Genomic DNA, 218,668 nt, shown 5'->3' with positions numbered 1-218,668 from the left:
AATGAACATCTTTTGATGATCATCTGATGGAGCTATTTTCATGTAAACAGTGAGAAGGGGGAGTGGCCAACAGCCCAGATATTTTGCATATTCTTTCTCTTTTTTTGAGATAGAGAGACAGAGACCAAAAAAGGGCAAATTTGTGCTGGAAAGGCGGCGGGGGGTGGGGAGTGGGGAGGAGAGAAATTCCTAGATAGGCTCTACACTCAACGCCGAGCCTGACTTGGGGCTCGATCACAGAACCCTGAGATCATGACCTGAGCAGAAATCAAGAGTCCGATGCTTAATCGACTGAGCCACCCAGGGGCCCCTGCAGATTCTTTATGTACTTCAACTCCTATTCTTCTAATGACCTCAGAATCCGACAGGCTCCCCTTTCACAGATAACAAAGCTGAGGCTCTGAGTAGGCCCCACGGAGAGCTGGCATTCGGGCAGGAACACAGGTAAATCCGCAGGATACTGTGACCAAAGTTCAGGGAGATGCAAAGTGCAGGCAGAGCGGTGACTCAGAGGCAGAAGCGTAGTGACAGGGATCCAGCGAGGGTGGCTCCTGGTCAATCCTGAATTCCCCACCAAGAGTCTGACTCGGGCTGAAGGCCAAGGCAGCCACTCTGCTGATCTTGGTCCCGTCTTCACTTTTTCTCACTGGGGCCCACAAACTCAGGCAGACAAGAATCCCCAAAGGAACCAAGTTCAATTTCCCAAGTCTCCACCACATTCTTTCACCCAGTTCAGAACCTTCAGAAATTCAGAGGAAACAATCCTTATAGATTAGGAACGAACAGCTTTATGGCAACAATGACGTTCTGATACAAATAACTGCATTATCCACGCTGTGTGACGGACACAGGCAGCAACCCAGTGTGGATCTCACGGTGTCCTCACACTCACTGCTCAAGCTGCTGGCCTGCAGGAACGGCCTCCGCTCTACCCGAGAGAGGCCCATCCACTCCCCTGAGCACCTCCATCCTTCTCATCCACAGCCTCCTGTTTCTAGTGACTCATGGCTCCCTCTCTTGTCCTTCAGATCCATCGCTGGTGCTTCCCTTATACGGAACACAACATCTATGTCGTTTAATGAATGTGTCCCTCGCTGCTCTCAGACACCTGAAATTCCCTCCTCATCCCTCCCAGAGCACAGAATATGGTCTCTGTACAGTGTGCATGCGCATACCTGCTGTGCCCAGCTTTTGGAGAAGAGCGGCTCTCCTTCACCACAAAGGGCCCTGCCGACCACCTCAGTGTGAGTGAAAGACAAAGTCCATCAAAGGCGTCTCCTGAGCAACCTGAAGAAAGTGATCCTGTCCTTAGCAACATTCACTCTCCCATAACATGAGAGGCCTGCATGCAGGACTGCTCTTCCTTATGGAGGATGCCCCAGCGTCTGCATCTGACCCACGTCAGAGAAAAGACGGAAGACCATCCCACTGGAAGTGACTGAGCAACATTCCAACAAACCGTCTACACCTGCCTCCAGCATCTGCCACTGTTTCTCATTCTCACCTCCCTTACCGGACAAGAGGCTTTCCCACAAGTATCCACTGACTGCCGAGGACAAGGGACAGACCCCTACCCTGATGATTAATCAAGGGACCATAGCCCTGCTTCAGGTGTTTCTATAACTAAGGAAATGAGAGCTCAAACTCAACACGCTGAAAACAAAGTGAGAGGTGTGTTTCATCCCACCCAGAACAACAACTGTGGACTCTGGACGTGCCCAACGGTAAGAAATATATGTCTGCCACTGTGCGATAGAGACGCTTCCTTCCCAACGACGGCACCTCCCCGCCCCCCCCCCCCCCCCCCCCCCCCCGCTCAGTGTGTGCAAATAGCCAAGCACAACACCTGTATGTCCTGAGAAACCTCAGGATGTTACAGCGCCCCCAGGCGGTTTTCCCCTCGCAATGTCAAGGCCTCAGCACAAACTCAGCCTTTGCCCCACCAACTCAATAAGAAAGAAGACAATACACATTGTAAGTCAATTCATACGATTCATATCATCCCACCCTGTGCTGTAGGTTCGGGTGCAGGGTAAGGACGCAGAGACCACTGGGTGGGTGGAGGGAGATGTGCCCCAGGGCCCCAGGATGGTGATGAAGGGGGATCCGTGGGGTACGGTGGACCCAGTGGGCCGGGTACAGGAGGGGGTCCTCTTGCATCCACAGGGTTCTGCAGAACAGAAACCAAAGGAATGTTGCTATGACAGACAGAAGCAGAACCCCCACCAACCTGAAACCCAAAGAAGCAGGGGTCAGCACCTGGCCCTCTCTTCACCCTGAGCTTCCAGGGAGCAGAGCACCAGTGCCACTAAACCCTAGTCCCCCTCTTGGTGCCACCACACACTCAGGGACCAGGGAAGGAAAGAACGTAGTGTCCCCACACATCACCATCCATGTCTGAGAAGGTGGGACGTCAAGTCGTCTTCTCCTACCAGGTGACCAGAGGCCACAAGAAACGGCCCATAAGCAGCATATGCCAGACAGGCAGGCATCTGCGTCCAGGCCCACTCTGATCCCCTCGTCCAGTGTGGCCCCAGAGGCTTGCCATGTGACTCAGTGAGAACAAAAACACGCTGAGAAGTCCGGAGAAGCCCAGTGTCCACACGTGGAATCACAGCCCCTCGTGGGTCCAACTGCTTCCCACCAGCACCCGCCTGACCCTGCTCCGCTTCCCTCCCTGACAAAGGGGTCTTCTTCTACTCTCCCAAGTGCTGTCCATGGCCACAGACACCGCTCAGGAGACAGGAGTTTCTGGAGTCCTGCAGCGGACCGGGAAAAGTGCTGAGAAGAACACGATCCCGAGGAGTTCGTGAGACCCAGCTCTGTGGATCTGCGTCACCGGCATTCCGATGCTCCTCAGCTCAGGCACAGAGCAAATGCGTAGTCGTAGTCCTTGGTGCCGAGAACCACTGAGGGGCCGATTCTGCATCCCCGGATGCAAACCAATGTGTCTGGAGAGCAGGCGTCACCCTCCCAGGATGGATCAGGAGAGACGCTATCAGTTGGCACAGCCACCAAAGCGCATCAGAACCCGCTCACGGGAGCACGACTGAAACGTGTGTGAGCCGTGGGCCCTGCAGGGAGTCACCGGGATTCCCTCTTCACGGCTGTGCTCCGGGGGGCCTTTTCTACCACACACCTGGCCCCTGGCAGAGTTCACCTTCATCTCACCCAGGGTGCAACTGGAGGGATTCCGGGTCGCGTCTTCACCCACACAGATGGAACGCACGTGAGGTCGCAGCTCACCTTCTCCACCAACACTCACAGCTGCCCAAAGCACGTGGCACAAAGTGTGAGGCAGGGCATGGCTTTCCCGTTTCCAGCTGTGAGGATTACCGCAGACATTCTCCCAGCTTAGTCTCCTGACCCGAAAACCAACACCACTACCGCTCTCGCGGGAAAGCAAACTGCAAGGAGTCAGCGGGACTGGCCGACTTCAGTGTGGAGTGACATATTGCTCTCCTCCGGAGTTTACACACACACACACACATGCACACATACACACACACACACAAGGGCAGGGTCCTGCTCTCCTTCATTTCTAAGCACCTGGAGCTTCAGGACGCCCCGCGGAAGGTGATGATTTGGAAACAGAGAAGTCTGTAGGCTCCGAATGAAGACTTGGCATATTGAAAGGTCAATGACACCACACACAGATCCCAGGACATACCCAATAGACACAGGTCAGGACAGGGTGCTGCCCAGACAGGAACAGGATTCCAGAAATGGTTACAATTGAGGAAAGACACAGTATTTACCTGGTCCTTCTGTGGGACCTTCTTGGGCGGGGTGCCGCTGTTGTCCCCTTGTGTGCCACAGGTTTCTGAATACGGCCGAAGCCCTACAAGGGAGGGAGGTGGATTCAGACTGGCCTTGACCATGCAGGATGGAAGCCAACCCTCTACACCTGCCCCACCCTGTTCCACTCTCTCCCACTCCCACATCCCTTCCAGATTCAGAGCGTTTCTCACAGGTCTCCTCTCACCCCTGTGGACAAAGGAGACACAAGTCCCCCACACCTGAGGATGTGATCAGTCCACCCAGTGACAGATGTTTTCAGAGCTAATGAATAACACTGGACAACTGGGGCCTCCACAAGTCACAGTGACTTGAGGTTGTGCTTCATCCATCCCAGGGCCCAAAACATTGTGTCTGGGCAGTGCCCATGGGCAAAGCTTTTATGTCTGTCTTTTGCAAACTGTCACTTTTCTTCTCGATGGCGGACACCTGCTGCCCATTTCTGTAGGGTGAAACAAGACAGTCCATGAAATGGATGTCCACAGAAAGGTGAGGAATGCTACTATGTCCTCACTCAGGTCGATCCTTGCATTGCAAAGCCTTCTGGTACCTCCTCTACATCTTCCCCACCAACTGAAGTACTTAAACTATGAATAGGCTTTACGATTCAGGTCATCCAATTCAGATCATCTTACCATGTGTAGCAGGAACGAGCTGTGCTTGAGGCCCCCATGTCCACCCATGTGGAGGAGGTGCAGGTGGCCCATAGCCAGTGAAGCCTGGTAAACCCTGCCCCATGTGGTAGGGCATATGGGGGGGCCTTGGGGCATGAGGAAACCCTCTCACATCTGTACCGACCTGCAGAACAGAGGAGAAAATATTTGGGCAAGACACACAAAAGTTGCAACACCAAGAGCTGAAACCCAAGAGAGCTCTCAGCATCCTGCTCCTTCTCCAATACCATGTTCCAGGAGAGCCACATCGTGCTAGAAAACTTTATCCCTCCCAATAGCTGCCTTCTATAATAAGGGGGGTGGGGTGAGGAAGGAGAATGGATGTTACAGGAATAACCTACTGTCACCAAACATCACTACCCATGTCTGCCAACGTTCACTACCAAGAAGTAGTGTCTTAAAGGGTGAAAAGGGATCACTGGAAACGAGTAAAGCAGCCCACACTCCAGACACGGAGGCATTGACATCGTGGACAACACTTCATCGTTCCTCTTCAACCACCGCAGAAGATTTGGGTTTGTTAAGAATAGACAGAATGTGGGGCGCCTGGGTGGCTCAGTCGGTTAAGCGTCTGCCTTCGGCTCAGGTCATGGTCCCAGGGTCCTGGGATCGAGCCCCGCATCGGGCTCCCTGCTCAGCGGGCAGCCTGCTTCTCCCTCTCCCACTCCCCCTGCTTGTGTTCCCTCCTCGCTCTGTCTCTCTCTGTCAAATTAATATTTAAAAAAAAAAAAGAATAGGCAGAATGTGGTGAAACTGAATGCCCTTTCTCCACAAGGAATCTGAGCCACTCGAGGTGAATCCCTTGCCCGCAAAGCCCCTGACTGTCCCCACCTGCCTCACTTCCTGACAAAGCGGTCTTCTACTCTCTGCAGTTTCTGTCCAGGCCACAAAGACCCTTGAGGAATTAGGGGCCTGTGGTCTGATAGTGGACCTGGAAAAGGGTTTTCCCAGAGGAACATGATACCAATGGCCCTTATTTACGTGCAGCGGCTGTGTTTATCTTAAAACACAGTCTTCGGAATTTTCCGCACACTGAGTTCCAGAGCAATTTTGTCCAGTGGGAAATTAAGATGGGAAGGCTAAATAACAGAATTCACAAAAATGTTTATGTTTTCTCATGGACAACTCCAGAACGTGTGATGAGAGAAGAAACCAGCTCTCACAGTGACATAAGACCAAAAAGACCTGCTCCTAGAAGCCCAACTGAAGGGCTTGTGAGGCCCGGGTCATGCAGCTAATCACCGACATCCCCCCTTCAGATGGTGTGGGCCAGTACACCCAACAGCTTTGGAAATTCACAACAGTCGTCGAAAGGGTACAAGTAGAGGGATTCTGTACAGCATTTTTACCAGCAGAAGTCAAACAGGGATGACTTACGAAACTTGCCCTATCTAAGAACATGCCAAACTGCAAAACAGGCAATATAAAATGGAGAGAGAGTTTCCCCTAGTTTCCAGTTGTGAGGATTACCACAGACCTTGTCCCAGGTAAATCATCTAACCCCAACATGAACACTACACCAATCGCACCTGATCGTAACCTACTGACTGGCAGTCAGGCCGGCCAGAGACTTCACTGTGGAGTGACGTGTCATCCTCCTCGAGCTAAGTCCCCGCCCGGGCACTGTGGGTGGGCAGGGGTCGACTCACACACACACTCACACACACACAAACACACACACACACACACACACACAGTGAGCGCCCTGCCATCCTTCACCTCTAAGCACCTGTGGCTTCAGGAGGTGCCACCGAAGGTGAGGATCTGTAATGGAGAAGCCTGTCAGCCCCTGGGTGAACTGCTTGTATTTTGAAAGGTGAACGACACCACAGACAAACCCTAACCCACCCAACAGACACAAGGCCAGGACAGGGTGCTGCTCAGAAAGGGAGAAGTTTCCGGAACACCTGGTAGAGGCCACAGTAGTTACCTTGCTCATCCCTGGGTCTCTAGGAGGCTCGGTGCCCCTGTTCCCCATGGGAGACCCACCAGTTTCAGCATCAGACCAAAGCCCTAGAACAGATGGAGGTGGATTCAGACCAGCACCGACTGTGCAGAATTCAAACCCACCCTCCAAACCCGCCCCTAACACGTTCCCCTCTGTCCCACTCTTGGGTCCCTTCTCAGACACACAGCATTTCTCAAATGTCTCTGCTGACCCCTGAGGACAAGGGGGAGACCTCTGCCTCTCCCCCTCGAGGATGGGACCACCATCGCCCAGCTTGCTTCAGGTGTTTTCATAGCTAAGGGAACGGCAGTAGACTGCTCTGGGCTCAACCAGCTAAAAATGGAGAAACCCTCAACATGAACGGCATGCATTCTTTTCTCAGGCCGCCAGTTGACGGTTCAATCCTTCAGTCTATAGATGAGGCCTAGCATGTGTGACTGGCTTTTACGTAAATATTTAAGAGAAGAATTGGAGTAGACTAATCGTACAGTCAGGAGCAAAGTAAAAATAGGCAGATTGAGAAGTAAAGCTGTGGCTTTATACCGATAACATTAGAGGAGTAAAATGCATGACTTTCACGGATTAATAGATTACTGTCGATGACAAATAAAACAAAAATCAAGGAACCTCCATAAAGAGTAAATAAATGCCATTTTTCTCAATTTTTGTTTTTTTCCAAAAAGTCTTCACCGTTGCGTCAAAGTGGGAAGGGAGCTCGGGCTCACAACTCCTCCAGGCTCAGCTCTGCAGTAGGTGGGTGGTAGAGGGGGTGGGGGAGGGTCTGCAGTCAGGGGAGGGGCATGAGCTCCACCTGTCACAGGGACAGGTGCCCTGCTGCCGGTGGGCACCTGAGGAAAGCACCCTCCTGTCACCCCTTCAGACGACCTGCTGTCCTTAGGGAGTGCTCGTGATTCTCTCCAGGACACACAGTGATCACCCACAGGAACGGGAAGGACATCGTGTGCTTTCCCAGCAGAGATCAGGCTGCTGCATTTCACAGCACGCTCCCTACCTCTCCGCACACGGTTCTGTGTCTCAGGTCTTCCCGGCATCGGTTCCTGCCTCATGGATCCCTCAGGCAGCGTCCCTCTCCTCATCATGTGCAATCTTGAATACAGAGAAAGAATGGACGTCTAGAAGAATTACAACACCATGTCCTCTACTAGACACTAAACAGCTTAGCCTTGACCCCTCAAGACACCCAGAAAAGGGCACGTCAAACTCGCACACCTGTGTCTCACGTAGGCGTTCTCCCTGCTCTGCTGCACTATCTTCCTCTCCCAAACCCGAGCCTTAGTCTGGGGGAGAAAAACACATCCGCCTTCAGCTGTGCCGGACTGTGCCCCAAACGAAGAGGAGGAAAAAGAAAACACTTACCCAGTTATCTAGAGCACTTCTCTCATGAGCTGCGATCTGAAAAAGTCAACACACCAAGAGCCCATGTTCAGGGATCTAAGGGCCACTTCCATCACCTGCAGGAGGCGCGAAGGGGCCAGGATGTTGGGGCACAACTCAGGTTACCTTGTGTTTGAAGGTGAGCTCTGCCTCCCGCAGCTGATCTTGCAACGCTCCGACTTCTCGCCTGTGAGTTATAATTGCTTTCGTCAGATAACACCCAATATTGGCTGTGATTTTAAATCATCTGCCCACGTGGCCATTCTCCTCTTATCTGTCCGCTCATACAATTGATCCTGACACAGGAAACACTTTTCACATGGTTATAATGCACAGTAGGATCAAAGCTATTGCTACCTCTTTTCCGTAATCGTTTTTCTTCCCCTGCAGGGTTCAGAGTTGACATAATTTCCTTACCCATTTTCAATCTTTCCCTAATTTATCACATGACAAGTGTGCCATCAAGTGTACTGGGAAACTTCTATCCTCGCCATGGTTGCCAGGGTTGCAAAGACCAGCGCCATCAGATGGCACTACCGGCTTTATGGGTAGGATTCATCCTACGACAAACTGCTTTCCTCAAGATTAGGACAACTGACACCACCCCCAGGGACGATGGCGTGGAAGAAGTTTCCACAGAATCAGGCCAGCGCTGGGGATCAGGACATGTTTAGTAATGAAATGGTTTTGTTCTTTCTAGAGCTTCACTTTTTGTGTCTGGTAATTCTCTCTGGATATGCCTCTGAATTTTTGTTTCTATTACATGGGAATTGAGTCTAAACAATGAAGAAAAGTGAAAAATACGAAGTGAACAGGGATGTCAGGAGCCGCTAATATTCAGTGTCTGAACTCACTTGTACTTGTCCGTTTCTTCTTTGATTCCTTTCAGATTTTCCACGGCAGCTGACAGCTGACTCTCTGTTGCCTCCAGGTCACGGCGGGTCTTTGCGACCTTCCTAAGACAGGAAAGGTATAGACATGGTCCAGTAGCCAAGGTCCAGAAGTTCTACCGTCATTCCTCCCAGCACACTGGATGGCCTAGATTCCAGTGTCCCTCATAAATGCACAGACTGACAACACAAGGAGGGAAATGAACTGAAGGTCCCATTTAGGGTTCAAGAAAAATCAAACTCCGGATGCTGCCAAGTCATTGCAATCTGAGCTGTCTTTACACTTCTCTACTTCATTATCAAGTCCTCAAGTAACATTGCAGTTTGTGTCCTCTCAGAGTTGGTCTTTTGTCGGAGACGGTGAAGGCTCCTTTCAGTTCAAAGTGAAAAACCAAGCCTGACCAACTATAGGATGAGGCGGGGGACCATCGTTAGTCGTACACCTCCACGGGGAGCCCTGATCCTCAGACCAAGGCTGTGCCTGACACAATGAACCCGAAAGGAAGCCTTCCAGAATATGGCTTCATCAGCATGGCAACTCACTCCCAGACATCTCTGGGTCTACAACTACAACCCCCGCCTCCTCCTTTGAAGAGGCCAATCTTAGTGCCGGCAATATGTCCTCAAGTGTAAAAGGCTGTGAACTGTCACATAGTCAGTGTGTTCTCTCCACGCAACAGATTTCAGATGGAAAACTATCAACTGCATGGAGTCAACCGACTTGAACAAGACTGAGTTCACTGATAGTGAAGGCAGCAACGTGCGATGCTTAGAAAGGCTGGTTTGCTGTGTTGCCCTCAGACTCTTTTGTTCATGGTGTTGATTGAAAGGGTTTCAACAGGACACCTGATTTACTCAAGATCACATGCAAAAAGACTCTTAGAAACGGAGTCAAAAGCTCCAGACAGAGAAAGACACATGCATTTGCTTCTGGTCTCTCAGGCAATCCTTCAGCAAATGCTTTCTGGAGCGGCTGTAATGGAGTGGCTCAGTTGTAAAGTGTAGAAGACAGAAAGGTGGTCAGGACACTGTACCCACCCCCAAAAGAAATTTCCAATGAACAGAACCAGGATGCCAATGACACAGAGCAGCCCCCACCCCCGCTGTGGGAAGGAATAACACAAAGCTGAGTGTCCAGGGAAGACAGGGAACAGTTTTGCTTTTCAACGTGAATGAGGGACTCGAAGGTCCTGATCTCCTCCTGAGAAAATCAAGGAAACACTGGACAAAAGAGCAAACTCGTGAGTGAATGCACCCAATTTCTAAAGAGTACATGAAGAAACACGAGAACCAGATGGAGAAGAAGGAAGCCTAGGAGAAGGCCAGCCTGGCAGTGGGAGCCAATCTCCCCAGGACACATCAATACATTCTGGAACAGGCAAGTGAACTGGAAAGAAGCTGAACAACTTTATGGGCATGGGCTTAGAAGGAAACGAGTCAAGTTCAGGGTCAGCCAGCAAAGGTGAGCCCTAGTGAAACCGCAGGCTTTGGCTGGGACCCAGGAGAGTTCCACCTAAAAAAATCAGCTGGATGGGAAATACCCTGGCCTTCTTAGGGACTGGGCTACAGTGAGTGATGTCAGTCGTACACTGGATGAAGGGATCCAGGACTGCTGGAGCCCCAACCCACTTTCCACAAAGAAACTCCCAGTGTCTCTGCAGCAGGACAATTCCATTTTTCTATCCACATTATTGACCCAAGTCTCGTACTGAACCAAAAGTGACTGAATTCAGGGCTAATAAGAACATGGGATGACACGGAAACCAAAAGGACAATGCAGACAGACCCAGAGGGGATCCAGGTATCAAAGTTTTTAATGATGGTACCTTCCCTCTTCTACTCCAAGGAGTCACACAACAAGCGTGACAAGCAGTTAGAACACACAGGGAAATGCAGGTCACACACATCAAGGCAGGAAGGGCAGGCACTATCCTACAGAATGCATTTGGCAAAAACACTCTAGAGCCAATTCTAAAAGAAATACAATTATCTAGACTGGCCGTCACAGAAATTCATACAATAGTATCTGTGGCAATTCACACAAGAATAGCTTACTCTTCGGCAGCCACTCGTCTCTGTTCAGAGAAATCCACCACGATACCCACTTTCCTCCTCAGGAGTTTCAATTCGGCTTCTTGAGTGGTTTTCAAAGAACTCAGGGCATTGCAATGGTCTTCCATCCATCGTTGATATTCTGGAAAGGATGAGTTTTCTTTTGTGTGTGTATGTGCACATGACCTGAGAACTTCGGTTTGATAGGGAAAGGAGAAGGGCAAGACCTTGAAGGCAGGAAGGCATTCTTTCCCTTCCCAATGCAAACTCATTGCCACCATATGGGGATTTCTTCCCCCAAAATAACATACCCTGCAGTTCTCGTTTTTTGGCCCTAAAGGCTCTCTGCTCTCCATCCTCGGATGCATCCTGGGCCTTTAAGACAGATACGAGAAAAGACATTCAGGAAATCATGATCACACAACAACGTGAGGGCGCCTAACAGGACGGGATCATGCAGTGCAACAAAGAAAGCCCTTAAGGCATAATAGAAGAAGGAGAAAGTAAGCAAAGTGGAAAAGAGTTCAAGTCAAAGAACTCACAAATGACTTTCTTAGTGGCTTTCATTCATATATATATCCACATACATACATATATACACGTCTTCCCCTATTCACATTGAAAATGCTCCGTTTGGCATTAAGAGAGGAAGGGACTGTACAGTCGGGCCAGCCATCGCCCTTCATCGCTCAAGTATCTTGTGGGGATCTGCTACATATCTTGGAGGGCAGGGCTGAATGATGTGATCATTACCTCGCTGTGAAATCAACCATACTTCCCAGTCCTTATAAGAGCAAACCTCATCATGGTGGTTCTAAGTGAAATCCCAGCTCCCTGCTCCGTAGGAGTTTCAGTTCCCAGATGCCCACTCTCTACTGTGCTAAACAGCAAGCGAGGATGCTGCACTCACCTCACCCAGTGAACCAAAAGCCTGCCGGAGCCACATTAAGCTAAAACTCAACAGCCAGCTCTTACCATACCCTGATTCTTGACCTTCTTCTCTCTCTCAATTTGCAAGTGAGCCCGTGCCCGACGAAGGGTGTCATTTAAATTTTCATTAACTTCCTCAACCTTTTTTGATGTTCTCCTTCAACAAAACATTTTGAATGAGTAATAATAATCCATTCCTTGGGGCACCTGGGTGGCATCCGGGTGGCACAGTCGGTGGAGTGTCTGACTCCTGCTTTCGTTTTGGCTCAAGGCCTGATCTCAGGGTTATGGGATTGACCCCTGCATCAGGATACACACTCAGCATGGAGTCAGCTTGGGATTCTCTCTCTCCTTCTGTCCCCTACCACTCACTCTTTCTCTCTCTCTCAAATCAGTCAATCAAGCAATGTTTAAAATAATAATAATCATCATGATAATGATGATAATTCATTACTTTGATTTCTGTTGGTAGGACACAATTCAGGCAAAGAAGGGATTCTTACCTTCCATTGAAGCACTTCCTCAGAGAGAAACTTATGTTCACTCTTGGTTTCTGCAAGGTGTTTCTTGCCTTCCTGGATCTATAAAACATATGAAGAAGGAAACAGAATTCCAAAATAGCATCGTGTTACACAAACCTATCTACTCATGTGTGACTCCTTTCAAAATAGAGAGGCAGTGCTCTACATTTGTGAAACTTCTCTTGAATCAGGACCATTTCTGGATCACATGAAATAGGTCAATAGGATGAACTACAAGAGGTGGAAGTAACCAAAATGAAATCACAAAAAGTATTTGAAAAGGCACTGATACCTTCAGCTCCCAAAGGGATATTTCCTGAGCAAGCTCCCTGTTTTCTGTTCTAAGTCGATGGATCTTCTCCTTTATTTGTTGTAAGGTTACTAAAAGGAGAAAAAAGAATCTCAAAGATAACTAGCAAAACCAGTGACATTGAATAATCCCAGTGTATGAGCACCAGAGACACATTCTCTGACACTTGGGTGTAACTAACTTGTTAGCATTCCCATTGTGCCCTAAGGAAGCAAGTTTTAGCAGCATTGGAAACCTAAGACAACCTATTTCGGGGAGATTCCTACTGAAATTTTTTTCAAAAATAGAGAAACGCCCTCAAATGTCTTCTAAGTTTGCTCCCATGCGGAAGCACCAATCTTGGAAAATGCAATCACTGCAAATGCTGATGTCATCCCCAGATACCTAACAGAAAAACCAAGCATCCTGTCAACTAACATTTCTCTCCTCCGATGATTAAGGTACAAAAATAAGTCCCTGCAAACAACCCAAAATGAACAAAACCATCCTTTGCTCCTGCTCAGCGCCATGTCCGTTTCCAGATCCTCCTTGGAATTCCACACAAGGAAAGCTCAAAGTGGCAATTGAGTGACACCTCCAAGGCCTTCAGTGACTTTCTGCTGCTCACAGATTGCCTGTCATGAACCCTAGGCAGGGGCTCTGGAGGACAAGATCTTTGGAATCAAACACACTCGGGTACAAACTCCACATTACAGTCTCTGGAGGGCCTGGATAACTCACACTCCCTGGGACACAAGCTTTTCTCATCCCAACATGAGAAGTTTACCCTCTACCCTGACAGGAAAACAACACTCATGAAGCGCCCTATCACTGATGGATAACACATCGAAGGTCAAGAACACAGACTCCTCTAACTGGCACTTAATTCTCTCATCTCGGGGTACTTGCGTGGCTCAGTCGCTTAAGTGTCTGCCTTCAGCTTGGGTCATGATCCCACATCGGATCATGATTCCACCCTGGGTCCTGGGATCCCACATCTGGGTCTGGGCTCAGTGGGGTGCATGCTTCTCCCCCTCCCTCTGCCAGCCACTCGGTCTGCTTGTGCCCTCTCTGTCAAGTGAATAAACAGAATCTTCTAAAAAATCATAATTCTCTCATCTTACCTCAAAGTGCAAACTTCTCTTCTATTGGCCCAATGTGAGCGCTCTCGTGCCCTGAGATCTCTCTTCTCACCACCCCCACTGCTGCACTCACAGGGACGAACACCAGCATTCGAGGGTTTGCTATGTGCCAGGCAGCCACCCTGGCCGTCAGCAGACAGCACCACGGAATCACCACAATCCATGAGGCCCGACACAGTACATCACCCCCACTGGCACCCGTTCCTTTCCACTCATTCTCCCCTGGCAGGAAAGGCTCCCTCCACTTCAGACTCAAAACCACGCTTTAAACCTCTCTTGTGACACACGCTCTGTCTGGCAACATGTGGCTCCTTCTCTAAGTGTAGCCTGCTTGTTAGACTCAAAGAGTGTTTTCTCATCTCGACATTTCACCAAGAGCCAGGTCATGGCAAAGTACTCACTCCAGACCTCAGGCTCCTATCATCGCATGCCTCCTAAACATGTCTCTGCAAAATGACTCTTCCTATTCTCCCTACTCCCATGAGGTATACCTCCTCCTGGTCTCCTAAGAGATGGCAACACCCTCCACATTGTCACTTAGACTCCACATGGGAAAGAGAACGATTTTCAGGAGTTAACAAGTCAATTAGACATCAGGAGTCACCATATTTATCCCTAGTCCTATTATACCCACATCAAACACCAGTACCGAGAATTTACGACAATGAAAACTAAAGCCAAAAAACTTACCTTGATATTGTCGAGGCTTTATCTAAGAGAGGAAGAAACAAAATGAAGTTTGATGTCAAAACATATTACTAGTCAAAATCTCTAGTTCAGGTCAATACGGAAACAGTCATCCAATAAAATTACAATAATCATTTTGTTTAGCAGAATGACTTCACAGGATGAAAAAAGAAGACAAAATTGGAATTTCCTGATTAAGTCACCATAGTTCACAATCCATTTCTGATAAAGAGCACAAAGGTATATAACTTAGTTTTGACCCCAAAATCTAGTCACATTCTGTGAAATGAACGTTCAACCTGTTCAATTTTGACAGCGGACCATGCAGACATTTTAAAACACATTCATGAATTCATCATTTCCGTAACTTTAATGCAACCCAATATCCACACTGAGTTCAGAAACGGATTATTCTAAGATCCTGAAAGAAAGAAAATGGAAGGAAGGGAGGAAGGAATGTAGGAAGGGAGGCTGGCAGGTGAGCAAAGCGCTGACAAAATTATGCCGTTTTCCTTGTCCAGAAAGCTTCTCTGAACTATTACTAAGGGTTGGCTGTTTGCTGAATTCACACACAGTTATGGCACATCAGGTGCTATGAAGTTTCCCAGATTGCTACAGAGGGTCATCAAAAAGAAAGAAAAGCCATCGAAGGAGAAAAAGAGTGGCACGTGGCGAGAGATGAAGCATAAGCAACAAGAGAAATGACATCGGATGTTTCAAAAGAGGGGAACCCGGCTATCCAGATCGAGTCACCGTGATAAATTATAGCTTAGTAAACTCTAGGCAAGACCCCATTTTGACACCATTAACATATTTCCCCATTCAAAAGTTTTACAGGATGAGGAGAGGCTGAGGCCAGCCCCCAAATCTTGCCAGGATATTGGAATCTCACCACGCTATCAACAAGCCAGTTGTTAGGGGAAAGTCCATCAGTGGAGGGCAAACAGAAAACCATGGTGATTCCTGTAACTTCACATGTTGCTTAGGAATCTCTGAGTTGCTCTGGCCCTTGTCACCCAGCCCCACAGGAAGGGGAAGTGAAGAGACAGATGAGCACAGCAAAGACGTCAAAGTTTTGTTTTCCTTTTTTAAAAAATTTTTATTGTTATGTTAATCACCATACATGACATCATTCGTTTTTGATGTAGTGACCCATGATTCATTGTGCATAACACCCAGTGCTCCATGCAGAACGTGCCCTCTTTAATACCCATCACCTGGCTAACCCATCCTCCCACCCCTCTCCCCTCTAGAACCCTCAGTTTGTTTTTCAGAGTCCATCGTCTCTCATGGTTCATCTCCCCCTCCGACTACCCCCCCTTCATTCTTCCCCTCCTGCTATCTTCTTCTTCTTTTTTTCTTAACATATATTGCATTATTTGTTTCAGAGCTACAGATCTGTGATTCAACAGTCTTGCACAATTCACAGCGCTCACCGTAGCACATACTTGTTTTCCTTTTGAAGGGAAGGTTTCTCCATTGGCAGGGAAGGGGGGAGGTTCCATTTAGAAATAACCTCAGAAGTTTTCTGTTCTTCTTAGAAAGGTCTGCCTTCAAGTGAAACTATGTCCCCAGAGCCTAACTGGGCCTTTCCCAAAGACTGCAATAGAGGTGAGGGGGAAAGTCTCCACTCCAATGCAATCTCCTCCCTGTCTCACCTGGGAGTAAACTCAGTCTAACCCCACACAGATGAGTAGACAACCTCACCCTAACGTCCTATTTACCTCAGTTCCTTTACCAGAACAGGAGATCTAGCTTTCAACACAACCTCACAAGGCATACTAGAGGTAAAAACCACGCCAGCAAGCACTAGAATCACACTACCTGAGGCATCTAAGGCAGAGACGATGGCATCGGCAGGCTGGGAATTTCAAGTCCCTTCCATACCTGATCTTGGATCTAAGCAAAAAGGGGGCAGTAGGAAGAAGAGATGATGAATGTAAGCAGAGATATGAAACTCTAAGATTTTACCGGGATGCTGGACAACACCATAACAGAAATCAAGAATGCCTTTGATGGCTTCATTAAGAGACTCAACATACCAGAGGAAAGAATCATTGTGCCTAAAGAATTTCCGGCAGAAACTTCCAAAAAGAAAAACAAAGACAAAAATTAAAAAGACAGCACAGAAAATCCAAGACCAGTGGGACAATTACAAATCGTGTAACACACACATAATAGGAAAACAGCAGGAGAATGGACAGAGAGACAGTTGGAGCAATAATGACTGAGGATTTTCCTAAATTAATATAGCCACCAAATCGCAGATCCAGGAAGCTCAAGACAAGGAAAGCAGGATAAATACCAAAAGAAACACACAAACAACTAACACCAACGATGCCTAACCCAGAATGTTCAGTCACAGGTCCTTAAAGACAAAGAAACAATTCTGGAAATCTGGAGCAGGGCTTGGGTGTGGGTGGTGGAAGGGGGAAGGAGAGCAGTAACCCTTACCCAAGAGGAATAAGGATAAGGACTACATCACACTTCAGAAACCTTGCCACCAAGAAGGATGAAATGTTTAAAGTGTTCAAAGAAACATCCAACTAGAAACCTGTGGCCAGTGAAATGATCCTGCAAAACACACTACAGAGGAAGGAAAACCGTCGGGGATAATGATGGGAATGACGTCAACGGTAAAGGTGTCAATTCTCCAAAAGACATAATAATTTCTCATGTGCATGCATTAACAACAGAGTGTCCAAGTACATCAGGCAGAAACTGAAAGAATTGCTGATGGAAACAGACGAATCCCTATTATCGCTGGGGAATTCAGAATCCTCTATCAGTCATTGACAGATCCAACAGATACAGAAATTCCATGAGAACACAGGTGAACTGAAAAGCATCACCGATCAGCTGGATCCATTAACATCTGCAGAATAATCCATTCAACAACCCAAGGAAAGACATTCTTCTCAAGTTCCCATGGAACATTCACTAAGAGAGGCCATATTCGGGGCCATAAGATACATCTGAACAACCAAAGGAAAAGAAATCACAGGAAGTATGTTCTCAGACCACAGACGACTCAAACTAGACATCAAGCACCGAAAGATAGCTAGAGAATGACCCAAAAATGGAGATGAAACAACACACTTCTAAAGAACACATGGGTTGGAGGGCAGGTGGGTGGAGGGATGGAGGAAAGAGGTGAAGGGGATTAAGAGTACACTTATTGTGATGAGCACTGAGAAATGTATAGACTTGCTGAATCATGTTGTACACCTGAAACGAATACTACACTGTTGGCCAATTATGCTTGAACTTTAAAAAAAAAAAAGAACATATGGATCACAGAAGGCACTGCAACACAAATTTAAATCTATTTCAATCTAGGTGATCATCAAAATTGATGTATTAGAGGGATATTTCTATTACTGAATGGATACAAAAGGTCCAATGACTATAAAATTTTCTGCTTATGTATGAAGAACAGTATATATAAGCTACTTTAGTATACTTACAGCGAGGATGGTTCTCCAGATATAAATGAGAAGGACACAAACTCCCAAGGGGGCAGTGATAATGGGAAGTTTCCATAGAACTCCAACCCCATCAGGGCCAAGAGGGAAACGGCCAGGCACAACATGGACAAGCTGAAATAACACGTGAGACAATGAGGAATCTCAAAGATTTACAATGTCTCTGTCCCAAACCATCAACTTTACAAACCCTCAACCAGCCTCCCCCAGGTAAGCACAGCTCTCAAGTGCCTCCCCACGGAGGAGAAGGAGCACAGAGGAATTCCAAAGGAGCAGGGGCAAACTTTTGGGAGTGATGAGTGTGTTTACTATCTTACTGTGCTGATGGGTTTCACTGTGTTTACCTATGTAAATATCAACAAACTCTATTCTTGAAAAAGGTGTTGTGATCATATATACATTATAGAACACTGAAGCTGTAGGAAAAATCTAATAGGCAAATCTGAAGAGATTTGATTTTGCCTACAAACACATTGCAAATAAATTTTCTATAGCTAACAGAACTTAAGAATTTATAAGCCCACATAAAATAGACAAGAGAAGTAAATGTAAACTTACAGTAGGTAAGAAGTCACTGACTTCTATTGTACATCCATGAAGGACCTGGATAAACTCCTCTGGAACCTTTCCAAAAATATGCCCGAAATTTATGGAAGAATGAGAGAAAGCAAGAATAAAAAATGTACTAGAGATATAAATGAGAATGTTCTATGGACAGATGTTTATCGATAAGGACATGAGTGAGAGAGAGACAGGAGGCTTCTATTAGAATAATATGGGATGAGTATTTCAACAAAAATAAATTACAATTATTGCTTAGTTTCTGAAAACAGTGATGTTTTCTTTCAATGCCCACTTTGCTTCAGAATCACAGCCCAAAATGTCAGATTTCAGGGGTACATGAAGATTTTCATGATCAGGTGATCTTGTTTCTTTTGATGATATCTGTGACATTTTAAATTACTTGAACACCTATCTCCAAAAGCCAGTGAAAGGCATTCATGTTCCTATTTCTCAGTATTGTAACTAAATCAGTCAAGACCAACTCTAAAATTTAATTTTTTAAAAGATTTTATTTATTGATGTGAAAGAGAGAGAGAGCATGAGCAGGGGAAGGGGTAGAGGGGGACAGAAAAGAAGACTGCCGGCTGAGCAGGGAGCCCAAGCAGGGCTCAATCCCAGGACCCTGGGATCATGACCCAAGGCTAAGGCAGAAGCTCAACTGACTGAGCCACCCAGGTGACCATGAAATTTCATTTCTAAAAGAATACAAAATTCCTGGATATGGACACCAAAAAAAAGAACACATCTCATTTTACAAAAACTGGACTTCCAAGTATTTTAGGAGACGAGACGCTCACAATGCAATTCATACTCATTCACACCAAGCTTGAATTGCGTGCAAACACAACTCTCTAGAAAGTACCCCTGAAATCTATAACATTCTCATCTTCAGCCCTCACAGCTGAGGTCACAAACATGTGTGCTGGTGGGAAACATACACGGTCTTTGAACAGCCGCTGTCTGAAAGAGAACATTAGCTATCTGCACAATGGTTGATCATGGGGATCAAATGCACAAAAGACAGAGGCCATCTTGTCACAAATGGAAAACACCCCCAGTTGTGGCCACGTGGTACGTCTGGCAGCTGTCGGGATGCTGACCAGTAGCTGATTCTTAACTAGATGACATCCAATGGGGCCAATAACACTGGCTTCTAACAGACAATGGCCATGAGCAGGTGGAGGAGGGAAATGCAAGACCAGGTAGTTTATGCAAGAGCTCAGAGATGAGGGAGGGTGAGAAAGTCCAAGTGATCTATGAGATGCAGCCTCGGTAGAGGGGGATATTTCCAATAAAGACTACCAAGAAATTCCCTCCTTTGAAGACTCAAAAGAAACAGAATCGAGTCTCTTTTGACTGGAGGTATTCATGTGGGATGAGTCTGCCTCAACACTAGGGTCCTTCCTGACTACTCCCACTTTGCAGAGCCCTGTCTAAGAATCTGGTGTAGGCCGGATCTAAAGAAGTCTGCTTATTTCTAGGGTGTTCCCTGTCTGTCTCTCTCTCCTGACGGTAAGGGTTTTATTTTTTAAGGAGTGAAATATCACACTAGGAACCAGGTATTTCTTTATATTGGGACAATCCTAAGGACATTCAGGAGCTTTTGACTTTGGGGAAATCAACACTCTGTACATACTGGGCCAAAGAATGGATAACAACTCATTCGCTTCCTGATGACATCAATCCATCAGATTTTCCTGGGACAGACGTCCCAGCAAGATGCGGTCACTTAGTCTCTGCTGGGCTTCTCAGGGCTCCCATGGACCTGGTGGGACACAGAGTCCCTGGGGACAGCCTCCGAGCCCAGAAGGAAAGGGCTGACTCAGAAGTTGTTACAAGTCAACCAACCAGGAAGCACAGAGCACAAAGGACACTTCACTGTTTAACACTTGAGTCCCAACACCAATGCTTAAGATACCACTGTTCCCAGGGCTGCCAAACTTCACAAATATGAACAATGTGCTGATATGAAATCAAAGTATGTAGAAGATGGACCCTAAACATACAAGGCTTGCAGCAGGATCTTCACTGGGCTTCCAGGAGCTAGTCTAATACCCGTAGCTCCTAGACATTAGCATTCCTGACATTTTCAAAGACAAGTTGAATGAGATCTAATGTACATATCATACAAGCCCCCTATTGAAGACAAAGAGCTCAATGGCTTTTCATATCTTCTCAAATCCTTCCTTCTTGACACCATAAGCCTAGTATTTTCAGGTTTCCATCCTGCCAGAGCTGCTCTTTTTGGACCAAGCACACAGACAGGACCCAGAACTTGATGTGGACGGCTGTGGCCCCAGCCCCTTCAGGCTGACCGAGAAACCTGCCCTGCGGTCCTCGGTCTTCAGGAAGAACTGCAGTTCTTCTCAAGTTCCCACCAAGGACCCCATGAAAAAACTATTATTTCACCACCATGTGAAAGAACCCAGGAGGAACGAAGACACCACTAGCAGCTTTGAGTCACCGGGTGGCTCAGTCAGTTAAGTGACGACGTCTTGGTTTGGATCAAGTCATGATTTCATGGTCCTGAGGCTGAGCCCCTCTTCAGGCTCTGGACTCACTGCACAGCTGGCTTGGGATTCTCTCTCTCCCTCCCCCTCTGCCCTTCCCCCCCACACCTGTGAAGATACCAGTGAAGTGCCATGTTTACTCACATTTGGGTTTGGGGAACCGGGACAGCGGAGCAAGAGCACCAGGAACAACAGCCTCTGCACCTTCATGTCTTGGTCCTTCCAAGGGGTGCTGGGGCGTCAGGGAGGAGGTGGAGATGGGGGGTGGAGTGGAGGTAGGGGTGGGTGGGGTAGGGAGGGGTGGGCAGGGGTGGGAAGGGGACAGGGTTTTAAGGAGGGTTGGGAGCAGGGTAGAAGTAAAGGGTGGGATTGGGGAAGGCGTTTGTCAGGAGAAGAAGGGGTCAGCGACGGTGTCAGGGTCAGAGTAAGTACTCGAGGGGAGGTTCAGAAAGGGTAGTAGGTCAGCAGGTTAGGAAATCACTAGGTCAGCAGGAAACAGTAGCAGGTGAAGGGATTGGAGGACGATACACTTTTCTCCAAGCCTTGCCCTGGTTGAACCGTTCCTTAGCAACCCAGAGGCTTTATACTCTCTCTCAGCCAGTCATCTGCCTTTGCCCCTGCTAGATCATAATGGACACCCCGCGTGACCTCATACTTAAAGAGCCCCTTCCCAACTGGCGCCCCACCATGTGCCATCCCAATAACAGGTCCTCTCTGGAACTTTGGCCATCCTTCTTGTTTCTGCTCCCTCCCAACCCGGGTCCCTGTTCCCCTCTTCTGGGCGCTATCTCCTTCCTTCCAGAACTCCCATCCTAGAGCCATTGGCTGAACAACATATAAAGCAAAGGAGGACAGAACTGCAACAACAAGCAAATACACACGCAGAGTGGGAGGTTTCAACCCTCTCTCAGTGACTCAAAGCACACAGAACATCCATAACATGTAGACCTTGATAGCAAACCATCTGAATCCCACAGCTATCTCCGTATGTCTGTCCACATCCATATACCACTGTGGAGGACACATTAACTTTGGGCATATAGGATACACTTACAAAAATGCACCCGATCTATTTTGGCCATAAGGGACATTTCAGTACGTTTCAGAGGCATGAAATCACACAGAGCATGTTGTGGTAATATAATGTGCTAGAAATCATGGCTAAAAAGCTCACTAGAATTTCCCATATGTTTAGAAATGGAGAAGTACCTCTATAAATAAAATAGGAGTAAAGAAATCCCAAAGAAAAAGCTACCTTGGAACCGAATGAAATAAGCATGAGAAAATTGTAATCAAGTATGTCTTCTGGGCTGGTATATCCTGGGATATTAGTATGAGAAGACTGTATGGCCTCAAAATCATCCCTAGTTGACGGAGACATTTTAACACCTCAAACAGCGGTAGATCTGTCACTTACCTATGTGACCCTGCTACACACTAGCTTGGGCTTTACGTTATGAACCTCACAGGGGAAACAATCCAAGCTGACTCTCATGGGATCTCTTGGGACCTCCAGGAATGAGAGTATTTTAAGAGAAAACATTCACCAGCTTCTCTCCTGGGGAATCCAAGACAACACCCAGAGAGCTGGCAGCTCCAGGTGTGCTGGGCGGGGAGAGCCAAGCAGGTGGGCAGGGCCAGGGACCCAGGTGACTAGACAAACCCCCTGTGATCATCTCTCTTGGGCCCTGTCCTGAGCCGAACTTCCTAAACTGTTTCTCTCTAGGACTAACACAATGTTTCCCCAACTCATTCAGGCCCAAGGCAGCTGAAAATCAATGCTCTACAAACCACCACTTATTGTGTCAATTTCTTGTCAACAGGAACCATTTTAGCACTGCTAAAATAGGAACGCAGTATCTTGAACATAAATATAAAGAAACCATAAAAAACAAGCAAACAAAAACAAAACAAGGAGAGCAAAACATTTGTATGAAATTCTGTTTAGATGCTGCTGCCCGCCTCCAGAGCCCCAGAGTTGCGCGGTCCTGGTTATAGAAGGAGAGACCAGCTACAGAAGGGGTGGAGTCAGACTAGCCCAAAAGTGAACGGGAGAGAGGCCCAGCCTCTAAGGGGGACTAGGGAATTCCAGGAAGGATGGCCGGGGTCACCCTGATTATAAGTGGAACAGGGAGCAGGGAAAGAAGAAGCAGTGAACAGAGTTTGGGGGCCTCGAATAGGTGAGATCACTCGTGGAGGTGAGGAAGTGTCCCCAAAGCCAGCGTCAGCCTCCCGTCTACGAAGCCCTTCGTGGCCCCTGGAAACAGGGCCGGGAGCCTAGAGTGTGACATCCAGCTGTGCTGCTTACCAGCTGTGTGACCCTGGGCTGGTTTCCTTCAGTGAGCTGGGGGCGTCCAAGCCTGTGTCCATAACTGTGCTGAGGACAAGAGGAAGCCACGTGCTGAGCACCTATGGACATGAGCAGCAGCATCTCCATGGGGCAAGTGCCTTCCCAGATGCGGTGCCTCACGTCTCACAGCTGTTAAAGGCGACACTGGTGACAAGCACAGGTCCCTCCTGTTTCAGGCCTGTGCTAAGCCCTGCCCTTTGCACACATCATCTCTCAGTCTCCAGATGGCAGGAGGACCTCCTAAAGTGCGGGGAGAGCTCCGGGCCCCTGGGGAGGCTGAGGGATTCCTGGGCCCTGGGGAAGGGTGAGTGATTGGGGGACCCTACGGAGGGCTGGGGAACGGAGCTCCTGGGCTCCATGGAAGGAATGGGGGATCGGGCACCCCGGAAAGGGCTGGAGGAGTCTTGCAGGATTCCTGGGTCCCCACAGGGCAGATCCCTCCCACACCTAAGCTGGTGCAGGCTGGGACCTGGAAGCAGCAGCATACAGAGGCAGCAGGTCCATGGGATGCTGGATGGAACGGAGAGGAATGGTCTGGCAGGCAAGTGGAATCACCAGGCTGGGCTGCCCTCGGCGCCTTCCCCCTTCCCCAGCCACCTCACTAGCTCTGGCCCTGACCTCACTCTCCAGCAGGGCATGGGCAAGCCAGGCAGAGGTGGACACCTGGGCCCAAGGAAGGGTCCCTCCTCAGACCTCTGTGTTGTGCTTGTTGAACAGACAAAAGGAGTCACCCAGGGCCCCTGGAACCAGGGGGGAGAATCTGGCCCCAGAGTCCTCTCCAATGGGGCTTGGGGAGAATCATGGAGGGACAGCATTTAGCACTGGTTCATTCACAGAATAAAAGCACAACACAAGTCCCCTTGGATGCTGATGTCAGTTCATTACCCCAGCCACATACTGGGCGCTCACTCGGGGACTTGGAAGCAGGAGAGTAACGGATAGTAATTTAAAAGAACAAAAATGCTGGAATGTGAGCATTCCTGATGCTCTTAAAATCAATGTCCAACACTCCCCTCCTCACCCTCCCCATAGTGAGGAAACTGAGGCAGCCAGGGATGTGGCGAAGAAGACACAGTGGTTTCTGAGGCTTTTGCTGATTCCATCTGACCAAACTCCTTGTTCCGAAGGTCACTTCTTTTAATCTTGCCCGTGACGGTTTTGGGCAGCTCTGAGACAAATTCCACCTGGTCAAGGATAAAGCAAACCCATCCCAACTTAGTCCTGCTGTCATTTCTTACCAATGCCCCAGGCTCCTCCTCTGCCCCTGCACAGTCCCCCAGACAGGCTGGCACCATGTGGTGGCCCCAATAGGCTCCACCAAGGCATGTCAGGGTGTCCCCTGACCCGGGAAGTTGGATGCAGCCCTGTGACGTGCTCTGACCAGTGAGATGTGAGTGGGAGTGAGGCGTGCCACCTCGAACAGAACACTTGGGACAACTGGGTCTGGCATCCACTCTGGCCATCTCTTCTAGCACCTGGCAGTTACCTATGGTGGGTGCTCCTTTATCCTGGTCCCAGGAAGACCATGCGGACATGTGGCAGGAGCAAGAAAGATACTTCCCTAGTAGGAGCCACTAAGACGAGGGGCTCCTAGTTCCTCACAGTAACATCAGCCCATCCTAACTGGCATGCAGCCTCCAGTCTACTCTCTAGGAGGCAGCAGAGCCTTACATGTGAAGGACGAACTCTGTTTTCAGATACACTGGCTTTGAGTTCAGCTCTGCCCTTTTCTTCAGTCCAACCTCCGGCCATTTACTGTGAGTCTCTCAGCCTCCCCCATTTCCAGTCTGTCAAATGGATGCTTATGCCATCTCAGGTTTGGGGGGATTAAATGAAATAATACATGTAGAGCTTTGAGTCCAGCCCCTGGCACACATGTTCAATAAATATTAGCTATCTACCTTTGGGTAAACACTCAGAAAGCACAGCAATGTATTATTACAAAAGAAAGACACGTTAAGTTTTTCACCCATGTATCCTTGCAAACGTGGTTTTTCAACAAGTCAGATAACATGTATATTTATTCACAGCCTGCTTTTTTTCTCTTAATAATATATTTTTGTGATGTTTTTTATGTTACAAATAAGAGATCTGCATCATCTTTTTAAATTATAGGACAGCATTAATTACCACGAATAATTTAATCATTTCTCTATTGTTGGACATTTTCATAGTTCGCACATGGCACTGAAAACAAATGAGGTAGAAAAAAAACCTCTCAGAATGTATTTTATGCTACAATAAATATTATTTTGTTAACTTTTGTTTGTTATGTATCTATATATGTACTGGGCTTCAATTTAGAATATATTTCTTACTACAAATAATGTTTTTTACAAGTGTGGCAGTTGTTGACTTGAATGTCTTTTTCACATTGTGAAAGATTTCAAATAACCTTCTTGGATATTTCTAGGCTCTTGGCTGATTTTTTTCTGTAGGTTTTTTGTCAGCCTTTTTGTTTTCTGACACAGGATAGAGGTTTCCAGGATTAAGATGGATCTCCCCTAAACCCCTAAGTTGAATGCTTCTTCGGTAGAGAAAAATGCTCATTCCATGGGCTACATCAGCTTCACCTCAGCGACCCTAGGAGATTTGGGGCAGCAGAGCCCAGGGCCCACTGGAGGGGACCAGACCCCATCCCTCTGCCCTCACTCACCTTCCTGGGGTACTTCTACGGGGCTGTCACTGACTTCACATGCTGCTGCAGCTCCTTGGTGAGCTGGTCCCGGCCATGGGAGAGGAATTCCGGGGTCAGGACAATAAATGCCTTCCCCACCTGCAGCACAGAACCAGAGTGGAGGCTCAGGGGGAGTGGCAACCAAGTGTAGAGTCTAAAAAGTCAATGTGTATTAAGTAAATGGAAAAACAAGTTGACAGTTGAGCCCCTGGAAAAGAACAGGACCAGTGTCCATACTTCCAATTTCTACTCTCTGCCTTGGAAAATTACTTCACCTCCCTCAGCCTCCATGTCCTTCTCTGATGTGGGGACAGCACGGCTTCATTCCTCAGGGCATGGCTCTCAAGATTCATCGAGATCATTCATATAAACCACGAAGCTCGTTTCAACTGATTTTTATTCCTATCATTATCATCACCATTTTCACTATTATTGTAGGTAGAGTTCTGTGGGCATTAAATCAATGGTGGTGATTAACTACGTTCCTATTATTCATGTCGCTTCTACAGGGCACAGGGCCTTGTCCAGAGTAGGTGCTCAGCACACAGTGAATCAATGAATGCTTGCTCTGGAGCCAGACTGCTCAGATTCCCATTCTGGCTCCACCACTTAACAGCTTTGTGATCAGGCAACTTATTTAATCTCCTTATGCTTGTTTCTTTCCCTGTAAAAAAGGGTCTCAGAGTCCTTAATTAATGAGGTTGCTGTGAGGGGGGTGAAATGAGCCGGCAGGTAGGAAGGGCTCAGAAATTAGGAGATGGGCAGCAGTAGCCCCAGCTGCAAGCCACACTCACAAGCATCATGTTCTGTCACACATGGTTGAGGCCACACTGCTCTCTGGTGGCCACACAGTGTAAATGCACATGCACACCCCGGGGGGGCCCCCCTCCACCCTAGGTCCAAGGTTGGAGAGACAGGACCGGGAGGAAGGTTTCCCCGCACCTGCCTTGGTGCCCACACACAGACACGATGACCTCTGTGTCCTCCTCCTTACCTCCCTTCGAATTGGGTCCAGGCTGCTCACCACAGCTGATTCAGCCACAGCCGGGTGTTCGGCCAGGGCATTCTCCACCTCTGCGGGCCCGATGCGGTACCTGCAGGATCAATGGCTCCTTGGTTTCTGAGTGGCTGCCAGGGCCGGGTGACCCAGGCCCTCAAGTCTCATGTTTTGGAGGGTCACCTCGTCCCTTGTCACATAGGATAACTGTCACAGGAAGCCAGATACCTGTGCCCTGGCTCTGTCATGGGCCCCAAACGTGAAGAATGGGCACTCCGTGCTGAGAAATACAACACTCACATGCTCCCCAGAGTTTCTCACCTCACTGTCTCTGCTCAGGGAGGAGGGTGAATGTTTAGTCCTCCCCGAGCTCTGGGGCTGGGCTCAAGCAGCTTCCCTTGGCATGAAACCTAGTAGAAGCCTCGGCCTTTATCTTAAACATTCATGCAAATTCTGCATACTCTTCCCCATTATATTAGCATGTTTTAGAAATTTAAAAGGTAAACACACTCAACTTCCCTGAAATATCCAAGAGAACTTGTTACTCTGGTACAATGTGTCATTTTTTTTTTCTTCCAAATCACGTTAAGGTTTAGGGACGACTGACTTGGAGCCAGACAGCTTTGGTAAATCTTGGTTGTACCCAGCACTCTTTGAAACTTTAAGGAACTTTATTCACTAGTCAGTAACCCAGTTCCTTCATCTGTAAAATGGCAAAATTGCATCTACCTTCTAGCATTGAGAGCTGGGTTATATAAAGCACTGCAGAGTGTGCGTCCCCATAGTAAGTGCCTCATAAAGGTTTATGTTGTTGTTATCTATTATTAAAATTTTCAGTGATTGTTGTGTCCCATTAGAGGAGCCAAACATAGAGGAAGCTTCCTCAACCAAAAAGGGCCTAAGTAACGTCTTCCTTCCAAATTCCTTAAATTGCATAATGTCTCATTATGGTTCGCCTTGCAGACCTCTTGAACTACATTTTGATAGACTTTTCTGGATGCAGGGCTTGGGGGAGGTACACAGGTATCCCCAGAAAAGGGCCCCACGGACAGAGCTCTGCTCAGAGTTAGACTGAGCTAACCATCACCAAGCTTGGATGAATGTCAGAACAAGCTAGATCCCATGAGGCATGTGAGGGTGATGCCTCCCGGCTCAGGTCAGCCATACCTACCCAGAGGCATTGATGATGTCATCGTTCCTCCCCAGGAACCAGATGTAGCCCTCTTCATCCATAGTTGCTCTATCTCCAGAGTTGTAAAAGTCCCCACACGCCACTTCGGCTGTCTTTACTGGGTTGTCCTGCAAAGACAACAATACCCCTTTGTTGAAGGCAATGAGTTTAGAGATGATGAGCCACAACCTGGTGCTCAGATCTGGGTCTGGATCCCGCTCCTGGCTCTACTTGGCACCTGGGCAAGTTTTGTAATCTCTCTGAGTCTATTTTCATTATATCCAAGTACTCAATGAACACTACTTGTCAATTAGTGAACAATATTGAGCCAATTTTAAGGATAATTTCTTAAAGTAACAACTCACTTTTGTGTGGCACTCTAGTATAACAAAATTTCCACTAGAACATGGACCCTGTGTATTTTATTTACTTGTTCTCAGCTTAGCATTCACATAGCGCCTGGACAAATGAGAGGTGTCAATAAACTTTTGTTAAATGAATTTCCTTCCCAAAATACTACATCATCTGATCCTCCCAGAAAACCTACAAGGCTTTTATTTTTCTAATTAAACTGTTTATTTTAAGATCATTGTATATTTGCAGGGTACCTGGGTGGCTCATTCGGTTGGGCGGATAACTCTTGATTTCTGCTCAGGTCATAATCTCAGGGTTGTGAGATCGAGCCCTGTGTAGGGCTCTGCACTCAGCATGGAGCCTGCTTGAGATTCTCTGTCTCCCTCCACCCCTTCCCTAACTAATGCACACATGCATGAATACATGTTCTCTCTCTCTCTCTCAAATAAATAAATAAATAAATCTTTTTTAAAAAGACAATTATATATTTGCATGCAGTTATAAGAAATAACACAGAGAGATCCTGTGTGCCACTTACTCAGTTTTCTCCAATGGTAGCATCTTGCAAAACTACAGTTCAATATCACAACCAGGATATTGACATTGCTACAGTCCACCAATCTCACTTAGATCTCCCAGTTTACTTTTACTTTTTTGTGTGTGTCTACGTGTATTTTATCAAATGTGCATCCCCCACCAGAGTCAAGTTACAGAAGACTCCCGTCATCCTGAGGATCTCCTGTGTTGCTCTTTTATATCTACACCCATCTCCCTCATCTTTTCCCTCCCTCCAAATCCCTAAGCCCTTGACAGGGACTGATCTATTCCCTAGTTTTATAATTTTGTCACTTTAAGAATGTTACATAAATGGAATCCTATAGTATGTAATCTTTTGGGACTAGCTCTGTTTTTATTTTTTTCACTCAGTATAATTTTCTGGAAATTCATCCAGCTTCTTATGTTCATCAATACTTTGTTCTATTTACTGCTAAATGGTACTTCATGTTATGGATGAACCACAGTTTGGGTGTCAACCCATTGAAGGGCATCTGGGTTGTTTCCAGTTTGGGGCTATTGTGAATAAAGCTGCTCTCAACATTCATGTGCAGGTTTTATGTGAGGCTAGATTTTTATAGGCCATAACAGAAGAAATGAATGCTCAGAGAAGCACAATAACTCACTCAAAGTCACTCAGCTGGTCAGTGGTAGGGTTGGTATTTGAATTTAATTCTTGCTCCACAGCCTTTGTACTCAACCACTAAGCAATGTGTTGAGATCATCCCTCTCATGAAACACGAAATGATTTGAAAAGGGTCCAGGAAAAAAAAAAAAAAAAAAACATTGAATGACATCCCATTTTAGGTTCCCTTCCAATTGTTCTGATTGTATTAAGGAGACTGTCTGACATGTTTTTAAAAGCTCTGGAACTACCAAGAGTAAGTTTCAGGACTGGAGCTTTTAGTGGGAACAGGGTTTAGCTAGAATTCAAGAAAAATTGTTTTGTTTGCATTGTAGTTATAGTTTAATTGCCTTCTGTTTTTGGCAAATCATACTGTTTTCCATTTGTGATACCGATTAACTTTTTAAAAAACATATGTTTTATTTTTTTTAAAGATTTTATTTATTTATTTGACAGAGAGAGACACAGCGAGAGAGGGAACACAAGCAAGGGGAGTGGGAGAGGGAGAAGCAGGCTTCCCGCGGAGCAGGGAGCCCGATGCGGGGCTCTATCCCAGGACCCTGGGATCATGACCTGAACCGAAGGCAGATGCTTAACGACTGAGCCACTCAGGTGCCCCCAAAAAACAGATGTTTTAAAGTAAAATAATGATTATTGTGTGCATCTTTTCTAACCTATCTGGGGGGCTGCCTGAAGGACAGGTGCAAGGAACTCACTTTATGTAACTCAGAAAAAAGCAGCAAGCACGGCTCATAGAAGCTACCAGGCAAACTACAAAAGTGAAGTTGCCTGAAGTAAGAGATTATGGGTGGAGATATACAATAGGCCATCAAGGTCTGGGGGAGATGCTGGAGTGAGTTTTGGGGGGGTTTTTGTTTTTTGTCTTTGAAATTAGGATGTTCAAGACAGCTATATGCATGGGGGAATTAAGACAGCCATGAACATGCCTGGGCAAGATGCATGCTCAGCAAAGTCCTGAGAAAACCTTAAGCTTTCATCTCAGGCTGATCCCTAGGCTCAGAGCAAGTCCAGCTAAGTGGTGAAGGAGTATCCCAGCACAGAGCCAATCTGCACAGTGGTTGTTCTCTCTTCTTTTTTGGTTGGTGATGTTTTTCTTTGTTCATTTGAGCTCCTGTCCCTCAAGGAAATCTCTGTCAAAACATTAACTGAACACGAGCTAAAGGATCAGAAACCTCAGTAATCACACATGACAAACAATAGTCTTTAAAGAATCTGCAAAAGTACCACAACAAAGGACTACGATAGCCTTCAACAGTCCAAAATCAAAAACAAAACAATGAAACCCCAGCAACCTCAACCCCCAGGGAAGTGGGAGAATCTGATTTCTAGAGTTCACTCATATGTGGAATTTAAGAAACAAAACAAATGAACATTGGGGAAAAAAGAGGGGAAAGCTAAGAAACTGACTCTTAACTGTAGAGAACAAAGTGATGGTAACCAGAGGGGGGGGGGGCAGGGGGATGGGTGAAATAGGTGATGGGGATTAAGGAGTGCACTCCTTAGGATGAGCACTGGCTGATGTATGTAAGTGATGAATCACTAAATTCTGTACCTGAAACTAATATTGCACTGTATGTTGACTAAGTGGAATTTAAATAAAAACTTGGAAGAAATAATAAGTCAAACGTGTTAAATGATCAAAAACTAAGAGAAAAAATGAACAAAGAACTAAAAAACAGAAAAAATTATATATGGACAAAAGAAATTAAAAAATGATTCTATTTAGAATAGCAACAAAATGAATATAATACTAAGAATAAATTTAGTCAAGAAAGTGAAAGACTTGTACACTGAAAAATAAAAATTTTTGCTGAAAGAAATGAAAGAAGGTATCAATAAATGGAAAGACATACTGTATTAATTGGAGACTTAATATTAAGATGACAATACTACCCAAAGCCATCTTCAGGTTCAATGCACTCCCTATCAAAATCTCAGTGGTATAGAAATATTCATCCTAAAATTCATATGAGATCTTGACGGATCCCAAATAGCCAAGACAATCTTTTAAAGGGAGAAGAAAGTTCTTCTTTTCAGGGAGAAGAGCTTACACTACTGATTTTTAAACTTACTGCAAAACTATAGATTTCATATGAAATCTTGACAGATCCCAGATAGCCAAGACAAACTTTTAAAGGGAGAAGAAAGTTCTTCTTTCCAGGGAGAAGAGCTTACACTACTGATTTTTAAACTTACTGCAAAACTATAGATTTCATATGAAATCTTGACAGATCCCAGATAGCCAAGACAATCTTTTAAAGGGAGAAGAAAGTTCTTCTTTCCAGGGAGAAGAGCTTACACTACTGATTTTTAAACTTACTGCAAAACTATACTGGAAATAATCTAAATGTCTATTAAGAAATTGATGGATATACAAAATATGGTACACCCATACAAAACTGGCATAAAAAAAAAAAAAGACACATAGATGATTGGAATAAAATAGAGAACCCAGAAAGAAATCCTCACATATATTGTCAATGGCTTTTAGGCAAAAATGCCAAGACCATTCAGTGGGAAGAGTCAATCTTTTCAACAAATGGCACTGAGAAACTTAGATGTTCAGATGCAAATGAATGCAGTTACCTTATACACCATATACACAAATTAACTCAAAATGGATCAAAAACCTAAACACAAGAGCTAAAATTCTGAAACTCTTAGAAGAAAACATAGGGGGAAGTCTTCATGATTTTGGATTTGACAATTATTTATTGACTATGACACCGAAAGCACAGGAAACAAAAGAAAAAAATAGATAAAATGTTCCTCATCAAATTTTTAGAATTTTACTTGAAAGGACACTATCAAAAGAGTGAAAAGACAATGCACTGAATGGGAGAAAATATTTGCAAAGCATATATCTTATGAGGGGTTCATATTCAGAATATATAAAGAGCTCTTACAAATCAACAACAAAACAAACAACCCAATTTTAAAAATAGGCAAAGGACTTGAATAGACAATTCTCCAGAGAAGGTACACAAATGGCCAATAAGCACATGAAAAGATGCTCAACATCACTAGTCATTAGGGAGATGAAAATCAAAACCACAATGAGATACCACATCACATGCGGTAGAATGACTATTATACACACAAAACAAACAAACAAACCTGAAAATAACAAGGTTTAGCAAGGATATGGAGAAACCGGAACACTTGTACGTTGCTGATAGAAATATAAAATGGTGCAGCCACTGTGGAAAACATTTTGGCAGTTCCTCAAAAAGTTAAATACAGGGGCGCCAGGGTGGCTCAGTCATTGGGCGTCTGCCTTTGGCTCGGGTCATGATCCCAGGGTCCTGGCATCAAGCCCCACATCAGGCTCCCTGCTCAGCGTGGAGTCTGCTTCTCCCTCTCCCACTCCCCCCTGCTTATATTCCCTCTTTCACTGTCTCGCTGTCTCTCTCTCTCTGTCAAATAAATAAATAAAATCTTTTAAAAAAAAGTTAAATATAGAATTACCATATGATGCAGCAATTCCACTTTCAGGTATATATCCAAAAGAAGTGAAAGCAGGAACTCAAAACGGATACTTGCACACCAATGTTCATTGCAGCATTATTCACAGTAGCCAAAAGATGGAAATAATCTAAATGTCTATTAAGAAATTGATGGATATACAAAATATGGTACACCCATACAATACCATTCAGCCTGAAAAAAAATGACATTTGGTCACACGCTACAACATGGATGAACCTTGAAAACATGTGCTAGGTGAGATAAGCCAGACACAAAAGGGCAAATGTTGTAAAATTCCACTTAATAGAGGTAACTAAAATAGGCAAATTCTTAAAGCCAAAAAGTGTATTAAAGGTTACCAAATGCTGGGGATATGAGGAGGAGGGGGGAGTTATTATTTAATGGGAACAGAGTCTCCATTTGGGATGGAAAAAATTTCTGGAGATGCATGGTGGTAACTGTACAATGTTGTGATTTACTCAGTGCTGCTGAATTGTATGCTTAAAAATGGTGAAAAGGGTAAATTTTATATATTTTACCTCAGTAAAGAAAAGAAAGGAAAAAAGCAAACAAATCTCAGTGGAGGAGTGACAACATATAGTCAAGAGAGCATGTGAAATGGGGTATATATCTACATAGGTGTGGGCATAGAGGAGGACATCTTTGTAAAATAAAATATGTTATTTCCAACTAAAAAAAAAAACTGATGTTGCTCTGGACCATCCCAGTTTAATTTAACCAGAATCTCTATGGTTGGATCCAAGAATTATTTTTTTAAATCTTCTCAACTGATTCTAACATACAGGCAGGGTTGAGAACCACTGATCTATATATCTGTTACTCTGTTTATTTTCTCTTTTATCCAAGCCTAAAATCGTACTACTGTGAATTAAGGCTAGGGCCTGCATTATTTGCTTTTGGTCAGTAATGGCACAAAAGGAGCAGCACCACCCACCCCCAAGGCATAGAGTGAGGCCAACAGGGACACCAACGGTTGTTCCTGTGGAGAAAGGAGACGGGTCTGAGATCAACTTCAAGGTCTGTCCACTCTCCCCTGACAATCTTGGAAGCTGAGAATTTGGTCAAGAGTTTCAGGTTTCCTTAGAGCCTGTCACAGTTTTATGTAATCCCTGGATTTCTTACGTAGGGTTTGGGAACCAAAAAGATGTGGGCTTGAATCCTAGACCTGCCATTTATTTGACGTGGGGAAAACATACAAAGCTTCCAATCTGCAGTTTCTTCCTCTGTGAAGTGGGGGCACCACTGTCCTCTCTGGAGGCTCAGCAAGGTTAACAGATTTGTGCACAGCCTGTTGGTAAGTGGGACTGTAGGATCTGAACTCAGTCAAAGCTTCCTGCATACTCAACCTCAAGAGATCATTGGACGGGCGCCTGGGTGGCTCAGTCGTTAGGCTTCTGCCTTCGGCTCAGGTCATGATCCCAGGGTCCCGGGATCAAGTCCCACATCGGGCTCCCTGCTCAGCGGGAAGCCTGCTTCTCCCTCTCCCACGCCCCCTGCTTGTGTTCCTTCTCTCACTGTGTCTTTCTCTGTCAAATAAATAAATAAAATCTTTAAAAAAAAAAAAAGAGATCATTGGAACCCAAGTCTAGGGTGCTTCTTTCTACCCTGTCAACACTTAAGTGTCAGACGGTTTCGGACAGGAAAGGATGTGAGAACACACTAGGAGCTTAGAGATTAGTTAGAAGAGGCTTCATTGAGTTGGAGTGACTGAAGGGAGGTGTGAAGAAGGCTCGTGTTGCGGAGTTGTATCCACCCCCTTAGCACCCACACTGCTCCCTGAAGGGGTTTTGGGGGCCTGGAAGTGGGCAGGTGAGGATCACCACTTACTTCGTAGCCCATGAAGAGGCCAATGGGCTTGGTGGGCTTCATCCTGATGCCAGTGTTGCCTTCAGTGTTGAACGGCAGGCTGTTGCCCTTGTCGTCAATGATCTGGAGCAACAGGCGTGTGAATCCCACCCTGCAGGGTCACCCCAACACGCCTGCCCCACCCACACAGTACCGGACTATTTGTGTGACACTGGTGAGAATAAATGGGGGGAGGAGCCCTGTTGGGAAATAGATTACAGCTGTCAGAAGAGTTTGAAGTCAGGAAGTGGTGAAACCCAAGTTATGGGTCTACTGGTCTCATGGACATGCAGACGTGGCAAACGTGTCTTCAAGCTAGAAAACACAGATCAGGGAAAACTAGAAGCACCAGCTGATGGAGAGAGCTGCCAGGGCTCCCTCCAGGTGCTCTGGTCCCATCTGTTGTGTATGAGGCTTCCGGCTGCCAGGCTGAGCAGCATTCATGCCCAGGATACTGCAGTTCTCAACTGAAGCCTCCCCAGGAAATCGGCGGGAAAACAGGAGGAGAGGAAGAAGGACAACAACTGGGGTGGGGGTGGGGTGGAGTGGGCACAGCTGGTTCTGTCACCTGGTGTCCCACAATTGTCCAATCCCAGCTGAGCCCTAACTGCACCCAGCAAATGCCTTTAGGACCAGACCTGGACGTCGAAGGCGGGGGATGCCTTCCCCGATGGAACCCGGCTTGATCTTCATTCCACGGAGAGTGCCACAACTTACTCCCTATTCATAAAAGAAAGAAAATGGGGTTGGTCAAAGAGTCCAGGCTGATTACAAAGCATTAAGAACCACACACAGCATCCTCACTCATCCATGTCATTCGATGCTATGCAAAGAACCCTTATGGGGAAGCTAGAAGGCCCAGATTCTAGGTGCAAGGCATTGACCCAATTCTGGTCAGCAGATATTCACCACACCTGACATGGACTGGGCCTGTGCTAGCTCCTGGGGCTACCCGGTCCAGTGGGAGGGGCCAAAAAAGAAGCAAAGGGGTGAGCCCGGGGCTGTGGGCATGTAATGTGAGGTGTGGAGTACGCACTGTATGTCAGACATGTGTCCGTTTGTTAGAGGAAGGCCATGACATCATTTAACATTGACTCAGGCTGTTAAACAGTGATAGGAACACTGTCTCAACGACTCAGAGCTGTGCTGAGAATATTCAGATTGTGTTGTCCCCTCTGCTAGGCAACTGCCCCACCCCCATTTATCTTCCTGATGAACTTTATTCCTCCTTTATGGTACTCTAAAATATCTTTCTAAAGCTAAGCCAGACCAGGATTTGAATCTTTTTTTTTTTTCTTTTTAAGATTTTGTGTGTTTATTTGAGAGAGAGAAAAACGAGAGACAGAGTAGGGGTGGAGGGGGAGGGGCAGAGGGAGAGGGAGAAGCAGACTCCCCAGCTGAGCAGGGAGCCCAATGCGGGGCTCGATCCCAGGACCCCAGGACCACCACCCAAGCCAAAGGCAAATGCTTAACCGACTGAGCCACCCAAGGATTTGAATCTTGACTCCAGCTATGTGCCAATTAATCCCCTTTCATCTTCTCCTCTGTAAAGGGGGGTAATTACAACACTTAGCTCTCATAGTACCTGTGAGTGTGTGGAAAACTCTTCACACAGTGCCTGGCACACCAAGTTAGTTCCATAAACAGTTACAACTAGCTATTATCCTGGCCCCAAGAAAAGTCAGTTGGGAGATTCTCCTTCTGTAGTATTTCTTCCCACACTTCCATTGTAGCCAACAGAGCATTATACTTCTTTTTTTTAAAAATATTTATCCATTTATTTTAGAGAGAGAGAAAGAGCTCAAGAGTGCTTGAATGGGGTTTGGGGGGCAGAGGGAGAGAGAGTCTTAAGCAGACTCCCTGCTGAGCATGGAGCTCTATGCGGGGGCTCAATCCCACGACCCATGAGATCACCACCTAAGCTGAAACCAAGAGTCGGAAGCTCAACCCACTGAGCCAACCAGGAGCTCCCAATTATACTTATTTTTGCTTGTCTGTTTCCCTCAGTGGATAACAAGCATCCTGAGAATAGAGATTGCCCCATTCATCTCTACTATCCTAGCATCTAGGGCAACACTTACTTAAAAACAAGAGTAACGGCAAGGTGAGCATGTACAAGAGGTTGGACATTGTAGCCAGAGCTTTATATACTTCCTTTCATTTCCCTTATCACAACCCAGCGAGACTGGCTTATATTTCCATTTTGGAGACAGAGAAGCAGAGACTCTGGAAGGTTCAATGCTATGCCAATGGTCTTGAAGCCTGTAATTGGCAAGCTGAGATTTGAACTGGGGTCTGAGTTCCTGAGAGGGAAAGCTCTTTCTCCTTTGCTATGTTGCTGCTCACAGTACAGGCATGTGGAAAATGTTCCACAGATGAGTCAGTGGCTATGAAAATACTTTGTGAAATACAGCACCACCTGGGTATAAGGCAGTATTCTGTTGTTGCAAATAGTTGATACAAAGGAACCTGGATCATGGGTATATTGTAGTTCTCATCCCACCCTCCTCCTTGTCCAAATATAAACTATGAACCATACAAGAACTAACCTAGAGTCTTAATATTTCTTAGGCCTGGAAGCAGACCAATTAACTGATGATTTAAAAGCATATTTTTTTGCAAAAAAGTCAGACAAGTATGTGAATTGAGGCTAAAATAGTCATTTTGCTCCAGCTCCTGAGGTGGTAGTCATCTGTCTGTCAGTTACAGGGATAACAAGGAGGCTGGGCAAAGTGGCCCAGCAACAGAAATGACTTGAGAATTGTGTTGGAAGAAAGATACCTGCCCCTGCCCCTACTATCATTAATAACGTTTTTGTGGTTCAAGACATGCCTGATACTCTGAATGCCCTGTCACCTGGCTAGTCAGTGATGCCTTTGGGAGTCACACTGTGTGTGTGTGTGTGTGTGTGTGTGTGTGTGTGTGTGTTGGTATATACAGGAAGTTTCTGCTCCCTCCCCCACTCTAGCTAGTGTCCCACAATCAAACCTGTGTGCTGTCCACGTGAACACCAGAAATGAACTGCTGGGGCCAGCTCCTGGCTGCCTGTGGTTGCCACCCTAGGAAGGGATGAAGTAGGCAGGACTTGCAGATGGTGGGCTCCATGTAACTGGAGAGAACCTCCCATCCCGCCACCCTTCCTGGGCTCCCTAGAGCTAATGATCACAAGGATGGTAGCACCATGTCCTTACACCCCTTTTCAAAGTTTTGTCCAATAGTTTTCAGTACATTGGCCTCTTGACAAACTGATGAGCTGTGAATTGTCTTTGTGCAAATTGATTTGGGGCAAATTAGCCTAGAATTCTGAAGCCTCCCATTGGCTTCAAGCAATGCTGTGAGCAGAGTGGGGCCTCTGCACATACATGGTTCAGCTCGTCTGCTGGGCTCAGTGGCTCAGCACATCCTGACTGACCAAGAAAGTACCATCTACCTACTGTTTCTGACTGTCCGTAGACCTCGTAGAGCAGAAGACCTGTCCATTTTCTCCACTGCTCTTGATCCTCCGGCAGCAGAGCCTCCCCGCCAGCACTGCAGTGCTCCAGGGTAGGGAACCTGAGACTTAGGGGAAGGCAAAGTGACAAGAGAACTTGCAATCAGGCCTTGGATGTTCTGCCCCAGGCCCAGAGTGTTAAGAGCTCAGAGCCTCGTCATCTGGATCATTCATGCTTCTGCTTCCTCATGTTCTTACTTGCCTTTTGGGCAATTTGCTGGTGGTCAAAGCCAACTGGAAGTCACTCACTTCCTGTCAGTTCATGTTAACTCTTCTGGCAAGGGCTGGGTGGTGGTGGTGAGGCTAATGGGTTTGGATCAAAGGTTTGGATCAACTTTGGAAGTTGACATAAAAAGATGGCAAAGATGTATTTATCAGACCTTGTCTTCACATTCTCCGTGGCTATGAGGGGTATTTTATAAACTGTAATGTGATGGGGGATAAAATCCCAAGAGCATGTTAGGATGCTAACAGAACTGCATTGCCTTCTCTGAAGGGTAGGGTCATGTGAATTGAAGGGCTTTTGTATTTCTGAGCAGAGAATGCAAGTTAGAGGGTAGAAATGAATTGCCCAGGACATCAAGGAAGACTGGGATGCGTGTAAGAAAGGAGAGAAGGGTTATGGTAGCAGCCCTGAGAGAAAGAATTTCAGGGAGCCAAAAAGTTGGCTGTGAACATCTGTGGTAGGTACATTGCATGATGTAAATCCTCTTCTTCATTTTTCCCCATAAAATTTTCTGCTTATAAAAAAACAACCACAAAATAATGATGGATTCCCTGAAGGACGTGCGGAGAAGTGATTGAGGTCTGAGTACCAGGTGGCCTGGGGCTGAGCCGGGTCAGCTCTTGGGGATGAGAGAGGTAGCAGACATCTGGTTCACCTTCTCATCCTCATCACGCTGTCCTGGTACATCAGAGTCAGAGTCAGGGACAGGAGGGCTGAGTTCACTGAGGGTGTCTTCTTCATTCTTCTGTAGCTTTATCCAAAGTAGGTAAAATGGGCAGATTCTCTCATGCAGTCATTAGCTATGCTTTGGTTGTATTTTTACTGGGTTTGGACAAAGATCATCGACTGAGGAATGTTCAAAAAGTAGCTTAATATGAGCTTTGAAATACAGATGGAAACAGGATCCAAATCGCTTGAGGCTTCATGAATAAAATCAAACCTGTGTTTCAGAGTTAGCTTCATAAGGGTAGCCATAGAACACCTTAATATTTTAATTCTATATTTAAGACATGTTACTCTGATTTTTGAAGTAGCCGTTTTAATCTCAGACTCTTTAAAAGATACATAAATGCCCATAAGTTTCAAAGAGCAGATTTCAGTTTAGCTGAAATTAACCTGCAAACATGGGGAAATGCAAAAATAAAACTCTACAGTAAGATAACACTATATATCCATCAGATTGACAAAAATTAAAAACTCTGACAATAACAAATAATGCCAATGTTATGGAACAATGGGAATTCTCCTCTCCTGTTAATGGGAGCATTTCAATACTTTGGAAAATCGCATGGTAAAATGTCATGTCAGTGTGAACTAGCAATTCGTCTTCCAGAAAAATGCTACAGAAATGCATGCTTATACGCACCAGCGTACATGTACAAGAATCCAATGCAGCATGAATCACTAATAGCCCCAAAATGAAAACTACCCAGTGTCCATTAATGGTAGAACAGATAAAAAACACATGATGTTTTTATACAATGGGATATTATACAGCAATGAAAATTAACTACAGCAACCTGCAGCAACGTCGACACATCTTAAAAACATAATGCTGAGAAAAGAAGCCAAATATTACAGAGTAATATCTGATTACACACATAAAGGTCAAAAGCAAGTAAAATATGATAATTTGTTTAGGGGTATTTCCTTAGGAGGTAAACTATAAGGGAAAACAAGGAAATGAACACCATAAAAGTCAAGATAGTAAATTCCTTTAGGGAAGAAAGAGAACCATGAAGAGATCTCTGGGGTGTGGGCAATATTCTGTTTTTCTGATTCAGTGAGTGGTGACACACGCATCCTCGCCAACATTTGTTATTTCCCGTCTTGTTAATTTTAAGCATTCTGACTGGTATGAGGTGGTATCTCGTTGTGGTTTTGATTTGTATTTCCCTGATGCCGAATGAAGTGGAGCAGTTTTTCATGTGTTTGTTGGCCATTTGTATGTGTTCTTTGGAGAAATGTCTGTGCATGTCTTCTGCCCATTTCTTGACTGGACTAATTGTTTTTTGAGTGTTGAGTTTGATAAGTTCTTTATAGATCCTGGATACTAGCCCTTTATTTGATAAGACATTTGCAAATATCTTCTTCCATTCCATAGGTTGCCTTTTCTAGTTTTGCTGAGCTTTTCCTTTGCTGTGCAGAAGCTCTTTATCTTGATGAAGTTGCAATAGTTCATGTTTGCTTTTGCTCCCTTGCCTTTGTAGATGTATCTAGCAAGTAGTCGCTGCGGTTGAGGTCGAAGAACCTCCTGCCTGTGTTCTCCCCTAGGATTTTGATGGATTCCTGTCTCACAGTAAGGTCTTCCATCCATCTTGAGTTTATCTTTGTGTATGGTGCCAAAAAATGGTCCGGTTTTATTCTTCTACATGTGGCTGTCCAGTTTTCCCAGTACCATTTATTGAAGAGACTGTCCTTTTTCCACTGGATATTCTTTCCTGCTTTGTCGAAGATTAGTTGACCATAGAGTTGAGGGTCCATTTCTGGGTTCTGTCTTCTGTTCCATTGATCCATGTGTCTGTTTTTGTGCCAGAACCATAGTGTCTTGATGATTACAGCTTTGTACAATAGCTTGAAGTCTGGCATTGTGATGCCACTAGCTTTGGTTTTCGTTTTCAACATTCCTCTGGCGATGCGGGGTCTTTTCTGGTTCCATACCAATTTTAGGATTATTTGTTACACTCTGTGAAAAAAGTTGATGGTATTTTGATGGGGATTTCATCGAATGGTTAGATTACTCTGTGTAGACATTTTAACAATGTTTTTCCAATCCATGAGCATGGAACGTTTTTTCATTTCTTTGTGTCTTCCTCAATTTCTTTCCTAAGTGTTGTGTAGTTTTTGGAGTACAGATCCTTTACCTCTTTGGTTAGGTTTATTCTTAGGTATCTTATGGGTTTCAGTGCACTTGTAAATGGGATCGATTCCTTCATTTCTCTTTCTTCTGTCTCATTGTTAGTGTATGGAAATGCAACTCATTTCTGTGCATTGATTTTATATCCTGCTGAATTCTTGTATGAGTTCTAGCAATTTTGGGGCGGTCTTTTGGGTTTTCCACATAAAGTATCATGTCATCTGCAAAGAGTGAGAGTTTGACTTCTTTGCTCAGTCGGATGCCTTTTATTTCTTTTTTGTTGTTGTCTGATTGCTGAGGCTAGGACTTCTCTAGTTGAAAAACTGTGGTGAGAGTGGGCATCCCTGTCATGTTCCTGACCTTACAGGAAAAGGTCTCAGTGTTTCCCCATTGAGAATGATATTCGCTGTGGGCTTTTCATAGATGGCTTTTATGTTATTGAGGTATATCCCCTCTACCCCTATACCGTGGAGAGTTTTAATCAAGAAAGGATGCTGCATTTTGTCCAGTGCTTTTTCTGCATCAATTGAGAGGATCATATGGATCTTGACCTTTCTTTTATTAATGTGAAGTATCACATGGATTTGATTTGCGAATGTTGAACCACCCTTACAGCCCAGGAATAAATCCCACTTCGTCACGGTGAATACTCCTTTTAACGTGCTGTTGGATCCTGTGCGCTAGTATTGTGCTGAGAATTTTTGCATCCATGGGGTCTTTGTCTGTTTTTGGGATCAAGGTCATGCTGGCCTTATAGAACAAGTTTGGAAGTTTTCCTTCCATTTCTATTTTTTGAAACAGCCTCAGAAGAATAGGTATTAGTTTTTCTTTGAATGTTTGGTGGAATTCCCCTGGGAAGCCATCTGGCCCTGGACTCTTGTGTGTTGGTAGATTTTTTGATCACTGCTTCAATTTCCTTGCTGGTTATGGGTCTGTTCAGGTTTTCTATTTCTTCCTGATTCAGTTTTGGTGGTTTCTAAGTTTCCAGGAATGCATCCATTTCTTTCAGATGGCCTAATTTGTTGTCATATAGTTGCTGTGTGTGTTCTTAAGATTGTTTGTATTTCTTTGGTGTTGGTTGTGATCTGTCCTCTTTCATTCATGACATTATTATTTTGGGTCCTTTCCCCTTTCTTTTGGATAAGTGTGGCTTGAGGTTCATCAAGCTTATTAATAATTTCAAAGAACCAGCTCCTGGTTTCATTGATTGTTCTACTGTTCTTCTGGTTTCTATTTCATTGTTTTCTGCTCTAATCTCTATAATTTCTCTTCTCCTGCTTGGTTTAGGCTTTATTTGCTGTTCATTCTCCGGCTCCTTTGGGCATAAGGTTAGCTTGTGTATTGGAGACTTTCTGATTTTTTGAGGAAAGCTTGTATTGCTATGTACTTTCCTCTTAGGACCGCCTTTGCTGTCTCCCAAAGGTTTTGAACAGCTGTGTTTTCATTTTCATTCATCTCCATGAAATCTTCAATTCTTCTTTAATTTCCCGGTTGATGCATTCATTCTTTAGTAGGATGCTCTTTAGCCTCCGAGTGTTTGAGTTCCTTCCCTATTTCCTGTTGTGATTGAGTTCCTGTTTCAAAGCATAGTGGTCTGAAAATATGCAGGGAATAATCCCAATCTTTTGGTATGGGTTGAGACCTGATTTGTGCCCCGGTATGGGATCTCTTCTGGAGAATGTTCCATGTGCCCTGTAGAAGAATGTGTATTCTGTTGCTTTAGGATGGCATTCTGTGATATATCTGTGAAGTCCATCTGGTCCAGTGTGTCATTCAGAGCCCTTGTTTCCTTGTTGATCATCTGCTTAGATGATCTGTGCATTGCTGTGAGTGGGGTGTTGAAGTCCCCTACGGTTATTGTATTATTCTCGTTGTGTTTCCTTCATTTGGTTATTAATTGGTTTATGTAATTGGCTGCTCAAGTTAGGAGCATATATATTTATAATTGTTAGATCTTCTTGTCGGGTAGGCCCTTTAAGTATGATACAGCGTCCTTCTTCATCCCTTACTACAGTCTTTGGTTTAAAATCTAATTTGTCTGATAGGAGGATTGCTACCCCAGCTTTCGTTTGAGGTCCATTAGCATGATAAATGGATCTCTACCCCCTCACTTTCGATCTGGAGGTGTCTTTAGTTCTAAAATGAGTCTCTTGTAGATAGCATATGGATGGGTCTTGCTTTTTTATCCAATCGGATACCCTGTGTCTTTTTTTTTTTAATGATGTTTTTTTTTTTTTTTAAGATTTTGTTTATTCATTTGAGACACAGAGATACAGGGAGAGACAGAGAGAGAGAGAGAGCATGAGCAGGGAGAGAGGCAGAGGGAGAAGGAGAAGCAGGCTCCCCGCTGAGCCAGGAGCCCGATGCGGGGCTCGATCCCAGGACCCTGGGATCATGACCTGAGCCGAAGGCAGACGCTTAACCATCTGAGCCACCCAGGCACCCCTACCCTGTGTCTTTTGATTGGAGCATTTAGCCCATTTACATTCAGAGTAACTATTGAGAGATATGAATTTAGTACCGTCGTATTACCTGTATAGTCCCTGTTTCTGTAGATCTTTTTCTTTCTGGTCCAGTGTTACTTTTGGGCTCTCTCTTGGCGTAGAGGATCCCTTTTAGTATTTCTTTCTTTTTTTTTTTTTTTAAGATTTTATTTATTTGACAGAGAGAGACACAGCGAGAGAGGGAACACAAGCAGGGGGAGTAGGAGACGAAGAAGCAGGCTTCCCGCGGAGCAGGGAGCCCAATGCGGGGCTCGATCCCAGGACCCTGGGATCATGACCTGAGCCAAAGGCAGAGGCTTAACGACTGAGCCACCCGGGTGCCCCAGTAATTTTATTTTATATTCCTCTTCTTTTGGGGGTGAAGTTGAAGATCGTTTTTATATGTTTAAGAGCCATTTATATTATCTTTTACTGTGAACTGTCTGGTCAAGTAAGGAATTACTTTCTTGACCTTAGTAAAATGATAGTAACACTGTTAGGCTCTGAAGTCCTTTCTATCAAGGCAGTGAAGGGATTTGAGATGGGAGGGTGACTTAGTCAGATTGAGAAATTGACCAAATGACCACAGTCCTTGGGCATGCAGGGGAATCCTCACCCTAAAGATGGAGCCTATGGGTAGATTGTATAAGAAATGTAAAGAAAGTGTAAAGTGGTGGTTCCTGAGAATAAGGCCATGGACCTTACTTGGAGCTGAGGGTGAACCCAGGCATCAGGGAGATGGGGCCAGGCCTGGCTAAGAGGCCTGAAATCCTGTCTCCCAGGCTCCTGAGGCAGCTTTCCTAACCAGTGCTACAGAGGTGGGAACCCACCTTGGGGCCCTGGGAGCTGGACGCCCCAGGCAGGGTGTCAGCCGGCCTTCCTTCCTTCTTCCTCTGCATGGGCTGGCATCTCCAGACCGGACCCACTAGGAGAGGGCTTCCCAGGCAACATGTGGTGAGCATCTTTAAAGTTTTGTTCCAATAATCTATCTGTTGTGGACGATATTCTATGACATACATGAAAAATGATTTCCTAGAAAAATAAAATGCAAGAGACACATAAAATAGAAGCTCAACTTATTTATTAGGAGAATCAACAGACATAGAATTCCTATGTCCCATTGCAGTAAGTTTCTAAATGCTACTGAGATTTGGTTCTTAAAGTAGTTATACTTTAAGCAACAGGGCTTTAGAACAGATATTATCTTCCATTTCCCCCTCTTAGAACAGATACTATTTTCCATTTTCCCCTCTTTTATTTCTCATCGTCTTCACTCCAGCTCCCCACCCCACAGCTGAACCAGTCCATTTATTTGGCAACGTTTGCTCATGCCTTCCCCTCCCGCAGACGGTCTATGAGGCCACTTTATAAACAGGGGCTCTTACCCACACAGGATGGAGAGGAAGGGAACGTGGTGGCAAACCGGCTTTTATTTTATTTTATTTTTTTTTGCTTTGACATTTATCTGCCCCGTTTCCTGACCCCAGAATCTTATTTTCGTCATGATCTCGCATTGTTGAGTTTTCACAGAGTCCTGAGAGGCTTACACCTAACCAAGAGAAAGTATATTTCCAAGAGGAACATTTAGATCTGATTTTTTATGTAAAACCCTTGGCTTTCTTATGTAAAATTATGGGACTTTTTTTTTAAGATGGTTAATTCCACCATCAAGTAGATTGTACTTACTTGAGTTCAAACAGCTTTAAAAAAAAAACTGGGTGTTGCACGCAAATAATGAATCATGGAACGCTATATCAAAAACTACTGAAGTACTATATGGTGATTAACATAACATAAAACAAAAAACAAGAGAATGTGAAAGTCACTCTTTGTCCCATGAAGTCCACAGATAAACCGCTGACCCCAAAGAAGAGCAGAAGGGTCCTCATTTGCTCTTCTCCTGGGGTGGGCTCTGCAGGGATGATTTCCCACCTCACTGAGCGATAGCTTGTCTCTGTCTCTCAGGATATTTTGCTCGAGTCCAAGGCATCAGCCAGCTGCTAAAGGCATTTCTGCGGAAGACAGGATGTCATTATCAAATTCTAAATCTTGGCGCTGGGATAGATACCACCTTCTGGAGATTAAAGGTAAATGAAAATTCCCCTTTTTCTTTCCCGAATTGTTTCATTTGTGAAGGTGCCCGCCTGGTTCAAAAATGTTAAAAATATATTCAGAAGGAATGCAGTGACTGCCTGTCTCGCGCCCCTGTCCCCAGCTGCTTGCACCTGCTGCCACCCTCAGCCACATATGTGATGTCACCAGGGCCTCGGTGAAGGATAGGTGCCTGGCTTCCCATCCTTTGCTGTTGCAACAGGGGTTATGAAAAAAATCCTTGTAGACATGTCCTCAGCACGTTTGGAAGAGCCCTGCCAGTGGAATTGTGAGAACCAGAGCCCCTGCATCTGCCATATTGACGATAAGGAAGAGGTTTCCTTTTTTATTATGTTATGTTAATCACCATTCATTACATCATTAGTTTTTTTTTTTTAAAGATTTTATTTATTTATTTGACAGAGAGATTGACAGCGAGAGAGGAACACAAGCAGGGGGAAGTGGGAGAGGGAGAAGCAGGCTTCCCGCTGAGCGGGGAGCCCGATGCGGGGCTCGAACCCAGGATCCTGGGATCATGACCTGAGCCGAAGGCAGACGCTTAACGACTGAGCCACCCAGGCGCCCCTCATCATTAGTTTTTGATGTAGTGTTCCGTGATTCGTTGTTTGTGCATAACACCCAGGGCTCCATGCAGAACGTGCCTTCCCCAATACCCATCACCAGGCTAACCCATCCTCCCACCTCGCTCCCCTAGAACCCTCAGTTTGTTTTTCAGAGTCCATAGTCTCTCGTGGTTCATCTCCCCCTCCAATTTCCCCCCCTTCATTCTTCCCCTCCTGCTATCTTCTTCTTTTTTTTTCTTAACATATAATGTATTATTTGTTTCAGAGGTACGGATCTGTGATTCAACAGTCTTCCACAATTCACAGCGCTCACCATAGCACATACCCTCCCCAATGTCTTACCACCCAGCCACCCCATCCCTCCCACCCCCCACGACTCCAGCAACCCTCAGTTTGTTTCCTGAGATGAAGAATTCTTCATATCAGTGAGGTCATATGATACATGTCTTTCTCTGATTGACTTATTTCGCTCAGCATAACACCCTCCAGTTCCATCCATGTCTGATAACGATGATTTTATTGTCATCATGACAGCGTCCTCGGTACGGTTTGGGGATGTGCAAGGCTGGGTGATGGTGATATGAAACAAAGGCCTTTTGTAGCTATTCCCTGATTTGGTCCCTCACCTGCTCTGTTAGGGGGCAAGAACAGGTGTATGTAACTACGCTCATTCACAGGAAAGGCGATGGGTCTGGTTAGTGGCAGAACCAGGACAATATGGACTGCAGCTCCTGCAAGTCCGGGTTCCTTCCCTGTTCTCTACACAGGGCCTTGTGCTTGTTCAGGGGGTTCTTTGCGGTCTGTCGATTCACGGTGTGTCTGTACCTCAGGCCCCACGTCTGTGTCCCGTGTCATAAGTCATAAAGGCACAGCCACGGCGCTTACTAGGGCAGGTCCTGCTGGGAGAGTCTCTCGTGTATTTATTTCCTCAGGAATCCTCACAACCCCGTGAGGTGCTGTCCCTTTCTCTACTGTGCAGACGAGGAACGCTTGGCCCGGGGAGGTTAGTGACTTCCAGCGCCTCACAGCAGACACGTGGTGGAACTGGGATCGGAAGCCCATTCCCCGGCTCCAGAGTGCCGGCCCTTTCCCCCCACCGTGCTCTCCTCTCACAGAAAAAGTAGTAGTACCACAAGACAGTGCTCACCCTCACCATGCGGGGTGCTTTGTGATATTTGCTCTTGTATCCTATTTGATCCCCTAAATGCTGGCCCCACTCCACCCCCCCCCACATTGGTTTCCTGACCCTCCCTAATCTGTCTCAGTCTGGGTTTTGGAAAACTCTGTTAGGTCCTACTTCCCCAGCACCTCTCAGTGCCTCCCCACGTCCATCCCAGTGGCGGCTCCCCCAGTTCAGGCTCCCCTTGACTTCTTCCCTGGACCTTCTTCCTGGATGGCTGTGAGATCCTCCTAACTTTTGTCCTCCATCCGTTCTCCATGCGGAGACCAAAGTCACCTCAAAATACATTTCTGACCATAGTGTTCCTAATTTAAGGCGCTAAGTACACCTTTGCTGTTTGGGGCCTAGTGTTCAGTCCATGAAGATGGTCGGTCAATGTATGAGGGAATACAGAATTAGAAAACTTACTGTGTGTTCGTCCTCAGGATGAAGATCTTCTCCCAAGTAAGTATTCTGAGGTCGACTTTCCAATGATAGTCACGAGAAAGCTGCACGGCACCACGGAACCTCACTGTGGGGTTGCTCACAAGGTCCTCGATCTTGGGACGAGAACGTGGCCTCGCAATGCTCTATGAATGGATAACACACAGGATGCACATGCCATTCACACACGTGCTTTGGTCAAACTAAACTCCCCTTTTGACCCCACTACTGGGGAAAAAAAGAAGCAAAAGCTGTGGAAAACTCACACTTTCCTATTTCTCCCAGCATAAACAGTAGGTCCAGTACAGCCAACTGCCCCAAAGACGTTGAAAGATGTGCCCCCGATAACGGGGCACATGACAGTCACCTGCAGGAGCTCTCAACACCACCAACGGTTCCTGTTGCAACAGCCTGATGCTCTACAAATTCCGGTCTGTTCTGTCATTTCATAATGGATCATGTTTCCTGTCAAGCATTAAAGCAGTCCCAAAGAAACCTGGAGAAGACTCGGCTTCCAAATCCAAAGGGAGAAAGGCTTTTTAAAAAGCTCTTCAAAATTAAACTAAAAGTCGTCCCAAGGCGTTTCCACAGTTCTTTCCTCCCAGTTCCCAATTTCTCAATGTCAAGATCTTGGGCAGTCTGGTCATAGGGGCCCGGGTTTGGAGAGAGCGGCACCTCTACAGTCCCTGGATGGACGCCCGAACGTCCTGGGCGGATCCGATGGGCTCTGATGGCCCCTTCCTTATTTAGTGCCGTCAGGCACTGGGAGGTGGAGGGTCTGCAGCGGCGGGGCGACCGGGAACGCCTGAGACCATGGCCCGCAGAGCACAGCGTCCGCTCGGCCTGGGGCTCACTGGTTAGCGGAGTTTTCACCCAGGGCAAACCCCGGGGGAGGGCAGGGGAAGGCTCGGGTGCAGTCCGCCCAGGGCGATGCTGGGTGGGGCCTGGACAGAGGGCGACGGGGACGGCCGACCCACCCCGCTGCTCCCCAGGCGCTCGGGCAGCGGCACCGAGCCGGGCTCCAGGTCTTGGCGTGGCGCAGTCCCAGGCCCGGACCCCGAGGCCTGATGTGGGGCGGCGGCAAGGGACCAGAGCTCGCGACCAGGAGAGCAGCCGGCCCTCCCGCGCCGGAGCCTGGTACGGGCTCCTGCCGACCGGGACCGACGCACTCGCCTTCCCACGGTCTGGTGGGTCAGCTGCTTCATGCAGCTGCATTGCTTCTTCCTGGTGGCGGCGGCGGCCGGCACGGCCAGGGCGGGGCAGCTCGAGGAATCGCCCGGGGGGAGGGGGGCCGACATCGCTTCATGTCCACCCGAGGCGGCAGTGGAAGCGGCTCTGGGGCCGGCGCCCCGCCCTCGCCGCCTCTCATCCAGTGGCGCGGCGGGTCGGGGCCTTGGGAGGCCAGACCCCGGACGCGGTACCCAGCCCCTCCTCCACCCATGGCGGGAACCCCGGGGCCGCCCTGTGCAGGGCCCGGAGGCCCCCTATCCGGCACCGCCACCACCGCCGCCCGCGACCCCCTGCCGGGTCAAGCCGCACGCCTCCGCGAGGCAGCGGATGCGCCCAGCGCACGGAGCCTGCAGTGAACCGCCAAACCCCGGTGTGGGACGCACTGTCCGCGTAGAGCTGGCAGGGCACAGAGGGACAGAACACTCTGGAGCCTCTGGAGGCTGGAAATGCCCAAAGTCTCCTTGAGGGCCGTGCCTCTGCGCAGGTGTAGATATCTGTCAAATGCACCTGCGATCTGCTCTCCTAGGTGAATGGATGCGTGTGCCTGTGTACTAGTCACCTCGATTAAGAAGATACTGTTGTGTGGAAAGCACAAGCCGCAGGAGTTGTGTACCGAGATACCACTTAGGGGGAAAGTCCAGGGCCACATGCATTTTCTGTGGGCAGGCACCTGGGGGCAGTCAGGCAGGAGCACTCACTAGGGGCCCACCCAGGAGAGCCAGGAAGCAGGGGCAGAAGGGGAAGGGGCCCAGCCCTGCATGGGAAGTCGTGGGGCTGAGCGGCTGGGACCGGGACCAGTGGCCAGAGTCGGCCCTGGGAAGGCCCGAGGCCTCGGCCTTTCCTAGCAACGTGGCCTGCGCAGGGGAGGCGGGTGCCGGGCCCACGCCGGCGTTGCCTAGAAACGCCTATTGTCTTCTGATTCTTAGCCTGGCGCAAGCAGGGGTTCTGGGACACTTGGCGGGGTAGTCCGACTGCGCTGGACGCTTTTCCACAGCGGACCACGACAGTTATATGACCCGCGGAGATGTGCTCTTGGGTTGGTGGCCTGGGCTCTGGCCTAGGCCATTCCCAGGGGGGAGTGGATGGCCGTGAGACTTCCTTGACCGGCTACAACTCGGATCTCACGATGGACTTTGCTGATGTCATATCATCTCAGACAGAAATCAACAGACTCCTCAACGAGATCAAAACACTGGAGGCTGATCTTACACTTTGGAAACGTTTGTCCAAGGGACCAAATAGCTCAGACTCCAATGCCATCTGGAAACTGAAGAGCACCATCAGGGACCTAGAAGAGAGGCGCATGAGGGAGATGGAGGAACATCAACTCGGAGTTGCGATACTGCACAGTGTCCATCAAGAAAAACTGGCCGACATCATTGACAGGCACTGCAAACAACTCCTCGAGTATGAAAAACGGATAGAAGACCTGCAACATCAAGAGTCTGCCGGTCATGGGAAAGATGACTTACTTCAAGAAAGGGAAACTGAGCTTCGAAGGTTGAAGCAACAGCTTGCAGAAATGGAGCGGCTGAATGACAGTTTAAACAACGTTGCTTCTGATCTCAGAGCAGAAAACCAAAAGTTGGTTTTGGCGCTCCAGGATGTAAGACATCAGCTGGAAGAATCGATTCTCCGGAACAACGAGGATTCTCTGGAAAACAACACTGCTGTGAGGGCTTTAAAAATAGAAAAAGGACGGTTAATAGCAAAATTGGCTCGGGCGGAAAAGAAGCTGTTGGAGGAAACAAACAAGTGTGAGCAAACTATCAAAGAATTGTCCCCTTTAGAGCATGTGCATTTCATTCAACACAGTCAAGAGAAAGACCTGGAAATAGTACACCTCAAAAAGAGGATCGAGCAGATGGACGCTGACCGTAAAGAAACGAAGGAAATGCTGTCCTCTGCTCTGGAGGAGCAGAAGCAATTGACACAACTCATTAAAGAGAAAGAGATGTATATTGAAGAACTTACAGGAAGTCCAGAGCTTCAGGAGGAATTCGGCCAGTCTACCCAAACCTTCAGAAGCAGTGACATTTTCCAGCCATCCGTGGAGGACAAAGACAGGTGTCTCCCATCCGTGACAGGCGAAAATCATCATGTGAGAGAAGAACTGGAGAGCCTAAGACAACAGAGTCGCTCTGTTCCTGCGGTCGACCCTAAAATCCTAGACGAGATCATAGAACTAGAGTGTGAGGTGTTTCAACTGCAGGAGTTAAAGGATGATCTCGAGGAGGAAATCAGAGAGCAACAGAAGATCATTCACAACCAGCAGCAGGGCAAGATAGGACTGCTTCATTCTTTACAAGAGCAGAAGCAGAAAGTGGAGCATCTCCAATACCGGCAGGAGCAGATGAATACTGAACACGCTCAGCTCCTTTCAGCGAAAGACGAGGAGATTCAGCATTTGCAGGACACGATAGAACAAATGAAAGCCCGGTTGCCTGACAAAAGCCAGCACATTCCAACAGAAGACTGTGATGATGTGGAAGTCACAACCAGTCAGCCTCTTCCTAGAGAAAACGGAAGCGAAAAGCTTGATTCACGTGAAGCCGAAACTCAAAGATTAGTCCTAGGAATCAAAGAAGACGAACTGGAGATGAAGCTTCTAACTGAACAGAACATCCGACTGACGGAACAGATCGATCGGCTCTCCAAAGAGGAGATTGGTAAACTAACTCAGATTATCCAGCAGAAAGACTTGGAGATTCAGGGTCTTTCCAGCAGGATCTCTGCGGCTTCTCACAGCCAGAACGGGGACGTGGAGCGACTTCAGCGGCAATTGCAAGAGCATGCTTGGAAAAGCGAACAGGTCTTGGCTGTCTTAAATGAGAAAACGAGGGAGAACAGCAATCTGAAGACAGAGTATGACAAAATGGCAGATAGAATGGCTGCCACAGAAGCAGAGCTCCGGCGGATGCAAGAGGAAAATCAAAAACTGTCCACTAGAATTGACAGTAGTGGTCAGGAGCTGTTTAGAGAAACGATTCAGAATTTATCACACATTGTTCGAGAGAAAGACCTCGAAGTGGATGCGTTAAGTCAGAAATGTCAGACTTTATTGACACTCCTGCAACCATCCAGCACTGGTAATGAGGTTCGAGGCGTTAATATGGATCAGTTCAAGCAGCTTCTACAGGAACGGGACACATTAAAACAGCGAGTGAAGATCATGGAAGAGTGGAAACAGCAGGTGATGACCACAGTCCAAAATATGAAGCGTGAGTCACCCCAGCTTCAGAGAGCTCTGGCACAACTCCAGGCGGGGGCTTTCGCCAGCAGCGAAAAGGATTCTGAACTAGAGACGACCTCTAGTGACCTGATCCAAACGTACAAAGGCAATGAAATAAAATTACAACATTTAGAGAAGGAACTGGCACAAATTCAGCTCAGCATCGGGGAGCTTTGCAATGCCAAGGATCTCCTTCTAGGGAAACTGGACGTGATTTTCCTCCAGCCCTCCCCCGACTCCTCAGAGTCAGCGGACTCTCTGGAGGCCATGAAATCTGACAGAGTGAGTGAGGCTTCTCACTTGCTCCAAGCGGAGGTAGAAGAGCTGAGAAAATCCATGCAAGAAAAAGATACAATGATTCGAGCCCTCCAGGAAGATAAGCAGAGATGGATTGATTCAGTGGCTGCCACGTGGGAAGGAGAAGGCCAAGAACAGGAACACAGGGATTCTGACATCGAGCAGCTGAAGGAGAAACAGGTCGTTCTACAAAACTTCATTCAGGATCAGGAGCTCCGAATCCAAGCGAAAAGTGAGGACTTGCTTTCTTTACAGGAGAACTTCCGTAGCCAAGGGAGTGAAAATGAACTTTTGAGGCAGACGGTCACCAATCTGAAGGAGAGAATAGCAGAGCTGGAAATGGATGTGTGTCAACTGAAAGAGGAAAATGCAAAAGTCGAGGAAAACTCTAGAGAAAAGGAAGTGGGAAATGAGGCATTGCAAGAGACAGATAGGCTGCTTTCAGTGATGCGGAGAGAGGAGGAATCCCAGGGTGCTGCGATGAAAGAGAAGGCACTTGCTTTGGAGCAACTATTGCAAGAGAAAGAAGAGCACGAGACCGGGGTATTGAACCGGCTGGTCAGTGCAGTTACATCCATGCAGGGAAAGACAGTTCTGTGCCAACAGGGGAGAGAGGAAGTCCTGTTGGCCCTGAAACAGAAACAAACGGAAACCTGTGCCCTCCAGAAGGAGGTTCACCATTTACGTGAGAGCGAATTACGCCTAACCCAGGAGCTGGAGAGACGGCGACACCTCGCTCTAGAAGCCGAAGACGCTCATCGCCGGGAAGCTCTGGCCTCAGAAGACAAAGTGGCTCAACTGAGGAAGGAAGTGACGGTCTTGCAGGGAAAACTCGTTTTGTCTTCCACTGCCATGGAAAATGCCAGCCGAGGAGCCAGTGTGCAGGTGGAGTCGCTGCAGGAGCAGCTGCACGTGGTGACCCAGCAGAGAGAGGACACCGCGCTGCAGCTTGCTGCCTCCCAGGAAGAAGGAAAGCGGTATGGTCACATCCTAGCTGACCTCAAGTTGGAGCTCGCCGAATGGATGGAAAAGGCAGACAGCCTAGAAGGAAAACTGAAGTCATTGCAGGGACGATTACATAAAACAAATGCTGACTTGGAGCTGAAGGAAGACCAACTCCAAGAATTCCAGAAACAGAATGAGGTCCAGCAGGAAATCCTGGAGGACACACAGAAGAAACTGATGAACTTAGTCAGTAAGTCCGAGGGAATGGTGGACAAAAGCCTACTAAGGAGCCTCTTCCTGGGATCTTTCCAAGCACCTGATGCTGAACGGCAGGAAGCCTTAAGGTTGATGGGAAGCATGCTGGGGATCCGAGAAGACCAGATGCGGCAGCTGTTCAATGAAGGGCCAGGTGGTGTTACCAGCTGGATGACTCGGGGGCCTGGATCCAAAAGCGCCCCCAACACACGTGTGAAGCCAAATCACCGACCTATGGCCAAGAATTCTTTTTCAGGACTTTTCGTCCAGTTTCTAGAAGCGGAATCTCATTCAGCTTTGCCACCACCAAAGCCCTCTGCTCATGACGCGAAGCCCCCAGATTCCGGAGGAAGGGGAAAACTGGCTATGAAACAGGGCCCGCCACGTCTGAACGCTACCCTAGGATCCACATCCCGGAAAAAAGATGCGAAGCCCCGCACCACAACTGTGTCTCTTATTACCCCACCTGGACCGGAAACGGATGGATCGGAGCACCTTCTTCTAAATGCCGTCACGGATGCTTTGCCCACGTACACACCCCAAATACTGTCACCTGCCAAGAAGGTTGGAATGGCGGCCAAAGGCCTCTCAAAGGAATAGAGGATTCTCAAGCCAGAGATGAGACAGCGCTCGAAAGACCCCAAGTCGCTCTGTGTGTTTACCTTATCCCAAAATGTCCTTTTGCAAAACGTAATATTTTTGCAGTCTTGCTTTCAGCTTAATAAAAATATTCTTTTATGAGTTAACAAAAACAGGCATCTTTTCATGACTGCAGAGGTATTCACCAAACTGAAAATGGTGGTTATTTCTTATGAGAGTAGACACTGGTGGGGTTGGGGGCTGTGGTCAATGGTACTTCCAGTATTGTTTGTAATGCTTTGATGTTTTCATAAGGAGCACCTATCTACATATACCTTTGGTAAGGAAAACATCAACTTGTTTTAATGTTCCAAACTTATCAAATACACGAGCACATACGCTTTGTTTGAGAAACTAGGTGTATAGCATGAAAGTTTAAGATGAATACATTTTTTTTAAAAATGCAAGTTTGATTTTCCCATCTATGTCCCATTTCTCTTTCTCCTTTTTTATTTTTAATTGTTTTTTCCATTTCGCTTTATGTTGCCTGGGAATCTACTTCATGGGTAACCTGATTTATCTCAGGCCTTTAGAAATATATGTATATTTGTCTATTTGGGCGTATAGTATTCTATGACTTGCTTTTTAAAAAAAAAATCACTCTGCCTTGGAGATCTTTACAAATGTGAATGAATTCCAATTCATTCTTTAAAAGGAAATGCAGGCATTTATGGATATACCCTAAATTACTTAACTAGCTCCTATTGATCAGTATTTAATCGGTTTTTACTTCAAATGTCCATGGTCAACTCCCTTCTTCATTTCCTCAAAAGCCACTGCAAATCTTCATTTGCAGTTCCAGGCTAATTACTCCACTATACTCTGGAAACCATCCATTCAGACTTCTTTTCTTCTTCTTCTTCTTTTTTTTTTTTTTTTTTAAAGATTTTATTTATTTATTTGACAGAGAGAGCAGGAGAGCACAGGCAGGGCGGGTGGCAGAGGGCGAAGGAGAAGCAGGCCCCTTGCTGAGCAGGGAGCCTGATGTGGTGCTTGATTCCCGGGTCACCGAGATCATGACCTGAACCAAAGGCAGACGCTAAACTGACTGAGCCACCCAAGCGCCTCCCATTCAGACTTCTTTAAAGATCTCATTCCATTAATTTTCCATTCTGCTGTATCTTCCGCCTGCCAAATATCTTAACTCCTTCCCTCCCTTTCTGTTGCCAGTGCTCTGGTTCACCCATTCCTGTCTCTTGCACAGACTAGTGCAGTAGACTGCCTACTGATCTTGCTGGTTCCACTCTCGGCCTCCTTTGAATCCATTCTCCATGCTGCTGTCAGGGCGAACTGAGATGAAAATCTGATGTGACTTCCCTGCTGTCATTATTTGTGGGTTCCCTCATTGCTTGGAGTTCGACCTTTAAGAGACCATCCAAGCCCTTGCTTTTGCAGCCTTCCCTCCTGCTCATCATTCACATACAGGCCGCCCTTTAGCCCCAGGGAATTCTTACAAGCCCCAAATAGATTTTTATCCAAATAACTTCAAGTGCATGAGCCTCATCATTGTGCCTTGACAAAGGTACAAAGCAGAAGGATTTCATTTTTCTCCTCTTCACCCATTGGTAAAGGGAGTGATTCCCACCCTAAAGTTATGGGATGTCCGGATGCTGAACAGATGAGCTCGACAGTAATTTATTACCCATGTATACTCCTGGCGCACACCGTGCAGGGCCACAAGGGGGTTTTACCTGGGAGCAGAATGAAGAAGGGCTTTGGGGCGGGGGCAGACCTTGTAGTAACAGGAGAGTGACGGTGAGCCCTTCTTCCTGCAGGAGGGCATGACTGGCTTGCTGGATAATTCCACACGCTGTCAGGGAAATGGACCTTACTCCTTGGGGAGAAACTGTGCCTGGTCCCTGGGATAAAGAAGGTCGTTTGGCCAGGAGACCTGATCTGTGGGAGCAGAGGGGGAAGGGAACTTTGAGTGAGGCCGAGGCCATTGGAGGCCCTCTGATGTTCCCTGCTACCAAGACAACACTGCCTATTGAATCTTAATCTCAGGCTTTCCATCACAGTGGACTCTGATATCTAGACATCAATTTCAACCTGGGACTGAGACTTTTAAGGATTAGGACAGGTGCTTCTCTAGGAAGTGAAATTGTCACGTGACCAAGAGGGGGAGTTGGTCTTCAAAACCAAAATGTATCAACTGTCATTGATGGTCACTCAGTTGATCCCAAGGGAATCCTGAGGTAGCCAAGGGGTAGAAGGAAAGGCTGACGTCCTCCAGCACCATGGAATCTGGCAATGGACTGTGGATAGAAGCAGCCACCCCCACCTGCAGGTTGGATATGCAGACTTTGGCTTCAGCCTGTAGCAAGAAGGCCTTGGTAACTACATTGAGCTGGTGGGGGTATCATGACCCGAGGAACAGCAGACAGCGGGATATGAAGGCTCAGAGTCTGTGAGAGACTCCGTTTCCAGGAGAGCCCAGTGCATGGCCAGCAATTGCTTCTTTCCTGGTCTATAACCCAGGGCCAAGGAGGGCCATTACTTGCATTGGGAGTCCATGGACAATTCCAGGGACTCCAGGGAACCTGGAGAGGTAGTTGCTAAAGCCTTTTTACTTGGAGCACTAACGGGTGATTTTTTCTTTTTTAAGATTTTATTTATGTATTTGAGAGACAGTTGGAGCTGGAGGAGGAGGTCAAAGGGAGTGGGAGAAGAAGCAGGCTCCCCACTGAACAGGGAGTCCCCTGCCAGGCTGGATCTCAGGACCCTGCGATCATGACCTGAGCCAAAGGCAGACGCTTGACCAACTGAGCCAGCCAGTCGCCCCCTCACAGGTGTTTTGGACAGATCCTAGAGCCTTTTGTTGAGGGGAGCCCCACCCAGCATGGGCTCATTGACAAGTAACAGCCTAAATGGGCTTATGTAAAATTTATAAACAAGGAATATGTTGCCTCCAGAACCAAAAAAAAAATACTGACAGACTTTGAACTTGTACGTCCTTCTTTGTTTCTAAGGATTTTATTTGGTTACTTGAAAGAGCCCGAGAGTGAGAGTACAAGGGGCTGGTAGGGGCAGAGGGAGAGGGAGAAGCAGGCTTCCCAGGGAGCGGGGAGCCTGATGCGGGGCTTGTTCCCAGGACGCTGGGTTCGTGACCTGAGCCGAAGGCAGACGCTTAATGGACTGAGCCACCCAGTCGCCCCTGCACCTGTATGTCCTTAACAAGTGTGTCAAACAGATGTCCTCACGTAGGTAGTCGTAGATGTGATGTCATACCTATGTTCCTGGAGAAAGACGGGTGCAGGAAGATCCTGCCCACAAAGATGCCTGTGATAGCAGAGAGGTTTGGGTGCCCTGTGCTTAACAAGGTAAAATGTGTCCCCTTCAAAGTCAAGGCACATTTGACTGAGAGGATGTTGAAATACGCATGGAACAGAACATACTGACCAAATCTATATTAGCAAAATATTCCCCATCGTTAAATTTGTTGGGCTCCCTTGTGTTTTTTTAAAGATTTTATTTCTTTCTTTGAAAGAGAGAGACACTTAGTGCACGAGCCCAGTGGGGGGGGGGGAGGGGGGACGGAAGGGCCGAGTGAGAGAATCCCAAGCTGACTCTACCCTGAGCACGGAGCCTAACATGGAGCTGGATCCTATGACTCTGAGATCATGACCTGAGCAGAAAGCATAGCCCACTGACCCACCCAGGTGCCCCTAGGGGTCTCAAGGTTTTAAGGGGACCAGGATTTATTTTAATCAGGTATGATAAGTCAGGAAGATATAGAAGTAGCTGTCACAATGGAAGAAGTTTTGTAGATTTACAGATCCCAAGAAAGGAGGTTCTGAGAGCCATGGAGGGCCACCTGGGGAAGCACCAGGATTGGTCAGGAGAAAGAGGGAGTGAAGGGAAAATGTGGGCAAGACCCTTTATTGTGGTTTCCATGGGAAGGGACAGGTGAGGCAGGATAAGCACATTTAAGACTGGCTAGTTTGAATAATTTCAGTGGGCTCCAGGGCATAGTGGTGTCTGCAGTAGTCTGTCCCTGCCCTTGGGGTGATCAGGGCAGGGCATAGTGGCCCAGAGCTTCTTAAGAGGAGGTGGTTGGGGGGTAAGGGTTCTGTACTGGTTGGTTTAGATGTGAAAGGTATGCTCACAGGCAAGTTGTTGACTTTTTCTAAGAATTAAGTAAGCCTGCCAGGGACAGTCCCTCCAAAGTCAGCAAGGCCTGATGTCAAAGCATTAAATACAGAAGCTAGAAAATATGGTTATTTTACTAGGTATAACGATAATTGGAGCCCTGGTATTGAGTCCATGAAGGTTACCCAACTGGTACATCTTAGCAGACATTAAAGTTAATTCAGAACCCATGTTTTAGAGGGCCAAAAGCCAATTGACCTCCTTTTATCTTTTGCCATATACATTATCTTAGTAAATTTTGGATTTCTTTTCTTTCTTTTTTTTTTTTTTTTTAAGGTTTATTCCTTCATTTGAGAGAGAGACAGCAAGCAAGTGTGAAAGAGCAGGAACCAGGGGGAGCTGCAGGCAGAGGCAGAGGGAGAAGCCGACTGACTCCCCTCCAAGCAGGGAGCCTCTCATGGGGCTCAATCCCAGGACTCTGGGATCACGGCTGGAGCCGAAGTCAGACGCCTAACCATCCGAACCACCCAGGCGCCCCTGTAAATTTTGGATTTCCAATTGGGCCCAATTGTGAACCTATGTTGAATTAATTTGGGGGGTTCCTCTTCCTGTATCCAGTTTTCTTTCTTCCATTCCTCCTTTTCTTGGGTTTGTTTGGTCCTTGATATATGGTTGGGTTAGGGAGTGTCTTTTTACCCTGTTCATCTTTCTCCGTTTTTTCTTCCAGAGAGTCTCAAATCAGCATCATCAGGGTTGGAGCCTCTGTCGTGGCAATGGTCGTATGGTCTCAAGTCTCCTGGCGTAAGTCAGGGTGTGAATTGATACCCTCACTGTGCCACAGGGGTGCCACGGATGTTTCCCCCATAACCCTGAGGATGGCGATCTTGTGCCAAAGAGGTTTAGGCAGTGGAGTGGTAAGTGAAAGAGCACAGGACCCACAGCGCAGACGTTGATAAAGCCAAACCACCTTCTGCTACAGCCCTACCTTCTCTCAGTGTGGACTGCTTCCCCTCCCCCCTTTTCCCACTCTACAGATTCCCTCAGGAGACTATTTCATTTCTAGCCCCATAAAGTCATGGGTTTTTGTTTCTGTCTCCAGCTATTCAGACATGGTGCACATGTCCTGGGTGTTTATGGGGAAAGGGAGCCGGGTGGGTCGGCCCCACAGATGACTGTCCTCTTCCTGCGGGCATGCCAGTCCATCTCCCCAGTGTTGGAGTCCACAGCCAGGAAGACCATTTTGTCCATGGCCAGAGTGGGAGCCTCAAGCCCCTGGATCCAGAGATGAGTCCCTGGACGCGCTGGGAAGCAACAACACTAAGAGAAAGCAAGTGTGTGGAGGAGGGGTTTTGCACTGGGAGAGAAGTGGAGCACCAAACGGCCGACCCTCCACTTTTGTGTTTCTCATCAGCTCCTGGGCCCTGGGCTGCCATGGATGTGCGCCTCAAAAGCCTGAGGGCTCCGGAGGACACACGGTAACAGGGAGAGGAGCGGCAGCTGGGGAGATGGGCAAGGCCACTCGCGTTGCCTGAACCACAGTGACTCAGGAGAGAGTCTGTTTCTGAAATGTCCCAGAAGTATTCCTATTCTTGCAACAAGTTCTCTAACTATTGCTTCATGTTCTTCAGTGTACTCTAGGTTCCCTAATGTGCTCAGTGATTTCATTCAGTGCATTCCTGCAGTATTGGTCTCTTTTGTTCCTAGCCACTGGGGGAGGACACTTCCAGGAGGCATACAGGACTCCGGGTTTGCCTTCAGTCCAAACAAGTGCCAATAAATATTTTCAGTTGGCTCCTTTCAGACCTAGGGTCCTGGATTAAAACCAACCTATGGTTTGGAATTGTCATCTTGTTTTGGATTCTGTACTTGCTGTCTCTCAATCCTCTGTAGAAACACTGTCTCCAATGAAGTGATGCTGGCTCACTGGTCTCAATCTTGAGCAGATACAGACTTCACAGGGGAAGTTCGTGAGAGTTTCTCCCATCTAACCCTCCCTGTTCCTCAAGTGTCACTTGAGTAGTTTACAACTGCGATGCACATTCCCTCCAACGTGAGACATGCTGATCTGAAAAAGCTTTGCTGCCACTCAAACACAAAACCACTAAATACAAAGAACTTGACTGTTGATCAGGAAGCCTTCCGGGGACACCTGGGCGGCTCAGTCGATTAAGCGTCTGCCTTTGGCTCAGGTCATGGTCCCAGAGTCCTGGGATTGAGTCCCACATTGGGATCCTTGCTCAGCGGGGGCCTGTTTCTCCCTCTGCCTCTCTGTCTCTCTGTCTCTCTCTCTCTCATACATACATACAAATAAATAAAATCCTAAAAAGAAAAAGAAATTCTCCCAAGGAAACTTTTTTAAAGTTTTTATGTACAATTAGTCCACATACACTATGATAGTCATTTCAGGTGTACAATCTAGCGCTTCAACACTTCCAGGCAACACCTGGTGCTCATCACAAGTGCATGACCTAATCCCTATCACCTATTCAACCCATTCCCCCAAACACCTCCCCTCGGTAACAACAGCTTGTTCTCTATACTTAAGAGTGTTTCTTGCTTTGACTTTTTTCTTCTCTTTGCTCATTTGTTTTTTTTTTCTTTAGAAACTCCACAGATGAGTAAAATCATACAGTATTTATCTTTCTCTGATGTATTTTGCTCATCAAAGCAAATCTTGATCAGAAGCAGGAAGGGTGTTACACAAATACAATGAATCGTGGAACACTACATCAAAAACTAACGTACTGTATGGCGACTAACATAACATAATAAAATTTTTTAAAAAGCGTCATTTTGAAAACTCATAACGGGAAACGTCACAAAACACAGGCAGGAGGTTTGGGCAGGGGGAGCCCTCACACACTACCACTCCAGATCCAGTGGGGACCCAACAGGAAGACATGGACTTGACCGCGCACACGGATACGCCACTATTCCAGCCAGCAGAACTCGATTCTCATCTCTCTATGCCCCCCCCACCTCCTCCAACAGGACTCACCCATGAGAAGCTACAACACTTGGAACTACCAGATGCCGCCAATGGACCTTTGGTCCTTAACAGCCTTCCAAATTGCCCCCTTTCCTCCTGAAAACAGTGAGCCTCTCTGATAGTCCCCAGTGTGCCTGAGGTTTCATCACAGCTTCTCTGTCCTACATTCAAGTCTCTTTCCTCCCAAAGAAACCCGACAGTGGCTGATAATTCCCTGAGAGTTTCTCCCTTTAAGGTTACACACTGGACGGGACTTTGTTTTTACCTGGGGCTCTGGTCGGTTCCAGCAGAAATCAGACAGTGGGATCCCAGCTCATTCTTCTAGAAGGTCCTGAGAGTCAGCAGTGAGTGTGTTCACCTCCCAACTAAATGCTGCTCCCCTTCCTCTTCATTGGAGTCAGGATTTCTCCCCAGAAACCAGCCTGCATCTGTAACAAAACCACCACAGCATCTCTGACGTGGCGTCGCGGGAGCCCTCAATCCACGGACCCCTGAGGAAAATACCTCTGGTTCAAATACCCTCAGGGAACATAAGGACCAAACCAGGGGAACAGCCCCCAAAATGCAAGCGACTGTGCTGCTCACCTACCAGCAGGTCCTGGGAAGCCGCCCACAGCCCCCTCCTCAGCACTCAGCCAACAAGGCTGCTTCTCCGTCGCTCCTCAGGAGGCACCAAGTTGCTGCAAAGGCCCCAGGTTCTCCCCAGGGCGGCGGCAGAACTTGCTGGTAAACGCAGCTCTGGCTCTCGGAGGGCTAGTGGGTCCTCAGGGGGCAGCAGCAACCTCTCCTGCCCTGAGCTACCCTGGCTCGGATAACGCCATGACGTCTTCTGACAGCAGGCAGTTGCTGCGCGCGCGGGGACACCGCCCCCTCCCGGTGGAGGTGCGCGCGCGCCCTCTGCTGGCCGCACTGGGAATCCCTACAATGCTCAAAGCCAGGGCCCCTCAGCTGCAGGCACAGAGCATGCTCAGGTCCAGCCAAGCCATCTCTCTCCATGACAGATCCTGAGGCTCGGCCTCACAACCCCATGCAAAAGGGGGTGTGCCCATCTTCCCAAGTGAAACGGCCTCTGCAAAGCTCAGCCCTAGGAAGGTTGGAGCTTTGGGCTCAGGGAAATCTGATCACCGGCTTTCCCACCTTCTCTGGTCCCAATGCTCAAAGCACCTACATCGACCTCCTCCACCCTGGTCCATGGTCCACTTCCATACACCTAGACCAGCAACCTCTTGTCATCCTTGAAATTCCTCTTCGTCTCTGCTTCTCTCTACCCTGTGTCTCTCTCTTGGTTCCTCTCGCTTTCTAGGACTTGCCCAATCCCCCCACCACTCACTCAGCGTCTCTCTCCCTGACAGTCTCTTTCCCTCTCTCCCCAGGCCCTCGGGCCTTCTGCTCTGTGCAGCCCTGTCCAAGACCACAGGGAACCACCTCTCCTGTCTCCCCCTCTCTCCTGCCATCATTCGGCCCAGACCCTGCTCACAGGGCATGGCAATCCCATTTTCAAAGGCTGCTCAGGCTGACCTTGACCACAGCAGTGCACTTCCCAGCCACTCCTGGAAAGCATGTGGACAGACAGACCTGGACACCTCGGTGGCCCAGCCACGACCCCAAAGCTACTGGGGGATGGCTGCTTCCACAAGCCGGGAAGAAGGAGGGCTTTGCAAGACCCAGGAGTTCTGGTGCAGAATGGATTGGAGTACAGGACCTAAACAGTGACAGAAGCATACACCCAACTCCTCCTGTGTGGTGAGGGAGGAATGGGTCCCCTGTCATTGGCCTCTGCCCTGCCCATCCCTCAACAAGGAAACTGGGGGAGGATTATGGGGCATCGTGGGTCTTACCAAGAAAACTGTCACCATCAGCCCCGCTCAGAGCCCACCTGCTGTTGGGGGGCAGCTGGTGAGGTGAAACCAGTGCACACAATCTGGATTAATGCAGGGCCTCCTCACCGGTCTCCCAGGGCCACTAGGGATGCTTCATTCATTCCTCACCATCACAACAGACCACTGCCTGGGGACAGACACCTGTCCTGCTCATCACCACACACCCCCTAAACGAGCAGGCGCCATGTGCTCGAGAGTATCTAGCACCAGAGTTAATACAACCACCAACAGACTTAAATACATGTTGTGTCCGCCTCCCCAGAAGGATTTCTTACGCCCCTTGCAGTGAAGATACCACAAAGGGGAATCTTGCTACTCTCCTCCATCACCACCATTGCTGCCGGTTTGTTTTCTGTGTGTACGGGCCTCACACTGTGCACTGGAAGGGGAGCGACTGCAGGGCCTCCTGATGGCAGACGCTGACACAGAGACAGAGCCGTGAAAGGTTTATTTGGGGGATCCCAGGAGAGACAGAGCACAGGGGACAGGATGGGCAGGGACAACACTCAGGACATTAGGCTGATCTGACAATTTTCTAAATATATGCACACACAGCCTGGTTGTTACTGCTCAGGGACGTCTTCAAATATCAAATGTACTGTCCTGTAAGGCAGATAGATTTGGGTTAGTACACTGTGACCTTATGTTTTCCTAAATGCATTTGCTTCCTCTGGTATATCTGAGGCCTTGAATGAACACCTGAGTGTGTGGCTGCTTCCGTGAGTCTGTATGTAATAGAAAATAATTGTCTTCACATCTCAGATATAAATCTCTGCATGGACATGTTCTCAGAATGATCTTTTACTTCATTCTCGGCTAGGACCTAAAATTTAATAGAAAAAAAAAGGGGGTCTTTGCCTTATTTTTGAAATGAGGATGCCAATCTCTGGGCTGAGGTGTTATACTCTCAGTGTAATGTTGTGGACTTAAATGAACATCTTTTGATGATCATCTGATGGAGCTATTTTCATGTAAACAGTGAGAAGGGGGAGTGGCCAACAGCCCAGATATTTTGCATATTCTTTCTCTTTTTTTGAGATAGAGAGACAGAGACCAAAAAAGGGCAAATTTGTGCTGGAAAGGCGGCGGGGGGTGGGGAGTGGGGAGGAGAGAAATTCCTAGATAGGCTCTACACTCAACGCCGAGCCTGACTTGGGGCTCGATCACAGAACCCTGAGATCATGACCTGAGCAGAAATCAAGAGTCCGATGCTTAATCGACTGAGCCACCCAGGGGCCCCTGCAGATTCTTTATGTACTTCAACTCCTATTCTTCTAATGACCTCAGAATCCGACAGGCTCCCCTTTCACAGATAACAAAGCTGAGGCTCTGAGTAGGCCCCACGGAGAGCTGGCATTCGGGCAGGAACACAGGTAAATCCGCAGGATACTGTGACCAAAGTTCAGGGAGATGCAAAGTGCAGGCAGAGCGGTGACTCAGAGGCAGAGGCGTAGTGACAGGGATCCAGCGAGGGTGGCTCCTGGTCAATCCTGAATTCCCCACCAAGAGTCTGACTCGGGCTGAAGGCCAAGGCAGCCACTCTGCTGATCTTGGTCCCGTCTTCACTTTTTCTCACTGGGGCCCACAAACTCAGGCAGACAAGAATCCCCAAAGGAACCAAGTTCAATTTCCCAAGTCTCCACCACATTCTTTCACCCAGTTCAGAACCTTCAGAAATTCAGAGGAAACAATCCTTATAGATTAGGAACGAACAGCTTTATGGCAACAATGACGTTCTGATACAAATAACTGCATTATCCACGCCGTGTGACGGACACAGGCAGCAACCCGGTGTGGATCTCACGGTGTCCTCACACTCACTGCTCAAGCTGCTGGCCTGCAGGAACAGCCTCTGCTCTACCCGAGAGAGGCCCATCCACTCCCCTGAGCACCTCCATCCTTCTCATCCACAGCCTCCTGTTTCTAGTGACTCATGGCTCCCTCTCTTGTCCTTCAGATGCATCGCTGGTGCTTCCCTTATACGGAACACAACATCTATGTCGTTTAATGAGTGTGTCCCTCGCTGCTCTCAGACACCTGAAATTCCCTCCTCATCCCTCCCAGAGCACAGAATATGGTCTCTGTACAGTGTGCATGCGCATACCTGCTGTGCCCAGCTTTTGGAGAAGAGCGGCTCTCCTTCACCACAAAGGGCCCTGCCGACCACCTCAGTGTGAGTGAAAGACAAAGTCCATCAAAGGCGTCTCCTGAGCAACCTGAAGAAAGTGATCCTGTCCTTAGCAACATTCACTCTCCCATAACATGAGAGGCCTGCATGCAGGACTGCTCTTCCTTATGGAGGATGCCCCAGCGTCTGCATCTGACCCATGTCAGAGAAAAGACGGAAGACCATCCCACTGGAAGTGACTGAGCAACATTCCAACAAACCGTCTACACCTGCCTCCAGCATCTGCCACTGTTTCTCATTCTCACCTCCCTTACCGGACAAGAGGCTTTCCCACAAGTATCCACTGACTGCCGAGGACAAGGGACAGACCCCTACCCTGATGATTAATCAAGGCACCATAGCCCTGCTTCAGGTGTTTCTATAACTAAGGAAATGAGAGCTCAAACTCAACACGCTGAAAACAAAGTGAGAGGTGTGTTTCATCCCACCCAGAACAACAACTGTGGACTCTGGACGTGCCCAACGGTAAGAAATATATGTCTGCCATTGTGCGATAGAGAGCTTCCTTCCCAACGACGGCACCTCCCCGCCCCCCCCCCCCCCCCCCCCCCGCTCAGTGTGTGCAAATAGCCAAGCACAACACCTGTATGTCCTGAGAAACCTCAGGATGTTACAGCGCCCCCTGGCGGTTTTCCCCTCGCAATGTCAAGGCCTCAGCACAAACTCAGCCTTTGCCCCACCAACTCAATAAGAAAGAAGACAATACACATTGTAAGTCAATTCATACGATTCATATCATCCCACCCTGTGCTGTAGGTTCGGGTGCAGGGTAAGGACGCAGAGACCACTGGGTGGGTGGAGGGAGATGTGCCCCAGGGCCCCAGGATGGTGATGAAGGGGGATCCGTGGGGTACGGTGGACCCAGTGGGCCGGGTACAGGAGCGGGTCCTCTTGCATCCACAGGGTTCTGCAGAACAGAAACCAAAGGAATGTTGCTATGACAGACAGAAGCAGAACCCCCACCAACCTGAAACCCAAAGAAGCAGGGGTCAGCACCTGGCCCTCTCTTCACCCTGAGCTTCCAGGGAGCAGAGCACCAGTGCCACTAAACCCTAGTCCCCCTCTTGGTGCCACCACACACTCAGGGACCAAGGAAGGAAAGAACGTAGTGTCCCCACACATCACCATCCATGTCTGAGAAGGTGGGACGTCAAGTCGTCTTCGCCTACCAGGTGACCAGAGGCCACAAGAAAGGGCCCATAAGCAGCATATGCCAGACAGGCACGCATCTGCGTCCAGGCCCACTCTGATCCCCTCGTCCAGTGTGGCCCCAGAGGCTTGCCATGTGACTCAGAACAAAAACACGCTGAGAAGTCCGGAGAAGCCCAGTGTCCACACATGGAATCACAGCCCCTCGTGGGTCCAACTGCTTCCCACCAGCACCCGCCTGACCCTGCTCCGCTTCCCTCCCTGACAAAGGGGTCTTCTTCTACTCTCCCAAGTGCTGTCCATGGCCACAGACACCGCTCAGGAGACAGGAGTTTCTGGAGTCCTGCAGCGGACCGGGAAAAGTGCTGAGAAGAACACGATCCCGAGGAGTTCGTAAGACCCAGCTCTGTGGATCTGCGTCACCGGCATTCCGATGCTCCTCAGCTCAGGCACAGAGCAAATGCGTAGTCGTAGTCCTTGGTGCCGAGAACCACTGAGGGGCCGATTCTGCATCCCCGGATGCAAACCAATGTGTCTGGAGAGCAGGCGTCACCCTCCCAGGATGGATCAGGAGAGACGCTATCAGTTGGCACAGCCACCAAAGCGCATCAGAACCCGCTCACGGGAGCACGACTGAAACGTGTGTGAGCCGTGGGCCCTGCAGGGAGTCACCGGGATTCCCTCTTCACGGCTGTGCTCCGGGGGGCGTTTTCTACCACACACCTGGCCCCTGGCAGAGTTCACCTTCATCTCACCCAGGGTGCAACTGGAGGGATTCCGGGTCGCGTCTTCACCCACACAGATGGAACGCACGTGAGGTCGCAGCTCACCTTCTCCACCAACACTCACAGCTGCCCAAAGCACGTGGCACAAAGTGTGAGGCAGGGCATGGCTTTCCCGTTTCCAGCTGTGAGGATTACGCAGACATTCTCCCAGCTTAGTCTCCTGACCCGAAAACCAACACCACTACCGCTCTCGCGGGAAAGCAAACTGCAAGGAGTCAGCGGGACTGGCCGACTTCAGTGTGGAGTGACATATTGCTCTCCTCCGGAGTTTACACACACACACACACATGCACACACACACACACACACACACACAAGGGCAGGGTCCTGCTCTCCTTCATTTCTAAGCACCTGGAGCTTCAGGACGCCCCGCGGAAGGTGATGATTTGGAAACAGAGAAGTCTGTAGGCTCCGAATGAAGACTTGGCATATTGAAAGGTCAATGACACCACACACAGATCCCAGGACATACCCAATAGACACAGGTCAGGACAGGGTGCTGCCCAGACAGGAACAGGATTCCAGAAATGGTTACAATTGAGGAAAGACACAGTATTTACCTGGTCCTTCTGTGGGACCTTCTTGGGCGGGGTGCCGCTGTTGTCCCCTTGAGTGCCACAGGTTTCTGAATACGGCCGAAGCCCTACAAGGGACGGAGGTGGATTCAGACTGGCCTTGACCATGCAGGATGGAAGCCAACCCTCTACACCTGCCCCACCCTGTTCCACTCTCTCCCACTCCCACATCCCTTCCAGATTCAGAGCGTTTCTCACAGGTCTCCTCTCACCCCTGTGGACAAAGGAGACACAAGTCCCCCACACCTGAGGATGTGATCAGTCCACCCAGTGACAGATGTTTTCAGAGCTAATGAATAACACTGGACAACTGGGGCCTCCACAAGTCACAGTGACTTGAGGTTGTGCTTCATCCATCCCAGGGCCCAAAACATTGTGTCTGGGCAGTGCCCATGGGCAAAGCTTTTATGTCTGTCTTTTGCAAACTGTCACTTTTCTTCTCGATGGCGGACACCTGCTGCCCATTTCTGTAGGGTGAAACAAGACAGTCCATGAAATGGATGTCCACAGAAAGGTGAGGAATGCTACTATGTCCTCACTCAGGTCGATCCTTGCATTGCAAAGCCTTCTGGTACCTCCTCTACATCTTCTCCACCAACTGAAGTACTTAAACTATGAATAGGCTTTACGATTCAGGTCATCCAATTCAGATCATCTTACCATGTGTAGCAGGAACGAGCTGTGCTTGAGGCCCCCATGTCCACCCATGTGGAGGAGGTGCAGGTGGCCCATAGCCAGTGAAGCCTGGTAAACCCTGCCCCATGTGGTAGGGCATATGGGGGGGCCTTGGGGCATGAGGAAACCCTCTCACATCTGTACCGACCTGCAGAACAGAGGAGAAAATATTTGGGCAAGACACACAAAAGTTGCAACACCAAGAGCTGAAACCCAAGAGAGCTCTCAGCATCCTGCTCCTTCTCCAATACCATGTTCCAGGAGAGCCACATCGTGCTAGAAAACTTTATCCCTCCCAATAGCTGCCTACTATAATAAGGGGGGTGGGGTGAGGAAGGAGAATGGATGTTACAGGAATAACCTACTGTCACCAAACATCACTACCCATGTCTGCCAACGTTCACTACCAAGAAGTAGTGTCTTAAAGGGTGAAAAGGGATCACTGGAAACGAGTAAAGCAGCCCACACTCCAGACACGGAGGCATTGACATCGTGGACAACACTTCATCGTTCCTCTTCAACCACCGCAGAAGATTTGGGTTTGTTAAGAATAGACAGAATGTGGGGCGCCTGGGTGGCTCAGTTGGTTAAGCGTCTGCCTTCGGCTCAGGTCATGGTCCCAGGGTCCTGGGATCGAGCCCCGCATCGGGCTCCCTGCTCAGCGGGCAGCCTGCTTCTCCCTCTCCCACTCCCCCTGCTTGTGTTCCCTCCTCGCTCTGTCTCTCTCTGTCAAATTAATATTTAAAAAAAAAAAAGAATAGGCAGAATGTGGTGAAACTGAATGCCCTTTCTCCACAAGGAATCTGAGCCACTCGAGGTGAATCCCTTGCCCGCAAAGCCCCTGACTGTCCCCACCTGCCTCACTTCCTGACAAAGCGGTCTTCTACTCTCTGCAGTTTCTGTCCAGGCCACAAAGACCCTTGAGGAATTAGGGGCCTGTGGTCTGATAGTGGACCTGGAAAAGGGTTTTCCCAGAGGAACATGATACCAATGGCCCTTATTTACGTGCAGCGGCTGTGTTTATCTTAAAACACAGTCTTCGGAATTTTCCGCACACTGAGTTCCAGAGCAATTTTGTCCAGTGGGAAATTAAGATGGGAAGGCTAAATAACAGAATTCACAAAAATGTTTATGTTTTCTCATGGACAACTCCAGAACGTGTGATGAGAGAAGAAACCAGCTCTCACAGTGACATAAGACCAAAAAGACCTGCTCCTAGAAGCCCAACTGAAGGGCTTGTGAGGCCCGGGTCATGCAGCTAATCACCGACATCCCCCCTTCAGATCGTGTGGGCCAGTACACCCAACAGCTTTGGAAATTCACAACAGTCGTCGAAAGGGTACAAGTAGAGGGATTCTGTACAGCATTTTTACCAGCAGAAGTCAAACAGGGATGACTTACGAAACTTGCCCTATCTAAGAACATGCCAAACTGCAAAACAGGCAATATAAAATGGAGAGAGAGTTTCCCCTAGTTTCCAGTTGTGAGGATTACCACAGACCTTGTCCCAGGTAAATCATCTAACCCCAACATGAACACTACACCAATCGCACCTGATCGTAACCTACTGACTGGCAGTCAGGCCGGCCAGAGACTTCACTGTGGAGTGACGTGTCATCCTCCTCGAGCTAAGTCCCCGCCCGGGCACTGTGGGTGGGCAGGGGTCGACTCACACACACACTCACACACACACACACACACACACACACACACAGTGAGCGCCCTGCCATCCTTCACCTCTAAGCACCTGTGGCTTCAGGAGGTGCCACCGAAGGTGAGGATCTGTAATGGAGAAGCCTGTCAGCCCCTGGGTGAACTGCTTGTATTTTGAAAGGTGAACGACACCACAGACAAACCCTAACCCACCCAACAGACACAAGGCCAGGACAGGGCGCTGCTCAGAAAGGGAGAAGTTTCCGGAACACCTGGTAGAGGCCACGGTAGTTACCTTGCTCATCCCTGGGTCTCTAGGAGGCTCGGTGCCCCTGTTCCCCATGGGAGACGCACCAGTTTCAGCATCAGACCAAAGCCCTAGAACAGATGGAGGTGGATTCAGACCAGCACCGACTGTGCAGAATTCAAACCCACCCTCCAAACCCGCCCCTAACACGTTCCCCTCTGTCCCACTCTTGGGTCCCTTCTCAGACACACAGCATTTCTCAAATGTCTCTGCTGACCCCTGAGGACAAGGGGGAGACCTCTGCCTCTCCCCCTCGAGGATGGGACCACCATCGCCCAGCTTGCTTCAGGTGTTTTCATAGCTAAGGGAACGGCAGTAGACTGCTCTGGGCTCAACCAGCTAAAAATGGAGAAACCCTCAACATGAACGGCATGCATTCTTTTCTCAGGCCGCCAGTTGACGGTTCAATCCTTCAGTCTATAGATGAGGCCTAGCATGTGTGACTGGCTATTACGTAAATATTTAAGAGAAGAATTGGAGTAGACTAATCGTACAGTCAGGAGCAAAGTAAAAATAGGCAGATTGAGAAGTAAAGCTGTGGCTTTATACCGATAACATTAGAGGAGTAAAATGCATGACTTTCACGGATTAATAGATTACTGTCGATGACAAATAAAACAAAAATCAAGGAACCTCCATAAAGAGTAAATAAATGCCATTTTTCTCAATTTTTGTTTTTTTCCAAAAAGTCTTCACCGTTGCGTCAAAGTGGGAAGGGAGCTCGGGCTCACAACTCCTCCAGGCTCAGCTCTGCAGTAGGTGGGTGGTAGAGGGGGTGGGGGAGGGTCTGCAGTCAGGGGAGGGGCATGAGCTCCACCTGTCACAGGGACAGGTGCCCTGCTGCCGGTGGGCACCTGAGGAAAGCACCCTCCTGTCACCCCTTCAGACGACCTGCTGTCCTTAGGGAGTGCTCGTGATTCTCTCCAGGACACACAGTGATCACCCACAGGAACGGGAAGGACATCGTGTGCTTTCCCAGCAGAGATCAGGCTGCTGCATTTCACAGCACGCTCCCTACCTCTCCACACACGGTTCTGTGTCTCAGGTCTTCCCGGCATCGGTTCCTGCCTCATGGATCCCTCAGGCAGCGTCCCTCTCCTCATCATGTGCAATCTTGAATACAGAAAAAGAATGGACGTCTAGAAGAATTACAACACCATGTCCTCTACTAGACACTAAACAGCTTAGCCTTGACCCCTCAAGACACCCAGAAAAGGGCACGTCAAACTCGCACACCTGTGTCTCACGTAGGCGTTCTCCCTGCTCTGCTGCACTATCTTCCTCTCCCAAACCCGAGCCTTAGTCTGGGGGAGAAAAACACATCCGCCTTCAGCTGTGCCGGACTGTGCCCCAAACGAAGAGGAGGAAAAAGAAAACACTTACCCAGTTATCTAGAGCACTTCTCTCATGAGCTGCGATCTGAAAAAGTCAACGCACCAAGAGCCCATGTTCAGGGATCTAAGGGCCACTTCCATCACCTGCAGGAGGCGCGAAGGGGCCAGGATGTTGGGGCACAACTCAGGTTACCTTGTGTTTGAAGGTGAGCTCTGCCTCCCGCAGCTGATCTTGCAACGCTCCGACTTCTCGCCTGTGAGTTATAATTGCTTTCGTCAGATAACACCCAATATTGGCTGTGATTTTAAATCATCTGCCCACGTGGCCATTCTCCTCTTATCTGTCCCCTCATACAATTGATCCTGACACAGGAAACACTTTTCACATGGTTATAATGCACAGTAGGATCAAAGCTATTGCTACCTCTTTTCCGTAATCGTTTTTCTTCCCCTGCAGGGTTCAGAGTTGACATAATTTCCTTACCCATTTTCAATCTTTCCCTAATTTATCACATGACAAGTGTGCCATCAAGTGTACTGGGAAACTTCTATCCTCGCCATGGTTCCCAGGGTTGCAGAGACCAGCGCCATCAGATGGCACTACCGGCTTTATGGGTAGGATTCATCCTACGACAAACTGCTTTCCTCAAGATTAGGACAACTGACACCACCCCCAGGGACGATGGCGTGGAAGAAGTTTCCACAGAATCAGGCCAGCGCTGGGGATCAGGACATGTTTAGTAATGAAATGGTTTTGTTCTTTCTAGAGCTTCACTTTTTGTGTCTGGTAATTCTCTCTGGATATGCCTTTGAATTTTTGTTTCTATTACATGGGAATTGAGTCTAAACAATGAAGAAAAGTGAAAAATACGAAGTCAACAGGGATGTCAGGAGCCGCTAATATTTAGTTTCTGAACTCACTTGTACTTGTCCGTTTCTTCTTTGATTCCTTTCAGATTTTCCACGGCAGCTGACAGCTGACTCTCTGTTGCCTCCAGGTCACGGCGGGTCTTTGCGACCTTCCTAAGACAGGAAAGGTATAGACATGGTCCAGTAGCCAAGGTCCAGAAGTTCTACCGTCATTCCTCCCAGCACACTGGATGGCCTAGATTCCAGTGTCCCTCATAAATGCACAGACTGACAACACAAGGAGGGAAATGAACTGAAGGTCCCATTTAGGGTTCAAGAAAAATCAAACTCCGGATGCTGCCAAGTCGTTGCAATCAGAGCTGTCTTTACACTTCTCTACTTCATTATCAAGTCCTCAAGTAACATTGCAGTTTGTGTCCTCTCAGAGTTGGTCTTTTGTCGGAGACGGTGAAGGCTCCTTTCAGTTCAAAGTGAAAAACCAAGCCTGACCAACTATAGGATGAGGCGGGGGACCATCGTTAGTCGTACACCTCCACGGGGAGCCCTGATCCTCAGACCAAGGCTGTGCCTGACACAATGAACCCGAAAGGAAGCCTTCCAGAATATGGCTTCATCAGCATGGCAACTCACTCCCAGACATCTCTGGGTCTACAACTACAACCCCCGCCTCCTCCTTTGAAGAGGCCAATCTTAGTGCCGGCAATATGTCCTCAAGTGTAAAAGGCTGTGAACTGTCACATAGTCAGTGTGTTCTCTCCACGCAACAGATTTCAGATGGAAAACTATCAACTGCATGGAGTCAACCGACTTGAACAAGACTGAGTTCACTGATAGTGAAGGCAGCAACGTGCGATGCTTAGAAAGGCTGGTTTGCTGTGTTGCCCTCAGACTCTTTTGTTCATCGTGTTGATTGAAAGGGTTTCAACAGGACACCTGATTTACTCAAGATCACATGCAAAAAGACTCTTAGAAACGGAGTCAAAAGCTCCAGACAGAGAAAGACACATGCATTTGCTTCTGGTCTCTCAGGCAATCCTTCAGCAAATGCTTTCTGGAGCGGCTGTAATGGAGTGGCTCAGTTGTAAAGTGTAGAAGACAGAAAGGTGGTCAGGACACTGTACCCACCCCCAAAAGAAATTTCCAATGAACAGAACCAGGATGCCAATGACACAGAGCAGCCCCCACCCCCGCTGTGGGAAGGAATAACACAAAGCTGAGTGTCCAGGGAAGACAGGGAACAGTTTTGCTTTTCAACGTGAATGAGGGACTCGAAGGTCCTGATCTCCTCCTGAGAAAATCAAGGAAACACTGGACAAAAGAGCAAACTCGTGAGTGAATGCACCCAATTTCTAAAGAGTACATGAAGAAACACGAGAACCAGATGGAGAAGAAGGAAGCCTAGGAGAAGGCCAGCCTGGCAGTGGGAGCCAATCTCGCCAGGACACATCAATACATTCTGGAACAGGCAAGTGAACTGGAAAGAAGCTGAACAACTTTATGGGCATGGGCTTAGAAGGAAACGAGTCAAGTTCAGGGTCAGCCAGCAAAGGTGAGCCCTAGTGAAACCGCAGGCTTTGGCTGGGACCCAGGAGAGTTCCACCTAAAAAAATCAGCTGGATGGGAAATACCCTGGCCTTCTTAGGGACTGGGCTACAGTGAGTGATGTCAGTCGTACACTGGATGAAGGGATCCAGGACTGCTGGAGCCCCAACCCACTTTCCACAAAGAAACTCCCAGTGTCTCTGCAGCAGGACAATTCCATTTTTCTATCCACATTATTGACCCAAGTCTCGTACTGAACCAAAAGTGACTGAATTCAGGGCTAATAAGAACATGGGATGACACGGAAACCAAAAGGACAATGCAGACAGACCCAGAGGGGATCCAGGTATCAAAGTTTTTAATGATGGTACCTTCCCTCTTCTACTCCAAGGAGTCACACAACAAGCGTGACAAGCAGTTAGAACACACAGGGAAATGCAGGTCACACACATCAAGGCAGGAAGGGCAGGCACTATCCTACAGAATGCATTTGGCAAAAATACTCTAGAGCCAATTCTAAAAGAAATACAATTATCTAGACTGGCCGTCACAGAAATTCATACAATAGTATCTGTGGCAATTCACACAAGAATAGCTTACTCTTCGGCAGCCACTCGTCTCTGTTCAGAGAAATCCACCACGATACCCACTTTCCTCCTCAGGAGTTTCAATTCGGCTTCTTGAGTGGTTTTCAAAGAACTCAGGGCATTGCAATGGTCTTCCATCCATCGTTGATATTCTGGAAAGGATGAGTTTTCTTTTGTGTGTGTATGTGCACATGACCTGAGAACTTCGGTTTGATAGGGAAAGGAGAAGGGCAAGACCTTGAAGGCAGGAAGGCATTCTTTCCCTTCCCAATGCAAACTCATTGCCACCATATGGGGATTTCTTCCCCCAAAATAACATACCCTGCAGTTCTCGTTTTTTGGCCCTAAAGGCTCTCTGCTCTCCATCCTCGGATGCATCCTGGGCCTTTAAGACAGATATGAGAAAAGACATTCAGGAAATCATGATCACACAACAACGTGAGGGCGCCTAACAGGACAGGATCATGCAGTGCAACAAAGAAAGCCGTTAAGGCATAATAGAAGAAGGAGAAAGTAAGCAAAGTGGAAAAGAGTTCAAGTCAAAGAACTCACAAATGACTTTCTTAGTGGCTTTCATTCATATATATATCCACATACATACATATATACACGTCTTCCCCTATTCACATTGAAAATGCTCCGTTTGGCATTAAGAGAGGAAGGGACTGTACAGTCGGGCCAGCCATCGCCCTTCATCGCTCAAGTATCTTGTGGGGATCTGCTACATATCTTGGAGGGCAGGGCTGAATGATGTGATCATTACCTCGCTGTGAAATCAACCATACTTCCCAGTCCTTATAAGAGCAAACCTCATCATGGTGGTTCTAAGTGAAATCCCAGCTCACTGCTCCGTAGGAGTTTCAGTTCCCAGATGCCCACTCTCTACTGTGCTAAACAGCAAGTGAGGATGCTGCACTCACCTCACCCAGTGAACCAAAAGCCTGCCGGAGCCACATTAAGCTAAAACTCAACAGCCAGCTCTTACCACACCCTGATTCTTGACCTTCTTCTCTCTCTCAATTTGCAAGTGAGCCCGTGCCCGACGAAGGGTGTCATTTAAATTTTCATTAACTTCCTCAACCTTTTTGATGTTCTCCTTCAACAAAACATTTTGAATGAGTAATAATAATCCATTCCTTGGGGCACCTGGGTGGCATCCGGGTGGCACAGTCGGTGGAGTGTCTGACTCCTGCTTTCGTTTTGGCTCAAGGCCTGATCTCAGGGTTATGGGATTGACCCCTGCATCAGGATACACACTCAGCATGGAGTCAGCTTGGGATTCTCTCTCTCCTTCTGTCCCCTACCACTCACTCTTTCTCTCTCTCTCAAATCAATCAATCAATCAGTGTTTAAAATAATAATAATAATCATGATAATGATGATAATTCATTACTTTGATTTCTGTTGGTAGGACACAATTCAGGCAAAGAAGGGATTCTTACCTTCCATTGAAGCACTTCCTCAGAGAGAAACTTATGTTCACTCTTGGTTTCTGCAAGGTGTTTCTTGCCTTCCTGGATCTATAAAACATATGAAGAAGGAAACAGAATTCCAAAATAGCATCGTGTTACACAAACCTATCTACTCATGTGTGACTCCTTTCAAAATAGAGAGGCAGTGCTCTACATTTGTGAAACTTCTCTTGAATCAGGACCATTTCTGGATCACATGAAATAGGTCAATAGGATGAACTACAAGAGGTGGAAGTAACCAAAATGAAATCACAAAAAGTATTTGAAAAGGCACTGATACCTTCAGCTCCCAAAGGGATATTTCCTGAGCAAGCTCCCTGTTTTCTGTTCTAAGTCGATGGATCTTCTCCTTTATTTGTTGTAAGGTTACTAAAAGGAGAAAAAAGCATCTCAAAGATAACTAGCAAAACCAGTGACATTGAATAATCCCAGTGTATGAGCACCAGAGACACATTCTCTGACACTTGGGTGTAACTAACTTGTTAGCATTCCCATTGTGCCCTAAGGAAGCAAGTTTTAGCAGCATTGGAAACCTAAGACAACCTATTTCGGGGAGATTCCTACTGAAATTTTTTTCAAAAATAGAGAAACGCCCTCAAATGTCTTCTAAGTTTGCTCCCATGCGGAAGCACCAATCTTGGAAAATGCAATCACTGCAAATGCTGATGTCATCCCCAGATACCTAACAGAAAAACCAAGCATCCTGTCAACTAACATTTCTCTCCTCCAATGATTAAGGTACAAAAATAAGTCCCTGCAAACAACCCAAAATGAACAAAACCATCCTTTGCTCCTGCTCAGCGCCATGTCCGTTTCCAGATCCTCCTTGGAATTCCACACAAGGAAAGCTCAAAGTGGCAATTGAGTGACACCTCCAAGGCCTTCAGTGACTTTCTGCTGCTCACAGATTGCCTGTCATGAACCCTAGGCAGGGGCTCTGGAGGACAAGATCTTTGGAATCAAACACACTCGGGTACAAACTCCACATTACAGTCTCTGGAGGGCCTGGATAACTCACACTCCCTGGGACACAAGCTTTTCTCATCCCAACATGAGAAGTTTACCCTCTACCCTGACAGGAAAACAACACTCATGAAGCGCCCTATCACTGATGGATAACACATCGAAGGTCAAGAACACAGACTCCTCTAATTGGCACTTAATTCTCTCATCTCGGGGTACTTGCGTGGCTCAGTCGCTTAAGTGTCTGCCTTCAGCTTGGGTCATGATCCCACATCGGATCATGATTCCACCCTGGGTCCTGGGATCCCACATCTGGGTCTGGGCTCAGTGGGGTGCATGCTTCTCCCCCTCCCTCTGCCAGCCACTCGGTCTGCTTGTGCCCTCTCTGTCAAGTGAATAAACAGAATCTTCTAAAAAATCATAATTCTCTCATCTTACCTCAAAGTGCAAACTTCTCTTCTATTGGCCCAATGTGAGCGCTCTCGTGCCCTGAGATCTCTCTTCTCACCACCCCCACTGCTGCACTCACAGGGACGAACACCAGCATTCGAGGGTTTGCTATGTGCCAGGCAGCCACCCTGGCCGTCAACAGACAGCACCACGGAATCACCACAATCCATGAGGCCCGACACAGTACATCACCCCCACTGGCACCCGTTCCTTTCCACTCATTCTCCCCTGGCAGGAAAGGCTCCCTCCACTTCAGACTCAAAACCACGCTTTAAACCTCTCTTGTGACACACGCTCTGTCTGGCAACATGTGGCTCCTTCTCTAAGTGTAGCCCGCTTGTTAGACTCAAAGAGTGTTTTCTCATCTCGACATTTCACCAAGAGCCAGGTCATGGCAAAGTACTCACTCCAGACCTCAGGCTCCTATCATCGCATGCCTCCTAAACATGTCTCTGCAAAATGACTCTTCCTATTCTCCCTACTCCCATGAGGTATACCTCCTCCTGGTCTCCTAAGAGATGGCAACACCCTCCACATTGTCACTTAGACTCCACATGGGAAAGAGAACGATTTTCAGGAGTTAACAAGTCAATTAGACATCAGGAGTCACCATATTTATCCCTAGTCCTATTATACCCACATCAAACACCAGTACCGAGAATTTACGACAATGAAAACTAAAGCCAAAAAACTTACCTTGATATTGTGGAGGCTTTATCTAAGAGAGGAAGAAAGAAAATGAAGTTTGATGTCAAAACATATTACTAGTCAAAATCTCTAGTTCAGGTCAATACGGAAACAGTCATCCAATAAAATTACAATAATCATTTTGTTTAGCAGAATGACTTCACAGGATGAAAAAAGAAGACAAAATTGGAATTTCCTGATTAAGTCACCATAGTTCACAATCCATTTCTGATAAAGAGCACAAAGGTATATAACTTAGTTTTGACCCCAAAATCTAGTCACATTCTGTGAAATGAATGTTCAACCTGTTCAATTTTGACAGCAGACCATGCAGACATTTTAAAACACATTCATGAATTCATCATTTCCGTAACTTTAATGCAACCCAATATCCACACTGAGTTCAGAAACGGATTATTCTAAGATCCTGAAAGAAAGAAAATGGAAGGAAGGGAGGAAGGAATGTAGGAAGGGAGGCTGGCAGGTGAGCAAAGCGCTGACAAAATTATGCCGTTTTCCTTGTCCAGAAAGCTTCTCTGAACTATTACTAAGGGTTGGCTGTTTGCTGAATTCACACACAGTTATGGCACATCAGGTGCTATGAAGTTTCCCAGATTGCTACAGAGGGTCATCAAAAAGAAAGAAAAGCCATCGAATGAGAAAAAGAGTGGCACGTGGCGAGAGATGAAGCATAAGCAACAAGAGAAATGACAGCGGATGTTTCAAAAGAGGGGAACCCGGCTATCCAGATCGAGTCACCGTGATAAATTATAGCTTAGTAAACTCTAGGCAAGACCCCATTTTGACACCATTAACATATTTCCCCATTCAAAAGTTTTACAGGATGAGGAGAGGCTGAGGCCAGCCCCCAAATCTTGCCAGGATATTGGAATATCAGCACGCTATCAACAAGCCAGTTGTTAGGGGAAAGTCCATCAGTGGAGGGCAAACAGAAAACCATGGTGATTCCTGTAACTTCACATGTTGCTTAGGAATCTCTGAGTTGCTCTGGCCCTTGTCACCCAGCCCCACAGGAAGGGGAAGTGAAGAGACAGATGAGCACAGCAAAGACGTCAAAGTTTTGTTTTCCTTTTTTTAAAAATTTTTTATTGTTATGTTAATCACCATACATGACATCATTCGTTTTTGATGTAGTGACCCATGATTCATTGTGCATAACACCCAGTGCTCCATGCAGAACGTGCCCTCTTTACCTGGCTAACCCATCCTCCCACCCCTCTCCCCTCTAGAACCCTCAGTTTGTTTTCAGAGTCCATCGTCTCTCATGGTTCATCTCCCCCTCCGACTACCCCCCCTTCATTCTTCCCCTCCTGCTATCTTCTTCTTCTTTTTTTCTTAACATATATTGCATTATTTGTTTCAGAGCTACAGATCTGTGATTCAACAGTCTTGCACAATTCACAGCGCTCACCGTAGCACATACTTGTTTTCCTTTTGAAGGGAAGGTTTCTCCATTGGCAGGGAGAGGGGGGAGGTTCCATTTAGAAATAACCTCAGAAGTTTTCTGTTCTTCTTAGAAAGGTCTGCCTTCAAGTGAAACTATGTCCCCAGAGCCTAACTGGGCCTTTCCCAAAGACTGCAATAGAGGTGAGGGGGAAAGTCTCAACTCCAATGCAATCTCCTCCCTGTCTCACCTGGGAGTAAACTCAGTCTAACCCCACACAGATGAGTAGACAACCTCACCCTAACGTCCTATTTACCTCAGTTCCTTTACCAGAACAGGAGATCTAGCTTTCAACACAACCTCACAAGGCATACTAGAGGTAAAAACCACGCCAGCAAGCACTAGAATCACACTACCTGAGGCATCTAAGGCAGAGACGATGGCATCGGCAGGCTGGGAATTTCAAGTCCCTTCCATACCTGATCTTGGATCTAAGCAAAAAGGGGGCAGTAGGAAGAAGAGATGATGAATGTAAGCAGAGATATGAAACTCTAAGATTTTACCGGGATGCTGGACAACACCATAACAGAAATGAAGAATGCCTTTGATGGCTTCATTAAGAGACTCAACATACCAGAGGAAAGAATCATTGTGCCTAAAGAATTTCCGGCAGAAACTTCCAAAAAGAAAAACAAAGACAAAAATTAAAAAGACAGCACAGAAAATCCAAGACCAGTGGGACAATTACAAATCGTGTAACACACACATAATAGGAAAACAGCAGGAGAATGGACAGAGAGACAGTTGGAGCAATAATGACTGAGGATTTTCCTAAATTAATATAGCCACCAAATCGCAGATCCAGGAAGCTCAAGACAAGGAAAGCAGGATAAATACCAAAAGAAACACACAAACAACTAACACCAACGATGCCTAACCCAGAATGTTCAGTCACAGGTCCTTAAAGACAAAGAAACAATTCTGGAAATCTGGAGCAGGGCTTGGGTGTGGGTGGTGGAAGGGGGAAGGAGAGCAGTAACCCTTACCCAAGAGGAATAAGGATAAGGACTACATCACACTTCAGAAACCTTGCCATCAAGAAGGATGAAATGTTTAAAGTGTTCAAAGAAACATCCAACTAGAAACCTGTGGCCAGTGAAATGATCCTGCAAAACACACTACAGAGGAAGGAAAACCGTCGGGGATAATGATGGGAATGACGTCAACGGTAAAGGTGTCAATTCTCCAAAAGACATAATAATTTCTCATGTGCATGCATTAACAACAGAGTGTCCAAGTACATCAGGCAGAAACTGAAAGAATTGCTGATGGAAACAGACGAATCCCTATTATAGCTGGGGAATTCAGAATCCTCTATCAGTCATTGACAGATCCAACAGATACAGAAATTCCATGAGAACACAGGTGAACTGAAAAGCATCACCGATCAGCTGGATCCATTAACATCTGCAGAATAATCCATTCAACAACCCAAGGAAAGACATTCTTCTCAAGTTCCCATGGAACATTCACTAAGAGAGGCCATATTCGGGGCCATAAGATACATCTGAACAACCAAAGGAAAAGAAATCACAGGAAGTATGTTCTCAGACCACAGACGACTCAAACTAGACATCAAGCACCGAAAGATAGCTAGAGAATGACCCAAAAATGGAGATGAAACAACACACTTCTAAAGAACACATGGGTTGGAGGGCAGGTGGGTGGAGGGATGGATGAAAGAGGTGAAGGGGATTAAGAGTACACTTATTGTGATGAGCACTGAGAAATGTATAGACTTGCTGAATCATGTTGTACACCTGAAACGAATACTACACTGTTGGCCAATTATGCTTGAACTTTAAAAAAAAAAAGAACATATGGATCACAGAAGGCACTGCAACACAAATTTAAATCTATTTCAATCTAGGTGATCATCAAAATTGATGTATTAGAGGGATATTTCTATTACTGAATGGATACAAAAGGTCCAATGACTATAAAATTTTCTGCTTATGTATGAAGAACAGTATATATAAGCTACTTTAGTATACTTACAGCGAGGATGGTTCTCCAGATATAAATGAGAAGGACACAAACTCCCAAGGGGGCAGTGATAATGGGAAGTTTCCATAGAACTCCAACCCCATCAGGGCCAAGAGGGAAACGGCCAGGCACAACATGGACAAGCTGAAATAACACGTGAGACAATGAGGAATCTCAAAGATTTACAATGTCTCTGTCCCAAACCATCAACTTTACAAACCCTCAACCAGCCTCCCCCAGGTAAGCACAGCTCTCAAGTGCCTCCCCACGGAGGAGAAGGAGCACAGAGGAATTCCAAAGGAGCAGGGGCAAACTTTTGGGAGTGATGAGTGTGTTTACTATCTTACTGTGCTGATGGGTTTCACTGTGTTTACCTATGTAAATATCAACAAACTCTATTCTTGAAAAAGGTGTTGTGATCATATATACATTATAGAACACTGAAGCTGTAGGAAAAATCTAATAGGCAAATCTGAAGAGATTTGATTTTGCCTACAAACACATTGCAAATAAATTTTCTATAGCTAACAGAACTTAAGAATTTATAAGCCCACATAAAATAGACAAGAGAAGTAAATGTAAACTTACAGTAGGTAAGAAGTCACTGACTTCTATTGTACATCCATGAAGGACCTGGATAAACTCCTCTGGAACCTTTCCAAAAATATGCCCCAAATTTATGGAAGAATGAGAGAAAGCAAGAATAAAAAATGTACTAGAGATATAAATGAGAATGTTCTATGGACAGATGTTTATCGATAAGGACATGAGTGAGAGAGAGACAGGAGGCTTCTATTAGAATAATATGGGATGAGTATTTCAACAAAAATAAAGTACAATTATTGCTTAGTTTCTGAAAACAGTGATGTTTTCTTTCAATGCCCACTTTGCTTCAGAATCACAGCCCAAAATGTCAGATTTCAGGGGTACATGAAGATTTTCATGATCAGGTGATCTTGTTTCTTTTGATGATATCTGTGACATTTTAGATTACTTGAACACCTATCTCCAAAAGCCAGTGAAAGGCATTCATGTTCCTATTTCTCAGTATTGTAACTAAATCAGTCAAGACCAACTCTAAAATTTAATTTTTTAAAAGATTTTATTTATTGATGTGAAAGAGAGAGAGAGCATGAGCAGGGGAAGGGGTAGAGGGGGACAGAAAAGAAGACTGCCGGCTGAGCAGGGAGCCCAAGCAGGGCTCAATCCCAGGACCCTGGGATCATGACCCAAGGCTAAGGCAGAAGCTCAACTGACTGAGCCACCCAGGTGACCATGAAATTTCATTTCTAAAAGAATACAAAATTCCTGGATATGGACACCAAAAAAAAGAACACATCTCATTTTACAAAAACTGGACTTCCAAGTATTTTAGGAGACGAGACGCTCACAATGCAATTCATACTCATTCACACCAAGCTTGAATTGCGTGCAAACACAACTCTCTAGAAAGTACCCCTGAAATCTATAACATTTTCATCTTCAGCCCTCACAGCTGAGGTCACAAACATGTGTGCTGGTGGGAAACATACACGGTCTTTGAACAGCCGCTGTCTGAAAGAGAACATTAGCTATCTGCACAATGGTTGATCATGGGGATCAAATGCACAAAAGACAGAGGCCATCTTGTCACAAATGGAAAACACCCCCAGTTGTGGCCACGTGGTACGTCTGGCAGCTGTCGGGATGCTGACCAGTAGCTGATTCTTAACTAGATGACATCCAATGGGGCCAATAACACTGGCTTCTAACAGACAATGGCCATGAGCAGGTGGAGGAGGGAAATGCAAGACCAGGTAGTTTATGCAAGAGCTCAGAGATGAGGGAGGGTGAGAAAGTCCAAGTGATCTATGAGATGCAGCCTCGGTAGAGGGGACTATTTCCAATAAAGACTACCAAGAAATTCCCTCCTTTGAAGACTCAAAAGAAACAGAATCGAGTCTCTTTTGACTGGAGGTATTCATGTGGGATGAGTCTGCCTCAACACTAGGGTCCTTCCTGACTACTCCCACTTTGCAGAGCCCTCTCTAAGAATCTGGTGTAGGCCGGATCTAAAGAAGTCTGCTTATTTGTAGGGTGTTCCCTGTCTGTCTCTCTCTCCTGACGGTAAGGGTTTTATTTTTTAAGGAGTGAAATATCACACTAGGAACCAGGTATTTCTTTATATTGGGACAATCCTAAGGACATTCAGGAGCTTTTGACTTTGGGGAAATCAACACTCTGTACATACTGGGCCAAAGAATGGATAACAACTCATTCGCTTCCTGATGACATCAATCCATCAGATTTTCCTGGGACAGACGTCCCAGCAAGATGCGGTCACTTAGTCTCTGCTGGGCTTCTCAGGGCTCCCATGGACCTGGTGGGACACAGAGTCCCTGGGGACAGCCTCCGAGCCCAGAAGGAAAGGGCTGACTCAGAAGTTGTTACAAGTCAACCAACCAGGAAGCACAGAGCACAAAGGACACTTCACTGTTTAACACTTGAGTCCCAACACCAATGCTTAAGATACCACTGTTCCCAGGGCTGCCAAACTTCACAAATATGAACAATGTGCTGATATGAAATCAAAGTATGTAGAAGATGGACCCTAAACATACAAGGCTTGCAGCAGGATCTTCACTGGGCTTCCAGGAGCTAGTCTAATACCCGTAGCTCCTAGACATTAGCATTCCTGACATTTTCAAAGACAAGTTGAATGAGATCTAATGTACATATCATACAAGCCCCCTATTGAAGACAAAGAGCTCAATGGCTTTTCATATCTTCTCAAATCCTTCCTTCTTGACACCATAAGCCTAGTATTTTCAGGTTTCCATCCTGCCAGAGCTGCTCTTTTTGGACCAAGCACACAGACAGGACCCAGAACTTGATGTGGACGGCTGTGGCCCCAGCCCCTTCAGGCTAACCAAGAAACCTACCCTGCGGTCCTCGGTCTTCAGGAAGAACTGCAGTTCTTCTCAAGTTCCCACCAAGGACCCCATGAAAAAACTATTATTTCACCACCATGTGAAAGAACCCAGGAGGAACGAAGACACCACTAGCAGCTTTGAGTCACCGGGTGGCTCAGTCAGTTAAGTGACGACGTCTTGGTTTGGATCAAGTCACGATTTCATGGTCCTGAGGCTGAGCCCCTCTTCAGGCTCTGGACTCACTGCACAGCTGGCTTGGGATTCTCTCTCTCCCTCCCCCTCTGCCCTTCCCCCCCACACCTGTGAAGATACCAGTGAAGTGCCATGTTTACTCACATTTGGGTTTGGGGAACCGGGACAGCGGAGCAAGAGCACCAGGAACAACAGCCTCTGCACCTTCATGTCTTGGTCCTTCCAAGGGGTGCTGGGGCGTCAGGGAGGAGGTGGAGATGGGGGGTGGAGTGGAGGTAGGGGTGGGTGGGGTAGGGAGGGGTGGGCAGGGGTGGGAAGGGGACAGGGTTTTAAGGAGGGTTGGGAGCAGGGTAGAAGTAAAGGGTGGGATTGGGGAAGGCGTTTGTCAGGAGAAGAAGGGGTCAGCGACGGTGTCAGGGTCAGAGTAAGTACTCGAGGGGAGGTTCAGAAAGGGTAGTAGGTCAGCAGGTTAGGAAATCACTAGGTCAGCAGGAAACAGTAGCAGGTGAAGGGATTGGAGGACGATACACTTTTCTCCAAGCCTTGCCCTGGTTGAACCGTTCCTTAGCAACCCAGAGGCTTTATACTCTCTCTCAGCCAGTCATCTGCCTTTGCCCCTGCTAGATCATAATGGACACCCCGCGTGACCTCATACTTAAAGAGCCCCTTCCCAACTGGCGCCCCACCACGTGCCATCCCAATAACAGGTCCTCTCTGGAACTTTGGCCATCCTTCTTGTTTCTGCTCCCTCCCAACCCGGGTCCCTGTTCCCCTCTTCTGGGCGCTATCTCCTTCCTTCCAGAACTCCCATCCTAGAGCCATTGGCTGAACAACATATAAAGCAAAGGAGGACAGAACTGCAACAACAAGCAAATACACAAGCAGAGTGGGAGGTTTCAACCCTCTCTCAGTGACTCAAAGCACACAGAACATCCATAACATGTAGACCTTGATAGCAAACCATCTGAATCCCACAGCTATCTCCGTATGTCTGTCCACATCCATATACCACTGTGGAGGACACATTAACTTTGGGCATATAGGATACACTTACAAAAATGCACCCGATCTATTTTGGCCATAAGGGACATTTCAGTACGTTTCAGAGGCATGAAATCACACAGAGCATGTTGTGGTAATAGAATGTGCTAGAAATCATGGCTAAAAAGCTCACTAGAATTTCCCATATGTTTAGAAATTGAGAAGTACCTCTATAAATAAAATAGGAGTAAAGAAATCCCAAAGAAAAAGCTACCTTGGAACCGAATGAAATAAGCATGAGAAAATTGTAATCAAGTATGTCTTCTGGGCTGGTATATCCTGGGATATTAGTATGAGAAGACTGTATGGCCTCAAAATCATCCCTAGTTGACGGAGACATTTTAACACCTCAAACAGCGGTAGATCTGTCACTTACCTATGTGACCCTGCTACACACTAGCTTGGGCTTTACGTTATGAACCTCACAGGGGAAACAATCCAAGCTGACTCTCATGGGATCTCTTGGGACCTCCAGGAATGAGAGTATTTTAAGAGAAAACATTCACCAGCTTCTCTCCTGGGGAATCCAAGACAACACCCAGAGAGCTGGCAGCTCCAGGTGTGCTGGGCGGGGAGAGCCAAGCAGGTGGGCAGGGCCAGGGACCCAGGTGACTAGACAAACCCCCTGTGATCATCTCTCTTGGGCCCTGTCCTGAGCCGAACTTCCTAAACTGTTTCTCTCTAGGACTAACACAATGTTTCCCCAACTCATTCAGGCCCAAGGCAGCTGAAAATCAATGCTCTACAAACCACCACTTATTGTGTCAATTTCTTGTCAACAGGAACCATTTTAGCACTGCTAAAATAGGAACGCAGTATCTTGAACATAAATATAAAGAAACCATAAAAAACAAGCAAACAAAAACAAAACAAGGAGAGCAAAACATTTGTATGAAATTCTGTTTAGATGCTGCTGCCCGCCTCCAGAGCCCCAGAGTTGCGCGGTCCTGGTTATAGAAGGAGAGACCAGCTACAGAAGGGGTGGAGTCAGACTAGCCCAAAAGTGAACGGGAGAGAGGCCCAGCCTCTAAGGGAGACTAGGGAATTCCAGGAAGGATGGCCGGGGTCACCCTGATTATAAGTGGAACAGGGAGCAGGGAAAGAAGAAGCAGTGAACAGAGTTTGGGGGCCTCGAATAGGTGAGATCACTCGTGGAGGTGAGGAAGTGTCCCCAAAGCCAGCGTCAGCCTCCCGTCTACGAAGCCCTTCGTGGCCCCTGGAAACAGGGCCGGGAGCCTAGAGTGTGACATCCAGCTGTGCTGCTTACCAGCTGTGTGACCCTGGGCTGGTTTCCTTCAGTGAGCTGGGGGCGTCCAAGCCTGTGTCCATAACTGTGCTGAGGACAAGAGGAAGCCACGTGCTGAGCACCTATGGACATGAGCAGCAGCATCTCCATGGGGCAAGTGCCTTCCCAGATGCGGTGCCTCACGTCTCACAGCTGTTAAAGGCGACACTGGTGACAAGCACAGGTCCCTCCTGTTTCAGGCCTGTGCTAAGCCCTGCCCTTTGCACACATCATCTCTCGGTCTCCAGATGGCAGGAGGACCTCCTAAAGTGCGGGGAGAGCTCCGGGCCCCTGGGGAGGCTGAGAGATTCCTGGGCCCTGGGGAAGGGTGAGTGATTGGGGGACCCTACGGAGGGCTGGGGAACGGAGCTCCTGGGCTCCATGGAAGGAATGGGGGATCGGGCACCCCGGAAAGGGCTGGAGGAGTCTTGCAGGATTCCTGGGTCCCCACAGGGCAGATCCCTCCCACACCTAAGCTGGTGTAGGCTGGGACCTGGAAGCAGCAGCATACAGAGGCAGCAGGTCCATGGGATGCTGGATGGAACGGAGAGGAATGGTCTGGCAGGCAAGTGGAATCACCAGGCTGGGCTGCCCTCGGCGCCTTCCCCCTTCCCCAGCCACCTCACTAGCTCTGGCCCTGACCTCACCCTCCAGCAGGGCATGGGCAAGCCAGGCAGAGGTGGACACCTGGGCGCAAGGAAGGGTCCCTCCTCAGACCTCTGTGTTGTGCTTGTTGAACAGACAAAAGGAGTCACCCAGGGCCCCTGGAACCAGGGGGGAGAATCTGGCCCCAGAGTCCTCTCCAATGGGGCTTGGGGAGAATCATGGAGGGACAGCATTTAGCACTGGTTCATTCACAGAATAAAAGCACAACACAAGTCCCCTTGGATGCTGATGTCAGTTCATTACCCCAGCCACATACTGGGCGCTCACTCGGGGACTTGGAAGCAGGAGAGTAACGGATAGTAATTTAAAAGAACAAAAATGCTGGAATGTGAGCACTCCTGATGCTCTTAAAATCAATGTCCAACACTCCCCTCCTCACCCTCCCCATAGTGAGGAAACTGAGGCAGCCAGGGATGTGGCGAAGAAGACACAGTGGTTTCTGAGGCTTTTGCTGATTCCATCTGACCAAACTCCTTGTTCCGAAGGTCACTTCTTTTAATCTTGCCCGTGACGGTTTTGGGCAGCTCTGAGACAAATTCCACCTGGTCAAGGATAAAGCAAACCCATCCCAACTTAGTCCTGCTGTCATTTCTTACCAATGCCCCAGGCTCCTCCTCTGCCCCTGCACAGTCCCCCAGACGGGCTGGCACCATGTGGTGGCCCCAATAGGCTCCACCAAGGCATGTCAGGGTGTCCCCTGACCCGGGAAGTTGGATGCAGCCCTGTGACGTGCTCTGACCAGTGAGATGTGAGTGGGAGTGAGGCGTGCCACCTCGAACAGAACACTTGGGACAACTGGGTCTGGCATCCACTCTGGCCATCTCTTCTAGCACCTGGCAGTTACCTATGGTGGGTGCTCCTTTATCCTGGTCCCAGGAAGACCATGCGGACATGTGGCAGGAGCAAGAAAGATACTTCCCTAGTAGGAGCCACTAAGACGAGGGGCTCCTAGTTCCTCACAGTAACATCAGCCCATCCTAACTGGCATGCAGCCTCCAGTCTACTCTCTAGGAGGCAGCAGAGCCTTACATGTGAAGGACGAACTCTGTTTTCAGATACACTGGCTTTGAGTTCAGCTCTGCCCTTTTCTTCAGTCCAACCTCCGGCAATTTACTGTGAGTCTCTCAGCCTCCCCCATTTCCAGTCTGTCAAATGGATGCTTATGCCATCTCAGGTTTGGGGGGATTAAATGAAATAATACATGTAGAGCTTTGAGTCCAGCCCCTGGCACACATGTTCAATAAATATTAGCTATCTACCTTTGGGTAAACACTCAGAAAGCACAGCAATGTATTATTACAAAAGAAAGACACGTTAAATTTTTCACCCATGTATCCTTGCAAACGTGGTTTTTCAACAAGTCAGATAACATGTATATTTATTCACAGCCTGCTTTTTTCTCTTAATAATATATTTTTGTGATGTTTTTTATGTTACAAATAAGAGATCTGCATCATCTTTTTAAATTATAGGACAGCATTAATTACCACGAATAATTTAATCATTTCTCTATTGTTGGACATTTTCATAGTTCGCACATGGCACTGAAAACAAATGAGGTAGAAAAAAAACCTCTCAGAATGTATTTTATGCTACAATAAATATTATTTTGTTAACTTTTGTTTGTTATGTATCTATATATGTACTGGGCTTCAATTTAGAATATATTTCTTACTACAAATAATGTTTTTTACAAGTGTGGCAGTTGTTGACTTGAATGTCTTTTTCACATTGTGAAAGATTTCAAATAACCTTCTTGGATATTTCTAGGCTCTTGGCTGATTTTTTTCTGTAGGTTTTTTGTCAGCCTTTTTGTTTTCTGACACAGGATAGAGGTTTCCAGGATTAAGATGGATCTCCCCTAAACCCCTAAGTTGAATGCTTCTTCGGTAGAGAAAAATGCTCATTCCATGGGCTACATCAGCTTCACCTCAGCGACCCTAGGAGATTTGGGGCAGCAGAGCCCAGGGCCCACTGGAGGGGACCAGACCCCATCCCTCTGCCCTCACTCACCTTCCTGGGGTACTTCTACGGGGCTGTCACTGACTTCACATGCTGCTGCAGCTCCTTGGTGAGCTGGTCCCGGCCATGGGAGAGGAATTCCGGGGTCAGGACAATAAATGCCTTCCCCACCTGCAGCACAGAACCAGAGTGGAGGCTCAGGGGGAGTGGCAACCAAGTGTAGAGTCTAAAAAGTCAATGTGTATTAAGTAAATGGAAAAACAAGTTGACAGTTGAGCCCCTGGAAAAGAACAGGACCAGTGTCCATACTTCCAATTTCTACTCTCTGCCTTGGAAAATTACTTCACCTCCCTCAGCCTCCATGTCCTTCTCTGATGTGGGGACAGCACGGCTTCATTCCTCAGGGCATGGCTCTCAAGATTCATCGAGATCATTCATATAAACCACGAAGCTCGTTTCAACTGATTTTTATTCCTATCATTATCATCACCATTTTCACTATTATTGTAGGTAGAGTTCTGTGGGCATTAAATCAATGGTGGTGATTAACTACGTTCCTATTATTCATGTCGCTTCTACAGGGCACAGGGCCTTGTCCAGAGTAGGTGCTCAGCACACAGTGAATCAATGAATGCTTGCTCTGGAGCCAGACTGCTCAGATTCCCATTCTGGCTCCACCACTTAACAGCTTTGTGATCAGGCAACTTATTTAATCTCCTTATGCTTGTTTCTTTCCCTGTAAAAAAGGGTCTCAGAGTCCTTAATTAATGAGGTTGCTGTGAGGGGGGTGAAATGAGCCGGCAGGTAGGAAGGGCTCAGAAATTAGGAGATGGGCAGCAGTAGCCCCAGCTGCAAGCCACACTCACAAGCATCATGTTCTGTCACACATGGTTGAGGCCACACTGCTCTCTGGTGGCCACACAGTGTAAATGCACATGCACACCCCGGGGGGGCCCCCCTCCACCCTAGGTCCAAGGTTGGAGAGACAGGACCGGGAGGAAGGTTTCCCCGCACCTGCCTTGGTGCCCACACACAGACACGATGACCTCTGTGTCCTCCTCCTTACCTCCCTTCGAATTGGGTCCAGGCTGCTCACCACAGCTGATTCAGCCACAGCCGGGTGTTCGGCCAGGGCATTCTCCACCTCTGCGGGCCCGATGCGGTACCTGCAGGATCAATGGCTCCTTGGTTTCTGAGTGGCTGCCAGGGCCGGGTGACCCAGGCCCTCAAGTCTCATGTTTTGGAGGGTCACCTCGTCCCTTGTCACATAGGATAACTGTCACAGGAAGCCAGATACCTGTGCCCTGGCTCTGTCATGGGCCCCAAACGTGAAGAATGGGCACTCCGTGCTGAGAAATACAACACTCACATGCTCCCCAGAGTTTCTCACCTCACTGTCTCTGCTCAGGGAGGAGGGTGAATGTTTAGTCCTCCCCGAGCTCTGGGGCTGGGCTCAAGCAGCTTCCCTTGGCATGAAACCTAGTAGAAGCCTCGGCCTTTATCTTAAACATTCATGCAAATTCTGCATACTCTTCCCCATTATATTAGCATGTTTTAGAAATTTAAAAGGTAAACACACTCAACTTCCCTGAAATATCCAAGAGAACTTGTTACTCTGGTACAATGTGTCATTTTTTTTTTCTTCCAAATCACGTTAAGGTTTAGGGACGACTGACTTGGAGCCAGACAGCTTTGGTAAATCTTGGTTGTACCCAGCACTCTTTGAAACTTTAAGGAACTTTATTCACTAGTCAGTAACCCAGTTCCTTCATCTGTAAAATGGCAAAATTGCATCTACCTTCTAGCATTGAGAGCTGGGTTATATAAAGCACTGCAGAGTGTGCGTCCCCATAGTAAGTGCCTCATAAAGGTTTATGTTGTTGTTATCTATTATTAAAATTTTCAGTGATTGTTGTGTCCCATTAGAGGAGCCAAACATAGAGGAAGCTTCCTCAACCAAAAAGGGCCTAAGTAACGTCTTCCTTCCAAATTCCTTAAATTGCATAATGTCTCATTATGGTTCGCCTTGCAGACCTCTTGAACTACATTTTGATAGACTTTTCTGGATGCAGGGCTTGGGGGAGGTACACAGGTATCCCCAGAAAAGGGCCCCACGGACAGAGCTCTGCTCAGAGTTAGACTGAGCTAACCATCACCAAGCTTGGATGAATGTCAGAACAAGCTAGATCCCATGAGGCATGTGAGGGTGATGCCTCCCGGCTCAGGTCAGCCATACCTACCCAGAGGCATTGATGATGTCATCGTTCCTCCCCAGGAACCAGATGTAGCCCTCTTCATCCATAGTTGCTCTATCTCCAGAGTTGTAAAAGTCCCCACACGCCACTTCGGCTGTCTTTACTGGGTTGTCCTGCAAAGACAACAATACCCCTTTGTTGAAGGCAATGAGTTTAGAGATGATGAGCCACAACCTGGTGCTCAGATCTGGGTCTGGATCCCGCTCCTGGCTCTACTTGGCACCTGGGCAAGTTTTGTAATCTCTCTGAGTCTATTTTCATTATATCCAAGTACTCAATGAACACTACTTGTCAATTAGTGAACAATATTGAGCCAATTTTAAGGATAATTTCTTAAAGTAACAACTCACTTTTGTGTGGCACTCTAGTATAACAAAATTTCCACTAGAACATGGACCCTGTGTATTTTATTTACTTGTTCTCAGCTTAGCATTCACATAGTGCCTGGACAAATGAGAGGTGTCAATAAACTTTTGTTAAATGAATTTCCTTCCCAAAATACTACATCATCTGATCCTCCCAGAAAACCTACAAGGCTTTTATTTTTCTAATTAAACTGTTTATTTTAAGATCATTGTATATTTGCAGGGTACCTGGGTGGCTCATTCGGTTGGGCGGATAACTCTTGATTTCTGCTCAGGTCATAATCTCAGGGTTGTGAGATCGAGCCCTGTGTAGGGCTCTGCACTCAGCATGGAGCCTGCTTGAGATTCTCTGTCTCCCTCCACCCCTTCCCTAACTAATGCACACATGCATGAATACATGTTCTCTCTCTCTCTCTCAAATAAATAAATAAATAAATCTTTTTTAAAAAGACAATTATATATTTGCATGCAGTTATAAGAAATAACACAGAGAGATCCTGTGTGCCACTTACTCAGTTTTCTCCAATGGTAGCATCTTGCAAAACTACAGTTCAATATCACAACCAGGATATTGACATTGCTACAGTCCACCAATCTCACTTAGATCTCCCAGTTTACTTTTACTTTTTTGTGTGTGTCTACGTGTATTTTATCAAATGTGCATCCCCCACCAGAGTCAAGTTACAGAAGACTCCCGTCATCCTGAGGATCTCCTGTGTTGCTCTTTTATATCTACACCCATCTCCCTCATCTTTTCCCTCCCTCCAAATCCCTAAGCCCTTGACAGGGACTGATCTATTCCCTAGTTTTATAATTTTGTCACTTTAAGAATGTTACATAAATGGAATCCTATAGTATGTAATCTTTTGGGACTAGCTCTGTTTTTATTTTTTTCACTCAGTATAATTTTCTGGAAATTCATCCAGCTTCTTATGTTCATCAATACTTTGTTCTATTTACTGCTAAATGGTACTTCATGTTATGGATGAACCACAGTTTGGGTGTCAACCCATTGAAGGGCATCTGGGTTGTTTCCAGTTTGGGGCTATTGTGAATAAAGCTGCTCTCAACATTCATGTGCAGGTTTTATGTGAGGCTAGATTTTTATAGGCCATAACAGAAGAAATGAATGCTCAGAGAAGCACAATAACTCACTCAAAGTCACTCAGCTGGTCAGTGGTAGGGTTGGTATTTGAATTTAATTCTTGCTCCACAGCCTTTGTACTCAACCACTAAGCAATGTGTTGAGATCATCCCTCTCATGAAACACGAAATGATTTGAAAAGGGTCCAGGAAAAAAAAAAAAAAAAAAAACATTGAATGACATCCCATTTTAGGTTCCCTTCCAATTGTTCTGATTGTATTAAGGAGACTGTCTGACATGTTTTTAAAAGCTCTGGAACTACCAAGAGTAAGTTTCAGGACTGGAGCTTTTAGTGGGAACAGGGTTTAGCTAGAATTCAAGAAAAATTGTTTTGTTTGCATTGTAGTTATAGTTTAATTGCCTTCTGTTTTTGGCAAATCATACTGTTTTCCATTTGTGATACCGATTAACTTTTTAAAAAACATATGTTTTATTTTTTTTAAAAGATTTTATTTATTTATTTGACAGAGAGAGACACAGCGAGAGAGGGAACACAAGCAAGGGGAGTGGGAGAGGGAGAAGCAGGCTTCCCGCGGAGCAGGGAGCCCGATGCGGGGCTCTATCCCAGGACCCTGGGATCATGACCTGAACCGAAGGCAGATGCTTAACGACTGAGCCACTCAGGTGCCCCCAAAAAACAGATGTTTTAAAGTAAAATAATGATTATTGTGTGCATCTTTTCTAACCTATCTGGGGGGCTGCCTGAAGGACAGGTGCAAGGAACTCACTTTATGTAACTCAGAAAAAAGCAGCAAGCACGGCTCATAGAAGCTACCAGGCAAACTACAAAAGTGAAGTTGCCTGAAGTAAGAGATTATGGGTGGAGATATACAATAGACCATCAAGGTCTGGGGGAGATGCTGGAGTGAGTTTTGGGGGGTTTTTTGTTTTTTGTCTTTGAAATTAGGATGTTCAAGACAGCTATATGCATGGGGGAATTAAGACAGCCATGAACATGCCTGGGCAAGATGCATGCTCAGCAAAGTCCTGAGAAAACCTTAAGCTTTCATCTCAGGCTGATCCCTAGGCTCAGAGCAAGTCCAGCTAAGTGGTGAAGGAGTATCCCAGCACAGAGCCAATCTGCACAGTGGTTGTTCTCTCTTCTTTTTTGGTTGGTGATGTTTTTCTTTGTTCATTTGAGCTCCTGCCCCTCAAGGAAATCTCTGTCAAAACATTAACTGAACACGAGCTAAAGGATCAGAAACCTCAGTAATCACACATGACAAACAATAGTCTTTAAAGAATCTGCAAAAGTACCACAACAAAGGACTACGATAGCCTTCAACAGTCCAAAATCAAAAACAAAACAATGAAACCCCAGCAACCTCAACCCCCAGGGAAGTGGGAGAATCTGATTTCTAGAGTTCACTCATATGTGGAATTTAAGAAACAAAACAAATGAACATTGGGGAAAAAAGAGGGGAAAGCTAAGAAACTGACTCTTAACTGTAGAGAACAAAGTGATGGTAACCAGAGGGGGGGGGGCAGGGGGATGGGTGAAATAGGTGATGGGGATTAAGGAGTGCACTCCTTAGGATGAGCACTGGCTGATGTATGTAAGTGATGAATCACTAAATTCTGTACCTGAAACTAATATTGCACTGTATGTTGACCAAGTGGAATTTAAATAAAAACTTGGAAGAAATAATAAGTCAAACGTGTTAAATGATCAAAAACTAAGAGAAAAAATGAACAAAGAACTAAAAAACAGAAAAAATTATATATGGACAAAAGAAATTAAAAAATGATTCTATTTAGAATAGCAACAAAATGAATATAATACTAAGAATAAATTTAGTCAAGAAAGTGAAAGACTTGTACACTGAAAAATAAAAATTTTTGCTGAAAGAAATGAAAGAAGGTATCAATAAATGGAAAGACATACTGTATTAATTGGAGACTTAATATTAAGATGACAATACTACCCAAAGCCATCTTCAGGTTCAATGCACTCCCTATCAAAATCTCAGTGGTATAGAAATATTCATCCTAAAATTCATATGAGATCTTGACGGATCCCAAATAGCCAAGACAATCTTTTAAAGGGAGAAGAAAGTTCTTCTTTTCAGGGAGAAGAGCTTACACTACTGATTTTTAAACTTACTGCAAAACTATAGATTTCATATGAAATCTTGACGGATCCCAGATAGCCAAGACAAACTTTTAAAGGGAGAAGAAAGTTCTTCTTTCCAGGGAGAAGAGCTTACACTACTGATTTTTAAACTTACTGCAAAACTATAGATTTCATATGAAATCTTGACAGATCCCAGATAGCCAAGACAATCTTTTAAAGGGAGAAGAAAGTTCTTCTTTCCAGGGAGAAGAGCTTACACTACTGATTTTTAAACTTACTGCAAAACTATACTGGAAATAATCTAAATGTCTATTAAGAAATTGATGGATATACAAAATATGGTACACCCATACAAAACTGGCATAAAAAAAAAAAAAGACACATAGATGATTGGAATAAAATAGAGAACCCAGAAAGAAATCCTCACATATATTGTCAATGGCTTTTAGGCAAAAATGCCAAGACCATTCAGTGGGAAGAGTCAATCTTTTCAACAAATGGCACTGAGAAACTTAGATGTTCAGATGCAAATGAATGCAGTTACCTTATACACCATATACACAAATTAACTCAAAATGGATCAAAAACCTAAACACAAGAGCTAAAATTCTGAAACTCTTAGAAGAAAACATAGGGGGAAGTCTTCATGATTTTGGATTTGACAATTATTTATTGACTATGACACCGAAAGCACAGGAAACAAAAGAAAAAAATAGATAAAATGTTCCTCATCAAATTTTTAGAATTTTACTTGAAAGGACACTATCAAAAGAGTGAAAAGACAATGCACTGAATGGGAGAAAATATTTGCAAAGCATATATCTTATGAGGGGTTCATATTCAGAATATATAAAGAGCTCTTACAAATCAACAACAAAACAAACAACCCAATTTTAAAAATAGGCAAAGGACTTGAATAGACAATTCTCCAGAGAAGGTACACAAATGGCCAATAAGCACATGAAAAGATGCTCAACATCACTAGTCATTAGGGAGATGAAAATCAAAACCACAATGAGATACCACATCACATGCGGTAGAATGACTATTATACACACAAAACAAACAAACAAACCTGAAAATAACAAGGTTTAGCAAGGATATGGAGAAACCGGAACACTTGTACATTGCTGATAGAAATATAAAATGGTGCAGCCACTGTGGAAAACATTTTGGCAGTTCCTCAAAAAGTTAAATATAGGGGCGCCAGGGTGGCTCAGTCATTGGGCGTCTGCCTTTGGCTCGGGTCATGATCCCAGGGTCCTGGCATCAAGCCCCACATCAGGCTCCCTGCTCAGCGTGGAGTCTGCTTCTCCCTCTCCCACTCCCCCCTGCTTATATTCCCTCTTTCACTGTCTCGCTGTCTCTCTCTCTGTGTCAAATAAATAAATAAAATCTTTTAAAAAAAAGTTAAATATAGAATTACCATATGATGCAGCAATTCCACTTTCAGGTATATATCCAAAAGAAGTGAAAGCAGGAACTCAAAACGGATACTTGTACACCAATGTTCATTGCAGCATTATTCACAGTAGCCAAAAGATGGAAATAATCTAAATGTCTATTAAGAAATTGATGGATATACAAAATATGGTACACCCATACAATACCATTCAGCCTGAAAAAAAATGACATTTGGTCACACGCTACAACATGGATGAACCTTGAAAACATGTGCTAGGTGAGATAAGCCAGACACAAAAGGGCAAATGTTGTAAAATTCCACTTAATAGAGGTAACTAAAATAGGCAAATTCTTAAAGCCAAAAAGTGTATTAAAGGTTACCAAATGCTGGGGATATGAGGAGGAGGGGGGAGTTATTATTTAATGGGAACAGAGTCTCCATTTGGGATGGAAAAAATTTCTGGAGATGCATGGTGGTAACTGTACAATGTTGTGATTTACTCAGTGCTGCTGAATTGTATGCTTAAAAATGGTGAAAAGGGTAAATTTTATATATTTTACCTCAGTAAAGAAAAGAAAGGAAAAAAGCAAACAAATCTCAGTGGAGGAGTGACAACATATAGTCAAGAGAGCATGTGAAATGGGGTATATATCTACATAGGTGTGGGCATAGAGGAGGACATCTTTGTAAAATAAAATATGTTATTTCCAACTAAAAAAAAAACTGATGTTGCTCTGGACCATCCCAGTTTAATTTAACCAGAATCTCTATGGTTGGATCCAAGAATTATTTTTTTAAATCTTCTCAACTGATTCTAACATACAGGCAGGGTTGAGAACCACTGATCTATATATCTGTTACTCTGTTTATTTTCTCTTTTATCCAAGCCTAAAATCGTACTACTGTGAATTAAGGCTAGGGCCTGCATTATTTGCTTTTGGTCAATAATGGCACAAAAGGAGCAGCACCACCCACCCCCAAGGCATAGAGTGAGGCCAACAGGGACACCAACGGTTGTTCCTGTGGAGAAAGGAGACGGGTCTGAGATCAACTTCAAGGTCTGTCCACTCTCCCCTGACAATCTTGGAAGCTGAGAATTTGGTCAAGAGTTTCAGGTTTCCTTAGAGCCTGTCACAGTTTTATGTAATCCCTGGATTTCTTACGTAGGGTTTGGGAACCAAAAAGATGTGGGCTTGAATCCTAGACCTGCCATTTATTTGACGTGGGGAAAACATACAAAGCTTCCAATCTGCAGTTTCTTCCTCTGTGAAGTGGGGGCACCACTGTCCTCTCTGGAGGCTCAGCAAGGTTAACAGATTTGTGCACAGCCTGTTGGTAAGTGGGACTGTAGGATCTGAACTCAGTCAAAGCTTCCTGCATACTCAACCTCAAGAGATCATTGGACGGGCGCCTGGGTGGCTCAGTCGTTAGGCTTCTGCCTTCGGCTCAGGTCATGATCCCAGGGTCCCGGGATCAAGTCCCACATCGGGCTCCCTGCTCAGCGGGAAGCCTGCTTCTCCCTCTCCCACGCCCCCTGCTTGTGTTCCTTCTCTCACTGTGTCTTTCTCTGTCAAATAAATAAATAAAATCTTTAAAAAAAAAAAAAAAGAGATCATTGGAACCCAAGTCTGGGGTGCTTCTTTCTACCCTGTCAGCACTTAAGTGTCAGACGGTTTCGGACAGGAAAGGATGTGAGAACACACTAGGAGCTTAGAGATTAGTTAGAAGAGGCTTCATTGAGTTGGAGTGACTGAAGGGAGGTGTGAAGAAGGCTCGTGTTGCGGAGTTGTATCCACCCCCTTAGCACCCACACTGCTCCCTGAAGGGGTTTTGGGGGCCTGGAAGTGGGCAGGTGAGGATCACCACTTACTTCGTAGCCCATGAAGAGGCCAATGGGCTTGGTGGGCTTCATCCTGATGCCAGTGTTGCCTTCAGTGTTGAACGGCAGGCTGTTGCCCTTGTCGTCAATGATCTGGAGCAACAGGCGTGTGAATCCCACCCTGCAGGGTCACCCCAACATGCCTGCCCCACCCACACAGTACCGGACTATTTGTGTGACACTGGTGAGAATAAATGGGGGGAGGAGCCCTGTTGGGAAATAGATTACAGCTGTCAGAAGAGTTTGAAGTCAGGAAGTGGTGAAACCCAAGTTATGGGTCTACTGGTCTCATGGACATGCAGACGTGGCAAACGTGTCTTCAAGCTAGAAAACACAGATCAGGGAAAACTAGAAGCACCAGCTGATGGAGAGAGCTGCCAGGGCTCCCTCCAGGTGCTCTGGTCCCATCTGTTGTGTATGAGGCTTCCGGCTGCCAGGCTGAGCAGCATTCATGCCCAGGATACTGCAGTTCTCAACTGAAGCCTCCCCAGGAAATCGGCGGGAAAACAGGAGGAGAGGAAGAAGGACAACAACTGGGGTGGGGGTGGGGTGGAGTGGGCACAGCTGGTTCTGTCACCTGGTGTCCCACAATTGTCCAATCCCAGCTGAGCCCTAACTGCACCCAGCAAATGCCTTTAGGACCAGACCTGGACGTCGAAGGCGGGGGATGCCTTCCCCGATGGAACCCGGCTTGATCTTCATTCCACGGAGAGTGCCACAACTTACTCCCTATTCATAAAAGAAAGAAAATGGGGTTGGTCAAAGAGTCCAGGCTGATTACAAAGCATTAAGAACCACACACAGCATCCTCACTCATCCATGTCATTCGATGCTATGCAAAGAACCCTTATGGGGAAGCTAGAAGGCCCAGATTCTAGGTGCAAGGCATTGACCCAATTCTGGTCAGCAGATATTCACCACACCTGACATGGACTGGGCCTGTGCTAGCTCCTGGGGCTACCCGGTCCAGTGGGAGGGGCCAAAAAAGAAGCAAAGGGGTGAGCCCGGGGCTGTGGGCATGTAATGTGAGGTGTGGAGTACGCACTGTATGTCAGACATGTGTCCGTTTGTTAGAGGAAGGCCATGACATCATTTAACATTGACTCAGGCTGTTAAACAGTGATAGGAACACTGTCTCAACGACTCAGAGCTGTGCTGAGAATATTCAGATTGTGTTGTCCCCTCTGCTAGGCAACTGCCCCACCCCCATTTATCTTCCTGATGAACTTTATTCCTCCTTTATGGTACTCTAAAATATCTTTCTAAAGCTAAGCCAGACCAGGATTTGAATCTTTTTTTTTTTTCTTTTTAAGATTTTGTGTGTTTATTTGAGAGAGAGAAAAACGAGAGACAGAGTAGGGGTGGAGGGGGAGGGGCAGAGGGAGAGGGAGAAGCAGACTCCCCAGCTGAGCAGGGAGCCCAATGCGGGGCTCGATCCCAGGACCCCAGGACCACCACCCAAGCCAAAGGCAAATGCTTAACCGACTGAGCCACCCAAGGATTTGAATCTTGACTCCAGCTATGTGCCAATTAATCCCCTTTCATCTTCTCCTCTGTAAAGGGGGGTAATTACAACACTTAGCTCTCATAGTACCTGTGAGTGTGTGGAAAACTCTTCACACAGTGCCTGGCACACCAAGTTAGTTCCATAAACAGTTACAACTAGCTATTATCCTGGCCCCAAGAAAAGTCAGTTGGGAGATTCTCCTTCTGTAGTATTTCTTCCCACACTTCCATTGTAGCCAACAGAGCATTATACTTCTTTTTTTTAAAAATATTTATCCATTTATTTTAGAGAGAGAGAAAGAGCTCAAGAGTGCTTGAATGGGGTTTGGGGGGCAGAGGGAGAGAGAGTCTTAAGCAGACTCCCTGCTGAGCATGGAGCTCTATGCGGGGGCTCAATCCCACGACCCATGAGATCACCACCTAAGCTGAAACCAAGAGTCGGAAGCTCAACCCACTGAGCCAACCAGGAGCTCCCAATTATACTTATTTTTGCTTGTCTGTTTCCCTCAGTGGATAACAAGCATCCTGAGAATAGAGATTGCCCCATTCATCTCTACTATCCTAGCATCTAGGGCAACACTTACTTAAAAACAAGAGTAACGGCAAGGTGAGCATGTACAAGAGGTTGGACATTGTAGCCAGAGCTTTATATACTTCCTTTCATTTCCCTTATCACAACCCAGCGAGACTGGCTTATATTTCCATTTTGGAGACAGAGAAGCAGAGACTCTGGAAGGTTCAATGCTATGCCAATGGTCTTGAAGCCTGTAATTGGCAAGCTGAGATTTGAACTGGGGTCTGAGTTCCTGAGAGGGAAAGCTCTTTCTCCTTTGCTATGTTGCTGCTCACAGTACAGGCATGTGGAAAATGTTCCACAGATGAGTCAGTGGCTATGAAAATACTTTGTGAAATACAGCACCACCTGGGTATAAGGCAGTATTCTGTTGTTGCAAATAGTTGATACAAAGGAACCTGGATCATGGGTATATTGTAGTTCTCATCCCACCCTCCTCCTTGTCCAAATATAAACTATGAACCATACAAGAACTAACCTAGAGTCTTAATATTTCTTAGGCCTGGAAGCAGACCAATTAACTGATGATTTAAAAGCATATTTTTTTTGCAAAAAAGTCAGACAAGTATGTGAATTGAGGCTAAAATAGTCATTTTGCTCCAGCTCCTGAGATGGTAGTCATCTGTCTGTCAGTTACAGGGATAACAAGGAGGCTGGGCAAAGTGGCCCAGCAACAGAAATGACTTGAGAATTGTGTTGGAAGAAAGATACCTGCCCCTGCCCCTACTATCATTAATAACGTTTTTGTGGTTCAAGACATGCCTGATACTCTGAGTGCCCTGTCACCTGGCTAGTCAGTGATGCCTTTGGGAGTCACACTGTGTGTGTGTGTGTGTGTGTGTGTGTGTGTGTCTGTGTGTGTGTGTGTGTCTGTGTGTGTGTGTGTCTGTGTGTGTGTGTTGGTATATACAGGAAGTTTCTGCTCCCTCCCCCACTCTAGCTAGTGTCCCACAATCAAACCTGTGTGCTGTCCACGTGAACACCAGAAATGAACTGCTGGGGCCAGCTCCTGGCTGCCTGTGGTTGCCACCCTAGGAAGGGATGAAGTAGGCAGGACTTGCAGATGGTGGGCTCCATGTAACTGGAGAGAACCTCCCATCCCGCCACCCTTCCTGGGCTCCCTAGAGCTAATGATCACAAGGATGGTAGCACCATGTCCTTACACCCCTTTTCAAAGTTTTGTCCAATAGTTTTCAGTACATTGGCCTCTTGACAAACTGATGAGCTGTGAATTGTCTTTGTGCAAATTGATTTGGGGCAAATTAGCCTAGAATTCTGAAGCCTCCCATTGGCTTCAAGCAATGCTGTGAGCAGAGTGGGGCCTCTGCACATACATGGTTCAGCTCGTCTGCTGGGCTCAGTGGCTCAGCACATCCTGACTGACCAAGAAAGTACCATCTACCTACTGTTTCTGACTGTCCGTAGACCTCGTAGAGCAGAAGACCTGTCCATTTTCTCCACTGCTCTTGATCCTCCGGCAGCAGAGCCTCCCCGCCAGCACTGCAGTGCTCCAGGGTAGGGAACCTGAGACTTAGGGGAAGGCAAAGTGACAAGAGAACTTGCAATCAGGCCTTGGATGTTCTGCCCCAGGCCCAGAGTGTTAAGAGCTCAGAGCCTCGTCATCTGGATCATTCATGCTTCTGCTTCCTCATGTTCTTACTTGCCTTTTGGGCAATTTGCTGGTGGTCAAAGCCAACTGGAAGTCACTCACTTCCTGTCAGTTCATGTTAACTCTTCTGGCAAGGGCTGGGTGGTGGTGGTGAGGCTAATGGGTTTGGATCAAAGGTTTGGATCAACTTTGGAAGTTGACATAAAAAGATGGCAAAGATGTATTTATCAGACCTTGTCTTCACATTCTCCGTGGCTATGAGGGGTATTTTATAAACTGTAATGTGATGGGGGATAAAATCCCAAGAGCATGTTAGGATGCTAACAGAACTGCATTGCCTTCTCTGAAGGGTAGGGTCATGTGAATTGAAGGGCTTTTGTATTTCTGAGCAGAGAATGCAAGTTAGAGGGTAGAAATGAATTGCCCAGGACATCAAGGAAGACTGGGATGCGTGTAAGAAAGGAGAGAAGGGTTATGGTAGCAGCCCTGAGAGAAAGAATTTCAGGGAGCCAAAAAGTTGGCTGTGAACATCTGTGGTAGGTACATTGCATGATGTAAATCCTCTTCTTCATTTTTCCCCATAAAATTTTCTGCTTATAAAAAAACAACCACAAAATAATGATGGATTCCCTGAAGGACGTGCGGAGAAGTGATTGAGGTCTGAGTACCAGGTGGCCTGGGGCTGAGCCGGGTCAGCTCTTGGGGATGAGAGAGGTAGCAGACATCTGGTTCACCTTCTCATCCTCATCACGCTGTCCTGGTACATCAGAGTCAGAGTCAGGGACAGGAGGGCTGAGTTCACTGAGGGTGTCTTCTTCATTCTTCTGTAGCTTTATCCAAAGTAGGTAAAATGGGCAGATTCTCTCATGCAGTCATTAGCTATGCTTTGGTTGTATTTTTACTGGGTTTGGACAAAGATCATCGACTGAGGAATGTTCAAAAAGTAGCTTAATATGAGCTTTGAAATACAGATGGAAACAGGATCCAAATCGCTTGAGGCTTCATGAATAAAATCAAACCTGTGTTTCAGAGTTAGCTTCATAAGGGTAGCCATAGAACACCTTAATATTTTAATTCTATATTTAAGACATGTTACTCTGATTTTTGAAGTAGCCGTTTTAATCTCAGACTCTTTAAAAGATACATAAATGCCCATAAGTTTCAAAGAGCAGATTTCAGTTTAGCTGAAATTAACCTGCAAACATGGGGAAATGCAAAAATAAAACTCTACAGTAAGATAACACTATATATCCATCAGATTGACAAAAATTAAAAACTCTGACAATAACAAATAATGCCAATGTTATGGAACAATGGGAATTCTCCTCTCCTGTTAATGGGAGCATTTCAATACTTTGGAAAATCGCATGGTAAAATGTCATGTCAGTGTGAACTAGCAATTCGTCTTCCAGAAAAATGCTACAGAAATGCATGCTTATACGCACCAGCGTACATGTACAAGAATCCAATGCAGCATGAATCACTAATAGCCCCAAAATGAAAACTACCCAGTGTCCATTAATGGTAGAACAGATAAAAAACACATGATGTTTTTATACAATGGGATATTATACAGCAATGAAAATTAACTACAGCAACCTGCAGCAACGTCGACACATCTTAAAAACATAATGCTGAGAAAAGAAGCCAAATATTACAGAGTAATATCTGATTACACACATAAAGGTCAAAAGCAAGTAAAATATGATAATTTGTTTAGGGGTATTTCCTTAGGAGGTAAACTATAAGGGAAAACAAGGAAATGAACACCATAAAAGTCAAGATAGTAAATTCCTTTAGGGAAGAAAGAGAACCATGAAGAGATCTCTGGGGTGTGGGCAATATTCTGTTTTTCTGATTCAGTGAGTGGTGACACACGCATCCTCGCCAACATTTGTTATTTCCCGTCTTGTTAATTTTAAGCATTCTGACTGGTATGAGGTGGTATCTCGTTGTGGTTTTGATTTGTATTTCCCTGATGCCGAATGAAGTGGAGCAGTTTTTCATGTGTTTGTTGGCCATTTGTATGTGTTCTTTGGAGAAATGTCTGTGCATGTCTTCTGCCCATTTCTTGACTGGACTAATTGTTTTTTGAGTGTTGAGTTTGATAAGTTCTTTATAGATCCTGGATACTAGCCCTTTATTTGATAAGACATTTGCAAATATCTTCTTCCATTCCATAGGTTGCCTTTTCTAGTTTTGCTGAGCTTTTCCTTTGCTGTGCAGAAGCTCTTTATCTTGATGAAGTTGCAATAGTTCATGTTTGCTTTTGCTCCCTTGCCTTTGTAGATGTATCTAGCAAGTAGTCGCTGCGGTTGAGGTCGAAGAACCTCCTGCCTGTGTTCTCCCCTAGGATTTTGATGGATTCCTGTCTCACAGTAAGGTCTTCCATCCATCTTGAGTTTATCTTTGTGTATGGTGCCAAAAAATGGTCCGGTTTTATTCTTCTACATGTGGCTGTCCAGTTTTCCCAGTACCATTTATTGAAGAGACTGTCCTTTTTCCACTGGATATTCTTTCCTGCTTTGTCGAAGATTAGTTGACCATAGAGTTGAGGGTCCATTTCTGGGTTCTGTCTTCTGTTCCATTGATCCATGTGTCTGTTTTTGTGCCAGAACCATAGTGTCTTGATGATTACAGCTTTGTACAATAGCTTGAAGTCTGGCATTGTGATGCCACTAGCTTTGGTTTTCGTTTTCAACATTCCTCTGGCGATGCGGGGTCTTTTCTGGTTCCATACCAATTTTAGGATTATTTGTTACACTCTGTGAAAAAAGTTGATGGTATTTTGATGGGGATTTCATCGAATGGTTAGATTACTCTGTGTAGACATTTTAACAATGTTTTTCCAATCCATGAGCATGGAACGTTTTTTCATTTCTTTGTGTCTTCCTCAATTTCTTTCCTAAGTGTTGTGTAGTTTTTGGAGTACAGATCCTTTACCTCTTTGGTTAGGTTTATTCTTAGGTATCTTATGGGTTTCAGTGCACTTGTAAATGGGATCGATTCCTTCATTTCTCTTTCTTCTGTCTCATTGTTAGTGTATGGAAATGCAACTCATTTCTGTGCATTGATTTTATATCCTGCTGAATTCTTGTATGAGTTCTAGCAATTTTGGGGCGGTCTTTTGGGTTTTCCACATAAAGTATCATGTCATCTGCAAAGAGTGAGAGTTTGACTTCTTTGCTCAGTCGGATGCCTTTTATTTCTTTTTTGTTGTTGTCTGATTGCTGAGGCTAGGACTTCTCTAGTTGAAAAACTGTGGTGAGAGTGGGCATCCCTGTCATGTTCCTGACCTTACAGGAAAAGGTCTCAGTGTTTCCCCATTGAGAATGATATTCGCTGTGGGCTTTTCATAGATGGCTTTTATGTTATTGAGGTATATCCCCTCTACCCCTATACCGTGGAGAGTTTTAATCAAGAAAGGATGCTGCATTTTGTCCAGTGCTTTTTCTGCATCAATTGAGAGGATCATATGGATCTTGACCTTTCTTTTATTAATGTGAAGTATCACATGGATTTGATTTGCGAATGTTGAACCACCCTTACAGCCCAGGAATAAATCCCACTTCGTCACGGTGAATACTCCTTTTAACGTGCTGTTGGATCCTGTGCGCTAGTATTGTGCTGAGAATTTTTGCATCCATGGGGTCTTTGTCTGTTTTTGGGATCAAGGTCATGCTGGCCTTATAGAACAAGTTTGGAAGTTTTCCTTCCATTTCTATTTTTTGAAACAGCCTCAGAAGAATAGGTATTAGTTTTTCTTTGAATGTTTGGTGGAATTCCCCTGGGAAGCCATCTGGCCCTGGACTCTTGTGTGTTGGTAGATTTTTTGATCACTGCTTCAATTTCCTTGCTGGTTATGGGTCTGTTCAGGTTTTCTATTTCTTCCTGATTCAGTTTTGGTGGTTTCTAAGTTTCCAGGAATGCATCCATTTCTTTCAGATGGCCTAATTTGTTGTCATATAGTTGCTGTGTGTGTTCTTAAGATTGTTTGTATTTCTTTGGTGTTGGTTGTGATCTGTCCTCTTTCATTCATGACATTATTATTTTGGGTCCTTTCCCCTTTCTTTTGGATAAGTGTGGCTTGAGGTTCATCAAGCTTATTAATAATTTCAAAGAACCAGCTCCTGGTTTCATTGATTGTTCTACTGTTCTTCTGGTTTCTATTTCATTGTTTTCTGCTCTAATCTCTATAATTTCTCTTCTCCTGCTTGGTTTAGGCTTTATTTGCTGTTCATTCTCCGGCTCCTTTGGGCATAAGGTTAGCTTGTGTATTGGAGACTTTCTGATTTTTTGAGGAAAGCTTGTATTGCTATGTACTTTCCTCTTAGGACCGCCTTTGCTGTCTCCCAAAGGTTTTGAACAGCTGTGTTTTCATTTTCATTCATCTCCATGAAATCTTCAATTCTTCTTTAATTTCCCGGTTGATGCATTCATTCTTTAGTAGGATGCTCTTTAGCCTCCGAGTGTTTGAGTTCCTTCCCTATTTCCTGTTGTGATTGAGTTCCTGTTTCAAAGCATAGTGGTCTGAAAATATGCAGGGAATAATCCCAATCTTTTGGTATGGGTTGAGACCTGATTTGTGCCCCGGTATGGGATCTCTTCTGGAGAATGTTCCATGTGCCCTGTAGAAGAATGTGTATTCTGTTGCTTTAGGATGGCATTCTGTGATATATCTGTGAAGTCCATCTGGTCCAGTGTGTCATTCAGAGCCCTTGTTTCCTTGTTGATCATCTGCTTAGATGATCTGTGCATTGCTGTGAGTGGGGTGTTGAAGTCCCCTACGGTTATTGTATTATTCTCGTTGTGTTTCCTTCATTTGGTTATTAATTGGTTTATGTAATTGGCTGCTCAAGTTAGGAGCATATATATTTATAATTGTTAGATCTTCTTGTCGGGTAGGCCCTTTAAGTATGATACAGCGTCCTTCTTCATCCCTTACTACAGTCTTTGGTTTAAAATCTAATTTGTCTGATAGGAGGATTGCTACCCCAGCTTTCGTTTGAGGTCCATTAGCATGATAAATGGATCTCTACCCCCTCACTTTCGATCTGGAGGTGTCTTTAGTTCTAAAATGAGTCTCTTGTAGATAGCATATGGATGGGTCTTGCTTTTTTATCCAATCGGATACCCTGTGTCTTTTTTTTTTAAATGATGTTTTTGTTTTTTTTTAAGATTTTGTTTATTCATTTGAGACACAGAGATACAGGGAGAGACAGAGAGAGAGAGAGAGCATGAGCAGGGAGAGAGGCAGAGGGAGAAGGAGAAGCAGGCTCCCCGCTGAGCCAGGAGCCCGATGCGGGGCTCGATCCCAGGACCCTGGGATCATGACCTGAGCCGAAGGCAGACGCTTAACCATCTGAGCCACCCAGGCACCCCTACCCTGTGTCTTTTGATTGGAGCATTTAGCCCATTTACATTCAGAGTAACTATTGAGAGATATGAATTTAGTACCGTCGTATTACCTGTATAGTCCCTGTTTCTGTAGATCTTTTTCTTTCTGGTCCAGTGTTACTTTTGGGCTCTCTCTTGGCGTAGAGGATCCCTTTTAGTATTTCTTTCTTTTTTTTTTTTTTTAAGATTTTATTTATTTGACAGAGAGAGACACAGCGAGAGAGGGAACACAAGCAGGGGGAGTAGGAGACGAAGAAGCAGGCTTCCCGCGGAGCAGGGAGCCCAATGCGGGGCTCGATCCCAGGACCCTGGGATCATGACCTGAGCCAAAGGCAGAGGCTTAACGACTGAGCCACCCGGGTGCCCCAGTAATTTTATTTTATATTCCTCTTCTTTTGGGGGTGAAGTTGAAGATCGTTTTTATATGTTTAAGAGCCATTTATATTATCTTTTACTGTGAACTGTCTGGTCAAGTAAGGAATTACTTTCTTGACCTTAGTAAAATGATAGTAACACTGTTAGGCTCTGAAGTCCTTTCTATCAAGGCAGTGAAGGGATTTGAGATGGGAGGGTGACTTAGTCAGATTGAGAAATTGACCAAATGACCACAGTCCTTGGGCATGCAGGGGAATCCTCACCCTAAAGATGGAGCCTATGGGTAGATTGTATAAGAAATGTAAAGAAAGTGTAAAGTGGTGGTTCCTGAGAATAAGGCCATGGACCTTACTTGGAGCTGAGGGTGAACCCAGGCATCAGGGAGATGGGGCCAGGCCTGGCTAAGAGGCCTGAAATCCTGTCTCCCAGGCTCCTGAGGCAGCTTTCCTAACCAGTGCTACAGAGGTGGGAACCCACCTTGGGGCCCTGGGAGCTGGACGCCCCAGGCAGGGTGTCAGCCGGCCTTCCTTCCTTCTTCCTCTGCATGGGCTGGCATCTCCAGACCGGACCCACTAGGAGAGGGCTTCCCAGGCAACATGTGGTGAGCATCTTTAAAGTTTTGTTCCAATAATCTATCTGTTGTGGACGATATTCTATGACATACATGAAAAATGATTTCCTAGAAAAATAAAATGCAAGAGACACATAAAATAGAAGCTCAACTTATTTATTAGGAGAATCAACAGACATAGAATTCCTATGTCCCATTGCAGTAAGTTTCTAAATGCTACTGAGATTTGGTTCTTAAAGTAGTTATACTTTAAGCAACAGGGCTTTAGAACAGATATTATCTTCCATTTCCCCCTCTTAGAACAGATACTATTTTCCATTTTCCCCTCTTTTATTTCTCATCGTCTTCACTCCAGCTCCCCACCCCACAGCTGAACCAGTCCATTTATTTGGCAACGTTTGCTCATGCCTTCCCCTCCCGCAGACGGTCTATGAGGCCACTTTATAAACAGGGGCTCTTACCCACACAGGATGGAGAGGAAGGGAACGTGGTGGCAAACCGGCTTTTATTTTATTTTATTTTTTTTTGCTTTGACATTTATCTGCCCCGTTTCCTGACCCCAGAATCTTATTTTCGTCATGATCTCGCATTGTTGAGTTTTCACAGAGTCCTGAGAGGCTTACACCTAACCAAGAGAAAGTATATTTCCAAGAGGAACATTTAGATCTGATTTTTTATGTAAAACCCTTGGCTTTCTTATGTAAAATTATGGGACTTTTTTTTTAAGATGGTTAATTCCACCATCAAGTAGATTGTACTTACTTGAGTTCAAACAGCTTTAAAAAAAAAACTGGGTGTTGCACGCAAATAATGAATCATGGAACGCTATATCAAAAACTACTGAAGTACTATATGGTGATTAACATAACATAAAACAAAAAACAAGAGAATGTGAAAGTCACTCTTTGTCCCATGAAGTCCACAGATAAACCGCTGACCCCAAAGAAGAGCAGAAGGGTCCTCATTTGCTCTTCTCCTGGGGTGGGCTCTGCAGGGATGATTTCCCACCTCACTGAGCGATAGCTTGTCTCTGTCTCTCAGGATATTTTGCTCGAGTCCAAGGCATCAGCCAGCTGCTAAAGGCATTTCTGCGGAAGACAGGATGTCATTATCAAATTCTAAATCTTGGCGCTGGGATAGATACCACCTTCTGGAGATTAAAGGTAAATGAAAATTCCCCTTTTTCTTTCCCGAATTGTTTCATTTGTGAAGGTGCCCGCCTGGTTCAAAAATGTTAAAAATATATTCAGAAGGAATGCAGTGACTGCCTGTCTCGCGCCCCTGTCCCCAGCTGCTTGCACCTGCTGCCACCCTCAGCCACATATGTGATGTCACCAGGGCCTCGGTGAAGGATAGGTGCCTGGCTTCCCATCCTTTGCTGTTGCAACAGGGGTTATGAAAAAAATCCTTGTAGACATGTCCTCAGCACGTTTGGAAGAGCCCTGCCAGTGGAATTGTGAGAACCAGAGCCCCTGCATCTGCCATATTGACGATAAGGAAGAGGTTTCCTTTTTTATTATGTTATGTTAATCACCATTCATTACATCATTAGTTTTTTTTTTTTAAAGATTTTATTTATTTATTTGACAGAGAGATTGACAGCGAGAGAGGAACACAAGCAGGGGGAAGTGGGAGAGGGAGAAGCAGGCTTCCCGCTGAGCGGGGAGCCCGATGCGGGGCTCGAACCCAGGATCCTGGGATCATGACCTGAGCCGAAGGCAGACGCTTAACGACTGAGCCACCCAGGCGCCCCTCATCATTAGTTTTTGATGTAGTGTTCCGTGATTCGTTGTTTGTGCATAACACCCAGGGCTCCATGCAGAACGTGCCTTCCCCAATACCCATCACCAGGCTAACCCATCCTCCCACCTCGCTCCCCTAGAACCCTCAGTTTGTTTTTCAGAGTCCATAGTCTCTCGTGGTTCATCTCCCCCTCCAATTTCCCCCCCTTCATTCTTCCCCTCCTGCTATCTTCTTCTTTTTTTTTCTTAACATATAATGTATTATTTGTTTCAGAGGTACGGATCTGTGATTCAACAGTCTTCCACAATTCACAGCGCTCACCATAGCACATACCCTCCCCAATGTCTTACCACCCAGCCACCCCATCCCTCCCACCCCCCACGACTCCAGCAACCCTCAGTTTGTTTCCTGAGATGAAGAATTCTTCATATCAGTGAGGTCATATGATACATGTCTTTCTCTGATTGACTTATTTCGCTCAGCATAACACCCTCCAGTTCCATCCATGTCTGATAACGATGATTTTATTGTCATCATGACAGCGTCCTCGGTACGGTTTGGGGATGTGCAAGGCTGGGTGATGGTGATATGAAACAAAGGCCTTTTGTAGCTATTCCCTGATTTGGTCCCTCACCTGCTCTGTTAGGGGGCAAGAACAGGTGTATGTAACTACGCTCATTCACAGGAAAGGCGATGGGTCTGGTTAGTGGCAGAACCAGGACAATATGGACTGCAGCTCCTGCAAGTCCGGGTTCCTTCCCTGTTCTCTACACAGGGCCTTGTGCTTGTTCAGGGGGTTCTTTGCGGTCTGTCGATTCACGGTGTGTCTGTACCTCAGGCCCCACGTCTGTGTCCCGTGTCATAAGTCATAAAGGCACAGCCACGGCGCTTACTAGGGCAGGTCCTGCTGGGAGAGTCTCTCGTGTATTTATTTCCTCAGGAATCCTCACAACCCCGTGAGGTGCTGTCCCTTTCTCTACTGTGCAGACGAGGAACGCTTGGCCCAGGGAGGTTAGTGACTTCCAGCGCCTCACAGCAGACACGTGGTGGAACTGGGATCGGAAGCCCATTCCCCGGCTCCAGAGTGCCGGCCCTTTCCCCCCACCGTGCTCTCCTCTCACAGAAAAAGTAGTAGTACCACAAGACAGTGCTCACCCTCACCATGCGGGGTGCTTTGTGATATTTGCTCTTGTATCCTATTTGATCCCCTAAATGCTGGCCCCACTCCACCCCCCCCCCCCACATTGGTTTCCTGACCCTCCCTAATCTGTCTCAGTCTGGGTTTTGGAAAACTCTGTTAGGTCCTACTTCCCCAGCACCTCTCAGTGCCTCCCCACGTCCATCCCAGTGGCGGCTCCCCCAGTTCAGGCTCCCCTTGACTTCTTCCCTGGACCTTCTTCCTGGATGGCTGTGAGATCCTCCTAACTTTTGTCCTCCATCCGTTCTCCATGCGGAGACCAAAGTCACCTCAAAATACATTTCTGACCATAGTGTTCCTAATTTAAGGCGCTAAGTACACCTTTGCTGTTTGGGGCCTAGTGTTCAGTCCATGAAGATGGTCGGTCAATGTATGAGGGAATACAGAATTAGAAAACTTACTGTGTGTTCGTCCTCAGGATGAAGATCTTCTCCCAAGTAAGTATTCTGAGGTCGACTTTCCAATGATAGTCACGAGAAAGCTGCACAGCACCACGGAACCTCACTGTGGGGTTGCTCACAAGGTCCTCGATCTTGGGACGAGAACGTGGCCTCGCAATGCTCTATGAATGGATAACACACAGGATGCACGTGCCATTCACACACGTGCTTTGGTCAAACTAAACTCCCCTTTTGACCCCACTACTGGGGAAAAAAAGAAGCAAAAGCTGTGGAAAACTCACACTTTCCTATTTCTCCCAGCATAAACAGTAGGTCCAGTACAGCCAACTGCCCCAAAGACGTTGAAAGATGTGCCCCCGATAACGGGGCACATGACAGTCACCTGCAGGAGCTCTCAACACCACCAACGGTTCCTGTTGCAACAGCCTGATGCTCTACAAATTCCGGTCTGTTCTGTCATTTCATAATGGATCATGTTTCCTGTCAAGCATTAAAGCAGTCCCAAAGAAACCTGGAGAAGACTCGGCTTCCAAATCCAAAGGGAGAAAGGCTTTTTAAAAAGCTCTTCAAAATTAAACTAAAAGTCGTCCCAAGGCGTTTCCACAGTTCTTTCCTCCCAGTTCCCAATTTCTCAATGTCAAGATCTTGGGCAGTCTGGTCATAGGGGCCCGGGTTTGGAGAGAGCGGCACCTCTACAGTCCCTGGATGGACGCCCGAACGTCCTGGGCGGATCCGATGGGCTCTGATGGCCCCTTCCTTATTTAGTGCCGTCAGGCACTGGGAGGTGGAGGGTCTGCAGCGGCGGGGCGACCGGGAACGCCTGAGACCATGGCCCGCAGAGCACAGCGTCCGCTCGGCCTGGGGCTCACTGGTTAGCGGAGTTTTCACCCAGGGCAAACCCCGGGGGAGGGCAGGGGAAGGCTCGGGTGCAGTCCGCCCAGGGCGATGCTGGGTGGGGCCTGGACAGAGGGCGACGGGGACGGCCGACCCACCCCGCTGCTCCCCAGGCGCTCGGGCAGCGGCACCGAGCCGGGCTCCAGGTCTTGGCGTGGCGCAGTCCCAGGCCCGGACCCCGAGGCCTGATGTGGGGCGGCGGCAAGGGACCAGAGCTCGCGACCAGGAGAGCAGCCGGCCCTCCCGCGCCGGAGCCTGGTACGGGCTCCTGCCGACCGGGACCGACGCACTCGCCTTCCCACGGTCTGGTGGGTCAGCTGCTTCATGCAGCTGCATTGCTTCTTCCTGGTGGCGGCGGCGGCCGGCACGGCCAGGGCGGGGCAGCTCGAGGAATCGCCCGGGGGGAGGGGGGCCGACATCGCTTCATGTCCACCCGAGGCGGCAGTGGAAGCGGCTCTGGGGCCGGCGCCCCGCCCTCGCCGCCTCTCATCCAGTGGCGCGGCGGGTCGGGGCCTTGGGAGGCCAGACCCCGGACGCGGTACCCAGCCCCTCCTCCACCCATGGCGGGAACCCCGGGGCCGCCCTGTGCAGGGCCCGGAGGCCCCCTATCCGGCACCGCCACCACCGCCGCCCGCGACCCCCTGCCGGGTCAAGCCGCACGCCTCCGCGAGGCAGCGGATGCGCCCAGCGCACGGAGCCTGCAGTGAACCGCCAAACCCCGGTGTGGGACGCACTGTCCGCGTAGAGCTGGCAGGGCACAGAGGGACAGAACACTCTGGAGCCTCTGGAGGCTGGAAATGCCCAAAGTCTCCTTGAGGGCCGTGCCTCTGCGCAGGTGTAGATATCTGTCAAATGCACCTGCGATCTGCTCTCCTAGGTGAATGGATGCGTGTGCCTGTGTACTAGTCACCTCGATTAAGAAGATACTGTTGTGTGGAAAGCACAAGCCGCAGGAGTTGTGTACCGAGATACCACTTAGGGGGAAAGTCCAGGGCCACATGCATTTTCTGTGGGCAGGCACCTGGGGGCAGTCAGGCAGGAGCACTCACTAGGGGCCCACCCAGGAGAGCCAGGAAGCAGGGGCAGAAGGGGAAGGGGCCCAGCCCTGCATGGGAAGTCGTGGGGCTGAGCGGCTGGGACCGGGACCAGTGGCCAGAGTCGGCCCTGGGAAGGCCCGAGGCCTCGGCCTTTCCTAGCAACGTGGCCTGCGCAGGGGAGGCGGGTGCCGGGCCCACGCAGGCGTTGCCTAGAAACGCCTACTGTCTTCTGATTCTTAGCCTGGCGCAAGCAGGGGTTCTGGGACACTTGGCGGGGTAGTCCGACTGCGCTGGACGCTTTTCCACAGCGGACCACGACAGTTATATGACCCGCGGAGATGTGCTCTTGGGTTGGTGGCCTGGGCTCTGGCCTAGGCCATTCCCAGGGGGGAGTGGATGGCCGTGAGACTTCCTTGACCGGCTACAACTCGGATCTCACGATGGACTTTGCTGATGTCATATCATCTCAGACAGAAATCAACAGACTCCTCAACGAGATCAAAACACTGGAGGCTGATCTTACACTTTGGAAACGTTTGTCCAAGGGACCAAATAGCTCAGACTCCAATGCCATCTGGAAACTGAAGAGCACCATCAGGGACCTAGAAGAGAGGCGCATGAGGGAGATGGAGGAACATCAACTCGGAGTTGCGATACTGCACAGTGTCCATCAAGAAAAACTGGCCGACATCATTGACAGGCACTGCAAACAACTCCTCGAGTATGAAAAACGGATAGAAGACCTGCAACATCAAGAGTCTGCCGGTCATGGGAAAGATGACTTACTTCAAGAAAGGGAAACTGAGCTTCGAAGGTTGAAGCAACAGCTTGCAGAAATGGAGCGGCTGAATGACAGTTTAAACAACGTTGCTTCTGATCTCAGAGCAGAAAACCAAAAGTTGGTTTTGGCGCTCCAGGATGTAAGACATCAGCTGGAAGAATCGATTCTCCGGAACAACGAGGATTCTCTGGAAAACAACACTGCTGTGAGGGCTTTAAAAATAGAAAAAGGACGGTTAATAGCAAAATTGGCTCGGGCGGAAAAGAAGCTGTTGGAGGAAACAAACAAGTGTGAGCAAACTATCAAAGAATTGTCCCCTTTAGAGCATGTGCATTTCATTCAACACAGTCAAGAGAAAGACCTGGAAATAGTACACCTCAAAAAGAGGATCGAGCAGATGGACGCTGACCGTAAAGAAACGAAGGAAATGCTGTCCTCTGCTCTGGAGGAGCAGAAGCAATTGACACAACTCATTAAAGAGAAAGAGATGTATATTGAAGAACTTACAGGAAGTCCAGAGCTTCAGGAGGAATTCGGCCAGTCTACCCAAACCTTCAGAAGCAGTGACATTTTCCAGCCATCCGTGGAGGACAAAGACAGGTGTCTCCCATCCGTGACAGGCGAAAATCATCATGTGAGAGAAGAACTGGAGAGCCTAAGACAACAGAGTCGCTCTGTTCCTGCGGTCGACCCTAAAATCCTAGACGAGATCATAGAACTAGAGTGTGAGGTGTTTCAACTGCAGGAGTTAAAGGATGATCTCGAGGAGGAAATCAGAGAGCAACAGAAGATCATTCACAACCAGCAGCAGGGCAAGATAGGACTGCTTCATTCTTTACAAGAGCAGAAGCAGAAAGTGGAGCATCTCCAATACCGGCAGGAGCAGATGAATACTGAACACGCTCAGCTCCTTTCAGCGAAAGACGAGGAGATTCAGCATTTGCAGGACACGATAGAACAAATGAAAGCCCGGTTGCCTGACAAAAGCCAGCACATTCCAACAGAAGACTGTGATGATGTGGAAGTCACAACCAGTCAGCCTCTTCCTAGAGAAAACGGAAGCGAAAAGCTTGATTCACGTGAAGCCGAAACTCAAAGATTAGTCCTAGGAATCAAAGAAGACGAACTGGAGATGAAGCTTCTAACTGAACAGAACATCCGACTGACGGAACAGATCGATCGGCTCTCCAAAGAGGAGATTGGTAAACTAACTCAGATTATCCAGCAGAAAGACTTGGAGATTCAGGGTCTTTCCAGCAGGATCTCTGCGGCTTCTCACAGCCAGAACGGGGACGTGGAGCGACTTCAGCGGCAATTGCAAGAGCATGCTTGGAAAAGCGAACAGGTCTTGGCTGTCTTAAATGAGAAAACGAGGGAGAACAGCAATCTGAAGACAGAGTATGACAAAATGGCAGATAGAATGGCTGCCACAGAAGCAGAGCTCCGGCGGATGCAAGAGGAAAATCAAAAACTGTCCACTAGAATTGACAGTAGTGGTCAGGAGCTGTTTAGAGAAACGATTCAGAATTTATCACACATTGTTCGAGAGAAAGACCTCGAAGTGGATGCGTTAAGTCAGAAATGTCAGACTTTATTGACACTCCTGCAACCATCCAGCACTGGTAATGAGGTTCGAGGCGTTAATATGGATCAGTTCAAGCAGCTTCTACAGGAACGGGACACATTAAAACAGCGAGTGAAGATCATGGAAGAGTGGAAACAGCAGGTGATGACCACAGTCCAAAATATGAAGCGTGAGTCACCCCAGCTTCAGAGAGCTCTGGCACAACTCCAGGCGGGGGCTTTCGCCAGCAGCGAAAAGGATTCTGAACTAGAGACGACCTCTAGTGACCTGATCCAAACGTACAAAGGCAATGAAATAAAATTACAACATTTAGAGAAGGAACTGGCACAAATTCAGCTCAGCATCGGGGAGCTTTGCAATGCCAAGGATCTCCTTCTAGGGAAACTGGACGTGATTTTCCTCCAGCCCTCCCCCGACTCCTCAGAGTCAGCGGACTCTCTGGAGGCCATGAAATCTGACAGAGTGAGTGAGGCTTCTCACTTGCTCCAAGCGGAGGTAGAAGAGCTGAGAAAATCCATGCAAGAAAAAGATACAATGATTCGAGCCCTCCAGGAAGATAAGCAGAGATGGATTGATTCAGTGGCTGCCACGTGGGAAGGAGAAGGCCAAGAACAGGAACACAGGGATTCTGACATCGAGCAGCTGAAGGAGAAACAGGTCGTTCTACAAAACTTCATTCAGGATCAGGAGCTCCGAATCCAAGCGAAAAGTGAGGACTTGCTTTCTTTACAGGAGAACTTCCGTAGCCAAGGGAGTGAAAATGAACTTTTGAGGCAGACGGTCACCAATCTGAAGGAGAGAATAGCAGAGCTGGAAATGGATGTGTGTCAACTGAAAGAGGAAAATGCAAAAGTCGAGGAAAACTCTAGAGAAAAGGAAGTGGGAAATGAGGCATTGCAAGAGACAGATAGGCTGCTTTCAGTGATGCGGAGAGAGGAGGAATCCCAGGGTGCTGCGATGAAAGAGAAGGCACTTGCTTTGGAGCAACTATTGCAAGAGAAAGAAGAGCACGAGACCGGGGTATTGAACCGGCTGGTCAGTGCAGTTACATCCATGCAGGGAAAGACAGTTCTGTGCCAACAGGGGAGAGAGGAAGTCCTGTTGGCCCTGAAACAGAAACAAACGGAAACCTGTGCCCTCCAGAAGGAGGTTCACCATTTACGTGAGAGCGAATTACGCCTAACCCAGGAGCTGGAGAGACGGCGACACCTCGCTCTAGAAGCCGAAGACGCTCATCGCCGGGAAGCTCTGGCCTCAGAAGACAAAGTGGCTCAACTGAGGAAGGAAGTGACGGTCTTGCAGGGAAAACTCGTTTTGTCTTCCACTGCCATGGAAAATGCCAGCCGAGGAGCCAGTGTGCAGGTGGAGTCGCTGCAGGAGCAGCTGCACGTGGTGACCCAGCAGAGAGAGGACACCGCGCTGCAGCTTGCTGCCTCCCAGGAAGAAGGAAAGCGGTATGGTCACATCCTAGCTGACCTCAAGTTGGAGCTCGCCGAATGGATGGAAAAGGCAGACAGCCTAGAAGGAAAACTGAAGTCATTGCAGGGACGATTACATAAAACAAATGCTGACTTGGAGCTGAAGGAAGACCAACTCCAAGAATTCCAGAAACAGAATGAGGTCCAGCAGGAAATCCTGGAGGACACACAGAAGAAACTGATGAACTTAGTCAGTAAGTCCGAGGGAATGGTGGACAAAAGCCTACTAAGGAGCCTCTTCCTGGGATCTTTCCAAGCACCTGATGCTGAACGGCAGGAAGCCTTAAGGTTGATGGGAAGCATGCTGGGGATCCGAGAAGACCAGATGCGGCAGCTGTTCAATGAAGGGCCAGGTGGTGTTACCAGCTGGATGACTCGGGGGCCTGGATCCAAAAGCGCCCCCAACACACGTGTGAAGCCAAATCACCGACCTATGGCCAAGAATTCTTTTTCAGGACTTTTCGTCCAGTTTCTAGAAGCGGAATCTCATTCAGCTTTGCCACCACCAAAGCCCTCTGCTCATGACGCGAAGCCCCCAGATTCCGGAGGAAGGGGAAAACTGGCTATGAAACAGGGCCCGCCACGTCTGAACGCTACCCTAGGATCCACATCCCGGAAAAAAGATGCGAAGCCCTGCACCACAACTGTGTCTCTTATTACCCCACCTGGACCGGAAACGGATGGATCGGAGCACCTTCTTCTAAATGCCGTCACGGATGCTTTGCCCACGTACACACCCCAAATACTGTCACCTGCCAAGAAGGTTGGAATGGCGGCCAAAGGCCTCTCAAAGGAATAGAGGATTCTCAAGCCAGAGATGAGACAGCGCTCGAAAGACCCCAAGTCGCTCTGTGTGTTTACCTTATCCCAAAATGTCCTTTTGCAAAACGTAATATTTTTGCAGTCTTGCTTTCAGCTTAATAAAAATATTCTTTTATGAGTTAACAAAAACAGGCATCTTTTCATGACTGCAGAGGTATTCACCAAACTGAAAATGGTGGTTATTTCTTATGAGAGTAGACACTGGTGGGGTTGGGGGCTGTGGTCAATGGTACTTCCAGTATTGTTTGTAATGCTTTGATGTTTTCATAAGGAGCACCTATCTACATATACCTTTGGTAAGGAAAACATCAACTTGTTTTAATGTTCCAAACTTATCAAATACACGAGCACATACGCTTTGTTTGAGAAACTAGGTGTATAGCATGAAAGTTTAAGATGAATACATTTTTTTTAAAAATGCAAGTTTGATTTTCCCATCTATGTCCCATTTCTCTTTCTCCTTTTTTATTTTTAATTGTTTTTTCCATTTCACTTTATGTTGCCTGGGAATCTACTTCATGGGTAACCTGATTTATCTCAGGCCTTTAGAAATATATGTATATTTGTCTATTTGGGCGTATAGTATTCTATGACTTGCTTTTTAAAAAAAAAATCACTCTGCCTTGGAGATCTTTACAAATGTGAATGAATTCCAATTCATTCTTTAAAAGGAAATGCAGGCATTTATGGATATACCCTAAATTACTTAACTAGCTCCTATTGATCAGTATTTAATCGGTTTTTACTTCAAATGTCCATGGTCAACTCCCTTCTTCATTTCCTCAAAAGCCACTGCAAATCTTCATTTGCAGTTCCAGGCTAATTACTCCACTATACTCTGGAAACCATCCATTCAGACTTCTTTTCTTCTTCTTCTTCTTTTTTTTTTTTTTTTTAAAGATTTTATTTATTTATTTGACAGAGAGAGCAGGAGAGCACAGGCAGGGCGGGTGGCAGAGGGCGAAGGAGAAGCAGGCCCCTTGCTGAGCAGGGAGCCTGATGTGGTGCTTGATTCCCGGGTCACCGAGATCATGACCTGAACCAAAGGCAGACGCTAAACTGACTGAGCCACCCAAGCGCCTCCCATTCAGACTTCTTTAAAGATCTCATTCCATTAATTTTCCATTCTGCTGTATCTTCCGCCTGCCAAATATCTTAACTCCTTCCCTCCCTTTCTGTTGCCAGTGCTCTGGTTCACCCATTCCTGTCTCTTGCACAGACTAGTGCAGTAGACTGCCTACTGATCTTGCTGGTTCCACTCTCGGCCTCCTTTGAATCCATTCTCCATGCTGCTGTCAGGGCGAACTGAGATGAAAATCTGATGTGACTTCCCTGCTGTCATTATTTGTGGGTTCCCTCATTGCTTGGAGTTCGACCTTTAAGAGACCATCCAAGCCCTTGCTTTTGCAGCCTTCCCTCCTGCTCATCATTCACATACAGGCCGCCCTTTAGCCCCAGGGAATTCTTACAAGCCCCAAATAGATTTTTATCCAAATAACTTCAAGTGCATGAGCCTCATCATTGTGCCTTGACAAAGGTACAAAGCAGAAGGATTTCATTTTTCTCCTCTTCACCCATTGGTAAAGGGAGTGATTCCCACCCTAAAGTTATGGGATGTCCGGATGCTGAACAGATGAGCTCGACAGTAATTTATTACCCATGTATACTCCTGGCGCACACCGTGCAGGGCCACAAGGGGGTTTTACCTGGGAGCAGAATGAAGAAGGGCTTTGGGGCGGGGGCAGACCTTGTAGTAACAGGAGAGTGACGGTGAGCCCTTCTTCCTGCAGGAGGGCATGACTGGCTTGCTGGATAATTCCACACGCTGTCAGGGAAATGGACCTTACTCCTTGGGGAGAAACTGTGCCTGGTCCCTGGGATAAAGAAGGTCGTTTGGCCAGGAGACCTGATCTGTGGGAGCAGAGGGGGAAGGGAACTTTGAGTGAGGCCGAGGCCATTGGAGGCCCTCTGATGTTCCCTGCTACCAAGACAACACTGCCTATTGAATCTTAATCTCAGGCTTTCCATCACAGTGGACTCTGATATCTAGACATCAATTTCAACCTGGGACTGAGACTTTTAAGGATTAGGACAGGTGCTTCTCTAGGAAGTGAAATTGTCACGTGACCAAGAGGGGGAGTTGGTCTTCAAAACCAAAATGTATCAACTGTCATTGATGGTCACTCAGTTGATCCCAAGGGAATCCTGAGGTAGCCAAGGGGTAGAAGGAAAGGCTGACGTCCTCCAGCACCATGGAATCTGGCAATGGACTGTGGATAGAAGCAGCCACCCCCACCTGCAGGTTGGATATGCAGACTTTGGCTTCAGCCTGTAGCAAGAAGGCCTTGGTAACTACATTGAGCTGGTGGGGGTATCATGACCCGAGGAACAGCAGACAGCGGGATATGAAGGCTCAGAGTCTGTGAGAGACTCCGTTTCCAGGAGAGCCCAGTGCATGGCCAGCAATTGCTTCTTTCCTGGTCTATAACCCAGGGCCAAGGAGGGCCATTACTTGCATTGGGAGTCCATGGACAATTCCAGGGACTCCAGGAACCTGGAGAGGTAGTTGCTAAAGCCTTTTTACTTGGAGCACTAACGGGTGATTTTTTCTTTTTTAAGATTTTATTTATGTATTTGAGAGACAGTTGGAGCTGGAGGAGGAGGTCAAAGGGAGTGGGAGAAGAAGCAGGCTCCCCACTGAACAGGGAGTCCCCTGCCAGGCTGGATCTCAGGACCCTGCGATCATGACCTGAGCCAAAGGCAGACGCTTGACCAACTGAGCCAGCCAGTCGCCCCCTCACAGGTGTTTTGGACAGATCCTAGAGCCTTTTGTTGAGGGGAGCCCCACCCAGCATGGGCTCATTGACAAGTAACAGCCTAAATGGGCTTCTGTAAAATTTATAAACAAGGAATATGTTGCCTCCAGAACCAAAAAAAAAATACTGACAGACTTTGAACTTGTACGTCCTTCTTTGTTTCTAAGGATTTTATTTGGTTACTTGAAAGAGCCCGAGAGTGAGAGTACAAGGGGCTGGTAGGGGCAGAGGGAGAGGGAGAAGCAGGCTTCCCAGGGAGCGGGGAGCCTGATGCGGGGCTTGTTCCCAGGACGCTGGGTTCGTGACCTGAGCCGAAGGCAGACGCTTAATGGACTGAGCCACCCAGTCGCCCCTGCACCTGTATGTCCTTAACAAGTGTGTCAAACAGATGTCCTCACGTAGGTAGTCGTAGATGTGATGTCATACCTATGTTCCTGGAGAAAGACGGGTGCAGGAAGATCCTGCCCACAAAGATGCTTGTGATAGCAGAGAGGTTTGGGTGCCCTGTGCTTAACAAGGTAAAATGTGTCCCCTTCAAAGTCAAGGCACATTTGACTGAGAGGATGTTGAAATACGCATGGAACAGAACATACTGACCAAATCTATATTAGCAAAATATTCCCCATCGTTAAATTTGTTGGGCTCCCTTGTGTTTTTTTAAAGATTTTATTTCTTTCTTTGAAAGAGAGAGACACTTAGTGCACGAGCCCAGTGGGGGGGGGGAGGGGGGACGGAAGGGCCGAGTGAGAGAATCCCAAGCTGACTCTACCCTGAGCACGGAGCCTAACATGGAGCTGGATCCTATGACTCTGAGATCATGACCTGAGCAGAAAGCATAGCCCACTGACCCACCCAGGTGCCCCTAGGGGTCTCAAGGTTTTAAGGGGACCAGGATTTATTTTAATCAGGTATGATAAGTCAGGAAGATATAGAAGTAGCTGTCACAATGGAAGAAGTTTTGTAGATTTACAGATCCCAAGAAAGGAGGTTCTGAGAGCCATGGAGGGCCACCTGGGGAAGCACCAGGATTGGTCAGGAGAAAGAGGGAGTGAAGGGAAAATGTGGGCAAGACCCTTTATTGTGGTTTCCATGGGAAGGGACAGGTGAGGCAGGATAAGCACATTTAAGACTGGCTAGTTTGAATAATTTCAGTGGGCTCCAGGGCATAGTGGTGTCTGCAGTAGTCTGTCCCTGCCCTTGGGGTGATCAGGGCAGGGCATAGTGGCCCAGAGCTTCTTAAGAGGAGGTGGTTGGGGGGTAAGGGTTCTGTACTGGTTGGTTTAGATGTGAAAGGTATGCTCACAGGCAAGTTGTTGACTTTTTCTAAGAATTAAGTAAGCCTGCCAGGGACAGTCCCTCCAAAGTCAGCAAGGCCTGATGTCAAAGCATTAAATACAGAAGCTAGAAAATATGGTTATTTTACTAGGTATAACGATAATTGGAGCCCTGGTATTGAGTCCATGAAGGTTACCCAACTGGTACATCTTAGCAGACATTAAAGTTAATTCAGAACCCATGTTTTAGAGGGCCAAAAGCCAATTGACCTCCTTTTATCTTTTGCCATATACATTATCTTAGTAAATTTTGGATTTCTTTTCTTTCTTTTTTTTTTTTTTTTTAAGGTTTATTCCTTCATTTGAGAGAGAGACAGCAAGCAAGTGTGAAAGAGCAGGAACCAGGGGGAGCTGCAGGCAGAGGCAGAGGGAGAAGCCGACTGACTCCCCTCCAAGCAGGGAGCCTCTCATGGGGCTCAATCCCAGGACTCTGGGATCACGGCTGGAGCCGAAGTCAGACGCCTAACCATCCGAACCACCCAGGCGCCCCTGTAAATTTTGGATTTCCAATTGGGCCCAATTGTGAACCTATGTTGAATTAATTTGGGGGGTTCCTCTTCCTGTATCCAGTTTTCTTTCTTCCATTCCTCCTTTTCTTGGGTTTGTTTGGTCCTTGATATATGGTTGGGTTAGGGAGTGTCTTTTTACCCTGTTCATCTTTCTCCGTTTTTTCTTCCAGAGAGTCTCAAATCAGCATCATCAGGGTTGGAGCCTCTGTCGTGGCAATGGTCGTATGGTCTCAAGTCTCCTGGCGTAAGTCAGGGTGTGAATTGATACCCTCACTGTGCCACAGGGGTGCCACGGATGTTTCCCCCATAACCCTGAGGATGGCGATCTTGTGCCAAAGAGGTTTAGGCAGTGGAGTGGTAAGTGAAAGAGCACAGGACCCACAGCGCAGACGTTGATAAAGCCAAACCACCTTCTGCTACAGCCCTACCTTCTCTCAGTGTGGACTGCTTCCCCTCCCCCCTTTTCCCACTCTACAGATTCCCTCAGGAGACTATTTCATTTCTAGCCCCATAAAGTCATGGGTTTTTGTTTCTGTCTCCAGCTATTCAGACATGGTGCACATGTCCTGGGTGTTTATGGGGAAAGGGAGCCGGGTGGGTCGGCCCCACAGATGACTGTCCTCTTCCTGCGGGCATGCCAGTCCATCTCCCCAGTGTTGGAGTCCACAGCCAGGAAGACCATTTTGTCCATGGCCAGAGTGGGAGCCTCAAGCCCCTGGATCCAGAGATGAGTCCCTGGACGCGCTGGGAAGCAACAACACTAAGAGAAAGCAAGTGTGTGGAGGAGGGGTTTTGCACTGGGAGAGAAGTGGAGCACCAAACGGCCGACCCTCCACTTTTGTGTTTCTCATCAGCTCCTGGGCCCTGGGCTGCCATGGATGTGCGCCTCAAAACCCTGAGGGCTCCGGAGGACACACGGTAACAGGGAGAGGAGCGGCAGCTGGGGAGATGGGCAAGGCCACTCGCGTTGCCTGAACCACAGTGACTCAGGAGAGAGTCTGTTTCTGAAATGTCCCAGAAGTATTCCTATTCTTGCAACAAGTTCTCTAACTATTGCTTCATGTTCTTCAGTGTACTCTAGGTTCCCTAATGTGCTCAGTGATTTCATTCAGTGCATTCCTGCAGTATTGGTCTCTTTTGTTCCTAGCCACTGGGGGAGGACACTTCCAGGAGGCATACAGGACTCCGGGTTTGCCTTCAGTCCAAACAAGTGCCAATAAATATTTTCAGTTGGCTCCTTTCAGACCTAGGGTCCTGGATTAAAACCAACCTATGGTTTGGAATTGTCATCTTGTTTTGGATTCTGTACTTGCTGTCTCTCAATCCTCTGTAGAAACGCTGTCTCCAATGAAGTGATGCTGGCTCACTGGTCTCAATCTTGAGCAGATACAGACTTCACATGGGAAGTTCGTGAGAGTTTCTCCCATCTAACCCTCCCTGTTCCTCAAGTGTCACTTGAGTAGTTTCCAACCGCGATGCACATTCCCTCCAACGTGAGACATGCCGATCTGAAAAAGCTTTGCTGGCACTCAAACACAAAACCACTAAATACAAAGAACTTGACTGTTGATCAGGAAGCCTTCCGGGGACACCTGGGCGGCTCAGTCGATTAAGCGTCTGCCTTTGGCTCAGGTCATGGTCCCAGAGTCCTGGGATTGAGTCCCACATTGGGATCCTTGCTCAGCGGGGGCCTGTTTCTCCCTCTGCCTCTCTGTCTCTCTCTCTCTCTCTCATACATACATACAAATAAATAAAATCCTAAAAAGAAAAAGAAATTCTCCCAAGGAAACTTTTTTAAAGTTTTTATGTACAATTAGTCCACATACACTATGATAGTCATTTCAGGTGTACAATCTAGCGCTTCAACACTTCCAGGCAACACCTGGTGCTCATCACAAGTGCATGACCTAATCCCTATCACCTATTCAACCCATTCCCCCAAACACCTCCCCTCGGTAACAACAGCTTGTTCTCTATACTTAAGAGTGTTTCTTGCTTTGACTCTTTTTTCTTCTCTTTGCTCATTTGTTTTTTTTTTCTTTAGAAACTCCACAGATGAGTAAAATCATACAGTATTTATCTTTCTCTGATGTATTTTGCTCATCAAAGCAAATCTTGATCAGAAGCAGGAAGGGTGTTACACAAATACAATGAATCGTGGAACACTACATCAAAAACTAACGTACTGTATGGCGACTAACATAACATAATAAAATTTTTTAAAAAGCGTCATTTTGAAAACTCATAACGGGAAACGTCACAAAACACAGGCAGGAGGTTTGGGCAGGGGGAGCCCTCACACACTACCACTCCAGATCCAGTGGGGACCCAACAGGAAGACATGGACTTGACCGCGCACACGGATACGCCACTATTCCAGCCAGCAGAACTCGATTCTCATCTCTCTATGCCCCCCCCACCTCCTCCAACAGGACTCACCCATGAGAAGCTACAACACTTGGAACTACCAGATGCCGCCAATGGACCTTTGGTCCTTAACAGCCTTCCAAATTGCCCCCTTTCCTCCTGAAAACAGTGAGCCTCTCTGATAGTCCCCAGTGTGCCTGAGGTTTCATCACAGCTTCTCTGTCCTACATTCAAGTCTCTTTCCTCCCAAAGAAACCCGACAGTGGCTGATAATTCCCTGAGAGTTTCTCCCTTTAAGGTTACACACTGGACGGGACTTTGTTTTTACCTGGGGCTCTGGTCGGTTCCAGCAGAAATCAGACAGTGGGATCCCAGCTCATTCTTCTAGAAGGTCCTGAGAGTCAGCAGTGAGTGTGTTCACCTCCCAACTAAATGCTGCTCCCCTTCCTCTTCATTGGAGTCAGGATTTCTCCCCAGAAACCAGCCTGCATCTGTAACAAAACCACCACAGCATCTCTGACGTGGCGTCGCGGGAGCCCTCAATCCACGGACCCCTGAGGAAAATACCTCTGGTTCAAATACCCTCAGGGAACATAAGGACCAAACCAGGGGAACAGCCCCCAAAATGCAAGCGACTGTGCTGCTCACCTACCAGCAGGTCCTGGGAAGCCGCCCACAGCCCCCTCCTCAGCACTCAGCCAACAAGGCTGCTTCTCCGTCGCTCCTCAGGAGGCACCAAGTTGCTGCAAAGGCCCCAGGTTCTCCCCAGGGCGGCGGCAGAACTTGCTGGTAAACGCAGCTCTGGCTCTCGGAGGGCTAGGGGTCCTCAGGGGGTAGCAGCAACCTCTCCTGCCCTGAGCTACCCTGGCTCAGATAACGCCATGACGTCTTCTGACAGCAGGCAGTTGCTGCGCGCGCGGGGACACCGCCCCCTCCCGGTGGAGGTGCGCGGGCGCCCCCTGCTGGCCGCACTGGGAATCCCTACAATGCTCAAAGCCAGGGCCCCTCAGCTGCAGGCACAGAGCATGCTCAGGTCCAGCCAAGCCATCTCTCTCCATGACAGATCCTGAGGCTCGGCCCCACAACCCCATGCAAAAGGGGGTGTGCCCATCTTCCCAAGTGAAACGGCCTCTGCAAAGCTCAGCCCTAGGAAGGTTGGAGCTTTCGGCTCAGGGAAATCTGATCACCGGCTTTCCCACCTTCTCTGGTCCCAATGCTCAAAGCACCTACATCGACCTCCTCCACCCTGGTCCATGGTCCACTTCCATACACCTAGACCAGCAACCTCTTGTCATCCTTGAAATTCCTCTTCGTCTCTGCTTCTCTCTACCCTGTGTCTCTCTCTTGGTTCCTCTCGCTTTCTAGGACTTGCCCAATCCCCCCACCACTCACTCAGCGTCTCTCTCCCTGACAGTCTCTTTCCCTCTCTCCCCAGGCCCTCGGGCCTTCTGCTCTGTGCAGCCCTGTCCAAGACCACAGGGAACCACCTCTCCTGTCTCCCCCTCTCTCCTGCCATCATTCGGCCCAGACCCTGCTCACAGGGCATGGCAATCCCATTTTCAAAGGCTGCTCAGGCTGACCTTGACCACAGCAGTGCACTTCCCAGCCACTCCTGGGAAGCATGTGGACAGACAGACCTGGACACCTCGGTGGCCCAGCCACGACCCCAAAGCTACTGGGGGATGGCTGCTTCCACAAGCCGGGAAGAAGGAGGGCTTTGCAAGACCCAGGAGTTCTGGTGCAGAATGGATTGGAGTACAGGACCTAAACAGTGACAGAAGCATACACCCAACTCCTCCTGTGTGGTGAGGGAGGAATGGGTCCCCTGTCATTGGCCTCTGCCCTGCCCATCCCTCAACAAGGAAACTGGGGGAGGATTATGGGGCATCGTGGGTCTTACCAAGAAAACTGTCACCATCAGCCCCGCTCAGAGCCCACCTGCTGTTGGGGGGCAGCTGGTGAGGTGAAACCAGTGCACACAATCTGGATTAATGCAGGGCCTCCTCACCGGTCTCCCAGGGCCACTAGGGATGCTTCATTCATTCCTCACCATCACAACAGACCACTGCCTGGGGACAGACACCTGTCCTGCTGATCACCACACACCCCCTAAACGAGCAGGCGCCATGTGCTCGAGAGTATCTAGCACCAGAGTTAATACAACCACCAACAGACTTAAATACATGTTGTGTCCGCCTCCCCAGAAGGATTTCTTACGCCCCTTGCAGTGAAGATACCACAAAGGGGAATCTTGCTACTCTCCTCCATCACCACCATTGCTGCCGGTTTGTTTTCTGTGTGTACGGGCCTCACACTGTGCACTGGAAGGGGAGCGACTGCAGGGCCTCCTGATGGCAGACGCTGACACAGAGACAGAGCCGTGAAAGGTTTATTTGGGGGATCCCAGGAGAGACAGAGCACAGGGGACAGGATGGGCAGGGACAACACTCAGGACATTAGGCTGATCTGACAATTTTCTAAATATATGCACACACAGCCTGGTTGTTACTGCTCAGGGACGTCTTCAAATATCAAATGTACTGTCCTGTAAGGCAGATAGATTTGGGTTAGTACACTGTGACCTTATGTTTTCCTAAATGCATTTGCTTCCTCTGGTATATCTGAGGCCTTGAATGAACACCTGAGTGTGTGGCTGCTTCCGTGAGTCTGTATGTAATAGAAAATAATTGTCTTCACATCTCAGATATAAATCTCTGCATGGACATGTTCTCAGAATGATCTTTTACTTCATTCTCGGCTAGGACCTAAAATTTAATAGAAAAAAAAAAGGGGGTCTTTGCCTTATTTTTGAAATGAGGATGCCAATCTCTGGGCTGAGGTGTTATACTCTCAGTGTAATGTTGTGGACTTAAATGAACATCTTTTGATGATCATCTGATGGAGCTATTTTCATGTAAACAGTGAGAAGGGGGAGTGGCCAACAGCCCAGATATTTTGCATATTCTTTCTCTTTTTTTGAGATAGAGAGACAGAGACCAAAAAAGGGCAAATTTGTGCTGGAAAGGCGGCGGGGGGTGGGGAGTGGGGAGGAGAGAAATTCCTAGATAGGCTCTACACTCAACGCCGAGCCTGACTTGGGGCTCGATCACAGAACCCTGAGATCATGACCTGAGCAGAAATCAAGAGTCCGATGCTTAATCGACTGAGCCACCCAGGGGCCCCTGCAGATTCTTTATGTACTTCAACTCCTATTCTTCTAATGACCTCAGAATCCGACAGGCTCCCCTTTCACAGATAACAAAGCTGAGGCTCTGAGTAGGCCCCACGGAGAGCTGGCATTCGGGCAGGAACACAGGTAAATCCGCAGGATACTGTGACCAAAGTTCAGGGAGATGCAAAGTGCAGGCAGAGCGGTGACTCAGAGGCAGAGGCGTAGTGACAGGGATCCAGCGAGGGTGGCTCCTGGTCAATCCTGAATTCCCCACCAAGAGTCTGACTCGGGCTGAAGGCCAAGGCAGCCACTCTGCTGATCTTGGTCCCGTCTTCACTTTTTCTCACTGGGGCCCACAAACTCAGGCAGACAAGAATCCCCAAAGGAACCAAGTTCAATTTCCCAAGTCTCCACCATATTCTTTCACCCAGTTCAGAACCTTCAGAAATTCAGAGGAAACAATCCTTATAGATTAGGAACGAACAGCTTTATGGCAACAATGACGTTCTGATACAAATAACTGCATTATCCACGCCGTGTGACGGACACAGGCAGCAGCCCGGTGTGGATCTCACGGTGTCCTCACACTCACTGCTCAAGCTGCTGGCCTGCAGGAACGGCCTCCGCTCTACCTGAGAGAGGCCCATCCACTCCCCTGAGCACCTCCATCCTTCTCATCCACAGCCTCCTGTTTCTCGTGACTCATGGCTCCCTCTCTTGTCCTTCAGATGCATCGCTGGTGCTTCCCTTATACGGAACACAACATCTATGTCGTTTAATGAATGTGTCCCTCGCTGCTCTCAGACCCCTGAAATTCCCTCCTCATCCCTCCCAGAGCACAGAATATGGTCTCTGTACAGTGTGCATGCGCATACCTGCTGTGCCCAGCTTTTGGAGAAGAGCGGCTCTCCTTCACCACCAAGGGACCTGCCGACCACCTCAGTGTGAGTGAAAGACAAAGTCCATCAAAGGCGTCTCCTGAGCAACCTGAAGAAAGTGATCCTGTCCTTAGCAACATTCACTCTCCCATAACATGAGAGGCCTGCATGCAGGACTGCTCTTCCTTATGGAGGATGCCCCAGCGTCTGCATCTGACCCACGTCAGAGAAAAGACGGAAGACCATCCCACTGGAAGTGACTGAGCAACATTCCAACAAACCGTCTACACCTGCCTCCAGCATCTGCCACTGTTTCTCATTCTCACCTCCCTTACCGGACAAGAGGCTTTCCCACAAGTATCCACTGACTGCCGAGGACAAGGGACAGACCCCTACCCTGATGATTAATCAAGGGACCATAGCCCTGCTTCAGGTGTTTCTATAACTAAGGAAATGAGAGCTCAAACTCAACACGCTGAAAACAAAGTGAGAGGTGTGTTTCATCCCACCCAGAACAACAACTGTGGACTCTGGACGTGCCCGACGGTAAGAAATATATGTCTGCCACTGTGCGATAGAGACGCTTCCTTCCCAACGAGGGCACCTCCCCGCCCCCCCCCCCCCCCCCCCCCCGCTCAGTGTGTGCAAATAGCCAAGCACAACACCTGTATGTCCTGAGAAACCTCAGGATGTTACAGCGCCCCCTGGCGGTTTTCCCCTCGCAATGTCAAGGCCTCAGCACAAACTCAGCCTTTGCCCCACCAACTCAATAAGAAAGAAGACAATACACATTGTAAGTCAATTCATACGATTCATATCATCCCACCCTGTGCTGTAGGTTCGGGTGCAGGGTAAGGACGCAGAGACCACTGGGTGGGTGGAGGGAGGTGTGCCCCAGGGCCCCAGGATGGTGATGAAGGGGGATCCGTGGGGTACGGTGGACCCAGTGGGCCGGGTACAGGAGCGGGTCCTCTTGCATCCACAGGGTTCTGCAGAACAGAAACCAAAGGAATGTTGCTATGACAGACAGAAGCAGAACCCCCACCAACCTGAAACCCAAAGAAGCAGGGGTCAGCACCTGGCCCTCTCTTCACCCTGAGCTTCCAGGGAGCAGAGCACCAGTGCCACTAAACCCTAGTCCCCCTCTTGGTGCCACCACACACTCAGGGACCAGGGAAGGAAAGAACGTAGTGTCCCCACACGTCACCATCCATGTCTGAGAAGGTGGGACGTCAAGTCGTCTTCGCCTACCAGGTGACCAGAGGCCACAAGAAACGGCCCATAAGCAGCATATGCCAGACAGGCAGGCATCTGCGTCCAGGCCCACTCTGATCCCCTCGTCCAGTGTGGCCCCAGAGGCTTGCCATGTGACTCAGTGAGAACAAAAACACGCTGAGAAGTCCGGAGAAGCCCAGTGTCCACACGTGGAATCACAGCCCCTCGTGGGTCCAACTGCTTCCCACCAGCACCCGCCTGACCCTGCTCCGCTTCCCTCCCTGACAAAGGGGTCTTCTTCTACTCTCCCAAGTGCTGTCCATGGCCACAGACACCGCTCAGGAGACAGGAGTTTCTGGAGTCCTGCAGCGGACCGGGAAAAGTGCTGAGAAGAACACGATCCCGAGGAGTTCGTGAGACCCAGCTCTGTGGATCTGCGTCACCGGCATTCCGATGCTCCTCAGCTCAGGCACAGAGCAAATGCGTAGTCCTTGGTGCCGAGAACCACTGAGGGGCCGATTCTGCATCCCCGGATGCAAACCAATGTGTCTGGAGAGCAGGCGTCACCCTCCCAGGATGGATCAGGAGAGACGCTATCAGTTGGCACAGCCACCAAAGCGCATCAGAACCCGCTCACGGGAGCACGACTGAAACGTGTGTGAGCCGTGGGCCCTGCAGGGAGTCACCGGGATTCCCTCTTCACGGCTGTGTTCCGGGGGGCGTTTTCTACCACACACCTGGCCCCTGGCAGAGTTCACCTTCATCTCACCCAGGGTGCAACTGGAGGGATTCTGGGTCGCGTCTTCACCCACACAGATGGAACGCACGTGAGGTCGCAGCTCACCTTCTCCACCAACACTCACAGCTGCCCAAAGCACGTGGCACAAAGTGTGAGGCAGGGCATGGCTTTTCCCGTTTCCAGCTGTGAGGATTACCGCAGACATTCTCCCAGCTTAGTCTCCTGACCCGAAAACCAACACCACTACCGCTCTCGCGGGAAAGCAAACTGCAAGGAGTCAGCGGGACTGGCCGACTTCAGTGTGGAGTGACATATTGCTCTCCTCCGGAGTTTACACACACACACACACACATGCAGACACACACACACACACACAAGGGCAGGGTCCTGCTCTCCTTCATTTCTAAGCACCTGGAGCTTCAGGACGCCCCGCGGAAGGTGATGATTTGGAAACAGAGAAGTCTGTAGGCTCCGAATGAAGACTTGGCATATTGAAAGGTCAATGACACCACACACAGATCCCAGGACATACCCAATAGACACAGGTCAGGACAGGGTGCTGCCCAGACAGGAACAGGATTCCAGAAATGGTTACAATTGAGGAAAGACACAGTATTTACCTGGTCCTTCTGTGGGACCTTCTTGGGCGGGGTGCCGCTGTTGTCCCCTTGAGTGCCACAGGTTTCTGAATACGGCCGAAGCCCTACAAGGGACGGAGGTGGATTCAGACTGGCCTTGACCATGCAGGATGGAAGCCAACCCTCTACACCTGCCCCACCCTGTTCCACTCTCTCCCACTCCCACATCCCTTCCAGATTCAGAGCGTTTCTCACAGGTCTCCTCTCACCCCTGTGGACAAAGGAGACACAAGTCCCCCACACCTGAGGATGTGATCAGTCCACCCAGTGACAGATGTTTTCAGAGCTAATGAATAACACTGGACAACTGGGGCCTCCACAAGTCACAGTGACTTGAGGTTGTGCTTCATCCATCCCAGGGCCCAAAACATTGTGTCTGGGCAGTGCCCATGGGCAAAGCTTTTATGTCTGTCTTTTGCAAACTGTCACTTTTCTTCTCGATGGCGGACACCTGCTGCCCATTTCTGTAGGGTGAAACAAGACAGTCCATGAAATGGATGTCCACAGAAAGGTGAGGAATGCTACTATGTCCTCACTCAGGTCGATCCTTGCATTGCAAAGCCTTCTGGTACCTCCTCTACATCTTCCCCACCAACTGAAGTACTTAAACTATGAATAGGCTTTACGATTCAGGTCATCCAATTCAGATCATCTTACCATGTGTAGCAGGAACGAGCTGTGCTTGAGGCCCCCATGTCCACCCATGTGGAGGAGGTGCAGGTGGCCCATAGCCAGTGAAGCCTGGTAAACCCTGCCCCATGTGGTAGGGCATATGGGGGGGCCTTGGGGCATGAGGAAACCCTCTCACATCTGTACCGACCTGCAGAACAGAGGAGAAAATATTTGGGCAAGACACACAAAAGTTGCAACACCAAGAGCTGAAACCCAAGAGAGCTCTCAGCATCCTGCTCCTTCTCCAATACCATGTTCCAGGAGAGCCACATCGTGCTAGACAACTTTATCCCTCCCAATAGCTGCCTTCTATAATAAGGGGGGTGGGGTGAGGAAGGAGAATGGATGTTACAGGAATAACCTACTGTCACCAAACATCACTACCCATGTCTGCCAACGTTCACTACCAAGAAGTAGTGTCTTAAAGGGTGAAAAGGGATCACTGGAAACGAGTAAAGCAGCCCACACTCCAGACACGGAGGCATTGACATCGTGGACAACACTTCATCGTTCCTCTTCAACCACCGCAGAAGATTTGGGTTTGTTAAGAATAGACAGAATGTGGGGCGCCTGGGTGGCTCAGTTGGTTAAGCGTCTGCCTTCGGCTCAGGTCATGGTCCCAGGGTCCTGGGATCGAGCCCCGCATTGGGCTCCCTGCTCAGCGGGCAGCCTGCTTCTCCCTCTCCCACTCCCCCTGCTTGTGTTCCCTCCTCGCTCTGTCTCTCTCTGTCAAATTAATATTTAAAAAAAAAAAAAAGAATAGGCAGAATGTGGTGAAACTGAATGCCCTTTCTCCACAAGGAATCTGAGCCACTCGAGGTGAATCCCTTGCCCGCAAAGCCCCTGACTGTCCCCACCTGCCTCACTTCCTGACAAAGCGGTCTTCTACTCTCTGCAGTTTCTGTCCAGGCCACAAAGACCCTTGAGGAATTAGGGGCCTGTGGTCTGATAGTGGACCTGGAAAAGGGTTTTCCCAGAGGAACATGATACCAATGGCCCTTATTTACGTGCAGCGGCTGTGTTTATCTTAAAACACAGTCTTCGGAATTTTCCGCACACTGAGTTCCAGAGCAATTTTGTCCAGTGGGAAATTAAGATGGGAAGGCTAAATAACAGAATTCACAAAAATGTTTATGTTTTCTCATGGACAACTCCAGAACGTGTGATGAGAGAAGAAACCAGCTCTCACAGTGACATAAGACCAAAAAGACCTGCTCCTAGAAGCCCAACTGAAGGGCTTGTGAGGCCCGGGTCATGCAGCTAATCACCGACATCCCCCCTTCAGATCGTGTGTGTCAGTACACCCAACAGCTTTGGAAATTCACAACAGTCGTCGAAAGGGTACAAGTAGAGGGATTCTGTACAGCATTTTTACCAGCAGAAGTCAAACAGGGATGACTTACGAAACTTGCCCTATCTAAGAACATGCCAAACTGCAAAACAGGCAATATAAAATGGAGAGAGAGTTTCCCCTAGTTTCCAGTTGTGAGGATTACCACAGACCTTGTCCCAGGTAAATCATCTAACCCCAACATGAACACTACACCAATCGCACCTGATCGTAACCTACTGACTGGCAGTCAGGCCGGCCAGAGACTTCACTGTGGAGTGACGTGTCATCCTCCTCGAGCTAAGTCCCCGCCCGGGCACTGTGGGTGGGCAGGGGTCGACTCACACACACACTCACACACACACACACACACACACACACACACACACACACACACAGTGAGCGCCCTGCCATCCTTCACCTCTAAGCACCTGTGGCTTCAGGAGGTGCCACCGAAGGTGAGGATCTGTAATGGAGAAGCCTGTCAGCCCCTGGGTGAACTGCTTGTATTTTGAAAGGTGAACGACACCACAGACAAACCCTAACCCACCCAACAGACACAAGGCCAGGACAGGGTGCTGCTCAGAAAGGGAGAAGTTTCCGGAACACCTGGTAGAGGCCACGGTAGTTACCTTGCTCATCCCTGGGTCTCTAGGAGGCTCGGTGCCCCTGTTCCCCATGGGAGACGCACCAGTTTCAGCATCAGACCAAAGCCCTAGAACAGATGGAGGTGGATTCAGACCAGCACCGACTGTGCAGAATTCAAACCCACCCTCCAAACCCGCCCCTAACACGTTCCCCTCTGTCCCACTCTTGGGTCCCTTCTCAGACACACAGCATTTCTCAAATGTCTCTGCTGACCCCTGAGGACAAGGGGGAGACCTCTGCCTCTCCCCCTCGAGGATGGGACCACCATCGCCCAGCTTGCTTCAGGTGTTTTCATAGCTAAGGGAACGGCAGTAGACTGCTCTGGGCTCAACCAGCTAAAAATGGAGAAACCCTCAACATGAACGGCATGCATTCTTTTCTCAGGCCGCCAGTTGACGGTTCAATCCTTCAGTCTATAGATGAGGCCTAGCATGTGTGACTGGCTATTACGTAAATATTTAAGAGAAGAATTGGAGTAGACTAATCGTACAGTCAGGAGCAAAGTAAAAATAGGCAGATTGAGAAGTAAAGCTGTGGCTTTATACCGATAACATTAGAGGAGTAAAATGCATGACTTTCACGGATTAATAGACTACTGTTGATGACAAATAAAACAAAAATCAAGGAACCTCCATAAAGAGTAAATAAATGCCATTTTTCTCAATTTTTGTTTTTTTCCAAAAAGTCTTCACCGTTGCGTCAAAGTGGGAAGGGAGCTCGGGCTCACAACTCCTCCAGGCTCAGCTCTGCAGTAGGTGGGTGGTAGAGGGGGTGGGAGGGTCTGCAGTCAGGGGAGGGGCATGAGCTCCACCTGTCACAGGGACAGGGGCCCTGCTGCCGGTGGGCACCTGAGGAAAGCACCCTCCTGTCACCCCTTCAGACGACCTGCTGTCCTTAGGTAGTGCTCCTGATTCTCTCCAGGACACACAGTGATCACCCACAGGAACGGGAAGGACATCGTGTGCTTTCCCAGCAGAGATCAGGCTGCTGCATTTCACAGCACACTCCCTACCTCTCCGCACACGGTTCTGTGTCTCAGGTCTTCCCGGCATCGGTTCCTGCCTCATGGATCCCTCAGGCAGCGTCCCTCTCCTCATCATGTGCAATCTTGAATACAGAAAAAGAATGGACGTCTAGAAGAATTACAACACCATGTCCTCTACTAGACACTAAACAGCTTAGCCTTGACCCCTCAAGACACCCAGAAAAGGGCACGTCAAACTCGCACACCTGTGTCTCACGTAGGCGTTCTCCCTGCTCTGCTGCACTATCTTCCTCTCCCAAACCCGAGCCTTAGTCTGGGGGAGAAAAACACATCCGCCTTCAGCTGTGCCGGACTGTGCCCCAAACGAAGAGGAGGAAAAAGAAAACACTTACCCAGTTATCTAGAGCACTTCTCTCATGAGCTGCGATCTGAAAAAGTCAACACACCAAGAGCCCATGTTCAGGGATCTAAGGGCCACTTCCATCACCTGCAGGAGGCGCGAAGGGGCCAGGATGTTGGGGCACAACTCAGGTTACCTTGTGTTTGAAGGTGAGCTCTGCCTCCCGCAGCTGATCTTGCAACGCTCCGACTTCTCGCCTGTGAGTTATAATTGCTTTCATCAGATAACACCCAATATTGGCTGTGATTTTAAATCATCTGCCCACGTGGCCATTCTCCTCTTATCTGTCCCCTCATACAATTGATCCTGACACAGGAAACACTTTTCACATGGTTATAATGCACAGTAGGATCAAAGCTATTGCTACCTCTTTTCCGTAATCGTTTTTCTTCCCCTGCAGGGTTCAGAGTTGACATAATTTCCTTACCCATTTTCAATCTTTCCCTAATTTATCACATGACAAGTGTGCCATCAAGTGTACTGGGAAACTTCTATCCTCGCCATGGTTCCCAGGGTTGCAAAGACCAGCGCCATCAGATGGCACTACCGGGTTTATGGGTAGGATTCATCCTACGACAAACTGCTTTCCTCAAGATTAGGACAACTGACACCACCCCCAGGGACGATGGCGTGGAAGAAGTTTCCACAGAATCAGGCCAGCGCTGGGGATCAGGACATGTTTAGTAATGAAATGGTTTTGTTCTTTCTAGAGCTTCACTTTTTGTGTCTGGTAATTCTCTCTGGATATGCCTCTGAATTTTTGTTTCTATTACATGGGAATTGAGTCTAAACAATGAAGAAAAGTGAAAAATACGAAGTGAACAGGGATGTCAGGAGCCGCTAATATTCAGTGTCTGAACTCACTTGTACTTGTCCGTTTCTTCTTTGATTCCTTTCAGATTTTCCACGGCAGCTGACAGCTGACTCTCTGTTGCCTCCAGGTCACGGCGGGTCTTTGCGACCTTCCTAAGACAGGAAAGGTATAGACATGGTCCAGTAGCCAAGGTCCAGAAGTTCTACCGTCATTCCTCCCAGCACACTGGATGGCCTAGATTCCAGTGTCCCTCATAAATGCACAGACTGACAACACAAGGAGGGAAATGAACTGAAGGTCCCATTTAGGGTTCAAGAAAAATCAAACTCCGGATGCTGCCAAGTCGTTGCAATCGGAGCTGTCTTTACACTTCTCTATTTCATTATCAAGTCCTCAAGTAACATTGCAGTTTGTGTCCTCTCAGAGTTGGTCTTTTGTCGGAGACGGTGAAGGCTCCTTTCAGTTCAAAGTGAAAAACCAAGCCTGACCAACTATAGGATGAGGCGGGGGACCATCGTTAGTCGTACACCTCCACGGGGAGCCCTGATCCTCAGACCAAGGCTGTGCCTGACACAATGAACCCAAAAGGAAGCCTTCCAGAATATGGCTTCATCAGCATGGCAACTCACTTCCAGACATCTCTGGGTCTACAACTACAACCCCCGCCTCCTCCTTTGAAGAGGCCAATCTTAGTGCCGGCAATATGTCCTCAAGTGTAAAAGGCTGTGAACTGTCACATAGTCAGTGTGTTCTCTCCACGCAACAGATTTCAGATGGAAAACTATCAACTGCATGGAGTCAACCGACTTGAACAAGACTGAGTTCACTGATAGTGAAGGCAGCAACGTGCGATGCTTAGAAAGGCTGGTTTGCTGTGTTGCCCTCAGACTCTTTTGTTCATGGTGTTGATTGAAAGGGTTTCAACAGGACACCTGATTTACTCAATATCACATGCAAAAAGACTCTTAGAAACGGAGTCAAAAGCTCCAGACAGAGAAAGACACATGCATTTGCTTCTGGTCTCTCAGGCAATCCTTCAGCAAATGCTTTCTGGAGCGGCTGTAATGGAGTGGCTCAGTTGTAAAGTGTAGAAGACAGAAAGGTGGTCAGGACACTGTACCCACCCCCAAAAGAAATTTCCAATGAACAGAACCAGGATGCCAATGACACAGAGCAGGCCCCAGCCCCGCTGTGGGAAGGAATAACACAAAGCTGAGTGTCCAGGGAAGACAGGGAACAGTTTTGCTTTTCAACGTGAATGAGGGACTCGAAGGTCCTGATCTCCTCCTGAGAAAATCAAGGAAACACTGGACAAAAGAGCAAACTCGTGAGTGAATGCACCCAATTTCTAAAGAGTACATGAAGAAACACGAGAACCAGATGGAGAAGAAGGAAGCCTAGGAGAAGGCCAGCCTGGCAGTGGGAGCCAATCTCGCCAGGACACATCAATACATTCTGGAACAGGCAAGTGAACTGGAAAGAAGCTGAACAACTTTATGGGCATGGGCTTAGAAGGAAACGAGTCAAGTTCAGGGTCAGCCAGCAAAGGTGAGCGCTAGTGAAACCGCAGGCTTTGGCTGGGACCCAGGAGAGTTCCACCTAAAAAAATCAGCTGGATGGGAAATACCCTGGCCTTCTTAGGGACTGGGCTACAGTGAGTGATGTCAGTCGTACACTGGATGAAGGGATCCAGGACTGCTGGAGCCCCAACCCACTTTCCACAAAGAAACTCCCAGTGTCTCTGCAGCAGGACAATTCCATTTTTCTATCCACATTATTGACCCAAGTCTCGTACTGAACCAAAAGTGACTGAATTCAGGGCTAATAAGAACATGGGATGACACGGAAACCAAAAGGACAATGCAGACAGACCCAGAGGGGATCCAGGTATCAAAGTTTTTAATGATGGTACCTTCCCTCTTCTACTCCAAGGAGTCACACAACAAGCGTGACAAGCAGTTAGAACACACAGGGAAATGCAGGTCACACACATCAAGGCAGGAAGGGCAGGCACTATCCTACAGAATGCATTTGGCAAAAACACTCTAGAGCCAATTCTAAAAGAAATACAATTATCTAGACTGGCCGTCACAGAAATTCATACAATAGTATCTGTGGCAATTCACACAAGAATAGCTTACTCTTCGGCAGCCACTCGTCTCTGTTCAGAGAAATCCACCACGATACCCACTTTCCTCCTCAGGAGTTTCAATTCGGCTTCTTGAGTGGTTTTCAAAGAACTCAGGGCATTGCAATGGTCTTCCATCCATCGTTGATATTCTGGAAAGGATGAGTTTTCTTTTGTGTGTGTATGTGCACATGACCTGAGAACTTCGGTTTGATAGGGAAAGGAGAAGGGCAAGACCTTGAAGGCAGGAAGGCATTCTTTCCCTTCCCAATGCAAACTCATTGCCACCATATGGGGATTTCTTCCCCCAAAATAACATACCCTGCAGTTCTCGTTTTTTGGCCCTAAAGGCTCTCTGCTCTCCATCCTCGGATGCATCCTGGGCCTTTAAGACAGATATGAGAAAAGACATTCAGGAAATCATGATCACACAACAACGTGAGGGCGCCTAACAGGACAGGATCATGCAGTGCAACAAAGAAAGCCCTTAAGGCATAATAGAAGAAGGAGAAAGTAAGCAAAGTGGAAAAGAGTTCAAGTCAAAGAACTCACAAATGACTTTCTTAGTGGCTTTCATTCATATATATATCCACATACATACATATATACACGTCTTCCCCTATTCACATTGAAAATGCTCCGTTTGGCATTAAGAGAGGAAGGGACTGTACAGTCGGGCCAGCCATCGCCCTTCATCGCTCAAGTATCTTGTGGGGATCTGCTACATATCTTGGAGGGCAGGGCTGAATGATGTGATCATTACCTCGCTGTGAAATCAACCATACTTCCTAGTCCGTATAAGAGCAAACCTCATCATGGTGGTTCTAAGTGAAATCCCAGCTCACTGCTCCGTAGGAGTTTCAGTTCCCAGATGCCCACTCTCTACTGTGCTAAACAGCAAGCGAGGATGCTGCACTCACCTCACCCAGTGAACCAAAAGCCTGCCGGAGCCACATTAAGCTAAAACTCAACAGCCAGCTCTTACCACACCCTGATTCTTGACCTTCTTCTCTCTCTCAATTTGCAAGTGAGCCCGTGCCCGACGAAGGGTGTCATTTAAATTTTCATTAACTTCCTCAACCTTTTTGATGTTCTCCTTCAACAAAACATTTTGAATGAGTAATAATAATCCATTCCTTGGGGCACCTGGGTGGCATCCGGGTGGCACAGTCGGTGGAGTGTCTGACTCCTGCTTTCGTTTTGGCTCAAGGCCTGATCTCAGGGTTATGGGATTGACCCCTGCATCAGGATACACACTCAGCATGGAGTCAGCTTGGGATTCTCTCTCTCCTTCTGTCCCCTACCACTCACTCTTTCTCTCTCTCTCAAATCAGTCAATCAAGCAATGTTTAAAATAATAATAATCATCATGATAATGATGATAATTCATTACTTTGATTTCTGTTGGTAGGACACAATTCAGGCAAAGAAGGGATTCTTACCTTCCATTGAAGCACTTCCTCAGAGAGAAACTTATGTTCACTCTTGGTTTCTGCAAGGTGTTTCTTGCCTTCCTGGATCTATAAAACATATGAAGAAGGAAACAGAATTCCAAAATAGCATCGTGTTACACAAACCTATCTACTAATGTGTGACTCCTTTCAAAATAGAGAGGCAGTGCTCTACATTTGTGAAACTTCTCTTGAATCAGGACCATTTCTGGATCACATGAAATAGGTCAATAGGATGAACTACAAGAGGTGGAAGTAACCAAAATGAAATCACAAAAAGTATTTGAAAAGGCACTGATACCTTCAGCTCCCAAAGGGATATTTCCTGAGCAAGCTCCCTGTTTTCTGTTCTAAGTCGATGGATCTTCTCCTTTATTTGTTGTAAGGTTACTAAAAGGAGAAAAAAGCATCTCAAAGATAACTAGCAAAACCAGTGACATTGAATAATCCCAGTGTATGAGCACCAGAGACACATTCTCTGACACTTGGGTGTAACTAACTTGTTAGCATTCCCATTGTGCCCTAAGGAAGCAAGTTTTAGCAGCATTGGAAACCTAAGACAACCTATTTCGGGGAGATTCCTACTGAAATTTTTTTCAAAAATAGAGAAACGCCCTCAAATGTCTTCTAAGTTTACTCCCATGCGGAAGCACCAATCTTGGAAAATGCAATCACTGCAAATGCTGATGTCATCCCCAGATACCTAACAGAAAAACCAAGCATCCTGTCAACTAACATTTCTCTCCTCCAATGATTAAGGTACAAAAATAAGTCCCTGCAAACAACCCAAAATGAACAAAACCATCCTTTGCTCCTGCTCAGCGCCATGTCCGTTTCCAGATCCTCCTTGGAATTCCACACAAGGAAAGCTCAAAGTGGCAATTGAGTGACACCTCCAAGGCCTTCAGTGACTTTCTGCTGCTCACAGATTGCCTGTCATGAACCCTAGGCAGGGGCTCTGGAGGACAAGATCTTTGGAATCAAACACACTCGGGTACAAACTCCACATTACAGTCTCTGGAGGGCCTGGATAACTCACACTCCCTGGAACACAAGCTTTTCTCATCCCAACATGAGAAGTTTACCCTCTACCCTGACAGGAAAACAACACTCATGAAGCGCCCTATCACAGATGGATAACACATCGAAGGTCGAGAACACAGACTCCTCTAACTGGCACTTAATTCTCTCATCTCGGGGTACTTGCGTGGCTCAGTCGCTTAAGTGTCTGCCTTCAGCTTGGGTCATGATCCCACATCGGGTCTTGATTCCACCCTGGGTCCTGGGATCCCACATCTGGGTCTGGGCTCAGTGGGGTGCATGCTTCTCCCCCTCCCTCTGCCAGCCACTCGGTCTGCTTGTGCCCTCTCTGTCAAGTGAATAAACAGAATCTTCTAAAAAATAATAATTCTCTCATCTTACCTCAAAGTGCAAACTTCTCTTCTATTGGCCCAATGTGAGCGCTCTCGTGCCCTGAGATCTCTCTTCTCACCACGCCCACTGCTGCACTCACAGGGACGAACACCAGCATTCGAGGGTTTGCTATGTGCCAGGCAGCCACCCTGGCCGTCAACAGACAGCACCACGGAATCACCACAATCCATGAGGCCCGACACAGTACATCACCCCCACTGGCACCCGTTCCTTTCCACTCATTCTCCCCTGGCAGGAAAGGCTCCCTCCACTTCAGACTCAAAACCATGCTTTAAACCTCTCTTGTGACACACGCTCTGTCTGGCAACATGTGGCTCCTTCTCTAAGTGTAGCCTGCTTGTTAGACTCAAAGAGTGTTTTCTCATCTCGACATTTCACCAAGAGCCAGGTCATGGCAAAGTACTCACTCCAGACCTCAGGCTCCTATCATCGCATGCCTCCTAAACATGTCTCTGCAAAATGACTCTTCCTATTCTCCCTACTCCCATGAGGTATACCTCCTCCTGGTCTCCTAAGAGATGGCAACACCCTCCACATTGTCACTTAGACTCCACATGGGAAAGAGAACGATTTTCAGGAGTTAACAAGTCAATTAGACATCAGGAGTCACCATATTTATCCCTAGTCCTATTATACCCACATCAAACACCAGTACCGAGAATTTACGACAATGAAAACTAAAGCCAAAAAACTTACCTTGATATTGTCGAGGCTTTATCTAAGAGAGGAAGAAACAAAATGAAGTTTGATGTCAAAACATATTACTAGTCAAAATCTCTAGTTCAGGTCAATACGGAAACAGTCATCCAATAAAATTACAATAATCATTTTGTTTAGCAGAATGACTTCACAGGATGAAAAAAGAAGACAAAATTGGAATTTCCTGATTAAGTCACCATAGTTCACAATCCATTTCTGATAAAGAGCACAAAGGTATATAACTTAGTTTTGACCCCAAAATCTAGTCACATTCTGTGAAATGAACGTTCAACCTGTTCAATTTTGACAGCGGACCATGCAGACATTTTAAAACACATTCATGAATTCATCATTTCCGTAACTTTAATGCAACCCAATATCCACACTGAGTTCAGAAACGGATTATTCTAAGATCCTGAAAGAAAGAAAATGGAAGGAAGGGAGGAAGGAATGTAGGAAGGGAGGCTGGCAGGTGAGCAAAGCGCTGACAAAATTATGCCGTTTTCCTTGTCCAGAAAGCTTCTCTGAACTATTACTAAGGGTTGGCTGTTTGCTGAATTCACACACAGTTATGGCACATCAGGTGCTATGAAGTTTCCCAGATTGCTACAGAGGGTCATCAAAAAGAAAGAAAAGCCATCGAATGAGAAAAAGAGTGGCACGTGGCGAGAGATGAAGCATAAGCAACAAGAGAAATGACAGCGGATGTTTCAAAAGAGGGGAACCCGGCTATCCAGATCGAGTCACCGTGATAAATTATAGCTTAGTAAACTCTAGGCAAGACCCCATTTTGACACCATTAACATATTTCCCCATTCAAAAGTTTTACAGGATGAGGAGAGGCTGAGGCCAGCCCCCAAATCTTGCCAGGATATTGGAATATCAGCACGCTATCAACAAGCCAGTTGTTAGGGGAAAGTCCATCAGTGGAGGGCAAACAGAAAACCATGGTGATTCCTGTAACTTCACATGTTGCTTAGGAATCTCTGAGTTGCTCTGGCCCTTGTCACCCAGCCCCACAGGAAGGGGAAGTGAAGAGACAGATGAGCACAGCAAAGACGTCAAAGTTTTGTTTTCCTTTTTTTAAAAATTTTTTATTGTTATGTTAATCACCATACATGACATCATTCGTTTTTGATGTAGTGACCCATGATTCATTGTGCATAACACCCAGTGCTCCATGCAGAACGTGCCCTCTTTACCTGGCTAACCCATCCTCCCACCCCTCTCCCCTCTAGAACCCTCAGTTTGTTTTCAGAGTCCATCGTCTCTCATGGTTCATCTCCCCCTCCGACTACCCCCCCTTCATTCTTCCCCTCCTGCTATCTTCTTCTTCTTTTTTTCTTAACATATATTGCATTATTTGTTTCAGAGCTACAGATCTGTGATTCAACAGTCTTGCACAATTCACAGCGCTCACCGTAGCACATACTTGTTTTCCTTTTGAAGGGAAGGTTTCTCCATTGGCAGGGAGAGGGGGGAGGTTCCATTTAGAAATAACCTCAGAAGTTTTCTGTTCTTCTTAGAAAGGTCTGCCTTCAAGTGAAACTATGTCCCCAGAGCCTAACTGGGCCTTTCCCAAAGACTGCAATAGAGGTGAGGGGGAAAGTCTCCACTCCAATGCAATCTCCTCCCTGTCTCACCTGGGAGTAAACTCAGTCTAACCCCACACAGATGAGTAGACAACCTCACCCTAACGTCCTATTTACCTCAGTTCCTTTACCAGAACAGGAGATCTAGCTTTCAACACAACCTCACAAGGCATACTAGAGGTAAAAACCACGCCAGCAAGCACTAGAATCACACTACCTGAGGCATCTAAGGCAGAGACGATGGCATCGGCAGGCTGGGAATTTCAAGTCCCTTCCATACCTGATCTTGGATCTAAGCAAAAAGGGGGCAGTAGGAAGAAGAGATGATGAATGTAAGCAGAGATATGAAACTCTAAGATTTTACCGGGATGCTGGACAACACCATAACAGAAATGAAGAATGCCTTTGATGGCTTCATTAAGAGACTCAACATACCAGAGGAAAGAATCATTGTGCCTAAAGAATTTCCGGCAGAAACTTCCAAAAAGAAAAACAAAGACAAAAATTAAAAAGACAGCACAGAAAATCCAAGACCAGTGGGACAATTACAAATCGTGTAACACACACATAATAGGAAAACAGCAGGAGAATGGACAGAGAGACAGTTGGAGCAATAATGACTGAGGATTTTCCTAAATTAATATAGCCACCAAATCGCAGATCCAGGAAGCTCAAGACAAGGAAAGCAGGATAAATACCAAAAGAAACACACAAACAACTAACACCAACGATGCCTAACCCAGAATGTTCAGTCACAGGTCCTTAAAGACAAAGAAACAATTCTGGAAATCTGGAGCAGGGCTTGGGTGTGGGTGGTGGAAGGGGGAAGGAGAGCAGTAACCCTTACCCAAGAGGAATAAGGATAAGGACTACATCACACTTCAGAAACCTTGCCATCAAGAAGGATGAAATGTTTAAAGTGTTCAAAGAAACATCCAACTAGAAACCTGTGGCCAGTGAAATGATCCTGCAAAACACACTACAGAGGAAGGAAAACCGTCGGGGATAATGATGGGAATGACGTCAACGGTAAAGGTGTCAATTCTCCAAAAGACATAATAATTTCTCATGTGCATGCATTAACAACAGAGTGTCCAAGTACATCAGGCAGAAACTGAAAGAATTGCTGATGGAAACAGACGAATCCCTATTATAGCTGGGGAATTCAGAATCCTCTATCAGTCATTGACAGATCCAACAGATACAGAAATTCCATGAGAACACAGGTGAACTGAAAAGCATCACCGATCAGCTGGATCCATTAACATCTGCAGAATAATCCATTCAACAACCCAAGGAAAGACATTCTTCTCAAGTTCCCATGGAACATTCACTAAGAGAGGCCATATTCGGGGCCATAAGATACATCTGAACAACCAAAGGAAAAGAAATCACAGGAAGTATGTTCTCAGACCACAGACGACTCAAACTAGACATCAAGCACCGAAAGATAGCTAGAGAATGACCCAAAAATGGAGATGAAACAACACACTTCTAAAGAACACATGGGTTGGAGGGCAGGTGGGTGGAGGGATGGAGGAAAGAGGTGAAGGGGATTAAGAGTACACTTATTGTGATGAGCACTGAGAAATGTATAGACTTGCTGAATCATGTTGTACACCTGAAACGAATACTACACTGTTGGCCAATTATGCTTGAACTTTAAAAAAAAAAAAGAACATATGGATCACAGAAGGCACTGCAACACAAATTTACATCTATTTCAATCTAGGTGATCATCAAAATTGATGTATTAGAGGGATATTTCTATTACTGAATGGATACAAAAGGTCCAATGACTATAAAATTTTCTGCTTATGTATGAAGAACAGTATATATAAGCTACTTTAGTATACTTACAGCGAGGATGGTTCTCCAGATATAAATGAGAAGGACACAAACTCCCAAGGGGGCAGTGATAATGGGAAGTTTCCATAGAACTCCAACCCCATCAGGGCCAAGAGGGAAACGGCCAGGCACAACATGGACAAGCTGAAATAACACGTGAGACAATGAGGAATCTCAAAGATTTACAATGTCTCTGTCCCAAACCATCAACTTTACAAACCCTCAACCAGCCTCCCCCAGGTAAGCACACCTCTCAAGTGCCTCCCCACGGAGGAGAAGGAGCACAGAGGAATTCCAAAGGAGCAGGGGCAAACTTTTGGGAGTGATGAGTGTGTTTACTATCTTACTGTGCTGATGGGTTTCACTGTGTTTACCTATGTAAATATCAACAAACTCTATTCTTGAAAAAGGTGTTGTGATCATATATACATTATAGAACACTGAAGCTGTAGGAAAAATCTAATAGGCAAATCTGAAGAGATTTGATTTTGCCTACAAACACATTGCAAATAAATTTTCTATAGCTAACAGAACTTAAGAATTTATAAGCCCACATAAAATAGACAAGAGAAGTAAATGTAAACTTACAGTAGGTAAGAAGTCACTGACTTCTATTGTACATCCATGAAGGACCTGGATAAACTCCTCTGGAACCTTTCCAAAAATATGCCCGAAATTTATGGAAGAATGAGAGAAAGCAAGAATAAAAAATGTACTAGAGATATAAATGAGAATGTTCTATGGACAGATGTTTATCGATAAGGACATGAGTGAGAGAGAGACAGGAGGCTTCTATTAGAATAATATGGGATGAGTATTTCAACAAAAATAAAGTACAATTATTGCTTAGTTTCTGAAAACAGTGATGTTTTCTTTCAATGCCCACTTTGCTTCAGAATCACAGCCCAAAATGTCAGATTTCAGGGGTACATGAAGATTTTCATGATCAGGTGATCTTGTTTCTTTTGATGATATCTGTGACATTTTAAATTACTTGAACACCTATCTCCAAAAGCCAGTGAAAGGCATTCATGTTCCTATTTCTCAGTATTGTAACTAAATCAGTCAAGACCAACTCTAAAATTTAATTTTTTAAAAGATTTTATTTATTGATGTGAAAGAGAGAGAGAGCATGAGCAGGGGAAGGGGTAGAGGGGGACAGAAAAGAAGACTGCCGGCTGAGCAGGGAGCCCAAGCAGGGCTCAATCCCAGGACCCTGGGATCATGACCCAAGGCTAAGGCAGAAGCTCAACTGACTGAGCCACCCAGGTGACCATGAAATTTCATTTCTAAAAGAATACAAAATTCCTGGATATGGACACCAAAACAAAGAACACATCTCATTTTACAAAAACTGGACTTCCAAGTATTTTAGGAGACGAGACGCTCACAATGCAATTCATACTCATTCACACCAAGCTTGAATTGCGTGCAAACACAACTCTCTAGAAAGTATCCCTGAAATCTATAACATTTTCATCTTCAGCCCTCACAGCTGAGGTCACAAACATGTGTGCTGGTGGGAAACATACACGGTCTTTGAACAGCCGCTGTCTGAAAGAGAACATTAGCTATCTGCACAATGGTTGATCATGGGGATCAAATGCACAAAAGACAGAGGCCATCTTGTCACAAATGGAAAACACCCCCAGTTGTGGCCACGTGGTACATCTGGCAGCTGTCGGGATGCTGACCAGTAGCTGATTCTTAACTAGATGACATCCAATGGGGCCAATAACACTGGCTTCTAACAGACAATGGCCATGAGCAGGTGGAGGAGGGAAATGCAAGACCAGGTAGTTTATGCAAGAGCTCAGAGATGAGGGAGGGTGAGAAAGTCCAAGTGATCTATGAGATGCAGCCTCGGTAGAGGGGAATATTTCCAATAAAGACTACCAAGAAATTCCCTCCTTTGAAGACTCAAAAGAAACAGAATCGAGTCTCTTTTGACTGGAGGTATTCATGTGGGATGAGTCTGCCTCAACACTAGGGTCCTTCTTGACTACTCCCACTTTGCAGAGCCCTCTCTAAGAATCTGGTGTAGGCCGGATCTAAAGAAGTCTGCTTATTTCTAGGGTGTTCCCTGTCTGTCTCTCTCTCCTGACGGTAAGGGTTTTATTTTTTAAGGAGTGAAATATCACACTAGGAACCAGGTATTTCTTTATATTGGGACAATCCTAAGGACATTCAGGAGCTTTTGACTTTGGGGAAATCAACACTCTGTACATACTGGGCCAAAGAATGGATAACAACTCATTCGCTTCCTGATGACATCAATCCATCAGATTTTCCTGGGACAGACGTCCCAGCAAGATGCGGTCACTTAGTCTCTGCTGGGCTTCTCAGGGCTCCCATGGACCTGGTGGGACACAGAGTCCCTGGGGACAGCCTCCGAGCCCAGAAGGAAAGGGCTGACTCAGAAGTTGTTACAAGTCAACCAACCAGGAAGCACAGAGCACAAAGGACACTTCACTGTTTAACACTTGAGTCCCAACACCAATGCTTAAGATACCACTGTTCCCAGGGCTGCCAAACTTCACAAATATGAACAATGTGCTGATATGAAATCAAAGTATGTAGAAGATGGACCCTAAACATACAAGGCTTGCAGCAGGATCTTCACTGGGCTTCCAGGAGCTAGTCTAATACCCGTAGCTCCTAGACATTAGCATTCCTGACATTTTCAAAGACAAGTTGAATGAGATCTAATGTACATATCATACAAGCCCCCTATTGAAGACAAAGAGCTCAATGGCTTTTCATATCTTCTCAAATCCTTCCTTCTTGACACCATAAGCCTAGTATTTTCAGGTTTCCATCCTGCCAGAGCTGCTCTTTTTGGACCAAGCACACAGACAGGACCCAGAACTTGATGTGGACGGCTGTGGCCCCAGCCCCTTCAGGCTGACCGAGAAACCTGCCCTGCGGTCCTCGGTCTTCAGGAAGAACTGCAGTTCTTCTCAAGTTCCCACCAAGGACCCCATGAAAAAACTATTATTTCACCACCATGTGAAAGAACCCAGGAGGAACGAAGACACCACTAGCAGCTTTGAGTCACCGGGTGGCTCAGTCAGTTAAGTGACGACGTCTTGGTTTGGATCAAGTCACGATTTCATGGTCCTGAGGCTGAGCCCCTCTTCAGGCTCTGGACTCACTGCACAGCTGGCTTGGGATTCTCTCTCTCCCTCCCCCTCTGCCCTTCCCCCCCACACCTGTGAAGATACCAGTGAAGTGCCATGTTTACTCACATTTGGGTTTGGGGAACCGGGACAGCGGAGCAAGAGCACCAGGAACAACAGCCTCTGCACCTTCATGTCTTGGTCCTTCCAAGGGGTGCTGGGGCGTCAGGGAGGAGGTGGAGATGGGGGGTGGAGTGGAGGTAGGGGTGGGTGGGGTAGGGAGGGGTGGGCAGGGGTGGGAAGGGGACAGGGTTTTAAGGAGGGTTGGGAGCAGGGTAGAAGTAAAGGGTGGGATTGGGGAAGGCGTTTGTCAGGAGAAGAAGGGGTCAGCGACGGTGTCAGGGTCAGAGTAAGTACTCGAGGGGAGGTTCAGAAAGGGTAGTAGGTCAGCAGGTTAGGAAATCACTAGGTCAGCAGGAAACAGTAGCAGGTGAAGGGATTGGAGGACGATACACTTTTCTCCAAGCCTTGCCCTGGTTGAACCGTTCCTTAGCAACCCAGAGGCTTTATACTCTCTCTCAGCCAGTCATCTGCCTTTGCCCCTGCTAGATCATAATGGACACCCCGCGTGACCTCATACTTAAAGAGCCCCTTCCCAACTGGCGCCCCACCACGTGCCATCCCAATAACAGGTCCTCTCTGGAACTTTGGCCATCCTTCTTGTTTCTGCTCCCTCCCAACCCGGGTCCCTGTTCCCCTCTTCTGGGCGCTATCTCCTTCCTTCCAGAACTCCCATCCTAGAGCCATTGGCTGAACAACATATAAAGCAAAGGAGGACAGAACTGCAACAACAAGCAAATACACAAGCAGAGTGGGAGGTTTCAACCCTCTCTCAGTGACTCAAAGCACACAGAACATCCATAACATGTAGACCTTGATAGCAAACCATCTGAATCCCACAGCTATCTCCGTATGTCTGTCCACATCCATATACCACTGTGGAGGACACATTAACTTTGGGCATATAGGATACACTTACAAAAATGCACCCGATCTATTTTGGCCATAAGGGACATTTCAGTACGTTTCAGAGGCATGAAATCACACAGAGCATGTTGTGGTAATAGAATGTGCTAGAAATCATGGCTAAAAAGCTCACTAGAATTTCCCATATGTTTAGAAATTGAGAAGTACCTCTATAAATAAAATAGGAGTAAAGAAATCCCAAAGAAAAAGCTACCTTGGAACCGAATGAAATAAGCATGAGAAAATTGTAATCAAGTATGTCTTCTGGGCTGGTATATCCTGGGATATTAGTATGAGAAGACTGTATGGCCTCAAAATCATCCCTAGTTGACGGAGACATTTTAACACCTCAAACAGCGGTAGATCTGTCACTTACCTATGTGACCCTGCTACACACTAGCTTGGGCTTTACGTTATGAACCTCACAGGGGAAACAATCCAAGCTGACTCTCATGGGATCTCTTGGGACCTCCAGGAATGAGAGTATTTTAAGAGAAAACATTCACCAGCTTCTCTCCTGGGGAATCCAAGACAACACCCAGAGAGCTGGCAGCTCCAGGTGTGCTGGGCGGGGAGAGCCAAGCAGGTGGGCAGGGCCAGGGACCCAGGTGACTAGACAAACCCCCTGTGATCATCTCTCTTGGGCCCTGTCCTGAGCCGAACTTCCTAAACTGTTTCTCTCTAGGACTAACACAATGTTTCCCCAACTCATTCAGGCCCAAGGCAGCTGAAAATCAATGCTCTGCAAACCACCACTTATTGTGTCAATTTCTTGTCAACAGGAACCATTTTAGCACTGCTAAAATAGGAACGCAGTATCTTGAACATAAATATAAAGAAACCATAAAAAACAAGCAAACAAAAACAAAACAAGGAGAGCAAAACATTTGTATGAAATTCTGTTTAGATGCTGCTGCCCGCCTCCAGAGCCCCAGAGTTGCGCGGTCCTGGTTATAGAAGGAGAGACCAGCTACAGAAGGGGTGGAGTCAGACTAGCCCAAAAGTGAACGGGAGAGAGGCCCAGCCTCTAAGGGGGACTAGGGAATTCCAGGAAGGATGGCCGGGGTCACCCTGATTATAAGTGGAACAGGGAGCAGGGAAAGAAGAAGCAGTGAACAGAGTTTGGGGGCCTCGAACAGGTGAGATCACTCGTGGAGGTGAGGAAGTATCCCCAAAGCCAGCGTCAGCCTCCCGTCTACGAAGCCCTTCGTGGCCCCTGGAAACAGGGCCGGGAGCCTAGAGTGTGAGATCCAGCTGTGCTGCTTACCAGCTGTGTGACCCTGGGCTGGTTTCCTTCAGTGAGCTGGGGGCGTCCAAGCCTGTGTCCATAACTGTGCTGAGGACAAGAGGAAGCCACGTGCTGAGCACCTATGGACATGAGCAGCATCATCTCCATGGGGCAAGTGCCTTCCCAGATGCGGTGCCTCACGTCTCACAGCTGTTAAAGGCGACACTGGTGACAAGCACAGGTCCCTCCTGTTTCAGGCCTGTGCTAAGCCCTGCCCTTTGCACACATCATCTCTCGGTCTCCAGATGGCAGGAGGACCTCCTAAAGTGCGGGGAGAGCTCCGGGCCCCTGGGGAGGCTGAGGGATTCCTGGGCCCTGGGGAAGGGTGAGTGATTGGGGGACCCTACGGAGGGCTGGGGAACGGAGCTCCTGGGCTCCATGGAAGGAATGGGGGATCGGGCACCCCGGAAAGGGCTGGAGGAGTCTTGCAGGATTCCTGGGTCCCCACAGGGCAGATCCCTCCCACACCTAAGCTGGTGCAGGCTGGGACCTGGAAGCAGCAGCATACAGAGGCAGCAGGTCCATGGGATGCTGGATGGAACGGAGAGGAATGGTCTGGCAGGCAAGTGGAATCACCAGGCTGGGCTGCCCTCGGCGCCTTCCCCCTTCCCCAGCCACCTCACTAGCTCTGGCCCTGACCTCACCCTCCAGCAGGGCATGGGCAAGCCAGGCAGAGGTGGACACCTGGGCCCAAGGAAGGGTCCCTCCTCAGACCTCTGTGTTGTGCTTGTTGAACAGACAAAAGGAGTCACCCAGGGCCCCTGGAACCAGGGGGGAGAATCTGGCCCCAGAGTCCTCTCCAATGGGGCTTGGGGAGAATCATGGAGGGACAGCATTTAGCACTGGTTCATTCACAGAATAAAAGCACAACACAAGTCCCCTTGGATGCTGATGTCAGTTCATTACCCCAGCCACATACTGGGCGCTCACTCGGGGACTTGGAAGCAGGAGAGTAACGGATAGTAATTTAAAAGAACAAAAATGCTGGAATGTGAGCACTCCTGATGCTCTTAAAATCAATGTCCAACACTCCCCTCCTCACCCTCCCCATAGTGAGGAAACTGAGGCAGCCAGGGATGTGGCGAAGAAGACACAGTGGTTTCTGAGGCTTTTGCTGATTCCATCTGACCAAACTCCTTGTTCCGAAGGTCACTTCTTTTAATCTTGCCCGTGACGGTTTTGGGCAGCTCTGAGACAAATTCCACCTGGTCAAGGATAAAGCAAACCCATCCCAACTTAGTCCTGCTGTCATTTCTTACCAATGCCCCAGGCTCCTCCTCTGCCCCTGCACAGTCCCCCAGACGGGCTGGCACCATGTGGTGGCCCCAATAGGCTCCACCAAGGCATGTCAGGGTGTCCCCTGACCCGGGAAGTTGGATGCAGCCCTGTGACGTGCTCTGACCAGTGAGATGTGAGTGGGAGTGAGGCGTGCCACCTCGAACAGAACACTTGGGACAACTGGGTCTGGCATCCACTCTGGCCATCTCTTCTAGCACCTGGCAGTTACCTATGGTGGGTGTGGGTGCTCCTTTATCCTGGTCCCAGGAAGACCATGCGGACATGTGGCAGGAGCAAGAAAGATACTTCCCTAGTAGGAGCCACTAAGACGAGGGGCTCCTAGTTCCTCACAGTAACATCAGCCCATCCTAACTGGCATGCAGCCTCCAGTCTACTCTCTAGGAGGCAGCAGAGCCTTACATGTGAAGGACGAACTCTGTTTTCAGATACACTGGCTTTGAGTTCAGCTCTGCCCTTTTCTTCAGTCCAACCTCCGGCAATTTACTGTGAGTCTCTCAGCCTCCCCCATTTCCAGTCTGTCAAATGGATGCTTATGCCATCTCAGGTTTGGGGGGATTAAATGAAATAATACATGTAGAGCTTTGAGTCCAGCCCCTGGCACACATGTTCAATAAATATTAGCTATCTACCTTTGGGTAAACACTCAGAAAGCACAGCAATGTATTATTACAAAAGAAAGACACGTTAAATTTTTCACCCATGTATCCTTGCAAACGTGGTTTTTCAACAAGTCAGATAACATGTATATTTATTCACAGCCTGCTTTTTTCTCTTAATAATATATTTTTGTGATGTTTTTTATGTTACAAATAAGAGATCTGCATCATCTTTTTAAATTATAGGACAGCATTAATTACCACGAATAATTTAATCATTTCTCTATTGTTGGACATTTTCATAGTTCGCACATGGCACTGAAAACAAATGAGGTAGAAAAAAAACCTCTCAGAATGTATTTTATGCTACAATAAATATTATTTTGTTAACTTTTGTTTGTTATGTATCTATATATGTACTGGGCTTCAATTTAGAATATATTTCTTACTACAAATAATGTTTTTTACAAGTGTGGCAGTTGTTGACTTGAATGTCTTTTTCATATTGTGAAAGATTTCAAATAACCTTCTTGGATATTTCTAGGCTCTTGGCTGATTTTTTTCTGTAGGTTTTTTGTCAGCCTTTTTGTTTTCTGACACAGGATAGAGGTTTCCATGATTAAGATGGATCTCCCCTAAACCCCTAAGTTGAATGCTTCTTCGGTAGAGAAAAATGCTCATTCCATGGGCTACATCAGCTTCACCTCAGCGACCCTAGGAGATTTGGGGCAGCAGAGCCCAGGGCCCACTGGAGGGGACCAGACCCCATCCCTCTGCCCTCACTCACCTTCCTGGGGTACTTCTACGGGGCTGTCACTGACTTCACATGCTGCTGCAGCTCCTTGGTGAGCTGGTCCCGGCCATGGGAGAGGAATTCCGGGGTCAGGACAATAAATGCCTTCCCCACCTGCAGCACAGAACCAGAGTGGAGGCTCAGGGGGAGTGGCAACCAAGTGTAGAGTCTAAAAAGTCAATGTGTATTAAGTAAATGGAAAAACAAGTTGACAGTTGAGCCCCTGGAAAAGAACAGGACCAGTGTCCATACTTCCAATTTCTACTCTCTGCCTTGGAAAATTACTTCACCTCCCTCAGCCTCCATGTCCTTCTCTGATGTGGGGACAGCACGGCTTCATTCCTCAGGGCATGGCTCTCAAGATTCATCGAGATCATTCATATAAACCACGAAGCTCGTTTCAACTGATTTTTATTCCTATCATTATCATCACCATTTTCACTATTATTGTAGGTAGAGTTCTGTGGGCATTAAATCAATGGTGGTGATTAACTACGTTCCTATTATTCATGTCGCTTCTACAGGGCACAGGGCCTTGTCCAGAGTAGGTGCTCAGCACACAGTGAATCAATGAATGCTTGCTCTGGAGCCAGACTGCTCAGATTCCCATTCTGGCTCCACCACTTAACAGCTTTGTGATCAGGCAACTTATTTAATCTCCTTATGCTTGTTTCTTTCCCTGTAAAAAAGGGTCTCAGAGTCCTTAATTAATGAGGTTGCTGTGAGGGGGGTGAAATGAGCCGGCAGGTAGGAAGGGCTCAGAAATTAGGAGATGGGCAGCAGTAGCCCCAGCTGCAAGCCACACTCACAAGCATCATGTTCTGTCACACATGGTTGAGGCCACACTGCTCTCTGGTGGCCACACAGTGTAAATGCACATGCACACCCCGGGGGGGCCCCCCTCCACCCTAGGTCCAAGGTTGGAGAGACAGGACCGGGAGGAAGGTTTCCCCGCACCTGCCTTGGTGCCCACACACAGACACGATGACCTCTGTGTCCTCCTCCTTACCTCCCTTCGAATTGGGTCCAGGCTGCTCACCACAGCTGATTCAGCCACAGCCGGGTGTTCGGCCAGGGCATTCTCCACCTCTGCGGGCCCGATGCGGTACCTGCAGGATCAATGGCTCCTTGGTTTCTGAGTGGCTGCCAGGGCCGGGTGACCCAGGCCCTCAAGTCTCATGTTTTGGAGGGTCACCTCGTCCCTTGTCACATAGGATAACTGTCACAGGAAGCCAGATACCTGTGCCCTGGCTCTGTCATGGGCCCCAAACGTGAAGAATGGGCACTCCGTGCTGAGAAATACAACACTCACATGCTCCCCAGAGTTTCTCACCTCACTGTCTCTGCTCAGGGAGGAGGGTGAATGTTTAGTCCTCCCCGAGCTCTGGGGCTGGGCTCAAGCAGCTTCCCTTGGCATGAAACCTAGTAGAAGCCTCGGCCTTTATCTTAAACATTCATGCAAATTCTGCATACTCTTCCCCATTATATTAGCATGTTTTAGAAATTTAAAAGGTAAACACACTCAACTTCCCTGAAATATCCAAGAGAACTTGTTACTCTGGTACAATGTGTCATTTTTTTTTTCTTCCAAATCACGTTAAGGTTTAGGGACGACTGACTTGGAGCCAGACAGCTTTGGTAAATCTTGGTTGTACCCAGCACTCTTTGAAACTTTAAGGAACTTTATTCACTAGTCAGTAACCCAGTTCCTTCATCTGTAAAATGGCAAAATTGCATCTACCTTCTAGCATTGAGAGCTGGGTTATATAAAGCACTGCAGAGTGTGCGTCCCCATAGTAAGTGCCTCATAAAGGTTTATGTTGTTGTTATCTATTATTAAAATTTTCAGTGATTGTTGTGTCCCATTAGAGGAGCCAAACATAGAGGAAGCTTCCTCAACCAAAAAGGGCCTAAGTAACGTCTTCCTTCCAAATTCCTTAAATTGCATAATGTCTCATTATGGTTCGCCTTGCAGACCTCTTGAACTACATTTTGATAGACTTTTCTGGATGCAGGGCTTGGGGGAGGTACACAGGTATCCCCAGAAAAGGGCCCCACGGACAGAGCTCTGCTCAGAGTTAGACTGAGCTAACCATCACCAAGCTTGGATGAATGTCAGAACAAGCTAGATCCCATGAGGCATGTGAGGGTGATGCCTCCCGGCTCAGGTCAGCCATACCTACCCAGAGGCATTGATGATGTCATCGTTCCTCCCCAGGAACCAGATGTAGCCCTCTTCATCCATAGTTGCTCTATCTCCAGAGTTGTAAAAGTCCCCACACGCCACTTCGGCTGTCTTTACTGGGTTGTCCTGCAAAGACAACAATACCCCTTTGTTGAAGGCAATGAGTTTAGAGATGATGAGCCACAACCTGGTGCTCAGATCTGGGTCTGGATCCCGCTCCTGGCTCTACTTGGCACCTGGGCAAGTTTTGTAATCTCTCTGAGTCTATTTTCATTATATCCAAGTACTCAATGAACACTACTTGTCAATTAGTGAACAATATTGAGCCAATTTTAAGGATAATTTCTTAAAGTAACAACTCACTTTTGTGTGGCACTCTAGTATAACAAAATTTCCACTAGAACATGGACCCTGTGTATTTTATTTACTTGTTCTCAGCTTAGCATTCACATAGTGCCTGGACAAATGAGAGGTGTCAATAAACTTTTGTTAAATGAATTTCCTTCCCAAAATACTACATCATCTGATCCTCCCAGAAAACCTACAAGGCTTTTATTTTTCTAATTAAACTGTTTATTTTAAGATCATTGTATATTTGCAGGGTACCTGGGTGGCTCATTCGGTTGGGCGGATAACTCTTGATTTCTGCTCAGGTCATAATCTCAGGGTTGTGAGATCGAGCCCTGTGTAGGGCTCTGCACTCAGCATGGAGCCTGCTTGAGATTCTCTGTCTCCCTCCACCCCTTCCCTAACTAATGCACACATGCATGAATACATGTTCTCTCTCTCTCTCTCAAATAAATAAATAAATCTTTTTTAAAAAGACAATTATATATTTGCATGCAGTTATAAGAAATAACACAGAGAGATCCTGTGTGCCACTTACTCAGTTTTCTCCAATGGTAGCATCTTGCAAAACTACAGTTCAATATCACAACCAGGATATTGACATTGCTACAGTCCACCAATCTCACTTAGATCTCCCAGTTTACTTTTACTTTTTTGTGTGTGTCTACGTGTATTTTATCAAATGTGCATCCCCCACCAGAGTCAAGTTACAGAAGACTCCCGTCATCCTGAGGATCTCCTGTGTTGCTCTTTTATATCTACACCCATCTCCCTCATCTTTTCCCTCCCTCCAAATCCCTAAGCCCTTGACAGGGACTGATCTATTCCCTAGTTTTATAATTTTGTCACTTTAAGAATGTTACATAAATGGAATCCTATAGTATGTAATCTTTTGGGACTAGCTCTGTTTTTATTTTTTTCACTCAGTATAATTTTCTGGAAATTCATCCAGCTTCTTATGTTCATCAATACTTTGTTCTATTTACTGCTAAATGGTACTTCATGTTATGGATGAACCACAGTTTGGGTGTCAACCCATTGAAGGGCATCTGGGTTGTTTCCAGTTTGGGGCTATTGTGAATAAAGCTGCTCTCAACATTCATGTGCAGGTTTTATGTGAGGCTAGATTTTTATAGGCCATAACAGAAGAAATGAATGCTCAGAGAAGCACAATAACTCACTCAAAGTCACTCAGCTGGTCAGTGGTAGGGTTGGTACTTGCTCCACAGCCTTTGTACTCAACCACTAAGCAATGTGTTGAGATCATCCCTCTCATGAAACACGAAATGATTTGATAAGGGTCCAGGAAAAAAAAACAAAACAAACATTGAATGACATCCCATTTTAGGTTCCCTTCCAATTGTTCTGATTGTATTAAGGAGACTGTCTGACATGTTTTTAAAAGCTCTGGAACTACCAAGAGTAAGTTTCAGGACTGGAGCTTTTAGTGGGAACAGGGTTTAGCTAGAATTCAAGAAAAATTGTTTTGTTTGCATTGTAGTTATAGTTTAATTGCCTTCTGTTTTTGGCAAATCATACTGTTTTCCATTTGTGATACCGATTAACTTTTTAAAAAACATATGTTTTATTTTTTTTAAAGATTTTATTTATTTATTTGACAGAGAGAGACACAGCGAGAGAGGGAACACAAGCAAGGGGAGTGGGAGAGGGAGAAGCAGGCTTCCCGCGGAGCAGGGAGCCCGATGCGGGGCTCTATCCCAGGACCCTGGGATCATGACCTGAACCGAAGGCAGATGCTTAACGACTGAGCCACTCAGGTGCCCCCAAAAAACAGATGTTTTAAAGTAAAATAATGATTATTGTGTGCATCTTTTCTAACCTATCTGGGGGGCTGCCTGAAGGACAGGTGCAAGGAACTCACTTTATGTAACTCAGAAAAAAGCAGCAAGCACGGCTCATAGAAGCTACCAGGCAAACTACAAAAGTGAAGTTGCCTGAAGTAAGAGATTATGGGTGGAGATATACAATAGGCCATCAAGGTCTGGGGGAGATGCTGGAGTGAGTTTTGGGGGGGTTTTTGTTTTTTGTCTTTGAAATTAGGATGTTCAAGACAGCTATATGCATGGGGGAATTAAGACAGCCATGAACATGCCTGGGCAAGATGCATGCTCAGCAAAGTCCTGAGAAAACCTTAAGCTTTCATCTCAGGCTGATCCCTAGGCTCAGAGCAAGTCCAGCTAAGTGGTGAAGGAGTATCCCAGCACAGAGCCAATCTGCACAGTGGTTGTTCTCTCTTCTTTTTTGGTTGGTGATGTTTTTCTTTGTTCATTTGAGCTCCTGTCCCTCAAGGAAATCTCTGTCAAAACATTAACTGAACACGAGCTAAAGGATCAGAAACCTCAGTAATCACACATGACAAACAATAGTCTTTAAAGAATCTGCAAAAGTACCACAACAAAGGACTATGATAGCCTTCAACAGTCCAAAATCAAAAACAAAACAATGAAACCCCAGCAACCTCAACCCCCAGGGAAGTGGGAGAATCTGATTTCTAGAGTTCACTCATATGTGGAATTTAAGAAACAAAACAAATGAACATTGGGGAAAAAAGAGGGGAAAGCTAAGAAACTGACTCTTAACTGTAGAGAACAAAGTGATGGTAACCAGAGGGGGGGGGCAGGGGGATGGGTGAAATAGGTGATGGGGATTAAGGAGTGCACGCCTTAGGATGAGCACTGGCTGATGTATGTAAGTGATGAATCACTAAATTCTGTACCTGGAACTAATATTGCACTGTATGTTGACTAAGTGGAATTTAAATAAAAACTTGGAAGAAATAATAAGTCAAACGTGTTAAATGATCAAAAACTAAGAGAAAAAATGAACAAAGAACTAAAAAACAGAAAAAATTATATATGGACAAAAGAAATTAAAAAATGATTCTATTTAGAATAGCAACAAAATGAATATAATACTAAGAATAAATTTAGTCAAGGAAGTGAAAGACTTGTACACTGAAAAATAAAAATTTTTGCTGAAAGAAATGAAAGAAGGTATCAATAAATGGAAAGACATACTGTATTAATTGGAGACTTAATATTAAGATGACAATACTACCCAAAGCCATCTTCAGGTTCAATGCACTCCCTATCAAAATCTCAGTGGTATAGAAATATTCATCCTAAAATTCATATGAGATCTTGACGGATCCCAAATAGCCAAGACAATCTTTTAAAGGGAGAAGAAAGTTCTTCTTTTCAGGGAGAAGAGCTTACACTACTGATTTTTAAACTTACTGCAAAACTATAGATTTCATATGAAATCTTGACAGATCCCAGATAGCCAAGACAAACTTTTAAAGGGAGAAGAAAGTTCTTCTTTCCAGGGAGAAGAGCTTACACTACTGATTTTTAAACTTACTGCAAAACTATAGATTTCATATGAAATCTTGACAGATCCCAGATAGCCAAGACAATCTTTTAAAGGGAGAAGAAAGTTCTTCTTTCCAGGGAGAAGAGCTTACACTACTGATTTTTAAACTTACTGCAAAACTATACTGGAAATAATCTAAATGTCTATTAAGAAATTGATGGATATACAAAATATGGTACACCCATACAAAACTGGCATAAAAAAAAAAAAGACACATAGATGATTGGAATAAAATAGAGAACCCAGAAAGAAATCCTCACATATATTGTCAATGGCTTTTAGGCAAAAATGCCAAGACCATTCAGTGGGAAGAGTCAATCTTTTCAACAAATGGCACTGAGAAACTTAGATGTTCAGATGCAAACGAATGCAGTTACCTTATACACCATATACACAAATTAACTCAAAATGGATCAAAAACCTAAACACAAGAGCTAAAATTCTGAAACTCTTAGAAGAAAACATAGGGGGAAGTCTTCATGATTTTGGATTTGACAATTATTTATTGACTATGACACCGAAAGCACAGGAAACAAAAGAAAAAAATAGATAAAATGTTCCTCATCAAATTTTTAGAATTTTACTTGAAAGGACACTATCAAAAGAGTGAAAAGACAATGCACTGAATGGGAGAAAATATTTGCAAAGCATATATCTTATGAGGGGTTCATATTCAGAATATATAAAGAGCTCTTACAAATCAACAACAAAACAAACAACCCAATTTTAAAAATAGGCAAAGGACTTGAATAGACAATTCTCCAGAGAAGGTACACAAATGGCCAATAAGCACATGAAAAGATGCTCAACATCACTAGTCATTAGGGAGATGAAAATCAAAACCACAATGAGATACCACATCACATGCGGTAGAATGACTATTATACACACAAAACAAACAAACAAACCTGAAAATAACAAGGTTTAGCAAGGATATGGAGAAACCGGAACACTTGTACATTGCTGATAGAAATATAAAATGGTGCAGCCACTGTGGAAAACATTTTGGCAGTTCCTCAAAAAGTTAAATATAGGGGCGCCAGGGTGGCTCAGTCATTGGGCGTCTGCCTTTGGCTCGGGTCATGATCCCAGGGTCCTGGCATCAAGCCCCACATCAGGCTCCCTGCTCAGCGTGGAGTCTGCTTCTCCCTCTCCCACTCCCCCCTGCTTATATTCCCTCTTTCACTGTCTCGCTGTCTCTCTCTCTCTGTCAAATAAATAAATAAAATCTTTTAAAAAAAAGTTAAATATAGAATTACCATATGATGCAGCAATTCCACTTTCAGGTATATATCCAAAAGAAGTGAAAGCAGGAACTCAAAACGGATACTTGTACACCAATGTTCATTGCAGCATTATTCACAGTAGCCAAAAGATGGAAATAATCTAAATGTCTATTAAGAAATTGATGGATATACAAAATATGGTACACCCATACAATACCATTCAGCCTGAAAAAAAATGACATTTGGTCACACGCTACAACATGGATGAACCTTGAAAACATGTGCTAGGTGAGATAAGCCAGACACAAAAGGGCAAATGTTGTAAAATTCCACTTAATAGAGGTAACTAAAATAGGCAAATTCTTAAAGCCAAAAAGTGTATTAAAGGTTACCAAATGCTGGGGATATGAGGAGGAGGGGGGAGTTATTATTTAATGGGAACAGAGTCTCCATTTGGGATGGAAAAAATTTCTGGAGATGCATGGTGGTAACTGTACAATGTTGTGATTTACTCAGTGCTGCTGAATTGTATGCTTAAAAATGGTGAAAAGGGTAAATTTTATATATTTTACCTCAGTAAAGAAAAGAAAGGAAAAAAGCAAACAAATCTCAGTGGAGGAGTGACAACATATAGTCAAGAGAGCATGTGAAATGGGGTATATATCTACATAGGTGTGGGCATAGAGGAGGACATCTTTGTAAAATAAAATATGTTATTTCCAACTAAAAAAAAAACTGATGTTGCTCTGGACCATCCCAGTTTAATTTAACCAGAATCTCTATGGTTGGATCCAAGAATTATTTTTTTAAATCTTCTCAACTGATTCTAACATACAGGCAGGGTTGAGAACCACTGATCTATATATCTGTTACTCTGTTTATTTTCTCTTTTATCCAAGCCTAAAATCGTACTACTGTGAATTAAGGCTAGGGCCTGCATTATTTGCTTTTGGTCAATAATGGCACAAAAGGAGCAGCACCACCCACCCCCAAGGCATAGAGTGAGGCCAACAGGGACACCAACGGTTGTTCCTGTGGAGAAAGGAGACGGGTCTGAGATCAACTTCAAGGTCTGTCCACTCTCCCCTGACAATCTTGGAAGCTGAGAATTTGGTCAAGAGTTTCAGGTTTCCTTAGAGCCTGTCACAGTTTTATGTAATCCCTGGATCTTACGTAGGGTTTGGGAACCAAAAAGATGTGGGTTTGAATCCTAGACCTGCCATTTATTTGACGTGGGGAAAACATACAAAGCTTCCAATCTGCAGTTTCTTCCTCTGTGAAGCGGGGGCACCACTGTCCTCTCTGGAGGCTCAGCAAGGTTAACAGATTTGTGCACAGCCTGTTGGTAAGTGGGACTGTAGGATCTGAACTCAGTCAAAGCTTCCTGCATACTCAACCTCAAGAGATCATTGGATGGGCGCCTGGGTGGCTCAGTCGTTAGGCTTCTGCCTTCGGCTCAGGTCATGATCCCAGGGTCCCGGGATCAAGTCCCACATCGGGCTCCCTGCTCAGCGGGAAGCCTGCTTCTCCCTCTCCCACGCCCCCTGCTTGTGTTCCTTCTCTCACTGTGTCTTTCTCTGTCAAATAAATAAATAAAATCTTTAAAAAAAAAAAAAAGAGATCATTGGAACCCAAGTCTGGGGTGCTTCTTTCTACCCTGTCAGCACTTAAGTGTCAGACGGTTTCGGATAGGAAAGGATGTGAGAACACACTAGGAGCTTAGAGATTAGTTAGAAGAGGCTTCATTGTGTTGGAGTGACTGAACGGCGGTGTGAAGAAGGCTCGTGTTGCGGAGTTGTATCCACCCCCTTAGCACCCACACTGCTTCCTGAAGGGGTTTTGGGGGCCTGGAAGTGGGCAGGTGAGGATCACCACTTACTTCGTAGCCCATGAAGAGGCCAATGGGCTTGGTGGGCTTCATCCTGATGCCAGTGTTGCCTTCAGTGTTGAACGGCAGGCTGTTGCCCTTGTCGTCAATGATCTGGAACAACAGGCTGTGAATCCCACCCTGCAGGGCCACCCCAACACGCCTGCCCCACCCACACAGTACCGGACTATTTGTGTGACACTGGTGAGAATAAATGGGGGGAGGAGCCCTGTTGGGAAATAGATTACAGCTGTCAGAAGAGTTTGAAGTCAGGAAGTGGTGAAACCCAAGTTATGGGTCTACTGGTCTCATGGACATGCAGACGTGGCAAACGTGTCTTCAAGCTAGAAAACACAGATCAGGGAAAACTAGAAGCACCAGCTGATGGAGAGAGCTGCCAGGGCTCCCTCCAGGTGCTCTGGTCCCATCTGTTGTGTATGAGGCTTCCGGCTGCCAGGCTGAGCAGCATTCATGCCCAGGATACTGCAGTTCTCAACTGAAGCCTCCCCAGGAAATCGGCGGGAAAACAGGAGGAGAGGAAGAAGGACAACAACTGGGGTGGGGGTGGGGTGGAGTGGGCACAGCTGGTTCTGTCACCTGGTGTCCCACAATTGTCCAATCCCAGCTGAGCCCTAACTGCACCCAGCAAATGCCTTTAGGACCAGACCTGGACGTCGAAGGCGGGGGATGCCTTCCCCGATGGAACCCGGCTTGATCTTCATTCCACGGAGAGTGCCACAACTTACTCCCTATTCATAAAGGAAAGAAAATGGGGTTGGTCAAAGAGTCCAGGCTGATTACAAAGCATTAAGAACCACACACAGCATCCTCACTCATCCATGTCATTCGATGCTATGCAAAGAACCCTTATGGGGAAGCTAGAAGGCCCAGATTCTAGGTGCAAGGCATTGACCCAATTCTGGTCAGCAGATATTCACCACACCTGACATGGACTGGGCCTGTGCTAGCTCCTGGGGCTACCCGGTCCAGTGGGAGGGGCCAAAAAAGAAGCAAAGGGGTGAGCCCGGGGCTGTGGGCATGTAATGTGAGGTGTGGAGTACGCACTGTATGTCAGACATGTGTCCGTTTGTTAGAGGAAGGCCATGACATCATTTAACATTGACTCAGGCTGTTAAACAGTGATAGGAACACTGTCTCAACGACTCAGAGCTGTGCTGAGAATATTCAGACTGTGTTGTCCCCTCTGCTAGGCAACTGCCCCACCCCCATTTATCTTCCTGATGAACTTTATTCCTCCTTTATGGTACTCTAAAATATCTTTCTAAAGCTAAGCCAGACCAGGATTTGAATCTTTTTTTCTTCTTTTTAAGATTTTGTGTGTTTATTTGAGAGAGAGAAAAACGAGAGACAGAGTAGGGGTGGAGGGGGAGGGGCAGAGGGAGAGGGAGAAGCAGACTCCCCAGCTGAGCAGGGAGCCCAATGCGGGGCTCGATCCCAGGACCCCAGGACCACCACCCAAGCCAAAGGCAAATGCTTAACCGACTGAGCCACCCAAGGATTTGAATCTTGACTCCAGCTATGTGCCAATTAATCCCCTTTCATCTTCTCCTCTGTAAAGGGGGGTAATTACAACACTTAGCTCTCATAGTACCTGTGAGTGTGTGGAAAACTCTTCACACAGTGCCTGGCACACCAAGTTAGTTCCATAAACAGTTACAACTAGCTATTATCCTGGCCCCAAGAAAAGTCAGTTGGGAGATTCTCCTTCTGTAGTATTTCTTCCCACACTTCCATTGTAGCCAACAGAGCATTATACTTCTTTTTTTTAAAAATATTTATCCATTTATTTTAGAGAGAGAGAAAGAGCTCAAGAGTGCTTGAATGGGGTTTGGGGGGCAGAGGGAGAGAGAGTCTTAAGCAGACTCCCTGCTGAGCATGGAGCTCTATGCGGGGGCTCAATCCCACGACCCATGAGATCACCACCTAAGCTGAAACCAAGAGTCGGAAGCTCAACCCACTGAGCCAACCAGGAGCTCCCAATTATACTTATTTTTGCTTGTCTGTTTCCCTCAGTGGATAACAAGCATCCTGAGAATAGAGATTGCCCCATTCATCTCTACTATCCTAGCATCTAGGGCAACACTTACTTAAAAACAAGAGTAACGGCAAGGTGAGCATGTACAAGAGGTTGGACATTGTAGCCAGAGCTTTATATACTTCCTTTCATTTCCCTTATCACAACCCAGCGAGACTGGCTTATATTTCCATTTTGGAGACAGAGAAGCAGAGACTCTGGAAGGTTCAATGCTATGCCAATGGTCTTGAAGCCTGTAATTGGCAAGCTGAGATTTGAACTGGGGTCTGAGTTCCTGAGAGGGAAAGCTCTTTCTCCTTTGCTATGTTGCTGCTCACAGTACAGGCATGTGGAAAATGTTCCACAGATGAGTCAGTGGCTATGAAAATACTTTGTGAAATACAGCACCACCTGGGTATAAGGCAGTATTCTGTTGTTGCAAATAGTTGATACAAAGGAACCTGGATCATGGGTATATTGTAGTTCTCATCCCACCCTCCTCCTTGTCCAAATATAAACTATGAACCATACAAGAACTAACCTAGAGTCTTAATATTTCTTAGGCCTGGAAGCAGACCAATTAACTGATGATTTAAAAGCATATTTTTTTGCAAAAAAGTCAGACAAGTTATGTGAATTGAGGCTAAAATAGTCATTTTGCTCCAGCTCCTGAGGTGGTAGTCATCTGTCTGTCAGTTACAGGGATAACAAGGAGGCTGGGCAAAGTGGCCCAGCAACAGAAATGACTTGAGAATTGTGTTGGAAGAAAGATACCTGCCCCTGCCCCTACTATCATTAATAACGTTTTTGTGGTTCAAGACATGCCTGATACTCTGAATGCCCTGTCACCTGGCTAGTCAGTGATGCCTTTGGGAGTCACACTGTGTGTGTGTGTGTGTGTGTGTCTGTGTGTGTGTGTTGGTATATACAGGAAGTTTCTGCTCCCTCCCCCACTCTAGCTAGTGTCCCTCAATCAAACCTGTGTGCTGTCCACGTGAACACCAGAAATGAACTGCTGGGGCCAGCTCCTGGCTGCCTGTGGTTGCCACCCTAGGAAGGGATGAAGTAGGCAGGACTTGCAGATGGTGGGCTCCATGTAACTGGAGAGAACCTCCCATCCCGCCACCCTTCCTGGGCTCCCTAGAGCTAATGATCACAAGGATGGTAGCACCATGTCCTTACACCCCTTTTCAAAGTTTTGTCCAATAGTTTTCAGTACATTGGCCTCTTGACAAACTGATGAGCTGTGAATTGTCTTTGTGCAAATTGATTTGGGGCAAATTAGCCTAGAATTCTGAAGCCTCCCATTGGCTTCAAGCAATGCTGTGAGCAGAGTGGGGCCTCTGCACATACATGGTTCAGCTCGTCTGCTGGGCTCAGTGGCTCAGCACATCCTGACTGACCAAGAAAGTACCATCTACCTACTGTTTCTGACTGTCCGTAGACCTCGTAGAGCAGAAGACCTGTCCATTTTCTCCACTGCTCTTGATCCTCCGGCAGCAGAGCCTCCCCGCCAGCACTGCAGTGCTCCAGGGTAGGGAACCTGAGACTCAGGGGAAGGCAAAGTGACAAGAGAACTTGCAATCAGGCCTTGGATGTTCTGCCCCAGGCCCAGAGTGTTAAGAGCTCAGAGCCTCGTCATCTGGATCATTCATGCTTCTGCTTCCTCATGTTCTTACTTGCCTTTTGGGCAATTTGCTGGTGGTCAAAGCCAACTGGAAGTCACTCACTTCCTGTCAGTTCATGTTAACTCTTCTGGCAAGGGCTGGGTGGTGGTGGTGAGGCTAATGGGTTTGGATCAAAGGTTTGGATCAACTTTGGAAGTTGACATAAAAAGATGGCAAAGATGTATTTATCAGACCTTGTCTTCACATTCTCCGTGGCTATGAGGGGTATTTTATAAACTGTAATGTGATGGGGGATAAAATCCCAAGAGCATGTTAGGATGCTAACAGAACTGCATTGCCTTCTCTGAAGGGTAGGGTCATGTGAATTGAAGGGCTTTTGTATTTCTGAGCAGAGAATGCAAGTTAGAGGGTAGAAATGAATTGCCCAGGACATCAAGGAAGACTGGGATGCGTGTAAGAAAGGAGAGAAGGGTTATGGTAGCAGCCCTGAGAGAAAGAATTTCAGGGAGCCAAAAAGTTGGCTGTGAACATCTGTGGTAGGTACATTGCATGATGTAAATCCTCTTCTTCATTTTTCCCCATAAAATTTTCTGCTTATAAAAAAACAACCACAAAATAATGATGGATTCCCTGAAGGACGTGCGGAGAAGTGATTGAGGTCTGAGTACCAGGTGGCCTGGGGCTGAGCCGGGTCAGCTCTTGGGGATGAGAGAGGTAGCAGACATCTGGTTCACCTTCTCATCCTCATCACCCTGTCCTGGTACATCAGAGTCAGAGTCAGGGACAGGAGGGCTGAGTTCACTGAGGGTGTCTTCTTCATTCTTCTGTAGCTTTATCCAAAGTAGGTAAAATGGGCAGATTCTCTCATGCAGTCATTAGCTATGCTTTGGTTGTATTTTTACTGGGTTTGGACAAAGATCATCGACTGAGGAATGTTCAAAAAGTAGCTTAATATGAGCTTTGAAATACAGATGGAAACAGGATCCAAATCGCTTGAGGCTTCATGAATAAAATCAAACCTGTGTTTCAGAGTTAGCTTCATAAGGGTAGCCATAGAACACCTTAATATTTTAATTCTATATTTAAAACATGTTACTCTGATTTTTGAAGTAGCCGTTTTAATCTCAGACTCTTTAAAAGATACATAAATGCCCATAAGTTTCAAAGAGCAGATTTCAGTTTAGCTGAAATTAACCTGCAAACATGGGGAAATGCAAAACTAAAACTCTACAGTAAGATAACACTATATATCCATCAGATTGACAAAAATTAAAAACTCTGACAATAACAAATATTGCCAATGTTATGGAACAATGGGAATTCTCCTCTCCTGTTAATGGGAGCATTTCAATACTTCGGAAAATCGCATGGTAAAATGTCATGTCAGTGTGAACTAGCAATTCGTCTTCCAGAAAAATGCTACAGAAATGCATGCTTATATGCACCAGCGTACATGTACAAGAATCCAATGCAGCATGAATCACTAATAGCCCCAAAATGAAAACTACCCAGTGTCCATTAATGGTAGAACAGATAAAAAACACATGATGTTTTTATACAATGGGATATTATACAGCAATGAAAATTAACTACAGCAACCTGCAGCAACATCGACACATCTTAAAAACATAATGCTGAGAAAAGAAGCCAAATATTACAGAGTAATATCTGATTACACACATAAAGGTCAAAAGCAAGTAAAATATGATAATTTGTTTAGGGGTATTTCCTTAGGAGGTAAACTATAAGGGAAAACAAGGAAATGAACACCATAAAAGTCAAGATAGTAAATTCCTTTAGGGAAGAAAGAGAACCATGAAGAGATCTCTGGGGTGTGGGCAATATTCTATTTTTCTGATTCAGTGAGTGGTGACACACGCATCCTCCCCAACATTTGTTATTTCCCGTCTTGTTAATTTTAAGCATTCTGACTGGTATGAGGTGGTATCTCGTTGTGGTTTTGATTTGTATTTCCCTGATGCCGAATGAAGTGGAGCAGTTTTTCATGTGTTTGTGGGCCATTTGTATGTGTTCTTTGGAGAAATGTCTGTGCATGTCTTCTGCCCATTTCTTGACTGGACTAATTGTTTTTTGAGTGTTGAGTTTGATAAGTTCTTTATAGATCCTGGATACTAGCCCTTTATTTGATAAGACATTTGCAAATATCTTCTTCCATTCCATAGGTTGCCTTTTCTAGTTTTGCTGAGCTTTTCCTTTGCCGTGCAGAAGCTCTTTATCTTGATGAAGTTGCAATAGTTCATGTTTGCTTTTGCTCCCTTGTCTTTGTAGATGTATCTAGCAAGTAGTCGCTGCGGTTGAGGTCGAAGAACCTCCTGCCTGTGTTCTCCCCTAGGATTTTGATGGATTCCTGTCTCACAGTAAGGTCTTCCATCCATCTTGAGTTTATCTTTGTGTATGGTGCCAAAAAATGGTCCGGTTTTATTCTTCTACATGTGGCTGTCCAGTTTTCCCAGTACCATTTATTGAAGAGACTGTCCTTTTTCCACTGGATATTCTTTCCTGCTTTGTCGAAGATTAGTTGACCATAGAGTTGAGGGTCCATTTCTGGGTTCTGTCTTCTGTTCCATTGATCCATGTGTCTGTTTTTGTGCCAGAACCATAGTGTCTTGATGATGACAGCTTTGTACAATAGCTTGAAGTCTGGCATTGTGATGCCACTAGCTTTGGTTTTCGTTTTCAACATTCCTCTGGCGATGCGGGGTCTTTTCTGGTTCCATACCAATTTTAGGATTATTTGTTACACTCTGTGAAAAAAGTTGATGGTATTTTGATGGGGATTTCATCGAATGGTTAGATTACTCTGTGTAGACATTTTAACAATGTTTTTCCAATCCATGAGCATGGAACGTTTTTTCATTTCTTTGTGTTCCTCAATTTCTTTCTTAAGTGTTGTGTAGTTTTTGGAGTACAGATCCTTTACCTCTTTGGTTAGGTTTATTCTTAGGTATCTTATGGGTTTCAGTGCACTTGTAAATGGGATCGATTCCTTCATTTCTCTTTCTTCTGTCTCATTGTTAGTGTATGGAAATGCGACTCATTTCTGTGCATTGATTTTATATCCTGCTGAATTCTTGTATGAGTTCTAGCAATTTTGGGGTGGTCTTTTGGGTTTTCCACATAAAGTATCATGTCATCTGCAAAGAGTGAGAGTTTGACTTCTTTGCTCAGTCGGATGCCTTTTATTTCTTTTTTGCTGTTGTCTGATTGCTGAGGCTAGGACTTCTCTAGTTGAAAAACTGTGGTGAGAGTGGGCATCCCTGTCATGTTCCTGACCTTACAGGAAAAGGTCTCAGTGTTTCCCCATTGAGAATGATATTCGCTGTGGGCTTTTCATAGATGGCTTTTATGTTATTGAGGTATATCCCCTCTACCCCTATACCGTGGAGAGTTTTAATCAAGAAAGGATGCTGCATTTTGTCCAGTGCTTTTTCTGCATCAATTGAGAGGATCATATGGATCTTGACCTTTCTTTTATTAATGTGAAGTATCACATGGATTTGATTTGCGAATGTTGAACCACCCTTACAGCACAGGAATAAATCCCACTTCGTCACGGTGAATACTCCTTTTAACGTGCTGTTGGATCCTGTGCGCTAGTATTGTGCTGAGAATTTTTGCATCCATGGGGTCTTTGTCTGTTTTTGGGATCAAGGTCATGCTGGCCTTATAGAACAAGTTTGGAAGTTTTCCTTCCATTTCTATTTTTTGAAACAGCCTCAGAAGAATAGGTATTAGTTTTTCTTTGAATGTTTGGTGGAATTCCCCTGGGAAGCCATCTGGCCCTGGACTCTTGTGTGTTGGTAGATTTTTTGATCACTGCTTCAATTTCCTTGCTGGTTATGGGTCTGTTCAGGTTTTCTATTTCTTCCTGATTCAGTTTTGGTGGTTTCTAAGTTTCCAGGAATGCATCCATTTCTTTCAGATGGCCTAATTTGTCGTCATATAGTTGCTGTGTGTGTTCTTAAGATTGTTTGTATTTCTTTGGTGTTGGTTGTGATCTGTCCTCTTTCATTCATGACATTATTATTTTGGGTCCTTTCCCCTTTCTTTTGGATAAGTGTGGCTTGAGGTTCATCAAGCTTATTAATAATTTCAAAGAACCAGCTCCTGGTTTCATTGATTGTTCTACTGTTCTTCTGGTTTCTATTTCATTGTTTTCTGCTCTAATCTCTATAATTTCTCTTCTCCTGCTTGGTTTAGGCTTTATTTGCTGTTCATTCTCCGGCTCCTTTGGGCATAAGGTTAGCTTGTGTATTGGAGACTTTCTGATTTTTTGAGGAAAGCTTGTATTGCTATGTACTTTCCTCTTAGGACCGCCTTTGCTGTCTCCCAAAGGTTTTGAACAGCTGTGTTTTCATTTTCATTCATCTCCATGAAATCTTTAATTCTTCTTTAATTTCCCGGTTGATGCATTCATTCTTTAGTAGGATGCTCTTTAGCCTCCGAGTGTTTGAGTTCCTTCCCTATTTCCTGTTGTGATTGAGTTCCTGTTTCAAAGCATAGTGGTCTGAAAATATGCAGGGAATAATCCCAATCTTTTGGTATGGGTTGAGACCTGATTTGTGCCCCGGTATGGGATCTCTTCTGGAGAATGTTCCATGTGCCCTGTAGAAGAATGTGTATTCTGTTGCTTTAGGATGGCATGCTGTGATATATCTGTGAAGTCCATCTGGTCCAGTGTGTCATTCAGAGCCCTTGTTTCCTTGTTGATCATCTGCTTAGATGATCTGTGCATTGCTGTGAGTGGGGTGTTGAAGTCCCCTACGGTTATTGTATTATTCTCGTTGTGTTTCCTTCATTTGGTTATTAATTGGTTTATGTAATTGGCTGCTCAAGTTAGGAGCATATATATTTATAATTGTTAGATCTTCTTGTCGGGTAGGCCCTTTAAGTATGATACAGCGTCCTTCTTCATCCCTTACTACAGTCTTTGGTTTAAAATCTAATTTGTCTGATAGGAGGATTGCTACCCCAGCTTTCGTTTGAGGTCCATTAGCATGATAAATGGATCTCTACCCCCTCACTTTCGATCTGGAGGTGTCTTTAGTTCTAAAATGAGTCTCTTGTAGATAGCATATGGATGGGTCTTGCTTTTTTATCCAATCGGATACCCTGTGTCTTTTTTTTTTAAATGATGTTTTTTTTTTTTTTTTAAGATTTTGTTTATTCATTTGAGACACAGAGATACAGGGAGAGACAGAGAGAGAGAGAGAGCATGAGCAGGGAGAGAGGCAGAGGGAGAAGGAGAAGCAGGCTCCCCGCTGAGCCAGGAGCCCGATGCGGGGCTCGATCCCAGGACCCTGGGATCATGACCTGAGCCGAAGGCAGACGCTTAACCATCTGAGCCACCCAGGCACCCCTACCCTGTGTCTTTTGATTGGAGCATTTAGCCCATTTACATTCAGAGTAACTATTGAGAGATATGAATTTAGTACCGTCGTATTACCTGTATAGTCCCTGTTTCTGTAGATCTTTTTCTTTCTGGTCCAGTGTTACTTTTGGGCTCTCTCTTGGCGTAGAGGATCCCTTTTAGTATTTCTTTCTTTTTTTTTTTTTTTAAGATTTTATTTATTTGACAGAGAGAGACACAGCGAGAGAGGGAACACAAGCAGGGGGAGTAGGAGAGGAAGAAGCAGGCTTCCCGCGGAGCAGGGAGCCCAATGCGGGGCTCGATCCCAGGACCCTGGGATCATGACCTGAGCCAAAGGCAGAGGCTTAACGACTGAGCCACCCGGGTGCCCCAGTAATTTTATTTTATATTCCTCTTCTTTTGGGGGTGAAGTTGAAGATCGTTTTTATATGTTTAAGAGCCATTTATATTATCTTTTACTGTGAACTGTCTGGTCAAGTAAGGAATTACTTTCTTGACCTTAGTAAAATGATAGTAACACTGTTAGGCTCTGAAGTCCTTTCTATCAAGGCAGTGAAGGGATTTGAGATGGGAGGGTGACTTAGTCAGATTGAGAAATTGACCAAATGACCACAGTCCTTGGGCATGCAGGGGAATCCTCACCCTAAAGATGGAGCCTATGGGTAGATTGTATAAGAAATGTAAAGAAAGTGTAAAGTGGTGGTTCCTGAGAATAAGGCCATGGACCTTACTTGGAGCTGAGGGTGAACCCAGGCATCAGGGAGATGGGGCCAGGCCTGGCTAAGAGGCCTGAAATCCTGTCTCCCAGGCTCCTGACGCAGCTTTCCTAACCAGTGCTACAGAGGTGGGAACCCACCTTGGGGCCCTGGGAGCTGGACGCCCCAGGCAGGGTGTCAGTCGGCCTTCCTTCCTTCTTCCTCTGCATGGGCTGGCATCTCCAGACCGGACCCACTAGGAGAGGGCTTCCCAGGCAACATGTGGTGAGCATCTTTAAAGTTTTGTTCCAATAATCTATCTGTTGTGGACGATATTCTATGACATACATGAAAAATGATTTCCTAGAAAAATAAAATGCAAGAGACACATAAAATAGAAGCTCAACTTATTTATTAGGAGAATCAATAGACATAGAATTCCTATGTCCCATTGCAGTAAGTTTCTAAATGCTACTGAGATTTGGTTCTTAAAGTAGTTATACTTTAAGCAACAGGGCTTTAGAACAGATATTATCTTCCATTTCCCCCTCTTAGAACAGATACTATTTTCCATTTTCCCCTCTTTTATTTCTCATCGTCTTCACTCCAGCTCCCCACCCCACAGCTGAACCAGTCCATTTATTTGGCAACGTTTGCTCATGCCTTCCCCTCCCGCAGACGGTCTATGAGGCCACTTTATAAACAGGGGCTCTTACCCACACAGGATGGAGAGGAAGGGAACGTGGTGGCAATACGGCTTTTCTTTCTTTTTTTTTTTTTTTGCTTTGACATTTATCTGCCCCGTTTCCTGACCCCAGAATCTTATTTTCGTCATGATCTTGCATTGTTGAGTTTTCACAGAGTCCTGAGAGGCTTACACCTAACCAAGAGAAAGTATATTTCCAAGAGGAACATTTAGATCTGATTTTTTATGTAAAACCCTTGGCTTTCTTATGTAAAATTATGGGACTTTTTTTTTAAGATGGTTAATTCCACCATCAAGTAGATTGTACTTACTTGAGTTCAAACAGCTTTAAAAAAAAAAAACTGGGTGTTGCACGCAAATAATGAATCATGGAACGCTATATCAAAAACTACTGAAGTACTATATGGTGATTAACATAACATAAAACAAAAAACAAGAGAATGTGAAAGTCACTCTTTGTCCCATGAAGTCCACAGATAAACCGCTGACCCCAAAGAAGAGCAGAAGGGTCCTCATTTGCTCTTCTCCTGGGGTGGGCTCTGCAGGGATGATTTCCCACCTCACTGAGCGATAGCTTGTCTCTGTCTCTCAGGATATTTTGCTCGAGTCCAAGGCATCAGCCAGCTGCTAAAGGCATTTCTGCGGAAGACAGCATGTCATTATCAAATTCTAAATCTTGGCGCTGGGATAGATACCACCTTCTGGAGATTAAAGGTAAATGAAAATTCCCCTTTTTCTTTCCCGAATTGTTTCATTTGTGAAGGTGCCCGCCTGGTTCAAAAATGTTAAAAATATATTCAGAAGGAATGCAGTGACTGCCTGTCTCGCGCCCCTGTCCCCAGCTGCTTGCACCTGCTGCCACCCTCAGCCACATATGTGATGTCACCAGGGCCTCGGTGAAGGATAGGTGCCTGGCTTCCCATCCTTTGCTGTTGCAACAGGGGTTATGAAAAAAATCCTTGTAGACATGTCCTCAGCACGTGTGGAAGAGCCCTGCCAGTGGAATTGTGAGACCCAGAGCCCCTGCATCTGCCATATTGACGATAAGGGAGAGGTTTCCTTTTTTATTATGTTATGTTAATCACCATTCATTACATCATTAGTTTTTTTTTTTTAAAGATTTTATTTATTTATTTGACAGAGAGATTGACAGCGAGAGAGGAACACAAGCAGGGGGAAGTGGGAGAGGGAGAAGCAGGCTTCCCGCTGAGCGGGGAGCCCGATGCGGGGCTCGAACCCAGGATCCTGGGATCATGACCTGAGCCGAAGGCAGACGCTTAACGACTGAGCCACCCAGGCGCCCCTCATCATTAGTTTTTGATGTAGTGTTCCGTGATTCGTTGTTTGTGCATAACACCCAGGGCTCCATGCAGAACGTGCCTTCCCCAATACCCATCACCAGGCTAACCCATCCTCCCACCTCGCTCCCCTAGAACCCTCAGTTTGTTTTTCAGAGTCCATAGTCTCTCGTGGTTCATCTCCCCCTCCAATTTCCCCCCCTTCATTCTTCCCCTCCTGCTATCTTCTTCTTTTTTTTTCTTAACATATAATGTATTATTTGTTTCAGAGGTACGGATCTGTGATTCAACAGTCTTACACAATTCACAGCGCTCACCATAGCACATACCCTCCCCAATGTCTTACCACCCAGCCACCCCATCCCTCCCACCCCCCACGACTCCAGCAACCCTCAGTTTGTTTCCTGAGATGAAGAATTCTTCATATCAGTGAGGTCATATGATACATGTCTTTCTCTGATTGACTTATTTCGCTCAGCATAACACCCTCCAGTTCCATCCATGTCTGATAACGATGATTTTATTGTCATCATGACAGCGTCCTCGGTACGGTTTGGGGATGTGCAAGGCTGGGTGATGGTGATATGAAACAAAGGCCTTTTGTAGCTATTCCCTGATTTGGTCCCTCACCTGCTCTGTTAGGGGGCAAGAACAGGTGTATGTAACTACGCTCATTCACAGGAAAGGCGATGGGTCTGGTTAGTGGCAGAACCAGGACAATATGGACTGCAGCTCCTGCAAGTCCGGGTTCCTTCCCTGTTCTCTACACAGGGCCTTGTGCTTGTTCAGGGGGTTCTTTGCGGTCTGTCGATTCACGGTGTGTCTGTACCTCAGGCCCCACGTCTGTGTCCCGTGTCATAAGTCATAAAGGCACAGCCACGGCGCTTACTAGGGCAGGTCCTGCTGGGAGAGTCTCTCGTGTATTTATTTCCTCAGGAATCCTCACAACCCCGTGAGGTGCTGTCCCTTTCTCTACTGTGCAGACGAGGAACGCTTGGCCCAGGGAGGTTAGTGACTTCCAGCGCCTCACAGCAGACACGTGGTGGAACTGGGATCGGAAGCCCATTCCCCGGCTCCAGAGTGCCGGCCCTTTCCCCCCACCGTGCTCTCCTCTCACAGAAAAAGTAGTAGTACCACAAGACAGTGCTCACCCTCACCATGCGGGGTGCTTTGTGATATTTGCTCTTGTATCCTATTTGATCCCCTAAATGCTGGCCCCACTCCACCCCCCCCCCCACATTGGTTTCCTGACCCTCCCTAATCTGTCTCAGTCTGGGTTTTGGAAAACTCTGTTAGGTCCTACTTCCCCAGCACCTCTCAGTGCCTCCCCACGTCCATCCCAGTGGCGGCTCCCCCAGTTCAGGCTCCCCTTGACTTCTTCCCTGGACCTTCTTCCTGGATGGCTGTGAGATCCTCCTAACTTTTGTCCTCCATCCGTTCTCCATGCGGAGACCAAAGTCACCTCAAAATACATTTCTGACCATAGTGTTCCTAATTTAAGGCGCTAAGTACACCTTTGCTGTTTGGGGCCTAGTGTTCAGTCCATGAAGATGGTCGGTCAATGTATGAGGGAATACAGAATTAGAAAACTTACTGTGTGTTCGTCCTCAGGATGAAGATCTTCTCCCAAGTAAGTATTCTGAGGTCGACTTTCCAATGATAGTCACGAGAAAGCTGCACGGCACCACGGAACCTCACTGTGGGGTTGCTCACAAGGTCCTCGATCTTGGGACGAGAACGTGGCCTCGCAATGCTCTATGAATGGATAACACACAGGATGCACGTGCCATTCACACACGTGCTTTGGTCAAACTAAACTCCCCTTTTGACCCCACTACTGGGGAAAAAAAGAAGCAAAAGCTGTGGAAAACTCACACTTTCCTATTTCTCCCAGCATAAACAGTAGGTCCAGTACAGCCAACTGCCCCAAAGACGTTGAAAGATGTGCCCCCGATAACGGGGCACATGACAGTCACCTGCAGGAGCTCTCAACACCACCAACGGTTCCTGTTGCAACAGCCTGATGCTCTACAAATTCCGGTCTGTTCTGTCATTTCATAATGGATCATGTTTCCTGTCAAGCATTAAAGCAGTCCCAAAGAAACCTGGAGAAGACTCGGCTTCCAAATCCAAAGGGAGAAAGGCTTTTTAAAAAGCTCTTCAAAATTAAACTAAAAGTCGTCCCAAGGCGTTTCCACAGTTCTTTCCTCCCAGTTCCCAATTTCTCAATGTCAAGATCTTGGGCAGTCTGGTCATAGGGGCCCGGGTTTGGAGAGAGCGGCACCTGTAGAGTCCCTGGATGGACGCCCGAACGTCCTGGGCGGATCCGATGGGCTCTGATGGCCCCTTCCTTATTTAGTGCCGTCAGGCACTGGGAGGTGGAGGGTCTGCAGCGGCGGGGCGACCCGGAAAGCCTGAGACCATCGCCCGCAGAGCACAGCGTCCGCTCGGCCTGGGGCTCACTGGTTAGCGGAGTTTTCACCCAGGGCAAACCCCGGGGGAGGGCAGGGGAAGGCTCGGGTGCAGTCCGCCCAGGGCGATGCTGGGTGGGGCCCGGACAGAGGGCGACGGGGACGGCCGACCCACCCCGCTGCTCCCCAGGCGCTAGGGCAGCGGCACCGAGCCGGGCTCCAGGTCTTGGCGTGGCGCAGTCCCAGGCCCGGACCCCGAGGCCTGATGTGGGGCGGCGGCAAGGGACCAGAGCTCGCGACCAGGAGAGCAGCCGGCCCTCCCGCGCCCGAGCCTGGTACGGGCTCCTGCCGACCCGGACCGACGCACTCGCCTTCCCACGGTCTGGTGGGTCAGCTGCTTCATGCAGCTGCATTGCTTCTTCCTGGCGGCGGCGGCGGCCGGCACGGCCAGGGCGGGGCAGCTCGAGGAATCGCCCGGGGGGAGGGGGGCCGACATCGCTTCATGTCCACCCGAGGCGGCAGTGGAAGCGGCTCTGGGGCCGGCGCCCCGCCCTCGCCGCCTCTCATCCAGTGGCGCGGCGGGTCGGGGCCTTGGGAGGCCAGACCCGGGACGCGGTACCCAGCCCCTCCTCCACCCATGGCGGGAACCCCGGGGCCGCCCTGTGCAGGGCCCGGAGGCCCCCTATCCGGCACCGCCACCACCGCCGCCCGCGACCCCCTGCCGGGTCAAGCCACACGCCTCCGCGAGGCAGCGGATGCGCCCAGCGCACGGAGCCTGCAGTGAACCGCCAAACCCCGGTGTGGGACGCACTGTCCGCGTAGAGCTGGCAGGGCACAGAGGGACAGAACACTCTGGAGCCTCTGGAGGCTGGAAATGCCCAAAGTCTCCTTGAGGGCCGTGCCTCTGCGCAGGTGTAGATATCTGTCAAATGCACCTGCGATCTGCTCTCCTAGGTGAATGGATGCGTGTGCCTGTGTACTAGTCACCTCGATTAAGAAGATACTGTTGTGTGGAAAGCACAAGCCGCAGGAGTTGTGTACCGAGATACCACTTAGGGGGAAAGTCCAGGGCCACATGCATTTTCTGTGGGCAGGCACCTGGGGGCAGTCAGGCAGGAGCACTCACTAGGGGCCCACCCAGGAGAGCCAGGAAGCAGGGGCAGAAGGGGAAGGGGCCCAGCCCTGCATGGGAAGTCGTGGGGCTGAGCGGCTGGGACCGGGACCAGTGGCCAGAGTCGGCCCTGGGAAGGCCCGAGGCCTCGGCCTTTCCTAGCAACGTGGCCTGCGCAGGGGAGGCGGGTGCCGGGCCCACGCCGGCGTTGCCTAGAAACGCCTATTGTCTTCTGATTCTTAGCCTGGCGCAAGCAGGGGTTCTGGGACACTTGGCGGGGTAGTCCGACTGCGCTGGACGCTTTTCCACAGCGGACCACGACAGTTATATGACCCGCGGAGATGTGCTCTTGGGTTGGTGGCCTGGGCTCTGGCCTAGGCCATTCCCAGGGGGGAGTGGATGGCCGTGAGACTTCCTTGACCGGCTACAACTCGGATCTCACGATGGACTTTGCTGATGTCATATCATCTCAGACAGAAATCAACAGACTCCTCAACGAGATCAAAACACTGGAGGCTGATCTTACACTTTGGAAACGTTTGTCCAAGGGACCAAATAGCTCAGACTCCAATGCCATCTGGAAACTGAAGAGCACCATCAGGGACCTAGAAGAGAGGCGCATGAGGGAGATGGAGGAACATCAACTCGGAGTTGCGATACTGCACAGTGTCCATCAAGAAAAACTGGCCGACATCATTGACAGGCACCGCAAACAACTCCTCGAGTATGAAAAACGGATAGAAGACCTGCAACATCAAGAGTCTGCCGGTCATGGGAAAGATGACTTACTTCAAGAAAGGGAAACTGAGCTTCGAAGGTTGAAGCAACAGCTTGCAGAAATGGAGCGGCTGAATGACAGTTTAAACAACGTTGCTTCTGATCTCAGAGCAGAAAACCAAAAGTTGGTTTTGGCGCTCCAGGATGTAAGACATCAGCTGGAAGAATCTATTCTCCGGAACAACGAGGATTCTCTGGAAAACAACACTGCTGTGAGGGCTTTAAAAATAGAAAAAGGACGGTTAATAGCAAAATTGGCTCGGGCGGAAAAGAAGCTGTTGGAGGAAACAAACAAGTGTGAGCAAACTATCAAAGAATTGTCCCCTTTAGAGCATGTGCATTTCATTCAACACAGTCAAGAGAAAGACCTGGAAATAGTACACCTCAAAAAGAGGATCGAGCAGATGGACGCTGACCGTAAAGAAACGAAGGAAATGCTGTCCTCTGCTCTGGAGGAGCAGAAGCAATTGACACAACTCATTAAAGAGAAAGAGATGTATATTGAAGAACTTACAGGAAGTCCAGAGCTTCAGGAGGAATTCGGCCAGTCTACCCAAACCTTCAGAAGCAGTGACATTTTCCAGCCATCCGTGGAGGACAAAGACAGGTGTCTCCCATCCGTGACAGGCGAAAATCATCATGTGAGAGAAGAACTGGAGAGCCTAAGACAACAGAGTCGCTCTGTTCCTGCGGTCGACCCTAAAATCCTAGACGAGATCATAGAACTAGAGTGTGAGGTGTTTCAACTGCAGGAGTTAAAGGATGATCTCGAGGAGGAAATCAGAGAGCAACAGAAGATCATTCACAACCAGCAGCAGGGCAAGATAGGACTGCTTCATTCTTTACAAGAGCAGAAGCAGAAAGTGGAGCATCTCCAATACCGGCAGGAGCAGATGAATACTGAACACGCTCAGCTCCTTTCAGCGAAAGACGAGGAGATTCAGCATTTGCAGGACACGATAGAACAAATGAAAGCCCGGTTGCCTGACAAAAGCCAGCACATTCCAACAGAAGACTGTGATGATGTGGAAGTCACAACCAGTCAGCCTCTTCCTAGAGAAAACGGAAGCGAAAAGCTTGATTCACGTGAAGCCGAAACTCAAAGATCAGTCCTAGGAATCAAAGAAGACGAACTGGAGATGAAGCTTCTAACTGAACAGAACATCCGACTGACGGAACAGATCGATCGGCTCTCCAAAGAGGAGATTGGTAAACTAACTCAGATTATCCAGCAGAAAGACTTGGAGATTCAGGGTCTTTCCAGCAGGATCTCTGCGGCTTCTCACAGCCAGAACGGGGACGTGGAGCGACTTCAGCGGCAATTGCAAGAGCATGCTTGGAAAAGCGAACAGGTCTTGGCTGTCTTAAATGAGAAAACGAGGGAGAACAGCAATCTGAAGACAGAGTATGACAAAATGGCAGATAGAATGGCTGCCACAGAAGCAGAGCTCCGGCGGATGCAAGAGGAAAATCAAAAACTGTCCACTAGAATTGACAGTAGTGGTCAGGAGCTGTTTAGAGAAACGATTCAGAATTTATCACACATTGTTCGAGAGAAAGACCTCGAAGTGGATGCGTTAAGTCAGAAATGTCAGACTTTATTGGCACTCCTGCAACCATCCAGCACTGGTAATGAGGTTCGAGGCGTTAATATGGATCAGTTCAAGCAGCTTCTACAGGAACGGGACACATTAAAACAGCGAGTGAAGATCATGGAAGAGTGGAAACAGCAGGTGATGACCACAGTCCAAAATATGAAGCGTGAGTCACCCCAGCTTCAGAGAGCTCTGGCACAACTCCAGGCGCGGGCTTTCGCCAGCAGCGAAAAGGATTCTGAACTAGAGACGACCTCTAGTGACCTGATCCAAACGTACAAAGGCAATGAAATAAAATTACAACATTTAGAGAAGGAACTGGCACAAATTCAGCTCAGCATCGGGGAGCTTTGCAATGCCAAGGATCTCCTTCTAGGGAAACTGGACGTGATTTTCCTCCAGCCCTCCCCCGACTCCTCAGAGTCAGCGGACTCTCTGGAGGCCATGAAATCTGACAGAGTGAGTGAGGCTTCTCACTTGCTCCAAGCGGAGGTAGAAGAGCTGAGAAAATCCATGCAAGAAAAAGATACAATGATTCGAGCCCTCCAGGAAGATAAGCAGAGATGGATTGATTCAGTGGCTGCCACGTGGGAAGGAGAAGGCCAAGAACAGGAACACAGGGATTCTGACATCGAGCAGCTGAAGGAGAAACAGGCCGTTCTACAAAACTTCATTCAGGATGAGGAGCTCCGAATCCAAGCGAAAAGTGAGGACTTGCTTTCTTTACCGGAGAACTTCCGTAGCCAAGTGAGTGAAAATGAACTTTTGAGGCAGACGGTCACCAATCTGAAGGAGAGAATAGCAGAGTTGGAAATGGATGTGTGTCAACTGAAAGAGGAAAATGCAAAAGTCGAGGAAAACTCTAGAGAAAAGGAAGTGGGAAATGAGGCATTGCAAGAGACAGATAGGCTGCTTTCAGTGATGCGGAGAGAGGAGGAATCCCAGGGTGCTGCGATGAAAGAGAAGGCACTTGCTTTGGAGCAACTATTGCAAGAGAAAGAAGAGCACGAGACCGGGGTATTGAACCGGCTGGTCAGTGCAGTTACATCCATGCAGGGAAAGACAGTTCTGTGCCAACAGGGGAGAGAGGAAGTCCTGTTGGCCCTGAAACAGAAACAAACGGAAACCTGTGCCCTCCAGAAGGAGGTTCACCATTTACGTGAGAGCGAATTACGCCTAACCCAGGAGCTGGAGAGACGGCGACACCTCGCTCTAGAAGCCGAAGACGCTCATCGCCGGGAAGCTCTGGCCTCAGAAGACAAAGTGGCTCAACTCAGGAAGGAAGTGACGGTCTTGCAGGGAAAACTCGTTTTGTCTTCCACTGCCATGGAAAATGCCAGCCGAGGAGCCAGTGTGCAGGTGGAGTCGCTGCAGGAGCAGCTGCACGTGGTGACCCAGCAGAGAGAGGACACCGCGCTGCAGCTTGCTGCCTCCCAGGAAGAAGGGAAGCAGTATGGTCACATCCTAGCTGACCTCAAGTTGGAGCTCGCCGAATGGATGGAAAAGGCAGACAGCCTAGAAGGAAAACTGAAGTCATTGCAGGGACGATTACATAAAACAAATGCTGACTTGGAGCTGAAGGAAGACCAACTCCAAGAATTCCAGAAACAGAATGAGGTCCAGCAGGAAATCCTGGAGGACACACAGAAGAAACTGATGAACTTAGTCAGTAAGTCCGAAGGAATGGTGGACAAAAGCCTACTAAGGAGCCTCTTCCTGGGATCTTTCCAAGCACCTGATGCTGAACGGCAGGAAGCCTTAAGGTTGATGGGAAGCATGCTGGGGATCCGAGAAGACCAGATGCGGCAGCTGTTCAATGAAGGGCCAGGTGGTGTTACCAGCTGGATGACTCGGGGGCCTGGATCCAAAAGCGCCCCCAACACACGTGTGAAGCCAAATCACCGACCTATGGCCAAGAATTCTTTTTCAGGACTTTTCGTCCAGTTTCTAGAAGCGGAATCTCATTCAGCTTTGCCACCACCAAAGCCCTCTGCTCATGACGCGAAGCCCCCAGATTCCGGAGGAAGGGGAAAACTGGCTATGAAACAGGGCCCGCCACGTCTGAACGCTACCCTAGGATCCACATCCCGGAAAAAAGATGCGAAGCCCCGCACCACAACTGTGTCTCTTATTACCCCACCTGGACCGGAAACGGATGGATCGGAGCACCTTCTTCTAAATGCCGTCACTGATGCTTTGCCCACGTACACACCCCAAATACTGTCACCTGCCAAGAAGGTTGGAATGGCGGCCAAAGGCCTCTCAAAGGAATAGAGGATTCTCAAGCCAGAGATGAGACAGCGCTCGAAAGACCCCAAGTCGCTCTGTGTGTTTACCTTATCCCAAAATGTCCTTTTGCAAAACGTAATATTTTTGCAGTCTTGCTTTCAGCTTAATAAAGATATTCTTTTATGAGTTAACAAAAACAGGCATCTTTTCATGACTGCAGAGGTATTCACCAAACTGAAAATGGTGGTTATTTCTTATGAGAGTAGACACTGGTGGGGTTGGGGGCTGTGGTCAATGGTACTTCCAGTATTGTTTGTAATGCTTTGATGTTTTCATAAGGAGCACCTATCTACATATACCTTTGGTAAGGAAAACATCAACTTGTTTTAATGTTCCAAACTTATCAAATACACGAGCACATACGCTTTGTTTGAGAAACTAGGTGTATAGCATGAAAGTTTAAGATGAATACATTTTTTTTAAAAATGCAAGTTTGATTTTCCCATCTATGTCCCATTTCTCTTTCTCCTTTTTTATTTTTAATTGTTTTTTCCATTTCACTTTATGTTGCCTGGGAATCTACTTCATGGGTAACCTGATTTATCTCAGGCCTTTAGAAATATATGTATATTTGTCTATTTGGGCGTATAGTATTCTATGACTTGCTTTTTAAAAAAAAAAATCACTCTGCCTTGGAGATCTTTACAAATGTGAATGAATTCCAATTCATTCTTTAAAAGGAAATGCAGGCATTTATGGATATACCCTAAATTACTTAACTAGCTCCTATTGATCAGTATTTAATCGGTTTTTACTTCAAATGTCCATGGTCAACTCCCTTCTTCATTTCCTCAAAAGCCACTGCAAATCTTCATTTGCAGTTCCAGGCTAATTACTCCACTATACTCTGGAAACCATCCATTCAGACTTCTTTTCTTCTTCTTCTTTTTTTTTTTTTTTTTAAAGATTTTATTTATTTATTTGACAGAGAGAGCAGGAGAGCACAGGCAGGGCGGGTGGCAGAGGGCGAAGGAGAAGCAGGCCCCTTGCTGAGCAGGGAGCCTGATGTGGTGCTTGATTCCCGGGTCACCGAGATCATGACCTGAACCAAAGGCAGACGCTAAACTGACTGAGCCACCCAAGCGCCTCCCATTCAGACTTCTTTAAAGATCTCATTCCATTAATTTTCCATTCTGCTGTATCTTCCGCCTGCCAAATATCTTAACTCCTTCCCTCCCTTTCTGTTGCCAGTGCTCTGGTTCACCCATTCCTGTCTCTTGCACAGACTAGTGCAGTAGACTGCCTACTGATCTTGCTGGTTCCACTCTCGGCCTCCTTTGAATCCATTCTCCATGCTGCTGTCAGGGCGAACTGAGATGAAAATCTGATGTGACTTCCCTGCTGTCATTATTTGTGGGTTCCCTCATTGCTTGGAGTTCGACCTTTAAGAGACCATCCAAGCCCTTGCTTTTGCAGCCTTCCCTCCTGCTCATCATTCACATACAGGCCGCCCTTTAGCCCCAGGGAATTCTTACAAGCCCCAAATAGATTTTTATCCAAATAACTTCAAGTGCATGAGCCTCATCATTGTGCCTTGACAAAGGTACAAAGCAGAAGGATTTCATTTTTCTCCTCTTCACCCATTGGTAAAGGGAGTGATTCCCACCCTAAAGTTATGGGATGTCCGGATGCTGAACAGATGAGCTCGACAGTAATTTATTACCCATGTATACTCCTGGCGCACACCGTGCAGGGCCACAAGGGGGTTTTACCTGGGAGCAGAATGAAGAAGGGCTTTGGGGCGGGGGCAGACCTTGTAGTAACAGGAGAGTGACGGTGAGCCCTTCTTCCTGCAGGAGGGCATGACTGGCTTGCTGGATAATTCCACACGCTGTCAGGGAAATGGACCTTACTCCTTGGGGAGAAACTGTGCCTGGTCCCTGGGATAAAGAAGGTCGTTTGGCCAGGAGACCTGATCTGTGGGAGCAGAGGGGGAAGGGAACTTTGAGTGAGGCCGAGGCCATTGGAGGCCCTCTGATGTTCCCTGCTACCAAGACAACACTGCCTATTGAATCTTAATCTCAGGCTTTCCATCACAGTGGACTCTGATATCTAGACATCAATTTCAACCTGGGACTGAGACTTTTAAGGATTAGGACAGGTGCTTCTCTAGGAAGTGAAATTGTCACGTGACCAAGAGGGGGAGTTGGTCTTCAAAACCAAAATGTATCAACTGTCATTGATGGTCACTCAGTTGATCCCAAGGGAATCCTGAGGTAGCCAAGGGGTAGAAGGAAAGGCTGACGTCCTCCAGCACCATGGAATCTGGCAATGGACTGTGGATAGAAGCAGCCACCCCCACCTGCAGGTTGGATATGCAGACTTTGGCTTCAGCCTGTAGCAAGAAGGCCTTGGTAACTACATTGAGCTGGTGGGGGTATCATGACCCGAGGAACAGCAGACAGCGGGATATGAAGGCTCAGAGTCTGTGAGAGACTCCGTTTCCAGGAGAGCCCAGTGCATGGTCAGCAATTGCTTCTTTCCTGGTCTATAACCCAGGGCCAAGGAGGGCCATTACTTGCATTGGGAGTCCATGGACAATTCCAGGGACTCCAGGAACCTGGAGAGGTAGTTGCTAAAGCCTTTTTACTTGGAGCACTAACGGGTGATTTTTTTCTTTTTTAAGATTTTATTTATGTATTTGAGAGACAGTTGGAGCTGGAGGAGGAGGTCAAAGGGAGTGGGAGAAGAAGCAGGCTTCCCAGTGAGCGGGGAGCCTGATGCGGGGCTTGTTCCCAGGACGCTGGGTTCGTGACCTGAGCCGAAGGCAGACGCTTAATGGACTGAGCCACCCAGTCGCCCCTGCACCTGTATGTCCTTAACAAGTGTGTCAAACAGATGTCCTCACGTAGGTAGTCGTAGATGTGATGTCATACCTATGTTCCTGGAGAAAGACGGGTGCAGGAAGATCCTGCCCACAAAGATGCTTGTGATAGCAGAGAGGCTTGGGTGCCCTGTGCTTAACAAGGTAAAATGTGTCCCCTTCAAAGTCAAGGCACATTTGACTGAGAGGATGTTGAAATACGCATGGAACAGAACATACTGACCAAATCTATATTAGCAAAATATTCCCCATCGTTAAATTTGTTGGGCTCCCTTGTGTTTTTTTAAAGATTTTATTTCTTTCTTTGAAAGAGAGAGACACTTAGTGCACGAGCCCAGTGGGGGGGGGGAGGGGGGACGGAAGGGCCGAGTGAGAGAATCCCAAGCTGACTCTACCCTGAGCACGGAGCCTAACATGGAGCTGGATCCTATGACTCTGAGATCATGACCTGAGCAGAAAGCATAGCCCACTGACCCACCCAGGTGCCCCTAGGGGTCTCAAGGTTTTAAGGGGACCAGGATTTATTTTAATCAGGTATGATAAGTCAGGAAGATATAGAAGTAGCTGTCACAATGGAAGAAGTTTTGTAGATTTACAGATCCCAAGAAAGGAGGTTCTGAGAGCCATGGAGGGCCACCTGGGGAAGCACCAGGATTGGTCAGGAGAAAGAGGGAGTGAAGGGAAAATGTGGGCAAGACCCTTTATTGTGGTTTCCATGGGAAGGGACAGGTGAGGCAGGATAAGCACATTTAAGACTGGCTAGTTTGAATAATTTCAGTGGGCTCCAGGGCATAGTGGTGTCTGCAGTAGTCTGTCCCTGCCCTTGGGGTGATCAGGGCAGGGCATAGTGGCCCAGAGCTTCTTAAGAGGAGGTGGTTGGGGGGTAAGGGTTCTGTACTGGTTGGTTTAGATGTGAAAGGTATGCTCACAGGCAAGTTGTTGACTTTTTCTAAGAATTAAGTAAGCCTGCCAGGGACAGTCCCTCCAAAGTCAGCAAGGCCTGATGTCAAAGCATTAAATACAGAAGCTAGAAAATATGGTTATTTTACTAGGTATAACGATAATTGGAGCCCTGGTATTGAGTCCATGAAGGTTACCCAACTGGTACATCTTAGCAGACATTAAAGTTAATTCAGAACCCATGTTTTAGAGGGCCAAAAGCCAATTGACCTCCTTTTATCTTTTGCCATATACATTATCTTAGTAAATTTTGGATTTCTTTTTTTTTTTTTTTTTTTTAAGGTTTATTCCTTCATTTGAGAGAGAGACAGCAAGCAAGTGTGAAAGAGCAGGAACCAGGGGGAGCTGCAGGCAGAGGCAGAGGGAGAAGCCGACTGACTCCCCTCCAAGCAGGGAGCCTCTCATGGGGCTCAATCCCAGGACTCTGGGATCACGGCTGGAGCCGAAGTCAGACGCCTAACCATCCGAACCACCCAGGCGCCCCTGTAAATTTTGGATTTCCAATTGGGCCCAATTGTGAACCTATGTTGAATTAATTTGGGGGGTTCATCTTCCTGTATCCAGTTTTCTTTCTTCCATTCCTCCTTTTCTTGGGTTTGTTTGGTCCTTGATATATGGTTGGGTTAGGGAGTGTCTTTTTACCCTGTTCATCTTTCTCCGTTTTTTCTTCCAGAGAGTCTCAAATCAGCATCATCAGGGTTGGAGCCTCTGTCGTGGCAATGGTCGTATGGTCTCAAGTCTCCTGGCGTAAGTCAGGGTGTGAATTGATACCCTCACTGTGCCACAGGGGTGCCACGGATGTTTCCCCCATAACCCTGAGGATGGCGATCTTGTGCCAAAGAGGTTTAGGCAGTGGAGTGGTAAGTGAAAGAGCACAGGACCCACAGCGCAGACGTTGATAAAGCCAAACCACCTTCTGCTACAGCCCTACCTTCTCTCAGTGTGGACTGCTTCCCCTCCCCCCTTTTCCCACTCTACAGATTCCCTCAGGAGACTATTTCATTTCTAGCCCCATAAAGTCATGGGTTTTTGTTTCTGTCTCCAGCTATTCAGACATGGTGCACATGTCCTGGGTGTTTATGGGGAAAGGGAGCCGGGTGGGTCGGCCCCACAGATGACTGTCCTCTTCCTGCGGGCATGCCAGTCCATCTCCCCAGTGTTGGAGTCCACAGCCAGGAAGACCATTTTGTCCATGGCCAGAGTGGGAGCCCAAGCCCCTGGATCCAGAGATGAGTCCCTGGACGCGCTGGGAAGCAACAACACTAAGAGAAAGCAAGTGTGTGGAGGAGGGGTTTTGCACTGGGAGAGAAGTGGAGCACCAAACGGCCGACCCTCCACTTTTGTGTTTCTCATCAGCTCCTGGGCCCTGGGCTGCCATGGATGTGCGCCTCAAAACCCTGAGGGCTCCGGAGGACACACGGTAACAGGGAGAGGAGCGGCAGCTGGGGAGATGGGCAAGGCCACTCGCGTTGCCTGAACCACAGTGACTCAGGAGAGAGTCTGTTTCTGAAATGTCCCAGAAGTATTCCTATTCTTGCAACAAGTTCTCTAACTATTGCTTCATGTTCTTCAGTGTACTCTAGGTTCCCTAATGTGCTCAGTGATTTCATTCAGTGCATTCCTGCAGTATTGGTCTCTTTTGTTCCTAGCCACTGGGGGAGGACACTTCCAGGAGGCATACAGGACTCCGGGTTTGCCTTCAGTCCAAACAAGTGCCAATAAATATTTTCAGTTGGCTCCTTTCAGACCTAGGGTCCTGGATTAAAACCAACCTATGGTTTGGAATTGTCATCTTGTTTTGGATTCTGTACTTGCTGTCTCTCAATCCTCTGTAGAAACACTGTCTCCAATGAAGTGATGCTGGCTCACTGGTCTCAATCTTGAGCAGATACAGACTTCACATGGGAAGTTCGTGAGAGTTTCTCGCATCTAACCCTCCCTGTTCCTCAAGTGTCACTTGAGTAGTTTCCAACCGCGATGCACATTCCCTCCAACGTGAGACATGCCGATCTGAAAAAGCTTTGCTGGCACTCAAACACAAAACCACTAAATACAAAGAACTTGACTGTTGATCAGGAAGCCTTCCGGGGACACCTGGGCGGCTCAGTCGATTAAGCGTCTGCCTTTGGCTCAGGTCATGGTCCCAGAGTCCTGGGATTGAGTCCCACATTGGGATCCTTGCTCAGCGGGGGCCTGTTTCTCCCTCTGCCTCTCTGTCTCTCTCTCTCTCTCTCATACATACATACAAATAAATAAAATCCTAAAAAGAAAAAGAAATTCTCCCAAGGAAACTTTTTTAAAGTTTTTATGTACAATTAGTCCACATACACTATGATATTCATTTCAGGTGTACAATCTAGCGCTTCAACACTTCCAGGCAACACCTGGTGCTCATCACAAGTGCATGACCTAATCCCTATCACCTATTCAACCCATTCCCCCAAACACCTCCCCTCGGTAACAACAGCTTGTTCTCTACACTTAAGAGTGTTTCTTGCTTTGACTCTTTTTTCTTCTCTTTGCTCATTTGTTTTTTTTTTCTTTAGAAACTCCACAGATGAGTAAAATCATACAGTATTTATCTTTCTCTGATGTATTTTGCTCATCAAAGCAAATCTTGATCAGAAGCAGGAAGGGTGTTACACAAATACAATGAATCGTGGAACACTACATCAAAAACTAACGTACTGTATGGCGACTAACATAACATAATAAAATTTTTTAAAAAGCGTCATTTTGAAAACTCATAACGGGAAACGTCACAAAACACAGGCAGGAGGTTTGGGCAGGGGGAGCCCTCACACACTACCACTCCAGATCCAGTGGGGACCCAACAGGAAGACATGGACTTGACCGCGCACACGGATACGCCACTATTCCAGCTAGCAGAACTCGATTCTCATCTCTCTATGCCCCCCCACCTCCTCCAACAGGACTCACCCATGAGAAGCTACCACACTTGGAACTACCAGATGCCGCCAATGGCCCTTTGGTTCTTAACAGCCTTCCAAATTGCCCCCTTTCCTCCTGAACACAGTGAGCCTCTCTGATAGTCCCCAGTGTGCCTGAGGTTTCATCACAGCTTCTCTGTCCTACATTCAAGTCTCTTTCCTCCCAAAGAAACCCGACAGTGGCTGATAATTCCCTGAGAGTTTCTCCCTTTAAGGTTACACACTGGACGGGACTTTGTTTTTACCTGGGGCTCTGGTCGGTTCCAGCAGAAATCAGACAGTGGGATCCCAGCTCATTCTTCTAGAAGGTCCTGAGAGTCAGCAGTTAGTGTGTTCACCTCCCAACTAAATGCTGCTCCCCTTCCTCTTCATTGGAGTCAGGATTTCTCCCCAGAAACCAGCCTGCATGTGTAACAAAACCACCACAGCATCTCTGACGTGGCGTCGCGGGACCCCTCAATCCACGGACCCCTGAGGAAAATACCTCTGGTTCAAATACCCTCAGGGAACATAAGGACCAAACCAGGGGAACAGCCCCCAAAATGCAAGCGACTGTGCTGCTCACCTACCAGCAGGTGCTGGGAAGCCGCCCAGAGCCCCCTCCTCAGCACTCAGCCAACAAGGCTGCTTCTCTGTCGCTCCTCAGGAGGCACCAAGTTGCTGCAAAGGCCCCAGGTTCTCCCCAGGGCGGCGGCAGAACTTGCTGGTAAACGCAGCTCTGGCTCTCGGAGGGCTAGTGGGTCCTCAGGGGGCAGCAGCAACCTCTCCTGCCCTGAGCTACCCTGGCTCAGATAACGCCATGACGTCTTCTGACAGCAGGCAGTTGCTGCGCGCGCGGGGACACCGCCCCCTCCCGGTGGAGGTGCGCGTGCGCCCTCTGCTGGCCGCACTGGGAATCCCTACAATGCTCAAAGCCAGGGCCCCTCAGCTGCAGGCACAGAGCATGCTCAGGTCCAGCCAAGCCATCTCTCTCCATGACAGATCCTGAGGCTCGGCCCCACAACCCCATGCAAAAGAGGGTGTGCCCATCTTCCCAAGTGAAACGGCCTCTGCAAAGCTCAGCCCTAGGAAGGTTGGAGCTTTGGGCTCAGGGAAATCTGATCACCGGCTTTCCCACCTTCTCTGGTCCCAATGCTCAAAGCACCTACATCGACCTCCTCCACCCTGGTCCATGGTCCGTCATTCCTTCCAGCACACTGGATGGCCTAGATTCCAGTGTCCCTCATAAATGCACAGACTGACAACACAAGGAGGGAAATGAACTGAAGGTCCCATTTAGGGTTCAAGAAAAATCAAACTCCGGATGCTGCCAAGTCCCTTGCAATCCGAGCTGTCTTTACACTTCTCTACTTCATTATCAAGTCCTCAAGTAACATTGCAGTTTGTGTCCTCTCAGAGTTGGTCTTTTGTCGGAGACGGTGAAGGCTCCTTTCAGTTCAAAGTGAAAAACCAAGCCTGACCAACTATAGGATGAGGCGGGGGACCATCGTTAGTCGTACACCTCCACGGGGAGCCCTGATCCTCAGACCAAGGCTGTGCCTGACACGATGAACCCGAAAGGAAGCCTTCCAGAATATGGCTTCATCAGCATGGCAACTCACTCCCAGACATCTCTGGGTCTACAACTACAACCCCTGCCTCCTCCTTTGAAGAGGCCAATCTTAGTGGCGGCAATATGTTCTCAAGTGTAAAAGGCTGTGAACTGTCACATAGTCAGTGTGTTCTCTCCACGCAACAGATTTCACATGGAAAACTATCAACTGCATGGAGTCAACCGACTTGAACAAGACTGAGTTCACTGATAGTGAAGGCAGCAACGTGCGATGCTTAGAAAGGCTGGTTTGCTGTGTTGCCCTCAGACTCTTTTGTTCATGGTGTTGATTGAAAGGGTTTCAACAGGACACCTGATTTACTCAAGATCACATGCAAAAGGACTCTTAGAAATGGAGTCAAAAGCTCCAGACAGAGAAAGACACATGCATTTGCTTCTGGTCTCTCAGGCAATCCTTCAGCAAATGCTTTCTGGAGCGGCTGTAATGGAGTGGCTCAGTTGTAAGGTGTAGAAGACAGAAAGGTGGTCAGGACACTGTACCCACCCCCAAAAGAAATTTCCAATGAACAGAACCAAGATGCCAATGACACAGAGCAGCCCCCAGCCCCGCTGTGGGAAGGAATAACACAAAGCTGAGTGTCCAGGGAAGACAGGGAACAGTTTTGCTTTTCAACGTGAATGAGGGACTCGAAGGTCCTGATCTCCTCCTGAGAAAATCAAGGAAACACTGGACAAAAGAGCAAACTCGTGAGTGAATGCACCCAATTTCTAAAGAGTACATGAAGAAACACGAGAACCAGATGGAGAAGAAGGAAGCCTAGGAGAAGGCCAGCCTGGCAGTGGGAGCCAATCTCCCCAGGACACATCAATACATTCTGGAACAGGCAAGTGAACTGGAAAGAAGCTGAACAACTTTATGGGCATGGGCTTAGAAGGAAACGGGTCAAGTTCAGGGTCAGCCAGCAAAGGTGAGCCCTTGTGAAACCGCAGGCTTTGGCTGGGACCCAGGAGAGTTACACCTAAAAAAATCAGCTGGATGGGAAATACCCTGGCCTTCTTAGGGACTGGGCTACAGTGAGTGATGTCAGTCGTACACTGGATGAAGGGATCCAGGACTGCTGGAGCCCCAACCCACTTTCCACAAAGAAACTCCCAGTGTCTCTGCAGCAGGACAATTCCATTTTTCTATCCACATTATTGACCCAAGTCTCGTACTGAACCAAAAGTGACTGAATTCAGGGCTAATAAGAACATGGGATGACACGGAAACCAAAAGGACAATGCAGACAGACCCAGAGGGGATCCAGGTATCAAAGTTTTTAATGATGGTACCTTCCCTCTTCTACTCCAAGGAGTCACACAAGAAGCGTGACAAGCAGTTAGAACACACAGGGAAATGCAGGTCACACACATCAAGGCAGGAAGGGCAGGCACTATCCTACAGAATGCATTTGGCAAAAATACTCTAGAGCCAATTCTAAAAGAAATACAATCATCTAGACTGGCCGTCACAGAAATTCATACAATAGTATCTGTGGCAATTCACACAAGAATAGCTTACTCTTCGGCAGCCACTCGTCTTCGTTTAGAGAAATCCACCATGATATCCACTTTCCTCCTTAGCATTTTCAGTTCGGCTTCTTGAGTCGTTTTTAAAGAACGCAGGGCATTGCAATGGTCTTCCAACAATTGTTGACATTCTGGAAAAGATGAGTTTTCTTTTGTGTGTGTATGTGCACATGACCTGAGAACTTCGGTTTGATAGGGAAAGGAGAAGGGCAAGACCTTGAAGGCAGGAAGGCATTCTTTCCCTTCCCAATGCAAACTCATTGCCACCATATGGGGATTTCTTCCCCCAAAATAACATACCCTGCAGTTCTCGTTTTTTGGCCCTAAAGGCTCTCTGCTCTCCATCCTCGGATGCATCCTGGGCCTTTAAGACAGATATGAGAAAAGACATTCAGGAAATCATGATCACACAACAACGTGAGGGCGCCTAACAGGACAGGATCATGCAGTGCAACAAAGAAAGCCCTTAAGGCATAATAGAAGAAGGAGAAAGTAAGCAAAGTGGAAAAGAGATCAAGTCAAAGAACTCACAAATGACTTTCTTAGTGGCTTTCATTCATATATATATCCACATACATACAAATATACACATCTTCCCCTATTCACATTGAAAATGCTCCGTTTGGCATTAAGAGAGGAAGGGGCTGTACAGTTGGGCCAGCCATCGCCCTTCATCGCTCAAGTATCTTGTGGGGATCTGCTACATATCTTGGAGGGCAGGGCTGAATGATGTGATCATTACCTTGCTGTGAAATCAACCATACTTCCTAGTCCTTATAAGAGCAAACCTCATCATGGTGGTTCTAAGTGAAATCCCAGCTCCCTGCTCCGTAGGAGTTTCAGTTCCCAGATGCCCACTCTCTACTGTGCTAAACAGCAAGCGAGGATGCTGCACTCACCTCACCCAGTGAACCAAAAGCCTGCCGGAGCCACATTAAGCTAAAACTCAACAGCCAGCTCTTACCACATCCTGATTCTTGACCTTCTTCTCTCTCTCAATTTGCAAGTGAGCCCGTGCCCGACGAAGGGTGTCATTTAAATTTTCATTAACTTCCTCAACCTTTTTGATGTTCTCCTTCAACAAAACATTTTGAATGAGTAATAATAATCCATTCCTTGGGGCACCTGGGTGGCATCCGGGTGGCACAGTTGGTGGAGTGTCTGACTCCTGCTTTCGTTTTGGCTCAAGGCCTGATCTCAGGGTTATGGGATTGACCCCTGCATCAGGATACACACTCAGCATGGAGTCAGCTTGGGATTCTCTCTCTCCTTCTGTCCCCTACCACTCACTCTTTCTCTCTCTCTCAAATCAATCAATCAATCAGTGTTTAAAATAATAATAATAATCATGATAATGATGATAATTCATTACTTTGATTTCTGTTGGTAGGACACAATTCAGGCAAAGAAGGGATTCTTACCTTCCATTGAAGCACTTCCTCAGAGAGAAACTTATGTTCACTCTTGGTTTCTGCAAGATGTTTCTTGCCTTCCTGGATCTATAAAACATATGAAGAAGGAAACAGAATTCCAAAATAGCATCGTGTTACACAAACCTATCTACTCATGTGTGACTCCTTTCAAAATAGAGAGGCAGTGCTCTACATTTGTGAAACTTCTCTTGAATCAGGACCATTTCTGGATCACATGAAATAGGTCAATAGGATGAACTACAAGAGGTGGAAGTAACCAAAATGAAATCACAAAAAGTATTTGAAAAGGCACTGATACCTTCAGCTCCCAAAGGGATATTTCCTGAGCAAGCTCCCTGTTTTCTGTTCTAAGTCGATGGATCTTCTCCTTTATTTGTTGTAAGGTTACTAAAAGGAGAAAAAAGAATCTCAAAGATAACTAGCAAAACCAGTGACACTGAATAATCCCAGTGTATGAGCACCAGAGACACATTCTCTGACACTTGGGTGTAACTAACATTCCAGAAAGTTACAGACTTTATCTTTTTTTTCTTTGTTTCTTTTTTTTTTAAATTTTTTTATTGTTATGTTAATCCCCATACATTACATCATTAGTTTTAGATATAGTGTTCCATGATTCATTGTTTGTGCGTAACACCCAGTGCTCCATGCAGAACGTGCCCTCCTCAATACCCATCACCAGGCTAACCCATCCTCCCAACCCCCTCCCCTCTACAACCCTCAGTTTGTTTTTCGAGTCCATTGTCTCTCATGGTTCTTCTCCCCCTCCGATTTCCCCCCCTTCATTCTTCCCTTCCTGCTACATTCTTCTTCTTCTTTTTTTCTTTCTTAACATATATTGCATTATTTGTTTCAGAGGTACAGATCTGAGATTCAACAGTCTTGCACAATTCACAGCGCTTACCAGAACACATACCCTCCCCAGTGTCCATCACCCAGTCACCCCATCCCTCCCACCCCACCCCCCACTCCAGCAACCCTCAGTTTGTTTCCTGAGATTAAGAATTCCTCATATCAGTGAGGTCATATGATACATGTCTTTCTCTGTTTGACTTATTTTGCTCAGCATAATACCCTCCAGTTCCATCCACGTCGTTGCAAATGGCAAGATCTCATTCCTTTTGATGGCTGCATAATATTCCATTGTATATATATACCACATCTTCTTTATCCATTCATTACAGACTTTATCTTATGTTTTTAGTATGTGCAGCAAAGTTGTATCACTTTAATCTTATGGGAACCAGGTGTTTTTTTTTCTTTTTTCTTTATGTTTGGGATGTTCCTTTTTGATTATATTTTTAATGAAGCAGATATACAATGTGCACTGGGGACAGAAATAGAGCCAATGCTTTGAGGTTTTGCTGAGTCATTATGACCTCGGTAAATGTTAAAGTCGAGCTTCCCTGGGAGCCCAGAAGCAGGGCCCACATACATGAAATTTTCCTTTCTTTTATCAACTAGAATGAATAGACCTATAGAACACTCTACCACACAACAGCAGAACACACATTTTCCTCAAGTGCACAAAAAACATTCTCCCAGACAGACCATATGTTAGGCCAGGAAGCAACTCTCAATAAATTTAAAAGGAAGGAGTGAAATAATAAAAAGTATGTTCTCTAACCATAATGGAATAAAATTAGAAATCCACAACATAAAGAAATTTGAAAAATTTACAAATATGGAAAATCAACATGAACACACACTACCAAATGATCAACGGGTCCAAGAAAAATTTACAAGGGAAATCTGAAAATACCTTGATGAATGAAAGCAGAATACAACATACCAAAACTTATGGTAAGCCACGAAAGCAGTGCTGAGAGGGAAATTTATGGTTGTAAACTCCTACATTCAAAAACTATGAAAGATCACTTATCAATAGCCTAATCTTTCATTTTAAGAAACTGGAAAAAAAAAAAAAAAAGAGCAAACTAAACCCAAAGCAAGCATAAGGAAGAAAATTTACAACATTGAAAATACAGAAATATAGAAAAATAGAAAAAATAAATTTAAAAAATATAAGGAAAATGAACTAGGGACAAAGAAAAAAAAGAACAAAAGAAAAAGAAAAAAAAATCACCTGAACAAAACTTATTTCTTGAAAAGATTAACAGAGTTGACTAATCCTTTAGATAGGATGACCACAATAAAAAGAGAGAAGACTCAAATTACTAAAGTCAGGAATAAAATAGAGGTCATTCTGACCACACAGAAACAAAAAAGATTATAAGGAAATACTATGAACAATTGTGTATCAACAAGTTTAATAACCGAGATGAAATAGACAAATTCTTAGTAAAACACGACTACCAACAAAGACTTAAGAAGTAATTAAAAATCTGAATAGATGGACAACAAGTCAGGAGATTCATCGGTAATCAGAAAACCTCCCACAAAGAAAAGCCCAGACCTAGATGGCTTCACTAGCAAATTCTACCCAAAGTTTAAAGAAGAATTAACATCAATCTTTCACAAACTCTTCCAAAACATATGAAACCATTTATTTTGAGGACTGGCCTCAAAATAAAGCCTAGGTGGCTAAGTCAGTTAAGGGTCCAACTCTTTTTTCTTTTCTTTTCTTTTTTTTTTTATGTTCAGTTAGCCAACATACAGTACATCCTTCGTTTTTGATGTAGTGTTCAATGATTCATTAGTTGCATAGAACATTCAGCCCAGGTCATTATCTCAGAGTTGTGGGATCAAGCCCAGCATCAGGTTCTGTGCTCAGCATGGAGCCTGCTTGTCCCTCTCCCTCTGCTCCTCCACCCTCCTCTCCCCACCACCCCGCTTGTGCTCTCTCTGTCTCTATCTCTTAAAATAAATAAATAAATAAATAAATAAAATCTTAAAAAAAACAAAAAAAGAATGTGTGTTTAAGAAACCTCAGAGGAGGGCATCTGGGTAGGCTCAGTCTTAAGCATCTGCCTTCGGCTTAGGTCATGGTCGCAGGGTCCTGGGATCGAGCCCTATATCAGGCTCCCTGCTCAGCAGGAAGCCTGCTTCTCCCTCTCCACAGCCCCCCTGCTTGTGTTCCCTCTCTTACTGTCTCTCTCTGTATCAAATAAATAAATAAAATCTTAAAAAAAAAAAAAGTGTCTGCCTTTGACTCAGGTCATGATCTCAGGGTCCTGGAATCGAGGCCCGAGTAGGGCTCCCTGCTCAGCAGGGATTCTGTTCCCTCCCCCAAATGTGGGCTCTCTCTCTTGTTCTCTCTCTCAAATAAATAAATAAAATCTTTAAAATAATAATAATCCTTTAATATTATCTAATATCTGGCCCGTATTTATATTTTTCCCTTTCTACTCAAAATTTGTTAGCTTTTCTAAATCCAGAATTCACTCAAGGTTTGTGCATTTAATTGGTTCTAACGGCTTGTGAGTTTTTTTCCATCTAAAACAAGTTCCGCCAACTTTTCTGTTTTTCATGGCACAGACAGTTCCAAAGAATAGAGGACGGCTGTCTTGTAAACTGCCCCACATTCTAGAGTCTCGGGATCAACATTTTTGACAAAAATACTTCATAGATGGTGCATATTTCTCATTTCCTCATCTTGGGGGAAACATGGTGTTGTCCCGCTTTGGGAGCTATTAATTTGGGTCCTTTGGTTAACAAAGTACTACCATTTCTCTCCATGGTAAAGGCACATTTTCTCCTTTATACTTCATAAGGAATCTGTGGGGTAATGATTTGAGACTCGCTGAATATCTTATTCTCCAATCAACTTTCACCCAATGATTTTAAGCATGCATTAATGATTCTTTCCTGAATCAATTATGAAAATGGAGGATGCAAAATGGTGCTTTTCAACCTGTCATTCCTTACATATTAATTAGGTGGCATTCCTCTATAAAGCGATTTCCATTTTTTCTGTAAAGGGAAGCCTCCTTTTAATTATTTTTAAATATAAATATTATGTATTCAACCTTTCTAATAATAAAACTCTATGTTAGATATAGAAAACTTTGAAAAACTAAGAAAAAGGCCAAAGAAAATTCTTTTCACTCATAATCCCACCATTACTACTCACTGTTAACATTTGGATATATATCCTTCTCTTAGTTTTCTATGTACATATATTATTTTATAAAATTGGAATTACATTCTACCTACTGGCTATCAATCTTGCTTTTTTACTTATGACTTTCACATATAGGTAAATCCTTTTATATAACAGAAAAAAATTTTGTAAAGATTTTATTGATTTATTTGACAGAGAGATACACAGCAAGAGAGGGAACACAAGCAGGGAGAGTGGGAGAGGGAGAAGCAGGCTTCCCGCCGAGCAGGGAGCCCGATGCGGGGCTCGATCCCAGGACCCTGGGATCATGACCTGAGCCGAAGGCAGACGCTTAACAACTGAGCCACCCAGGCGCCCCTATAGAACAGAAAATTTTATTAATTTCCCAGTATGCTACCAAAAGGAAATATCATGATTTATTGAACATATCCCCTATTATTGGAAATTTTCTTCATTTCCAATGTTTCCTATTAAACATACTTTTTCAGTGAGTAACCTTGTTAACTCTTTGAATGCCATTTTAATTATTTCCTATGAAAAATTATCAAAAGCCAAATGTCTGAGTTAAAGGCTATGTAATTTTTTTCTACTCCCTGCTGAGCAGGGAGCCTGAGGCAGGGCTTGATCCCAGGACCCTGGGATCATGACCTGAGCTGCAACCGCTTAACTGACTGAGCCACCCAGGTGCCCCCAATGATTCAACACTTTGATACAACGCTTGGTGCTCATCACAGGTGTATTCGTTAATCCCCATCACCTACTTCACTCATCCCCTCCCCTTGGGTAATCATTTGTTTGTTCTCTATAATTAAGATTCTGTTTCTTGTTTTTTAAAAGTTCTAATATTACCAAATTTCTCTAAGGGATAATGCTTAATATTTTCAAACTTTGACAAGATAACTCAGACACACTGATACCAAAAAAATCTCTTTCTCCCCCATAATATAGAGATTCCAAATAAGAGATTCCGGTATCTCATACACCTATTTGGATTATTCGACTTGAGAATGAGTTGCTTACACAGAGTTTTACCAAAATTCATTAGAACTTTAAGAAGCAGATTTTTTTTAGATACAAGAACCTAGACTAACTGGTCTTGTGGTTTCAATAGCAGTCAAGTCAAGTGCTGTTAGAATCTGTGGCTATCTGGGGCACTGGGTGGCTCAGTCGGTTGGACGTCTCCCTTCAGCTCAGGTCATGATCCCAGCGTCCTGAGATCAAGCCCCATGCCGGGCTCTCTGCTCAGTGGGGAGTCGGCTTCTCCAACTCCCTCTGTGCTCTCTCCCTGTGTTCTTTCTCTTTCTCTCTCTCTCTCTCAAATAAGTAAAATCTTTTTGTGTGTGTGTGAAGATTTTATTTATTTATTTGACAGAGAGAGAGAGAGAGAGCACACAAGCAGGACGAGTGGGAGAGGGAGAAGCAGGCTTCCCGCGGAGCAGGGAGCCTGATGTGGGGCTGATCCCAGGACCCTGGGATCATGACCTGAGCCGAAGGCAGACGCCTAACGACTGAGCCACCCAGGCGCCCCTAAAATCTTTTTAAAAAAAGAATCTGTGGATACTCTACAGAATGATCAAGCAAAATGAGGTTGTCTGTGCTAAGGGGTATTTGTACTAATCACTCTATTGTGTTTCTGGTGTAAGAACATAAATCCAAAGTCACCTTCTGATAGAAAGCCATGGACAGTGTTGAAATTAAAGGCACAATTTAAGAGCAGTGATTGTGTTTGATGGATGATGAGCCTAAGAAAATAGCAGCCAGCGTCCCTTGCACAAACGGCAACTGGCCCTATGCTAAATGCTATGCTTGCATTGCATCATTTCAGCCTCAGGAAAAAACCTCTGGGTAAAGTACCATCCTTATTCCTGTTTCCAGATGGGAAGAAAAAAAAAAAAAAAACACCTGATGCTAACAGAAGTCACCAACAAAGATCTATGTGTGTTTTCTCTCTGGGAAGCACCTGGAGAGTGCAGATTTTGTGTTCTTTTTCTCTATCTCCCTTCAGGGCTAGCTAGCACAGTGCTCAGCTCATACCATTAAATGATTGTGGAAGTTATGTAAATTTAGGTTTCTGAATTTGTTCTTCTCTCAGGTGAGCTGGGAGGAATATGCTTCAGCGAGAGTCCACATGGCTTACCTCACAGGGGACAGAGGGATCATGGATGAAGATGGTTACCTCCGCTGGACTGGTAGAGCTGATGATGTCCCAGATGTGTTGGGGTCAGAGGTGGTAAATGCTTGTGGTTACTGCTATTGAGCGTGGGGCTGTGGTGGTCTGGGGAGGGCTCTGGACCACCTCAGATACACAAGCATTAGAGAAAGTTTAGAAAATGCAAATAAACAAAAATAAAAAAATAAGAGTCATTCACCATCTCATATTTTGGTGTATATTCTTCCAGTCTTCTTTCTTCGTATATAGAAACACTTTTTTAGTAGAAGTGAGTTCAAGGAGAAATGTTCTAGCATAACTTGTCTTTTTCATTCAGCAATATAAGAGAAATGTTGTTCTGTGCAATAATGCATACTTACATAGTACCATTTTAAAATTTTTAATTGAGTAAAACATACATTCAGTAAGTACACAAATCTTACATGAACAGCCCAATGAATGTTTACATGTTTATGTGCCTGTAATCACATTTAGATTAGGGCATAAGATATTCCCAGCACCCTAATAGGCTCCCTCATGTCCTCATGCCTCTGTGAAAACTGAACTCCTCCTTTTATGAACTTAGAAGTAAATTTCTGTACCTAAAAGCAGTTTCAGGAATTGGGAAAAGTCAGTTAAATCCTAAGAGCAATCAATTCTGAGTGGCAGATGACTGCAAGCAGATTCCATGGGCCATCCCAATTCAGAACTGGCCAACCACAAAAGTCACAGGAATGTTAAATATGACAAGCAATTTGAACATCCCACTCTCTAAATCGCAAACCTGCTTTCCCAGTGTTTTGACACAGCTTAAAAAACTCAACTAAATTTTGCTCCGGAAGTCTCTCCTCTGAGCATTCCCTACTGGAGTTAACTCTGAATGAAGCACTTCCTTTCTTCACCTCTAACTGGTCTCAAGTTTTACCTTTAGCCTCTCTTTCCATCAGTAACTATTATTCTGACTTCTAAAACCATAGATTAATTTTGCCTGCTCCCTTATACAAATGGAATCATCCCGTCTGTACTCTTTTGTGTCTGACTTCTTTCTCTCAAAATAATGCCTGTGAGATTTATCCATGTCATTGTCTGTATCTGTATCAATAGGTCATTCTTCTTCATTGCTATGTAGAATCCCATTGTATGAATACACCTAAAATTTACTGATCCACTCTACTTTTGGTGAGAGAATGGGATTGATTCCAATCTGGGATAACATGAATAAAGGTGCTTTGAATATTATTCTACATGTCTGTGGCTGAATAGATGCAAAGATTTATGATTGAGAGAGATCTAGGAGGGGAGATGCTGAATCATAAGGTATGCATATTCTCAGTTTGATTAAGATATTACCACAGTTTTCTAATTCCCAATTTATACTACTACCACAGTGGAAGCTGAATCAAAGTTCCATTTGCATAATTATGCTAAGCGAAATAAGTCAGTCAGAGAAAGACAAATATCAGATGATTTCAATCATATGCGGAATTTAAGAAACAAAACAAATGAGCATAAGGAAAAAGAGAGAGAGAGAGAGAGAGAGAGAGGCAAACCACGAAAGAGACTTATAACTATAGAGAACACACTGATGGTTGCCAGAGGGGAGGTGGGTGGGGAGATGGGTGAAACAGGTGATGGGGATTAAGAAGCACATTTGTTGTGATGGGCACTGGATGTTGTTTGGTTTGTTGAATCACTAAATCCTACACCTGAAACTAATATTATACTGTATGTTAACTGGCATTTAAAGAAAAACTTTTTTTTAAAAAGTTCTATTTGGGCGCGCCTGGGTGGCTCAGTCGTTAAGCGTCTGCCTTCGGCTCAGGTCTCGGTCCCAGGGTCCTGGGATCGAGCCCCACATCGGGCTCCCTGCTCTGCGGGAAGCCTGCTTCTCCCTCTCCCGCTCCCCCTGCTTGTGTTCCCTTTCTTGCTGTCTCTGTCAAAAAATCAATAAAATCTTCAAAAAACAAAAAGTTCTATTTGCTCCATACCCTCAACAACACTTGTTATTATGAATCTTTTGAACTTCAGTCATCCTGGTAAGCATGCAGTATTATTTCATAATAGTTTTCATATAATTTTAAGGGACATGTAGTAGTTCATTCTGTCAAGATGATAAAGTTTTTTACTTTACTAATCCCTTATTGTTAGAGGTATGATTTTATATTTTTTTTCAATTTTTTACTTTATAAAACACTTGGATGATCATCCTTTAACATAAAATTTTTGTGTGCCAATATCAGAAATATAAAAGGAGTTATCGCTACAGATCTTACACATATTAAAAAGATAGAGGTGCCTGGGTGGCTCAGTTGATTAAGTGTTGGCCTTAGCCAGTTTTGGCTTAGGTCATGATCTCAGGGTCGTGGGATTGAGCCCCATGTTGGGCTCTGCACTCAGTGGGGAACCTGCTTGAGATTCTCTCTCTCCCTCTCCCTCTCCCCGTCTACCAGTCTCTCACTTTCTCTCTCTAAAATACGTAAATAAAGCTTTAAAAAAAAAAGATAACAAGAAAATACTATGAACAGTTTTATGTCAACAAATTCAACAATGTAGATGAAATGGAAAGATGCCTCAAAAAATATAACATACCACACAAAATAAAACAAAAATCTGAATGATCCAGTATCTATTTTAATAACTGAAATAATTATTAACAACCTTACCAGAAAGAAAGCCCCAGGTCCAAGTGGTTTTACTGGTAAATCCTATCAAACATTTATGGAAGAAATAACATGAAACTTACAAAAACCCTTCCAGACAGTAAAGGAGCAAGTAACATTGGATATGATCAGGTTTTAAGTCTTTGCCAATGTGAAAAGTGAATAATCTTCTTTGTCCTTTGATTACTAGTAAGATTGAAGTTTTCTTATGTTTACTGTCCTTTTTCCATTTTAAAATCAGAATGTTTATCTTTCTCTGACTCATTTTTTTAAAGATTGATTTCTTTATGAGAGAGAGCAAAAGAGAGAGTGCATGAGATCGAGGCGGGGGAGGGGAGGAAGTGGGGAAGGCAGAGGAAGAGACAGAATCTCAAGCAGACTCCCATCTCAAGTGGAGCCTGACACTGACACAGGGCTCAATCCAACAACCATGAGATCATGACCTGAGCCAAAATTAAAGCGAGAGTTAGACACCTAGCTGACTGAGACTGTGCATAGGGTGGTGTGCTGATGATGAAATTAAAAGTCCTCAATTTGCAGTCCCTCCACCTACATGCTATGGCCTATAATACCTGCTTGCCATTAGAGCACTTTTGAGTTAAGGTATTATGTCAAAGATCAAAACTGTGGGAGGAATGGATCACGAATCCAGTCCTTCCTCTATACTGGAAATCACTTACTAGATTTTCAGTAGCGCCCTGAGGCACAAGGAGACAGGAGAGTTTGGTTTTGATGGAAAAATGAGATAGGTCACGAAAAACCAGAATATAAAAACCATAAAACTCCACAGTACAGGGATGCCTGGGTGGCTCAGTCGTTAAGTGTCTGCCTTCGGCTCAGGTCATGATCCCAGGGTCCTGGGATCGAGCCCCGCATTGGGCTCCCTGCTTGGCGGGAAGCCGGCTTCTCCCTCTCCCGCTACCCCTGCTTGTGTTCCCTCTCTCACTCTGTCTCTCTGTGTCAAATAAATAAATAAAATCTTTAAAAAAAAAAAAAAACAGAAACACTCCACAGTACAGAAGGAGGCCGTATTCAGCCAGATAAGTGGAGATAATGAAGCAAAACAAGCACTTTTGGCAAAATATTTCATTACAGACCAGGGCCTACAGCATATTTGTTTGGGGCATAGTCTGTTAAGGGAACCAGAAAAGGAATAAGACCAAAAAATGTGTAGTATCATAATCCCTCTCAGAGAGACTGAGAGTGTGTGGCTGGAAGTAATTTGGTATACTATGTACTAATCCCATAAAAGACACATGAATGAAAGGAGGTGGTTGCTAACCACCCACCTAAGGAGAGGAGATCAGACCAACTGCAGAGTGTCCTTCGGACTGAGAGAGGCATGCACGTTTGGGGGCAGAGCTGCTGTGCTTGGAACTCTGGGGATGAGGCTGCACACTGTCACCTGTATCTTTCTTTTTCATCCTTCCCCCATGCAGCAAACAGCCTTTCCTCCAAACAGATATTGAACAAGTGTATAAAGAATATTGGTTAAATATCGGTTATAAAGAATACTGGGCTACCAGAGGGGCTGCACGTCTCAGTCTCACCCTGGCTGCAGGGAGGTGGAGAGAAGACAAGTGGAGAGACACCACGCTTTTCATGGTACTCACTTGAATCCGCAAGCTCTCCAGCTTGCCCCCTCCTCCCTTCCTTACAAAACAAAGAGAAAAAGAAGAAAAGGGTGAAAGTCAGAGGATGTATTTGGTTAAAAAACAAACACCAAAACTCCTTTCCCCTGCCTACAAAGTAAAGGTGATAGAGCTCCAACATCTCTTATCCACCATTCCAAAATCCGAAAAGCTCTGAAAAATAAAAGTGCTTTTCATATCTCATTTGGCTGCATAACCTGACCTATCAGCAAGTGAAACTCCTCCCCATAGTATTTATTTATCCTAATCAGTAGGAATATTCATATATTTCAATGCAGAAATATTTATTAGTATGATTTCAAGATGCAGCTCCAGATCCTGTTAGGGGAGTAGCATGGTTCTATACACCGTATCACCTTTATAAAAACTGAAAAACAAGGAATTCTAAAACACGTTAGCCACAGGGGTTTCAGGCAAGAAATAATATTCAAAGATATTTCATAAGCTGCAAATGAGAAAATGTTCACAAAGCACCCAAAAAAGTGCCTGACATCCAAAAAACAGGAATTCCATTTTCTTCTGTCCATGTTTTGCTCATGTGAATAAGGAGCCCTTCTTCAGAAATTAGCTCCAGGCTGGCGAATGGGGGTCAGATATTACAAATGAGGTACGGAGTGAAAACATTTGCAACTTATCTAACAGACATAGAGCTAATATCCCTAATATATCCCGGCTTCTTAAAGAAGAAAAAGACCAAACTTGGTAGGAAAATAGGCAAAATACATGAATAGATAGTTTCAAGGAAAATAGAAACAAATGCTCCCCAAACATTAAAAAGCAATTGTAATGTTAAATTGGATTTGGAAATTGTTTTTCCCAGTTCTATGTACTAAAAAGTTCCTCCAAACAATGGCATCTAATAATAATGAATCAACATTGAGCGTACATCATGACTTCTAAAGATCATTTCCTATTCAAGGAGATCCTATGAGACACTGATGTTTCCAAGTATAGAGCAGAGCGAATACCAGGTAAGCCTGGGACCTCTCGTTAGATGAGAAAGTAAAGAAGTAATGAAATAATGATGGGGGCGTGTCAAAGGAATACAAAAGTCCATTAAAAGGGCTCTCACTGACCAAATTTGAGAAAATTTAGACATCAAAAAGAATAATCATTGCAACTGGTTAGAACATCGACGTTTTAAAATCCTATGACTCGGTAGTGATACTGAGGTTAGGAGGAGGAAGTAAAGTTCTTTTTAGAGAAAATGGCAGTTAGTAAATGTAGAAAAATGACAGAATTTGAAAATCAACCTTTTGTAACCTCCAATGCAGTGATTGATTCAGATAAGGATCATTATTGGACGCTCTCTCTTCTCAATGAAAGTTTTTAGGAAATAGGATATTCACACAGAGCCAAGTATTATCCCACAAATTACATGCTTACCTCAATGTACCTTCAATTGAGAAATGTGTCTGACACCATCTAAACCAAGTAAGCCCATTTCACATCATTAACAGTGGAACAATCTGACACATAGGCCTAGTGACATGATGCAATGTATTGTATGTGGATTGCCTATGAAATGTTCTCGTCAAAAATATTGATCCTGAATCTGATCTACTCCAATCTAAACCTAATCTCCAATTCACATTAACAAGTTAAATGATACCATGAGTGTCTTAGTCCATTTGGGAAGCCATAACAAAATACCACACACTGGGGTGGGCTTCTAAACAACAGAAATTTAGTTCTCATAGTTCTGGAAGCCGGAAGTTTGGGATCAAGGTGCCAGCATGGTTGGATGTGGGTCCTCTTCTTGTATCCTCACACGGTGGAAAAGGCAAGAAAGCTCTCGGGCCTCTGTCGTAAGGGTGCTAATCCCATACATGAGGGCAAAGCCTCATTAAGGTAAACTATTAGCCTCAAAACTAGTAGGCTCAATTAAACTATTAGGTGATCCCTGATAACCTCCCAAAGTTCCCACCTCCTAATACCGTCACCTCAGGGGTTAGGATTTCAACATATAAATTTGGGGTAGGGGACGCAAAGATTCAGACCACAACAATGAGGAAACAATCACACATGTGCGGTATGTGAAATATTCAACAAGACAACTCCCCTGGATTCAAAGGCAATGTCACGGCAATAAAAGCAGAAGAATTCCTCCAGGTTAGAAAAGACCAACAAGACATAAGAACAAGATGCATGACATGGATCTTGTTTGGATCCTGGATCTTCAAAAAAAAAAGACTCGAAAAGACATTTTGAGATAAAGAATTTTCAGTTGTGGAAGGGATATAAATGATATCAAGGAACTATGATTGTCTTAGGTGTGAAAATAGTATTATTGTTATACAGAAGAATGTCCTTCTTATGTCTTAAGGATGAATGCAGAAGACTTTAAATGTGAAGAGAATAATGTCTGCAACTTACTTTCAAATAAATGGTTTAGAAAAAAATGTGTGTGTATATACACATACAAACATATGTATATATTCATATGTGTATGTAGTATGTATATGTAAATAATGAGAGAAATAATGCAAATAAGGTAACAAGTTAAAGCATGCCACAATGATTCTGATTCTAAAGATCCCCAAAACATACTTTGAAAACCATTAAGCTAGGCAATATTCAAACCGGATTCTCCAAATTAGTATTTGATGGTGGCTGTTGGAAGTTCCTAGAAACCAAAGTATAATCCGAGACACATCTCTCCGTATGTGTCTCTCCTAGTGCCTCAACTCAAACAATATCTGGGGTTTCTTAATGCAGCTTCATGAATGGACTTGTTTCCATTTGTCCTCTTGTCCGGCACATTGTGAAAGCTTTTATACTCTTAGATCCTGCTTTATTTCTCCTGCTTTTTGTTTTTAATCTTACAATAAAAAAAACTTCCCTCATGTGGTATATGAGTACAGAGAAAGTCTGATCTGCCTCAGAAACATCTGTCTCAGGAAAGTCAGTTATTCTTGACTGCAATTGAGGTGTGGGAGCAGGTGACTTTTTCCTTTGATTTCACAGCCTCTCAAGGTAAATAGATTATTATTTCCTTCTCTTCTGTAAGCTTAAGGGTCTGGAACTCTACGGCGCCTTCTGCTTCCAAAGGTCTATCCTTCAACACCAACGGATCCAAGAGAAAACTGTACAATGAGAGAGCGTGAACAACTTCCTGACACGTGAAAATAAAATGCACACATTTTTACACAATATTTTAGAAGAGTAGGATGGTATAGTGGAAAAGATCAGAATCTATGTTGATGGCCCAGAGGAGGGAGGGATGGAGGCAGGGAGACTGAGAAGGAGGTCCCTTCCCCCATTCTTATACAATAGCAAGAGGGACAGAAAGAAAATGGCAAATCTAAGTGGCATACGAGTGGTATATTCTTTTGAAATGTATTTGCTGAATTCCCACACAATGCAAGGTAATTTTACCTATTGCTTCTTATTTTTTTTAAGATTTCATCTATTTCTTTGAGAGAGAGTGCAAAGCAGGGGGAGGGGCAGAGGGAGAGGAAGAAGCAGACTCCCCACTGAGAGGAGCTAGATCCCAGGACCCCAAGATCATGATCCGAGCCTAAGGCAGAGGATTAACCAGCTGAGCCACCCAGGCACCCCTCTCACTTTATTTGTATACAGTTTTTTTGAGATAGGAACTGTTAGTGTCCTGACTTCATTAACAGGCTCGGGGAGGTTAAATGGTTTTCCCTGATAAGCTGCTGAATCAGAATCAAACTCAAACCTCTGACTTCAAGTCCCATAAGTTTTCTTCTTCTTAATGATCCCTAGAGAGAGGAGTTTAAGAAAAAGAAACCTCAATGCTTTCCAACCCAAGAAACCTTAAGAATGATGGTAACCAGTAAGAGAAAAGAAGTAGGCGCAAAGGGCAAAGGCCATGGTATACGATGATCCCAATAACAATGGATATTTATCCAGTGCTTCTTCTCCTTTCTCTCTATAACAGATCGATAAACAATATAAATTGTGTCAAGGGGCATGAGACATAGAGAAGCCACAAGTCTTGCTTCTAAGGAAATGATTGTTTTGTGAAGATTTCATAAGAATTGATTGTTAAACAGAATAAAAGGCTATTCTTGAGTCAAAAAAAAAAAAAAAGAATTGATTGTTAAAATGATGTCATCCAATGATGTCAGCAAATGGCAGACAAGAATCATTTATTCAAGAAATGTTTGGTTAAGTACCTTGGAACAGATACTGTTCTGAGCCCTGGGCATACAATAGTGAACAAATCATATAAAGGCTCCACCTTCATAGATCTCATATAATAGTGAGGACATAGGCATGAAACAAGCAAATGAATCGGCAATAGCTCAAATACCAACAAATGTTAGAAAGGAAATAAAGCAGGATGAGGGGTGATCATGTGACACTCTAAAACTATGACATTTGAGTTGATACCTGATGAACAAGAATCAGTTATATTGGGGCGCCTGGGTGGCTCAGTCGTTAAGCTTCTGCCTTTGGCTCAGGTCATGATCCTGGGGTCCTGGGATCGAGCCCCACATCGGGCTCCCTGCTCAGCGGGGAGCCTGCTTCTCCCTCTCCCACTCCCCCTGCTTGTGTTCCTTCTCTTGTTGTGTCTTTCTCTGTCAAATAAAGCAATAAAAAATAAGATAAAATAAAATAAAAAAGAATCAGTTATATGAAAATTTGAGCTGATGGATTCCAGGCTAGGGAACAGTGTATGCAAAGGCCCTGAAGTAGGAACAACTTTGGCATGTTCCATGAACAAAAAAGATGGCTGGAGCATGGTGGGCAAGGGAGAGAAACGTGGTGGTAGGTGAAGCTGGAAAGGTGAGCAAAAGAAAGGCTATGAAGAGCAGTGGTTCTCCATCCTCTCTGCTCATTAGACTCACTAGAGGTGCTTTCTAAAAATACAGATGACTGAGTCCCCTCTCTCAGAGAAACCGATTTCATTGTCCTGACGTGGGACTCAGACATAGGTGCTTTGAAAAACACCCTGGAGATTCTGATAGATATCCAAGGTTCAGACTTGAAAATACTAAGACTTCCAGAGAGTCTGGAGTAAGGACAATACGTGTGTGAGATTGTGGGTGGACACAAAAAATTACTAAAATTTAAACAGAGTAAGCTGAAGAACCATTTCAAAAGAACTGCTCTTTCAAGAACATCCTCCACAGACAAATGCGAGCAATCTTAATTGCCTGCCCTCCTGTGAACATGAAAGCATCTCCTGCCAAGAAAACTTAGCCCAAGAGGCACCAACTCCTAAAATATCAAGACATTCCAACTTGCAAGCTAGCTAACATGTAATGAATCTGAATGTGTGTTAGACATTGTGTGCTTGGCACCTCTGTACGGAATTTCATTTTATCTTCACAGTCATTTCATCTTATCTGTTAAGTGTTTTAGGGAGGAAAATACTAATCTTGGAGAAACTAAATATTGTACATAACACCACACAGCCACTAAGCGGCACAGATGAAATTTGAACTCCGTTCTCTCTGGTTCCAAATCTGGTTCCAAAAAGTCTATGATTGTCACCACTCTCCTGTATGTGAATTCTAGTTTGCTAAGGTTACAAAATGGTCAGTTTTTATTTTTTTAAGTACTGCTCCTCTAGGAAAGTTCTTTTGGGTTATGTTATGAAAGACTTCCAGAAATAGAATGAATCTAACATATTCTGGTAAAAGGACAACTACAGTAGCCATTACCCAGGAAACCCCCCCCCCCCCACCTCCCCACCCAAGTAATGCGAGAATATGCACTCTGGCCAAGTGACAAGTTCTGGCCAATGAATGGAAATGATGTCTATCCTATCTAAGCTAGAACATATAATTGCTCACTCTTCCACACCTACTGGTAACCCTTCAAATAATGGTTGTTCCATCAACCAGGTCACAGAAGACCATGATAGGCAAGTAGCAAGAGCAAAACATAAGCAAACCTTTGTTGTTCTATACACCACAGAGATCTGGGTGATTATTTGATATACAGCATAGCATAGTTTATCCTGGTACAAACTGGATCCTCTCTGAGTTTTATCAGGGAGGATAAATTACTGGTTCTACTAGGGAGGACAATTCACTAGTTCTATTTCTGTAAGATACAAGCCTACAAAGAGCATGTGTAAGTGTATATATGTATCTGTCTATGTGTGTGTATATATGTTGCTAATAAGTATATTCAAAATTAAAAATTCCACGTCCATTAATGGAAAACATTCCTCTAAGTATTTTTTCAGTACGATCAGTTATTCAACCTGACAAGGCAGTTGATAAATGGAAGACCAAATAACAGACACATTCAGATCACAAACACTTCCTTGGAAGGAAAATGTGTATGTGAGCAAGAAAGGGCAAAAAGAAGGTCTCCTGAGAAAGAGCCTACCCATATTAATGTTTCTGTAGGAGAAATACATGAATTCAGTCAACAAATCCTGGGAAAGCTACTATGTGCCAGGCATTATCCAAAGTGCTAGAGATAGAATCGTGAACAGAACAGACAAAAATCCCTCCTTTCATGAAGCTTCTATTCCAACGGAATAAGGGAAGATAATGACATTGCTCCAAAGGCACTTAATTGTGCTGCTATATTCTCTTCTTATTTCTCATGATCTGAGCATCCATCTGAATAAATGAGAAACGTGGTAAATCCAAAACCTTCCTCTCGTGTCAACATTTAGGGTAAAGTGGGAAGCAATATGTGTGATAATCTAACCTACACTGTCTGGGGCCCTGAAATGCAGGTCACTAATTGGGCTTAAACTCTAAAATAGTGATTTTCATTTCCCTTCATAGGAAACAATAGCTCTTTCTTCTTCTGGATGCACCTGGTGCCCTGCCCACTGGACTAGAGAAAGAAATGGAGTCAATGTTTTGATCATTACATCTGGCATCTAAGGTTCCCTTCATCCCCTTGGGAACCCCAAAAGAAATGACTCTCCCTAGGGCAATTATCCACCCAGGCCAGAGGCTCCAGGGGTAGAGTTTAAAGTCAATGATGACACCATTTTTGACTCTAACTGGTATGTTTGCATGGAAAATACTGCAACTCAAGGTCAGCTATGGTTTAATGTATGTGCCATTTCATCCAAGGGTGACAAAGACAGTAACAATCCCAGCTCATTTTTTTTATTCTAATAACTATGAGCTGTGTGAATCTGTAACTTGTGTATGCCCAGGACCCTGCACAGAGTCTAGTACAAAGTAGGTTAATGAGTAAATATCTGGGGGAATAAATGTGTGCTAAATAATCATAGGGGTGTGTGTGTGTGTGTGTGTGTGTTTGTGTGTGTGTATTTCAGTTTATAATCTTACTTTAGGGGCGCCTGGGTGGCTCAGTCGTTAAGCGTCTGCCTTCAGCTCAGGTCATGATCCCAGGGTCCTGGGATCGAGCCCCACATCGGGCTCCCTGCTCAGCGGGAAGCCTGCTTCTCCCTCTCCCACTCTCCCTGCTTGTGTTCCCTCTCTTGCTGTGGGTCTCTCTGTCAAATAAATAAATAAAATCTTTAAAGAAAAAAAAAACTAATGAGGTACTGTATGGTGAGTAACATAACATAATAAAATTAAAAAATTTTAAAAATGGCTCCTATGTCCAAAATTCATCAGATGCCATACTTTTGCCTGCAGATCTAGCTATTATTAAGGTCCCAGGGATATTCTGCACTTGACTCCCTGGACGCCAGAGGAAACAGCCTTGCTGACATTTCTGCCAAAAAATCTGCTCAAAAGGAGCTTGAGAGTCAGGCCTCTGTCATGTGCTGAAGGGATGTCCTCTACCAATTGACAATTTGGAAAAATTGATCAGATATGCCCAACAACTGGGCCCAGACAAGGAGAAACAATGTTGGGAATCTAATGACTGATAAAAAGAGAGAATTCTGCCTTGGATCAAGTAACAATCTGGCCCTCCCCAAAATTCTAAAATTCCCACGCCTGACAACAGTACAAACATTAAACCATTGGGCTAATAACAAACTGATAGTGTTCATGAACCAATATTGGTGGGGAAATATTAAGAAGGCTGCAAAAAGTGCCTACCTTGCTCGTCCCCTTGGTCCAAAATACAATCCTGGGAAAGAAATCCATACCTCCCCTGGGCATTTAAACTGCCCAATGAACCCTTTGAGATTTGGCAAGTGGATTTCATGCAACTTCCTCATCTCATGGAAATAAGTGTTAGTCAATGTGCCTATGTTTCCTCACTGGACCAAAGCTTTCCCTTGCAGAAAGGCCAATGACTCGTGTGTGGCTCCAATCCTGTTAGAGAAAAGTATCCCTCCCAGGGAAGCCCTCTTGAACTACACAGTGACCAGAAAACCCATTCTACCGTGCAGGGACCTCAGCCCGTTTGTGATGTTTGGCCAGTTTGACAACACTTTCATTGTCCATCACTAACCCCTATCTTCACAGATGGTCCAATGCAATAATGGCAATACTGGGGACTCAATGCGCAAAATGTGCATATTTTCCAACGACCTGGGCCAAAGGCATTGCTGTTACTCCTTCGAAATCTCAAGTCCACCTCCTTTGGAACTCAGACTCTCACCCTTGGAGACAGTCACTGGACATCCATGCATTCGACCACTGCCCCTTTTGACCCACAGGTGGGAAAGGGGGATATATTTCAATAATGCAAAGATCTAGTTGCTTCTATTAAAACTAACCGTGTTGTAGCAGAGCAATCTTTTCACAGGCCACTCCCAGGGGACACTTACCTTGATCATCACACCTTGCAACCTGGAGAGTCTCTCTATCGGAAAAGACACCTCCACAGAGATTCTCTTCAACCTCCCTTGAGAGGCCCTTAGCACATACTGCGAACCAAACCTTGTGCTGCCAAATCCCAGGGAATGGACTCTTGGGTCCACGGGACACATTGAAAGAAGGCACCAAACCCTGACTGGACCTGTACACCATCTGGTGACAAGAAGGTAAATACTTCCCAAATTGAAATAGAAAACATCTGGGGAGACAGCTTTCCCCACATGTCCAGACCAGGCCTGCATTCCTTTTCTCACTGTTGCTCCTTCTACCTCTTTTGTGCAAAGAACATGCCATTTTCTGCATATCCCAGTCTCTTGCAAAAGGAGGAAACCTCTTTGGATTATGATCTTCCCTAAAATAGCCTCATTTTGATCTTGTGAGCATTTCTAGAGGTTGAGAAGGTTCAGAATTCAAAAGTCTTTCTTTTACCTAAACTACTAACTGAATCCTGATTCTAATCCAAATGCATGGTTTCTGAATTTACAACATAACACACCACTACTGATAACCCATAGAGTTCTCAACAGTTCTTTGGAAAGAACAATACTGTGTCTGAAATGTCCCAGAAGTATTCCTATTCTTGCAACAAGTTCTCTAACTATTGCTTCATGTTCTTCAGTGTACTCTAGGTTCCCTAATGTGCTCAGTGATTTCATTCAGTGCATTCCTGCAGTATTGGTCTCTTTTGTTCCTAGCCACTGGGGGAGGACACTTCCAGGAGGCATACAGGACTCCGGGTTTGCCTTCAGTCCAAACAAGTGCCAATAAATATTTTCAGTTGGCTCCTTTCAGACCTAGGGTCCTGGATTAAAACCAACCTATGGTTTGGAATTGTCATCTTGTTTTGGATTCTGTACTTGCTGTCTCTCAATCCTCTGTAGAAACACTGTCTCCAATGAAGTGATGCTGGCTCACTGGTCTCAATCTTGAGCAGATACAGACTTCACATGGGAAGTTCGTGAGAGTTTCTCCCATCTAACCCTCCCTGTTCCTCAAGTGTCACTTGAGTAGTTTCCAACCACGATGCACCTTCCCTCCAACGTGAGACATGCCGATCTGAAAAAGCTTTGCTGGCACTCAAACACAAAACCACTAAATACAAAGAACTTGACTGTTGATCAGGAAGCCTTCCGGGGACACCTGGGCGGCTCAGTCGGTTAAGCGTCTGCCTTTGGCTCAGGTCATGGTCCCAGAGTCCTGGGATTGAGTCCCACATTGGGATCCTTGCTCAGCGGGGGCCTGTTTCTCCCTCTGCCTCTCTGTCTCTCTCTCTCTCTCATACATACAAATAAAATCCTAAAAAGAAAAAGAAATTCTCCCAAGGAAACTTTTTTAAAGTTTTTATGTACAATTAGTCCACATACACTATGACAGTCATTTCAGGTGTACAATCTAGCGCTTCAACACTTCCAGGCAACACCTGGTGATCATCACAAGTGCATGACCTAATCCCTATCACCTATTCAACCCATTCCCCCAAACACCTCCCCTCGGTAACAACAGCTTGTTCTCTATACTTAAGAGTGTTTCTTTCTTTTTTTTTATTGTTATGTTAATCCCCATACATTACATCATTAGTTTTAGATATAGTGTTCCATGATTCATTGTTTGTGCATAACACCCAGTGCTCCATGCAGAACGTGCCCTCCTCAATACCCATCACCAGGCTAACCCATCATCCCAACCCCCTCCCCTCTAGAATCCTCAGTTTGTTTTTCAGAGTCCATTTTCTCTCATGGTTCTTCTCCCCCTCCGATTTCCCCCCCTTCATTCTTCCCCTCCTGCTACATTCTTCTTCTTCTTTTTTTCTTTCTTAAGAGTGTTTCTTGCTTTGACTCTTTTTTCTTCTCTTTGCTCATTTGGTGGTTTTTTCTTTAGAAACTCCACAGATGAGTAAAATCATACAGTATTTATCTTTCTCTGATGTATTTTGCTCATCAAAGCAAATCTTGATCAGAAGGAGGAAGGGTGTTACACAAATACAATGAATCGTGGAACACTACATCAAAAACTAACGTACTGTATGGCGACTAACATAACATAATAAAATTTTTTAAAAAGCGTCATTTTGAAAACTCGTAACGGGAAACGTCACAAAACACAGGCAGGAGGTTTGGGCAGGGGGAGCCCTCACACACTACCACTCCAGATCCAGTGGGGACCCAACAGGAAGACATGGACTTGACCTCGCACACGGATACGCCACTATTCCAGCTAGCAGAACTCGATTCTCATCTCTCTATGCCCCCCCCACCTCCTCCAACAGGACTCACCCATGAGAAGCTACCACACTTGGAACTACCAGATGCCGCCAATGGACCTTTGGTCCTTAACAGCCTTCCAAATTGCCCCCTTTCCTCCTGAAAACAGTGAGCCTCTCTGATAGTCCCCAGTGTGCCTGAGGTTTCATCACAGCTTCTCTGTCCTACATTCAAGTCTCTTTCCTCCCAAAGAAACCCGACAGTGGCTGATAATTCCCTGAGAGTTTCTCCCTTTAAGGTTACACACTGGACGGGACTTTGTTTTTACCTGGGGCTCTGGTCGGTTCCAGCAGAAATCAGACAGTGGGATCCCAGCTCATTCTTCTAGAAGGTCCTGAGAGTCAGCAGTGAGTGTGTTCACCTCCCAACTAAATGCTGCTCCCCTTCCTCTTCATTGGAGTCAGGATTTCTCCCCAGAAACAAGCCTGCATCTGTAACAAAACCACCACAGCATCTCTGACGTGGCGTCGCGGGACCCCTCAATCCACGGACCCCTGAGGAAAATACCTCTGGTTCAAATACCCTCAGGGAACATAAGGACCAAACCAGGGGAACAGCCCCCAAAATGCAAGCGACTGTGCTGCTCACCTACCAGCAGGTCCTGGGAAGCCGCCCAGAGCCCCCTCCTCAGCACTCAGCCAACAAGGCTGCTTCTCTGTCGCTCCTCAGGAGGCACCAAGTTGCTGCAAAGGCCCCAGGTTCTCCCCAGGGCGGCGGCAGAACTTGCTGGTAAACGCAGCTCTGGCTCTCGGAGGGCTAGTGGGTCCTCAGGGGGCAGCAGCAACCTCTCCTGCCCTGAGCTACCCTGGCTCAGATAACGCCATGACGTCTTCTGACAGCAGGCAGTTGCTGCGCGCGCGGGGACACCGCCCCCTCCCGGTGGAGGTGCGCGTGCGCCCTCTGCTGGCCGCACTGGGAATCCCTACAATGCTCAAAGCCAGGGCCCCTCAGCTGCAGGCACAGAGCATGCTCAGGTCCAGCCAAGCCATCTCTCTCCATGACAGATCCTGAGGCTCGGCCCCACAACCCCATGCAAAAGGGGGTGTGCCCATCTTCCCAAGTGAAACGGCCTCTGCAAAGCTCAGCCCTAGGAAGGTTGGAGCTTTGGGCTCAGGGAAATCTGATCACCGGCTTTCCCACCTTCTCTGGTCCCAATGCTCAAAGCACCTACATCGACCTCCTCCACCCTGGTCCATGGTCCACTTCCATACACCTAGACCAGCAACCTCTTGTCATCCTTGAAATTCCTCTTCGTCTCTGCTTCTCTCTACCCTGTGTCTCTCTCTTGGTTCCTCTCGCTTTCTAGGACTTGCCCAATCCCCCCACCACTCACTCAGCGTCTCTCTCCCTGACAGTCTCTTTCCCTCTCTCCCCAGGCCCTCGGGCCTTCTGCTCTGTGCAGCCCTGTCCAAGACCACAGGGAACCACCTCTCCTGTCTCCCCCTCTCTCCTGCCATCATTCGGCCCAGACCCTGCTCACAGGGCATGGCAATCCC

General features: G+C 46.4%; 4 protein-coding genes, 6 long non-coding RNA genes and 3 pseudogenes across 23 annotated transcripts; 7 read left to right on the top strand and 6 right to left on the bottom strand.

The window, feature by feature from the left end:
* Positions 1–1,979: 1,979 nt before the first annotated feature.
* Positions 1,980–39,024, bottom strand: LOC144382267 (uncharacterized). 2 transcript variants are annotated; one of them, XM_078074751.1, is made up of 25 exons: positions 38,404–39,024; positions 35,608–35,689; positions 34,952–35,053; positions 33,104–33,295; positions 28,081–28,208; positions 26,907–27,006; positions 25,892–26,011; positions 24,257–24,419; positions 23,194–23,262; positions 21,030–21,117; positions 17,794–17,925; positions 14,330–14,351; positions 12,501–12,589; positions 12,191–12,268; positions 11,069–11,132; positions 10,761–10,899; positions 8,670–8,771; positions 7,942–8,002; positions 7,798–7,833; positions 7,651–7,718; positions 7,433–7,527; positions 6,403–6,485; positions 4,434–4,596; positions 3,759–3,841; positions 1,980–2,170 (listed from the first exon to the last, which is right to left on the bottom strand). In XM_078074751.1, exons 9-25 carry the CDS (start codon positions 23,253–23,255, stop codon positions 1,994–1,996), a joined length of 1,542 nt encoding a protein of 513 aa, XP_077930877.1. In that variant the 5' UTR covers positions 23,256–23,262; positions 24,257–24,419; positions 25,892–26,011; positions 26,907–27,006; positions 28,081–28,208; positions 33,104–33,295; positions 34,952–35,053; positions 35,608–35,689; positions 38,404–39,024; the 3' UTR covers positions 1,980–1,993. The 2 variants fall into 2 exon arrangements, with proteins under 2 accessions (XP_077930877.1, XP_077930878.1); XM_078074752.1 differs by lacking the exons at positions 33,104–33,295; positions 34,952–35,053; positions 35,608–35,689; positions 38,404–39,024 and adding an exon at positions 29,616–30,029.
* Positions 39,025–43,017: 3,993 nt separating this feature from the next.
* Positions 43,018–60,453, top strand: LOC144382268 (uncharacterized). Of its 4 annotated transcripts, none has more exons than XR_013448860.1 (4): positions 43,018–44,371; positions 44,808–44,979; positions 45,991–46,112; positions 59,327–60,453. It is a non-coding gene; the product is annotated as an uncharacterized LOC144382268 (long non-coding RNA). The 4 variants fall into 4 exon arrangements; XR_013448859.1 differs by lacking the exon at positions 43,018–44,371 and having other exon boundaries at positions 44,850–44,979; positions 59,327–59,529; positions 59,718–60,453; XR_013448861.1 differs by lacking the exon at positions 44,808–44,979 and having other exon boundaries at positions 43,019–44,363.
* Positions 50,660–54,862, top strand: LOC144382026 (thyroid receptor-interacting protein 11 pseudogene; annotated as a pseudogene).
* Positions 60,454–66,763: 6,310 nt separating the features above from the next.
* LOC144382266 (uncharacterized) lies at positions 66,764–71,598 on the bottom strand. The gene is made up of 4 exons (XR_013448858.1): positions 71,180–71,598; positions 69,217–69,379; positions 68,542–68,624; positions 66,764–66,954 (listed from the first exon to the last, which is right to left on the bottom strand). It is a non-coding gene; the product is annotated as an uncharacterized LOC144382266 (long non-coding RNA).
* Positions 71,599–71,918: 320 nt separating this feature from the next.
* On the bottom strand, positions 71,919–88,275 carry LOC144382044 (transport and Golgi organization protein 1 homolog). The gene is made up of 11 exons (XM_078074029.1): positions 87,960–88,275; positions 85,796–85,883; positions 82,560–82,691; positions 75,846–75,909; positions 75,538–75,676; positions 73,447–73,548; positions 72,719–72,779; positions 72,575–72,610; positions 72,428–72,495; positions 72,210–72,304; positions 71,919–71,941 (listed from the first exon to the last, which is right to left on the bottom strand). The coding sequence occupies exons 1-11, from the start codon at positions 88,019–88,021 to the stop codon at positions 71,919–71,921; spliced, it is 870 nt and encodes a 289-aa protein (XP_077930155.1). The 5' UTR covers positions 88,022–88,275.
* Positions 88,276–88,861: 586 nt separating this feature from the next.
* On the bottom strand, positions 88,862–109,804 carry LOC144382264 (acyl-coenzyme A synthetase ACSM1, mitochondrial-like). Of its 2 annotated transcripts, none has more exons than XM_078074749.1 (7): positions 109,666–109,804; positions 100,375–100,456; positions 99,719–99,820; positions 92,846–92,973; positions 91,672–91,771; positions 90,657–90,776; positions 88,862–89,185 (listed from the first exon to the last, which is right to left on the bottom strand). In XM_078074749.1, exons 3-6 carry the CDS (start codon positions 99,758–99,760, stop codon positions 90,672–90,674), a joined length of 375 nt encoding a protein of 124 aa, XP_077930875.1. In that variant the 5' UTR covers positions 99,761–99,820; positions 100,375–100,456; positions 109,666–109,804; the 3' UTR covers positions 88,862–89,185; positions 90,657–90,671. The 2 variants fall into 2 exon arrangements, with proteins under 2 accessions (XP_077930875.1, XP_077930876.1); XM_078074750.1 differs by lacking the exon at positions 109,666–109,804 and adding an exon at positions 103,214–103,799.
* On the top strand, positions 108,081–126,586 carry LOC144382265 (uncharacterized). Of its 3 annotated transcripts, XR_013448855.1 has the most exons (4): positions 108,081–109,181; positions 109,618–109,789; positions 110,801–110,922; positions 125,031–126,586. It is a non-coding gene; the product is annotated as an uncharacterized LOC144382265 (long non-coding RNA). The 3 variants fall into 3 exon arrangements; XR_013448856.1 differs by lacking the exon at positions 109,618–109,789 and having other exon boundaries at positions 108,093–109,173; XR_013448857.1 differs by lacking the exon at positions 109,618–109,789 and having other exon boundaries at positions 108,093–109,181.
* On the top strand, positions 115,473–119,675 carry LOC144382025 (thyroid receptor-interacting protein 11 pseudogene; annotated as a pseudogene).
* A 4,986-nt stretch (positions 126,587–131,572) lies between the features above and the next one.
* Positions 131,573–168,069, bottom strand: LOC118523448 (uncharacterized). Of its 6 annotated transcripts, none has more exons than XM_078074743.1 (22): positions 167,968–168,069; positions 164,520–165,256; positions 157,672–157,799; positions 156,498–156,597; positions 155,483–155,602; positions 152,780–154,005; positions 150,616–150,703; positions 147,380–147,511; positions 143,925–143,946; positions 142,096–142,184; positions 141,786–141,863; positions 140,665–140,728; positions 140,357–140,495; positions 138,266–138,367; positions 137,538–137,598; positions 137,394–137,429; positions 137,247–137,314; positions 137,029–137,123; positions 136,001–136,083; positions 134,024–134,186; positions 133,349–133,431; positions 131,573–131,763 (listed from the first exon to the last, which is right to left on the bottom strand). In XM_078074743.1, the coding sequence occupies exons 6-22, from the start codon at positions 152,839–152,841 to the stop codon at positions 131,587–131,589; spliced, it is 1,542 nt and encodes a 513-aa protein (XP_077930869.1). In that variant the 5' UTR covers positions 152,842–154,005; positions 155,483–155,602; positions 156,498–156,597; positions 157,672–157,799; positions 164,520–165,256; positions 167,968–168,069; the 3' UTR covers positions 131,573–131,586. The 6 variants fall into 6 exon arrangements, with proteins under 6 accessions (XP_077930869.1, XP_077930870.1, XP_077930871.1 ...); XM_078074744.1 differs by lacking the exon at positions 167,968–168,069 and having other exon boundaries at positions 164,520–164,621; positions 165,175–165,262; XM_078074745.1 differs by lacking the exon at positions 167,968–168,069 and having other exon boundaries at positions 165,175–165,268.
* Positions 168,070–171,742: 3,673 nt separating this feature from the next.
* On the top strand, positions 171,743–189,430 carry LOC118527383 (uncharacterized). 2 transcript variants are annotated; one of them, XR_013448853.1, is made up of 4 exons: positions 171,743–173,934; positions 175,556–175,677; positions 188,511–188,713; positions 188,902–189,430. It is a non-coding gene; the product is annotated as an uncharacterized LOC118527383 (long non-coding RNA). The 2 variants fall into 2 exon arrangements; XR_013448852.1 differs by lacking the exon at positions 171,743–173,934 and adding an exon at positions 174,447–174,542.
* Positions 179,509–184,540, top strand: LOC144382262 (thyroid receptor-interacting protein 11 pseudogene; annotated as a pseudogene).
* Positions 189,431–189,442: 12 nt separating the features above from the next.
* On the top strand, positions 189,443–190,019 carry LOC144382263 (uncharacterized). Its single transcript, XR_013448854.1, has 2 exons — positions 189,443–189,504; positions 189,585–190,019. It is a non-coding gene; the product is annotated as an uncharacterized LOC144382263 (long non-coding RNA).
* An 11,816-nt stretch (positions 190,020–201,835) lies between these two features.
* On the bottom strand, positions 201,836–217,596 carry LOC144382071 (uncharacterized). The gene is made up of 3 exons (XR_013448466.1): positions 217,441–217,596; positions 210,581–210,768; positions 201,836–202,053 (listed from the first exon to the last, which is right to left on the bottom strand). It is a non-coding gene; the product is annotated as an uncharacterized LOC144382071 (long non-coding RNA).
* Between the last annotated feature and the right edge of the window lie 1,072 nt (positions 217,597–218,668).

Source organism: Halichoerus grypus, chromosome 6, assembly GCF_964656455.1.
Source record: "Halichoerus grypus chromosome 6, mHalGry1.hap1.1, whole genome shotgun sequence".
Lineage (NCBI taxonomy): Eukaryota > Metazoa > Chordata > Mammalia > Carnivora > Phocidae > Halichoerus > Halichoerus grypus.
The sequence above is the reverse complement of the archived record's forward strand: the minus strand, read 5'-3'. Positions and strand labels throughout refer to the sequence as shown.

Coding starts and splice junctions, on each gene's coding strand:
- LOC144382267 (XM_078074751.1), bottom strand. CDS start 23,255: ATGGACACAGGCTTGGACGCCCCCAGCTCACTGAAGGAAACCAGCCCA. Junction 8,772..10,760: donor AGACGAGTGGCTGCCGAAGA/GTAAGCTATTCT, acceptor TTCCTGTCTTAG/GAAGGTCGCAAAGACCCGCC. Junction 7,719..7,797: donor GAAGTGCTCTAGATAACTGG/GTAAGTGTTTTC, acceptor TTTCTCCCCCAG/ACTAAGGCTCGGGTTTGGGA.
- LOC144382044 (XM_078074029.1), bottom strand. CDS start 88,021: ATGGACACAGGCTTGGACGCCCCCAGCTCACTGAAGGAAACCAGCCCA. Junction 72,496..72,574: donor GAAGTGCTCTAGATAACTGG/GTAAGTGTTTTC, acceptor TTTCTCCCCCAG/ACTAAGGCTCGGGTTTGGGA. Junction 72,305..72,427: donor AACGCCTACGTGAGACACAG/GTGTGCGAGTTT, acceptor TCTGTATTCAAG/ATTGCACATGATGAGGAGAG.
- LOC144382264 (XM_078074749.1), bottom strand. CDS start 99,760: ATGAAGCCCACCAAGCCCATTGGCCTCTTCATGGGCTACGAA. Junction 92,974..99,718: donor GCCTCTTCATGGGCTACGAA/GTAAGTGGTGAT, acceptor TTGTCTTTGCAG/GACAACCCAGTAAAGACAGC. Junction 90,777..91,671: donor TGGACCCAATTCGAAGGGAG/GTAAGGAGGAGG, acceptor TCTGTGCTGCAG/GTGGGGAAGGCATTTATTGT.
- LOC118523448 (XM_078074743.1), bottom strand. CDS start 152,841: ATGGACACAGGCTTGGACGCCCCCAGCTCACTGAAGGAAACCAGCCCA. Junction 137,430..137,537: donor AGCTCACCTTCAAACACAAG/GTAACCTGAGTT, acceptor TGACTTTTTCAG/ATCGCAGCTCATGAGAGAAG. Junction 137,124..137,246: donor AACGCCTACGTGAGACACAG/GTGTGCGAGTTT, acceptor TCTGTATTCAAG/ATTGCACATGATGAGGAGAG.